This window comes from Corvus kubaryi, unplaced genomic scaffold (assembly GCF_017639235.1).
Source record: "Corvus kubaryi isolate FWS band 111438036 unplaced genomic scaffold, C.kubaryi_AGA036_p1.0 136, whole genome shotgun sequence".
Taxonomy (NCBI): domain Eukaryota; kingdom Metazoa; phylum Chordata; class Aves; order Passeriformes; family Corvidae; genus Corvus; species Corvus kubaryi.
In genome coordinates, this window is record NW_024580670.1 from 1,673,077 (window position 1) to 1,958,900 (window position 285,824).

General features: G+C 45.6%; 4 protein-coding genes and 2 long non-coding RNA genes across 9 annotated transcripts in view; 3 read left to right on the forward strand and 3 right to left on the reverse strand.

Moving 5' to 3' along the window:
* Positions 1–78,169: 78,169 nt before the first annotated feature.
* LRRN1 (leucine rich repeat neuronal 1) lies at positions 78,170–96,644 on the reverse strand. Of its 2 annotated transcripts, XM_042013541.1 has the most exons (3): positions 96,459–96,644; positions 82,241–82,422; positions 78,170–82,027 (listed from the first exon to the last, which is right to left on the reverse strand). In XM_042013541.1, the coding sequence occupies exon 3, from the start codon at positions 81,798–81,800 to the stop codon at positions 79,650–79,652; it is 2,151 nt and encodes a 716-aa protein (XP_041869475.1). In that variant the 5' UTR covers positions 81,801–82,027; positions 82,241–82,422; positions 96,459–96,644; the 3' UTR covers positions 78,170–79,649. The 2 variants fall into 2 exon arrangements, with proteins under 2 accessions (XP_041869475.1, XP_041869466.1); XM_042013532.1 differs by lacking the exon at positions 82,241–82,422.
* Positions 96,645–105,966: 9,322 nt separating this feature from the next.
* LOC121657638 lies at positions 105,967–235,115 on the forward strand. Its single transcript, XR_006013679.1, has 17 exons — positions 105,967–106,316; positions 125,103–125,194; positions 141,567–141,722; positions 170,266–170,347; positions 177,460–177,574; positions 186,136–186,370; positions 190,890–190,994; positions 201,487–201,654; positions 204,436–204,560; positions 204,698–204,894; positions 207,792–207,971; positions 213,510–213,707; positions 219,549–219,617; positions 219,985–220,054; positions 223,137–223,211; positions 225,752–228,745; positions 230,756–235,115. It is a non-coding gene; the product is annotated as an uncharacterized LOC121657638 (long non-coding RNA).
* LOC121657641 lies at positions 182,230–203,380 on the reverse strand. The gene is made up of 3 exons (XR_006013680.1): positions 203,286–203,380; positions 190,561–190,566; positions 182,230–182,260 (listed from the first exon to the last, which is right to left on the reverse strand). It is a non-coding gene; the product is annotated as an uncharacterized LOC121657641 (long non-coding RNA).
* Positions 235,116–250,815: 15,700 nt separating the features above from the next.
* CRBN (cereblon) lies at positions 250,816–267,785 on the forward strand. Of its 2 annotated transcripts, none has more exons than XM_042013569.1 (11): positions 250,816–250,923; positions 254,054–254,166; positions 254,763–254,965; positions 255,796–255,945; positions 257,287–257,449; positions 258,789–258,851; positions 259,266–259,350; positions 259,507–259,622; positions 262,032–262,096; positions 263,260–263,391; positions 264,593–267,785. In XM_042013569.1, exons 1-11 carry the CDS (start codon positions 250,863–250,865, stop codon positions 264,780–264,782), a joined length of 1,341 nt encoding a protein of 446 aa, XP_041869503.1. In that variant the 5' UTR covers positions 250,816–250,862; the 3' UTR covers positions 264,783–267,785. The 2 variants fall into 2 exon arrangements, with proteins under 2 accessions (XP_041869503.1, XP_041869514.1); XM_042013580.1 differs by having other exon boundaries at positions 250,827–250,923; positions 254,057–254,166.
* Positions 267,786–272,220: 4,435 nt separating this feature from the next.
* TRNT1 (tRNA nucleotidyl transferase 1) lies at positions 272,221–277,106 on the reverse strand. Its single transcript, XM_042013593.1, has 7 exons — positions 276,855–277,106; positions 275,865–276,058; positions 275,207–275,345; positions 274,864–274,990; positions 274,493–274,686; positions 274,072–274,322; positions 272,221–273,363 (listed from the first exon to the last, which is right to left on the reverse strand). Exons 1-7 carry the CDS (start codon positions 276,991–276,993, stop codon positions 273,115–273,117), a joined length of 1,293 nt encoding a protein of 430 aa, XP_041869527.1. The 5' UTR covers positions 276,994–277,106; the 3' UTR covers positions 272,221–273,114.
* Positions 277,107–278,116: 1,010 nt separating this feature from the next.
* IL5RA (interleukin 5 receptor subunit alpha) overlaps positions 278,117–285,824 on the forward strand; it is a 17,539-nt gene continuing 9,831 nt past the window's right edge. The window contains exons 1-8 of one of the 2 annotated variants that reach the window (XM_042013650.1): positions 278,117–278,625; positions 280,952–281,085; positions 282,208–282,353; positions 282,641–282,779; positions 283,526–283,658; positions 283,734–283,924; positions 284,898–285,043; positions 285,469–285,607. In XM_042013650.1, the coding sequence (XP_041869584.1) occupies positions 281,019–281,085; positions 282,208–282,353; positions 282,641–282,779; positions 283,526–283,658; positions 283,734–283,924; positions 284,898–285,043; positions 285,469–285,607 (961 nt within the window). In that variant the 5' untranslated portion in view covers positions 278,117–278,625; positions 280,952–281,018. The remainder of the gene's footprint in view (positions 278,626–280,951; positions 281,086–282,207; positions 282,354–282,640; positions 282,780–283,525; positions 283,659–283,733; positions 283,925–284,897; positions 285,044–285,468; positions 285,608–285,824) is intronic. The other variant, XM_042013640.1, reaches the window with a different exon arrangement.

Here is a 285,824-nt window from a genome sequence, read left to right on the forward strand (position 1 = left end):
AACGTGAACTTGTGTGTCCTTCCTGGTGTCTGTTCCAAAGCCATGACTGGAATGATGTTCTCAGTGGGTTTGTGTCTCTGTTCAGCTCTAGTGCAGATGGCTGGCAGGAGACCAAACGTTGGTTCTTGGCCAACAGGACATAAAAGTGGGAAGCTAAACTCTGAACAGGAATCCAGAGAGGCCTGGGCCTTGATCCGTGTCAGCAGAGGCCGTGCAGCTTCAGTGTGCCGTGCTTTTTACTTTTTTAACCACATCAGGAGAATTTCAGAAAGGGGATGAGTGAAGGACAGGAGAAGAGAGGGCCAGAGGACAAATGACTCATCAAAGATTCCCCAGCAGGATGTGGCAGAGGATTCAGGTCTTTTGAGTGCATCCTAATCTCCTTGCCAAAGTGGCACAGCTTGAGCAGAGCACCCAGACCTGCTGCTGCCGTGCCTCTCCTCACCCCTGGCTCCAGCAAGGCTCTCCTTTCCCTCTGTGTTCCAGCCAAACACCGGGAAAGGTGCTGGGAGTCTTTCCCTTGACAGTAGCAGCCTTTTGGTTAGACCTGGCTTTGCAGAGGAGTGAGCATCATCTTCAGCATTAAACACCTTTGTCATTTTTGTGGTGTTCAGGGGGTTTCAGATCAAATATTCCCAAAATTCTCGTTTCTTGGAAATGATGGGCCATGTGTCATGCCAGACAGTGTGAGGGTGCTGTGCCTCATCCCATGGAGACTGGGGCACAATGGCCAATCTGTGTTCCAACTCAGTCCAGATAAAGTGTGCTCAGCATTTGGATTCATCCCTGTTTGGGATTATCTGCACATATGCCAGGATGGCAGCATCTGAATGACTTCAGTGCAGGGGGGCAGAGAGAGAAAAGCCTTTTGTTGGTGGTGTCTGTGTGGTGCTTGCTGCCAGGGATGGATTATTTAGTAGTGACTGTATTTTGTACATGTGCCTGGACAACCCCTGGGGCTGCTCCTGAGTTTTTAGTTGATCCCTTCATAAACCTGTGGTCCTGGAACTCTAATGAATGAAGTGTATTATTGTTGCATTACAAATTTAGTTCGATAACAAGAGTATTGAGAAACTCTTAAGATTAAGGGGGAAAGGTAATTCCTATTGATAAGAAAACTAAATGCAATTACCAAGGGTTTTTGCCATCTGTCAGTGTTGTGTGTATATATGTCCCCAACCTCTCCAGTTATTTTGAAAATCACTTTGTATTTTATTCCTTTCCATATACTTTCATGGAGTGCCCTGTTCTGTAACCTAGTTAAATTTTATGCTAAAATCTGATGTGTTTCCATTGCATGTTGTATATTCATCCATTACTTTATTTTCCATACATGCTCAGAGTATTTTTGGGGATTCTTAGGCTCCATTCTCACTTTAGAACTTTTTACTTCAGGCAGCAGTTAAGGGGTAAAGAAAAAAAAAAAATCACTTGACCTAGTTATGGAACTAAAGCCTGCAAAATGTACACTGGTGGGGAGTCTCCTTGCTGGAACTGTGCATTTTGATTCCTGATTGGCTTTGTCTTTCCATCTGTTCATCTCATCTGCAGTTCCTGCACTGTCTCTCACCGAAGCTGTGATTGCTGGTGTGTTTTATTGTGTGCCAGACTGTTGGGGACTGGCTGCTGACTTCTTTCTACTCTGCTGCTGTGCTTTTGTTCCCCTGACTCAGATCTGCCGCTCTCAGTTCCTCTTGCTTGCTCTGACAGACGCTTTCCTTCCAGGGAAAAGACTCTGACAAGATTTTTATAGAAAGTAACAAAGCCAGAATATTTTTTTTTTTTTTGCATAGTATCTACCTTTTCCTGTGGCCTTTTATCTCAGTTTGCTCTTGTCTTCTACCTTCACGATGTCATTTAAAGACTTTGTGTTTCCTGTAGTTCTGTTGTATAATCTTAGTGTGATTTAGGATGTTTTCTGTTAGGGTTGAAATAGCTTTTCTTTCATAGCTGTGATAATGAGCTCAGCAGTGCTTTGAGCTGTATGCTGGATTTATTCTCCCCACTCTTGCCCTCCATCAGGTTTGTTCTGCCCTCTTCATTGTGGAAGTGTAAATGCAGAGCAGCCACACTGGTTTGTGCTGGGTTTCACTGGGCCACCAACTCAAGCAGAAACCTGGCTGCTGCAGTTCTTTCACTAAATGCATCACAAACAGAAAACCAGTGGGTTTGTTTTCACATGGCTTTGTAATTTTGTTTGAGTGAAGATGCTGCTGTTCAGGCTTGGGCTGTGCAGAGGGGATATTCCCAAAGTGACTCCAGGATCTAAGCAGGTACACAAGCTTGGGATCATGAAATGCTTATGTGGTTGTTTTAGGCATTCCAGTCACCTGAGAAGGATGTATATGTGGTAAAGGAATTTGACTAAGTAATTCATGTCCAAGGTTCATTAAAAACAAAAACACCCCAAAAACTGGAAGGGAGCTTAAAACTTTCTACTCTGACAACATTTCCCTCCCTCTTCTCACACTCCCACTTTCCATTGTTTTCCCGGGGGCTTCTGAAACATAATTAAATTCTAAGTAAATTTTTCTATCACAACTGGCACACAGTGCTATTGACAATATAAACAAAGCACACAAATTGTTTAATGCAGGAGAGAGAGATAACAGAAGGGGAAATAAAAGCTGCCTTGCTCACAGGAGCTGCAGCCAGAAGTTACTTTTGCATTTCCAACATCCCTTAGAGAAACCCAGTGGTTTGGGCAGGTTCAGTTCCAACATCCCTTGCCATCAGTCACAAATGCAGTTCTTCCTAAGGGGGAGGAGATTGTAAAATGGAATGGACTCTGGTTTTTGGGAGGCCAGAATACATGAGCTATGGCATTTTTTGGCCTTAAAAGCTGCAAATTGGATCTGTGGCTATTTAATGGATCCTAACTAATTTTAGAAGAGACAAGTGATTGCTTTTATCCCTGGAGTCCCAGTGCCTCTCCAAGGGAAGCAGTAGGAGCTGTCCCATTGCAATCAGACTCTGGTAGCAGCTTCTGCTGTGCTGGCAGTGTCTGCATGTATTTGTTACCCCATGGGGAAAAGAGCCCTATTTCATAATAGATATAACCTTCCTGTTTTCTATCAAGCACTCAGACTCTTTGCAAATGACAAAATGGTTGTTGGACCAGCTTAATTGGTTAATCACCATTGATTGTGATTTGTCTCTGTAAAGAGAAATGGATCTCAGGTGACCCAAATGTTCCTCACTGAGATCAAGAGAATTGTGACAGTTGACACCAGCTGAGAATCTGCCACTAAGGGACATCAGATTGGTTGCTGTTTAATTACAGGAATTAAAATATATTCATATAAACTTGTTTGTGAGTGGCTTCCCATGACTCATTGGTTTTGCTTCACTTAATTTTGAGTGAAATAATAAAGTAAAATTTTACTTTAGTCAAGTAAGATTTGTAGCCTAGTGCTCAGTACTGTAATATGCAAAAGACTTTTAAGCATTTAAACAAAATAGGAATTGAATTACTGACACTGAGCTTTAAAAAAGGAATTGCTCTGTGTGTGTGTGAGGTATCTCTACTTCCATGAAGACAACTGTAATTTCTGCTTACTCTGCATATTTGGTGGTGTGAAACAATTTCAAGCATATTATTTTTGAAATATGTCAGCTTCCACTGGCACAGGAGAACATAATGACATTGCCTGTGACACGATTTGCAGGCTGAAATTCTGTTAGCCTGCTGGTGAAGAAGCAGCTGTAGCTTAGGATGTCTTTAAATCCTTATAATAAGGGCTGCTTTTGTAGATGGAATCATTTCCCTGGGGTGTCAGTGGGTGAGATGGGTATGGTGCAGTACTGAGTGCTGGACGTTTCCTGGCATTTCTGAGGAAGAGCTGATTTTTCCCCAGTTGGATCTAAGTTCAGCTTGCTCAGGCTTGGGGTGTTTGATGTAACTTGAAGCCAAATCAACTTCCATCAGCTCATTTGATGAAAAATGAGAATTTAAATTTAAGAACTGCTTCAAATCTGACAGCTGCTGTCTCTAACAGGCTCTCCTGTCTCTGAAGTGAGGGTAGTTTTAGTGCAATGCTGTTGTAATTCCAAGTTCTGGGAAAAGCTGGGAAGTGGTACCAGCAAAAGCTCCCATCTCACATCCCCTCATTGTCTGGGGTTTTCCATGGAGTGTGCTCTTGGCTGCAGTGTCCTGAAGGAAACACCCGGGGACAGGTGGGGGTGACTCAAACAGTGAAATGAGGGGTCTGCAGGTGACTGTATGTAGATGCTAAAAGAGCTGGCAGAGAAATTTCCCCAACTTTTTACAGCTGCTTGAGAGTCTCCTTCCTCACACAAGCTAGCTGAAAACAGTGAAGAGGTTTCTGTAAACCAAGACTTTATCTCACAGGTGCAAACTTGTTATGCACACTCTTGTTATGGTACACTGAAGAAAATATTTGGAAATGGATGTTACACCGTTCAGCCAGTCACTCTGGGAGGTGGATGGTCAAGCACCCAATGATGTTGTGCCACTCTTGAGAAAAAAGCTGTATAAAGGAGTCTGTAATTAATTAAATAATCCCATTTTGTCCTGGACTTGGATTCTGTGTTGCTCTTCATGCTGTCCCTGTGGACAACAGTGACAACTGTACAATATTTTATTCCCCTTTTTATCTGGGAAGGGAGATGACCTTGAGCTTGGCTGTTCCTCCAGTCCAGGTGTCACGTTGCTTCAAAGCCTTCCTATGATATTTGGCCTCCCTTATGCCTTTAAGGGGCAAGGGAAAACCAGCAGCTGAAAAGCTGCTGCGCAGAACATTCTCTAAATTGCTATTCCAGAGGCTATAAGGGAAGAAAGACCCTGAGGTGACCTACCTGTGTTTAGTTCCTGCTTGTACAGCTTATTGTGTGTCAGGTGTGTTGTGTGGTGTTGGCTGAGCAGTAACAGCAGCGTCCCAAGCTTTTCCTGAAAAAGCAGAGTAAAAACAAGAGGGAGTATTTACAGTAAAGTCAAAATGTGACCTAGGCTGGCTGTGGAAAAATTCCAGTGGACTTCAAATCTGGAGATGTTTCCTGACAAATTGTACAGGAGTGCTCTAGGGGAGGGGTGCTTGCATAGGTGTAAGTTACTAAAATGACTGGAAAAGCCAACTTGAAAGTTTGAGGGATACATTTAAAAGAAACCTAGATCTGAAGGGGAAAAAATATAACTGTGGCATTGACTGTCTTTGTGATAAGGCCTCTGAGATTTTTCTTAAATAATTAGCAGGATATAAATATATCAGTTCAAAGAAATGTGCAAATCTCTTCTGACAAACATTATTATCTAGAGGCATTCCTTTTATCTGCAGGCATTGTTTCTTGTGCATCCATGGTTACTTACTCTCCCAGAAGGGGGGGAAAAAAGACTTATCTGTTCCTAGGTATCATGTTTTACCTCTGGATAAAGCTGTGCTATGGGTGAAAGAGTTTTTCTGCATAATCTATCCTGGGAAATGGTCAATAACTAAACTAGAGGAAAAGTTAATTACCAGCCAGTTGGTAAGGCCATTAAAAATATGCCCGGGGGGAAGAAGAGGCTCTGGAGATAGGAAGGAGGTAAGAAGTGAGCACTTCTCAGTAGGGTTGTGTGTGTGAAAGGGAACAGAGTAGTTCATGTACATGAAATAAAAGAAGGCAAAAGTTTGTAACTCAGTAGTTAAATCTGATATGCTAAAGACCTTTTAGATGGAAAAAAAAATTCAGATAATTGTAGTGTGGTTTGGGTTGGAAGGGACCTTAAAGGGACCTCATTCCACCCCTCTGCCATGGGCAGGGACACCTTCCACAGACCAGGCTGCTCCAAGCCCTGACCAGCCTGGCCTCAATGCTGTAGAACAGGAACACACTTGACATTTTTTGCTGAGCAACTTCTGGGAGTGTCTGAGAAAATCCTAATTCCAATTTTTCTGGTCTTTTTGTCAGGAATCACTGTAGCACACAAAGCAGCAAGCACTGCCTTTTCTCTCTGGGGGTGCCTGTGTCCCATGGATTTGGTCATGGCAGGGATGTCCCTGGGCTGGCCCTGGGAACAGCAGCTTCACTGCCAGGGCAGGAGCAGCCCAGGCAGCTGGTGAAACATCAGCTCTGTGAGACATGGGCTGAGGGACAATGAGCTGCCAGCTGTGATCCTGTGCACATTGTTATTTTTGCCATGTTTAGCAGCAAAAACAGCAGAAAGGGAATGATGGGGTAAAACCTGGACTCTGAGATACTTTGCTTAATTTTAGTGCTTTGCTAATGTGCTTTTTGGTATGAGTTTGATTTAAGTGCTTGAGAGGGATGCCTGGATCTTGTTCAGCCTAGGTAAGAACTAGCCCCATTCTGTCAGATAGTCTGTATTTTAATAAGCCTTGTGCAAGGAGTCTGTGTTCCACAGCAGAGCAAAGGTGACCTAAGAGACTTGTGGGTAATAATTCATATTCTGTAATAATGAGTTTCTCTGACTCTCCTTCCTGCTTCCCATCTGGCTTAGATTTTTCACTGAGTAGAAATTAAAGATTTTATAGATCAGAATTCACATTCTGCTTGGTGTCATAAAGGACAAACATTTGCTGTGGGATGAGACACCTGACCTGCTGTTGTGCTAAAGGTGTGCCGGGAACTCCAGGGAACTGAGGTCTTCCTGAACATAAACAAAAATACTGAATTTAATTCTAAATGTTTAGGTAGGTCCTCATCAGTCCATGGCTCAGTAGCCAGTTGCAGTCTCAGCCTGGGGTGGTGGGCAGCTTTTCCTGCAAAGGGAGATGTCTCATCCTGCAGCTCCAGTGGGATGAGACGTATGGGAATAACAACCACAGTGAACTCTGACTGCTGATGGTGCTGCTGGAGTTGTACAGGGGGAAACACAAAGCACTGGGGGGCTTGGAATGGGTGCCACTGTGGGTGGCTTTTCCAGAACTTTTGTGTAAAGGCTGTGCTGCCAGAGCCTGAAAGGCAAGGAAGTGACAGAACCATGGGAAAACTGGGATTTCTTCAGGTAGGAATTTGTAGGAGACCTGGAAAGCAAGTTCAGGCTAGGAAAGACTACAGAGCCAGAGCTGGGCAGGTGTGGGACTTCAGGGGATAAAGGGGAGAACTCACTTCAACATCTGCATGAAAAATGCTGTGGGTATTATTTCACTAATGTTTTATTCCAAAACCAAGTGGATGTGGCACTTTGTGGTGTTGTGCACCTGGTGGGATTCAGTCAAACATTGGACTTGATCTTGGAGGCTTTTCCCAACATTATGATTTAAATTATTTGGAAAGAATATATCAGCTGTTTGATAACTTGGACCCAAGCTTTCTGGTTGTGACAAAAAAATATGGAGCCTGCAAGGCAACAAGAGTTTTGCAAGGAAGGAGATTTCCCTAAAACAAGTGATATGAAGCAAGGGAGCAGTGTAGCTAAGATGTGGCATTAGGGAACATAAGTAACATATTTTAAGCCTTTAGTAAAGCATTCTCTAATACAAATTAGTCCAAAGAAGTAATTTTAGTTGTAAGAGCCTAATTAAGCCCTGTGCTATGAACAGAAATAGCCAACACAGAGCAGTAAATGAGGCCATTCTGGTCCCGAGAAGTACATTTGGCAGAGAGAGCAGAGCAACTGAGAGTGGGTGCAGAGCCCTGGCACAGGGGGCTGTCAGCTTGGATATGTCATTCCCTGGGACTTCCTTTCACTCTGGGCTGCGAGCAGGGCCTCAAATCCTGATAATGAACTAAGCAAAAGGCAGAGTTTGATTTGATGAGGACTGTGGACTAACTACTTTTAAGTAATGCTGTCCGCAAGGATGAGAATAACCAAGCAGCTTTTGGGAGTACAGGTACAGCAACAGTGTTTCTTCAGGGTTTAGACCTTCAAAGTTTGTGATTTCCACCCCACCTCAGTTTTATCAGTTGATTTTATTAAAAGGTAGTTCAGAGACCATAACAGAAGTGAGATTTGTGGGAAATGGTTATAGCCGTAGCACTACAGAACGTGGAATTTGTTGAAACTATTTTCCTCTGCTTGCCCTTGATGCCCTGTGGGATTGGAGCTGGGCGAATTTCATCCAGAATTTGGGATTTGAAGGTTTGTTTCTCCTTGTGATCCATTGCTGTTGTGTCATTGTTTGGGTTGAAAACTTTCTTCTTCTATGGAAAAATCAACTTTTCTGCTTTGTAGTTGAAGGCGGCAGCAGGTTTAATGTTGAGGAGCTGAGTGGAGCTTTGGGAGCTGCTGGAGGGCTGTGGAGGAGGGTGACCCTGCCTGGCTGGGCTGGTGGCTCCTCCAGTCCAGGATGTTGTGATTTGATTTTAGCTGCCTGTTTACTTCAATGTTTTTATGACAAACACAGAAGCAGATGTTGTAAGCATTTCAAACAACAGATTGTTGAGCTCTTTGTGGCTAACAGTGTCTACTAGAGTGGGAGTCAGCAAATTCATTATTGAGAGAATCATTTTTTATGCTGTGACAATGAGTAGCTTCTGTTACGCTTCAGAAGCGAGAACACAATCTAAGAGTCCTTTTCATGTTCTTTTTGGGGTTATGGGGTCCCTTTCTGTATTGAATTATTTTAGTAAGGCTGGTGCATAGCTAAAGCTTCAGTCTGAGCTTTGGACCACGTTTCATGCTCTCCTCCCTGGGGAAGCAAAGCACAGTGCATGACTTTGCCAAGCTTTGTTTCCTAGTCTTTAGTTTTTCTGTCTTACATGGAAGCTGGTGTTCTGGAATACACAACAAAAATGAATTTCATTTATGATAATACATGCCCAGCGCTCCAAATCCCAAGGGAGGGATTATTAAGCTTGCATTTATTTGTTGTTAATAATTCTCCAAAGGTGATGAGATTAGTTATCTTAGGACCATGAGGTAACTGTTGTTTTTATTAGTTCCTGGCAGATGGTAGCTGGGTAATGAATGTGGAAGGAGTGACAATTCACAATCCCAGGCATTCAAAAGAGAATTTTTGGTCTCCAGAGAGTGGAAATGGGCCTGTTCAGCATCTGTGAGAGAAGTTTCTGCTATCCATAGGAAATTCTTTAAGTCAGGAAACCACGGAGTGATGAAAATTACTACTTTATTCTGCATTTCTCTGACTTCTCTGGGCTTCACAGAAAATAAGTATTCTTTCCTGAGGTGGAAAAATTGTATTTACCAACTGTAAAATTCAGCGTGAGTTTCCTTCAGCTTTATACCAGAGGAGCTTCTCTGGACAATGTCTGGAGTGACCAGCAATAGTGGGGTGTTTCCCAGTAAAGTACTGAGTTGCAGAAACTTCCACATATGTTCTGGGAGGAAAGTATCTGTACTCATTCTGTATTAATAGGAAACAATCATTTACCTTTTCCCTTCCTCAGCCTATATTAATGTGTTCCTACATGGAAGCACAAAAAGGGGAGCCATAAAAAAACCCTCCATGATTTCCAAAGCAGTGGAGTTCCTTTGGAGCAACAAATTGAAACTTTCCTCATCACCTGTGGAATCCTTCTGCCCTCTCCCTCCATCTCAGTTTCACTGTGGATTTCTCCCTGGACTAGGGACACTCTCCATACTTCACAGGAATTCCAGACACAGCTTTTTTCCTATCACTTGCTGTAATTAAGGTGGAACACTATTTTCTTGGTGAATGGGAAGCTCAAATCCATTTTTAAAACACATTTCTGTATCTCTCTGTTGTTTTTGGGGCAGCATTGTGGTTTGGGAGAGCTTATGATGGTCACTGAATGCCAGTTCCACTTCTTCTAGGGATTTTCTGTGTTGCTGGACAAGCCACTGTAGAATTGTCTGAATCTACAAAAAGATAATGCAGATTTGCATTTATAAAGCGCAGTAAGGTCCTTTTAGAGGAGCAATGTGTGTTGCAAAGCAGCATTATGATGATTAAAAAAGAAAGATGATAATCTTGAAAATGCTCATCTAGAAATAAAATTGACAATAAACCCTTTGTGTGTGGATTCAGAGAAGAGGATTTTTGCTTAGTGTAGTGACTCCATTAAAGACCATTTCCATATAGCCAGCAAAGATTATACCCCCAGAGCAGATGTAGAGTTTGGAGTCCTGCTGAGGTGAATCATCTCTTCAGAGCTTGGGTTTGTGGGCAACAAAAAGAAGGAAACAGCTGGAGAAAGCTGTGAGAGGCTTTTGGGGGTAGGCTTCCTATAGATTATTCTCTTAATTGCTCCAGCTGAGCACACAAGAAGAAAGGCAGAGCCAGGGGAGGGGCCTTTCTGAAAAGCAGGTCCTTTCTGGTAGCTGATTGCTGGCCTTCTGACTAGTGTGCTGTTAGGGGTGAGCTTGGCTTCTGCATTGTCTCATTTAACAAATAAAAACATCACAGCAATCTCCCCTTGCCACCTTTCGCTTTCTTGAGTATATGGCATTCTAATTGCTACTGGGTAAGGAAAATATTAATCAAACTGTGGGTATAAGAGTCCTTCCAGATTTATATTTTCTGTCTCTTTCAGTGGCACTGGGCAGCAGTTTTTTGTCAGATAGGCCAGAGTGCCCTAACTTGGACTGGTTTGTGCTTAGTGTCCATAACTCCCAAAGGCAGGAGGATTAATCAGATGTGGCTTGTTATCACTGAACACTTGGGAAATAATGAAAGGCAGGGACTCTCTGGCTGTAGTTGTTGAGGGTACTTGTTGCAAATAACAGAACACAATAATAATTTTCCAGGATGAAACCCCTGTGATTTATTACTGTTGCATTTCTGTCTGATATGAAGCTTTCTCCTCCAGGCTCAGCTCCATTTTGTGGTTGCTGCTTGCTGGGTTTTAAAGTCCTCTACATAATTAACTAATTGCATTCCAGCTAGGGTTCCTAGGGGAAGTATACTTATGTTAGATACAGGAAAACAGCTCCAAATGAACTCATGTGATGTGGGCACCTGACTTGTGCCAGCACTTCTCAGACTATCATGGAGTGGTTTGGGTTGGAAGCTGTGGGAGCTGCCCAGCCCTTCCTGACCTGCTGAGCTTGTTCCAGCGTTTCTTCTGGCTGCTCCCGTCAGTGCTTGGTGCTGTGTGTACCTGGCAGCTATGCCATGAGGTGCTGCCAGCTGCCTGCTGGGAAGCAGAAAAGAGAGCCCCAACAAAGTACTTGTACAGAATCATTGTTTTCATGATCTTTCCATTTTACTGCAGAAAAGGGGTCCAATTTGGATTAAACACCAGTGACTGTTGGCCTTGTTCCTTGATACGGATGAACCAAGTCCATGTGTTTTTAGCACTGGTTCAGTCTGTTTTTACTAATAAATCCAGCCTTCTCAAGAGGCACTTCAGTGAAAATCCAATGCAGAGTTCTGAAAATTATTGCCCTCAGATGCAGGGAAAGTTTAGGGCTATACCAAGAAAAGCAGTTATAAATCTGAGCATATCTGGGTTTTTTTCTTTGTCTCTACTTTTAAATCATGAAATCATGTAAATGGCTTTATGCTTTTTCAGTGTAAGAGGTTACCAAAGCCATTACAGAAAATGAGTGGCGTTTTGGGAACTGCTGAGTATTTGCTGCTCCTCTTTTTACCACTTACTGAAATTGTAATGCCAGAAAGGACGGACTAAACATGGCCCTTGCCAGGTTAGAAGCACAGTATCCCATGGAAGACTTGGAAGTGTTCTAGCTGGGACTGTGGATCAAAAGAGGAAGTCCAAGATGGCAGAAGAGAATTGCAGGTTTATCTGTGTACTGAATCAATTTTTCTGAGAAGCTGGTAGAAAAAAATAAATCAGTTTATCCATCTACTAAGGTACTGAAACAGTGAAATGGAGGGAATGCATAAATCTCCAAGACAGTTTGGTGGATGACAGCACACTTCATCAGTGATAGGTGCAGTGTTCTGGGAAGCTGCTAATGGTTTTAGGGGATGGGTTGTTCATTATTGTACTGTTTGCCTGGAAGCTCCTTCAGATATTATTATTCTTAATAATTCCCTTTTAGATGATTAAAACATGTAGCTGGTACCTTTGATAGCAGCTTTAATTGCCTCCACTGAATGAGAGAAAGTCCTAGAAAAGTGTGTGGGGAGGTGGGGCTCTGTGAGCTCCTTCCCTACAGCCAGAGCCCCACAGCTGAGATCCCTGTGCTGGGGGGGCAATGGTGGCAATTCTCAGGGCAAGTCAGGATTCTTTGGTGCTCGAATGGGCTCTATCTCTCAGCAGTGCCTCCCTGCCTGGATTTAGTAATTTGGGATGGGGTACAGTCTCCTGTGCTGGTCTGTCTCATGGGAATGGTTAGGATTCTGGGAAAATCTGTTTTGGGGAGCAGGACATCAGTGATACATTTTTGTATGTAGCTGTAGTGGGTACAAATCCCTCTTCTCCATTCTTCATGGTGCCTTTGCTGTGTATCTTTGGGACTGCTTTGTACAAATAGTTTACTCAGTGCTAAAAGTTCTGTATACACATCATTAATTTCTTCTAGTATGGGATTTGTGCTCAATTCTTTATTTTCCTGTAATAGCCAATAAATATTCTAAGCACCGTGCTAAGGAGTATTCTACAGAGTGAATTCTCAACCTTTTCTACTGAAGTTGTTCTACTTATTAGGGAAAACTCGGTCTTTGAGAGAGAAGTGATGGAAAAGAGCGATTATAGCCAGTGGGGTAGAGGACTCCTGGGATGGACAAAGACGGAGAGAGCCTGGATTCTAATTGTGTGTCTCCTGAATATTTATTTATGCAAAAAAGAACAAGTTCAGTAGGAGAAACAGAGCAAGGTCTTCCTCTCAAGTATTCTGGCGTTCCTCTTTGATGCTGAGCAATCGCAAGTGAGAAGGAGCCAGCAAACCAGAGCGAGCACCGGGGCGTGTCGGTGCTGCCCTGGCTGCGAGGGGCAGCCCCCGGGGCTGTGCGAGACCCCCGGGCACCGGAGCTGCAGGGGTGGCACAAACCCACGGGCTGGGGCTGCGGGAGACACGGGGCGAGGGAGCCGAGCGCTGCTGGGCTGGGCAGGGCAGCAGCAGCCCCGGCTTGGGCCAGGAGCAGTGTCCCAGCTGCCGCAGGGAAAGGGTTCTCCTCTCACGGCTGTGCTGAGGAAGCCAAAGAGAAGGACCTCCCCATGGCAGTGTCTTTGAGGCTTTTGCTTGGGGACCTAGATCAGAGAATCACAGAATCATTAAGAAAAGACCTGCAAGACCATCAAGTCCAGCCTTTGAACCAATACCACCGTGTCCAGTCACCCATATCGTGAGGTTCCACGTGTACTGATTTTTGAACACTTCCAGGAATGGTGAGTCCACCACTTCCCTGCAGAGCCAGGTTTCCTGGATTTCATAGGAATGTGGTGCTCAAAGGTGCCTCTGGACAAGATGTTTTTTTGACATAAGAATTCTTGTTTGATCCAAACAAGAATTTCAGTGGAACACAAATTGCCTTTTTAAATCTGTAGTCATTTGATTTAGATTTAAAACATTTCGCAAACCAAAATAACCTTGTTCTCCATCTGACCTGAGCTCAGAAGTCATGTCCCGTAAGATGCCCCTGAGTGTTTTCTCTTGATGTCTTGTCCCCTTGGGAAGCTGTTTGTGTGCGGGAAGCCCAGCAGGCAGAGCTGCAGGAGCCGTAAATCCACTGCCTGTGGAGGTGTGGGGGGTGTTTGCAGGAGCACAGAGCATGGCTGAGTATTTCTGTGCTGAGACAGAAATATGGCAGCCTGAGGGAAAACAACAACAGTTTTTTAAATCCCAGACTTTATTTAGAAGAGCCTGTAAGTATTCTCAGTTTGTCTGAAACCCTAAATCTGTGCCTCATTTAGCCCCAGCCTGCAGTGGGGGAATGGAGATCAGTTTACATAAGGTTTTGTCACTGAAATGTTAGATTTATGCACTGTAGTTAAATCAGATTTACGGGACACCGTTAACTCTGAGAGAATGACCCAGAGGATATAAAGAAACTTCAGCTGAGGAAATATTTTATTTTAGTGTCTGGAGGAGTTTTACACCTGACAGACACTTGCACCCTCATGCTGCTGAGAGTTACAGCAGCGTATTTCTGGCTGTAGAGTTAACGAGGGTGCTCAAGTGCATTTGAAATTCTGTGGCTGTTATTGGCTGGAAGTTGGCTGCAGACACCCAGGTTAACACCTCCCCACTGGAGCTGGAGCTCCAGAGCTGGCAGGGCTCGTTCCCTGGGCGGGGAAGCACCAGTGTGCCTGGTGTCCTGCTCCCAGGGCAGGTGGTGCCTTCACCAGGTGTATTTCAGAACAGCACGCTGGTTTTAACAGCAGTTTTTATCATCAGCAGATACCAAACAGTCTCAAAGTATCCATGGTCCTTGTATTGATGTGTGTAGTCAAGGGAACTTGGTGTGATTTAACAGCTGCGTACTCGTAAGCTGCAAGGGAGGAAAAGATCCGTCCCCAGTTTTCTGTCTGGATGTGGCTCTGTAACCAGGAGCTGATGGATCCCATCTTTCCTTCTCCCAACATCTGAAGCTGTGGCGGTTGATAAAAACTGATTATTTAGAAAAAAAATGTCAGGAAAGGGCCTTTCTTCTTTTTCTCTCTGTTTGTAAGACCAGAGAGGTGCAGGTTATTCCCTTGTGACAGCCAGGTCTGGAAGCTGTGCCCAGGGGCTGTGTAAGTGCAGTACCCTGATCTCTGTGGGTTTTCAGGGCTGAACTGTTGTGTGCATGATAACGGAATTAAATTACTGCACATCATGTGATTGCCTGTTTAGGCAAACATTGTATGCTTCTATCTATTCTCCAGATTAAAAGGGAAGTTACTTAGATGTTCTTCTTCTAGAGTAAAAATTACATAGAATTAGTAGAGCAGAACATACTATGGAAGAGTTGTGATATACATATATTCATTCAAGACAGTTCTAAGTCAAATAGGGTAAATTATTAAATTGCATCAAAAGAAGCTGTGAAATTTTATGAATTAAAAAAAAGTTATGTAGAATGATTATAATCATGAGACAATGATAGAAGCTTTTGTCACGATAAACTGATAGTGTCCATGAAAGGCTAAGAGAGATTAGAAAAGTTGCCGAAGCAGAAATTAGACTGCAGTTATGGGTGTATATTGGCTGGATTTGGGGCTGAAGATAAGATTTTAAATCTTACAAACCTCTGGTATTTGCAGCAAAATAAATAACCTCATCTGAAAAGGCAAAGCAAGTCTTGATTAATCCTGCATAGTGAACAGGGTGTGATTCAAGATACTGCTATGAGGTTTGTCATCATTTTATTCAAATTTGACCTCCTGGGAGAAGCAGTAAATCTGGCACAGTAGAGCATTTAACTTCAAAAAACACCTAAGAGGCTGTTTAGATGTAGTTTTAAAGGAACAACTGAGAGTATAACGCTTTCAAGCACAATGATTTGGTAAGGACACCAACAACATCATTAGAAAATGAAGGGAAGGAGAATACAAGGAAAATGTAAGGAACACACATTCTGATTAATTTAAATTTAAAATCTCAAGAAAAGCTGAAAAAATTCTGAGGCATTGACAGGCTTAGTGAAAAAAAGCAAAGCAAACACTCTGAAAATGAGGCTTTACTGGCCTGGCTCTCCTGTTTTGAGTTAATAGGTAATGGATGGTAAAGTACCAAACGATCACCCAAGTTACATTCAAGGGAAGGAATGTGACAGTAGAAGAGTAAATGCAGGATTTGCCTTGACACACAGTGTAGGGAAGCTTGGGGAGGCTCCCTCTCAGCTCCTTTTCCTGTGGGAATAGTCTCAGGAACTGTCACAAATTGATGTGTCAGGAGGAGATGGTCAAAACAGTCAATAAAGGAACCAAATGATGGGAACAGATGGCAGCATCCTTGGTGAAAAAGGAACTTCAATGTGGGCTATTAACTGTGGAGTAACCTGTCACTTAAATCAGCCTCAGTGTTATGGAGACAAAAAGGATGTTCTTTGTGGGAAGGAGTAGGAGAGGTGATGTGGGAACCACAGGTGTGGCTTCTGTACCAGCTCACTGAGAGAGAATAAAGATTATTAGACACATATATAAGCATGAAATAGTAGGAAAATAAAACTTTCCAAGGGATTCATGCCTGGCAAATCAGATTTGTCTGAAGGAGTTAATGGATGTGTGGATAAGGGTGGTCTAGTCAAAATATGTGCATTAATTTTTTTCAGAGCACTTTCAGCAAGGTCCCTTCAAAAAAACTAAGCCTTTTATTTGTAGTGTAAGATGGATTAGTAACTTGCTGGCAGATGGGAAAGAGAAGGTAAGGCTAAAAGTCTGAATTTGAATTGAGGGAGGTTTCCATGATTCAGACAATCAATTTTTGGATTTGTGCTGGTCACTGTATTTGTGGCTTGATCAGCTTCTTCCCTTACTTGCTCTGTCAGGTTCTATGTGTTAATTTTAAGACCTGGTGATGATATGTGGAAAATGTCTTTGGCTGAGCTGATGTTAATTTCAAAATGTATTTTCTGTCAGAATGAGTTGCCAACTTTAAACTATTTTTAAATTATGTTTGTGGGCAGAGGGTAAACTACTTCCCAACATTTCAGGGGATGAGCAGCTCTGGGTTTCTGGTGTAAATGCTCCTGTCCTGCACTCATCAAGTGTATGTTTATTTGTGCTGTAGACAGACATGGTCACGCCTGCTGCAGTGTCACTGACCTATGGAGACATCTCCAGAAAGGTTTTCTTATTTCAGCTCAAAATATGTGAAGCAGCCAAACCAGTCCAAGTATTTTCAGCTGTGCTGAAAGAACACAAAATGAGAGATTTTCTTCTATTAAAGGAAACTGTGCACTTTGCAGGAGCAAAACATGTCCCAGCTGCTCCTGTTCCTTCCAGCTTTCTCCTTCACCTCAAAGTGACACACATTGTGCAGGGCTCAATCCTCAGCTCCGGGCCAGACCTCACACACTCAGGGAATGAATTACCTGGTGGTTCTGGCTGTGCTGGGTCTGTGCCCTTTCCCAGTCCATGGGCAGGGAAAGGTGGCAGTGCCACGCTGACAGTGGTGGGTGTTGGGTCTCTGAGCTGGGGCAATGCTGTCCCTGCTGCCACCCTGCTGACAGCCAGGGGTACAAGGCTGCAGCTGAGATCTGAGCAGTGAACTGCTTCTCCCAAAGTTCTACACAGAAGGAGACATTTCCAAGCAACTGCTGCACAAACAGCACTGGTGGGGTGTCAGAGCAGTGCAGCTGGGCAGGAGCACACGAACACACAGCTCCTTAGCTGGGTCATGGCACTGATGCCTGCACTGTGTAACCATTACAAAATCAGCAGTGCTGCTGTCTGCTGTCACCTCCTGGCCCTGGAAATGGGACTGTTGTGACAAACTCTGTGTTGAGGTGTGAGAAGTTATTTTTAGCTTTCCACCGGGAATAAAACACCTCGTTTGAGTGTGGCGGGCTAAATATTTTCTGACACCGTAATGAACAGCCTGGTTGACAGAAGGATTGTGGTGCTATTAATAGACCTCTACCTCTGTCTTAGTAAGTTTTAGCCACCTTTGTTTGGAGCTGTGGGAAAATGTGGGAATTCATAACTGAAAGGCAGAAGGTTTAGATGGGATATTGGGAAGGAATTGTTCCCTGGGAGGGTGGGCAGGCCCTGGCACAGGGTGCCCAGAGCAGCTGGGGCTGCCCCTGGATCCCTGGCAGTGCCCAAGGCCGGGTTGGACATTGGGGCTTGGAGCAGCCTGGGACAGTGGGAGGTGTCCCTGCCCATGGCAGGGGTGGGATGGGATGGTCTTTAAGATCTTTTCCAATCCAAGCCACCCTGAGATTCTGTAATTAATTCTAAGGTATGCCACATCTGACAGCTCTGAAGTGAGCTCAAAGCTTCTGTTAATTCCCACTGGATTTTGTTGGCATGAAGCTCCCCAGCCCAGGCACTGGTGTGCAGAGGAGGCTCCCATCCCGAGCTGGGAATGCTGAGCAGGCAGGGATGCTCTGGGCTTTGCTCCTGTGGGATGGAGTAGCAGCAGTGCAAGTGCCAGAGGAGGAGGCAATCACTGCTTCAGCGTGGGGCTGGCAGGCAAAGTGTGCACAGGGCTAGAAAATCACCACAGCTCCCTTTAAGTAACTCTGGCCCAACACGTGAAATCTGTCTAAGGTTTGTCTTTGAACACTTAAATCTCCTCCCAGAGGAAGGCTTCATTCTGCTGCACACAGATGTGTTTTCTGGCTTTCAGGGTTTGTCCTTGGGTTGTCAGCAGCATGTTGAACAGGAGTGTGAAAACTCTTGGTTATCAGCAATGTCCCTTGGTCCTTTTGTTGTCTTTACATAGCTTTCTTTTCCTAATATTTGTTACTAAAATATGCTTTGGTTTCATTTTTTTAAAATAATCTGTTATTTTTTGTTCTTGACCACTTCAGCCACTGAATCCTACTATCCAGTTCTAGTTTGTTGCTATAAATTATCTCCTTCTCTTTTTCACGTTTAAAAGAGTTAGAAAATGGAAAGGACATGTTTCCATTCTTTGCAAGTCATCCAGTCTTTTTATCTATAACAAAAAGTTGATTGTTAATCCTGTAATATTTTCAGATTTACTGGACCCCTACTCTGAAGCAGTGTAGCTCTGTACATACATAAAATTAAATTTGAAATTGGGGAAATTTGGTGTTAAGTGAAGGAGACTGAAGCAGTGTAAAAACAAAGGCAGTGTTCTCTGGAGTGATGGATTTTGTGTACAATCACTGCGAGCTGTTACATTTTGTATTCTGGTTTCTTATTAAAATAGTTTTCCTTGCTTGCTTAGGGCTAAATTTGACTATCCCCACTTCATGGTGACATGCTCCCAGTGCAGGCTAAGCAGGGTAAAAAACCTTGATGGTAGATGCTAAAAATTGGATATCAAGCCATAGTACTAATTTTAGTTTTGAAATATTCTTTTTTTTCTCTTTTGTGGCATAAGAAGCTTATTTTACCTGACTTCAGGCTTCCCACACAAAGCTAAGTGAGCACAGTGTGGAACAGCTTATTTTGAGGTGGAAAAAGTCATTAGCTGTCTCCTGCTGAGACCTTATATTGAGAAAGCCAAATTATAACTCACTGAAGTTTAGCATGAAGGAGAGGTAAATTATTGTTTATGATTTTACTGTTTCCTGCTTGGAGCTCTCAGCCTTGTTAGCTGAGCATGGTCCATGACCTTCTGGGGTGGTCAGGGATGGGGCAGGAGCTGAACTCAAAGAAGGAACTCGTTAGAACACTCAACTTAAACACTGGCTTCTCATTTCCTTACAGCAACTGAACATCCTTAGCAGAAATACCTTGCAGGCAGCTTTAAACTATGAACGCAAAATGCCAAGAATTTCAGGGTCTCTGAAAGGATCTGTGCCTGCCTGAGCAAACGAGGGGTTCCTTGGGGCCCGAGGAAATAGCTCAGGATGCAGTTTCAGGAATGATATCCCAGTACAATGAATGGCTCTTTATTGTTTTTTACAATCTCTCTCTAGTTATGTTTCAGGGCTTCTGGGAATATTCCATAGGAGTAGTTTCCATAGATTTTTACTAGGTTAAATGTATATTTGTCCAGCACAGCAGAAGTAGTTAGATAGAAAAGACTATTCAAAAAAAAGACTTGTGACTCTTGAGGTTTTCATGCAAGAAGGAAGATTTTATTTATAATTTCAATTGCAAGCATGAATTTTTCCACTGTCACTTGTTATGTTAATAAGTCTGTCATTAAGTAAAGCTTTCTCACTGCAGAGAGCAGAATTCAAAATCCAGTTATTTGTCTTCAGAGCCTCTGTGTTTGTTTCAGGGGCGGTGTGCAAGTCCTGTGCTGCTTTTCCAGACATCCTTGTCTGTACTGATGCAGAGGAAGGGGATACCCTCTTCTGTGGGGCAGGAAAGAGGTGCTCTAGAATGTAAAGAACTCCAGAATCATAGAATTAATCATGGAATGCTGAGTGTTGGAAGAAACTGTAAAGCTCATCCAGTGCCACTTCATGCCACAGGCAGGGACACCTTCCACTATCCCAGTTACCCAGAGCCTCATCCAGCCTGATCTGGAGGCAACCTGAGAGTGCATCTAGGAACCTGTTCCTGTTGGCAGCTGATGGAAACCAAGCTAGAAACGCAGACAGAGCTGTAATTAAACCCTAGTTTTGAAATGCTATTGAATTCAACTCTATGCTCTTCCTGCTTGGAGAACAGGCAGAAGGGCTGCTGGTGTTTCATGTGTTAAGGACAGACAGATGCATCTCAAGTTGGAAGAACAGCCAAGCATCCCTTTTTGTTGAATTAGCACTTGTTATTTAAATGGGAAAGATAATAGCTTTTGTTCACAATGGGTTTTGCCAAGACTCTGTGCCTTGTACAGCACTAAGAGACTATAACCAGCACACTGTAATACACAGTATTTTCATAGACTAAATTCTTGGCTTCTTTAACCGTAACCTGAGTAGGAACAATATATAATTATGCCTTTTAAGCATTTCTTAACAAGACTTTTTCTTGAGCAGTCACTGGAGCAGCAATTGGTGATATAAATGAGGGCATTAGCACTCAGACCACAGTAACCGCGTCATTAAAATGCAACTTCTGAGGTGCACTACTTTAAATTTGCCTCATTATGTGTGCAATTAGGGAACAAACAATAAAACGGCCATAATTTTTCTGCAATTTCTTATCCTAACTGCCTTTTCTAAAGCTTAATTAATGTTAAAGAAAAAAAGAAGAAAGTGGTGGGCTGAGCCCAAGTTTAACAAGCAGAGCCATCCGCTCGAGTGATGGATGAGCACTGCCTGCACACAGCCCTGAGTTCCTGTTTGTTGTGGCAGGGGAAAATGGGCTCCTGCTTTTAGATCCTGCCTGTGGTTTATTCCCCTCTCTGGAGAAGGAACATGCTGGTGGAGCAAGGAGGGAAAGATCCTGCCCTTGCCAAAGTGATGTTCCCACACCTTCAGGGAAAAGGGGGCAGAGCTGTGGAGTTAGTGCTGCACACTTGGTTCTGCTCAGATAAGATGTTAATTAAGATAGCAGTCAAACAGAATGTCTGATTGTAATACATATACATTGCTGTTTGTGTGTAAATTTGTAATCCATCATTTTGGGTTCATCCAGACACGTCCATTAGCTGAGGGTTTGGCACTAACAAAAACCAGCAGGAGGGCGTGGTCTGGAGCCAGAGCTGTTCCAGCAAGGATAAGTGGGGAAAGTCTTTCTTTTCATCCAGAGCTGCTAATTCTCTTCCATATTCACTTGGAATGCCATTACAGGTGTTCCATTATAGATATTTTGATGTCATTTATTGCTGGTAACTATCATTGGAATAGATACGGAATTTGCATTTGAGGAGCATCTGGGAAAGAACAGGACAAGGATAACCGTGGCTTCTAACAAGGAAAAATCCACATGGAAAGTGGGACATTACTTAAAAGCTGGTGGCTCTGGAAATCATGTGGAATGATGCCGTGGTTTGGGACAGGAAGCAAATGGTACTGGGATAATTGGAACTGCAAAAAGGAGTTTAAAGTAGAGTACAAACAATTGCCAAAGGTAAAACTGGGCCATAGGATGGTTAATGCTGCTGATGAAAAACGCCTGAGGAAGATTGGATAGTTGGAAATACTTGAGAAACGTTCTCTGTGTAATTAAAAAGATGACCCAGGTACATTATTTTGAAGTGATGGAGAAACTTGGGTGATTTCTTTGCAGATAGCAAGGTAAATTTATTTTTCCAGCTAGTCATGTTTCCAGGAGATTTTTATCTGGTAATTGTGTTTGTCTGCAGTGTGCAGATTGATGGGGAACTGGTCCTGCTTTGCCTGTGAGCTCTGTCAGGGTCACAGTGTTGGTAGGTGTGACTGACATGCTGATTTTTGCAGGTGTTACCTTCAGGAACTCCTCCTCCTCAAAACAAAGAAATGAGATGAAACAGGTGAGTTTGCAAATACTCACTATCAAATACTGATAGCTGAGTATCAAATACTCACAGTATCAAGCAGCTGTGCAGTGGGGATATTGTGAGATATCTTCTGCGCTTGGTTAAATACCCAGACATATCTAAATCTTCAGGAATGAATATACTAAGCTTTCTTTGTAACCCTTCAAGTACAGAATGAGGACTGTGGAGAAAGAGCCATTAAAATTGCACAGACAAAAATACCTCCTTGCCATGGAAAGGGTTCCTTAATTTTGTTTCTTTGCTAAAGGGAAAAAATCAACCAACGGATGTAGGCTCAGGTACTAACTTTAAATTAGCTTAACTTGCTGATGCCTTAAGACTGGGGATTAGTGAATTTAATTATGGGAGCCAGGAAGCACATTAAGATAACATTGGGCCTTAAACTAAAACCCACAAAGCAATGAAATTGAAGTTGGTGGTTTGTGTTCCATCTCTATAATGTCCTTTTCTTACTGCATGGTGTCACAGGAGGCCCTTCCTGCCCCACCTGCCCCTTGGCATGGGCTTTTGGGGGCTTTTTTAAATGAACAAGTGACCTTTATGAGCTTTTCCTGTTGCTCTCTTTGCTGTCACAATGTACATGGACTAAAATCTGGTTTGCCCAGTGGTGATGCAGCTGTCATGGTCAGGTCAGCTTCTCATTCTGCTTCGTGCTGTTACAGCCCAAGTCAAACTTGAGTAGTTTTGTGAGGGCTTCAGCAAAGGGTATTTGACTTTCTGGTGAAGACAGGTTATTAGTGTGATGCTGACAGAGTATGTGAGGAAAACCTGATTTCATTCCTGCTTTGCTTCTACCCTCCTGCTCAACCTGGCCAGCTGTTTGTTATTGGGCTTTATATCTGGGCTTTGTATTTACTTTACATTTTTAAGAGAGACTCAAGATTAAACCACTTTAAAACCACTTTTACAAAAAGTTCCAATTCTGAGTCTATTTGCTGATGAATTATGCAATATTGACCTTCCTCTCTCCGACACATGCTGATGGCTTTTTCTTTCACTTGCTTATATTGAAGTCACACACTCCTAAGTCACATTGAGAGGCCTCTTAGGTCTCACAAGCCTTGTGGTTGATCTGTGATGTTAGAAATTAGAGACTTAAGTTGACACTTGGGACTGTCCCAACTTCCCTAACATGGGAAATGGGACATTACCTGGACATCTGACTTCTGAGCTATTACAGGACCTCTCAAATAGGTTCAGAGGCAATATTGGTTTCCTTTGTCTTCCAAAGAGAAATTATTCAAAAACCTCCTTTCCCCATGTTGTTTGCTAAAGTTGTCTTTTTATTCTCTGCTTAGCATCCATCTCTTTTTTTAAAAGATGTGTTTAAAAGAACTTCTTATTCCAGTAAACATTTTATTCCTGTTCTGGCTGGTGGCTTTTCAAGGACCTTGTGGAAACTCCACAATATGCACCTTTATTATCTTGGTATGCAAATTCATTCTGTTTTCACTGTGTATTTCAGGGTAATTCACTTGGTTTTTGTTTCATTTTGTTCCAGATAATTAAAAAGTGTAGAATAGTTTAGGTGGATGTGACAAAAACACTTGAGTCATTCAAAAAACTAATTAGTCAGCCTGGCAGGGAGTGCAGGAGAGCGAAGGGATCATCCCATGCTGGGCCAAATGGCTTTGATCCTTCTAGAAGTACTCCTGATCCTTACTGTGTGTTAAACAATGTAGTTCTAGGCTGAGCTTTCTGTGTTTCAGACTTGGTTTGGGGGGCTCCTACTTCTGGGACAGTGGAATTTGGGAATGAAAACACTTTACTTTCTAATTAACAAGTAATAATAATAATAATAATAATAAAGAAATTAACATCCAAAGCATAATTTCCTATGTTTTACACCATGTATTTGAACATTTAAATGCTGCCTAACAGAGCAGGTTTGGTGCTCAGGCTCTTACCTGGTCCATCAACACAAAGCTCTTCCTGGTCCATTCACCTCCTGTTGGCTGATTTGTGTCAGGATCTTTTTGAGCCTTGAGTCTTGGAATGTTTGCCAGTGTTTGGCTGAGGGGATCTCATTTTGAGCACTGCAGATATTCCCTTGCACTGTGCTGATGGCTATTTAGGGATTTGGTTTTTAGCTGTATGCTTTGGAAGTCTGCTGGTTCAAAGCCTGGGAAATGAATCCCAGAGTGGTTTGGCTTGGAAGGGATCTTAAAGACAGTCTTGTTCCAACACCCTGCCATGGGCAGGGACACCTTCCACTGGACCAGGTTGCTCAAAGTCTGTTTCCCTGCTGCTGTGTGAGCTTAGGGATCATCCTGTGCACCAGAAATCCTTCAAAACTGCTTCCTTAAATTAGAATCCCCATGTATGTCTCTTCTAGGATGGCCTATTCTAGAGTAGATTTTCCAGCTTTCTTTTTTCCTCTGTAAATTCTGTGCTCTCAGGCATAGGAAGCTGTTGCTGTTTTTGCCTCATTTGTGAAGGTTAAGGTTGGCTTTAAACAGTCTTCTCCCAGTTGTGTTTATCCCATCCTGCTAAATGCCCTTCCATGCTCCCCTGCCTTTGGAGTGCTTGCAGTCTGAGCTGGATGAGGTGGGAGATCCCCTATCAGGTGTCACTCTCCAGGCTGCTCCACGTAGCAGCAGCTCCTGCAGTGGATGCCTGAGGAATTCAGAACCAGATGGGCACCTCCAGCTGTGTCCTCCAAATGCCCTCCCAGCCTCCAGCAGCTGGGAGCTTCCCACCTTCCCAGGATGGCCACTCACAGGAGGCAGGGTGGGGATGTACCTGTCATCCCCAGTGACAGCAAAGGAAACTGCTTGTCCTGGGTGTGGAGAACCCTTCCTTTTGCCCAGTGCCTCAGCACCACACCCTGTGCCTCTGCTGTCCTTCCCCTGGCTGCCAGGTTACTGATCACACATCACTTAGCCTTTTTTCTCTAGTTTAAGGTGGTTATTTATTGATCTGCTTTTGGCACTTGGTAAAATGCCAGCTTTTAGTATTAGCTACTGGCCTTGTTTTATTGCAACCTTATAAAATTTTATTGTTCATCTTCAATGCTGAGAATGTGTAAATGTTTATCCTAGAAGGGGGTGGGTTTTTTGATATTTTCTGCCTTAACCCTTAAAACTCTCATTTTGAGAGATTTCCTCTTGCATCCTTCTTGCAGTGTTGGAAATATTTTAAAGCCAGTGGCCTGTCTGGAACAGTGCTGGGAGGGAGGGCAGGAGAGGTGTGATGGCAGTCCGAATTCCTGCAGTTAAAAGTTTAACAACGAAGTAACAGCCCCAAAAATTCTTAGCTAACTCTTGTTTTCTAAAGTATTGCAACAAAACAGTATTTCAGAAAGTATTTTTCTTATTAATATCTTGCTACTAATTAACCTTGTAGTGAGGAAAAAGGTGCAGGAGAACATCTGGCCTGGAACTTGTTTTTGTGCCACAGAAGTGTTGGAGAGCACTACAGGGTTTTTTGTACCACCTGGAGAAGTGGAGCCAGATGTGGGGAGAGGTGCAGAACCCATTAATAATCAATCTTCCTGGGATATTAATGTGCTTTTGCCACATGCAGGTGTCTGGGTATTGATAAAGGCCATCTGTACAGAATGTTTTAGTAAACTTTGCAGACCCTCATTGCTATAAACAGGTTTGTTCTTAAGGAATCTCTTGGAAGAATTCCAGCAGGATCACCTTCAGGGCTGGTGCATGACTTGACTGTTCTTACAGATGAGAGCTGTGAGAGTATTTTGTGATTAGTTAAATATCATGTAATTTTAATTAGCCCAGCTATTCTCTATCTATTTTCTTACTATTTAGGTTTCATTATCTTTACCATGGAATTGTCATTTACATTTTCGTTGTCTCCTGGTTACCCAGTGGGGTTGATTATTCCCTATTCCAGTGAGAACACTCCAGCAGAACTGTATAGAATTTATTGTGTTGCAGCTTAGTCCTATTGCTGCCAACTTCTCCCTCTTCAGCCTGACCTGTTCCTTGATGAAACGAAATATTTATGATTTTGAGACCATAGAAAGCAATGGTGGTAATGGTGTGTGACCTCTGTGTCACAAAAGCTGTTACCTTTTACTGGGTGAAATAATTGCTTTGCTTATGTCCTGCTGGAAAACTGCCACATTGTATGGATCAAAAATTACTAAAGAAATGAAAAATAAAGAGTTTGAAAACAGCTATTTAGATAATGTAAGCTGTTACTCATTATTTAAACTTTGGGTTTGAGTTTCCTGTCATTATATATGGAATAGTTGACTTTCATAATGCCAAATTCGGTAATAAAAGATTAATCAGTTGGCAAGAGCATAAACTCTAGGAGACAGAAGTAGGTTGTGACAATGTTGAGAGGAAATGGTGTACTTGAATTTATTTCTGATTGTGACTGACAACTTTTTGTACCCAGTTAAAAGGCTTTGGTGCCAGTTTGACTTACAGAGAGCTGGGTTTTATTTAGCTCCATGTAGGTAACAGGGAGACCTGGCTGCAATATCCATAAATTCTACGGAGTGTGGGTCATCCCAAAGAGTTAAAGAAACTAATAGGATACCCTCATCCATATCCTTTCTGCATTTGGAGTATAGATAATATGGAGGACTTCCACTTTAATAAACAATTTAATTATTATTTGCAGTGAGTTGCATCTGCTGTTAAAATTCCAGTCTAAATCAGCTTCCGTATATTGAGCAGAGTAAGTCAGCAGACTCTGTGTCCATTCCTCTCTTGTGATGCTCCATATTTCTCCTGGTGAGGCTAATTGGGGATTTCATGTGGGTTTTCCTGCTGAAGGCTGGCACCGCTTCCCTTGCATGGAGCGGCCTCAGCAGCTTTTTTTGGGAAAACAGGTTTCTGCTTTAGTTTTGTTTTAGGTATTTCCCTTATCTCCAACCCCTGCAGTCCTGCCACAATGGCTCTGGAATTCTCTGTGTAGAAAGTCCTGGCACCAGATCTAACATCGGCCTTTTCATTACTCACCTTCTATGGCATAATCACAGAGCCCCAGAGCAGAGGGGTTGTCTGATGCACAGCAGCAGCTTTCAGCTGGCTCTGAGCAGATGGGAGCAGGAAATGAGGAACAGGGACAAAGATTGTATGTGTTGGATTCTTTGTCATAAATTCATCTGAATTCTGAGTTGCTGTGTGTATGCACAGAATCAGTCCTTGTCTCATTTTAGGAGCACAATTTGTTTTATGTTTGGCATCTCTCTAGTCTTTGGTTTGTCCCGTGTGGCAGTAGGAATAGAATGTATTTTTTTAATAGAGCTTAGTTTGCTTTTGTGTATTTCTTTGCAGCAATTAGGTGCTTTAATTTCTTATCTCCTAAGAAGTTGTTGCTGTTCTTAGTTCTCTCCTGTATAATCCATGCTGCTCTGCAAATGTTATCACTGCTATTCAGAGGCAAGAAAGGATTCCACTGGCACTGTGATATAAAGGGTCAGAGATCAAACTACTTAATTCACTTTTGCATCTTGTTACACCAGGATCAGGTAAAACACATGTCTCAGGACTAGTGCTGCTGGGTGTCCAGGAGTCCCTGCCCTGAAGTTTGGGTTGATTCCCAGGGCTCTAACACAGGGCCATTCAAAATTCTTGTGGCTTCCTCAACTGCTTGTTGGAGATGGAACAACTGGAATTCAGTAGTGCTAATCGACGTCAAGAGAAAAGAGCTCTCACTCTGTATTGCAAGCAGCAAAATATTAGAATTGGAGAGAAAAGTTGTGACTATAGAAGAAAAAAAAAAAAGAATTAGGGGTAGTGTCTGTTGGCAGCTGTGGATTGAGCAGTCAGGCACTGGAACAAGGTGCCCAGGGAGGGACTGGAGTCTCTCCAAGTGTTCAAGACAGATGTGTCACTTGAGGACATGGTTTTGGGGTGGTGATGGTGGGACTAGATGATCCTGAAGGTCTCTTCTAATGCTGCTGATTCTGTGATAATTACACAAAAGCAGTATTTGCCCAAACTCATCTAATTGGCCAAAGCAGCTCATCCATGTTGTGCCCCACCAGAGCTGGAGCTGTGGGGATTGTGCTGATGGGGCACCTCTGCAAATGTCCCTTCTGTGACTTCTGGAAAAGCCCTCGGGGGGTTGGAAAGTTAGGAATTGACACTATGAGGCACTTTCAGGGCTCTGGGTCCCCCTTGTCCTGGGGGGACAGCAGTGGCCTGGAGTGACCAGCTGGCCAAGGTGCTGTGAGTGTCCTGCAAGGGGCATGGCTGCCTGAGGAAATGCAGCTGATAAACAAGCACAGTTTGTTCAGAACTACTTAATTCTCCATTTGCTCGGTACAAAGTGAAGAATATTGCACAATGTGTCCAAATATTCATACACAAATAAGATCTTAAATTGTTTTTCTCCATATGCCACCTGTTCTGGCAGCTAGGCTAATACAGAATTTGATCTTCTATTATTACTTGAAAATGGGAACAAACAAGATGGAGCTGCATGGCTGTGTTTTCATTCTGTGCCATCCATCCCACAGCAGGTCTCTATTAGTCAGGAGCAGGGGCGCTGCAGGCAGGGCTGCTGCTGCTTACACTTGTGGGCAAATGTTTTCCTTGGCCCTCATTGATCCTGAAAAATGGTAATAGAAATGAAGCTGTGCCTATTCCTGTGACTAGTTACTTACTTTAAGTTTGCCAAGGCTGATTGAACCTGAAGATAAACAGCACCATATTTCCAGCAGAACTATTGGATTAATAAATCTTCAGTTACTTTCTCTTCAATTTTCATGTTCTGTAAAGAAAAGGTGGTGGATGGGGTAACCAAAATATGGAACAACTTGTTCAATCATCAACAACTTGTTCAATCAGTTTCCTCTGATTTTCCTGGGATGGAATAATCCTTTCTCCCAGTAATTTACATGCCTCCATTGTGTGTATCAATATCCAGCCTGGGGATATTACTTTAAGGCGCAGAATTACTGTCAGAATAATTTTAGATACAAGACCTTTCTTTCCAATACAAAAGTCAAGATAGTTCCTTGCACTGAGGGGTTACTGGAGGTTTCATTGTGGATTTAATTACCAAGAGGACAATTTTCATGTCACCTGTTGACTTGCTGTTACGTTCCTGACTCAGCACATTGGCAGCTGCTGCCTGTATTGGGTGCAAAGTTATTTAAAGGTTGATGATGGAAAAATCCCCCAAACACATACCTGTGTGTAATTGCAGAGTAGTGAAGCATAGCATTTCACTAACCTGTGTCACTGTCTGTTAACAGCGGTTAGGTACAACCTTAGAACAAGTTGGAGAGTTGGGTATGAACTCTGTGGGCAGCTGGGACTGATGATTGTAAAATTCAGCAATTAATTCCAGTAGAACCACGAGGAGAGAAAGATCAGAGACAAGATTGTGTGAGAAGCTGAAGTTGGGTCACGTTTTCAGGCCAGTGGTTTGTAGGGGAACTTGTAAGAGCAGCCAGGTTGGTTTAGAAATCCCCAGCCTGGTGTGGAGTGAGGTTTGAGTTGTTGTGCTGGATTTTATATATAGGAAGAACCATAAATGTGAAATATTTAGAGAAGAATGTGACAAGCAGCTTCATCATTCTGCCTGCTGAAAGGGAACCAGACCAACAGTTCAGTAATACATCCTGTTTTGTAGTTAATAATGCTGTAATTACTCATGGTGTGAACTGGTTTTCTTCTCTGTGGGTACAAGGAGAAGGACTGATGGTGTTCAGATGTTTTTGTTAAAAATGCAATGTGCTGAGCATCATTTTTTACTTTCTTAAATCACTGCAATATCCTGGCAGCGTTTGCACTGTGATTTGTGTAAAACTGGAGATTTATTAGTGCTCTGTGAATACTTAATAATAATAACACTCCTGCCTGTACCTGTTTGGTGTCTTGGTCTGAAAAGTTCCTTGCAAAAGAAGACAAGTCCAAGACCAATATTTCTTGGGAATGTTCAGGCATATCCCTTTTCTATTGCCCCTTGTTAATGGAAATAACTGAAATGGAAACGTTCTACTGTCTGTTGTAGAGATCCTGTTTAGTAGAGCTGTAGCTGAGGAGTTTTGTGGGTGATTAATAAAGGAACAGACTTGACTGATGTTTCACTCAAAGACTGTGCAAGAGATAGTAGTTTGGAAGGATAAAAATTAGAGGGTTTAATTATCAGAAGTTTCTAAAGAAGTTGTAGATTTGAAGGCAAAGTTTGAACTGCTGATTTACCACCAGCAAATGTGCATTTCTGCAGGACCCGTGAGCCCTGACCCTGGAGGTGTTTGGCCCATCAGGCTACCCCAGCCACTGGCCCTCAGCCTTGCAGTGGGAGGGAGAGTGGTCTCGGGAGGTTGGTAATGGTGTCAGGTTTTCCATCTCATCCCTGTGTGTCGGATCTCACACCCCTCTGGGTGCTGGAGAAGTTGTCAGCACTGTGGTAACCTTTTGTCCTGCCTGTTCTGGCCCTGCCTGAGGCAGCAAAGCACAAACTTCCTTTGTACCAGTTCCCAGAGAACACCTCACACGTTTGTTCCTCTAAGAAAAACACAACCCAATAATCTCCCTCACATGGCTTTGAAAACGTGGAGCTCTTTCTGTAGTGCAAGTCTGTGTTAAACTGCATTAAAAAGAGTGTATTGCTTTAAAATGCAATCCTTCAGCTCCCTGAGAAGGTTGTCACCACTGCAGCCTTATTTTATCTCTCATCAGATGATATCAAATGTTCTGGCTTTGTTGCCTTTGGTGTGCTGGGCACACAGAGAGCGCATCCCTGAGTCTGCATCAGAGGGGAATAAGACTGCTCATTTGGATGTGGAGTTTGTCAGAAGGAAGTGCAATTTCTGTTGAAAATCTTCTACCTAGGAATAAACACTCTTCTTTTTCTGTTTCCCCTGTTGAAACAATTACTCATCAAACCCCAGTGTGTTCTGTGGAAGTATCTGGCTAACTTAAGGAACTCAGTCAAAGGTCGATGTGTGTAAAAATTGTCAAATGTCATATTTCCACCTCCTTTAACTTTTCCTCTCTTAAGGTTTAACATAACTATAATACAGATGGTTTGGGATGGTTTCACGGGAATATGAACCATTTTGACTCATCTCCATACCTTTGGTTTTAATTTTTTTTTTTCCTCTGGCAGTTTGCTAAAAATGAGAAAATGTCATTTTCCCATTTTTTGGACAGGGATTCTTTTTAATATTCCTGCAGTAAATGATTTAGTGGAGAAAGTCATCTCACTGCAGAGAAGGAAGACTCTCTCATAACTTCACTGAATAAAGGTCAGGGATTGGTGTTGTTAATGGAAAAGAGAAAGGAATTGTGAAATCTCTTCTAATATTTGTGTCTGGTCTCCAAAAGGAAAGGTTTAAACTACATAGAATTATCATTTCCAAGTTTTTGAATGTGCTTCTTTTCTCCATTTGTTTGCCTTGGGTTGTGTTCTTTTCCTATTTATTTACCTGCAGTTGAGCATCCACTGAAAGTTTTCGTGCCTGGTGCCGAGGGTGGGATGACCTTCCCCTTAAAAAAGCCCAGGACAAGGGGGGATGGCAAAGGAGATAAAGTGCTTTCTGAGAGAAAATAGCACACCAAAAATACTATTTTTTGGTTCAGAACAATGAGGCCACGTCAGAGTGCATGAGGCTTGTGGGAAGAGGTGACAGCCTGGAAAATGAGAGCAGGGACTTTGTGTGGTACTTCTAGAATCCACTCAGGAGGGAAAGGGTGCCACTGCTCTTCTGCCATCCTTAAATAGGCTATTTGGGCCCAGGAGCAGGGCAGGAGTGGGGCTGTCACTCACCCATGGTCGATGTTGAACCTCCCTGACCCCTGTGATGGGAGTGGAGTGTATCCTGGGAAAAGGGCTCGTTTTATCTCAAATGCCATCTGGACCGGCTCACAGACCTTGTTAGAATGTGCCTGATTTTTATTTGTCACAGAAAGTTACAGGAACAGTATTTTTTTAAGCAATAACTGGAATAATTTGAATTCCAGTCAGCACAGCAAGAGGCACTGTTCAAAGAGTGGGATGTTCTGAGGTGTCCGAGCTCTGGGCTGGAGTCAGCAGGAGCTGGTGCTGAGATTCAGGTGTGTCTCTGGAAGAGAGGCCCTTGGACAAGGGCAGCAGCTGAGAAAGTGGCTTTAATCTCCTTTTCATCTCCCTCAAATTTGGAATTCTTTATTTTTGTGCCATCTCCTGAGTTCCTTAGAGCTGCTCTTTGGCAGGCTGAGGGAAGGAAGGGAGCAGTGGGGCCTGTGGATTCCCAGTCCCTGAGGCTGTCCCTGCCCCATGCTTGGGAAAACAGCACTGCTGCAGAGCTCCTGCACCTGTGGGTTCTGTTCCAGCCCAACCCCTCAGCCCAAATCCTGGGAATAATCAGCATTTCCCATGTGAGCACTAATGTGTTAATGGCAATTATAATTTAATGCAAAAAATTATTTCCTCTAACAATTTCTTAATTATCTTTAGGACAAGATGCTGGTTACAGGTGATTATTTTTATTGAGCAGTAGCTGCAAAGTATGAAGTTACAGAAATACTGATACTGTTTGATCTGTTCACAGTCTGTGCACCTTGTTTTGGACTAAGTTCAATGAGTTGAGAAAAATTAGATTGTGTTTAAGACAATTTGGGCACTGTCTTTAATATTAAGAATATGCTTAAGGAAAACCTTTGTTCAATTATTAATTTGAATTTAGAATCAAACTAGAAATCCAGCAGAACAGTAAATACTGGATTTGGAACATTAATGTGCTTAATTAATATTCTTGATAAACCTTTTTTTTCAAAAATCATCTAATTTTAAGAACAAAATGAGTTTAAATTTCACTGCCAGTTTTCTTTTGCTGCCTCTCTCACAGTCTGCTGTTGCTTTCAAACACAAAATTGTTTTGACAGTGCCAAATACCAGGGTTGGTGCCGAAGTTAAATCGGATTTTAATTCCTCACCCTGCTGAAAGTGAGTAGATCTGTTTGTTCACCAGCCACTTAGCACATGACCTTGAGCAAGGCTGTGCAAGGGCTACACTTTTGGAATAGTTGTCTCTAATTAGAAGAATTTTATTCTGCTCCGTGTGCCTTGCGGGGCTTGAATCAGGATGCTGGAAAAACACATTTCTTGGGCCCTGTGTCTGCCAGAGCAGCCCCAGGATCTCATGAATAAAGAAACTCTTGCTGGCCTTGGCCACTCACTTGAAAAGAAGCGCAACTACAAATTCCAGCAGATTAGCTTCTGCTCATGGGTTCCATCCCAGAGTTCCCACAGGGCTGGCAGAGAGGTGGGAACATCTTCAGGAACTTGGGGCTGGTGGGAATGTCTCTGGGAGAGGCCTGTGCTGTGCTTGTTCCTGAGGTCTCTTGGTGTTCCACAGCTCCGGCTTTTTGCTTTCCTCATCCAACACACCTTACAAGCAGGTGATGCTGCTCCCAGAGGAACTCAGTGGCACACGTGAGCTGAGGAGAGAGTAACCAAAGAGCAAAGCCATAGTAATCACAAACACTAGCCATAGTGTGTTGGTCGAGCAATTTTGGAGAAATACTTACCTGAACTTGCCAAGTGTTGAGTGCTTGATTTCTTTGGAAGGAAAGCCAGAGCACAGCATGGTCTTGCTTGTTTTAAACCATGTGGTTTCAGTGGAGATGCAGGATTTGGCTGTAGAGACCTGGCATATCTGCCCAGCAAACCTGCACAGAAATTCTGCTTTATTTCAGCAAGAGTAAAGAAACTTCCTAGGGCTTGAAGGAGCGTGGTGAGGTGTGACTTTGTTAATCCCAGGAATATTTTGAGCTACTCTGTCAGGCTGTTTCAGAGATGGGCTGTCCAGGAGCAGGTTATTGGCTTCTTGCAGCAGCAGCTGAGGGTACAGTCTGGTCATCTGTCCTTAATGCAGGGAGCTAATCTAGATTTATGGACATCCTGTGCTGGATCAAGGCCAACATACCCTACTCTTCATTAAATGAGCTCCCCAGATTTGTATTTCATGGAAATATCCATTCCCACTAAGGACAACTGGGGGTTTTGCCATCACTGGCTAGTACATCTCTTCCCTCTTCCCTTCAGACTAGATGTGGAAAATACAGGCAAAAAGTAATGAAATAGGTGAGAGGGTTTGTATGGTTTTAATGTGCATTAACTTGTGTCTCAGTTTCTGTGCTTTGTAAACAGAGATTTGCCAGTAACTCATTAGAACCCCTGCAGGTACTAAACTGAAAGGGAGTTCTATGCAAATTTTTCACGTTTTCTGAAAACTAAAGCATAAATACGGCAAATCTGATGGGGCAAGGAAAATGTCAGCAGAATACAACTAAGAGAATACCCCAAACATTTGTACTACTTGTATGACTATTTAAAATATGCCAAGCCTTGCATGCATTTCTTGCATGTCTCAGGGATGACCTGGCAGTAGTATTTAACACTTGGAACCAATGCTTTTGCTGAACAATGAAAAGGGTTATATTTTGTTATTGCTTGCATGTTTCTCAAACACAGTAATTCATTCTGGTTCTTAATTGCTTGAATAATCTCACCTCATTGGTTTCTGACAAAGCCACCAGATTGACACTTCAACAAATTGGAAGTTCAGTGTGGAATAAAGCTGGTGACAAAACCGGACTCCTCGTTTGGGGGTGTGAGATTCGTGGTGAACATAATTTAGCTGCTGTGCTTTGCCTCTGTGAAAACCAGAGCCCAGAGTAGGACCTGTCAGAGCTGATTTGTGAAGAAATTGTTCCCTGTGAGGGTGGGCAGGCCCTGGCACAGGGTGCCCAGAGCAGCTGGGGCTGCCCCTGGATCCCTGGCAGTGCCCAAGGCCAGGCTGGACATTGGGGCTTGGAGCAGCCTGGGACAGTGGGAGGTGTCCCTGCCCCTGGCAGGGGTGGCACTGGATGGGCTTTAAGGTCCTTTCCAACCCCAAACCATTCCATGACTTGCACACACACAGGCTGGGGTTGCTGTGATGAACCTGCTGGCTGGTGGTCTCCCTGTTTTTATGCACATGGAAGCAGCTGTTTGTGAATAACCTTTTGAAAAAGTCTGAGAGAGGTAACTGGGGCTGAGAAATCAATAGCTGAGCATTGTAAGGACATAATGGAATATGGCACAAAAGAGAGCCCTTCCTCCAGGGCTCCCCAACCTAATTATGGAGCAAATATGTAACTGTATCAGAGACTGCTGTTTAGCTTCTAGAATTCTACAGAAAATGTACTATTTTCTGTTCAATTAATTAATAGCAGATTTGGGGTTGTGTGGTTGCCACTTTTATTGGCAGGTTTATTAAATTCCTTGCTACCATAGTTATGGCTTCAATAGACCTTATTTTTTTCCTCTTCAATGTGATTTTTGTTATTGTTGGGGATTTTTGTTTTAATCAGTTTAACTTAATTACAACTGCAGCACCTCAGAATCCTGCTGGGGGCCAGCACCCTGTTACACCAAGTGCTGTGCATTAAAGGAAAAATGTGTACTGTAGTAAATAAACTTGCTTTAGGTATTCATAGAACTGAAACTTTCGGGTTCAGGGTCAGTCTGTTGCATACCTATTTTGCTGTCTGTTCAGTGAGGAAACTTTAGACCTGATTCAGTCAGGCAATTACAGACCTACTTAACTCTAAGTAGGTGAAAACCCCACTGATGTTTGAGATAGACAGGTGCTGATACAGAATTCCTGACGTACAAACCATGCACGTGCTGGTTTTGCAGGTAAATCTAATGAGTCTTTTACGCTTAGGATGCATAATCTGAGCTATCTGTGTTTCTCCAGGCCCATTACCAGCAAAATTCCTGTGTACCCAGTGATGCCGGGGAATGTGGTTTGGGATTTTTGGTGTAGGTTTAGGAGTGAGTGTACAGTCCTCTGTTCACAGGCAGCAGGAGCAGGGGGTGCCTGGTCCATCTGAAAGCTCAATAATTAAGACGTTCCTAGTTGAGCCAATGAGTTCTGAGGAATTGGATGTGGTTTCACCTAAGAAACGTTTAGCCATTTTTAGGAGGTACAAACAGTTTCAGTACCCTTGAAACAAGAGCAGAAAACAGCAGGAGCTGTCTGCCAGGCTTTCAGGCTTCCAGGAGGCTGCTGGATTGTTTGCAAATGCAGAGTGTGTTTTGTGGACTGGGAGCGGAGGTCTGGCAGGAGGCAAAGGTACAGATGTCAACATCAGCTGTCACCCAGGCTGAGCCACATCTCTAAAGCCTGCTGGGCACCCTGCCTGTCCTGTGCCACGGGGAGCAGGGGCTCCAGGGTGGTGGGCACCCTGCCTGTCCTGTGCCACAGGGAGCAGGGGCTCCAGGGTGGTGGGCACCCTGCCTGTCCTGTGCCACGGGGAGCAGGGGCTCCAGGGTGGTGGGCACCCTGACTCCCCAGCCTTCACTCCCAGTGATCCACCTGTGCTTCTCTCACCTGGTATCTGTGCATGAGCTGCACCAACTACACAATAAAATAAATTTTTCCTTACATAATGTTCTGCCTTCTACAGGAGCGAGGGTGGATTTTCTTTTCCCCCTTTTTTTAGCTTCTCTAGAACACTTGTTCTCTGTAGAAAGACGAGAAAGGATTTCCTGCATTTTAGCAGGAAAAAAGAGAAGAGTCTCCTGCCTGCAGATGAGCAGGATGCTGGACAGTCTGTGGTTTGACCAGCTGGAATTCTGGCTGTCTGCTTCCCAACATTTGGAAGCTGGGCTGCAGCAGTGCTAGAGGGACTGTTTCTGTATGCAAATACTGTTTGAGTTAATAATGATTTCTGGGATCAGTAACCACTGGAGTCAGTGGTAGCTAATTCTTTGCTTCTGAGAAGGATGTACAATTTTTTGTTACTGGCATTATGTGATTGGAACATGGCAATTCATCTCCTGGCAAACATGGCAGTGCTTGGAAATATTGCTTGTATGAATGTTTGTACATGTATTTGTTTTGCATTATTAATACATAAGCTTTTTTTCAGCAGCTTTTAGCGAATTACTGAGTCTTGACAGCAATAATCATATTTACTTGGCAAATTTTTTTTAAAATCCTGCTGTGTCCTTCAGACTTTTTGAGCTCTCATCATTCAGTACTGTTATATTCGTAGCTGCTTTTTAAAAATGCTGAGGTCTGAACTTCATTCTCTAAATGTGGAGCATGCCACCAAAAGGCTTGGTTATTTTCTTTGTGAGCTCTGGATGGAGTAAAAGTAGTGAGATGATTGATGCACCCTTGTCCTGGAGTGCTTACAGGTGTTCATCTGCACCATTGCTCTACCGTACAGCTGCTGGTAAGCGAGAGGTTGTGGCAGGGATGAAGTCAGACCCCGGTGCTTCTCCCCTTCCACTGCTCCGGTTCTGTGAACTCCTGTTTCCCTCACCAAAGAAAAGGAGACAATTTCCAAGTGGTTGATGATCATCTCTTTTTTCCTTGCATTAACTACTAACGAGTGGGCTCACTGCTGAAACCATCTGAGCATCTGTGGTCAGAGGGAGTAAAGAAGATCAGGAGAGCTGGAGCCCATCAAACCCGTATCTACAGTGCATTGAGAGAGGAACGAATGGGGTGCTTCAAAAAGCAATTCTAGGCAATCAGAGTGGTGGTTTGGGTTATTTAGTAATGGATAAGCCAATGGCCTGAACTCTTGTTTGAGGATACTGAATTGTTGTTAAGGATCTGTCTGCAGCTCCTTGACACTCTCATCAGGATTCCCAGAAGATACACTAATTAATCTGCAAAACCTAAAGTGTGCAGGTATTGACTGCCTGCTTATCCAGTCAAGAAGGAGGCACCAGTTTATCTCTGAACTGTGCAGCACTGCTGGTGTGCCACCCCAAGAGGGGTTTGTGTGACACTGCTGTGTGTCTGGGGTTCCTCAGTGTGGGGCATCCCCTCACCTCCCAACAGCAATCCCTTTTGTATAGTGAACAAAAGGAAACGTTCCTTTGTGGAGAACAGCTCCGTGAAAATGTGGGCACCTCCCACTCTGGTCTGGAAGGAGCCAGCTCTTCCCCTGCGGTGTGGAGGGGGCATAAAGGGGCCAATCTCATCACCTGAGCACCTAAAAATGCCTCTCCTAAAGTTCCTAATTAGAGAAGTGATCTTTCATTAGATTTACAAAGATGTTTTATTCTTCTGGAAGCCCAAAAGCCCACTTGCTCTTCACAAGGGTATGTCAGGAGCACTCTCAATTCCTCCATCATTTGTCTTTGCCCAAATGTGGTTTGAGCTCTTATAACTCCAGAATTCTTTAAAAGGAAATTTCCAGACTAGAATCTGATTTCAGATGATCTAGAAAGAGAAAAAAACCTTAGATTTTCCCTCTGCCCAACTAAAATAGAAGGGGGTGTTTTGTGTGGGCAGACCTCTGGGCCTGTTTTTCTTCCAGCTGGGTAATTAATCTTTCTGCTCCTTCACCTGCACCATGGAAGCCTTTTGGTGTGCCATGGAAAGATCTTTCTAGGGAATCAATTTACAAAGCAAGTGCCCCACTTTTGATGCTTTTAGGGAGCTTTCCCTGGGGAGCGCTCTGGGGCCTGCATGTGCCATCTGCCATCTGAACCTCGGGAATGGAGCATGTGCCTTTTGTGCCTCGTTATCTCCCTCTGGATGGGATGGAGATTGGCAAGGGGGAGCGGTGTTAAACCTTCCTGGAGTGTTACTGCAAAGGTGAGGACAAGTGTGCTAATGAGTAATTTCATTTTCTTACAGTGACTCCAAATTCGCACTAAATCAATGGTCTGGGCCTTTGGAATGATTTTAACGATAGCACACGACCAAGTCAAGACAATGAATGATTAGAATTTTGTATAAAGGCAAGCTATTCTAACTGGAAGATCGCAGCGAGCAGCCCAGGCAGCGTTCCTGCTTTGCCGGCCCGGGCTGCGGGAGAGCTCCCCGAGCTGTTCATCCCTGCCCAGGGGCCAGGCTTGGGGCTCCACAGCCCGTCTGCCACTTTCAGGGCACTGCCCGAAGTGCAGAGAGCAGGAAAGCTGCCGTTCCCTTGCCTTTGGCTGGGTTCCCGTGGCTCGGGTGCCGACAGAGGGACCATTGACGGCCGCGCCAGCGCTGGCTCCGCATCGCCGCAGCCCCGGGAGCCGAGCTGGAGGAGCTCAGAGCATTTTCTGCCAGGCAGGAGGGGCTGGCACGGGCTCCTTCCACTCTCCAGCTGGAGCGTGGAAAACTTGTTAATGCACTGATAGAGATAGCCCAGCCACAAGGCAGGAAAACGGGGAAAATCCCCATTTGGATCACTGACAGGCACATCTTGCAGCTTAGATCAAATGCTTTTGTATTCTGTTCTGATGCATTTCAGGGTTTTTTCTTTTAAACCTGCAGAAATTGTTGCCTTCTAATATCTTGCAGTTTAGAGCCTTCCTTTTGGCTGTTTTGGGAAGTTGGGATAACTTGGTTCCTATTGAGACGTGGGCTCCTCTTGGCTTTCCAGGTCTGGGAGGTGCAAAGGTACTTTACAGATTCTTCTGTTCCCACTTAGAGTTGAAATCCCAGAGATAAGTCACTCTCATCCAGGCCCTCTCTTCAGGGAGCTGTTCAATAATTCAAGTACACAATTCAGGTAAAGTCCTCAAGCAAAGCTCTTGCCTTGCCCAGCCCACAGCCACAAGCACCTTGTTGTTCTTTGCCTCATGTTCCCCAGCTTTGCCTGTGAAAATGTGACCCTTTCATGTAAAATGTATCTTAGAGTGATTTTCTTGACTTTGAAATCTCAGGCTCTCATCTTCACTATTTAGATGTGTTATTCACTGTGTTTATGGAGAAGTTTTTAGGTCGGGTAAGGTAAAAGATCCACTAACAGGGAATTACTCTGAAAACTTTGATATTTGTGAAGGGGAAGGATTCACACTTTTTTGTGTAGAACATGGTCACAATACTTAGGTCATAATGTAGAACATGGTCATAAACTCATTGTAGATTGGCTTTTGTTGAACTCTGATAGTCATTATTGTCAGGGCCTTTTGACAAACCTCATTTTCAAAGTGCTTCTAGGAAGTGTTGTTACCTGTGTTTTTGTTTCTGCTTAGTTCTGACAGTTGGTAAACACCACAGAGGAAGATCCAGTAAAGAGACAGATGCTGACTTAGTGGGTTACACAGTTTGAATGACAAACCAAGATCAACAGATCATTATTTTTCACAGCAAGCAGATAGAAATGGCTGATTTTAGTGCCAACCTGTGCTGATAGGAGCTCTTGTGCTCCAGAATGCAGCACAACAGGAGCAGCTCTCTTGCACTATTCCAAGCTTTTCTGTTTGATTGCAATTACATTTTTGATATTCAGGCCACTTCCAGTTTGCCACTGCAAAAAGGAGGCTGATGACCTCATCTGCTCTCACTCAAATGAGAATAAGTTGTTCCATGTTGTCAAATAATTATTTTAATTTTCTGCATTTCTACTGATTTTTGGCTTTATTCCCAACTTTAGTTGTTTAGACCAGGTCAATTAAGTGTAGGCAAGGTGATGTTTTACTCTCTCGTTATCCCGTACTTAAACACCTCCACACTAAATCTTGATGTAATTCAAAGTATTCTGCTGTAGTTGCACATCATTTGATGTCTTCAGAAATCCCACTGTGTCCTCAGCTCCTTAAGAAAAAAAGTATTTATTCCTTAAGAATATGTAATTCAGAACAAATTCAGGGCTCATGGAGAGCAGCTTTGGAGACTTTTCCCAATATTCCAGTGGCTTGAGGATGTATCAGATGCTTTCCATTGACCATCTTGTTATACATATGGACACAGTGATGGTGTAGTTCAGAATTCTTTGTGATTATGAGATGGATTAAAGAACCATGTGGAAATGCCAGATAATATTTATTTAACATTTTTGTTTGACTTGTGAGGATTGAGTGGTAATTGGCTGAAGGAAATACTTATTTCTGTTTTATTCATCATATGTTATAATCATCAAATCTGTTCCTGTGAGTGTTTTTCACATCTCTCAGCCTGGTTTTCTCTTTGCTTTTGCCGGCCAGCTGATGAAATGCACACACTGTCTCCATTTTAGACTCAGTTTTTGACTTAATTCTTGCAGACAGGAGCTGAGGATTTTGCTCTGAGCAGCTGGTCCGGTGAAAGCTCTTGGAAAGCGCAACCTGCCAGTAACTCACAGCTCGAGGAGCTGGTGCTGCCTGTAAATCTGTGCTCTCCAGGAACTGCTTTATTGCTTTCCTGGAGAGCAAACACTGCCCTGTAAATTTTGTCACCCAGGAAGGGCTGTTTGACCTGACTGCTCTTGTGTTCTGCTCATAAATACTCAGCCACTCAGGATTGCTTAAGTTTGGGACATTCTGATAAAATGAGGCTGTGCCATGGGACTGCATAAATTCAGCAGGAGTTTCTGGGACTGCCTGTTATCTTCCCAACACCTTCCCTGGCCTTGGATGTTTCCTCTGTAAGTGATGTAACAAAACATTAATGTGTTTGTGTCGCTGGGGTGCCAGGACATTGGAAGTGCCCCAGCAGCTCCCAAGTGCTGTGAACAGAGGAATTGTCCTGCCCTGACAGTGCCACTGGAATCATGTATGTATGGTAAGTGAAGGGATTGAGACTGAGGTGTCATTTCAGCACAGGTGCACCCAGTTTTCAGACACAGGCAATAAATTGTATGGGTAGGTGAGGGATTTGGGCCCACATGCTGCTATCAGATGATCCTTGGCAAGATAAACCTGGATGTGGGAGTGCGAAGGCTCCAACTGGGGAACAGAGCTCCTGACACCTGTGGAAGGAATATCCCTTGCATCAGTGGCCCTGTGCCAGTGGAAGCTGCATCCGTGTGAATCCAACTGATGCTGCAAAAGGTCATGGCTTTTCCTCAATCTCTTCTTGCTTTTATTCCTTGTAAGTAAATGACATTTGATTTAAACATCCTTAATACTTGGAATTAACCACTCATTGGGTGAGCTAGTTTAGGTGTGAATGAGCAGTCACTCACCTGTCTGCTGACCTTATGCCATTGCTCTTAGAAGAAAATTTCTTCTAATAAATGGCTTTCAGGCAGAAAAGTGTAAGGGGGCAGGAGCATGCAGGAGGATGGCCAGCCAAGCTGATCCCTCTTGTTGCTGAATCACTGCAGCCATCTTCAGAATGCTTAATTAAACCCCAGGAAAATGGCTGAAAAAATTAATTTCCTATTGTAGTTTATATGACAGATTATTGAAGATGTTTTGAAGAAGCCATAAATCTGGTGCTGATAATGAAACCTTTGAACCAGAGGGCTGGGTTACATCAATATTGATCAATGCCAGCTGGATAAACCATAAACATCAGAAGCCTTGGAACTGGGAGGTGAAACTTCTGAGCAGCTCCTGAATTGTGTGTGCTCACATCAGATCATCCCCAGAGTCCAAGGCACGAGGTTATAGCTCAGCACGCTGTGCTTGGGAGAGGCATCATTCCCTTTCTGGATCAAATACTGTCACCCTGCTGTTGCCCTTCCTCCTCCCTGGGATCAGCCTTTCCCAGGCACAACTCGGAGCCTCCTCACTTGGCTTCCAAATCTGCTTTGCTCTGTGGTGGCAGCTCTGAGCAGAACTCTGCTGAAAGTAAAGGAAAAACCAGTGTGTTATTGATGTCTCAGAGACTGCGATTTCAGGCAAAGACAGGGTTTAAGAAGGGCTGTTTTCCTGGTGCTTCTGGGAGGAGAGAACTTTCCTGCTTGCACTTGTTTGTGAGCCTCCACAGGGAATTTTCCTGATAGATTTGACAGCCTGTGAATCCATGACATTAGTGCCAAATCATCCTGGTGACCTTCGTGCACCTTCCCCAGTCCCTTTCCGGATTTCAGCACGGGTATGACCAGAAGTGCTTCCACAGGCTGTGAGGGTTGGAAGTGACTTCCTGCAAGTAATAAGTTCAACAACTGCATGTTCTTTTGAGAGAGCACAGAGTTCTTTTAATAGGAATTCATTGTAAGATAATACAGTATTTCAAAAGAGAAGTTGTTTTGTCACATCTGGAATAATGTGACAAGTGGCCCAGGGACCTTTGAGTGGAAGGTGTCCCTGCCTAAGGCAGGGCTTTGGAACCCCACATAAGCTTTAAGGTCCCTCCCAAGCCAAACCACTTATAATTCTCTGAAATACTCTAAAGGTGATGAAGAAAACAGGCCCTGGGTTTTGGAAGAAATTTTACTCAGTATTGTGTGTTTCAAGATCAGGAGAGCCCTAGTGCAAAATGAAGAGATGACTTCAAATGGTGTAGTGGGAAGGAGGTGTTTTCTAGGCTTTTGATTATGCTGCTGATCTGAATAGAAACACCCAAATCTATTTTGACGGGATGATTGGAAACAAAGCTAACTCAGTTTCCAGAAGTGCCAATCATACCCGAGGCAAATTTATTTCCCTCTGTCATAAAACTGTGCCACCCACTGAAATGAAGCCCTTTTTCCTTTGATGTGTTAGGTAGGAGCATTCTTGAGCTGAATTTCAAGTGATGCCTGTCCCTTTCAGTATTCAGTCTGAATTTTGGTGGTATTAAGATGCGCTGGGAGTTTTGGCAGTGACTCCTCATTACAAATCTGTGCTCAGGAGCCCCAGCGCGCACAGTGAGGGTCGGTACTTGCAGAGCATATTTGTTTTCTATTTTTTAACCTGCTCAGATTCAAATGTAACTCTGTTCTTCTCGTTGTTTAACTTGATTTCAAACAGTTGGAACAATCAAGCCGAAGGTGCCTGTTGTAACACAGAATGCAAACCATGACTGGGATTTGTTAGAGGAAAACCCCACTGGATGCTTGTCCTTTAAAAGCAAAACTTTTAAAAAAGTTTCTAAAAGTTTGCTTTGATTTCAGGTTACAGAATCACAGAACCACTGAGGTTGGAAAAGCCCTCCCAGGCCATCAAGTCCAACCTGTGCCTCCTTCCCTGCCTTGTCCCCTGCCCAGAGCTCTGAGTGCCACCTCCAGCCCTTCCTTGGACACCTCCAGGGATGGGCACTCCAAACCTCCCTGGGCAGCCCCTGCCAAGGTCTGAGCACCCTTTCCATGGAGAAATTCCTGCTGCTGCCCACCCTGAGCCTCCCCTGGCACAGCTGGAGGCCATTTCTTCTTGTCTTGTCCCTTGTTCTGTGGGACATCTGAGTTTTCTCCCCAAATCCCAGAATGGTTTACATTCAAAGGGACCTCAAAGATCATCTTGTTCCAACCCCCTGCCATGGACAGGGACACTTTCCATGCCTGATGCTCTCTGTGCTCCACTCTAACCAGTTGAACTTTTATGTGCTATTCAGTGAGAGCGGAAGGGTTTTAGGCCCTGCTCAGCTCATGTTTAAGCTCAAAGCCAGGCTAAGCCCTGACAACACAGGGAATGTAGTGACCATCAGTGGCTCAGCTGTGCGTGAAGAAGATTTCCAGGGTGTCAGTGTGCTGGGAGAGAAATCAGCCTGCTTAGTGTGGCTGTTCCTGCATGTCAGCCTAATAGAATCAGGAGACATGGCAGGAAAATAATTGCGTTCTCTTTACTAATGAAAGAGCCCTTCAAGTCGCCGATGGTTTTACTGCCTTAATTACTTTGTAATGGCAATGTTCAGTGCCTTTGATTTGAGTTTTGTAATAACAGTTACATGGACTTATTAGTTCCTGCAATCTTTTATGCAATTACATTTGAAATGTGTTTAAGTACATAAGGAAAAGTAGAGAAAAAAGAGGGAGGGGAAGTAATTAATGAGCAGGATGGGTGTGCTGGGGGGAGATCCCAAAGGAGCCTGGAGTTGGGGTTTCAGCTTCTGCTTGTGCCTCTCGTGGCTTCAGCACCTTCTGAAAATACATCTATTTATTTAAATCAAAGTTGATGTAGAAATTCACTGGGTGAATAGAGGAAAATTAAAGAGTAAAAAGAAGTCACAACGTTTTTTTAAACTTTGCTTTTTCAAACCCTTCTATTGGTTTCTGAAATGTGATCTTTGAACTGCTTCTGTTCTTGTTCCATCACTGAATTCTCAGAAGTCAGTGCTAAGCCCAAGGTGTATGTTCAGCTTGACAAACTGTGTCGTGTGTCTCACTAGGCTGTACCTTTCTACCTTGTCCAGCCTGTAATTACATATTCCCACTGAGCCTGTTTTCCCATACATCAGGAAGGCTTTTATTCCGCTGGATTTTGTTAAACTCTGCAGAACCTGGTAACAACTGCGGCCTGTGCATTTCCAGTTGTTTCTCCTTCTTTCTCTGAGTCTCAAGGCCCTTTGAGAGATCCATGGGGTGGGGTGGTACTGTGCCAGTAGTGAACTGCTGGGTTCAAAGCGAAAGGCAGGCATTCCAGAACATTTTTATTTTTAGATCCTCCTTTTCTTACTCTTGGATGCTGTTTCTGCCCTCCTTCAGCACGATTGCTTGCCAAGCCGTGCGAGGCAGCTTCAAACTGACATCCAACCACAGCTTGAAATGTGCCTTGAAATCTGTTTTAATTAGATATGAGCCATAATAATTTAATTACAGATCCACCCACTAAATTGTCTGTTTTGAATTGGAGCAGCCACTTTGTGTACAGAAACAGAAATGTTTGGAATCGACACCTCACTAACTTCTATCAAGGGCATTCAAGCTTGGAATAAAGTCCCAGAGTTCTGTGGCTGTTTAACCTCTAGCTCACTAATTATCCACAGTACTTGGAAAATCTGCCAGATTTATCTCGATACGATTCAGCTCTGCCCTAGCTGTTTGCTCCTGGGGGATGACATGTCTGGGACATCTTGCTCTGAGGATGCTCCCACGTGCAGGATCGCTGGTGAGGAATAATGGCTGGAGCTTGAGAAGTGTCTCATTGCTTTGTGGAGCTTTCCAATAAGTATTTCCCATTAATCTGACTTACATATCCATTTAAGAAGGAATTCTACCCTTCAGTGTAGGTGCATAGAGGCTGTTGTCCATGAGGATTCGCTGCTGGGAGTGGTGTCTGGGTGATGTTCAGTCACCTGCTGTTGAGCTGAGTTATTGCTGGGAACTTGGCCATCCACAGAGAGACCGATAGAGGAATTATTGCATCCATATTCAATGTGTAGAGTGGGCTAAACCACTTGGAAACCCAGGATCACCAGTTCTGTGTGTTGTCATCAGCAAGGAGCGAAGCCCTCACCGAATGCAGAACCAGTAGAACAAGGCAGGAGCAGCCAGGTCAGTTAATGGGAGCTTCTTGTGTGATTCTGTTACAAAACCCCACTTAGAACCCTCTGATTGATTCAGTCAATCAGTCCTCCAGTCTCTCTATTACAAGCATAAATAGGGCTTGTTAGAGTGAGTGAGAGAGCAGTGGAATGGCCTTGGGGAAAGTACCTGCAAACAGGCCAAAGCTACTGCATGAATGTCCCCAAAATAATGCAGTACTGTTCAGATGGGAAAGATTCATTTCACTTATTCTGATTTGCATAAAATAAGACTCTAGGTGCATTCTCAAAGGGCTTTGTATGTTGAAACTACAGTGTCTGATACAGCCATAGAAAATACTGTGGTTGATAGCACAAATTTTCTTTACTTATTCTGGCTCCTGCCAGTTATCTTGTCAGCTTTATGGTGGGGGTTCCTCTCATTTTAAAAGTAAAAGACTAAAGGTAATCTTTAGATTTGGAATGGTTTTTTGTCTTCGTATTTACAGATGAATAGTTTTTAGTTTGGTGATTTTTACTTGTCTAAATCCTTGAGATGTTTCGTGGCTATTTTTTCCAGAATTTTTGGACAGTTACTGTGATGAAATCCTGTTAATGGAATTTCTTAAGGGTTAAGCCATTACAGAGGGAAAGCTGTAAAATATGAAAAAAAATCTCTGCCAGATACAAGTCCCAAAGGGAGATCACAGAATCCCAAAATGGTTTGGGTGGGAAGGCTCATCCAGTGCCACCCCTGCCAGGGGCAGGGACACCTTCCACTGTCCCAGGCTGCTCCAAGCCCCAGTGTCCAGCCTGGCCTTGGGCACTGCCAGGGATCCAGGGGCAGCCCCAGCTGCTCTGGGCACGATGTATTGTGTTGTTTCAAATGGTGGCTAGAAAGAAAGAATTTGGCTTTTTCATCATTATTTTTATGAGCAATTCTTATTAAAAGCTCCTTGCCAAGTCAGCACCACGGTGTTGGAAATCAGGATGATTTAACAATTCATTTGGTCATCGGCTGTTGCAGGATTGGCCCAAGCTGTTCATCTCTGCTGCCTCTGAAGGAGAAGGCTGGGGGATAACACCTGTCAGGTACTTCTCTGTTTCCTTGGCTACCACATCATTTAAATGCCATCTCTTTTATTGGCATTAATGAAAATCTGCTGGGATACACAACTTTGCATGATCTGCAGTGATTTCTTTGAATCAGGTGCTATGTTCAACATTAGCTGGAGGGGTGCAGCATTTTGGGTGCCAATTGTATCACTTCTCCAGAAGGATGAAAATGGTTAAAGGAGACAAAAGTATTAGTAATATGTATTTCTATTAATAATCCTTGAATGACATGTATTATTGTTTGAATCTTTCCTTCCATGACACTAATGTGGCACCAAGGAATTTTTTCCCTGAAAACTCAAGTGTGAGTTCCTTAGCAAACACCTATAATTAGGTCAGAATTTTATAAAAGGCTTTCTATTTGCATAGAATAGCATTAATTTTGCATTCTTCTATCAGATGAAACATGGAGAAGGAACAAATAATTTATTCATGCAAAACCAACCCACATGAATCATTTATTTACCTCTTCTGGTAATTTCACGAGCTCACTTTTTATGCATCAAGCTGCAAATTAATCAACATTTTCTAGGAGTTGATTTTGTCCAGAAAAAAAAAGTAATAATGGCATAAATAACTTCTCAGGTGTGGGAAATCATCCAGTAAATTTGGGCAAAAAGTCTGTGCAGTTGTTTTGGGCCTTTTTGGTGGTGGTTTTTGTTTTGGTTTTTTTTTTTTTTTTGGTGGTGTTTGGGTTTTTTGTGGTTGTTTTTGTTATTCTTAAGAACAATTTGGACTCCAGTCCCTGTTGGAGCTGCTTCTTTTCCAAATGTGCATGAAATTCAAAAAAATCTCTTGGTGGATTTGGTACCTGCAGGTCCCACTGTTTAAACATTTTGCACTAATGCAAAGATCTTGGTGTTCGTTAAAGATCATACTGTACAGCCCAGGGTGTTTTACATGCGGGTGTATTTTCCTCCCCACTGTCAGTTGGCACCAGGGCTTTGTGCTGGGAACTGGAATTTTGGCTCTGGGGGCTGATGGAGGCTCATGGATCTGGTGGCATCACTGCTGTGCTGCACTTCAGAGTTTTGGGGTTCACACGAAGTGTTTTTGTTCAGTGCTTTGCCACATGAGACACTAGAGAACTATTTCATGTATTCTACAGTTTATCAAGCTTTTCTTGTCTCAGTGTTAGAGAACAGCTTCTGTAACAGAGGTTTCTGTAACATCCTCACTATTAATGGCAGCATCATTTCCTTGCTCGGCTGTCCCAGCTCTTGGACCCTCGTTCGAGGGCGATGCAAACAGTCTGATGTTCTGTAGGATGGATAATTGGATTGGTAACAAAAGCACTTTAAAGTTATTGGCTCTTCACAAGGCCTAGTTTCAAGGGTAATTAAACATCTCATTATATCTGGTAATGTTAATTGCGTTTTTAATTTTATTTGTACACTGACATTTGCTTTGGCTAAAAATAGTGTTTGTAATTGGGACTGAAAGGGGGAACTGGAGAGAGAGATTTATGAGCGTGGGAGTTATTGGTAAGGGGAGAGTGTGGAGATACCTGTGTCAGAAACAAAGCTGCCTGTTCTCATGGGCCTTTCTGTTTAATCCAAGGTGTTGATTATTCAAAAAAAGGGCATTTTAAAGTGTAATTAAAGTGATCTGAGCCACATTGGGGTTATTTAGATTGAAATGTGGTTAACACCTTGTTTGTGTACCTTTAAAGATACCATATTTAAATCTCTCAGTGTGCCTTAAACTGATATCAGCATGTTCTTCTTCCTCCTCTGCAAAGGTGTTGTTTGTGTCTTTGAAGCTTTAGGGGTTTAGGTTTTACAAATGTGACTAAAATCTTGCAGATCTTACAAGTGAGACAGTGAATTCTGTTCCCATCCTGTCCTTCCTATAGAAGGAAAAAACCAAGCCCAATACCAGGGATTGGTGGGCTTGAATTGAAAAGGGAGAAATGTTAATATGTATTTAAAAGCCACAAGGACAACATGAAACAGAGGAAAATGCAAGTTTGGAAATAATTTATTTGCTTTCTGAATAATTAAAAAGTCGTTGTGAGGTATGTGATAATGCATGTAAGTCCTCAGCTTGTTGACTATGCTAATTTATTCAGTGTATTAGAGCTGCCAATTAATGTTCTCCTAACAATGTACCAATTAAACATTCTTGCATTTTATTAGCGGTTTCTCTTAGTCAGTTCTCCTTGAGATAAACATTACAGAGCAGTTTTCACATGTACCCAGGTAACCCTGGTCAGGTTTATTTATGAGCAGTACTGGTTTGTTCCCTGGGCTGTGGCTGCCCCTGGATCCCTGGCAGTGCCCAAGGCCAGGCTGGACACTGGGGCTTGGAGCAGCCTGGGACAGTGGGAGGTGTCCCTGCCATGGCAGGGGTGGCACTGGATGGGCTTTAAGGTCCCTTCCCACCCAAACCAGTCGGGGATTCTGTGACTGGTGGAAACAACTTCTGAAAGATGAATCCCGATAACTCCCAGAGGAAATTGCAAACGGCTCAGGACAATCACCCTGTGTGTTCATTTGCATATATGTGAATGACCTGCCTGCCATCAGTGCTGCCACAGCTGCTGGATGGCTTGGATTCACCTGCTGTGGTTTTGCCAGAGAGCCTTGGTGGGCCTGTTTGTTCTTTTGGAGAAGTTATCCCAACTTTGAACATCCCCAGATACGGGATATTGTGTCAGATAGCACAGCAGTTTCTTCTCAGACGTGTTTTGCAGATCAGCATTAGCCTTTGGTGCGGTCTAGGGGCAAATTAAAGCCTCTGAGAGGTGGGAAATTTTTATCTCTGGAGGCACTAACAAAGAGTTGGAAAATGAGAGCTGAAGTAGATTTCTTAACGAGGTGCCTATTGCAGGAACAACAAGGTGCTTTTAATGATGGCTTTTCTGCCTTGACTTGCAAAATGATTCATCAATAGCCAGAAATATTCCTGAAGATGTGCCTGTTAGATGAAGGATGTATCAGCATCTCTCTCAAAAGAACGCTGCACGGTTTCTGCCTCCTGTTGTCATCTGTGACCTTTGGTGGGTGCAGGAGCAGAGCAGGGGGGTGTGGGGAGCAGCTCAGTCCTGTGCATACATCACACCTCCACTTTAATGGCTTTATCTCTGCACATCTTGAGGCTCTAATGAACAATTGCTTTTCTCTTGTTGCTGCTTGATAGCTTTGCAGCGTTGCTTTTTGAAGCAGTGTTGAATGTAATGCACTTTTCACTGGATAAGCTTCAAATCAGGTTGTTCCTTTCTGGGAAGTGAAATTGTGTGGCTCTAGGTTAGTGTCCCCCTCTTCTGAAGTGATGGAGTGAGAGGTGGTTTCATGAGAGCACAGGAATTATCTTAATTGACACAAATCATTTGCGGGACTGTCGACAGACTATTGCTCCTAATCTGCTTTTTCTGTTTCATGTAGGGATTTCTATTTCTTTCTAAGGCTTAATGCAAATCACACATAATTACAGATTTTGGAGGTGGAGGCGAGTCCTTTTGAGACATTAAGCAGTGTCAGATTTACTCCTTCACATAATCCTTAGGCTCCCTTCTATGGAACTGTGTGAAGCAGACTCAGAACTCGTTCAAAATGAGTTTCAAAGTTCTTGCTCAACCAATTTCTACCACTGAGTGTATTTCCATTGTATCTGGGAGTGTGGTTCTCATTGGTAAGACTCCCTAATCTCCTTAAATAACCTAATGCTTAATGTGATTGTATGAAAGAAATCCAGGAAAGTGATCAGCAATTAAAGCTGAAATACATAAGATCAGCTTTGTCCTTAGAAGTCAATTAAAATGTCACCAGGACAAAGGAAAATGCCTGGCTGGAAGATTTATTATCCCAGCAAATTCTGTATTAAACACAAGCAGTTGATTTGCTATCAAACATGGTCAAAGGGACAGGTAAGATGATTGAAGTACAGCTGAGCAAAACAAGTTTTAGCCTCTCAATTCACTGTAACTCATCAACACAAACGCTGAATGATGGAGATGCCGGTGTCCTCAGCAGAGCCAGGAGTTCTCCCAGGGTCTGTGGGGTCAGGACACATTGCTGAGGAGCCTCAACTGAAATTGGGGCATCTCAGATGTTCAGTAATTTACAGTCTTGTGTAGAGGATAAACTGCACCCTGCAATAGCTCCTGGCTATGTCTGTCTCCAACACTCCTATTTATAGCTGCAACTTTGAAGCTGATCTGGACTTAAAAAAAAAAAAAAAAAAAAAAAAATTAAAACCCAGCTTTTTCACTGATTCTGAAAACAGCATTAATATTAAAAAGCAATTAAAAATCTTTATATGGATGCAGAGGAACACCATGAAGACATTTAAAGAACAAAAAACATCATCCAGAAGAGGATAGTGCTTGGTTAAGGAGTGGGATCTGCTGGCTTGGTGCCAAGGTAGGCAGCACATTTTATTGCAGGAATTCAACTGCAGACCCAAAGAGTGCATCTTGGGCCTTGTGATTCAGGGTAACACCACTGCTTTTCAACCTGCTGTTTTTTCTAATGGGGAGCAAGCTGTCTCCTAACAACATCCTTCAACATTTTTTTAAACTAACTATGGAAGGAGGGAGCTCATCATGCACATTCTTTAAGAGATGTTCCCTATTCCTGTGATGGAAAATTAGAATATATTCAGTAAATAAATAGAATAGCATTTAAAGGCTTTGATCTCACAGCTAATTTATAGGAAAACAATGGAACGAGGTGTAACTAAAGGGCTGATTGTTTTAATTGCTCTGCAGCAGTGATGCCTCGAGCTGGAGCCAGGGAATTCTGTCTCCTTCCAGTGTGTGAGAACTGCAGGAGTCAGTGAGCTTCTTCCTGGCTGTTAGAGCAGCAAGTTCTGCTTTTATTTCAAAGGTGCAAACACACCCCTAAGTGTGTTACTGGGCGTCTTATGTTATATCCCAAAGAGTGATCTGTGCCTGTGTTCAGTCACTGCATTTATTGCCCTTGACACCCAAAAAAGAGAGTAGGGCTAGATGGGATATTGGGAAGAAATTCCTCCCTGTGAGGGTGGGGAGGCCCTGGCACAGATTCCCAGAGAAACTGTGGCTGCCCCTGGATCCCTGGCAGTGCCCAAGGCCAGGCTGGACATTGGGGCTTGGAGCAGCCTGGGACAGTGGGAGGTGTCCCTGCCATGGCAGGGGTGGCACTGGATGGGCTTTAAGGTCCTTCCAACTCCAGCCATTCTGGGATTCTCTGATTCTGTGAATGCACAATTGCTTTGCATTGTTAAATAGGGAAAATAGTTCCGTTCAGGGAGGATTTTTGAGGAAATGAAGGAATTATGCTGCTTTAGTATGAATTCATTGAGCCACAATTTGTGGCTTTTAGTATGAGGTTAAACTGTAGGCAAGAAAAACTAAGTTCTCTCTAAAACTTGAGTTAAGACTAATTTCTGACTCTGAACTGGAACAACATACTTAATACTATATAAATACAACTAAATGAAAGATTTTATAGAGCATTAAAAATTTATAGTGCATCAGCTGCCTTAAAAATGCATTTCCTTTCTCTTCCTGGGCATTTTAGTCAGCTTGTCATTGCCTGTGACTGGTTTATTATGGGCTCTGATTTCTGAGCAGGCATTACAGATGCCCTTAAGTTTAAGTGAATGCATTTGTGGTGGTTGCTGTGTGATGACTGTTTTACTCTGTAAATAGACTATAAATTATACATGGAGAATTTATGAATTAATCTATAGTATATATCTTGCACTCATAAATATTGTAGAGTACCTCGTAACCTCTTTAGAGCTTGCTGGTGGAGATCTTTAAGTGCAGGGTTTTCCTGCTGTTCTCTTGTATCAGAAATAAGTAGTTTTGATTTTCTGCAGGACTATTTTCGTTCATCTTTCACTTCTGCACTTTGCCAAGTGCACAGCAAAATTGTCCAGTGCACATAATGGAGCAAGGGATGTGCCTTGATTCACCTTTCTGTTTTGAAAGGGAAATAAAGCATAAGGTTCAGACCTCTGGAGCTGTTTTTCCTTTCACCTGGGTCCTCTGAATAATAACACGTTTTCCCCAGGCAGCTAATTATGGGGTGAGATTAATATGGCAGCAGATTGTAACCACAACTGGAGAGCTCAGTAACTAACTATTAAAACAGTCTTCATGTCTGTTGAGTGCAGCACTGAAACCTTCTGTTCACTGGAAATCAGCCTTTTGTGCAGTGCTGTACATGAAGGAGTATCCAGGTAGGCTGGGATACTTCAACCTCCCCTAACCACAGTTTAGGTGTCTCTGTGTCACTTCATTTTCTCTTCAGTTAACTGGGCTAAGAGAGTTGGGGGCTGTAACCTTTAGGGTGGAATCAGTGAGCTCCAGAATTAGTTTCCACACAGGGAACACCCTGGGTAAGTCTCAGCTGTGCTGGGGTTTGTAGTCATGGCCGGTGCAGGCAGTGCCTGGGCTGAAAACTTGTTCAGCTGCCCCGAAAGAAACCAGCAGGAAAACGCTTTCCCTGTGAGGTCTCAAGTTTGTGTGAGGTGGTGCTGTCCTGGAGCTGGGGCTTGGCTCAGGAAGTGCCCCAAGAGGGAAACCAGGCCCAAGGGTATGTGGCTCTGCAAGAACATTCTGCTGTGTTGGTGTTTTCTCTCGTTCATCTCCGTCCTGGTACAGAACAGGAGTGGTTGGTGATATTCTGTGATGGATGCTTAGAGCTCATCGCGTGTGCTTCTCTCATTCCATCTCTTTCTACACCCTGTGCTTTCCTGTCTCTCTCTTCTGTTGCTGTGTAGCCTCCAGCTCTGTGGGACTCTCCTAATGCTTCCCACTCCAGAATTTGTCATCAGCCTGGCAGTGCTTTGTTAGAAGATGTTTCATTTATCCCGTGCTCTGGGCAGGGGCTGCTGTACCAGGAGGCCCTGGAGTGGGAGCCCTGTGGGGAGGCTGCTGAGGAGCAGGATGGGCACCCCAGAATCCAGCAGGAGCTTCCCTGGAAGTCAGCACAAGGACAAGGAGGGCAGGAGGCTTGTTTGTGGGGAGCTGGGTACAGGAAAACCCTAATGTGGATGTCACTGTGCTCTTCCCATCATCCCAGCAATCATGTACAGAATCCTTCCAGGGATGTGTGTCAGAGTAAGTCTATTGATCCATCAGGGTTATAAATTCAGGAGTATCACTGGGAAGATTTATCATACTCTTGACTTACTTACAAAGATAGTTGAAAATGGAGCAAGGCAAGTATTAGCAGTACCATAGATTATTCTTTCTGTATTGTAGTTTTAGATGATTTATGTTGGAACAGTAGGCATTGGAACAATAATTAGGTTCCAGATGGATTTAGCTTGTCATATTGCTAGGAAAAGGGAATAGATTTGATTTATCTGTAGTGGTTGATGAGCACAGAAGAAGGAACAAAGTGGAATTCTAGCTCCAGATTTCCTCAGAAAATGAGGAGTTGGGAGGCAATTGGAGCAGGGCAAGTGTCAGCAGAAGGAAAACCCAAACTTGGAAAGCAGCACAGTCTCTGTGCTCCTTTCCTGCCTTTCCAGTGGGTCCTCAGGAGCCTGTGGTGGGTTTTATTCGGTGTATTTGTGCAGCACAGGCAGCTGAGCCTCTCAGGGGGCTGTGCTGTGAGCAAGGACTGTGCATTCAAGTCCATATAGTTCAGTATAGGATTCCTTGGATGTACGGAATGGGGACGTTTCTCTGGCGAGTTCATAATCTTTGGAATTTGGGGCTTTGCTAAATCCAACTCCTCGTTCTGCAGCAATGCCTTGAATAGAGTGATTGTTCTTCACCCCGTTTTGTAATTCCAGCTGTAAAACTGATCTTTAAGTAGTGCTTTCCTTGGTGCATAATGGAGGAAAATGCTTCTTGAAATGCAGGGAATTTTTTTTTTTAATGGCCATGAAACAAGAAGAGAAAGTGCAAAATGCAGTTTCTGTGCCTTGGGGATGGATCTTCAGTTCTGCTCAAGGAGATGGGGTTTGCAGGAGCTCAGCCCATTGTCAGGAGCCCTTGTTCTCCTGGCTGTGCAGTGAAGGGTGTGAGATTCATAAAGGACTCAGGTAAACTTCCACAGAAACCCAAATTTGTCTGTTTTGCTTTGAGCTTACTAAACAAACTCTGTTGTTTGCACAAAGCAGTAATTTTGCTTCCGGCGTGTCTGTTTACTGAGGAATAACAAACACTCCCAGGTAGATTTATCTCACCACACCATTCTGCAGGTGCCCTTGTTTTCATATGTTTGGGATCTTCTGAGATCATTACCTAATTTCTAGAATCTTTCTATTTATGCATCCTGAAAATAAATGCCTGCAATGGAATGATTGCATCACCAGCAGTGAAAAGTGGGAGAAAATGGCAAATCACTGGTTGTTTTTCCAGACTCAGGAGGAGGGGCTGGGTGTAACTTGGAGAGATTTTCCCTGGAAGACATTAAATTTATTGGTGCAGAGATGAATGTGATGAGGTGAGGGACTGTTTTGCAGCTCTGTGCCTACAAGATTTGGGGGAAAGATGGCTGGATAAATGCATAGCCTCAAGCTAAAACATGGTTTTGCGTTAATTCCTTCAGTCAAGCTTTAAAGTACATTTCCATCTTCCAAGACAAAAATCCATTTCATCTTAAAAAAAAAAAACCCTTTAAGTAAATACTCTAAAAATTGTGCATCTCCTTAGAGACCTGTAGAGAGTAAAAATCAGGAGTTCAGTTGGATTCAGGATTCAAATTCTTACTGATTTTAATTGAACTATTGCTATTTTCCAGAGTACAAGCCAAAACAGAGCTGTCAGCTCTGTGTGTTGGTATCAGAGAGAAGCTAAAAAGGCAGAGTAGAAGACAGGGATTAGCTGGGGAGAACAGGAACCTGGATTTCTATCTCAAGCCTAGGAATTTTCAGGAGTTCTTCCACTATTAGAAAAATCTGGGGGATGAAAAGGGTCCGTACACACTGCATGAGGATTTATCCACTGGGGTTAGTGCATATAGCTCTGGACATCAGCCAGGATTGTGTGTGTTTGGGAATGGGTTGGTTATTGGTCCATGAGAAAAATGATTGCTGAACCTTGAAACAACGTTTGGTGAAACTCAAAGAATGTTGAGTAAAGAAGATTTAGGAAAGAAAACAATATGTTCATCTAGTAGTGATGAAGTAGTAGTGTCTGTTTTTTCCCTTAAAAGAATCACAAAATCCCAGGATGGGTCAGGCTGGAAGGACCACAATGGCTCATCAGGTGCCACTCCCTGCTCCAGCAGGGCCATCCCAGAGCACAGGGCACAGGATGGTGTCCAGAGGGCTCTGGAATATCCCCAGGGAAGAGACTCCAGAGTCTCTCTGCTCAGGGCTGGCCCTGCCCAGGGCAGCAGTTCTGCCTCCTGTGCAGGGGGAGCTCCCTGGGCTCAGGCCCTGCCCGTGGCTCTGGGGCCGCTGCTGGGCCCCGGAGCAGAGCCCGGGCCCTGCCCTGAGCCCTCCCTGCAGCCAGGGACAGCCAGGGCTGAGGGCCCCTCTCAGCTGGGGCTCCCTCAGCCTGTGCTGGGCACGGATCTCTGCAGCCCCTTCAGCATCTCCACTGGCCCTGCTCCAGGAGCTGTGTCTGTCTTTTCCTGAGCTGGTCCGGAGCCCTGGTGTGCGCAGGATAACGCGCTGTGCTCGGGGACTGCCGTGGCTCGGTGTTGGAGCCACCTCAGTGGCACAGACAGTTGTGCTTAGTAAGGATTTTAGCTCTGCCTTTTCCATCCTGGTTTCCTTGGCACTTTCAGAAGCCAATCTTAGAGGAAAATCTTTCCATGAGCTGTAGTCCAGAGGGGAATATCGAGCTTGCTCTCATTCCCCACTTGCTCCATCAGTCTTCCTGTTGCCCTGCAGCTGGAGAGAGCTTGAAGGTTGGAATTTAAAAACAGGTGCATGTTGAGGGAATATGACTTGGGAAAATAGCAAATAGGATATTCTCAGGCTCTTTTCTGACCCCAGATTGAAGAAAAGGCAACAATAAAACACAATTAAATCATGTATTGATTTGTGTATCGGAGAAGAGTTTTCTCTTGAGTTACAAGTGTGATTTCAGACTCTTGTAATTCAGCACAGGCTAAAGGACACTGATGTTTTACAAACTGTGGCATTCTGGCTTTAGTGCAATCAGACTTTAAAAATGTTATTTCATTAAATGGCGCTTTGATTTTAATAATAATAATGTTATGAATAATTTAAAGAGAGTCTTTCTCATTTGCAGGGAATATGAAGGAGAAGTTATTCATATCCCAGGCTCTTGTGAAAAGGGGGGGAATTACTGTGGGGATGACAGATTGCAGACAGCTCAGAAGGCTGAGGTTTTCTCTGTATTTACAGAACAAAAGCATCAATTTAGAGTGGCTCAGGATTCCCCACAGGCCCCAGGAGTGTCCCCAGGGGTGTCCTAGAAGGATGAAATCAGGAGCTCCTCACCCTGTGGTGCCTTGGAGCTGGGCTGAGCCCATCCTGTCATGTCACAGATGAAACTGCAAATTTCCAGTGAGTCCTGACAAACCAGTCTGGTGCTTAAACTGTTTCCCTGTCCAATTAACCAGCTCCTCACTCATCCATCACCCAGTCCTTGTTCCTCATGGCAGCGGAAGTTGATCACTTGCCAAACAACCTGGGAAGCAAATGAACTGCCTGAGCTGCAGGAACTATTTCTGGAGGTGAAACCTGGTACCAAACTCGGTGCCAGTTCCAGTGATGAAGTCAAAAGCCTTCTGCTGTGGCCTCAGTGCATTCATGACAGGAGAAGGTACAGCAAGGAATGCCACGAGTGGAGGATTCCTGGCTGTGCTCCAGCATGTGACAGGCACTGGTGGTGGCTGCAGAACTGGAAAACCAGCCCGAACTGGGGCAGGGTTTGACTCTGCTGAGGGGTAGTTAAAGGCCAAAGAGTAACCCTCTTTGTCCTTGGGTAATGCAGTGTAGTGTCAGTCCAGGGCATCCTGACTCCTGCAAAAACACAGCTGCACTGGAGCTGGATGTGATGCAGGATGTGCATCCCCCTAATCTGTGCTTCCCAGAGGCAGATAAGTTGTAAGAGAGCTGGACACAAGGTAACTCCTTTCCCTTCTGATAAAGCTTTTGAAAGAAGCTATCTTTTAGTGGAGAGATTTCTACTGTATTGCTGAGGAAGAGGCAGTGCTAGGTTTAATCGTGTTTTCCCACTTATACAGAAATTTAAACTGCTTGATCTCTGCTTGCTGTGAGACCCTGGTGAAGCTGGTGTTGCTCTGGTGATTGAGTCGTGCTCCCCTGGCCTGGAGGCAGGGCTGCATTGCTGATGCCATTCCAGCCACTCCAGCAGCAGGAGGGAATTACCCCGTTCAGTGTCTGAGCTCTGGTAGCAGTGGGGAGGGGGGGGAATGTGGTGTGTTTGAGTGAGGGCTGGCAGGGAGAAACTGGGATGGGGCAGCCACAGCTTCTCAGGGACCCTGTGCCAGAGGCTCATCACCCTCACAGGGAACAAGTCCTTCCCAATATCCCGTCTAATCCTGCCCTCTGGCAGTGGGAAGCCATTGCCCCTTGCCCAAAGTCCTGTTTGACAACACGACTGCTCTGCTCTTGGTGTGCTGCTTATCCACAGCGTGTTCGTGTAACAAAGCCATCATGTTGCTTTCTCCTTTTGAACTTCATCCTTTGGACAAATCCAGCCTATTCCATCTCTGGCATGATGACTTCCCAGATAATGAAGTTTTTCATGACACTCCCAACCTTCTGTATGGCAGCACAAAAATCAGAGGATCAGTAATGAGTGTGTATTTTTCAGGCTGCATTTAGACCTTTTTTGCTTTGAAGGACATCAGTGTAGTGAGGTTTGATGTGTTCCCCCTGTAAAGGGAGGGTTTGGTTTATAGGCTGTAAAATGAAGGCTCTTTCAGGTGTGCTTTTAATCCACATCCCTCTGCTCCAGGGAGAGAATTCTACCATGGTTTTACCACCACTCTTCTTGCTATTTAGCATATTATTTTCTGCAGCTCAGAAAAGGAAATCTGAAGGTGGCAGACAGAGAGGTTGAAGCATATGGTATCCAAATAAAATCCTTTTTAAGGGTAGTGTGAGACAGACAGGACAGACAGCTGTCCTGGGATTCTAGCACTTCTCTGTGCTGGAAATGCTATAAAACCCTCCCCTTTTGGAGGACTATAAAATACAAATTGATGACACAGGAATTCCTTTGTCTATTTTTATATATAATTTATGCATGTGAATGACTTATTGAGTATAAAAATATGGACTGGTAGGATATTGTCATATCTTACTCAGCATTGGCCGAGAAATGCTGGTGATCTGCACTAGTCCAAAAAAGTGCATTGATGGAATGGAAACACTGGAATTGAAAATATTTTTAGTTATTTTATAATGGCACATGAAATTCTGTCCATATTTATGTTTCTAATCATTCTTAATGAACCTTGAAAAGTTCTGCACTGTAGCATTGTGGAAGATATTAAAAGGAAATCCACAGGTTCTTTCCTTACTAAGTTCTGTCAGGATGTTCTTGCTGCAGGTGCTACTGGTTTGGGCTTCAGCCCCTGACATTTTGTAACAAATAAATAAATAGTTATTAGTTAATAGGTATTATTTAATAGTTAATAGTTAAATTGAGCCATGAGAGAAGTCCCAGGCAGATTCCATCAGCTGGCCTGAGGTGAGCTGGGCTGCTGTTGCACAGAGAACAAGTGTTCAGCGCTATGTGATGGGAAATTATTCCAGGTGCCCCCAGGGAGCACCAATGAGAGGATGAGTGGCTGCTCATGCAGATAATACTGAAATTATGAAAATATTAAAATGCATGTGATAAAATCTTGGTGCCTTCTCTGTGAGATAAAAAGCAGCCAGTACAATGCTGAGCCTATTCAGCTTCTCCACAACCCGTTTGTATTGTCACAAAGGAAAGGCAATAGTAGAACTTGGATTCCACTTGTGCTTATTTAGAAATGGCACATTGTTCTATCCTTTTAATATTTTCTGTCTGCTCATTCAAGAGTTTTTTCTCTGATCTGGAGTAACCACCTATTTCTCAACTTCATTAACTGTATTTTGCATAGATTCTTACCAAGAGAAATAATTCTCTTGCTTTATATTTCAGATTCTTCCGTGATTTCTTTATACTTTAAATTAGCTGTAACTTGTTATAATCTCAAATATTTGCAGATTTGCTCCATGTGGAAGATGCTATTCCAAATAACTGTATTTCCAGCTTGTTTCATCTGCTCTTTTATGTGGATGATGCTGAAGCTAAATTCCAGGCTGGACAGGGCTTGGAGCAACCTGGGATAGTGGAAGGTGTCCCTGCCCGTGGCAGGGATGGAATGAGATGAACTTTTGGGTCCTTCTAACCCAAAACAGTCTGGGATCCTGTGATTTCCTGGCTGTTTTGGGCTGTGTTTGCCTTCCTGCAGCACAGGAGCCCAGCTCCAGCTGTCTGCTCCCTCAGCACCCACAAGTTCACACAGAACAACTTGGCTCTTTCCAGAATAACTGATTTTGCTTCGCACCATTGGTTTAACCCATTGCAAAATAGTCTGATCTCTGAAAAAGTCTTAATTAACGGAAAACCTTGCAGTCTTTGATCAAGATCTCAATCTATTTTAATTTGCAGGAATATTGATGTAAATTTCTTTTTTTGCCCCCTTTTTGATTAAATATACCTCTTTTCCCTTCTTTTTGCTGCTCTGCTGCATGGTGGAAGAAGATTAAGCTTCCAGTCCTCATCCTGACATTTGACCTTTACTTATCTCTTGCTAATTCTGTCAGCTTTAACAAAATTGTCTTATTTCCCCCATGCTGATAGACAGTGGAGGTCCTTCAAATTACTAAAAAAAAAAAGGAGGGGGGTGAAGAGGAAAACCCAATGACCTTTAATTAACTTTCTCCTACATTTTCCATTGAAATGATTCATGTGTGCCACAGGATTTCACTGGCTAGAGATGTGGGAACTGGCTGTGTTAAGTGTATTTCTGCATCATCAAACAAAGCAGCAACTTAAATAGATAGAACAGAGGTTCGAGGTTCCATGTTATAATGGAAATACATCTGTGGTATTTCCTGGTTCACTTTCTGTATGTGTAAATACAATGAGTAATATAAAATACATTAATAACCCTTATTATAAATATGCAAGACTATTAAAAGATTAAAAATGCTGCTGTTCCACCCAGCAGAGGAATGGTTCTTGTAAGGTTAGAGAGAGTGGAAGAGCAAGGAAGAGCTAAACCATGGAAGGGATGCATTTTACCAATGGAATTGGTTGCTGTGCTGAGATAGGAAGGGAGCAGCAGGGAATTCAGTGCAGGGCTTGTCCAGGGGCTGGTGTGCAGCTCTGCCGGTAATATTGTGCACCATTAACTTGAACAAAGAAACAACTTCTGTAAAAACATTGGGCTTGTTAATTAAGTGCTTTGCACCCCAGGAATGGGGAGTCGTTAGCTGCTCTCATTCCCCCGAGGACACGGAGCTGTTTGTGAGCTCGGGGATGCTAGGCATCAAGGGCTGTTTATTTTCCAGGGTTAGATTCATCTGATTCTTTCAAGTAAAAATAAAGAGATTAAACAATCATGCACAAGCTCTGAAGTCAAATAGAAAAATGAAGCTGTTGTGTTGCCTGTAGTAATGAGAAGGATTAAATTTGCACAGCCCCTTCCCTGGGCTTTCATTCTGAGCGTGGCCAGATGTTCCCAGTGTTAGGAGCTTCATTATGAGCAGCAGGGTCAGAAAAGCTGCCATGTGCTTTGCTGGGAATGCTGTACCTGGGTTTGGTGATTGACTTGGAGCCGTCTCTGAGCTCATTTGCTTGAAGCGCCATCCAGCCTTGAGCGGGGCGGCAGCAATGCAGAAAACTTGAGAGCAAAGCCGTGGTAAACATTTAACTGCTTCGTTTCACACTCCACTGATCCCAGGCACCAGCTGCTCGTTTTCATCTGCCTTTCTCTTTTGTTCTGTGGTTGCTGTGGATTGGGAGTGACTTTGGTATCGACCGCATCAGGTCGGGTGAAATCTTTACTTTAAATTCCAGCTAAAAGTCTAAGATGACTTCACTGTTTTTTAATGGGATTCTTGTCAATTATACTGAATTATTTATAGAACTGTTCAGACTAGCAAGAATTCTCTGTGGGAATTTCTAGTGTTTTCAGCAGATTTCCAATCTGCTGTTTTATTAAGGCACAGATCCAGTGGACAAACAAAAGGCTGTTGCTCCTTTGTTAGGAAGCCACTTGTTTAAAGAAGCTTTGCCTTGATGAGGCCCAAACTCCACGAGTCAGTGAGTGAATACCAAGTTCTTTGTCTTCTGTTCCGTCTAGACCTTTAATCACTAAAAGTAACCTGATTTGAGCATAATTCTCCCTTGATCTCACTTGATCTGAAAACACATGTCTTGAAATCCTGATCCTGTAAGGTCATGAGCTAAAGAGAAGGTGATAAAATTATATAAAAATATCCAAGTTGTGCCACATCTTCCATGGCAGCACATCCCAGAGGGGTCCCTGGCCCTGAGAGCTGGATCAGCACCCACTGGTGTCCACCACTCCCAGCTCTTCCTGGGAATCACAGAATAAAATCACAAAATTATTCAGGTTGGCAAAGTTCTCCAAGGCCATCAAGTCCAAGCTGTGCCTGATGCCCACCCTGTCCCCAGCCCAGAGCACTGAGTGCCACCTCCAGGGATGGGGGCTCCACACCTCCTTGCGCAGCTCTTTCCAAGGCCTGAGCACCCTTTCCATGGGGAAATTCCTGCTGATGCCCACCCTGAGCCTCCCCTGGCCCAGCCTGAGGCCGTTCCCTCTCCTCCTGTCCCTGTTCCCTGGCAGCAGAGCCCGACCCCCCCGGCTGCCCCCTCCTGTCAGGGACTTGTGCAGAGCCACAAGGTCCCCCCTGAGCCTCCTTTGCTCCAGCCTGAGCCCCTTTCCCAGCTCCCTCAGCCGCTCCTTATAGGACGTAGGAGTGTTATTTCATACCTATTTTCCATGTATGTTCCTGAACTCACACGTTTCTTGGCTGCACAGCTCCGTGAGGAATAATAATAATATGATAAGGATGTGCAAATGGAGCGATGAAAGCAAACAGATGAAGTCAATGACAGCGCGGTGGTGCAAGGTTGTGTCTCTGAGGTGTGAGATAATGGGGAGAGATCTGAAATACAAAAGCATTTGGAGGCTGAAGGAGAGAGAAAATGTCAGCCCTTGTTAATGGGCAGGTTTGGAGCACTGGGAGAAAAAGGGTGTTGGAAGGATCCATAATCTGGAGATATTTTATTCTGGCTTCCAGCAGACTCTCTAAACCGCTCCCAGCATCTCTCCAAAACCAAAGCAGAGGTTTTATCCAGGACTACACTATCAAATATTTGAGATAAGGGTGGTGTGGCATCGGGCAGGGTTCCTGCTCAGCCTGGCTGAAGGATAATTCTTGTGCATATCATTAGAGCTGCCTTTTAATGATTTGCAGGGACCCGTGGGCTTCATTTATCTCACACTGGGTTTTTGAACTCTTATTACTCTTCATGCAACTTCCATAAATTACTAATGATATTTTTTTAAAGCACGAGAATGTCAATGAAGTAATTATTCAAAAGAATAATGTTTAGGAATAGGGTTTTTTCAGAAAGTATGGGCTGCAAGAAATACCACGTCTCAGTTTGGCTCCATAGAACTGATGAATAGTCAGAGTCTTTCATTAATTTGGATGTTCAATGTTGCAGGAATCTGACACAGAAGTGAAGCTGTACCTTGAAATAATACAAATGTAATATTGTGTATTTATGGATATATGTATTAAGCCCTCAGTTCCAAAGGGCTGTTTTGCTTATGCAGGTGATCTTCTGTGATAGTGCTGGGGTAGATCTGGATGATTTTGGCAGTATTATTCCTGACTTTAAAATGTCTGGAAAAATTGAGGCCAACAAACAGTGGGATTTGCACTATTTTCCCTGTGTGGATTATTACTTCACTGGACTAAGGAAATAATGTCTATAAATCCTTTTGTTTCATGAAGAGCAATGTACAGAATAACTGTGCTGCAGATGGGGAAGGAAGGAAAAGGTGAAATATTGAAATCCTCATTGATTTTGCTGTTGTATTTACCATTTTTAAAAACTAATTTACAAAAACCCCCATTTTTCTAAGATTCATCACTATTCATTTTAAAATGGAGCTTGAAAAGGTTCTAGCCCCAAGACAGTAATACTGTGGACCTTAAAATACAGAATTCATGGATTGTCCTACTCCCATAACACTTGGATCATCTCTGTAGCACTCCTACAGGTTCCAGAATCCTGTCCCATAAATCAGCATATCTTGGGCAAAGTCTTACTATTGTGTTATGAAATCGGTAATTTATTTTTATTTTCACTTACCTTAAACCTACAAAGACTCATTAAATGCACAATAACCTTGAGAGGCAGCAAGGGAGTCTATCAGGCATCCTAAAACTGTGCAGTTATCCAGGTGGAAGGTAAATTTTCCAAATGATCACAATCCATGCTAGTCAGTTTTATTCCCAATTACTGCTAAAAAAAAAAAATCTCTTGATAGGGCGGTTGCTCCCAATCAAGGGAAGAGATGAAACGTCAGAGGATGTAAAGAGTGGAGGAGAACAGTGGAGACACTGCTAATTAGTGCCTGAAGGGAGAGCAATTCTCTTGGCCTGGCTCTCCTTCAGTCAAGTGCCTTCCAGCAAATATCATAAATATCTGGTCCTGCACTCAGGGCAGCTACAAAGCACAAACAGATATCATTTTGCCATGACTTTTATAAAAAAGTAGGATCACACAAAGATTGTCCCACCGAAGGCTGTTACTGCAATAAATATATTGTGAAAATACCTGAAAAGGTTTGGTGTTTCAATGCTCAGGTAGTGTGGGCTTTAAGGTAGGCACTGTGAAAAGGAAGTTTCCCCAGCAAAAAAAAAAAAAAAGGCAAAATTAGGACATTGCATAAACACCAAAAGCAATATTGCCTTGGTAGTGCTGAACACAGTGTATTTTATTTTATCTTATCCACAAGCTACAAAATCTTTAATATATTTAATTGGAGAAAAATGAACAAATAATACTGGTGAAGGTGCCTCTGTGTTTATGCTTTCTGCCCTTTTGTGGTTTGTCCCAGCATCACTAAATTCCTGACTCTTATCTGCTTATTCACAGCTAATAGGGGAGATCTGTGCCATTTTCTTATCTGGTTTTATTCGAAGCTAATTAATAATTTGAATAGTTTGAAGTCTGGAGACCGTTTTGAAGAACTCAGTTTTTGGGATTCTGCTTCACTCGTTCATATTGTCCTGAAAATGTTTTCCCACACCAGCCAGCCCCCAAGATTAAATATGCATTTGAGCTAAGCAAGTGCTATTTCCCATTTATATTCAATAGAAAGTTTAATTTAGATGTTCAAATATGATTCAGGGGAGATTGAAGGTGTGACTGCAGAGAGAGCAGGCTTGTGTTGCACTGTCCCAAAAGCAGCTTGGGAAAAGAGCTGGGAATTGCACCCTGGTTTTTCTTTCTCTGCATTCAAAAAAGAACCCAAAGTCCCCCAAACCATGGTTGTTCCTGTCTCCAGAAAGAAATAATTTCCTTGTCTGTGTGTTAGATGCATTACACTGAGCCTGCTGGGGGAGGGCTGCAGGCTCCCACCTTCCATGGGAACACCAGTTGTGCTCCATGGGGAGCCAAGGAACTTCCATCCTCCCCTCAGGCCTGCCCCTTCAGATCCGGGCTTGGATTCTGTAACCCAGGGAAAAGATGGGAGAATTTTTTTTTTACCATTTAGCAATTACAGCAGAGCTCAGATCCCCTGGGCTCCCCAAACTAGGGCTGGCTGCTAGATGCAAGTGGAATATTCTTTGCCCCTTCTTTTCTGTTTGAAAGCTCAGAAGCATTAAAAGAGGCTGAATATGAGCTTTTTATCATGGGTGTAGTGGACTGAGTGGCCTTGGCTGTTGTTGCTGTGTTGTCACCAGAGGTGCTGCATGCAGTGCTCCCCAAGCTGACACAGCTTTACACACTACTCGCCTTGGGCTCAGCAGCACTGTGGCACTTAAATCAGGTCTAGTTATCCCTGGAATGTTCCAGGCCAGGCTGGACAGGGCTTGGTGTGAACTGGGACAGTGGGAGGTGTCCCTGCCCATGGCAGGAGGTGGCACTGGATGGGCTTTAAGGTCCCTTCCAACCCAGCCCTTCCCAGGGTTTATTGTGCGATTGTCTCCGGAGTACCGGCTGTGGTGGGAGCAGAGGCAGCCAGATCTCAGAGCGGGTGCTGGTTCCCCCTCTGTGCCAGCAGTGCCCACCCCTCCATGGAGTGACCAGCTGCCCACAGCTCCAGGCACTGTGTGTGCAGCGCTGGGGATTTATGTTTCTGTCCCAATCCCTGGTACACCGGTGCTGAATTGCTGCTGCACCCAGGGACACCTGGAGCTGTAACACGTAACCCGAGTTGTTTGTGGCTTGTTTGTACCTGCTTTCTTCATGGCACAGATGAAAGCTTTTATCTCCCCTTCCATGCAGTGGGAATGACAACCTGCTGTCAGCTGGGCTAACCCCAGTGCCATGGGAAATGAGATAAAGGGTAAAAATACTCCCCCAGAGCTTTTACAGAAAGGGGTGTTTGCTTTCCTCCCCAGCTTTCCCCTCCTGCATGGGGGCACGCAACAACTGCGTTTTGCTAATTAGTGCCTCACTTCTTTTGTACTGCTTGTTTAATTGATCCAGAAAATGGAGGTGGTTCACCATGAAAAAGCACCAAGTGTTTTGTTGAGCTGCTCCTGACAGTGACTGTTCTGGTGCAGTGATGATTCTAATGACAGATCCTTGTTCACTGACATTCTTCCCAGGAGAGGATGCTAGGGGATGGATAATTTGACATACTGGAACCACCTAGAAACTTTTATATCATTTTATATTGAAAAGATAATGACCATTTCTGTCTTGAAGTGACCTAAAACCTGTAGAAAGGCAATATGCCAAAGCACATGGAAGTTGGGTCCTGTCCGCCTCCTGACAGACGTTTGTCAGAGGATTCCATATCAATTTGGGATAAATTTAAATGCACTCCTAGCTGCATGCTAATTCTGGGTATTAGTGCCTGTGGCAGCCTGGCTTGCATGCTGAATGAAAACTGATGCTTTATATCTGAACAGCAGCATTGCGTTTCATCAAAAACAGAATTAAAAAATTAAAGATTTTAAAAAGTTGGGATCTGGAGTGGCTCAAGAGGGATCACTCCAAGCCCCACTCTCTGTGGGCACATGGACCTGGGACAGTGAGGAAAATCCTGGCTGTCACTGGATTGTATTGAACAGTCAGTCAGCCCCTATCTCCCAGCTGTGTTTGTGTGGGACATAGAATCCCAGAATGTTTTGGATTGGAAGCGTCCTCACAGCCCATCCAGCTCCACCCCCTGCCATGGGCAGGGACACCTTCCACAGCCCAGGTTGCTCATTCTCCTCTGTTGTGGTTGCAGTTACTGATTAGGAGTTGTTTCCATCTGGTGCATTTTGAATCCACTTTCTTGTACTATTAATGTTTTTGGCAGCCAAAAGCAGAAGGATTTATCTTTTGTCAGTGGGAAGTGAAGGGAAGAAGAAGGTGTTGCAGGAGAGGGGGATGCTGAGGAAAGGGGAGCGGAGGAGATCCGAGTGGATCTGCTCCAACACGTTGGATGCAGTGCTTTGCTTTGTTTTGTCTGTGCATCTTTGGACAGCTGGAAGTGGAACCTTCCAGTGGAAGGGGGCAGGAGGTTGGAACTGGGTGGCCCTCAAGGTCCATACAACCCAAACCCTGCTGCGGTTCTGTGATTCCATGGGATGTCATTCCGGGCAGCGGCGGGTGCTCTGGCATTCCCGCAGCCTCCAGGGAATGTTTTTTCTGCATCTCCAGAATGATATTTCCTTGGCCATGGCAGGGGCTGATTTGTGCAGGATGTGGCTGCGACACCAGGACAGCTCCACACATCCCAGCTCAGGCTCATTGGGCACGGGGTGCCCTTGGATCACGCTGGCATTTTGGGAGCGGGCAGCGCTGGTGCCTGATGGCAGTCTGGCCTTCTGTCTGACTTCCATAAATCCAGGAAATCCAGCAGATTGCAAATCTGTCAGGGAAATTTTCCTCACAGATCCATCACAGTCACAATGTCCTGGCGTCGTACCTCAGGCAGCTGAAAAATCTTGCAGGCAGTGCTTGTATATAAATCCCAATTTCGCCTGTTTCCGGAGCAGTGCAGCTCTGCCAGTCCCGGTGTATAAGTGTGGCACTCCCAGTACTGGCTCCAGCAGTTTTTTATTTATCTCTAGGGTTTTTTTACTTATACATTTAAGGAGCTGTAAATATTTTCTATTTATGAGTAGTTAATGTCTTGTAGTGGTGTAAGGAAATTTTCTCACTCACTCCAGCCAGGGGTTTACTGTTCCTTTGTCCCCAGGAGCTGTTAATTACTGATGGGATTTTCACTCAAGTGAGATCCTGTCTGTGTCCTAGTTCTAGTGTTGGCTCATTTTTATTCCCTATTTTTCTGTGTAATTGTAATGGATTTTTTTTTCATAAAAAACCATTTTGTACCTGGGGCACTGAAACTTGATGATATTTACACATTCTAGCTCTTTTTTAAATGCCAACTCTATATACAAAGTTTAATTATTTTTGTGATTTTTAGATGTTGCTTAATAGAAAATCTGATAAAAGTGTTGTAGAGAGCTTGTATAGATGCAGCAATATTTTTGAGTTCTTGTGTATCTGAGAATAGATGTAGAGACAAAAACGAAGTTTTCTTCTCAGCCTGTGATTTTTCTTATATATGGATCTTATACTTTGTGTGGTACAAATATATATATTGTGTACATAGTGCTAAGTTATGTACATATGTAAAAATCATCTCTGTTCCTGTGTCCTGCTGTATCCTATGAACTTCCATAAAGTCCTACTCCTCATCACTGCCTGGATCTGCAGGTAACAGTGCTCTGAGCAGGAAATCTGCCTCAGCCTCCTCAGTCCCTGTGGATAATACAATCACATGGAATAAAATGAGGACTGGAGATGACAACCAGGAGTATCTGGGAATAGAGGCTTTCCTCCTGCAGAGATTTAGCTGGAAGTAGAGACCTGTATAGCTGATAAAAAGGCTGTGATAAAGGTAATTTTTTTTTTCTCTAGAGAGAGATTTAAAAGGAAAGAAATTATATGGAAGATGCGTGGATAACGTCAGTGGATGTCTTTCCAAAATGTTATGGACCCCCTCTAAGGCGTTCTGTCAGGGCTTCACAGAGAAATGCGGAGCTCAGCAGTTCTAGAACACTTCCCAGTTTATAGGAACAAATGACTTTGCTGTGGGAGAATTGGCTCCTGATCCACGCAGCCTCCTGTCTCCCTTGGGGGGGGTCAGTGAGTGCTTTGGAAACGGAGGGATTTGGACACCACGTGTAGCTCAGGGGATACCACGGGCAGTTGGGAGGGACTGGTGACAGTCAGGTTCCCTCCACTTCTCTGATGTCATTATTTCTGCCTCTTCCATATTTGTGCGTTTCAATACGCAGAAACAACAGTGCTAGAAATCAATTCAATTAATTTATTGTAACTATTTTGTTAATGATTTCTTTGAGCCTAACTTTGCTGTGGGGTGTTGGTTTCCCATTGCCATTCTTTCCCTCTTTGCTGTGTCAGAAAGGGGAGTGACCCCATCGGGGCACAGAGCACTACTTGGGGCTGGCAAACACAGAATTTTGTCTTTTTGCTTGGGTTTCAGTCATGTGAGTAGAAAAGGATGAACAAGTGTACAAATGGGAAGGAATTAACGCTTCTTAATTTCTGTGTATCAGCTGGTGGCTGACATGTCATCCTCCTTTCTACAAATGCTAGTTAATAAACAAACATTGAAATATCTTTGTGACCAGGGACAGGACCAGGGAACGGCTGAAGCTGGGCCAGGGCAGGTTCAGGCTGGAGATCAGGGAAAGGCTCTCCCCCCAGAGGGTGCCGGGCACTGCCCAGGCTCCCCAGGGAATGGGCACGGCCCCGAGGCTGCCAGAGCTCCAGGAGCGTTTGGACAGCGCTGCCAGGGATGTCCAGGGTGGGATTGGTGGGGTGTCTGTGCAGGGCCAGGAGCTGCACTGATGGTCCTTGTGGGTCCCTTCCAGCTGAGGATTTTCCATGATCCAAACTTCCTCTATTTTTCTCTTCAGTTCTGTCATAGTGTAAGTGGCACTAAAAGAGAGGAGATAAAGAAATATATGCAAAGTTAAACCAGAATTATTGTACTGAGAGCACTTTTCCACCTGCCTCACATGACAGGAATATGTATATGTGATTTATTGCTATTTTCCATGGAAGGACACAATTTTCCTGGGTAGAATTACAATTGAAGCAGCAAGAATCTCATCAGTCACCCGGCCACGTTTCCATGACATGTACAACTTGCAAGTCAAACAGTGAAATCTTTATTTGAGCAAAATTGGCCTTTGTCACAGTGCAAATTGTGTTTGAGTAAGGAGTTAATTGCGCAGTCACTAATTCTAGTGAGGAGCCATATTAGGGTAGAAGCTGTCACAGGAGGACTGGAATCAGCAGGAATTTATATTTTGGTGGGTGTTTGTTTAATTTGTAGCAAATGTGTTGGGATTCTGCATGTTCAGGTGTGCAGCCCACTCCACCAGGGGTTCATCATGGTGAATTCATAATTAATAGAAGTCTGAACAGCAGAAAGACTTAGGGACATTCAAATTACAAAGGAGATTTATAACTCATGGACATTAAATACAAACCACCGTGACTGGAGCTGCTTCACGTTCCTTGCCTCAAATCCCCAGCATTCTGTAGCAGCCTCTCTCAAATGCTGCAGTATTTTCAAGGTCTATCAATCTGGAAATTGTCCCTGTTTTTTCCTAAGAAGATGCAGCTTTGCTCCCTAACAGCAGTTTGACTCCTCTCTTTCATCCCCACTGAGGCTGTGTGTTGGGAGCCTCTGTCCCTGCTGAAGGGAGAGGAGCTGTTGTTCCCACACATCTGCAGCTCCTCCCCAGCAGGACTTGGGATCGTTGATGATGCCACTCCTGCCCCCATCCATCACTCACCTCTTCAAATAAAATGATAAGAAATCTGTTTAGCTCCAAGTAGTTGGAGTAAATCAGGGACATGGATGTGCTGATTGAGAGGCTGGAGGTTTTCCAGACTTCATCTGTGGGATGAATTGGTGAGGATTTATTTGCCCTTTCATTCCTTGACAGCTTTGCTTTCACTCATGGCAGAGGTTAGAGCAATCACACAGACTATTGGAAAAGTATTGAGATTAATGATTTTATGTGTAAACTATTTTCCCCCACTCAGAACATTAAGGGATAAGAAAATGGAGGAGCTCTTGTCTTTGAGATGAGATCTCGAAGGTCCCGTCTCTTCAGAAGAGGAATGGAGGTGGTTTCCACAAGGACTGAGGGTCTGAAGCAGCTGGTGCTGGGAGAGTTGTAAATGGTTGTGCTTTAGGAGCTTCAGAGGGACAAGGGCTCTGGGGTCATGGCAAAGCACATGCAGCAGGAGGAACTTTTGGCTTAAAAGTGTTGGAGAATATTGGGGCTCTTTAGATGAGAAGACCTGAAATATTATTAACCCTTTAATTCCATTTATTCAGTGGCTTCTGCCACCCAGCGCTGACGGTTTCTATGCAGGCTTCCCTACAGAGAGATAAGAAAACTTGATATTGAATACAACAGTATCTTGTTTTGCATATGATTTGAATTATTAAATGGCTTTTAAATTATTTGCTGCAGGCAAAATAGTCAAAGTATCTATTTTATCTCTGCTGATTGTTTGAGCTTGTGCTATTAGGCTCGTGTTTGCTGACTGGATAAATGTGAGGGGAGAATCCAGTGAGAGATTGTGAAGCTGCTCTCTTTTCTGTGTGTCAGGGGAGAGAAAGGCTCCTTGCCTGTATTGACACAGGTCCTGTTCTTTATGCTCGGATAACTGGAGTGTTTGTGTTGCTGTGGATCTTTAATAGGGACAGGTGCCATCCTTCCTGCCTCAGCAGAGGGAGGAAGGACTGAGCTGTGGGTAGAATTTCTTCGCTCAGAGAATGAATTTTTATTGTAACTACATTTAAAAAGTAGGCCATAGGTATAAATGGGTTACAGATGATGTTTGGATTTAGCTTTTTGTTTCTACTTAGTAGCCAAAGGTCAGCAGAGATTTTGACAGATCAAAATATTGGCAGGGGTTCATCCCAGGAAAAACAAAGTAAATAAATTTTGGTTAAAAATGTGAAAAGGAGTGAAATAACCAGGAGAGGGCTAGAAAAAAGAACGTGCCCTTGTACGTTGTCTGTGACGTCTCTTTTTGGTCCATTTTTTTGCTGCCTTTTCCTGGTGTCTGTCTCTCAAGGCAGTCTCCTAAATAAACTCTGAGGCAGTTCAAGCAGGCTGTGAAAAGGAGCTGGTACCTATAGCAGTGGTGCGGTTCTTCCTGACTTTGGGAAGATAAGGATCAGGGCCCCTGTGTAAGTTTAATTCATAGAATTATGTGATGGAGAATGAATCACTGGGGAAAGCAAACTAACTGAGAACTCTTTCAAGATGAGATTTTCAAATTGGGCCAAAAGGAAATTAGGTGTCCAGATTCCCTTAAAATATAACTGAAGCTGGAGCATAACTGTCCTAGTCTGTTCTGACAAACAGCTCAGAAAAAGTTCATTGTGGTTGATAACCTTGAAGGCTTGTAGCTCCACTATCAGCTTCAGCCTTGACATGAAAGAACATGGAAACCCTGGAATCCACTTCTCTGATATTAGTCCCCAGGGATGTGTGGCAGCAAAACTTCCCACGGGGGGAGGATAGGGAGCATTTCAATAACTGCTAATGGCATCATATTCCACAAAACCCCTTTTCAGCTGCTGTTTAGGGACTTGCAAATGGCCTTAAATAGCTTTTGCCATTGCAGGATCTCCTTGGGAGTGCTGTTCAGTGGTGCACTTAAACATCTGCACCTTCCTTTAATTGTTCTCCAAGCCACACTCAGGCCAGTCTGAGGAGCTGCTGTGTCTGATGTTTGTGTTTCTCCTTGGCAGCAGAGGAGGAGTAGGGGCAGGAACAGCTGGGGGCTCTCTGGGTTGTGCTCTCAGACTAAGCCTTAATACGAGGCTCTGCAGATGCTCCTTCTGTGATCTTCCTCCTTCTCTGTGTCTTTTGATCAGCAGAATAGGAGGCTGTGCTTTGGTCTGCAGTTTGTACAGATCATGGCACATGGAATGCAACACTGGGGTTCAGCTGTGTTTCCTATAAAAACTGGCAGAGGTTTTGCTAAACGTCTGATACGAGTCCAGCCAGGGAGATGGTATTGTCAGTACCAGGTTTATTAATGCCTGTTTCTACAAAGCCATGTCAAAACAACCATGGTTTTGTTTCAACAAAGGACAGAGATGCAGTAAAATTGATTATTATAGAATCATGGAATGGTTAGGGATGGAAAGGACCTTAAAGCCCACCCAGTCCCACCACCTGCCACGGGCAGGGACACCTTCCACTCTCCCAGGTTGCTCCAAGCCCTCTCCAGCCTGGCTTTGGACACTTCCAGGAATCCAGGGACAGCCACAGCTGCTCTGGTCAGCTTGATCCTATTATGATCTACTGTATGCACATAATTCTGGGGAGATAGAACCAGGTGAGGCACAGAGGGAGTAGAGCTGTACCCCCCACTTGCTCTTTGGTTTTCCTGTTGTGAAATCAAAGGTGGGTGGATGCTGCTCTCTAGAAATGGATTCCGGGCTCCCACCAACAGGAGGCAAGTCAGAAAAACTTGGTCATTATGAAAAATATGAATTACAGAATCATAGAATATCCTGAGTTAGAAGGGACCCACAAGGATCACTGAAGTCCAACTCCTGGGCTTCTCCTCACTGGTTATGTAGAGGTGGTCTGGTGGCATCTATGTTTGAATGGAAAATACACTGGAAAACTACTGGGCCAGAGAAATGAAATTGGGCACCAACCTCTTCACCTTCATCATTCCATAGTTCTCCCTTCCCCACAGTATTTTGGAGGCTGAAGTCTGCTGTGTGTTCGGAGTGGTTTCATGGCGTGCGGGGATTTATGCCCCTCGAGGGATTTATGGCTCCCTGTGAGGAATGGAGAGAACGCAGCACTGAGGGATTGGCTCCTGAAGTGACCTGGAGCTCCCCAGCACGGGGTGGGAGCCCTCTGGAAAATGGCAGCCAAGGACTGTGCATGGATGCAGCAGGAACATCCAGGTTTATTGAAGGCCCTGGGAATGCCAAAGCAAGGAAGCAAGGACAGGCCCCAGTAGGAAAAACTCCTGTTTGAAAAAACCTGCCAAGAACTTTTACTCCAGTTGTGAGCAGAAAGCTGGAGTTGCAGTGTTTAAAGGTTGGTTTTTTTTTTTAACTTTTAATCATTCCAAATCAGTGACTCCACTGAGGATTATATGATTTAAATTCCATCCCTCTACTCCCATAATGGGGATAAAAATTATGGTTTCAAGTGATTTTTGAAAAAAAAAAAAATCCTTGTTATAAAATTCCACACAAAATGTTTCACAGCTGCTGAGAATTTAAGGATAGTTAATGCTTCCAGATGCACCCAAGAAAAATCTCATTTACCTGATTTTGAATCTGTCACACCACTGAAGTTAATGAGATGTAAGCTCTTAAGTCATTTAGTCACTTTTGAATATTTTACTTAATGATCAATTCCAGATTTTCTAAAGTATTTATTTTTATGTATTTCAAAAAACTGTTACGATGCTTTTATTATGCTTCAGCATTCCTTTGGTCTACTTGGCATAACTATACAGCTGTACAAATTTAATGGTAAATCTCCTGTATCTCACTAAACAAAAATCAGTCTTTTGTTGCTTTCATACCAATAGGAAACATGACAGAGATTCATAACGTGCTGAGGAATAAGGGCAGGTGGAGAACTGGAGCAGAGGGAAAGGGTTTGGGAAGTGGAAGGGAGTGTGGGAAGGTGGCACCAGGAGTGATCTGACTCTCACTGCTGGCCAGCAGCAACCGAGGGCTCCGGAGGGAACTGCTGAGGGCCAAATGGGAGCAGTTAGGTGAAGGGAAAAGGGCTGCTGGAGAAAGCAGGCAGCAGTGAAGGGAGATACAGATCAAGTTCTTCCCTGTGAGCTCTGCAGGTCTCGTGATGAGCGAGGCTGTCGAGGGCAGGATGAGCCAGGGAGGCTGATGCAGAGCAAGGCTGGGAGAGAGGTGGATAAAAGTCCTCAGATACAAAACATTGCAGTTTGGAAGGAGCTCACAGGATGCCAGTAGAGGGGAAACAGGAAACACTCCCTCCATACGACAGCAAAGAAAGGTTAGCTGGGGTGCAGTATGGAGTGTCTCTTCCTGCAGCGACACAGTGCCCGTGTTTGAGTGTGGGCTGTGTGTAACACCGTTGGCATCTCCAGCTCAGGCACTCTGGCTTTTCATGAAGAAAGAAGTCCCACGGCAGCACGCTCACCCTGCCCTCCAGGCTTTGTGGGGCTCCGTGGCTGAGGGTGCAGGGCTGCTGCGCTCGTGCCATCAGCACAGGGAGTGGGAGAAGGCAAATCCCAGTTGCAGCAGAAGTTCGTGGCATCTGTTGTGGTGGTGGGCCATGGAATGGGATCACAGTGTAGCAAACAGCCACTGCTGGTGCATTGGGTGGGTTGTGAAATGGCTCCTTCCCGCTCCAGTCCCACATTCCTGGGTGCTTTTCCCGTTGTGCACATCCATCGCGATGCTTTGTAGGATGGCAAGGTGGTCACAAGAGATGTGTCCAAGGGACTCGTCCTGTTCCCATGCAGGGCACATCAGCTGTGGTGGAGATGTTGCCGGAGTAGCCCTCACTTGTTTATCCCAATAATTTCAGGAATTTCATTGCAGTGGTTTGTCCTCAGCGGTATTTTCAAGGTTGCCAGCACAAAGCAAAAGGAGTTGCCTGATTTGAACTCAAAGATGCTTCTTTTATCACTGAAGTTCCAGATTGTCAGGGGCAATGGGGCACGTTTACACCCTTCTCTCTGGATCTCAGATTCCCTGACCTATTTCCAGATTCACCCTTTCATGGAACCAGTGGCCCAAACTGCTGCTCTTTTCATAGCCACCTTTTAGTGACTCAGGGAGTAGTCCTGGGGGCAGGGCTGGAGGACAGATGGTATGAATGTATTGGTGGGTTTGTGCTCTTCATTCCAAGACCACATCCTGGGTCAGTCTTGGTTTGTGGGTGAAAATACCCTCTCAGTCCAGTAAAATATGATTTAGGTGAGTAAATGAAAAGTGAGTTTAGCTGGAATACTGCATCCCACACTTGAGTGGGTTATTTACTCTTCAGGGGACTGAAATATTTTACTATTGGGCAACCAAGGGGAAGTAACAGTCCAGAAGTTTAGTTGGGTATGAAATATCTGCTCTTATGCAGCCTCTCTGAACCACTAGCCAAATGAAAGCTAACAGTGGTCTTTCCCTCCTGTTTTCCAAGTGGCCAGTCTCAATCCCTGATTCTGAGCAAACTGGGGTGGTTTTTGTCTTCAGTGAAGAGTAGATGCAAATACATTTTGAAGGCAATTAGAGCGTTTTTATTTTTGCTTACAATAAACTGCAAGCACAATAAAATTGCTAGCACAAGGTTGAAGGTTATTTGCTAAGATTATATGCCACATGTGATTTATCTCTTCCCCACTTTTTATTCTTCTATTAGCAAGATTTTAAATATCCAGGGGATCTCTACAGAATTCTGTAAGGTCAGATTAAAAGGCTGAAAATATTTAGTGCAGGTGGCTGTGTGTGCAGAATCCACTGCCTTAACAAGGTGCTTCTTGCTGCTCTCAGGTGACCTGCATCTCCCTCCAGGATTCCCAGCAGCATCAGCTCTCCTGCAATCCTGCAGATCAGCTCATCCCTGAGAAGTGTATTGCTGTTATCAAGCCATTTTCCCCTGCAGTTCTCTAAAAAGATGATAAATGACAGCAAAGAGCAGGGAACACAGAGCCCGTTATTCCCCAGTGGAAAGGAACATGTTAAACATCGCTTTCCTTCCCAGCACCTCGGGCTGCTGTTGGAGGCTGCTGAGCTCACTGGGGAATGGGGCTCTGTCCCTCCTCCATGGCCATGTGTCCCTGTCACCTTCCTTTTCACCAGTGACTGTGCTTCTGCAGCTGCCCAGATTTGCAAAGACAGCCAGGTGAAAACACATCTGGCCACACATACAGAGATGGAGCAGTCAGTGTGGTCTGCATCCACCAGCACAGAGTGGTCAACACAAGTGTGCTCAGAAGGCAGAGATCCCCAGATTGCTTGGAATCAAGGATGGGAGGTGGGCACAGAGGGAGGAAGAGCAGGATGGCTGTTTTGGAGGGCAGCCCATGCACAGGTTAGCTTATGGTCACTGAGGAACCAACACCGTGGACCCAAAGTGATGTGTTCTTCCACCAGTTTGGTGGGAGGTTTGGGTAGAGCTGTGTGATCCTGGACAAGTGCTGCAGGAAGCTGAGGAGATGATGGAAAAGGGGCCTTGCTTTGCCCCTTCTGACACCTGTTCAGTTAATTATTTTCCAAAGGCAATTTTATGATGTCATGCAAGCTGGAAGCCAACGTTCTGTGGCCAATCTTGTCCTCAGTGTCCTTTTCTCTGGCTAAAGTAGAGTGAATCATTGCTGCAGAAGAGATCTTGGTTTAATTCATCGTGCCTGCAGCTTTAAGGTTAGAATAGAATATAGATGAGATGATAATTATTGCTCTGAAGCTCTTCTGGAGAAGGCAACATGAGGAAATGTCCCATTAACATTAAAAACAAATCCAGGAGAAGGTGCTGAAGAAATGCTTTCACCCTGTTACTTCTCCATGATCAAAGGACACTTGCCTAACCCCCAACATCTAATTGTCACACGATTAAAAATGTATGAGCTCTCCTGAACATAGCGAGATTGTGTGTAGCAGCATAAGGATTTGATTGAAATGCATAATTAATACCTTCACTCAGCTTCATGTGGAAACACAAGACCAACAGGGCAGGTTGTCCAAGGGATGGACTCAAGTTTTTGCACCAAGGCAGCTGATTAGTGAAACTATGCTGGTAACTTCTCACTTTTAGACAACGAAAAAGAAGTTTGAAGTTTATCTGTAAATTCTGGGCTGTAAAGTTTTGGATATCTTTGAGAAGCCAATGAGTTTTAAAAAACTTCACACAGCCCCAAACCCCAGGCACATTTGAACAATTAACTTTTACTTACCAAGAACTTATTTGGTGTGTAAAAATTGCACATTGATAGTGGTCATAAAGAGTAGAAAATGCTGTGCTTGTTGCTGAGGGGTCTAGTGTGATGTAACCATGCATTCACCAGAGCCCACCCTGCTCGTGACTCGTGTGCAGAACTTCCATGGATTCAGAAAAGACAACGGACAACGCTTCCGTAGGTTCAACTGTAAATGATGCCTTTATATTGTACCCAGTGCACACAGAACACTGCTGCTCTCTTTTACCACAGTAATTCAGGAAAATACTCAGAATATGGATTAATTTTAAGCCTGTAAAAAATACAGTTCAGTATCGGACCAAACATGACTGTCTTGGTTAATTTCTGCTTTTGAAGGAACATTAATCCAATTCATTTTTTTTTCAAGTATACTCCAAGATTCAACTGGTTTATTTCAGTTTGATAGCACTGAGTTGGGTTTTTTTGTCCTAACTGATGGTAATGACAGCTAAATGTCAGCTTCATTTCTATCTTAGCTCAGAATATAAACAGAAAAGTATACAAAAAGGAAAAAGTCCTGTTACACACTCTGTGAATTCTTTTTGCTCTGTACCCTATGCCAGAAAGTTTTGATCCTGCATGTGACTCTCAGTCCAAAAGCCACACCAAGACATTTTTCTCATAAAATTATTTTCCATATTTTGCCTCTAGTGCAGGGAAAACACTGCTATTAACATAAATGCATAAAAAACCTGAATCTGGAACTTCATTTCATCAAGAAAAACCCCCCATGATATTTTTATATAACATTTTGGATATATTTTATGTCAAAACATGATCACCAGTCAAACTAGTGACATCTAAACCCAATACATTATTGTGACTTCTAAAATAAAAAAAAAAACAGAACAAAACTAAATTTATTATAGCTCTGCCTTCATTAAACACTGTGTGTTGTTGATTTAAACACAGCAAAACTCTAGTAATTCTTCAAAAGTGTCTACTAAATAGAATAAAAAGAATAAGAGAACAATTAACATTTAGTTTGTTACATTAAAAAATTGGATGTACATATTCCTATTGCCTGTTAGCTTTACCTAAGCCTTCAACTACTACAAAAATAATAATAATAATAATAATAAAAAAGAGAACTCATTGTTGAAAGTCAAAAACATTCAAATCAGTTGATACAACATTACAGTACAGTCAACTAACATCATTCAGGGTCTCCTTTTCTCAGGGTGGAGTCCTCAGACCAGGGTCACAAACCTAGTTCACTGCAGGTCCAAAACTGAGGGTCAGCTCGGCGAGATCCTGCCCCTGTGATGGCTTTGGGAGAACGGGGCCGGCTGTGTTGGAACCGTGGGCTCACCCAGCCTCAGCACTGGAGTTAGGACAGCGTTAAGTTTAGCACAGTAACAAAAAAAAAAATAAAAACAAACCAAAAAAACCCCAACAAACCCAAAAAAGAAAAAATAATAAAATAAATGGAAGATTGGAAGCTAGGTGAAGCTGCCATTTGTGTCAACCCATTGCGATACGCTATACTAAAAAATCCTGAAATATCCACCTGTCCTCACCGCTCTGCCACGGACTAGCAAAGTCAAAAATACAAAAGTCTTCAACTCGTCGTTTTTGCAGAATAAAGCAAAAAAGTCTTTGTGCTCCTTACTACCAGAAGCAAAATATCCTCTGAGTTACCACATGTAATAGCTTCTGGATGTGTCGACTTGGGTCGGCTTGGTCTCTGCAGAGCCATCCTTGTCTTTTTCACTGTCACCTTCCCAGAGATTAATAAGTGGAGGGTAGAGCTCGTTCAGGGGGATTGAAGAGGTCTTTTGCATATATTTTTTCAATGAGTGGTGGTAGTTTTTTCTCTTAAACCTTTTTGCAATATAAACAGAGACAGAGGCGAGGCTGATGACAGCAAACATGGATCCCATCACTGCTGCCAGGGCCGTGCTGGTTTCCTGGTCGGAAATATCCAGCGCAAAAGCTGCATTTTTGGTTGTGACGTTGACACAGGATCTCTGTGTTTGCTGATGGATGTTGGATACTGTCAGACACACTTCATAATCTGTAGAGGGCTGTAAATGTGTGAGGTTGTATTCGTGGACATCCACTGGGACCCTGGCGGTGTAGGTGATGTGAGGGTTGTCAATCTTCATTGTGGCCGATGACCATTTTAAATTGGAAGTCATGACATTGGAATTGACTTTCCAAGAAACCAGGATGGAATGGGATTCGGCTTGTTTCACGTAGATCTTCAGAACCTGGGTGCCATCCAGGAGCGTCCCGTTCACCCGGATGGTAGCGACCCTTGTGTCAGCCCCTTCTATGTTTTGGGCGACACAGGTGTATCTCCCGGAGTCCTCAACCTGGATGTTGGAGATTTCCAAGGTGCCCTCACTGCTCAGCTTGTATTTGTCAGAGAGGCTTTCCACGGTGACTTTATTGCCCAGAGGAGTGACCCAGTAGATTTCTGGCTCAGGTTCTGCCATGGCCCGGCAATCTAAAAACACCGTCATGCCAATGTCCAGGTTTAGGTGATTGGGAAAGGTCTCATGAGAGATCATTGGAAGACATTGTTCGTTTGAATCCTGTATCAGCACTTCCTTCACCTGCTGTCCTCGGTATTCTGGAGGCATAGCACAGAACATGGAGAGAGGCTCCATGAAGCGGATGTTGGTTTTGTTGGAGTTGATCCAGTGGATGACGCAGTCGCACCTGAGCGGGTTGCTGTGGATGCTGATCTCACGGAGGTTTGGGAGGGATTCCACTGTCTTTTGGTAGACTGCATTCAAGGCGTTGTTGTTGAGCATCAGGCTCTCCAGGGCAGGGACGTTGCGGAATGCCAGGCGATGGATGTAAGACAGCTTGGGGTTGTTGGTGGCTTCCAGCTTTGTGAGTTCAGGCAGGTTGTCCAGCGCATACCTATCGACAGACACGAGTTCCCCCATGTTGTTGATCCCCAGCTCTTTCAATCTGAGCATGTTTTTAAAATCCCCTTCTTGAATTTTATGAATTGGATTTTTGTTGAGATCCAGGAATTTTAAATTGGGAACTTTCTCAAGTGCAAGCTGAGGAACTTTTACCAATTTGTTATCATAAAAGGAAAGACTTTCAAGACTATCCAAGCCTACCAAGGCATTGCCAGGAATGTCTGTGAGGTACATACCTGCCAAAACTAGACTCCTTAAGTTTGAGAGTGGTTTGAAATTCATATCAAGTATTCCAATCACTGGGTTTTCTCCAATCATGAGAATCTCTAAGTTGGGAGTAGAATCAAACCAACGGCTGTCAATAACTTTTAATTTGTTGGAGTTGAGGTGTAATCTCAGAAGATTTTTCAGGCCAGAGAATGCGTTCGCAGAAATGCTGCTGATCTGGTTGTGATTTATGTAGAGCTCCTGCAGATTGCAGAGGTCTTGCAGGCAGTAGTCAGTCATCTCCGTGATCTGGTTCTCCTCCAGGTGCAAAGTCGTAAGCTGAGTAAGATTGGAGAGCCCCACATCTCTGATACTTGTGAAGTTATTTTGTGAAAAATCCAATTCTGTTAAATTAAAGAGCTGTTGGAGCTCATCTGTGGTCTTTGCAATGTTGTTGCTCTGTAACAGAAGGACTTGAGTGTCACTGGAGAGGTTGCTGGGGATTTTTGTTAACCGGAGGTCGTTGCAGTCAACTGTGGTGGCTTCCCTGTACGTTGACTGTGGTGTAAACCAGGGCCTGATTTCACAGACACAAAGCTGTGGACATTCGTTGCTCTGTATGGAAGACTCAGTTAATGAATTCATTAACAATTCTATCACCAACTGGCACACAGTTAAAACAACTCTAACCTTTGCCATGCTGGCCAGGGAGGCAGTTCAGATCCCCAGCCCCCTAAAATCCCCACAGAGGGTGATCCCCTATCAGGCAGAAAATGTAAAGCCTGATGTTTAAGGTGAAAGGCTTGGACATCCAGACAGGTGAAAGATGATTTTCTGAGTTCAGAGAAGTTAAGAAATGCTCTGAAGACTCTCTGCTGCTCCTCGGTGTTTCAGAATCTTCTGCAAATCAGTGCCTGAATATGGTCCTGAAAGCAGATTAGGATATCTGTTACGCTCAGCTCATATACAGTTCATCTATTATTAGTTAGTTTCTTCAACCTTTGAAAGAAAATATCTGAAAACAGTCATTATTTTAACAGTAACCTCTTATAAAAATCCCAGTCTGGTATAGGTAAATTATGTAGGGTTTGGAACTCTCTACTTGGGGTCTACATGAGAAATCTCTCTGAGTGAATTACCTGAAAATAAGACTTTGGGACACTTTTCAGGTTTAACCTGCAGGAGGTTGTTTGAATGGCTTGGAGAATGCTGAGGGTGGAGGACGTGCTGGTGAGCACAGCGAGGTCTCAGACGAGTGTCAACACCCAATCCCTGTCGCCACGGCTCGGATTTCAGGCGTGTGGAATTAAGGCTCAGGAAGCTGTTGGTTTAGAAGTTTGAAGCTAAATGCGTGTGAACTTTGCCAAAATTCATCCAAGTTAATCAAATCGGTTCCAGATAACAGCTTAGATTTAATCCAGCTCAGCACCAAACAATAACAGTAAATTTGATTAAATGAATGTGCTGCCCTTATTTCAGCTGTTCGTACTGCACTGTGATTGTATGAACTGTTTACCACGACTCCAAATTGCTGTGGAAGCCCCACATTTGCATCAGCTTAGCCTGAAGTTGTTCATGCAAGAGTGTGTTTAAATTAACCCAGCTGTGCCCAGGCACCTCAGAACATCTGGTGTATCGTGGGGCTTTAAACACATAATCCAGGAAAATTTCATAGTAAAATCTTTCTCATTCTCACTTCATTGGAAAAATCACTCTGGTGAGTGCAGTTGAGACTTTTCAAACAAAAGGTTTGGGTTTTTATGTAACTAAAATAATCAGGTTGTGCTGTATGGACTCCCCACCCCTGAAAGTGTCCAAGACCAGGCTGGACAGGGCTTGGAGAAACCTGGGATAGTGGAAGGTGGCAGGGGGTGGAACTGGATGGGCTTTAAGGTTCCTCCCAACCCAAACCACTCTGTGATATCTGTGAGAACACAGTGATGAAAAACTGCAATAGCAGAAAGCAGGAAATCAAATCTTTTTCAATCAGAACGTAGCAAAGCCTCAACCCAGTCACAGCCCACAAAAGATGGTACTATAAAAAATAACAAAACTAAATACAGCTTTTAAAAATAAGTTTAAAATACTCCTCTGGATAGTGGTGCCAGGAATGCTATTTATACAACACTTACTTCCAAATCTGATCCTATCAAATAATGAAATTACCGTGTTTTATTTTAGATTATGTAGTGCTGTAGGTAGAACACACCCAACAGCATTTTTATTACTTATTTTTATATTGTTATTCTGTGGTTGTGCTTTGGAGGAAGGGAAAGAGGAGTGGGACCCAGAATACATTTGACCCTGTTGAGTCAGATTTTGTCTCCGGTATCTGAGACTTGAAGGAGAGCTGAGCAGACGCTGCTGGAGGGGGGAAAACCAACTGTAGGACCAACATTCCTTCTCGAATGACTTCCAACTGATGGAAGAATTGACTAAGATTGTATTAAAAAATAAATCCTAATGGCACCGTAATGGTAGGGAACACGTTAGCATGGAGTGATGAGGAGGCTGGCGTAGCCTGAGCTGTGCTGACTCTGATGGATGCTTCCCTCCACGGCAACACATTTGTAGCTGACCCAAACCAGCCAGTTCTAGGAGAATTGATGGCATCCGAAGCGTAATTGATTTAATTGCAGATTTTCAAATGGCAGCATTTTGCAGTGAATAACGCAGGCAGTGCCTTCCCCTGCTCACAGTCCTGGGCAGCTCCAGGAGGTGCCCTGAGCTGCTGTGCCCGTGGGCTGTCCCCTCACCCAGGGACACGTCCCTGCTCCAGCTCTGCACCTGGCCCAGAGAGGGAACACTGCTCCCAACATTCCTGCCTGTGGAATTTCTCCTGCAGCTTCTCAGTGGATGAAGAGAAGGGAGTTGGTGCCTCATAAAGCTGAGGGCCCTACTGATGTTTTACTACTGATTTAGCCCTGATGGAGCTGTATGAATCGTGTAATGCTTTAAAAACCAAACTGACTGAAAAAGACTTCAAAGGTTCTTTTAAAATATGTAGGAGCATGTCTAGATGTTGCAAAAAAAATCAAATTCGATCTTTTCTTTGTTGAATATTTATATCCTCTTACTTGCATGTTACAGTTATTGTTCATCCTTGCTAAGAAGGCATTTGTGGGTTTATTGACCAGAGTTCTGGGTTTATGACCACTGTAAATAGATGATTTTACAAGTTCCTAGTGACTCGTTCTCTTCTGTAGCTATTCTACTGCGAATGGATTTAATTTTCTTTAACTGCAAATGCTCTTTAGAAACAACCCATACATTGCTGTCTCCAGTCTCCCTCAGCCCAGGGCAGCTTGGATGAAGCTGGAAATTAAATTCCAGGGTAATCAAAGAGTGAATCCTGAGCAGCCTCATGTGCCCCAGCCCATTTCAGTGCTGTGCTGGTATGAGTGGCACCCAGGGGCCACAGCAGGAGGAACAACCTGTCATGGGCTTTGGTTTTAGCTGCTTGTGGTGTGTAAAACCCCATCCATGGCCCTGATCAAAGCTACAGAGGCAGCAGAGCAGCCACCAAAAGCCATCCCTTTGCCCCAGGATTCTCATCTTTCCAGTCTTTCCAGCACTGGCAGGACTGATCCCAGAGACCTCTGCAATGTTTTGTGTTGCAGATCCTGAGGGTGTGAAGGAAAGCTTTTAGCATTCCCTGCCTTCCCTCTCATTTGTTAGATTCATATTTTCTGGTGTTCCAACCCACAACAGCAGTTGTAACAGCTGGTAACTTGATATCAGCAGAAATAATGGCTAATTTTATGTGAGAGATATGGAGGGAATTATTTTACTCAGAGTAACGAAATGCATCTTCCGTGGCACCGCTCAGCACCCGGTGCAGTAAGAAACCACATTTCTGTCAGCAGCAAACCCACAGCAGCTGGCTGGGGTGTTGGCTTGTTCCTGTTCCCTGAGGGCAGGAACAGGAGCATCATTCCTGTCTCTCATCCTGGAAATGCACACCATGGGGAAGTCTAACTCTTCCCTTCCTACCTAAGTTCTGAAAACTGGTTAATACTGAGAATTTGTTTGGCCCAAGAAATCATGAGGGCAGGTGTTTGGTTATGGAGCAGAAGATCCCTCATTTCAGCTTTCCTCGGAGAGAGGGGTGAGTGGGAAGAGGTGTGCCCTGGTAGCCATGGACTTACTGGTGGCTTTTAAAGAATTTGGTTGGTTGGGTGATCAGAAGAAAAAGTCCATTTAAGCCTCCATTGCAGTAAGAGGAGAATATGAAGGGACAAGCATGAAATAAACTGTTCATTAAAAGTGTTCATAGTTAACCTGCCAACTAAAAAGAAGAGATATTAAACAATTTTGCTTGGTAATAGGAAAACAAAGTGTTGTCACTTCCCTGACAACTGTATTAATGGTCACTATTAAAATTCGCTGAAAAGAGCCACAATCTTGTTTGCACATGGATATCTGGATGCATTTTGAAACAGTGGTGCTGCCACAGCAAATCTGCCCTCTCCACAGTAACGTGGTTCATTCTTGCAGAATTTCTTTTATATTGCAATAGCATCAGCCCAGATTTTGGTCGGCAGCCACCTGCACTGAGTGTGCCCAGGTAAAAGTTGGAGGGATCAGATACACGAAGAAATTACCCCAGGCTAAGACAAGCAATTTATTCTGCAGTTGCTGTGAGCCAGAAGCACACGCTGATCTCCCATCCCTCCCCTCCCCTCTCTCCAAAGAAACATTTTCCCAGGTGGGAGCTGTGTGTTGGAAAATTGTCTGTTGTGCTAACATTCCCTGCTAATGACTCGAGAAGCTCCTGCATTCCCATCACCACCCTGTGGGAAACCGCTGCCATCCCTCAGGGAAAACCTGTCCTGGCTGCTGCAGCCTGGATCAGGTGGCTCAGCAGGGCAATGCAGGTGGGACAGCCCAGCAGCCGTGCCCAGGGACCTGGAGCAGGGTTAGTGCCAAGCAGGAGAACTGGGGGAGCTTCAGGTGGAACTGGAAAATGGAATTTAGACTGGGATCAGTACAGCTCCAGGCTCTGCTCTGTCCCTCAGCAATGGGACAAGAGGAACGGGCAGGAACTGATGCCCAGGAAGTTCCACCTGAACATGAGGCAGAACTTTCCCATGCAGTGCCCAGCCCTGAACAGATTGGCCAGGGGGAGTGTGGAGGCTCTTCCCTGGGGATATTCCAGACCCATCTGGACACAATCCTGTGCCCTGTGCTCTGGGATGGCCCTGCTGGAGCAGGGAGGTGGTACCAGATGCCCCACTGTGGTCCGTCCAACCTGACCCATTCTGTGACTCTGTGGAAGGAAGAACCTGTTGGGAGAGGGGACACTGGAGGCTGGGCTGGAGCTCTGCGGATGCTGGAAGCATCACTGGAGGTGAGGGCAGCCACAGGGAGCTCAGGCTGGCATCACTGCAGGCTGCTTAAGGCAGCTGGGTGAGTTTAGGAAAGGGTTTTGTGTGTGTGTGTTGGAGGTAAAACATGCCCTGCTCTGCTCTGACCTTCAGCAGGGCCTCTGCAGTTCTGTATCCCCCTGTTTTCTGTGGATAAAACAGGGATTGGGGCCGTGCCCGGGTGAGCCATCGCCTCTGGCCGGGCTTTAGGAGGGAGACGCACTGAAATAGGAGTGCCCACTAAATCACAGCAGTAAGCTCAACACTAAACCTGGTCTAAAACCAGGTTACTAAAGTCAGGCTTGCTCCAGTCAAGAGCAGCAGTGACCTTGTACATCTTAGAGAAAGAGGACTTGGAGTTTAATAACCAGGGCATTTCCAGCCAACCCACGGAATGGGCTCCATTCCCAGGAATTAAATTTACAAGTGCAATCCTGTGTATTTAGAAAAACATTGAGGAATCAAGTAAGCCTTTTATAGTGAGGTTTTTAAAGTCTCCAGTGTCATCAGGAAATAAGCTATTTACAGGTTTGAATTGTGGAAAATACAGAAAAATCAAGCTGAAAATGATGACAGTTGAAAGAGCTTGAAAAAATCTGAATGTGGGAGCTTGGTATTAAAAGGAAATACCAAAACAAGGGCCTGTAGGACATCTAATAATGGTATAAAGCCTCAAAACACATCCTCAGGGATTTACAATATTTAAGGTTTGGGGCTCTTTTTCCCTTCAAATAATGCCTACTTTTTCTTCTCATCTGTACACACATTCCATCAAAATAAAGTCTGTGTTTAATTTTGGGGAAAGCTCTGGTGAGAAGGTGATTTGCTGCATCTCAAGACAACCTTAGCATGCTTTATCTGTGTTCTTTTGAAAAATACTACTCTTATCTCCACCAAAGAACTGCAAAGAGCATCCTATTCATAACGTCTGCACTGCAGAAACAGCATATTACAGCTTGGAAATTTGTAATTTATTTGGGCTCATTCTTAAGACTTGCATCCGATACAGTATTTTTCATTAAAATATTGAAGTAAATTTGCAGGAGAGGGAAAAATGGTTTTCATTCATAGACTGCTCTGGAGTGCAGGGGGCTGGATCCCCTGCAGGGAGCAGCCACTGGGTATTGATGGCCCAACAAATCCATCATAGAATTGCAACCCAGCTTCTGGCAACCGATGGAAAATGTCTCACAGATTACCATTAACCAGTCATACTAGAAACATCAGGAATAACAGGGGCTTGCCAAACAGTGGGTTGTCAAATTATAGAGGCTGTTTGCTTTAGGAAAGAAAAAACCTCATAAACCACCTCATAGTCTTGAAACCTGAAAGGTGAGATGTGTTTGTGCAGCAGGAATATTCTTATGTTAGGAACACAAATTTTTATCAGCTTTCTTGCTACATTTCTCTTCATGAATGAGTTTAATCTTGGGACAATATGGGCTGTTCTGCTGTCCAGGACTCATTTTCATGTCCTGCTGCAAGGGTTCAATGTGAAGGCAAAGCTTTGATCCATTTGATGGAGAAGAATCCTATCTGTGACCATTGTCTTCATTCCACACAATCACCAGATAAAGTTACTTCATTAGATCAGCATTTCTGAGAGTCAACCCATTCCACTGCCAGGTTAAGACCCAGTTTCCTGAGACCTTCCCTGCAGCTCTTCCCTTCTGCCTGACCTGCAGGACAGCTCCTTGCAGGTTATGGAGGACAAACCTCTGGGATGTGCTTTCCTTTCCCCCTGGACATGCCCTAACCCATCCCCAGCTCTCTGGGCATTTTAAATGCAAGGGAGAATTGAAACCTAATTGGTTTAAGTACAGTATCTAAAATTTCCAGAGCATAACTAATTTGGGAAGACCTATTCCAACTATTTTTTGCATGTTGTGTATCTGCTGGCTGATGAATGAAAGAGGACCAAGGCTAGAGAAATTCTGCTTTGGCGTCTCACCATATTTAAAGAGTAGAAATGGATTGAGTCATGGCATATTTGGGATCTCAGAACCCTGTGGAAGGATCTGAGCATCTTGTGACCCACAGGGGCACCTCCCTCCCAAGGATTTCATATGGAACAGCTCAGAAAATCTCTGCTTCTTACTATTGATCAAAATCAGCCCAGTTCAAGTAAAAATTAAAAAAAAAAAGTGAAAGAGGAAAAAGGGCATGAAGGTAGATTGGGTTGGATTTTGGAGTGGGATTCCCTTTTTGTTTCTTGACCACTCAGAGAGCCAAGGAGCTTGGCCAGTGGAAGCAAAGTGTTAATAACGAAAGGAGGAGCAGACAAGGAATATTTTTAACCAGGAGAAACAGGGATGTCAGAACTCCACAGGATTTTCCTGAAGTAACAGAAAATCCTTTTCCTCCCTTTTTGCTGACTGGCTTCTGGCAGTGTGATTATTTTGCTTCCTACACAGTTCTAGATCAAACTCCAGTTTTGTGAGTCACTCAGGATCCCCCACAGTTGGGAAAGACCCCAGCGTGTACGTGGTTGTTACTACAACACAGGATGCCAAAAAACCCTGTGCTGGAAACGGTGCCTGATAAATCCAAACCAGAATGAGTCAGGAGCTCTGTAGGTATTTATAAATCAACACAATGGTGCTGGCTGTAGGGAATGCATGAGGCTTGTTATTAAAAATTATATGTGCATGGAGCTTCAATTGCTTTTCTTCAATCAGGAAAAACTTCTTTTTCTGGTCCTTGTTACACTCTGTTTTGATAATTCTGTTTCCTGTGGCTGTAGTATGTGTTAGCTTTTCAGTTATTAGTGATTAAGTATTAAACTGTATTTTACTATTAGCTGAGATCTATACCTACAGTTTGTACATGTAGTGTGCTGACACAGACTTCAGCCCCTAGAATAAAACAGACTTTTATTGATTTTTTCCCCTGAGTTTTATGCTTACAAAACCCAATTCTCTGTTTCTGAGCTATATATATTTAAATGTTAATAGACCCATCTATTGAGTTGGCTGATACAGAAGATCTGATAGGAAAGATTGTGAGCATACCACTAACAAAATAAATGGATTTAGCATGGGAGGTGCTGAGATCTCATAGAAAGGCTGTTAGCACCAAGACAAAGATCTGGAACTCAACCAAGCCGGGGAGGGATAGAACTAATTCCATTAAGTGGCCACAGATTTGGAACTGCTCTGAATCAAGGCTTTACTGTGACTTAAGGAAAAGGCTCTTTTCTCTCCAGTTCCACTGCTGTATCCTGTGACCCCCCCCTTTTCCACACGTCTTTCTGCACTTCTGCTACATGAAATACGTGTTCCTCACCATTATTTTGCTCCAAAGTCATTTAGGTAGCATTGCCACGGGATCAGAACAGGAAAGCCCAGTCAGCTGAGAGTGGTGGAAACCTTCACAGCCTGGATTGAACCATTTCTTTTGATCTCAAGTATCACCCGAACCCTGATAGTTTGTTTCATGCAGAAAACAGTCTTGCTTTGAAATGTTCATGAGATTAAGAAGGAGAGAAAATACATCCTGTTGAATGTATTGTGTGTTTAGGAAGAGGCTTATAAACTGTTCCTTGAGCTTCAGTCCTCAGTCTGGTCATGGCCATGTCCCAGGTTTTCCATGGATGGCTTTTTTCATCTGTGGAGGTACTAAAATTGCTGCCTATTGCAGAAAGGGAGTTTTTCCTGTCAAAATTTTAAGTTACCAATGCTTTATAGATAAAATCTTTACCTAATTACAATGATTCATTTGGGCACAGTAATGTTTCTTTTCTATACACCAGACTTGTTGCACTTAAAGGGGGCAGAAAGAGAAAGGAAAGCAGATTTCTCAATGAACTTAGAAAAAGCACTGACCTGGTTTTACCTGGTGCCTTTTACTATGATGAACCCACTCTGAAGACCTGTTTTCAAGCAGCAATTAAAAAACTTCATTTCTGCAACTGCTTGTTCACCTATGGCTAAGGTAAGTTATTTTTCAAGGCATTTACACGTCATTGGTGGCTCTCTGGAACTATCAATATTTACTCTATTTCTGTTAGAATGATGGATCATTTGTAATTGAAAAATTTAACAAGGCCAATCAGTAGCTCATCTGCATCCCAGTAATTGTATGCAGCACATTAGCAAGGTATGAATTTATTAGATAGTTTTGGACTTGCTTAATCAAATAAATGATATGATGCATGAAATAACAGAAAATGAAGAATTCATTATATAAATGATAAACATTTTCAAATTACAAAAGGACAATCCAAGCTTTGATTGGTATTTTATTAAAACAAGGTGAAATGATATTTTACCAAACTTTGGACAAGCTCAGAGATTCTCTCTAAATAACTCTTAGGTGTTTTGTAGAAGTCCCTTAGGATGTGATCTGTCAGCCTCCAGTGTGGAGGAGGAACCCAGGGAACATCTCCCATGACCTCAAACAGCCCCATGGCTTCTCCAGACCACGAGTGTTCTCTTTATAACAGGATAAAATAAGGAGCAGTGACCTCAGGTGGAACACTCCAGTGAAGGGCAGAAGGTGGCAGTGGCAGGGCTGGAGATCTGCGTTATCTCCATTGCCACAGGTGGAGCTTGTCCAGCTTGGAAAGTGTTTGTTGAGCATGGAGGAATCTGGTTTTGGTCTCAGCATCACCTTGTAAGGTGTGTGGTACTGAAATGTGTGTATGGAAGCAGAGCTTGGTGTTTCTGCAGGTGAGACCCAATCCATGCACAAGGAAGGTCAAACAGGTACCAGACACATCCCTGCAACATCTCCCATCCCAGGCTCAGCCGTGCTGCTTTTCTGTCCCATGCTTGACTTGGACACCTCCTGCTTGCCACAGATCAGCCCCTTTGGGGTGAAGCCAGTGACTCCCAGGTGATCTCAGGGGTGGGATGTGCCCATCCACCCAGGGGCCCTGTGGGACTCCGCTCTGGTGCTCCCCAGGGCACAGGGCTGCACTGGGACAGCGATGGCTCCCAGCACCACAGTGGGGAACAAACTGTGGGTGCCTCTGCAGTGTGAAGAGACCCCCCACCCTGACACCTGCCTGGGGTTTTGCTCCCTTCCAGGCCCAGAGCAGCCCTTCCACAGGAGCAGGGCAGGGGCTGCACTTCCCCAGCGCTGGTGGGAGCTGAGGAACCAGCCAGGCAAACCCTGCCAGGTACCTTCAGGGGGCCTTGGCTTCCAAAAGCCCTTGGTTCTCCTGCTCTAATCCAAACTGACAGATGCCCAAATTGCTGGAATCACCAGTTAGTTAAATTAAATACCTGGAAACGAGATGCTGGCTGACAACCTCTAAAATTTCTAACTAAAACCTCCAAGTAAGGTTTGCGTCAGTGTTAAACTGCTTTGAGTTGGGAATTGGTCAGGGAAAATACTGCCCTGTGTGACCACTGAGGACTAAAGGACAGCACCTCAGGAGAGAAAATTATGTAGTAAGGCTGCTGTACCAAATAAAATAAGGGAAAGAGCTGTTTCTCCATGGCACTTTTATAACTGCTGTGCATTCTCACTACAGCACCCTGTTAAATATTTCAGGCCCGTTACTTAAACTTGCTTTCCCTTGTTGTTCTGTTAGTTAAAAAGGGAAGAAAAAGGCAATACTCCACTGCAAGTACTCGATCTTTAGAAACTGTGCTCCAGGTAAAAACCAGGTCCTGTTCTTTCAATAATTCAGCCAGATGGAAAGTCAAGAGAACACTGGCTTGTATCACCAAAGTAGGGTCTTATGAAATAGAAGGTGAAGTTATAAAAATATTTTGCAGGAGAAGTTAAGAGCAGAGACTAATTCTTGTCTCAGTGATGCCACAGACTTGTCCTGCCTTCACCAGGGGGAGAATTAGGCCAATCCAAAATAGGCCAATCCAGTATTTTTCTTCAGTGCCATATGCACAAAAAGGAAAGACGACATGTGAAGAGCAAAACAAAATTTGGATAAAGTTGCAGGGTTTGAAGCAGCAAAGAATAAGAGAGGGGGGCTCAGAAGAACTTTCATGGGGAGCTCTCAGCCCTCCACAGAGGCACGTTCAACTCCCAACCCTATGGAGTCCATTAGTGAAGGACTTAATTACTCAGCTACAGGAAAAGAACAAGACTGGAAATGTCTTTGTGTAACTCAAGCACATTTGCAGTGGCTGTTTCTTATCAAAGTAGTCCTGTGAATTCTTTGTGCAGAACTTAAGCCCTCCAAATCTTAGAGAAACACCATTATTTAATAATTAATTACAAACCAACAAAACCAGTTCCCAAGCCAGCTCTATGATTTTCTTTGCTCTTGCCCATCTTTCTTTCCACATGTTAATTGCAGAGACAAAATAGAACATGGGAATATTTGTAGTGGGTTTCCTTGGATTTCTGTCCTGGTATGGGGCTCTGGCTGCTTCCCACCTCTGCACTCTCCCAGGAGCCCCCCAAGCACCGCCAACCCTCCTAACACAGTTGGCAGAAAAACCATCCCAGCTCCAAAGTCCCCTTTTGTGTAGAACTCACAAATTATTTTTGAGAAAGATGTGTTTAAGTCCTGACCCTGTTAATGACTTAACTGCTCTGGAGCATAGCCTGGAATTCTTGATTTCTGGGAGCAACATGGGTCTCCAGGATGGCAGCTCCAGCTGGGAGGGGATGCAGGAATCAGCCGTGGTGAGGCTGAAACGCAGGCTCCCTGTCCATGAGCCTTATACAAACAGAGAGGAGGAGGGCTGGATTTATGTGCTTCCAAAAACTTTACATAGATTTTCTTCAGTTCTGTGTCTACAAAATGTCTGCCAGGAAAAAATCTGGAGCTTGGCAGGATGAAGCCTCACACGTGTATTGTTCATGTAACTATGGTAACCTACAAATGCCACCAGTGTTTCCATTTCATACACAAATGAGGGGACAGCTGTGGGGACCACATGTCTGCCAATGGAATAATATATGTGAACTAGGATGGCTTGGTCAGAAAATTACAACTCATCTATATTAATCAGGGCTTCAAAGAACAGGCACCTCCGTGGCGACAAAGTGCACAGGAAGACAGAGGGATTTTTATTTTGGAAAATTTTGGCTCCTCTGTAAATATTTTCAGCATCTTGCTACTTTGCTGGTTGAAAAATAAACTAAAATAAATACTGTACAACGAGAGCCCTTCTATAAACATCACTTAACTCTTTTCCTTGGGTTTTGTTTGTTTGGGGCCTTTTTTCTAATGCCCAATCCTTGTCTGAGCCTGACACAGAACCTGACCTGGGACCAGGCAAGCCACTCACCTGGGGAAGGAGCAGCTTCAAAAGAGGCAGAAGTAACGTGGTTCAGAGCTTTGTGAACAAAGCCCTTTTTTTACTCATTGATATCATTAACAGAAGGAAGAACTTCAAAAAATTCATACAAGAAATTAAAAAAATGACTTAAAAATATTGTTTAAATGTGGATGAATCTATATCGTCCCTAACAACAACAAAAAGAAATCTGCAGATCCAATAATGCAAATAAATCCCCTTTCCAGTGAATATTAAGCTACGCAAGCTGCAGTAGCAGCAATACTTGACCGCTGTTATGATTCATGCAAGGTATTTTAAGTGTCCCTACAAAAAAAGCCACAGAGCGGGGATCTGCTGCCCTCCTTGGCAGCAGCAGCCAGCCGGCAGCAGGATGCAGCAGGAATCCAGCACGCCGATTAGGAAAAGTTTTCCCTGCCTTCTGCAGTGCCACGCTTCTGTATTGGAGTGAAACAAAGGCTGCGGCATCCCCTCCTCCGCTCGCAGCAACGAGCCGGGCTCCGAGCACCGGGCACGAGGGGGATGTAGGAGATGGTGATGATCATGAGAGCTTTAACCACTGCTTGTTGAAATGATCCCATTTGCTCCACGAGCTGGAAACAAATACACACAGAGAATCATGGAATCCCAGACTGGTTTGGGTTGGGAGGGACCTCAAAGCCCATCCAGTGCCACCCCTGCCATGGGCAGGGACACCTCCCACTGTCCCAGGCTGCTCCAAGCCCCAATGTCCAACCTGGTCTTGGGCACTGCCAGGGATCCAGGGGCAGCCCCAGCTGCTCTGGGCACCCTGTGCCGGGGCTCTGTTCCCTATGAGGTTGTTTGACCCCTGGTGAGTCAGACTGAACAGAAGTTTCTTTTTTCAGCCTGAATTTGGATGGGCTCAGCATTATTTATGGCAGTAAAAAAAGGTCCTTCACAGTTCGCATGAAAAGTTGTTATCCTTTTATAATTGTCCAACTTAATGCAAAATCCTATTTCCTTCAATGACCAGTAGTGTTATCGTGTCTGTTCTAGGTAAATGGAAAAGACTTTATGGTCATCACAGTAACTGGTCTATTAAAGTCCAAAATGCCTACTGGGAGAGATAATTTTATATAGACTACATAAAACGTTGTGCAGCTAACTCTCAACACGTGAGGTAAAAGTTAAACTGGAGCTCTTGTCCCGGAGCAGTGGCACTACAGAGGCTGCAGAGCAGGGGGGACAGGGACATCAGGGGCTGTGCCCAGGGCTGGGAGCCCATGGGCTGACCAGGCAGAACCATCCTGCTCCCATCTGGGAAGCTTCGTGTGCTGGTTTGTGTCCCTCTCAGTGTGTCTGTCTTTTAAATTAATTTAAATTCTGACTTGCAAGACTTTGGGAGGATCAGTTTGGTAGGATGCCTTGCACAACAGTGGGGCTGATGCTGGGTGTGCCTTCGGTTATTCGAAGCTCTGTGATATCTCCCTGTGTGTACATCTGAGATATTGGCCAGAACAGGTTTATGATCTTGTTCAGAAATACTAGGTTTCTTTTATAGGGACCCTTTAAGTCTGTAAGGAAAAGACTTAAAGGTTCCCAAACTAGTTTTTATTGAAGGGATTCATTACTTGGGAGCTGTCGCACAGCTCCAGAACGAGAATAGAAGCACCCTGTGTGTGATCTCTCACCTTTGGACAACACTATCGCCTACTTTGAGTTTAATTCTGTTACTTTTCCTTCTATCGCCTGGTGGGAAATGCGCACGGAGCCAGCACTGGGGGAGAGAATCACTTGGGGGAGGCCGAAAATCGCAGGCGAACATCTGTTGTGCGGCCCCGGCAGGGCTGAGCCGCCGGCACAATGCACCTCGCTCCTGTCCCTCCTCTCACAGCGAACGGGGGCCGGCCCCGCGCTCAAAGGGCTCTTTGACAGGGGCGACAAAGGGGCGGCAGCGGGGCCGGTCCCTTTGTCCGCCCGCGGCCGCCAGCCCCGGGGGCCAGGGCACCCCCAGAGCCGGGGTAAAGGGCTGCCGCTGCCCCGCGCTTCTCCCCGCACATTTTAGGCAACAGACTTCCAAAAGAGCCCCCACCAAAGCGCAGGTGCGCTGCAGCAGGGACCCGGCGGAGCATCCCTCGCCTGCCCTGCGCTCTCCCGTGGCCGTCCCGCAGCCCCCCGGGTGCGGAGCGGCCGCTCCGCCCGCAGCGCCCCGCGCACAAAGCCGCGGCCGCGGGAGGAGGGCGGCGGAGCCGCGGCCCCGCTCACACTGCGCCTTTATGCCGCTTTCTGAAGGGCCATTGTCACACTGAAGGCTCCTTGTCTCCTCGCATTCCTCCGGGTGAATGGATGAGGCAGGACATCTGCCGGGATCCGCTCCCATTCGCATGCAAATAGGGGACGCGGGCAGCGCTGCCGCACCGCCGGCCCCGCGTCCATCGCCGGCACCCCGGTGCAGCGATTCCCCCCCCCCAGAATCCCCGATTTACCGCAAACCGGCCCGGGGAACAGCGGAGCACCCGAGAGGGAGGAGCAGGAGGAGAGCGATGCTGCAGCCGAAACCCCGCAGCCCCGGAGGTGCGAGGCGGCCGCAGCCCCGGGGCGGTCCCGGCGCGGTGCGGAGCCACCGAAACCCCGCAGCCCGGGGGGACTCCCCCGGCAGCCCCGGGGGGGGCACTGGGGGCGCGTCCGCCACCGCAAACTTTGCTCTCTCCCCGGGCCGCACCGCACACCCCCGCAGCCCGGAGCGGAGCCCTTGCACCCGCGGCGCTCCCGCAGCCTCTGCTCCCTCCCCCGAGCCTGGCGGACGCACTCACCGCCGGCCGGGCACTGCCGCGGTTGTCCCCCGGGGCTGCACATCCGCTGCTGCCGCCGCGGTCCCACCGCGCCGGGATGCCGGGAGCGCTGGACGGACGGATCGGTCCCTCCGTGCCTGCTGCCCGCCCCCAGCACAGCGGCGGTGCCCGTGCCGGTGCGCGGTGCCGCCCGCTCTGAGCCGCCGCCGGCGCGCACCTGGGAAGGCGCCGCGGGTCAGCTGACGGGCCGCGCTCCCATTGGCTGCCCCGGCTGAGGGGGCGGGGCCAGGCCAGACCCCGCCCCCGGCCCCGCCCCTCCCGCCCCGCCCCCGGCCTCGGTGCGCTCCGGGGCTGCCGCGAGCGCCGTCCGCATCCAGGGCGAGCATCCCGCCCTTCCTTCCTTCGCATCCAGGGGGAACATCCCTCCTTCCAGCGTTCGGATCCAGGGTTAACAACCCTTCCCTCCATCCTTCGCATCCAGGGTTAACATCCCTTCCTCCCATCCTTCGGATCCAGGGCTAACAACCCTTTCCTTCTATCCTTCGTACCCAGAGTGAACATCGCCTTCCATCCTTTGGCTCCGGGGTTTTATCTTCCATCGTTTGGCTTCAGGGTTAACAACCCGTCCGTCCTTAGGCATTAAAGTTAACAGCCCCCTCCAGTGGCACACACGTCCCCGGCACACACTCTGCAAGTCACTGGGGCTGGCGTGAGCAGTGTCACCATCCCGATACATAACCTGCGTCTAAGGAAGAGCGTGGACCTGCTGAGTAACTTCCCACCTGCCCTTTGAATCCTGGTTCTAAATTTTTTCAAACTTCATTCAGAGTGGCATGACGGTGTGGTGACAAAGTGCTGTGGCCTGCCGGGAATCAAACGTTTGAGTTTCTGTGCTCTGTAGAGAGGCAAACCTCGAGCCAAGTAGACGGGGACTCACACCCGCAGAGGGTGCTGGGCACTGCCCAGGCTCCCCAAGGAATGGGCACGGCCCCGAGGCTGCCAGAGCTCCAGGAGCGTTTGGACAGCGCTGCCAGGGATGCCCAGGGTGGGGTTGTTGGGGTGTCTGTGCAGGGCCAGGAGCTGGACTGGGTGATCCTGTGGGTCCCTTCCAACTCAGGATATTCCATGGCTCTGTGAACCGTAATTCTGTGTGCTCTGTGAGCCTGAAATTCAAGAATTTAAAGCTGTCTGTGTAAGCCCTCTGATATGTTCTGCTTCCCATTCTTTCCTGGTTTTCTGTCTTGTCTCTATTTCCAGTTATCTTAGTTTGGAGTTATTGACTTACACATTTTCCACCGGTTCTTCTCCCAACCTTGGTCTCTACCCACTTCTCTGGCCAAGTTCCCAGGGTGCCCTGGTTGAATCCTCATGTTGGATCTTAGGTATAGTTTTAGTCTGTGTTAGACAAGGAGTTTGTGGCTGAAGCTGTGGCAGTGATATAAAAATCAGCTTTTCTTCATGCCTTGAGATCTTTATTTCCTGATTTTTTTATTATTCACTTCAGGAATGGAAAGGAAACCTGTGGCAGGATGGTGCTATGCTGCCTCATCCCTTTATTGTGCCCTTTATTAAGATCATGGTAATTCTGTGTTCCTCAGCAAGGACCTGTGATGCTTTTATTGACAAAACTCCAAAAGTACATGGGATATTCTTCATTCTCCTGCTCTGCACAAAGCGTTGCAATCTGTGGGCAGAGTTTGCTGAGCACAACCTGGGTGAAAAGGCCCTGCTGTCCATGACAGACAGAGCTCAGCACCTCCTCCAGGCATGTCCTGAAGTGGTACCTTATCAGGAAATTATTTTAAAGATTGGTTTAACAATTTTTAATAGGTGTTAACAATAAGTTAAATATGTAACAAATATGGTTTGCAGTTAATGCTTCAGATTTCCTCCTGAGGCAATGAATTTTTTTCTGAGAGCCCAGAAGGTCACTTGGGTAACAGTAAAAGTGAAGTTTTTCATACATAAGGAAATTGAATTTTCAGAAGGAACTCATCAATGTTGTCCAAAAAGACACTTTTCCTTTCACAGGGGCTGGTCTCATCTGTCTGGATGTTCCTTTCCCATCTATCACTTATTCCTGATGTGGAAATAATGCAATGGCAGATGCGTTTTGGAAAACCCACAATGTTTTGAATGGCTTCAGTTCTTTGTTTCAGGGTAGGGAATTTATTTTCACTTTCTTAGCAGCATAGATCCATCCTTGAAAGGCATAAACCTGATGGACCTAAAAGCTCCCTGCAAACAAAAAGGAGGAGAAATACAGTAAGCATTAAAATTTTACAATCTTAAGCTGGTGTCTTCATTTCTAGGCAGTTTTCACAACATCAAAACACCAGGAATGAGAATAATGTTGAGATGGGAGTTAAAACATCTTTCATTCCTACAGGCTGCAAATGAGTGTTTTAGTGCAGGAAGGAGCCAAATGAGTTGATGGCTTAGCCGGGGTTTCTCCCCCAGGCTGTGAGGTGCCAACAGCTCCGGAGGAGCTGCTGCAGGACCTCCTGGTGCAAGGGGAAGGTTTGCACTGAGGCGGACGGGCAGTGGATTTTCCTCTCTGTGTCATCTTTCAGGAACTGCTTGAGCTACAACCTCTGCCAATACTTTCCTGTCCGGCAGAACTGAGTACTCTTCCAAAACATTCCTCCTGCTCAAGCGGCTTTAAAAGAGAAGTTACCAGGAAAATGAGATTTCCCACTGTTTGGGCTTTTCGATTGCCTCTTTGTTCTCATCTTCTCTCCTCTTGTGCCCTCTGGCTTCATCCCCTTATTCCTCCATTGTCTTTGCATTCAGCTGCTTTCCTGGTTCATCTCTGTCTCCAAAAGTGCTGTGAAAGGAGTGTGACATTTGCTGCTGTTCCTGTGCCCACTCCTCCTGTTCCTTCCCTGGACCTGTTTGCAGCTCTGGGACAGAGACCTGGTTTGGATCGGTCCAGTGCCTGGCATTTTGCGGAGCAGGCCTTTAAACCTTTAAGAGGGTCTAAATTAGGTTGGATAATAATAAAACAATAGAGCCCTGGGTGACCTGTCACGCACGTCCGTGCCTTTTCTCTCTGGAGCAGACATCCTGCAATTAAGCTGCTTAACGTCCTGAGTGTGTGCATAATCCATTTCCCTGCACTGTGCTGTGGGATTCTGGCGTGCCTCTCTATACAGAAATACAAACTGCAAAGTGGCAGCAAGTGGGACTGACAGGCAGAAGGGGCACCATAAAAGATTCTTGCTCCTGGGCAGGTGAAAATCTTGCTCGGTCCCAACAGCAGCAGGTCCCGAGGGATGGGAGATCGGAATAAGTCTGTGGGCACAGTTTGGAACAGTCAGAATTTTTGGAGGTGTATGATTCTTGCTGAAGACTGATGTGTGAGTTTAGCAGAGGAAGAGATTCTGCAGTTTGTATGTTGTGCTAGCAGTTTCTTAGTGTGGACGACACTTTTTGTCAGTCAGGTGAACCCGGTGAGGTTTCTCTTCACTCAGGTTTTGGATGTGGATACTGAATTGCCTGAATGTGCTGGATTTATTCAGAAAGGTACCAGCACAGCACAAATTACCCACGAGTAACTGTGTAAGCCAATGACCAATTACCTCAATAACTAGCTATTTGCATAATGCACTCCCAATTATGCATGCGGGATAATAATTGCATGCACAACTGCTGTAAGTGATTGCAGGTGCAGCAGTGTGGCTGTGATCACGTGAGCATGGACTGCACAAACATCTGGGTGTGAGCAGCAACCACAGGGCTGCTACAGACCCAGGGATTTCGGGCTTTGTTTTGTCCTGGGAAGATCCTGCTCCCCGGATCACTCCCTGGAATTGCATGTGTTTTCCAGCTCTTCAGTAGCAAAGGCTGTTGTGGTTCCCCCTTCCTGTTAGTGACAACATGGAGGGAGATGGGAACAGCTGGATGGATTTATGCAGGGAATTCTATAATAAGGAGCTAAAATGCCACCCAGCAGTGTTTCTAAAGCAGGTCAGTCATTTCACACACTATTCCATCTTACATCTCGTATGTATTATTAATTGGGAAGCTTTTCCTTGTGGTTGATGTATCTTTCCCCAAATGATCTGTCGTGTGAATGTTTCATGAGGAGGGACTCTAATCTCATTTCATCACTTTGCAAGGAACCCCCCAAAGCTTCTTAGAAAGCCAAAGCTCCTTAAAGACAATTGAGGAGTTTCATTGCAAGCACACAATTTGTTTTTATTGCGAGAGTAAATGTGGTAACACACGGAGCATGACACTCCTGTCCAGCCCAGTCCTGTCGTGTGCTAATGGATGAACACCCATGGAAACATTTCTCTGCATCTCCTGATACCAGAAGTGATGCCCTGTCTCCAGTCAAACGCCTGCTGCTCCCAGCCATCCTGGAGCAGAGGTGCTGCTCAGACAGGGCAGCTCTCACAGGTGTGGGCTTAACTCGGGTTTTAAGAGCTGGATTTGCAATTCCTTATGGCCAGGATGTGAAGGAGCTTCTCCAGGCAGCATAGAGTTCTTCCTTCCTTCCCACCCCTTCGGCTGCTGCTTCCCATGTGCCCAGCCCAAAAACCAGCTCCTGGCCACCTTTTCTCCCCCCCTAGCTCTCCACTCTGAATATTTTGACCATGTCAAAGAATTGAATATTTCATTTGAAGTGAATTTTTCCTGTGTCTGGTTTGTTGAAACCTTCTTAGTGTGAAATTAACTTGGAAGCTCCTGGACCTGATGAGGAATTGAGCTGACATCTGTAGCTCTACAGATCTGCTTTGCAGAGAGAAATCCCCAATGGGGTGTTCCTTGGACAAACTAAGATCTTTTTAGCTCGGTATTTCTGTGCATTAACATTGGATTTTGCATCTCAATGATTATGGTTCGAGGATTTTTTTCCTGATTTGGTATGAAATAGATGAAATTCCTCTGCATTAGGTAAACTTACATATTTAATATCTTGCCTGCATATTTGCTGTATAGTGACGTTTAAAAAACCAAACACACCAATCCCATCCTTTATTGCCTCCCATCTATCTCTGAGACAAAGGTCTGTGCTCAGGAAAAAGTAGCACGAAGGTGAAGCAGGTAAAGCAGTTGCTTTGTCCTTCCCACATGTGGAGAAAGATCAGAGGCTGCTGCAAATCCATTTTACTCAAGGAATCAGTGATCTGCAACAAAAATCTTATGCTCATGGCCAATGGATACAATGGGAATTTGGAGACTTATCTGTATAAATGAATATATTGGTGTTTGTGCTGGGGGACTGGGCATGACTCTTTTGTAGCAGGTCCAGTGATAATCTGTTTTAACAGAAATAATCTTAATTGTAAGCTTGTCCCCTGTGTGTATGGGTGGGTGGCAGTTCCTGGAGCTCCTGGGAGCCCTGGGCTGGGATGAGCACAGAGGGAGATGTCACAGGAGTGACCCAGAGTTTTCCTTCTGGAGTTATGGTTCGGGAGGTGTCGATTCAGTTGTTGGGTCTGTCACACACACAGGCATGGCCTTGGCTGAGCTGTGAAACTGCTCCTCCTCTGTGAAATGAGGCTTCACAGGCTTTGAATTTCCCTCTCTTGTCTGTTGTGGTTGTAGTCCCTCAGTCCCCACAGTCCCTGTGGTGTTTCTCCCTGGGAGGAAGCACAGCCACTGCTCTGAGAACTGTATTTTACATGGCATAGCCTGAACTGTAGCTCTATTAATACAAAGATAAACAGAATTTAAATTCAGTTTGACCTTCTGTGGCAGCTGTGACAAAGCGTGGCATGTTTGAAGTCTGGATACAATTATTTGGAATTGCTAAACACCACACTTCAGTCATGACCTTTAGCTGGCACCGAGGCCAAAGGAGGGCCCTGATTTTAACTTCTGAACTGCAAATCACCCCATTGGAAAGAGACTTCAGAAGCCATTATAATCACAGGGAATGTTTGAAAGTGTGTAGAAGCTATAAGCAAAATATTTCTTTTACACACTTGTCTGCATTTAAGCCATAAATCTGTCTACTATGAGAGTGTTTTACTGGTGTAGAGAAGACAAGTAAGCTGAGATCATAGCCGACATGTCCTATAAGGCTTTACTGAAAATCATTGCTTTTTAATCCCTTTATCCCTGTTATTTCCTACCACTGTGAAAATCCAGCGGCAGGAAAGCTGGCACAGTGTAGGACAGATGCATAATATGTAATGCTAAGCAGGCAAAAATCCCTCTGTTTGTATAATGCTCCAAACACATTAGAAATGTCAATGTTAGTGCTGAGTGTCCTACATAAACACAAATAAATTATCAATACTCAGCTGATCATACAAACCTTGTTGGATGTGGTGTCTTGATATATGAATAATCATTTAATTAGTCAGTGGAAGATGTCCCTGCTCATGGCAGGGGGTTGAAATGAGATGATCTGAAAGGTCCAACCCAAACCGTTCTCCGTGATAATTAAAATCACCCAGAAAAGTTGACCTAGAGTAGTTTATATTGAGTTGTGTGCTTCAGGTGTCCAACACCTGATCTCACACCTTTGATTTTTTCTTTTCCTTGAGTTATTTTTCCCTGCATAAACACTGAAAACCCGCTTAGACAGTAGGATGGAGCCGGAATGTCCCGAGGGCATCTGGAAATGTTCAGGTGCATGATTGCTTCCGTGATCTCCACATTAAAGCCTCCTCCTGGCTGGAGTACAAATTTAATCAGCTGAGCTACATCCTCTCTGGCTGGAAGGTCTGGGAGCCCTGAAGTTGGCTGGGCAGGGCACTGGTGGGGGCTGTTTGTACTACGAGGGTGAGGATGGCTGCAGTGGAAGAGCTCGAGGAGGGCTCCCGGCAGCGGCGGTGACAGCGAGACACCACGATGCTCCTCGTGTTCAGGGAAATGGGCGATTTGTAGGAGTTTTCTCTTCCTTACATGTGTGTTTTGAGAGGGAATGTTTGAAGATGCACTTGGCAGTAAGTGCAGTGCTGTGTGTGAGATTCGCGTGAGCAGCAACAGCAACAGTTTCCTCCCAAAGGGAATTGCAGCGACTCCAGCTCATCCTGCCTGGCTGGTGTGGAGCAAGGACAGAGCCTCTGCCCAATGCCCAGCTGCTCCTCGTTGCCTTAGGGTGGCATTAGGGGCACCCCCAATCCTTTGGATTATCGAGTGTTTAATGAGGAAGATCAGAAATTGTGTGTTTCTCTCTGGTTGCCCAGAGCAGCTGTGGCTGCCCCTGGATCCCTGGCAGTGTCCAAGGCCAGGCTGGACAGGGCTTGGAGCAGCCTGGGAGAGTGGAAGGTGTCCCTGCCCATGGCAGGGGGTGGAATGGGATGAGCTTTAAGGTCCCTTCCAAACCAAACGTTCTGGGATTTTGTGATCCTGTGATTCTCCTGCTCTCCCAGGGAGGAGATTGGATTGATGGGCTCTTCTGACATGCTGAGCATAACTCAGTTCCTGTTGGAATCAGAGGTTTTATTGTCCAGGCAGCAGAAGTGCAACAGGGCCTGAGCTTTGCTCAAGTGGCACCCACCTGGTGCGGGACAGGCTGGTCCTTGCACACCCACCCCAGCATTCCCTGCATCCTTCCCCCTGCTCCTACCTCTCCTCTTTTACCAGCCAAGGTTATTAAACTGCTGTTTCTACAGTTCAGGCTGCAAATTGGAGCTAATTAACATGTGCACAACCTCTTCTCTGTGTTATTGACCATGGAGGACAAAGCCTTTGAGCCACCTCTTCCTCTCTCGCCTTGCTCTGTGTGCTTCCCTGGCAGCTTTGCCAGAGCAGCTCCCAGGCTGGAGCATGGCTTTTCCAAAAGGGCAGCTGTAGGGACACAACCCCAACTGGATAAATTAGAATTTGTCTGATCTTTTAATCTACGGCAAGAGAACATATGGAGCATCGTGGCAGAGTCAGTTTGAGATTTTGACAACAAAAATATGGGTTCTTTCAGCCATAATAATTTAAAACAATGGTTCATTTTTGTGCTGCTGCTGACATACAGTAGAAACTGTGAGAGACTGACAGGTTCTGGAGCTGTTCTCATCCCACTTTAAAAACATGGGCCTTAGGAAATGACTTTGTACCCAACCAACAAGCAGATTTCCAATTATTTTACTAAATAAATACAAGTATTCTATAAAAGGAGCTGTGACTCTTAGAAGGTATTTTTCCATACGATGAAGTCAATCAAAGGGAATGTGCTGCTTTCAGATAATGTTCCGGGAAGGAATGCAGAGAGCAGAGCTGAGGAGCTGCCATGCTGAGTCCCAGAGCAGAGGAGCCCTCGGAGGCCCCGCCTGCTCCAACAGCCCCAGATCCCCCTCTGCCCCCAGCCATCCACGGCTTCCTACAGCCCCTCCAGCTCCTGCACTGCTCAGAGTTTTATTTAAGTTTTCATTTTTTTATTCAAAGGGATAGAGACATTTTACAGTCCATCAGTGACTGTTACGTTGCATTTCAGCATCCCACCATCCCCATTTGTGGCAGGGCTGTGATATCGGATCATGGAATGGTTTGGGTTGGGAGGAACCTTAAAAGCCGTCTCATTCCACCCCCTGCCATGGGCAGGGACATCTTCCACTATCCCAGATTGCTCCAAGCCCCATCTAACATGGCCTGGGACACTTCAGGGATGGAGCAGCTTCTCTGGGCACCTGGTTTATGGGGAACAAAGAACTCCAGAGCAGAGCATGTATTTGGCCAACTTCAGATCAGAAGTTTGTGGTCGGGCTGGGAACTGAACCCAAAGATTTTGAGTTACTAATCCAGGCCTGGTTGATCACCCAACCCTGGGAGTTATCAAAATACATTTAAAGGGTTTTTATATCTTGTGTGGAACTGTGGCCTTGTGCTGTTGATGCTCAGGGGGTGGCTGAGCAGAGCTGCTTCCCGCTGGTCTGGCTGCCTGTGGCTTTCACATGCAAACTGCAAGGCCAGAGGAGGCTGCTGGCCAAGGAGCCTCTGTCCTTATGTGCTGGGCCATGGGGGTGACTGTCCATCATCCCAGGAGGGTCACTGAGTACCCACACATCAGGTGCTTGTCAAAATCCTACACCAAACCCCTCTGCTTTTGACCTGGAAATCCATGCAAGGAAGCCAACAGGAGACCTGGTTGTACATGAGGAATGCCAGAGCACAGGCCAAGGTGAAACCCAACAGAATGGTAAAATATCAGTGAAAAGGCTGAGTCTCCTGTGTATTTTAAAGCATTTACTAGAACTTAACAGAGCATTATCCCTCGCTAAGGAATGATAGGATGGCTGCAAGAGCAGCTCCTATAGACCCTGCTCCTATAAAATTGAGTTGGTTTTATATCTAGTAAATTTTAAAGGCCTTTCTTTAGACTTATGGATTTATTAAAAATAAAAAAAAAAAGGTTTATTCTTGATGTCTGGAGCACATTATTGCAGTAACCTCACTGCTGGACCACAGCTTTGGCACAACACACACATCCATAATGAGGGACTGCCTGTTCTGGGGAGGTTTTATTACAAAAGAAAGTGCACAAGTATATTAGGAAGAAAGGGGTAAAATAGAGAAGTCTATTTTTTTGGCAAAGCCTTGTATTATAGATCTCATTTCTCTGGTTGCAGCTGCCTTTAGGCACTCATTTCAGCGAGCTGCTCTGTTCTGCTTAGCTGTAGATGCTTCCCAAATTTCCTCTTTGGTGAAACAGGCATTTGTGCAGGTTCCCCATAAAAATGACTGATTTGGGTTTTACCAGGAGCTCTGGCACTTCTCCACTACAAGAAAGAATTGCATTTATGGAGAGGTTTATCAAGATGGGAATAGTGAAACAAGCATTTTAAATGTCCAGCAGAACCCTCTGTCTTCCCCCAAACAAGCCTCCCTGGGCAGGAATTTCAGCCATTCTGGAATGAGAGCCTCCTGAAAGGAATCTGTTTCCCTGTGGGACTGCCCAGCTTTCAGCCCTGCTTCTGGGGGAAGGTAAGAGAGCTCTGTTTTCATTTACTATTTATGAGATGTGCGTTCCTATTGCCAAGTGACCACAGGATTCGGTGCTTTTAAGAATCTGCAAATGAGATGAAGCTCATTATTTTTTAATGTAAAAGGGATTATTGCAAGGGGACTGCAGGGATATGTAACCTCAGAGATGGCTCTTGCTGGGGGATAGATTTTGAGGCTTTTGCTTCAGGAAGCCAGTAAAGAACACGGAGTATTTTCCAGTCATTCTGCTCAGCATCTAAAAGCAGTATTTATTAGGAATAGCTCTAAAGGGGATTTTTTTTTTTAATTGCAGACTTGTAGGAAATTGCCCTCCTTACGTGTGCATTTTACTGTGCAGTGTTGAGAGAAATGCAGGGGCATGTTTCCAAAATAAATCTTTTTCTTAATAAGCAAAAAATCCTTATTATCCACTCCTGCCCCCACACATTGGAGCTGATCTCAGGGTCCTGAGGGACAGCAAAGGCTGGAAGCACAAATGCAGCTTGTTCCTCAGATTTCTGGGTGCCAGGGGTGCTCTGAGCCCCTGCTCCCAGCCCTCCCTGCAGGTCACACACAGGGTTGATGCATAACCTGAATGTTTTTCAGGCGTGTCTGTGTGAGACAGAGCTGTCAACAGGTGGCAAAGGCACTGCAGCTGCAGGAGAGGGCACCTGATTTAACAGCGTGTCGAAGGCAGCTCAAACTGTGACAGAAAAGAGTAAATGTAAGGAAAATATCAGAACTGTGCTGCATGGGGGAAGGATCAAGGGGCATTGAGCAACTGCTGAGCACTTTCTGGAGTCACATCCCTGCTCCCCCAGCAGCCTGGGATGTGCAGGGAGCAGGCACAGGCCACTGCCCTCTGCACAGCACAGCCACTGCTGCCTCTCCAGGACAGCAAGGCAGCATTTAGCAGGATGTCTGTAGGGATTTGCTGACCAGCTGCCAGGGAACATGCACTTGCAGTCCTTAGGTGCCTTTTAAGACCCCAGACTAATTTCCTTCCCCGTGTTCCTGCTCTCCTGAGCTCATGCTCCACAAATGCAGTAATTGCAGGCATTTGTTTTGAACCACACAAGTCTGAGCTCCAGAGTAAGTTTTATTTACTGCAATTATATCTGGCAGGTAATTTCTAGTAAACCCAGGGAAATGATTAACCTCCCACTAAATTCATGAACAGAAAAATAGGGCAAATTGATCAAATAAGCTGTTTCCTACACAATAAAAAAAATATTACAAATATAACATCCTGGAACAGAAATAGCTCCGATGAAACCATAAAGACAAGCAGGAACCTGCTAGAGGCATCTGTGCAGGGTTTTTAAATGGGGATTCGTTTCTTGCTTATCTCCCAACCATGAATTATTATTATTTCATCCACTGCTGCTCGTGGAGCTGCTTCAGCTGTGCCCATACCTTGTGTCACAGATGAGTGACTTGTGTCGCCTAAAGAATCATAGGCAAAGGTATCAGCAAAAGGGGATTGAATTTAAATTTGCCAGAGTGTGATTGAACAAAGTTTGATGGCAAGTTCTACTCTATTCATTCCTGCATGGATGAATTCTGCAAAGGAAAATGGAGTGAGAATTGATTTAAAATGATTTACACTGAGACTAAAGAGCCAAAAGGGTCAGGGAGACCCTCCTGTTGAGTCATGAGGAGCAGAGTGGAATTTCTTTCTCATTTGAGTTTGGATAAGAGGAAAAGACAGCCTGGGGCATGAAAGCATCCATCTGGACAGGTCACAGAATGCTGGAAGCAGAACTGCCCTTTTTTGATTTCCACAGCAGTATCTGTGTGCATTCCCTCCGGAGGGAGTGTTTGAAAACCATCCTGCAGCAGTGGCTGAAGGAGCTGCCACAGGGCTGGGGGCCCTTGTACAATAATGCACAGCATTCCCATTTTCCAGCTCAAAGCACTGCTTTGTGTGACCTCGTGTCACTTTAAGCTCCGTTATCCATCTCCATCTGGGGGCTGAGGGGAGCTTTATCCCAGCCTGGCTTGGGAAGCGTGGCAGCAAATGGGAAGTGAGGAGGGGTTGCTTATCACTCATGGAAAAGGCTCTTCCCAGCCTCCTCTGTGGTGCTCCCCAGACTCCAGATAGAGAATAACGTCACTCAGAGGCCCAGATTTTCCTCCTCCTTTGGAATGATGGTAACCAGGAGTGACAAGCTGCGAGCTGGAGGTGATCCATCATGTGGCACCTCTGTCCCCCTCCCCCTGCACTGCTGCCCAGGCTGGGCACAGTGTGATTCCAGCTGCTTTCTGCTTGCCTTGAGCTGGGGCAAGTCAGGAGATGTGTCATCTGGGGAGGGCTATGCCCATTCTCCAAGGCTGCTGGGTTTGCTCTGCCCACCTGGGATCAGCCTGGGTGGGTACAAAGTGGGCATATGGTGGGTATATGGCAGCCAGAGCTTTGCCAGGCTGGCAGTGTGCAGGTTTGAGGGCTTCTTGCTCCTCCTTGTCCTCTCCCAGGCACAGCTTCCTCTCTGAGCCTGACTGATGGTTGATCCCTTCGAGTTTCCCAAACAAACAGGAGCAATTACTCCCCGATTAAAACCCCGGGCAGCCAGGCTGTGCAAATGGAGATAACCATTTATCTGCGCTGCTTCCTGCCTGGCCCTGGGGCTCAGCCTCCATCAGGCTGCAGTGTTTGCTCCTGCTGGGACTGCAGCAGTGTGGGATGGGGAGGGCAGGGGAGCAGGGCAGGGGTGGCTGTGGGGCTGCCCAGGGTGACGAGGGTCAGGACACGGGGCTGTGCTGGCCCCTCATGGCACAAGGTGCTCCTGCAGCAAGCAGGGACAGCCAAGTGACCGCTGCTCTCTTCAGCTTCAGGCCGAGGGCAGCCCGTGTGTCCCATCCCACAGGACACCTGCACTGCTGCTGCTGGCACTGGGGATGTAAAACTGATGCGTTTGAGTTCCAGGGGACACCCCTGGCACAACACTGCTGGGCTGTCAGCACTGCTGTCAGGAGCTGAGGTGCTCCTTCCTGGGGCACTAGAATAAATTGGTTTTGAAGTTGCACTGCAGAGGTTCAGGTTGGATATCAGGAAAAAATTCTTTACTGAAAGAGTGGCTGAACATCGGCGTGGGCTGCGCAGGGCAGTGGTGGAGTCACCTCCCTGGAAGTGTTCAAAAAGTAGATGCAGCACTCTGAGATGTGCTGTGAAGGTTGGACTTGATGATCTTGAAGGTCTTTTCCATCCTTAATGATTCTGTGACCTTGGGTGATAAGTACCACGCTGAAGGAAGCTTCTAGAACTTCCGCCTTAAATCTGTCTTCTATGGCTTTTAGGTACGTTCCCTATTTCCCAGTATTTCCACATCATACAGAGTTGTGTTATTTGTATCTCTTCCCTCTCTTCCAGGCTCCATCCTCTTGAATGCTTGACCAAATTCATGATGAAATAAATTCTGTGTATATTGCTAAAGTTTATTCTGCTGTTGAAACATTGTACAGAAATCTTTTGTCTGTCCTGAAACTTCAGACAGATCTTTGCTTCTTTTAAAATAGCCTTTGAAATGTTTTTCATCCAAACGAGTGAAATAGCAAGAATAATAGAGGTTGTAGAATTTGTAGCTACTATAGTTTCCTGCTTCTCCAAATGCTTTTGGAAATGCTGATTGATTTGTAACAAAGCTTGAAATGTCACCAGGAGGAATGAATGAAAAATACACTTCTCTAATGTATGTTGAAGTTGAAATTGGCTCAAAGTTTTAACCTTTAGAGGTGCTTTTTTCCTTTTCTTCCCTTTTTTAACTTTTCACAGCAGTCAAGGAGTTGGAAAGATAACCAGGAACAAAATGCACATAGAGGAAATGAATAAATTATGCTCTTATTTTTGGCACATTTACAAGAGAGACATTTTAAAACTCCACTTCAGTGACAAAAGAAAGGATTGCTCTACTTAAAATAAAGCTTCTGGTACAGAGGAATGCTGGTGAGGGCTGATGGATCCCTGGCCTGGCTCAATTCTGCAGCTCCTTGAGAGGGGCAAAAAGCCCTGACTGTGCCCACAAACACCCCCAGAGCCTGCAGAAAGGGGCTCTGCTGGGGCTGTCCTGGGCAGCATGGGATCATTCCTACCTTGGTCAGTGGTGGGAATGTGGCTGGGAGAGCGGGAGCCACGTCCTGGCAGTGTTTCCTCCCCAGCTGGGTTTGTTGGTTCAACTGGCAGTGCAGTGTCTCAGTGAGCTGGGGGTGTGTTTGGGCAGGAATAATAACAAGGCTTTGCCTGCTCTAGAATTTGCAGTAATTGGAACTGCAGAATTAGGTAAACATGCTTTGAAACCCATCCAATTTCAGATCCAGCAAGATGACCCTTCTGGGACCCTGAGGCTGCTCCAGGGCCACCAGCTCGTCTGTGTTTTGTCCCTGTTCTCACTGGTTGTGTTCCAGTCCTCCCCAGTGCTCAACGTTTGTCACTCAGGTTAGAAATGTCTGGTGCTTTCTAGGGTTTGCTGCTTTTCTTTTTCCTGATGAATTTACTCTCTGGAGTATGAAACAATAACAAAAGCCTCGGGACCTGCAATCAGTCTGTGCTGGAAGATGTGCAGCAGCTGGAGCTGCAGTGCTGGGAGAATGTGGCTCCTTGGGCCTCACCCTCCCCATCTTCTTCCTCAGTAACCACTGATATTTTGGCAGCTTTAAAGCCAAACAGGAGCTGAGCAGTAAGTGGGACCTGAGTGCATTTTGTTGTCACTGAGAACCAGTGAGGTGGCTCATCCTCCCTGCCCCAACAGTACCTGTGAGGTTCCAGCTCAGTGCTGCAGCAGAATGGTGCAAAACTGCTGACAAATGTGGTGTTCCAGCTTTTGTCCAGGATTTTGTGGATAGAAACCAGGGCCCTTCTTTTCATCCAGCTCCCTCTCCCCCGTACCAAGAGCTGCTCCCTGTGGTGATGCTGTGATGGTGAGGAGAGGTGGGAGGCAAGAGGTACTGAGCAAAACCAGGTAACACCAGGAATAAAAACTGCAGGTTCTCAAGTTCCAGTTCATTCCAGTACCCTGAAACTCGCTGCCCCACTGGAGGTGGAGCAACCCAAGCTGATACTGTGGGGTGTGTGTGAACACTGGCGTTGGAGGAAGGTCAGGAGGGAGCTGCATTGCAAATGAATGAAATGAATCCTGGATCAGTAATTACAGGGCTTTCTCACCTTGTTCCTAGACATTTTTTTAGCAGAAAAAGGCTCAAGATGAATCCACCTATCTCATTTCAGCCTCATGATGTGTTTGTTCAACATAAAAAATCGATGTTGAACTAGAATTTTGTGGGGAAGGAGAAGGTCCATGGGGATTACATTCCTGTTCAGTGCAATTTCTTGTTTTACTGCTGCATAGCCTGGCTGGTTAATAAGGTCTCCTTGAATGGGAGTCTGTATTACTGCTGTGCTGGTATGTGAAAATCAATCCTTGTAAATTTATTGGTGGCCACGTGCTCTCTTTGCTGTTGTTATAATTGGGGCTGTCATTGATTGACAGCAGCCAATAATCAAAAGCACTTTTGCAATTCTGATCCCCATCAAACACCAAGGGCAGGGAGTGTCCTTGTGCCTCACACTCTTCCCTGGAGCTTGGATCATTCCACAGATTACTGGGATGAAGGAACTTGCCTGGCATTGAGAGGAAGCAGCTGGGATGGCAATGGAAGGGCTGAGCCTTTGCTGAGACAACACGGATAACACCCAAATCCTTCCCTTTGGGTTAATGAAATCCTTTCTCCCTGGATCTAACATGAGCCCACTGAAGCACCTGACAGGAATTCTTCCTCTGACTTTGTGTTGGGACAATGGGCAGTTAATGATAGTTGTGTACTTGGCTGGGGAAGGGTGATAAGGAGAGGAAAATCTGCATCCTTTGGAAGCAGTACATCCATTCCCTGGATTCCTGTCTGGGCCTTTTATCTGATTGGGGGAATGAAAAGGAGATGACTTCAGAGAAATCTGAGTGTGATAATCTTCTCAGAAATCTGAGTGGGGCAGAAGCAGCCTGCTGGAAGGGGATCAGTCCTGGGCTTCCCAGACATGTTGTCTGAGAGATTTCGGGAACAGCCAGGGGAGCTCCTCAGTCAGGCACCAGACTGGCTCCAGAAGGGCTCCATCCTTCATGGTTTCAAACCCCCGAGTCAAGTCAGTTATAGCACTTGATTACCTTTTAGCTCCCAGCATCTGATTGAAAAGGTTTGATTACTGAATGTGAACTGGGATTAATTTGGTTAGGGCACCAAAACTAATGGCATTTAAAGGAATTAGCTTTGGATATCAAAATGTAAGCCTGAGAGAAAACCTCCTCCTTGCCTCTTGCAAGAAACACCTGCTATAGGTTTGACCTATAGCAGCTCAGTTCAGTATGTGGTGCTCATGAAAAACAAATTTGCCTTTACCTGCATACATTAAATTTCTCTTCCCTTGGCTGATAATCCTCTGCATGTTGGCATCCTGACTGCTCTAAAGATTTTTGAATTAATGTTGAAATTATTCATTTGGGTGGTAGGAGCATCTGTTCCAGTGTTATATCCGTGTCTGGTATTTCTTCATTATATATGGGATGATGCACTAGAAAGGCACTTGAGATGCAGGTTATAAAAATACCACAAAGGCAGGGAAGGCATTTGTTGAAGAGTGCTCAGTGAGTTCGGATGCATTTCATTTAGGAACAATCACATACAGGTGGGTGATAGTTAGTGTTGGGGCCACAGGGATTAATTTGGGAAAGTCTGCAGAGGCAGCAGTCGCTGGTAGCTGGTTCTGACACGGCTGTGGGCCAGGGGAGCATAGCTTTGGTCAGTGGGAGTTGGGGTTCAAAATGGGGGCCTGGGGGACCACAGAGCTGGGCTGAGGGAGCCTGGGGAGTCCCAGGGAGGAAGGTCTTGGGTCAGCGGGTGTCACACGGGGCTCACGGGGCAGTGGTGGCAGCGGGCAGGGGACAGGGGAGGTACCAGGAGGAGCTGGGGGAGGAGCAGATGGAAGGGGTGGAGCTCCCAGGGACGCCTGGCAGGGCTGTGGGACAAGGTGAGGACTGGACCCGCTGACCACTGATGGATAAAGTTCTGCTGGCCGGGATCTGCAGCTCGGAGGGGCTGGGTGTGGGTTCAGCGATGCAGGACGAGGGCTGATGTCCCCGTGGGCTGTGTCAGTCCCGTGGGGTGACTCCAAGGGAAAATATGGCCATCACAGCTCCAGGCTTAGGAGCCGCTTTCATGGCGGACCATGAAACCCTTCAGTTAAGATTAAACTCCGTCTCTCCAAAGGCTTATCCTGAGTGTTGCAAGCTGTAAATCACTGGGCTCTACTCGGGGCTGGGGTCAGGTATCAGGTTAGGGTTCAAATCAGCAGCGTCAGAAACCCATTTTACTCTTGATCCTCTCAATCCCTGCTGGGGATAAAAGGCTTATCATTAGTTATCAAAAGATAGCAATGGCTCCCTCAGCTGTGTTCAAGCCCAGGTTTGTACAGATATTAGATGAATTTTCAGAGGAACAAAGTGCTCAAGAACTTGATTCATGGGTGGATTTTGGCCTATGTTTTATAGGTCTTCAAGGAACCACCAGAAACCCATTTTTCCTGCTCTGTGTTTTGAAGTTTAACCCTGTGGTACAGGAGCTGTTGGCAGACACTCAGCTCCGAAGGAAATATGAACCATTTGTCAAGGAAAGGAGCAGCACGTATTTTAACCCTCCAGCCCTGCAGGCTTTCAGATATTACCCAATAAAACAAGCTCATCCACTTTTCTTCTTGAAACCCCAAACCTAATTTTAAGTCTGTTTTCTCTATAGAGTTCACCCTATAACTTTTCTCCTCCTGGAAGGCATCCCAAGCCCAGGAGCTCTGGCTGGCTGGGTGATAACCCTGTCCCTATTGCCCTCTCTGATTGGAGCCCTAAGCCAAGCCCCAAATCCCCACCAGGAACATCCCTCTGCCACCTCCCCATGGCTCCTCATCCTCAGGGCCTCAGTCATTCCAGGCTTGGCGTTGGTTTGAGGAGAGGCACTTGAGTGTGGGAAATGGGGAAGAGGAGAACAAAGAGGGAGGAAGTGGAAGAAGTCTGAGAATGAAGAGTAGAAGGAATTTTGGGGGAGGGTTTCACATCTTTCTCAACCTCCACGTTTCCTGCAGGATGCAAAATGCACAGCTGAGGGCCCCTGATCTCCACAGCCTGAGGTTTTCTTGGCTTGAAATCCTGATCTGGGCCAAATTCCAAGCATTTGCTCATTTAGATGAGTAAATCTAAGAGAAATTAAAGATGAAGATGTATTATCAGTCTTAACTTCTATGTAATACTGGTGCATGCCTATGATTTTGTCATTACATCGGTTCTTGAGATGTAGAAATTGCTTGCACTAATTTAATTCTTGCTCTATTTTATTGCATTTTTGCGTTGCTTCCTTGACCCTGGGTCTCTTTGCTGAGTTACAATACATTTTTACAATTTTCCCTTGAATATCTGTGTCTTCAGGAATATCAAATGTGGCATATCCATTCCCTTTCACGTGGAACCAACCATGAAAACCCATGACAGGGACAGTGCCTGGGGTGAGGCACAGGCAGGGTGGCTGTGGGGGGTCACGCTTTGAAAGCATCTTATAAAGTAAATGGGGTTTTTTACCCAGCAAGCTCTAACTTTCCTTCATTTGTTATTTGTTTTATCCCAACACAGTTTGGGTTGATTCAAAGTAAAATTCTCTCACTTTTTTTTTTTTTTTTTTTCTGTGGGGGGTGTGCATTGATGATTTAATGATCTTGAGAGTCGGTTTGTGTGTCAGGAAGTGGCAGTGTCCCCATTCCTGGAGGGACTTCAAAGCTGTGTGGATGTGGCACTTGGGGACATGGGTAAGGGGTGGCCTTGGCTGTGCTGGGGGATAGTTGGACTCGATGGTTGTGGATGGATTTCTGAACCTAAATGATTCTGTGATTCTCTGTAATGGCTCTGGCTCTTGTGGTGTCTTTAATAACCCCTCCTGTTGCCACTGCCAAAGGCAGGACAGGCTGATGGCTGGGCCACTGGGCTAATCCAGAAGGACTTTTCTTATATTCTTATTTTAGGATCTAAAACCTGCATTCTAATCTCTGTTCAGGCATTGCTCTGGCCTCCACCCCAACAGGGTGTCCCAGCCTGCCCAAGGACTGAAACATTTGCTCAAGTTGCTTTGCATCCTGCCTTTCATCAAGTGATACACTTAATTAAAATCTACACTCCACTGGCAGCGGCGGAGCAGAGCTGAGTTCACATCCTGAGTTCTGCTTCAAAGGAAAACATCGTGGGAAATTGTGTATTTTATATCACTGGCCTTTATGTGGTGGTTAATAACCGTGGTTATTGGAGAGCAGAAAACGTCTCTGATACTCTGTCCTTTAAACAAAAGGATTTAAAGATTGCCAGGCCATTAGTAACTCCTCCTTTTTAGAGAATAAATAAAGGCTCACAGCTCTTGCTGTGCAGTTCAGAATGGGATATTTGATGCTTCAGAGTATTCCAAGCAGTGGTTCTGTAACGTATCATTGAGCCCTTCTCCATCGGGAGTGAGAGCAGCAGGGATGTGAACATTACCCAGGAGCTCCCTGGAATCCCCACGGACACTCTGCCCCACCTGCACACATCCCCAGCCTGGGGAAAGGTGCTGCTGAGTGGAGGCAGTTCTGTGTGTTCAGGGGGTCCTGTTCAGCCTGGAATGAAATCCCAGCTCTTTGTTGGAAGCCTGGCCCAGCTTGTGCCCCTCAGCACAGGCAGAGTCCATGTTCCTGGAGAACCAGACCCACCTCCTGCCCCCAGACTGGGAGTCACCAAGGGTTCCTCTGCACTGGACAGGGGAGATGCCCACGTGGTGGTCAGTGACACTGCACATTGTCTAGTTTTGTCCCCAACACTGGGCAATGTCCCACCTGGCAGCTGGCACTGCAGCCAGTCCACAGCAGAAAGGTTCTGGATTTGTTCTGGAACGTGTCTGATTCTCTGTGAGCAGCTCTGCAGGGCGAGCATCCCTCAGCTGATCTGTTGGCATCATCTTCCTGCCCCTGCCTCTCCTTGGGATGCACGTGGGAACAGCTCAGGTGCAGCAAGGACGTGGCAGTGGCTGCCTGGAAGGCAGTGGCATCCCTGAGTGAGTCAGACATGCAGGATCCTCAGGGGGTTTCAGTGGCCATGTGTCTGTGAAAATTAACTTATTCCTGGCTGTTCCCACTGCATCTCTAGATTATAACAAGCCTAGGTGTGTTTAAATGCAATTTGTAAAACTGCTCCTGCTGGCACCTGCATTGATGCTGCTGGGAGGTTCCTCCCAGGGGCTCTGATTGCAGTCTGGGGTTTTTTTTAGCCCAAAAGATCTGAGGGCTGGGTGGATTCTTTATTTCTCTCACCTGGCTGGGATAGAGCAAACGCTGAAAGCTGCCCAGGCTGAGCCCCAGGGACAGCCCTGCCTGCACCCTCCAGCTGGAGCTGCTGGGCAGGGCAGACACCCAGCTGGGGGATATAACCCCAGAGAGTATTTCTTCATCCTTAGATGCACCTGGGTGTTGGAGTGGCTCGGTTTTGCCATTTTCTGGCTCTGGCCGAGTGCTGATGCACTTGAGAGGCCCCCTGGAGCTCTTTGTCCTTCTTGTGGGGTGCTGGGTGCTGCCTCTGAGGAGCAGGGAGCTGCTGGTGCACTTCAAGTAAGGCTTGGAGCAGTGAAGGTCGCTGTGATTTCACAGAGGGATCTTGCTGATAATAAGTAAAACAAGTTTGTCTTTTTGCTGGCAGTGAGGGGGATGCCTAGAAAGACATTAAAAATAGCTACAGCGAATCTGCTGTGCTCCTTGCAGCTTCTGAATTGTTGTGCTATTAATAATGTGCTCCAGACATCCATAGAGCTCCCACCCCTCCCTCCAGTGGATGTCAAGGAGCCGTAGATAACCCAGTGTTATCAAACTTGTGCGGCCATGCAGAACTTTATAGGGACCTGTGCATTTATATGCTGGAAGATAAGTACATTATTACCGAGGATTTCATGCAAATGAAGGGTTATTGTGCTGTAACACTGTCAGATCATTACAATTTTCTGCTTTAATAACTTCTTGAAGGGGCTTTAAGAGCCCAAGTGGAATTTCAGAGGAATGCCCTGTGTTGCAGGTACGTGTGCTCTGCTCTGTGTGTCCCCCCTGCCCTGGGGAGCAGAGGGGTTGTGCCTTGCCTGGCTGGGCTGTCCCTAAGAATTTCTGTGCAGCCCCACCCGTGCTCTGTGTGAGCAGAATCATTTTGGTTAAGTAGAAAAATATTGTATTCATTTAAATATTGTAACATCTGATACAGCTGCAATGCTCTGATATTAATGGCCCACTTGAGGCCAATCCTTCTTCTCAAAGGGCTTTTTGGTCGCCAATTCATCATGCAGGCATCAGGCAAAGAGTTATCATTCACTTTTTTTTTTTTTTTTTTTGTGAAGGACAGATATTGATATTCTCCCACGATATGGGAATAGATCCCTTATCAGCAGTGCTGAGGTGCAGGCTGGGAGCAGAGGAATCTCCTCTGACCGACAGCCCTGTGTAGTTCAGATAGCTCTGCTTTTCCCTAGAGCGCTCAGGGAATGCTCAGACGTTACGGTTTCAGCCTAAAAAGCTACATTTTTGTTGAGTTTTGTGTCCTTCCTTCCCTGTGCCCAGCAGGAGACATAGTTTGGTCTGGGCAATGTGAGTTCCCATGCCTTGAAATCCCTTGGATGTTAACTGGAGGCAGGGACAGATGTCTTGGATGGTCCAAGGCTTGCTCCTGGGGCCAGGAGGAGCAGAGCAAGGGCTGCTCCTGGGTGTTGAGCTGGGCTTGTCTTGCAGCTCTTCTCCAGTCTCCCAGTGAGACTTTGAGCCATTTGCTGAGGCCCCTTGTGCTTCCTTTTTCCAGCTTTCCTTTCACGGGCAAGTCTCTTATGCCAGCCAGGAGTGCAGCGCGACAGAAACCCTTTTTAGGGTTTATTTGTGTGTGGCCCAGCTGGCTCCTCCCTGTGCATGAGGCCTTGGTGACAGGGCACCCCCTCCCCAGGACCTGCTGCCAGTGAAAACCCAGAACTGAAATGTTCCTGCTCAGCTGGGTGCTGCAGAACCACGGGGAAAGTGAAAAGCTTCCAGGCTGAAAGCTCCTCAGAGGGAGCAGGGCTTCCTCCCCTCTTTGGGAGCCAGGAATGCCAGAGGCAGTGGAATCCTGAAGCCTGCAACCCTGCTGATATAAAATGCAAGGCAAGGGATCATTAAAAACCCAAGTCTGTATGGTTTTTGGGAGGTCCAAGAATGTTCTCCTGTGGTAGTGCTCCAGGTCTGCTCTAGAAAGTATCTAGTAAATGCCAGGAAAATTAATGAACTGCTTTTGGCTGCTGGGGCTCCAGTGATGGGTGACTTGGAGCAGCAATGAACAGGTCCTGGTGCTGCCAGCTGAGGTCTGAGCGTGATTACGTGGGACAGAATTGATTGATTTTCCATGTCTAAATTATTCACAAGCTTAGTCATTGCTTTTGGAGCTGATAATTTCACTGGGGCTCGGGACCTGCCATATTATGGCTTATAAGAAGTTTAACCATTAGTGAAGTCTTGGGCAATAAATCACCGTGGTGCTGTGCTGCTCTTAAAATGTCATTGGAGCACAGTGTGGCTGAAACAGGAGAAGCATGGAGGATTGGAACAGCTTCCCAGAGAGGCTGGGAGGACACATCCCTGGAAGTGTCAGCTCTTTTCCCACTTTTCCCTCCCAAAAGCCACGAGCTGCCTGCAGGAAGTCCCAAGGAATGATTTGAAATGTCTGAGACAGCAGAGCTAGGACTGGTCTGTAGGTGTTGCATTAATTTTTAATACATATATAAGTGGAATTCTGGTGACTGGAGTTTTGTCCTGAGCACTGTGCTGTGAAACTCACACTTGCTGTGCTGGACTTTGGAGCATTTTGGGGGAGATTTGGTTTGTTCTGAGTCTGGGTTTCATTATCTCATCCAGGCTTCACCAAGTGAAGGGTAAGGTTGTGATCATCTAAACTCGAGGCATGCCCAAGTATAGAGTCACCTGAAATAGCTTTCCCCTGGTGTGACTGGAGGCTGAGCAGATCACATTTGATTTCTGCACTCATAAGAAGGTTCCTTTAAATGAGTTTAAACTACTTGGCAGAAAAAATGACATTTAAAATTCAGTGAACAGTGTATAACTGGGATCCCTAATTTAGCGGGGCACTGGGGGGGTGTGAATGTGCCCAGCCCTGGGTGGTGTCCTGCCTTCTCATTAGCAGGAATGCTCATGTGTTATCCTGGGAAAACGTGGGGTTCCCACTCACAAAGCACCTGGGCCCCCGTCACACACCCCTGCAACACCCTCCCGACCCTCTCCCCGTGGGCAGCAGAGAACTTGGATTATTTTGAGTGGTTGAGGGGAAGAAGCAGGAATCAAATGCAGCTCAAGCCTATTCTGTAGGCTGGTGAGTGGTTCCTGTGCTCAGCTGGTGGGTTTGGTTACACTTTTACAAAGCTGCCTCTCGGAGGTGGTTACCTCCATAAATAGTACAAGAAAGAAGTGTTGCTCTCAAGAAATGGGGTTTCCCTCTGACAGCTGCTCTGGGATTGGTGCCTCAGGCTGATGGGAGTGGGGAGGGGGGGCTGCTTTGCCATTCTTCCCCTCAGAAGTTGTTGTAGTGTGTCAAAAAGTGCTATTTTTCCCTGGCATATGGAGCGGAGCGTGCCTGCCTCCCAATGTGACCTATATAAAGACAGAGTCAAAGCTATTACTGTGCCATGCTGGAGGTTCTGTGTTTCTAGGCTTAGTCAAAAAAAAAAAAGGAGAAATCCAGTTTTTTAATAGACAATGAGAATGGAGAGCAGAATGCAACCCCATCAGCCCTCCTGCCTCTGTGAGGATGCGGCTCTGGGTAATGCCCTGCAAATGCCTTTCCATGCCATGACAAGGCTCAGAGCTGGGCTGATTTTTTTCTCACAGCAATAATAATATAATATTTAAAAAGAGAAGGCTCTGGGGAGACTTTAGAGCTCTTTCCAGTCCCTAAAGGGGCTCCAGGAAAGCTGGAGAGGGACTTGGGACAAGGGATGGAGGGACAGGACACAGGGAATGGCTTCAGGTTTAGGTGAGACGTTAGAAAAAGATTCTTCCCTGGGAGGGCAGGCCCTGGCACAGGGTGCCCAGAGCAGCTGTGGCTGCCCCTGGATCCCTGGCAGTGCCCAAGACCAGGCTGGATGGGGTTTGGGGCAGCCTGGGGGAGTGGAAGGTGTCCCTGCCCATGGCAGGGGTGGCACTGGATGGGCTTTAAGGTTCCTCCCAGTCCAAGCCATTCCATGATTTTCCATATGTGCCGTGTTCTGGCTGCTCTTCCTGGACACTGCAGGTTTATTCCAGCACGTGGTCATCTGGAAAGAACGTTTTTGGCCTTGAGTCTGTCCCACTGCCACGTGTCCCCTTGGGCATCAGGTACTCTTAATTTGCAGTTTCGAGCCTTGCAATTGCAATGTATTTATTAGCATAGAGGATTTCTCCTGACAGTTTAATGATGCTGATTCAGCTCTCTCATCAGAGCAGAACTGTTTGCTCTCCATCCAGAGCAGATCTACTGATCTGGATATGGGGAATTTTTTGATGGACAAAGACTTTTTGGTCAGGAACTTTGGTCAGATTCCCAGAAAGGTTTTCCAGCACTGCCAAACCCCTGAGAAATGGGCTAAAAGTGTAAAGGGTATTTCTTCTCATTTATTTCTGTGTGTTCAAAGGGAGGGAAAATCAGGAGAAATGTGAAGGTGAGCATGATTCCTTAGCACCCATGGAACTGCTCTTTAATCTTGGAGTTTATTGTGTAATCACAAGAGGTGAGTGGGGAACCTGCAGCAGAACTCCCTCACAAGGCTCTGCTGTAAATCTCTCGAACTGTCCTCTCCCAACCTGGGATGTATTTAGAGCCCCTTGAGTGAGTTACAGATTTACCTTAATTCCCTGTAGTTTCCTATATAACCACACAGCTGCCCATTCTGTTTTATTATAAAAACACTTTTAATAACTCTATATATAATTAAATAGTACTTGTTAACCTCCATTCTGGTCATGGTTCTGAGCGGATTGAATTTCCCTTGCACTGAGAAACCCAACCCTTCCTTTCCCATTCCTGATTCTCCTGTGATGTTATCATTTAACCACAGGGTTCACACCCAATTTGTCACAATTCTTCTGCCTGAACTCCTTCACTTCTTTCATGGTCCCTGTGACAGTTTTGGAGTTTGGAATTTGTCCTGGCACAACATTTTCATCCAGAGCCTTGACGTTCCTTCAGCTCCTTCTGTTCTCTCTACATAATTAAAGAAGTTGAAATCTGCAAAGATGGACACTGAATCAACCCAGAGAGATAAAGATGTCTCCTCGTATTTATTTCTCCTGCAAGATATATTCTTTATAAATCCTTCATGGCACATTAAATATTGACTCTTCCTTGTCTCAGCGAACAAAATAATTGTGCATCCCTGAACTTCTCCTTCGAAAGCACACGATGGATGGCAGTGGCACTTTACTCAATATTTAATTAAATCCAGTTTAAAAAGGAAAAGCAGAGAAAAACTCGCTCTGATCTATGAGGAAGCAGGAAGTTCAAACTTAGCAGTTTCCTCCAGGATGCTCTGTGGAGTGTGGCTAACTCAGCTGTTAGGGAACAGAGTTAGGGAACGCATCAATATTTGGGAACTGGGACTGAAGAATCTGATTTTTAACAAATCATCCCTACAGCCAATCCAAGCGTGGTGTTTAACTGAACAAGCCTTGTCCTGATGGCAAGTGCTCCTTAGCCCTGGCACAGCCCTGGGCCCTGGGTGCCTGGGACGATCCATGCCTGCCTCTGGGAATTCCCTGGGAAGCACCAGCCTCTCTCAGCAGGGTGTTTGCTGAGCACGGAGGCTTTCAGCCTTGGGAAAGGTGATTTTTCTGCTGTTTGAAGGGAAATATGAAAGCATAACTCATGTGGAGCTCTAAGTCACCTTAAATTTTCCTGTAATTTTTTCGGAGTGCCAGTTGAAGAATGGCTGCTCTGGAGAAAATGTAGAATTCCAATAAATCTTCAGCAAGTGCAGCATATTGGGAGAAAAGTTAACAGGATGTGCATTCCTGATGGGAAGTTTGGCACTGCTGCCACCCTCTCCTTTGGCCTGTGTGTGCTGTGGGTGTTTGCCAGGGTTCCTGAGGACACTGTTCCTGGATTTGCCTTCTTCCCAGGGTTTTCCTTGGAGAAGAGAAGCCAATAGCCCCATCCTTGGAGCAGAAGTGTTAATATTTGCAGCAGTATTTAGCTCTGGAGATGACTGTCCCCACCAGCGGCAGCCTGTATTCCACAGGGGGCAGGGATGGAATGCTGGAATGGTTACTGGCTGTCTGCCTGTGCCAGGAGGTGCCATGTGAGGGTCTTTAAGAGTCCCTTCCAACCCAAACCACTTTGAATTCCATAAGGAACAAGAGTCAACCCAGGTGATTCCCACAGAGCCCATAAACCAGCAGCAAGGTGTAACACTCAGTGTTTTCCAGTGGCTGATCCAGCAGCTGCTCTGGGAATGCTGGGCTGGTGCGTGTGGGGCTGTGGAGAGACACAGGGCAGCTGTGAAATGCTTGGGATAAATGCCTGGAATTGCAGGCTGAGCTTCCATCTCACACAAATAAGGCCAGGCTTTTTGTGGTCGATTGAACACAAGATTGGCTAAAACTGACATTTCACTTCCTTTTCAATCACAACACACTGCTGGGAGTGTTTAAACAGTGAAATATGGAATAAGGTATAATATTGAATGAAAGTGGGTGGTTTCTCATTCTTTTCATGTGAAAGTAATGAATTAAAATAGAATTAATAAAAAGAAGAAATATATTCCCGGTGCTGCATCCTTTGAAAATCGTATCTTGGGACTTAGCAAAACACAGGATTAGCTTCAGTCTCAGGATTTTAGAATTTAATTAAATTTGGTTTCAGGAAAAGGTGGGGATCAGCCTCTGGGGCATAGCCAGGTAGCGCTTTGAAACTTCTTTCTTCCACTGCAAAAAGCTTTAAATGTGTGTTTTTCACAGAATCCCAGAGCGGTTTGGGTTGGAAAGGACCTTTAAAGCCCATCCAGTTCCACCCCCTGCCATGGGTGGGGACACCTTCCACTGTCCCAGGCTGCTCCAGCCTGGCTTTGAGCACTTCCAGGCATGGAAATGCTCCGTTTTAGGATAACTCTGTGATTAAACAGCTCCTGCTCCCAGCAGGGTGTCCCTGTGGCACCACCATCATTCCAGTGCTGTGTTTATGGAGAGCAGGGATGCCATCTCTAATAAATTATCCCTCTTCCCTGATGTGTTAAATTGTTAAACGAGTTAACCCAACTTCCTGCACGGTGCGTTTTCAGACCCACTTTATCCCCGCAGTAGCGGCATCTGCTGAAATCTATGGGGAGGAACTCAATAAAATGCTGCCAGCCTGGGAGTTTCTCTTTTTATGGCATTTTTGAAGGTTTTCATCTTTCTGGAGCCTGGAAGCAGATGGGCTTCTAACATTTGATTTCCCTGGATCCTAATTAAAGCTGGAAATGTTGATGTTAAGGAATTAAGTGACCATTACTTAATTTTTCTCCCATTAAGATTTTTTTGAAGTCTTTTTACTCTCTCCCAGATTGTGCTGACTTGTTTGAATTCCCAATATCTCGATTATGTTTTCTACATCTTTTTCCTATTTTCTGCTGCTTTGTAACTGCTCAGATCCTGTGAGCTGCTCCCAGTGCTTCCAGAGCAGATCTGCTGCCCTTTGATACTAGCTCTGCAAACAAGAGCTAATGTCAATACCCAAGGAGATCTACATCTCGGGCACTGGGAATGCAGCTGAAATACTTAAAGTGAAGAAATTGAAATAAAAACCTTCCTTTTCCCTGTGCTTAGCCTGGCTGTTTACCTTTGGCTGCCCAGTGCAGCTCTGGGCACTGTTTGTATGGTGGAATACTGCAGGCTCAGGATAAATATTTAGCAGTTTCTGGATGTGCACACAGTTTTCAGCTGTGACTGGGAAAAATGGGAATGCTTTGGTCTGTGCAGGCAGAGGCTCTGGCATGTGTGTCAGTGGTGTTGCATCCCTTTGAGATCCGGGTGTTGATGTTCCCATCACTGGGCAGTCCCAGTTCTGCAAAAACACAAGCCCTGCAGGGAGGGGAGGGGGAGCTGGAAGGAAAACAGCAAATAAAGTTTAATCTGCTAAGAATGAGCCCAATCTGGTTAATTTGCCAACAGCCAGAGAAGCGTGAATCGAGTAGCAGTACCCTGGCAGGCCTGCTGCTGCTTGGCTGATTTTTTCCCTGGATGCCAGATGATTTTCCCAATGACTGCAGGGCCGTGTTGAGCCCTGTTCCAGGTGCTGGCTGCTTCCAGGTGAGCTTCCCACCGGGATCCCACTCCAGAGATGCTGCCAGTGGTTCAGCTCCGGAGCTCCTCCAGCGCTGCAGCACCCGAGCCATCTGCAGCAGATTAACTCCCACAGGCTTCTCGAAATCTCCCCTTGCTGTGATCTCCCAGCATCATTTACAGCCCCCAATTTGTGCCCTCCAGGTTGACCTCTAAGCCTGCCTTACCTTAGCTGAACTCCCAGCATATGACCGTGTTTACCAGCTTTGCTTCCGATGGCGCCGGCTTTTCCCGACTGGATTCCCTCCATATGGCGCTCCCTCCGCAGCTCCCTCCTCAAGAAGCTGCTTACAGGTGCAGGGAGCTCGCTCAAAGGCTTTTTCTACCATCCCTGTGACCCCAGTGAATATTTTTATTGACTGTTTTTCTTTTTTTCTCCGCAGCTCTCGACTGTTTGCTGACTTTCACTCTTTTTTTTGTGGCTGCACACTCAGGGGCTCTCCTTACTAACACAGAAAATCGAATAATGGCTCAGGTCAGAAATATTCCATTTTATGATCTTTGCAAATCCTCTTTGCTTGTGGGTTTTATGTGATAAGTTAATGCTTCACTGAGAAATGGTCTCAAAGCAGGCACGTTAAATAGTGCTTGTTTTTGACCTGTGGCATCGTTAAGTCAAGAGTTTTCCAGCTTTTCCTGCACACGTGTGGGGTTATTCATCAGCTTTGCAGCTGATATGTTTCTATCCATTTGGATCTGTCAGGGAAGCAGCTGAAGGACTCTCAGGCATGAGATGCAGCCTCTTCTTTGTGCTCTGCCACAAGTGATCTGCAGTCTGGGAGCACCGGCAGCAGGATCCAGCCCATTCCATGGGTGAGCAGAGCAAGTGCAGCCTCTGCTGTCAGTGGGGTTGTGGGGCGGCTTTTTTCCCTTATTACCGGGTGTCTGCATTCCCTTTCTTCTCCAGAGGTGTTTGCACCTGAATTGGAAAGCCGGGTTGGACTGTTTTGCATCCCAATATCCCATCTGTGGGAAGCCATTCCCTGTGTCCTGTCCCTCCATCCCTTGTCCCCAGTCCCTCTCCAGCTCTCTTGGAGCCCCTTTGGGCACTGGAAGGGGCTCTGAGCTCTCCCTGGATCCTTCTCTTCTTCAGGCTGAACAATCCCAACCCTCACTGATCCGTGCTCCCCAGACAGGGAGTGAGGACAGACTGAGCTCCTTAAGGAGGATGAAGCTGTGTGTGAGGATAAGGATCGGCTGCTCCATGGAAATGAGCACAGGGCAATGGGAATTATGATATGTGAGGCAGGAGAAGGGCCTGGAGTGCTTAATGTGCCTTTATCCAGCTGCCCAGGCAATCCCAGTTGTGGATTACTGAGAGCTGTCACATGAATTTTCAGTGTAATTCCAGGGATTGTTAATGGATGCACATCTGTCAGAGGTGCTGCCCTGGAACTGGAGTCTTCCCACAGGGAACACTTCCCTTTAAAAAGGGGGCAGAGGTAGCTGCAGGTCAGGGCTCTGCCAAGGTTGAGGAAGGAGAGAGGGGTTGGGGGCACAGAGGCAGAAGGGCATTGGAATATGGCATTGCTGCTATTGCAATAGGATTAATCATTACTAATAATTTCAGGGTTGGCTTTTTAAGTAGAAGTTCTCTTTTTTAGACAGTGTTAATTTGGTGATTGCTAAGGAGCAAAGTAGCAGTAGGGAAAAGAGCAGAGCACACCTCCTGTGCGTTGGGAGCATGAGCTCTGTCAGCAGCCCATCTTCATGTTCCCAGGATCTGTGTCTGTCCCTCTGCCAGTTCCTGATAACTTCTCATCTTCCATCCTCACTGGATTTATTCTTGCGACACTTTTCCCATTCCTTTCCTTTCTGCAAAGCAGAATTAAATGCTCCTGTACTCTTGAGTTGGAGCTTTGGAAACGAGAAATTTTGGTAAATGTGGAATTAAAGCAGAATTAATTCCTTTTGCCATAAATGTTCTATTAACATGTCATTTATTTCTGTATAATAACAAATGGACTCATAGTAGAGATTTATGGGTTTCCTGGGCAGACTGTTTTGATGCAGTTTATTGACATAAACTGGAATCATTAGAGATGCCTCTTTTAAATTCTGCACTGGAGTTAAAATTAAATGATCAGCGCATTGGCCAATTAAGAGAAGATGTTTGCAACTTCAGTTTTCGTGTTCAGTGTAGCTGGAAGTCACAGGGTGGTGATGGCAGTTAAATATTACGAGAAATGGGCATTTTCATTCTGGTGATGAACTTGTGAAATGAACCTCCCAATTTGGAGTTTACTGACGTTGCTGAGGGCTGAGTGGGGATGTTCTCCTTTGGCCATGGAGCACCATCCAGAGGGAAAGCTGCTCTAACAGGCCCTGATTTGGACTTTTATTCAGCAATTCAGTTGAAAGGGGCTATTATGTGTTATCACTTCAGCCCGAAATGAGTGCCAGTTCAACTAGCAGGGAGTGAATTAAATTGGATTGCAATAACGCACATAAAAAGTCCCCGTAAAACCAAAAGTTAAATGCCCTTTTATTGGGGTGAGGGCTATTAGTTTCATGGAGAGAATTGTAAATCCTGCAGAAAAGCAGGTGCAGTTTCCCTCCAGCCAGGCCCTGCAGGTGCCCTGTGGGGTGCCCAGCCCTGTCAGCACCAATCCCATGGGACTGCTGGGCTCTGGCTCCCCACATTCCCTATTTTCACCCAGGAAGGTGCCCTGTGCACAAGGACTGGATGGTTTGTGTTGGGCTGTGCCACATCTGGCTGGGCACTTGGAATTTGATAATCCCAGACTGGTTCGGGTGGGAAGGGACCTTAAAGCCCATCCAGTGCCACCCCTGCCAGGGGCAGGGACACCTCCCACTGTCCCAGGCTGCTCCAAGCCCCTGTCTCAGCAGGAGAGGTGGGATTCGGGCAGTAACACTGGGGTTTGCTGCTCAAATTCAACCACGAAACATTGGTTTCCTTGGAGGACTCTCCCAGTCCGATGCTGGAGCTGTTGCTTTTACAAGAATGAAGTTATTGAGCTAAGTCAAATAACAGACAGGAAAACAAGGAAATCACAGCTTGTTAGTAAATTGTTTATAATTAGATTGTGAGCATAGAAAGAGGCTCTGTTTCTTGAGTAAATTATTCACAATGAGTTATTTGCTCAGTCCTACTTAGTAACAGATTTACAATAATTTCTTTTTTTCTGTGTTGCTCTGTTCCTCCAGATAGCTGCTTCCTCTGTGGTTTTTATATTAAAATTTCTAAGTACAATAAACACTGTCTCTTATTGCAAACATCTATCTAGAAGGCAAAAATAAAAACAAAAAAGAGTTAAAAGAGAAAAGGAAAAGGCACCATGTAGATTTATGTTTATGGAGTTAAAACTTGCAGGCATGAACTGAAACAGGGTCTCATTTATTACCAGACTTGGTTGCATCTTTAAATAACCCCCTTTTTATCAAAATATGTTCACAATATAACTCATGGAAGTAGCAATTTGGCAGATTGAACTATATGTTTTTGAATTGAATCTCTGTTCTCTCTGATTTAATATTTAATAATGAAAGCATATCTGCTAGTGAACTAGATAGAAATGACAACTCTTCTGTGTGGGCTGATTAGGGGAAGAAAATTCTGCAGGCAAGTAATATCTCTGTTTTTGAAGGATGCTCTTAAGCTGTTCAATTCTTACTCCTCTTTGAAATTCTCATAATAGTTTGAACAACCCTGAATTAACAAATGTAAATGAGTGTTTTAAATCTTAGTTCTTAAATACTTACCTGGATAACTTCAGAGAAGGGAGTTCTGACTTCTTGCAAGTAGATGTTTCTAGAGAAGATCCACGACTTCAGGATCTTTTTAGCATTGCAGGAAATGTACAAAATCTTTTGTTTGGAATAAAATATTTGTAGAGTCATAGAGTGGTTTGGGTTGGAAATGACCTTAAAGATCATCCCATTCCACCCCCTGCCATGGGCAGGGACACCTCCCACTGTCCCAGGCTGCTCCAAGCCCCAGTGTCCAGCCTGGCCTTGGGCACTGCCAGGGATCCAGGGGCAGCCCCAGCTGCTCTGGGCACCCTGTGCCAGGGCCTGCCCACCCTCACAGGGGAGGATTTCATCCCAATATCCCATCTAATATTCTCCTCTTTTAGTTTAAAATGGAGGGAACAAACTAGGAGAATGATTTATTGCCCTGTTTCTGGCCTGGCTATGAAAGCACAGCCTGGTTGTTATAAGCTTGTGCTTTAAAAAGAAAATTCTGGTTTTGTGGTCATGCAGATCTGCCGGGGTAAACCTTGGAACCAGCTCATGTCTTCCCCTCAGCCTGGGGCAGGGCGGCTGTGGCCAGGAGCTGCCTGTCCCTGTGGACACACCGAGCTGCTGCTCTCAATCACAGAATCAAAAGGCTGATGTGGCTTCAACCTTCTTCCAGCTCAGGTTTCTGCAGGATTCCAGCGAGCACCCAGTGCTGCCCTGCTGGTTCCTGCTGCAGGAGGGCTGGGAGAAGGGAATGACCCACTGGGATGGCTGGGACACCATACCTGCCTATGTCCCGCCAGTTTGGGCCCAGCTCAGACTGGGAGATTAAATGTGCCTCCTGATTTAATTACATAGCATTTTAAAACACAGCACTAGCCACGGCAGTGTTAAAGAGCAAAGAGCCCTTTGGCTTTTCCATTAAGCTGATAAAAAATAACAGAATAACAAAGTGCAATTTGCTTAATGCACAGTTACCCCCTGCCCGAGGCTGGCGCTTCCTGGCCAGGCAGGTTCTGGTCCCAAACTGCCTCTGCCCTTCTCTTGTGACTGCCTTGGCAGCAGCTTTGGCATCGCTGTTTGAATGCAATTAGAATGAAGCAGTTTGGAATTGTTGCAGTGGGAGCACAAATCCCTTCCCTCAAGGAGGAACCTCTCCCTTCCCAAGCAGCCCCTGTCTCTCTCCTCACCATGCTGGATGCAAAGTGTCCATTGCAGGCTGCTGGAGCAGCTCTGGAATTTTGTTGGGGATTCTGTTCCCTGTAACTGTGATTATTCCAGTCTTCCTTCAGCATTTAATTGATTACTGCATCTTGCAGCATCTTCTTCCAGGCCTGAAGGGCACTGTGGCGTCATCTTCCCCTCTTCATGTCTGGATCAAGCTCTCATAGGGTTTCAACAGTGACAGAGCTGTGAGCTGGAAAATGCACAGAACAATTACCTGGCAATTTATAATGCATTAATTAAATGTAGGGATCACTTGGCACCGGTGCAATCTGCAGTAAAGCCTGTGCACTGTGGTGGGCAGAGATTGATGGGCACTCTGGAGGGGCCCACAGGCCCGTTCCTGGTGCAGGAGGTCCCTGGGATGGGCATTTGCTTTCAGAAGGAGCAATGGCAAGGTTTGGGTTGGTGGGAAATCGGGACATTCCCCCTGTGCTGGGCACTGAGGGCACACCTTTAATCCTGGGATCAGGTTTGGGCCCCTCAGACATGGGAAGGACCCTGAGGGTCTGGAGCATGTCCAGGGAAGGGAACGGAGCTGGGAAGGGGCTGGAGAACTCCTGAGGGAGCTGGGGAAGGGGCTCAGGCTGGAGCAAAGGAGGCTCCGGGGGCACCTTGTGGCTCTGCACAAGTCCCTGACAGGAGGGGGCAGCCGGGGGGTTGGGCTCTGCTGCCAGGGAACAGGGACAGGAGGAGAGGGAACGGCCTCAGGCTGGGCCAGGGGAGGCTCAGGGTGGATATTGGGGAAATTCCTTCACTGAAAGGGTTATTGGGAGGGGCTGCCCATGGCAGGGGTAGAATCCCCATCCCTGGAGGGATTTAAAAGTCGTGTAGATGTGGCTTCTGGGGACATATATAAACATATATATATATATATACACGGATATATATGGACATATTTATAGATCGCATCTACAGACATGGTATAAACAGGGTGGTCTCAGTGTGCAGACCACCACTGGGGCTCTGGCAGCTGACACCATCCCACAGCCTATTTTTGCTTCCCCAGACATGTGCTGTCTCTTAAAAAACCCTGAGAAAATAAAAAATAGCTCTTCCCAATAATCCTGGGACAGGTGAAAAATCTAATCCCCAGCCCAAATGGCCAACAGAGATGTCTAGGGAAGGAAAGCTTAAAATAAAACTGTTGCTGGGGAAAAATGAAAGCTTTGGGTTGGGAAGTGTAACAGGACTTGTAATATGTAATGAAAATCAAATTTAGCAAGGCTAGCACTCATTTCATGGGGTTTGGGTTTTTTTTCCCAAACTCCCAGAACCATGAAGTTCTTTGAGAACTTCAGCGATCAATAACCCATTACAACAGTGACACCAACTCTGAACCTAATTACCAGTGCAGCAGAGCTCACCTAATGAGTTCTTAGAGTTATTGGAAGGGGCAAAAGTGTGTGTGGGTTAATATCCTCTTTTTTAATATATTTTTCTCTATGCATCTTGATCTCTTGAGCACAACAGAATTCAGACTAAAAAGGAGGATAGTGAGACATGTATCAAACCTCAAACTGCAAGTGTAGCATCTACTTTGCTCAGATAAAATTCAGGTTTTCTGGAGGACAAGAACCCCCCTTGTTTTACTACATCTCACGGCAATTCCTTCTAAATGAAGCACACAGGTGTAGAAATTTTTTTATTCTTTCCTCTATATTCTGTATAATATTGTCTGTTGTATATATACAATATAATATATGTATATAATACATGTATTGGGTGTGTATAATTGCATACTGCCTTCTCTTGCTTTCATTTTAGATACCTGTGCATAGAAATGCATTTCTTGTCGAGAAATGACAGGTCCAAAATTAGAGGTATCCAGGCTTGATTCCAACACACCGGTGATGGTGGAGTCACTGCTGCTCACCTTGGTGTTGTCTGTGCTGATTGAGTTCACTTGGACGTTCTCATTTGAATTTTTCCAGCATCCAGACATTTACTGCCCTTGCAACTTCCAGTGTGAGACTGGAGAACCCTCCAGTGATGTTTTTTTTTTCCTAAAAATAATCAAGCCCATATAATCAAGCCATCTCTCGGTCTTCCTGCTAAACTAGCTTGGGCATTTTTCAGTTTCCTTTGAACTTTCTTTTTTTTTTTTGTGTCTTCAGTTGTTCTTCAGGTTTTCTTTTTGAGCAATGAGGAAGAGGAATCAATGCCATGCTGTGGTGGTGTCCTTACTGCTGTGACAGGTCCCATCCCTGGAAGAGGCTTTGCCTTGGAGAGGGGGAGGCCTCAATGGGCTTTTATAGATCAAAGAATCCCAAAATGGTTTGGGTTGGAAGAAACCCAAACCCCATCCCATTTCACCCCCTCCTGTGGTCAGGGACATCTCCCACTATCCCAGGTTGTTCCAAGCCCTGTCCAACCTGGCCTTGGACACTGCCAGATATGATTCCATATAATGACATTTAGAGATGCGTCCATAAATTGCCTCAGCACCTACCACACGTCACCGAGCCCATTAACACATAACTGCCCCAAAATGCTAACCCAGGAAATTTCTTGAATTCAGCCCTTCCTCCCAGGAAGCTGCAAGCTTTGTGTTTGTAAAAAGGCAAAAAATTCCCCCCAATTTCAGCTATCAAAGCTGAATTTGGCTTCTAAGGTTCATTTAATCACTACAATGGCTTAGTTAGAGAGAACGCTGCAGAGGGGTAATTTATCTTTATTTGTCAGCTCCCTAGGGCTGAGTTCTTTTGAAGGGCAAAAGTGAATAGGAGGTAAGGATAAATTGTAAGCTGTCTAATTTTTGACCTGTGATTTCTTTCAGACATTATGTTCAGGGAGTTTTTGAACAGTGGTGCCAGGAGACCATGGGTGAACCTGTAGGGTGTTGCCAGCCTGGGATTTGGCTGAGCCTGTCAAGGGTTTTACACATTTTAACCGAGGAAAATGCATACAGGGTTTAAAGAGGACAGGAAGGAGTAGAGTTCTTTGCAGATCTTCATAGTTAAGGTGTGGCAAATTAATTTAAGCAATTTAAATTGGCTTGATGAGAGTCCATTTCCCTCAGTTTCGGTGCGGCAGCAGCACGAGCCTCGTATGACACCCACCAAAGTCAAGGGAAGGGCTCCTATTGATTTCCAAAAGGCTTGCATCTTATTTAATGAAAATCTCACTGAAGACAACTTGCACATGGCCTGACTAATGTTGCTGTAAGGGAAAGTGCTTCCTGCTGTGCATTTAAAACTGGCTCCATTGTGTGATTAATGCTGATTCCAAGGAAAGCTCTCCTTGCGCTTGGTCACCCAGACGTGTGGCACAGCACTGCACCTCCAAGGGTGGCACAATCTCTGCCCATCTGATGTGTAAAACCCCACTAATAAATTGTGATTGCAAAAAGAAAATGGCATTTGGACATGGCTTGTTAATGTTTTTGACAATAACTTTGCTTGTTTGGGCTGTGCTCCAGCTTTGGTTGGTGATTGCCTTGTCCTGCTCTGGTGCCTCTTTCCAGGTTCTGCTCCAAGCACTTCACTCAGAACCTTTTTCCTGTTTGGCTTTCAAATTGAAACTGTCTGAATCCCAAGTTTAACAAGGACGATTTCCAGTTCCAGTCCCACTGCAGGCAAAGCTAAAACCTTGACAGGCCCATGGTGGAAATCATCCAAGAAGGGTCATTCTCCATAGGGCTGCTTCATGGTTTCAGAGGATCACTAACAGACGGGCTGGGAACTGGTCCTGTGAAGGCAAAACCAGGCAGGTTTTACCATCCTGGCTGGTGAAATCCTGCTTGTTCCCAGGACAGCACTGGCAGGATTTGGCCATCACCAAAGCTGCTGGACTTGTGTCACAGTGGGATTTAGCAGTGAGGTGGTTGATGCACTTCTGCTGTCTCACCCCAAAACTCTTCACTTTATTCACAGTGAAGCCAGACAGTTCCAGATTTCTCATATGAACTCAAATGCCACCTGATTCCCGTCTCCTGCAGGAATTGGAAGTCTACTTAGAGGATTAACTCGACTTGCATATAAAGCCTGTACATTGCTGTCAGAGCTCTGTGTTTTGGGTAGCTCATAACTGAATCTGTTTCATTATAAAATGAGGCCAACAACAATTTTTTTCACTCCCCATGAAGTGTATCTGGATATTTGTGTGGGAAAACTTCACCTTAAAATTCATCCTCATTGTGATTTGGTAAAATGCACTGAACTGATGCTTCCCAGTGACAGGATTTTAAATACAAACTCAGGCTCAATTTTTATAAATCATTGATCACATACGGCATTTTTGGTTGTCCTTAACAGAAAACTTTAAAAATACATAAGCAGAAATGGTTTTTGCCAAGACAGCAGGAGAAACATAACCATAATAATAGTAATAATAGTAACAATAGTTTGAATTAGGATATTAGGCTTTGATTAGAGGCAACACTTTGTAGTTAGGGCTCACAGGGTTGTTCTGCCACATTATAGAATTTATTTTACATTTTGTCATTGCTTTTTGAATTGTTCAGTTTGGTTAATGGGATTTAAGAGGTAAAAATCATCCTGAGTGTTTCCTTAAAAAACAACATTCAGAAGGCAAATCTGGCTTTTTAGGCGTTATAATGGCTGTGGATTCTTTAGTTCCCTTTTCCATTTTTCTCTATGTATTTTTTACTCTCCTGCCTATGTTAATTTTTTACCAAGATATTTCGGTTTACCGGGGATATACCTAAGTTAGTTCCCCTCGTGTATATGAGGAGGATTCAAGCAGACAAGGGTGAGCAGTGGGCAGCAGCATTTGTTTCTAGCACACGATAAATGACAAATTTCTGGTGGATGCTTGCTTTTAAATTGCCCATTAAAGCAGGTTTCAGCCATGGTGGGGAGCAGGCAGCACCCCCAAATTTCCAGTTTAGCCAGGTTCATTCACTTGATGTGAATTCTCAGTTCTGCTCCAGCCCAGAGGTGTCCAGGAGTTGCTGCAGCCACAGCAGCAGGGAAGGAGTAGGGATGAGATGTGAAATCTGAGAGAATTGAAGTCCTTTGGGAGACTGGGACACTAATTAAAGCTGGCAGTAATTAAGCATGTCCTCGCTGAGGCAAGAGGAAGATCCAGTGCAATCAGCAGAGGCTCTTGGCTCTCCCACTTGGTGAGGATGATGGGCCTGGCATTCCTGCCTCGCTGCAGGGTCATGGAAGGGCCCCCGTCCCCCAAGGCAGGTGGCACTCATGCCTCCCAGTGATTTAGTGCTGAGCATTTCCAGTTTTCATCCAGGGCTTTGGATGTGGCTGAGGAGCCTGACAGGTCAGGAGGGACCTGCACAGCTGGTGCCAGGGCTGCCCGGGGCCGCCTCGCGCTGGGCTCGGGCTCCTCCACTCCAAGTGCTCAGCGGGGCCTGCTGCCCTGTCCTTGGGCACTGCCATGAGGGCAGAGAGAGGAGGAGATTCCAAGGTAGCCTGTAAAGGCAGAGCAGCTCACGGGATCTGTCTGTATGGGCAGAAGGTGAGCTGTTCTCTGCTTTAGCACTCTGCTTGGGCCGCACTGGAGTCAATTGGCTGAAACAGTCGCAAAATAATGCCAATTGTCCTCCTTTTATTAATTTTCTTCATGCTCTTTGCCATAAAGTTTAGGAGGTGTAGGTGAGGGTGAAAAGCTGCAGGGACAGTGACAGCCCTGGAGAGGAGCAGCACAGCAGCAAGAGGAGCTGGGGTTGTGCCATCCCCAAAACCTCAGCCCGGCTCAGGCACCGCTGTTAAATGGTTCCAGAAATAAAGATCTTTGTTCCAAGCCCCGTTTCAGGTTGCTAAGTGACAGCAGTGTGCTTGCCTTGCACATTACTTACCTCAGCCTGCTTCCAGAGCAAGGCAAGGAATAGTTAAAGGCAGGAGAAAATTGGGAGTGCCAGGTATTAAATACATTATTATTACTTATGGCCAAGAAAGGCACATTTTGTCCCATATCAAGGCCAGGGAGCACTGAGGGAGCTGGGCAGGAGGGATGGTGGGTCTCTGACTGTGTCCTCTTCCATATTCCAGGGGGCAGAGCTGGGAGATCCCATTTTTATCAGGCTGTGCTGTTGTCTGTTGCCTCTGAAGGTACAGGTTGTGGTGGAAGTTGCTCAAAGAGGTTTTTCAGTGTCCTGCTGCTGTTTTTCACCTTTGCTTCGCTCCCAGAAATGCAGGTATCGCTATAAATTATGGTATTTTAAAATGCTGCACTTATTTCTTCCTCCAGAGTGTCCCTCAAACATCAACATTTGGGTGTGTCTCATTTTCTTCAGTGTGATTTTCTTTAAGGGTAGAAAGATAACAATGGACATTTAAAAAAATACAATAATAACAAAAAAAAATTATTCAAAAGCAGCTTTGTTAAAACCTTTGGGCATCATTCCAATGATCTTTAGCAAGGAGAGCAGGAATTCAGAGCTGAGCAACCTGGGATGGTGGAAGGTGTCCCTGCCTGGAACTGGACGACCTTTAAAGTCCTTTCCAACCCAAACCACTCTGCGATTGTCTTCTGCCTTTGGGAGCATCCTGGGGGTAAAAAAGCAAATCACGGGAGTGATTCCTCAGCTCTTGCCTTGAATTTGGTTCAGTGATTTAATTATCTTGGTGTGTAGGGGAAAACAAAGTTTGCCAGATAAATATCTTGGGCCTCTCTTGGGCCCCCTGGAGTGAGGGACTGGAGTGAAAGGGACTAAAATAGGATTTCTTAATAAAAGCTCATTAACAGTGCCTGCGTGGTGGGGGCCTGCGTTAACTATGGCAAATATATAGATATTTCCTGATCACAGGAGAGTGCTATTCAAATATAAATAATTCCTTCTGTACAGCAAGCTTGGGGAAAAAAATTGAGAGATATTTTCAGTCAACAGCAGTTGGCTCCGCCAAGCTCCTCGTCAGCTGTGATGAGCTATTAGGGGAATGTTTATGGACACAGCAAGAATAAACTCCAAAAAGCATCCATCATCTTTATTGCCCCTTTCCAAAGTGAAAGGGGTTATTTGCTTGCTGGACGAGCTTGCAAAGGACTGATGGAACCTGGGAAGACAGAAAGAATTGACAGGGTTTAGTGTTTCTCCAGACATGACATCAGGGTTTGATACAAGAAATGGGAGATAATTCATCTTCCTGCAGCACTCAGAATGCTTTGCAAAGGCTCCAAACCCCAGAATTCTCTGAATTGCTGGAATAATTGGATGCTGTATGTTACTTTGGTTTAATATAGGTCTGAACACCCCACTCTTCCCCCCAAAAAGGAAATTTTAGCACCCCAAGGTCAGTGTGCTTCAAAACCATTTGCAAAGGGAAGGGGCTTTGTCATTTTTGTGACATTTGGGATGTTCTGGGTTGGTTTCCAGAAGTTTCCGGAGTTTTTGTGCTCCTGAAGGCAGAGATGCTCTGTGGTGTGGGAGGACTGGGAGCACCTTTTGCCTCTCACCTCACTCTTGCCACCCTCTGCACCATCGAGGTGTGCTCAGTGGGGTTTAGTTTGATTAAATTTCATCACTTGATCTATTAGAATTAGTTTTCTTCAAAAGGCTGCAGTTTATCAAGAAGGAAAAGCAAAGATAACAAAAAGCCCACTATTCCAGGCTGGGGCTGCGCTATCACATGTTGGACCCTGTTAAAAATCCCCGTTCCCAGGCACGAGGGAGGTGCTTAAGATGGACAAAAATTGAAATGCAACTTAGAAATGATAATTTTATTGTAGGTTTGTGCTGCCATCCATTGTGCCTTACCTGATGGGGTAATTACCACCGTTACAGAACATTTTAATTACAACACTGAGTCAAACGTCACGAATGTGCCTGGCTACAAAAACCATATTAAATATGCACAGATACACTTTTTCCACTCGTATTTCCCTTCCTTTGCATTTTTGCTGTTAACAGAGATCAATTGCTGCTGTCACATCCCCTGCTTGTTTACAAGTTTCAAGGTTTTCCCAGCATTGTGTGGAAGATAGAAATATTTTTTTTCCAGACTTACTAGATTATCAACAGATGCTCGTTTTATAAACTTGCTTTGAAAATCTGACTGGGCAGAGAAACTGTTTGAGACAGTGATCCAGCAAACTGAGTGGGAGAAAGCTGCAAATTTGAGTCATTGAGCAGATTTACAAGTGTTTTCCCAGGGTGAGATTAGAAATGATGCTGGTCTGTAAAGGCAACTGCAAAGAGCTGTTCAGAGCTGCTGAGTGCTAGCCTGAAACAGCAGAGTTTTAAAAGAAATCATACACCCCGTGTTTTTAGCTGCAGCTAAAAACAACAGTGCAGAGGATAAATCAAAATGAATTTTGTCTGCTGTGGGAGATCCTTACTGGGAAGCCATGTAAAGCCCTGTGCTTTAAAACCAGCTTTCAGCTTTGCTTTTTCTGCAAGTTTTGCTGAGAAATTGAGGGAAATTTGCCATTTTTGATGATTGTCCTTTTGGTTTCGGCCTGGGTTCATGATCATTTTTGCTGTATCTTGCTTTTGCCCACAGTCCCACATCCCCAGGGCTGCCCTTACAAACCATCGCCACCTGAAATCCCATCTGCAGCCCAGGGCATCCTGGACTCAGCAGTAAAATCCCAGGTGGGCACAGGGGGAAGCCCTGGGATGGGACAAGAGCTGGTTGCAGAACCTCAGGTGCAGCCTGAGCTCTGCTGAAACCCAAGGACAGGTGGTCACAGGTGTCCCTGGGGCTGCAGGGGCAGCAGGGCAGGGCTCAGGGGAGCTCTCAGTGTAACCTGCACACAGGGGTACAATATTTATCCTGAATATTCCTCAGTTGGTATTCATGAGCCCCTGCTTGTTCCAGGAGCACTGCTGTATACCCACAGGTATTTCCCTTTGATGTTTCTTTAGTCTTTCAGATCAAAATCAACCTTGTGCCTGAAAACCTTCTCTGCAGAAAGTGCATTTGTGGAAAATAGTTGGATTTTCTAATCTGCATCACCTGATCTGCCACCCCCAAACCAGGCTGGGTGAGCACCTCTCCCTGTGACACACTCTGCCCAAGGAGGATGGGATGGAGACCTGGTTTGCATTTCAAAAAGCCACTTTTGTGCATGAAAAGCAAAGAGTTGGCGCTGTACTTGGCTCGTTGGTGTTTGAGCAGGTCTGTGGTGAAGGTAACAAAGCCTCTGCAGGGGTGTGTTGCTGTCAGGGGTGTGGTTTTGGGAGCCCTCAGCAGAAAATCATGACTGATGATAATGCTGGCAGTGTCTGTGCCTGGGCAGGATGTGCTGCAGGGATGGAATGAGTGGACACCATTTCCAGGAAGCTGGGGATGAAAGGGGAGGGAGGTGGGAGGTGAACAGAACCACAGAATGGTTCCCACTGGAGGGGACTCAAAAGTCATCAGGTCTCTCAGGACAAGAGAAAAGGGCCTCAAGCTATGCCAGGGGAGGGTCAGGTTGGACTTGAGGAATTTCTTCACTGGAAGGGGATGCCCAGGGAGGTTTGGAGGTGCCCAAGGAAGGGCTGGACATGGCACTCAGTGCTCTGGGCTGGGGACAGAGTGGGCATCGGGCACAGCTGGGACTCGATGGCCTTGGAGGTGTTTTCCAACCTAAATGATTCTGGAATTCTGGTTCTAACCCCCTGCCATGGACAGGGAAGGAATAATTCTCAGTGTTGTGCCCTCACATACAGCCAGTAATTCCAGCAGATTGCTGAAAAGCAGCAATACCTCTGGCCATTGTGTGTTGTTATTTATTTCTGACTTGCTCCTTTACTGATGTGGAAAACAATTGTGGAGAGCAGCTGATTAAGGTTTTGCCATTTAATTTTTATCTGCATGGGGTTGGTGTGCGATGAGAGCCTCACCTGATGTAAAAGATGCCTTTGATATTCTTCATTATCTCTCTGGAAGGTTTGCATTGTTCTTGGGGAAATGAAGAACAAAAATATGCACAATGGCTCCATTAATTCCCTGGCAATTACACTCCAGCTCTTTTCAGGATCACTACGGAAAATTAGTTCCTTAAGACATGCCTTAAACCCAGAAAGGGTTTCCTGAGAAATTAGGGAACTGGTTGGCAAAAAGGAGTTGTTAAATCCATTGTCTTATGAAATCCATTGTGCCACCAGGAAATAAAGATTTATGGCCATGCAGTTTATGGGAACCACATTGTGTCTCATGGCTTTACTAGGGAAGGGGTTGTGTTCAAATTCCATGGATTTTTAAGGAGATGGATAGAGGACCTGTTTTCTGTGGAAATTCAGTGCAGCACGTGAGTGTTGGCTTGAAAACTGCCCATTTCCATTACATGTTAACATTGGCTTTGATGGAAAGGCAGCAAATAATTATTTTGGTTTGGGTTTCACATTGCAGTTCTTTTTAAAGGGTTTGGGGTCCTTAAAAGGAAAACTGTTTAGTGCAATCTGCTTTCCTTTTGTTCTTCGTATCCTCTGAGTTCCTTTGGCTGGAAGTTTCCAAGCTGTGTGAGGAGTTTATCCAATTCCCAGCATCCACATGGGTGCCTCTGGGAACCCCAGAGTGAAAATTAAGGAGGCTATTTCTGGGGCATAGGAAAAATGGAGAGTAAATGGCTCTGTACTTGAGAGTCTGTATTATTCTAATCTTTTCCCAGTGTGAAATTCTCACTTAAAGTTTCATGGGAACATCTTTTCCTTAAATACAAGTCCCCACTTCAGCTTTTACTGGGAGTATTAAAAATACGTGTAGGAAAGATAACACTTTGTAGCTGTGTAGTAGCTATTAAGGAGAAAAATCTGGATTTGAATGCTGATCGTTTGCAGATACAGAAATGGTACCACCTGCTGCTGGAAAGCATGGAACATCCATGAATATTATGGGAAGTGCTCTGACAGCTGCTGCAAGGGGGAGGCTGTAGCAGCTGCTTACTAAGCAGAGTAGTGAGAGTATCAGTGAGGCACTGAAGCTCTCTAGGAGACAGGACCTCAGTTTTGCGCCTTTATTAAAAAATTGCCCAAAATTCCATCCAAAAAATGCAAAAAACAGATTTTACTGCCTGTTTTTTGTGCACAGGAGCTTGCTGAGCTCACCTACACACTGCTGTAAGCACTGTTATCTCTCTTTTCTGCAGCTCTCCCATTTAGATAACTTCCCAGAGGTGTCTGCACTTTTGCAGTGCCCACACTGTGTGGCTGTTTTCCAAACAGGAATTCCCAGGATGGTGACTCCCTGGGTGCTTCTTTGGCCTCACTCATTGCTCTTAGAGCTTCTAAATCTCATCTGCATCAGCTCTGAGCTGCAGATCCTGAGAGGTGCTCAGGGCTCGTGTCAGGTGAGCTGATCCTTAGAACATCTGAATGCATTTCCAGAGTAATCCCCTGCTAATTAACACACAAACTCCTTCACTGTTAATAAGATAAATCGGTGTTTTCTTGATCTTGTGCACAGCTTATGGTAATTTTAAACCCTACAGAAAGTGGCTGCTTCCATGAACAAATGGGGATAATTAGCTGGAGATAGTTATTATGCAAATTGAGCAAGCTGCACCTTTGAGTGGAAGTGGATGAGCAGGTTGAGCATAATGCCCCAAATTTGGATGCAAATGGAAAAGCTGTTATGGCATAACCTGCCCAGGCTGTCCATGCTTAGGATCAGCTGCAGGAATTAATTTGGGAAGTGAGCCCCAGCCATGAGCCCAGGCTGTTCTCCATCCCCAAGTGGGAGCGTGGCTGGGCTGAGTGTCCCTGGGTGATCCCAGCAGGCACTCGGGGCATTTTTTTGACCAAAACCTCACTTCAATGAAATCAAAAGGTTTGGGCAAGTATTGATCTTTTGAGGTTTATTTAGAAAATCCTGCCTGTCTGGATAATATTCAATTTTGATGCTTTTACTCCCATATCTTTTCATTTAGATTTGTTGTTGTTGTTGTTGTTGTTGTTTTTTTTTAACAGCCACATAAATACTATCAATTGGCTGAAATGGAGAGGAATATTGTAAAATTGAAACATTCAAAATGTAAATTAATTTATTTCTTCTTGTTTTGTTTTTTTCCCCCAGTGCTCACCACAGGACACTTCATGTGTCTGCTCTGGTTTGGAGCCAAGTGTGCCATCAGATGTGGGACTGCTGGAGCCCGTGGGGCTGGAGCCGGTGCTGACCTTGGCCAGGCTGGTGGGACCCCAGCAGCAGAACGCTGAGCCAATTCTCTTCCCTGTGAGTGTGTTCTTAGACTCATTTCTTTGGGAGGAGTTGGAATTCTGTTCATCTGGGCTGTCTCAGCTTCATGGTTGCTCTGAGTAACCAAGAGCTGCTGATTAATTAACACTGAACACAGTAATTGATAGCAACCTGCTTTAGACAGATCGTTCCTAAGAGAGACTTCAGCTCTGCTCCTGCTGCCACACAGTTTGTGACTCCCAGAGTCCCAGGCTGGCTGGGGTTGGAAGGGATCTCGGGAGGTGCCCAAGTCCAATCCCTGCTCCAGCAGGTTCACCCAGAGCAGGTCACGCAGAATCAGTCCAGGTGGGTTTGGGTATCTCCAGGGAAGGACGCTCCACAATCTGGGCACCTGTTCCAGGGCTCTGCCACCCACAAAGCAAAGAATTTTTCTTCATGTTCAGCTGGAACTTCCCATGTGTCAGATTGTGCCCGTTGCCACTTGTGTTTTCACTGGGCACCACTGGGAGTCTGGCCCCCTCCTCTTGGCACCTGCCCTTAAAATATCTGTGTGGTGATAAAATCACCTGTCAGTTGTCTCTTTTGCAGGGTTTGGAGTGTCTATGCCCACAGTGGTTCGGGTTTTCTATTCCCACATCTTGGTTTCTGCCACTCAGGAGCTCTCTGATTCCCACCTGGGGCTGGATCAGCCCTGCCTGGGTCAGGCCCAGCTTCCCCACAGCGTGGCACCGGGAGAGGGAGCAGGATCTGGGAATGCAGACACAGCTCAGTATCCACCTGGCTTTCCTGGCAAACCCCGGGAGCTCCTGGATCTCTCCCATCGCCCTGCAGAGCCCGGGAACAGCAGCTCCTCCACCCGTGCCCGCTCCCCACATGAAATCAGCACCAGCCTCATGAATGTGGAATAAAAATGCCTTCTGATGTTTTCCCTGAAAACGAAAGGAAATCAGATGGGTGTAGGATACAAATGAGGGCAGGACATCCCAGGCTCTTGCTCCCCGGGGGGAGGACAGAGAAGTTATATTTACATTACACACGGCGTGCCCTGACTGTCAATATTGTGAAGCTCCTCCACAGACCGATGAAATCTCCACCTGAACTTTGTCAAACTGTTTTATCACTCAATCTTTTGATTATCAGTGGAGGAAAAAACCCCACATTTCCATAACAATAGCACTTAATGACCGGAGGTGCTGAAAATCCAAGGTCTAATTTCATCCATGGAAATAGAGATACGAAACTCTCTGGCGAAATATTTGAAACTTGTTTTAAGAAGAGATGTTGGTGGCGAACAGATGGCCCCGGCCCGGCATCCATATTCATGAGTGCATTGATTTCATTATGTCTTCCCCTAGGAAACTCAGCTTTTATAAGTCTGCCTGGCCATCAAATTGAGCAGTCAGGAGCCCTCTGTCACAGCTCTGTTGCTGTAGAAATTGGGGAAAGTATGTGAGAGGCTTTAGCACTTTTGTCTTGACTTTTATCACCCAACACCTGTTGTTTGAGGCTGGAGAGCTGGGATTTTTGTCAGGTGGAACGTACGTTGGCTTTGGGTGCATAAAGTGCCGTGTTCTTTTTAACTGAGTGACTTTACTTTTGTGACATCCTTGTGCTGTTTAATAACTTCTAGAGGGCTGAGATCTACGGGCAGGAGCTCCCAGTGCAACCCCGAGCTGCCAAAATCTCTTTGGGGAAATCCCTCGTGCGATTCTCTGCTTGATATATTAATTGCCCAGGATAAATCTTACAAAGCAGCGATCACTGCGATCACAAAGGGAAATAAAACATCGAGGCAGAACTGCAAATCCAATCTGAAGTGTCTTTTCACAGAGGGAAACACGTTGTTAAGCACTAGTGAAAGCTGGGAATGTTTTGAGGATTGTTTTTAATCGACTTCGAAGGCTTCTGGATGAATTTCGGGATTTTTAGAAGTTTTGTCCAAAGAGAAATTTTTTTCCTTTGTTTAGTCCCTTTCCCGGGAACATCTAATTCCATATGTGAGGATACCGACTGCTGTCTCTAAATGGTGACATTTGGCTTTTTTTGGTACAACATTTGTGCAGCCCTGACTGGAACTGTGCCACCTCCCGAGGGTGAAGCCTCCTCGCGGGAGCTTTGTTTTTTAGGCACGGATCCAGTGATGGGAGAGCATCCCTGGGCATTGGAGCCCCGGGACTGGGGGTCCAGGGATGGGGAGACTCCTGGTGGGAGCAGGAGGACCTGAGGGACTGATTGATGGCAGCGCCGGCGTCCCCTGGACTCTCTCAGCCCTGCATTCAGGACCTACCTCTTTTTTTAAGGCAAGTTTAGCAGCTGGTCCTTTGATTTGCAAAATGAGGTTTAGTTCTAAAGAATAGGCCAAGACTGAGGGGATTCTGTGGGTTTGGGACTTGGAATTGCTTTTATCTTCCTCTTTTTGTCACTTCACTCCTTTCTTTCAGGCTAGAAGTATTTTTGTGTGCTCTTCAAAAGCCGGGCTGCTGTTGTACTTGGGCTCCAAAGAGCCTTACAAGTGCCATTTAAATTCAGATCTTTTGCAAAGCTTGAAGGGAGAAAAATTTTTCAAATGTTTCCTACTTGGACGTAATCGATCAGCAGCGGGGTAAAACCCAGAAATGTTCTTTTGGGGAAGCTGAATGAAATTACAGCTGCCTGACACGACAGTTTAAGCTGTCAGCTGAATAAAGACAACATCTGACCACGACAACAGAATCTCCGGTTTTTATTTTATTCCTTTTCTAGAAGCAAAAAACAGGGTTAATATGGTCCCATTTGGTTTGCTTGATCAAGAGTAGAGTTTAATTAAATAAAATGAGCACAACCACCATTTTTTTGCATTATGGAACTGTCAGTTTAGCATTCAGCTCCCAAAGGGTACTCAAAGGATCATTTAATTTTAAAATGATTGTAGCCTTGAAATAACTTAAAAGGCACTAATGTATTTAATCAAAGGAGGTAACTGGTAATAGAGGAATAAATCATTCACGCATATAAATAACAGGACTCCCACGAGGGTGGGAAGCCAACAGGGAAAACATTTAGGGCTACATTGTTTCCTCTGGCCCCCTTCTGCCCATATCTGTGGAGCTAAAACATCCGAGATGTTTTGTCACAGGCTCAGTTTGGGGTTCTTCTGTACCCGGGATATCCAGATGTGCTGTCAGCTGTCCCCAGGCCTGTCCTCATGTGTCATCTGCGCCTGTTTTATCCACCCCACGTGTGCATGGAGCGTGTTCTGACCTGAGGAGTTCACTGCCTCTTGAAATGTCAGGATTCAGGTTGCCTGCACATCCCTAATTCCCCCCTTTCATCTCCCTCGCGGAACGAGAACTAACGAGGGGGAAGGAGCCGCGTGTGGCCCTGCAATTAAAATGTCTTTGCTGAGCCCGAGTGGAAGCAGCTATTTCAGTCTGGCCGCTTCTTCACTTGCCTGGCTTTGCTGTATAAATAATGGGCTTCGGCAGCGCCTTGGCTGTGGGTGGTTATTTTTACAGGGCTTGGAAAAGCTCAGTTTAGCATTTGGAACAGCAGGAGTGGGCTTGGCTCATCCCCTGGGGGGTTGGGAGTGGGAGCAGGGGCTGGGGCTGCTGCTGCTGCTGCGTCCAGGCCAGCCCTGGCGGTGGCACCACCCTGACAGTGTCACCACCCTGACGGTGGCACCACCCTGACAGTGTCACCACCCTGACAGTGTCACCGCCCTAACGGTGGCACCACCCTGACAGTGGCACCACTCTCTGTTCCCACAAGTGCCAGGCTGGGACTGGGCCAAACCCAGCTCCTTTGCACTAATTCCTAAGAGTTTCAGAAATACGTGTTTCGGTTGGTTCTTTTAAGAGTTGTTTTATTGATGTACTAGATGAAACAATAAGCCAAGCGAAAATATTACCTGTATTGTTACACATTAGTTATATGGGAATATAGTTGATATTAATTAGTAAATATAATAGTATGAGTATGATAATGTAATGCAAGGGGATTTCTCCCAGCAGTCTGTTGTGAGTGGCTGAGGACTCTGCTCCCAGCTATTCCCAGGCAATTGGAGTTCACATCCAGTGGCGCTTATTTATATATTTTTACACTCTATATTAATTATTATACACATGATAATATAACACAAGAGGTTTCTCCCAGCACTCTGTTGTGAACCTTTGGGGCTCCTGCTTGGCTCCCAACTCTTCCCAGGCAGTTGAAGTTCCCATCAAGTGCACTTTCCCTGCAATTAAACACCTGAGCCACTCCAAACCTGTAAATCTTTTGACAAAACACCCACTACAAAGTTGTTCTTTGTGTATCATCTGTAATTGGCAAATCTCTCGGGATGCAGAGGCCCAGGTTCCACTCCTGGGGTTGTCCCCTTTTTGCTGTCACACCTTCCCTGTGACACCTCTACCTGTTTTTAATTAACACTCATGGTTATTATATCTTAGGAATTCCCAGAGACAAGGAACACTGATTTAACCAGAAGGGATAATGCCACACCTGCCCTGGGTGTTTTGTCCAAAATCCAGGGGGTCAATTTGCTTAATTGATTAAGCACAAACAGGTGCTTAAACTAGCCTGCCCATCCTAGTTTATCTCCTTGAATGAAGTTATTCAGTGAATTCAAAGATTTTTTGAAGTGATTTAATGAAAAATTAATTTCTAGGGGAAAAAAAAAAAAAGATGGCAGGTCATAAATATAAGATACTTCCCATCTGTTCGTGGTGCATGACTCAGGGCTGTGTGCATGCACCTGGATAAAAGATGAATAACCTGCAGCTCGTGCCAGAAGAGCTTTTTAGCAGGTTGGGATCAGGCAGGCGCCTGATCAAGGTCGTTTAGGATTCCCATATAACATAAACTTGTTAGAAATGACATTTTGGTGGTGTAACTGCCTCCCTGGGAGCGTTAATATGAAGGAGTGAGACTGAGGAAAACCCCCAGTGGCCTGAAACACCGACTTGTGGAATGCACTGGAAATTAAAAGCTTTCATGTTTTATTGATGCTGAAATCTGGATTTAACGTTCTGGGGGTGTCTCATCCCTGGCAGTGCCCAAGGCCAGGCTGGACAGGGCTTGGAGCACCCTGGGACAGTGGAAGGTGTCCCTACCCATGGCAGGGGTGGCACTGGGTGGGCTTTAAAGTCCCTTCCAGCCCAAACCAGTCTGGGACAATAACAACAACAACAACGAGGGGAATTGTGGGGGGAGATCAGAGATCTGCCAAGCGGGGATGGGCAATACAGGCTGAGGGTCCCAGGGTTTCAGCTTCCTCTTCTGTGGAGAAACTCTCCAATATCTCTGTTTTTCCTAATCCATGGGGGCTTTTCTTTAGAAGGGAGCTACATTTCTCCAGTCTCCTATTTTTAAATACACAGAAGTTGTTCTAATGCGAAAGAGATTTCATGGGTAAAAATCAAGCAATTCCATAAAAGAGCTGAAGAAAGTTGTTTCCTGCATATCCATCACATATCTTAAAGTAGCATCCCCAAATCTGGGGATGTTCTGTAAAATCCCAAGCCTGTGGATGCCGCACTCTGGGTGCTCAGCCCATTTTCTGGGCTCTCCAGTCCATGTTTGCAGCAAACAACCCCAGCCCAAAGCTGTCTCACAAACCCTCTGCCAGACTCATCGCTCTGTGTGGAATGAGCGTGCGGCAGGTCCTGTGCCGTGTCCCTCCAAGAGTGGGAGGATGTTGTTCTCCCTGGCATACTGTGAGTGGGAGAGTGGGAAAAACCAGCCAAAAGCTGCAATGGCATTTCAAGTTAACGAAGCTTTCAGGAGCCGTCCCTGATTAAACAGATGTGGGTTAAATAATTTAAATTTGCTACGTCCCTTACCATAGAAAACCGGGGGGAAGTGCCATAAATTTCCTGAAAGTTGCTGTGAGGTGACTTTAGTTTTGTGGATGATGGAATATCTGGAATTGGAAGCCAAGAGGATTGAGTGCAGCAACAAGAAGCGGCTGTGACTGTGCTGTTGGGTTGGAGTGACAAGCAATGATTGATGTGTGCTGGCAGTCACCAGGAAAAAGTTCTGCTTTATACATTTGAAGTGTTTTAAATTTAGGTTTTTCAGTTTGCCACTCCCACTCCTCTCTCTGGGGATAAAAGGAAAAGCACGTGGAGGACAGGGACCTGTTGCATCTGGGGGAATTGAACTGAAGGAGGTTTTGTCTGTTTTTGATAATTTCTGGATGCCAGAGCGTTATGCTGACACTTCTTGTAAGGGAAAAGGGTTCTGGTGGCCACAGATTCTTTGATTTTCCTATTTGGAACCTCCAAAGATGCAGCTCCCACAGCTCTTCAGGCAGATGGGATTTCACCAGTTTCTTGCTTCCTGGACTGGGAAGCTCTGCTAGGGGGCTGTGATTTCTGCATCCTTTGAGGGAATGGCCTCTGCAGACTTTCCACATCCCACCCCAGGAAATCAGTAAATAAAATCATCTGTTAAATTAAGTCTTCGTAAGGAAGGCTTTTAAAGAGATGCTCTCAAGTGCTTCTCCATGGAAAATGAGAAAGGGGGAGCACATTCCTCTTGGCTTTATTCCCACTCAGCTCTGTCCCAGCAAAATTCAAAGCAGCTTTCAGCATTGCATCCTCATTTACTGGGCAATAAAATCCTGGGGAAAAGCAGCAATGCTTCACAAAAGTACAAACAAAGCAAATAGAAACCTCTCCTGGGATGTGTCCAGCGCTCAGATCATTTGGAAGGTGGTCAGGAGCTGTGTGGGATGGTTACATTCCAGCTGGTAAAACAAAAATCAATGGACATGAAATGAGTTAATACAGGTGGAAGTTTTTCCCTCCGGGCACTGCCGAAGGATTTCAGGGCAGAATTTTCCAAAGAAACTTTCCATCTAAGGTTGATGATGTTTTTTCTTGTTATATTAATGTAGCTTTTGGTTCTGTCTGTGTGACATCTCTGATGTGCTGTGGCCATGTGGGCCCTGCCCAGCCCGGGCTGGTGGCAGGGGGTGGTTCCTGACAGGTGGGTTCAGGTGTGGTTTGGCTGTTCCTCCAAGCCCTGTGGGACCAAGGCCACAGGTGGCACCTGGACACTGCTGGTGCTGCAGGTACTGCTGGGACAGGTGCTCACAGGAGCTGACTCCAAGAATGTTCTTCCTTAGCCAGATAAGCCCTGGCTGCATCCATCCCCATAATTCATTTTGTGTTCTCAGCAAGATCAGAGCCCGGCACAGTGTTTTGTGTTAGAGCTGCTCTTCCAGCACACACTGGTATTCATCTGGGGAGCTCTTGCAAATGATTGAACATTTTAATCTCTTTCCTGCATTTCCTCACGTGGATTCCAGTAATGTGCATCCGGTACCAGCAAGTGGACTATGACCCAGAAGGGATTTAGGGCTGTGGAACAACGCGTCCCTGCTGTAATTTCTTTCTCATCTTCATCTTCTCCCGCTGTATCCTCATGTAGCACCGTGCTGGGCTATTCCAAAGCATCATTTCCAGCAGCTCTGTTCCTGGAGGCTGCAGCCCCAGCCCTGTGCTTCAGCAGGAGCTTCACCAGAGGCACTGCTGTCAGTGCCAGAGTAAATCCTTCTCCGTGGGTTGGCAGCCCCTGTGTGAAGAGTGGGTGGTGCTGGGTGTGTTTCAATGCAGAGGGAATGAGGGAATGGCGCCTGAGTGCAGAAGGACCACTGCAACATTCCCTTCCCAGCCATGCCTCAAACTGTGCTCCCAGCTGGGCTGCTTTGTGGTGCAGTTGTGTACAGCTGCTGGGAGAAATCCCTGCTGGGGAGGGGAGGGTGGAGGAGTGCTGCAATTTAATTTGAGTCCTGGTTCCAGTGTCCGCAGAGCAGAGTGGCCAAAGGGCCCCGTTCGGATAAACCTGTGCTCCCCCAACCTGCTCCCCGTGGTCCCAGTGCCACCAGAAACACCAACCCCTAGGAGAGCTGCTTCAGGCAGAAGGCTTGTTCCTGTGAGGGCTGAGTCTCTACACGGTGATCCTGAGCCGTTCCTGAGCTGTTCCCAGTGCCCCCTCGGGTGGCACTGCCCAGTGTTTGTCCTGGCACCACAGGTCTGGGTTTGCTGTGTGGGGTTGGCCCATGTTGGCCACTGTGTGCGAGGCAGTCATTTCCCATGTCTTTGAGCTGTTCAATTTTCGCTCCAAATCAAATTTCTCAACAGTTTTCTTCCCCAGTGGTACCAATTTCAGCTCTGTATCGTTTTGTCCTGCAGACACCACTCCTGAGCCACCTTTGTGCAGGTGTGTGTACCTAGAAAATGCATTTAATGTTGCACTATTGAACATGGAAGTTGGGTTATTTCTCTTTCCAGCCAGGGTCAGAACCTGCCCGAGCCTCAGGACTGGAGCCTGCCTGGATCTAATCCTGTAGGTCCTGGTTTCTTGTTCTCCTTCAGTGGCTGTCTCTCCAAAGACTCTGCTCAAACTGCCTGTCCGCAGAGGCTGCTGCCTCTCGAGGGGGGTTGCTTTGGGTTGAGTTTGTTTGGTTTTTTTTTTTAATCAGTCAGCAAAACCAGCTGGTTCTGCACTTAACTCATCGATAGAAGGATTTACTTCCTAAAACTTCAAAAACCTAACTGTTACCCCGTTGCTGAGCCCTGCCAGCATCAGTGTGAGCACTCCAAGCAGTGAGTGCCTGTCCTCAGAGTCCTGGCTGTGCCCTGCCAGCTCCTGCTGTGGCAATGGGCTTGGATTTGTCCTTGTTTTCAACTTCAGTTGGGAAGCCCATGGGAATAACTTGTGGCTCTCTTCCTGAAAAATGACACTTTGCCAAAAGGAGAGACAAGAACTTGTTTAAAAATGCAAACCAGGAAACTTCCTTCAGTTCAACACAATGATTAACTGTCCCAGCTTACATGGAATAATTGCAGCCTTTCCTCCACGCTGCCATCTTGGCATTGTTCTCCTGAATATCACCTGATACATCTTTACTATCACGACACTTCTCTTAATGCACAATTAGAATTATAACACCTTTTACAGCATTCTATATAATTAAAAAGCCAGACTTTCTCTGAAAGAACAATATTCTGGCAAGTGGCAGTGGCACAGATGAATTATTTTGAAGGCAGATGATGCTGGCAGGTTGGGCTGTACGTCAGGCTGGAGAAGTAGGATGCTTTCCTTATTTGTTGTCAGTTTTCCTTTGTGCTTAATGCAGATTTGTCTGATTCCAGCACTGGAGAGGGAAACCTTGATTTAGGAAATCATGTTTTAATAGAATGACACCACCTCATCATCTGTTGAGGCTGTCACCTTTCCCCTCGAGTTACTCCCCTGCCTTCGCTAGGATTTCATGCAGAGAAACGGATTAATTGTTGGTAAGGGGGACAAATGCAGCCCGTGTAATCCCACACTGCCCTGTGGAGGGAGGTGGCTCCTGCTGGGATGCTGGGCTGGGATAAATGAAACCAGGCAAGTCCCAAAGCCCAGCATAATTCCTGAGCTGCCTTTGAAAGATATTGTTGTGGGCCTGTAAAATGCGATGCCATACAGGTGTTCCAGCTTCTGCTTAAAGATAAAATCAAGTTTCTGCTCCCTGCAGTTGTTGAGGGGGAAAGAAATGGTGGCTCAGAATTCCAAAGACAGATAAAGACAATAAAACTAATTTAAAAAGAATAAAAATGGCTGTGATTGAGGCAATCTTAGAATTTGTGAGGGCTGGGAGGAAAGCAGCCTTGTGCCTGGTTTCAGGGCTGATGCTGGGCAATGCCTTGGGTGCTGCTTTCAGCTTCTCTCTGTATGTCAAAGTCTTAGCGAAATGATTTTTTGGTCTAACTTTAAGTCCAGGAAGTCTTTACAGTGAGGGAGGCAGCATTTGTAGGTGGTTCCATACTAACTGGAATTTTCCTGTTCCTACCCTATTTTTCAGCCCTTACAAAATCTTCCTTTACTCTTAAAACTGCAGCGAGTTATTGCCGTAATGTAAAACACCGGTGAGGATAGTGGTGTGCTCCTGCTGACCTGTCTGACACCTCTTACAAGGTACAGGCTCACACAACATGAAAATCTGACTTCAAGGGAACCCCTGAAACTTCCCTCAAGGCTGTGGTGGAGAGCAGCTCCTGGGGCAGAGCTGGTGGGTCCCAGGGTGCAGCTGAGGCCTGACCTGTTCTTGCTGCAGCTTTAGAGGCAGACAGAGCTCAGGCAGAGAGCTCAGAGCTGGTGACCTTCAGGGCATCGTGGAAAGTTGGTCCAGGCACTTCTGTGTTGTAGGGAGCATTTGAAGTGCTGGGAGGAGTGGGAGGATGGATTTAATGGTTTGTTCCTCCCTGGAGTGCTGCTGTTTGGGTTTGGAGGGGTGGCATGTGCCAGGCTGCAGGTGAGTCTGGCTGTATTCAGAGTCCCTGCATGATCAGATGTCCTCAGATCCATCTTTATATCCATCTGATCTGGGAGTCCAAATAAATGAAAATAGAATTGAGGCACTGTTCATTTGCTGGATTTTTAGAAATTTTTCTTTTCACGTAAGGAATCAAATCCCCTCTTACTGTTCTGGCATAATGGATTAAAATAAACCACAGTTTATTTGTGCTCAGAAACCCACTCTGGTATCTCTTGCCTGCTACAGATAGTTAGATTTTCTCTTAGGGTGGAGTTGATGAAGTATATTTTGCTGCAGTATCAGCTGCCTGATAATTTAACTTCCCTTATTCCATTATGGTGCTAAGCAACATTTTAACGGATTGTGAGTTTCCTTTTTGGTATGGGTGTCTGGAGAGCATGTACAGCCTTTATAATAAGCTTTAAATCTAAATAAAAAGTTAAGTATATAGCACTCTCAGTCTTCAGAGCACTAGAATAGATTTATTTAATCATCCTTTATGAGCCAGGCCAGCAGTTACAGCCTCGCTGGTACTGAGGGGGGAGATTTATCAGCAGAGTGACTGACTTGCTGTGGTCAGGAGAAATGTCACTGTCAGTGACAGTGGGAGAATCTCCCACTTACTGACCCCAGTTTGACACCAGTCCTCAGCCCTGCTTTGGTGCAGCTGTTGCTCCTCCTCTGCCTGCCTGGGATCGGGCTCAAAGTGGAGGTAGCATCACACCAGGCAAAGATCTGCACCAACTTCCCTCATCACGGGCTCTGACTCGTGGTTTGAGAGTTCTGTCAGGCTGAATTAACTGCTGATTTATCGGCTGCTCAGCTGGGTCCCAAAAAGGTTTGGAAATGCTGCTCCCATCCTGCACGTTTCCTATCTGGTTCACTCCAAGTCCGGAGCAGCCCTGAATACCAACGACAGCGGTACCTGGGCTGGGCTATTTAATCACCTCGTAAAAGAATGGAAACAGATACTTAATGACGCAAAGTGCACTCAGATTAAATGATCAGAAATTCCTAGTTAATCACCAGAAAGGAAACTAATTAAATTACCATTCAGCTTTTATGGGGGCCTTGGGATGGTAAGCTGAAGTAAGTCCCTTCAATCACTTTTTTCATTAGATGGGACAGGCATATTCAAGGTTAGTGAAGATAAATGTGACGTTCTTTGCTTGCTCTTGAAATTATAGTATTTAAATAGCATTTTATGCTTCATCACCTAATGCTAAACCCAAAGCAGACTGCAAGGAGACAGCTTAGCAGCGAGGCACAGGGAAGGAAGGCGAAAATTGGGAATACGCAAATCAAGATTTAAAAGATTTTCATTTAATTATTATTTAAATTTCTAATTGCATTTTGCCTTCAGGAATAAGGTAGATAAGTGATACTGCCAAGTGATGAGGTGCTAATTCCAGCACTGACTCTGGCCCTTGGGAAGCACAGAGTGGTTAAAGGTGGTGTGTGATGTCTGCTGACTCCAATGGCCACCCAACCCTTTCCATAGCCAAAGGGGGGAAAATTGTGGAAAGTAGAGGATATTAGCAGCAAAAGAGCAAATTCCTGTAATTTTTTTGGCAGTTCTGTGTCCTTAGGAGCACCACGAGCGTGGTGACGGAGCCTGGGCAGGCGGGCCGGGTCCTTGCTCCCACCGAGGCTGCAGCACCCGGGGTGTCACCCAGCAGGTGCCTCCTGCCTTCGGCTTTGTTCTGGCTTTGTATCCCTGCCAGTTATTCCACCGCTGAGGGAAATGTTCTGTCAGGGGTTCTAAAGGGGCTGTGTCTGGTGGCGGTGGCAGCAGCTCCTGCCGAGCCGAGGGAAGGCAGAGGGGCTGCTCCGTGCTCCATCCTCCCGTGCTGCGCCCTGGGGCTCGGCCGGGCCCAGGGATTGTCCCTTGCCCAGAGCAGCTCGCCCATCCCTGTGACATTCCTGAAGGGCAGCGCTGCTCTCTCAGCCTGGGAAACAAAAGCCGCCGCAGCCCCAGGAGGTGCTCCCAGAATGGAAGGGAAATCTCCCGGTGCTTCAAAGCCAGAGGTAAATGCAGCCCTGAAACGCCGAACAGCCCCTGGAGAGAGGAAGTCTCAGTTTACGCATCAGTCTATGTATTTTGGTACTTCTTTTTCTTGTTTTGTTTTATTTCTTAAAGCAAACCTTTACAGGCTCACAAAATAACAAAAGATCCAGTGATATCCCTTCAGTTCTGTGAAAAGGAGGATTTTCAGCAGCAAGTGAAATCAGTGAAATCCTGTCACTCTCTTTCTTAGCTTTTTAACAACCATACCCGAGGTTTCTGACACCCAGAACTTGCTTGAAAAGTTAAGAAAAGAAAACACAGCTGCAGGGTTTCAGAGCAGGGAACAAGCAAGTCAAAATAATCTGACTATCAAATCTGGGAGCTTTTCATTCACACTGAGGTTTTCCCACTAATGGAGATCCTGAGAGACATAAGGTCATTTAGTTTCCTGGTTAAATTGGTGGAGCTTTACTTAAAGTCATAATAAATGTCCTTTTGTGGTGAATGATCGACTGTGACAATATTTACCAGCTGAAGCCCACAGAGCCTTGAAGTGTTGCTGATTTTGTTTTCTATTAATATGGGTAATTATGTTTACTTTGCCACTTGGGATCGTATCATCATTGAAATAATTAGTACATTTCCAGATACTTTGATAGATCTGAAAATTTCCTCTAAAAGCCTCCAAATACAAACACAGAGAACAAGAAAGGAGCATAATTATATTATTTTTCAATTTAATTATTTTTAGATCAGTATCAACATTGGGAGGGGGGTGGCACATGGGTTTGGAGTGGAGCTGAGTATTCCTCGCTGAGTTGCAGAGGAAAAGACTGACTCATGTTGGATAAAAGACCTGCAGGGAATCTCTGGAGCAGGACTGGCAGCTGGAGCCTTCCTCACTTCCAGCCCTTCCTTTCCAGCTTGGCCCTTCCCACAAGCTTTGGTGCCAGGGAATGGCTCCAGATGTTCCTCCAGGTGCTGGGGCTGCCTTCCCACACACCCTGGTCCTGGGGAGGATGTCCAGGAGCTGCATCTTGGCTCACTGCTTCCTTTGGAGAGAATTTCTCTTTTTGTCTGCTTGGGAGGGAGTTTGGAGATTTTTTTTTTCCCATATCTTTCTTTGCCTTGTAACCAGAGCCAAGGATTCCCAAAGAGGCTGGGTGAGCCCATCCTTCTGGTGCCCGAGAATTGAAGATATTTTTGGGGCAGGAGGGATTAGCCATTATAATCCATGAAACAAACTTTTCACGCACTTGTTACAGTGGGGACACACTTTTTGGATGCAAATATGATCTTGGATCTTCAAAGATCTGGTTATAAACCAGGGTTTGTGTGGCCACAGCCTCTGGCTTTAGCGACGGGGTTTGTGTGTCCGCAGTTTCCATCCATCTTCAGAGGTAACGAGCAGGGAGCAATTAGCGATTTGCTAGCTCAGCAGTTCCTGGGAGAAGGGCTTGCCGGCCCCCTGGGGGGATGCTGCAGCCTTTCTTCAGCACATTCTGCTTTGAAACTTCCCAAGGACGGGTTCTGCTTTCAAACTTCCCAAGGAGAGCGCGGCCCTCGGGATTTAGGGAGAGGACGCCAGAGCTGCTCCAGCTGTTCCAGCTGTTCACCCCCCGGGGAGGTTTGTGCCCAGCAACTGTTCCCTCTTCGTGGCTGAAGCTGCAGGGGGATAATCAGACCCTCACCTGGGGTAGGACACATGTGAGGGCTTCCTTAACCCCTTCCTGGGCTGTGGGGTTCCAGCGGCTCCACTGATCCCAGCTCTCCAGCTGGCTTCCATCTCCATGGAATTAGAGAATCATTGAGGTTAAAACCTCCTTGAAACCTAGGAAATGAGGAGAGAGATCCCAGCTGAGGGTGGCTGTGCCAGGGGATGGTTGTTCTGAGGATACAGAATCTCATTAGTTACTCAGGAAGTAAAATTGAAGCAGAATTTTGCCTCAAGATCTAGTTCCTTACCTGGCTGGTGTTTTTCCGGGATTGCTGAAGCCTGGCTCTGTTTCATTTTAGTTGGAAATAGTACCATAGACATCAGAGCATCCCTGATGAGCTGAGTGGCTTTCTCCTGGTTTGGTGTGTTCATTTCAGAGCAGTGGTCGTTCTTTATGGCAGAGGCCTGAAAATGATGATTTCTGTGTTACTGGCTTTGTGGAGGTGCCAAAAATAATCAAAGTCCAGGAATACCCTGGTAAAATCCTGAAGAAAAACATGTCGATACAAGGTTAAAAAAATAACTTGGATCTTCATCTGATGGAGTTTCCATAGTGGAAAAGAACAATTAATAACCCAAAGCAGGGGAAGTTACAGATCCACATCCCAGCAGGCCCTGAAACAGGCTGCTTAAAGTGAACCTTCTAATCTGCATTGCAGCTCTCATGTTTAATATTCACTGAGGCCAAGGGGCACCGCAGCCTCTCCTGCTAATCCCAAATAATCTCTTTCATGTTCAGTGGGATCTTGCTCCCAGTTACTGACTTCAGAGCTGGGGCCACGAGGAATTAATTGCAGGATGGCTCTGAGTCTGATGGGTTTTGTAGCTGCCTTCCCCATAGCTCAAGGCTATGGCTTGTGTTTCAGGCTTTTGATCATGTAGTGATTATATTGTCATGATTTGGGGAATCTTCCAGGATCCTGCTGGAAGGCCTGATTAGTCTAAATTAAGATATGTAGAATGAAAAGTGTGCAGGTACCAGAAGTTTCCAAGGAAATGATGCTGGAGAGTGGTGGTGGTGTCAGGGCTGCTCTGAAGAGCCGTAGTTCATTGCTTTTGTTTCAGGGCACCAAGTCAGATTTGGGTAAAAAAAATATTGCAAAAAAGAGGCCTCAGAAGGTGGTCTGTAGGTGCATTTTATAGAGCTGTGGTCCCATATGCTGTTAAGTATTATTAATTATGGAGGTGTAGGTGAGAACATTTATATATTTTATGCAAATATATTGTGCTGGTCTCTGTTCTCCTGCTCTGCAAATGAGGTTTTAGTGAAGGCAAAAACCAAAGAGACTGGAAGAAAGAATTAAAAATCCAAACCCAAACATTCCCTGAATAAATTGCAATAGCAAGATACTTTGAAGAAATCAAAATGTTCCTCTACAAAACCCAGAGTCTGGAAATAACCTAGAAACACACATTTTTGAACAGAAAGTCCTTGGGTTTTTCCCCTACCTGCTCTCAGGGGAGCTGGGGAGAGGGGAATGCTCTGGGCACTTAGGTGTTGCAGGATGCTGTTTGGAAAGGCAGCTTTTTCCCTTGGGTTGCTGCTTCCAGCCAGGAGCAATAAGGAAAATAGATGATCTTAAGCAGTTATGTGCTAGAAGTGCCTCATTTTATTTTATTTCCCTTCAGAAAAAATATTTTCAGGGGAGTAAGCCTGGTTAGGAGTCAAATCCTCCTGGACAGAAGCCAGCTGGAATCTTTCCATGTGGTTAACTCAGAGGAGTGGAGGCAGCGAGGCTCCCTTAGGTCCTGCTGCTGTCACTGCCACAGTGGGGGAAGGATTAGCACACTGAAATTCCAGCTGAACTGCCAGGATCCTCTTCCAGCAGATCACTGCTGTGTGAAGGAAACTGGAAATTGTTCTGCTAGAGATTGATTTTGCAATTGGAGCCTGGCTGAGGTGAAGAGGGAGATGCCCAGAGGGAGTTTTGAGGGGTGGGTGGAAGCTACAGAAACCCCCAGCCTGCAGTGGCTCTGTGACCCCTTCATGGGGGGTTTACAGGAAATCCTGGTTGGAGGGACCTGGTGAATTGGTCATTAAAAGATGGCTTAAATCAGAGTCACTAGAGAGGTGTGTGTGTGGCAGGGTCTGTGAGCCACGAGAGAGCACAACGCTACACCAAGTTCATGAGAATTCCAATTTCCATTCCAAGGGCTCTCCTAGAAGAAAACTTTATAGTCAACAAATTGGGCACTTGAATCCAGTTCCTAAAACACACTCAGTTCTTGCTTTATTAACTGGGGTGTAGTTTAAAGCAAAGTTTCCCCTTTTCTAAGATATAAGGCAGGTTGGAAAAACCCTTTTCTTTGCACCTAAAAGGTTAAATTGTCCCCAGACCTGGTGCAGTTAAAGGACCTGGATGGTTTTGGTGAGTGAATAAATCACAGAGCTGATGTTTGAGGCATTGCAGAAAAGCATAATGAGTTGACAGGTGATGAGTTCCATAAATGGCACCCTGTTTTTAGCAGCACAGGTGAAGGTGGTTGGTTTTACAAGGGGTTGACTGCTGTGTCAGGGCTGTGAGCTGAGCACTGGGTTTGGGAATCTTAATCCAGCTGCTGCACATGAACCAGCTTTTCAACTCTGCCTTCCCTCTGCAGCACCAGCCAGGCCAAAAACCCAGCCCTGGCCTCACCCTGGCTCCTCTGAAGAGGCCAGAGGAGCTGGAGGTGTGGACGTGCCTCAGAGAGACCACAGTGTACAAATAAACATCTCTTTTCCTCGCCCTGAGTAGAGCCATCCCTCAGCTCTGCCGAGGAGAGACACGCTCGAAATATCCCAAGTCATACATTAATTAGCTAATGCCTAAAAAGTGCTCTGAAGAAAAAAGCATTAAACAAATAGGCAGCAGTGTTAATATTATTTTTAATAAATAGAAGAGTACCTTCCATAATGAAGGCTTGTGTGATGGGTGCATTTCAGTGGGTAATATCCCATGGCCCTTAACTACAGAAGAATTAGGAGTCTCATTATTTCAAGCTTAGACTTTAGGCACTGTATAGAGGCCAGGCTTTTATTTTCCTCAAAAACAGGTTAAAAATTCAAGCATTTTTCTATTTTTCCCTTCAGGAAGATGAAGAAGGGCAGCATGACAATGGTCTGCACCTCACACCCACTGCTCAGATACATAATGGGGCTGGGAAGCTTTTCTAAAGAACCACTCTGGTCCTGTATTGAAATTCTGTCCAGCTCCCTTGGAATGAGATACAAAGGTGGATAAAGAAATCTGGATCACACAGATAAGCTCCTGAAGTGAAGGCCAGGCACAAAAGAGTGAAAAGCAGGAATGTTATGTAAGTGCATTATTTTAATTGAAAAGCAAAATGTCCTCACCTTTTTTGGGAACTGCTTCTGTCATGGATTGCGAGGGAATGGAAGAACCGAGGGCTTGCCATCGTCTCTCTGTAGAGATTATCTGGCCTCCTTGGAGTCAACAGGATTTCTTGAGTTATTTAACTTAAACTGAATTTGACTCCTCAGCCTTGGGATCTGGTGGGTTCTGATCCTCCACTGCCCACCCCTGACTCCATGCACTCGTTAAGTGCTCAGCACGTTTGGAAGAGGAAATGCAGCAGTAGCTCAGTCTTTGGAGAGAACTCCTTAAACTGAAGATCTTCTAAAAAGCTGTTTTGCTGGGAGGGTAAAGGAGACTGGGGAGACTCCAGGGGGGTTGGGGTCCTCCATCCTCCCTCTCCTGACAAGCAGCACCCACTCAACTCCAGTATTGCCCAACATCCTCTCTGAGACAGACACAGCAGCAGCTTCATGCTCCATTTGCCATCACTCAAATGACCTTTCCTGGCCTTTCCAGGGAGCCAAAGCTCAGCTGGAGGTCACCTTTCCAAAGCCAGGCCCCTCAGGAATTGGTGTGTCTGAACCTTTATCTGACCCAAAGGAGAGAATCAGTGGCTGCAACTGCTCCCCACAGCCCCAAAGACCACAGTTATTTCAAATAATGCTGGATTATGCCCCATAAATTCAGTAAGGTGACCCAGGAGTGTTCATTAGAATTTATTTTAGCCACACTTATTGTCACTTAAGAGCCTAAACAAGGAGTGATGGTTCTTGGAGCAGTAACAGTAAATTCTGGTTACTGCAAACACAAATGCCTCATTACATCCAGTCAAGGTCTATTTCCCCTTTACAGCCATAACTGCAGGAAAGCATTGTTTTTAATTTATGGAGAAGGATGCACAGGAATCTTGGCTCCTCTATTTGCATAAGCACGAGAGCCAATTAATCTCCTGTAAAGGATGCAGCATGGTGGGTAAAATGTACAGACTCCTTCCCGAGCCCATTCCAGGGCGCCCATGGGCACCTCCCTGGGGGACAGCCCATCCCAGGGTGTTCTGCTGATAATCTGTTACAGAGGTAAGTACAAACAGCAGGAAAATGGACCATTCCTTATTTCAAGTGGAATTTTATTCCATATGATCCTTTCAGTGAAAACTCATGCGTGGATTTTCATTTGCCGAAGGATCAGAGTGGAAGTCGTGTCAGAGAAAGAGGAATAGGCCAGGTAGCAAAATGTGCTGCATTTTTATTGCAGGTTTATTTGTTTCATCTGCCCCCTGTGCAATGTTCTGTGATTTACCAAAAGATCTTTTAGACTGATGCTGCAGCATCCATAAGGGAGTGCTGGATGGAAAATGGAGCTGCAGTGGTGGGATTAGCCCTGCTGGATAAGCACCTTTTGGGTTTAATAGTTTATTGTGCTCCTGATAAATTACCCACCTGTGTTCTGCTTAGCAGCCTCCTGACCTGCAGATTTTTGTGTATTACAGACAAAAGAGAGGGAGGTGCAGCCTGGATGGGCAGAGGGCAAATGCAGATAACCAGGGAACAGCCCTTTTTTTGTTTTGTTCCCTCAAAAAACCTAATTGTGCTCCACAGATAATTAATTTTAACAAGTGAGCAACCACGCAGGTCAGCAGAGAAAAGGAGCCAATTAAAGAATATTTAGATGCTGTAAATATTTGGAGATCAGGGGCTGTTCTGGAAATCTTTGCAGATACAGCAACTTTGGCCAAAAATCTTCTTTCTCAAGCTGTTGCCTGAGCAGGAAGGAAATGCTGGTGGTTTTCAGAGCTCATAGCAGAACTTGTGTGTTCCTGAGCAGGGAGAAGATATTTGCCTGTCCATTGATTGAATTTCACCTTAAAGTCCTTGAGCAATAACAAGAACAAACTCCAGGATGTTACAGCAAAACCTCATCTCTGCACATGCTGACTCTGCTTCCAGAAGGAACTAATTCTCGCAATAATTCCATTTTTTCCTGCTGTCCCCTAAAGGTTTGTATTTTTCAACTCAGACCTTTAGCTTGATCCCATCCACATCTCAACCTGTTTTATTGTTACTGCAAGAGATAAATTTTGGATATTGCTCACATGAAATACCTGATGCTATTTTTTGATTCCTTGGGCATGGCACAGCTGTTCTTTCCCCTCTCTAGGACTTTCAAGATCAGGAATTCAATGTATCTTTCAGGGCTATTTTTTTAAGAGGAATTTTCCCATAAAAGCTTTTGGCACTAAAAAGTTTGGAGTTCTTGTCACCTCTTTGGAGAATCAGAGAAAAAAAAAAGACTTTTGGAGTTTTGTGGTTCAAATTTGAACATGTAGTTTTGCAACTTGATGTTGTGTTTGCCTGGAGCAACAGAATCAATGGAAAGCAGCCTTTGGAAATCAAAATGAAAGGAGAAATTAATATTTTTTTTTATTACAAGAATTGTCCAAATTGTTTGTATTTTAGAACCTGATTTTTTTTTAGAATTTTACAGATTGCTGGTTTTATTCTGCACAGTGAACTCACCATTTAGGGGCCATTGATATGACAATTTCTTGTTATTTCTTTTGGTAACTAAGAAATTTTAAAAGGTCCTGTTTCCAAAGGAATAGTGTTGTAAAAAGGCATTTCCAACTCGTCCAACCCCTTTCTGGTGTCATTCCCAAAAATCTTCATCCCTTCCCTGACCCCATTCCCTCTCAGTCAGTGGCAGCTTCTCTGTTCACACATGGCCCGGGTTTTTTTTTTTTAATTTTTCATTTGATTTAGGCAAAAAACCCAGTGAAACTGAGTTTAAAAAGTGTTAAATTTCTTTAGTTGCTATCCATAAAAGAAAAAAATCAATAGCAGAAAACAAGTGGAGAAAATACATGGAAATGCTTGAATTTCCTTGTTCTACTTGCCAGTGCCTGGAGTGTTGTGTGCAGTCATGCAAGGTACAAAATTAACCTGCAAATGTCACTTTGTCCTGAAAATAGTGCCCTGGAACTGCGATGTTCCCTGACAGGAACACATTCAGGGCATCTGCATTTGAGTTTTTGAGGGAAGAGTCACAAAATACTCTAGAAACACCAAAAAAATCCAGCTTCTGGTATTTCTTGAGTCGCTATCTTTGCATCCTGAATTGAGTGAATGCAAATGATTATTTTAAATTTCTTAATCACTGCAAATAATTCCAATTACTGCAGATGATGATCACTGCCCTGCTCTGGCGGGGCTGGATGCATTACACGCCAGAGCTTTCAGCCTCCTATTGATTGATTCTTTGCAGTGGACCTTAAAAATCCATTAAGGAAGGAGTTGGATGATGTGAATTAATTCTAAATCCTTTGTTGGGAGGAGCAGCTGAAAAAAAGCCTTTTCAAAACCATTAATCATAACTCCAAATGGACTGCTAACTTTAAAATAAACTTTACAGTAAATTGGAGGACTGATCCAAGGAAGGTGTTTCAGCTCCCTGTCCCGACGTGCACCGAGGGTTTTCTCCAGTGTTTTACTGGATCTCTTTTCAATATTTTTCAATTTGCATTGTTCTGATAAGAATACGTGGATGAGCAGCCATCTGTACCAATAATGAAGCAGCTGATTGCTATTTAATAGATAAGATATGACACCACTTCGGAGGCAGCTGAAGAATAAAATAAATAAAGCTTGTCGTCTCCTCCCAGGTAACACCATTAATCAGGCAGAACTTTGTTTAGAACAGAAAAAAACCCTCTTTTTGAAATCCTCAGCCATTATTAATTATTTAAATTAATTTTTATTGAACAGGTTGTACACCCCCTGCTCCCAACAACATCTCAATCTTAGCAAGTTAATGATTGGACTTGACTATCTTCAAGGCCTTTTCCAACCTAAACTTTTTAAATGAGCTGTGGATCACTGTGGAATATTTTCCCTAAAATTCTAAATTCTTTCCCAGTGAGGAGAACCAGGAATTTTCTAAAACGTGAAGGTGAACTTGAAAAAAACCCTGCTGCAAATATTCTCCTTGTTCCCCCCAGGTCCCATAGCCAGCACTAAATTGCCACCATAATTGCAACGAGCCTGGTGAGCTGTGTAATAAAGATTAATCCTTCCCCACGCTGAGAACTCCCTGTGCCTGTGACAACCTGCAGCTCCACACTTCATTTCCAGGTGGTTACTAAATTCATTAGTGCTTGGTGGCAGCTGGAGAATAAATTTCCATGTTGATTATATACATTACAGGATGTGAGGATGCGTGGAGCCCTCGTGCAGCAGGAATGGAGTGTTCAGCTCGTCCTGGGACACCTCAGTCAGCACAGAACCTGGCTGTGCTCACGGGGAGGTGGCACACAGCAGAAATTCTTGTCCTGCTCAGAAGATGGGTGGAGCTTGGCCAAGAACTGCTATCGATTGCAGGAGTTGTGAGACCGGCACACTCTGAATGCAGGTCGTTGTGACCAACAGAGCCCCTAAAATTTTGTGTACTGTGGTAGGAGCCTGCAGTTTTAATCCCCTAACGGTGTTCTGCACTGATCATTAATTAGAATTATTTATATATAAATTTGAAATGTCATTCTGTGAACTACCTCAAAATCTAAATTTTCTATTTTTAATCTTTTTAAAATTTTACCTGCTTTGGAAAATACAGCACAAGCTTTGAAGGACACTGTATAGCCCCAGTTATAACAGAGCATCCATGGCACCTATACAGGAAAAAGGAGAGGACTGTTAAGGCAGACTATTATTCCTTTAGAGATTTGCTTTCCTTAATTTGCATAGAACTGTCTTTGATTAAAAATTGCCTGTCACAGAAGTAGCTCGGTGATTTTATTTTGTAGCAGTCATCATTTCTCCTAATGAGAGTATATTTTATTCAAAGGTATGTTTTTATTCATTCTAAATGTTCTCTTTATTTTATTTATTGCTTGTAACTGAGTGTATTCAATTAGAAAACTGTACATCCTGCTGTGCTGTAACTGTTGGTAATTGAGCTGCTCTGCTGCATTTCTGTGGTGCAGGTCTGCTTGGGCAAGGAAGACGTGTGGGTTCTTCTCTCTGGGATAATTTTGTGCAGTTTTGCTCTAGAGAAGCTGAATTTCAGTCTCAGAGCCCTTGCACTCAAAGGACAGCATTGCTGTGCAATGGGCAGAGCTGGGAATAGATATTTTTTCCAGTGTTTGGGTGAGCTTTAACCTTTATCTATCAATTGCTGTCAATAGCATTCAGTTATAACAACAATTAAATGAATAAATGTAAGGATGCTCTGGGAGGAGTCAACCAGAACGAACAGAGCTCTGTGAAATTCAGGAGGTGTGACCCTGCTGGCTCACAGAACTCTGCTCTTCTCCAGGGTTTCTAATTCTCTTAGTAAATGGAGGAGAAATTAGGCAGTTGCAGCAAAGGTCACCTTTTATTCGCACTTAATTTTTGGCCCCCAAACTGCCTGCCTGGGTGCCACCTTTCTTTCTTTGTGTGTTGTCTTTGAATAAATGGCCAATTTCTCTTGATTTGACGTTTTCACCTTCTACTTTCCAGAGGTTCTCTGGGAGTGGGAGCTGTGGATCAAAGAATCCCAGACTGGTTTGGGTTGGGAGGGACCTTAAAGCCCATACAGTGCTACCCCTCCCATGGCAGGGGCACCTCCCACTGTCCCAGGCTGCTCCAAGCCCCAATGTCCAGCCTGGCCTTGGGCACTGCCAGGGATCCAGGGGCAGCCCCAGCTGCTCTGGGCACCCTGTGCCAGGGCCTCACCGCCCTCACAGCACCAGCCATGTGGGGCCCAGCCCTGAGCCAGTGTCACTCTTCAGAACATTTATTTTCCTGTGGTATTGGAGGGCTTTGTTTAGTGTTTGACCATCCAGAGGCCAAATGGCAGCAACTGCTCCACTGTGGTCACATCACTGAGTCTTTCTGCACATCCAGCCCCGTTCATCCCCAGGAGCTGGGGAACATCTCCATTGAATGGGAATGCCCAGGGAGCGTGGCTGGGGGCATTCCCTTCCCACCTCAGGCTCTGTCCTTCCCTCTCTGTGAGGGGGCTGCTGCCCAGCTCCAGCGGAGGAGGTTACACAGGAACTGCATTGCAGCATCACACCAGCCCTCCCTTCCTCCCTTCCTCCCTTCCTCCCTTCCTCCCTTCCTTCCTCCCTTCCTCCCTTCCTTCCTCCCTTCCTCCCTCCCTCCCTCCCTTCCTCCCTCCTTCCCTCCCTCCTTCCCTTCCTCCCTCCCCCTCAGCCCTTCCCCTCCCTCCCTCCCTCCCTCCCTTCCTTCCCCTCAGCCCTTCCCTTCCCTTCCCTTCCCTTCCCTTCCCTTCCCTTCCCTTCCCCAGCCCTTCCCTTCCACCCATCTCCCACAGCAGCAGCTCCTGGAAAAGGTGCTGCCCAATATCCCCATTGCAACAGGTTGTGAGCACCAACAGGGCTGTGTTTGGTGGTTTATTTTAACTTGGCTATAAATACTCTGATGAATTTTTAATGCAAGTGCAGAATTTAAAGCAGCAGCCACTGGATTCGCTCTCCAAGTTCTGTGAATTCTCTGATGGGTTTCTTAGCACAGTCACTACCAACGATTTGTTGAGTTCTTTTTGCAGTGCACAGGATCTGTTTTTGTGGTTGGTAATGGCTATTGACTTCTTCCTTCAGTTTTTTGTTTATTAGCTCCCACTCATAAAATTTGTACAGACAGTTGCTTATGGCTCGACCTTTACAAGCTCATCCCAGGGCTCTGCCCGGTGTCCTAGAAAACTGTCCCTGGTAAAGCTCTGGAGTTGTTATTTAAACAGAGCTTTTTATAGACTTGCAGTGTAATCTGCATTTCCCAATGCTGAGTGCATTTCAAACACGTTCTGTGTCAGGGAAATTGCCTTGGTTTGGAAGCTCAGGGAGCTGCTTCCTCAAGCCTCACAAAGCCCAGCAAGTCTCTGTGGTCCCTATTCCCAGCAGATCGCAGCAGATCAGGCTCTTCCCCGGGTTCCTGCTCAGAGCTGGATGGATCCAGCTGCAGAGGCTGTTCACAGGTTTGAATAAATTTCTCCCATAAGCTTTGATGCCTCCTAACCCCGATGGGTGTTCGCTGAAGGGATGGAAGTGGCAGGAGCGGCATCTGCCTGAGCTGGGCCACTCACAGCTGGCCAGATGTGCACAGGGGACTAGAGGTGGCACCACCCACACAGGGTGAGCTTTACCCCCCAGCTCAATGCCAGTAACAACACCCACAGGGAACACCTGTGGAGAGTCTCCCCTGTCTCCTGAACCCACAGAGCACCTTGCTCAGGGAACTCAGAGCTCTGGCATTTCATATTTTTTGCCTTTTTTAAAAGGCTAAAGTGAAAGTTTTAAAACAGGGTTCTCATGCTTGATGCTTAAACCCCACTTTTTTGGTGCAATTGTTCCCACGAAAATCTAAAATTTGTTGTAAAAGAGAAAAAAAGAACAAGTGGAATTGAGCAAAGCAGCCTGATTATTGATATTCTGAGATGTGTCAGTTTGAAGCCTTTTCAAACACATTTCTGGTCCTGCTCCAAGTGCAGTCATCTCAGTGTTTCTTAAATGTCCAGAAATACCAAACAGGAGCACAGAGAGCAAAATAAACCCATTGCAGGTTTTAACCTCTCAGTCCTTCTGAGAAATATGGGAAATGCAAAGGAAAATGTTCAGAATTGTATTGGCAAAATAGAAATAATCACAAGATACAGAAAGATCCGCAAGAAATAACTTGCATGATTTTCTGTCAGGTTTTGAAGGTTATTGTGACAAATTGGAAGTGTTCTTTGGACACTTGCATTGATCAGTAGGAGATTTTGGAATGCAGATGGCACTATGAATACAGGATGTTATTTCATCTCGCTGCTCTGACAGCTGAAGGAAAATTGTGACGGCAGAAAAACCCCAGGATGAATATTTCCAGGGCCAAATTTCCACTTAGTGGAGTTTGGATCATTGCTTGGATGGTTTCATTTTCTCACATGCTGAGAGCGAAGAGAGGTTCATCATTCCTCCTATTTTCCACGAATCATTAAACAATTAAGAGGTGAAATTAGCAGTGGGAAATTATGGGAAACTGGGGACACCAGTGCAGGAAAATCGCTGGGTATTAGGCAGAGCATGGAATATTGGTGCTGCATTTTTGCTGTCTTGGATCTCTCTCTCCAAGTTGGACACACAAAATCCTTGAATCAGTAGGGCTGGAAAAGAACTCCAAGATCATCAGTTCCAACCTTTGACCACCATGTCACCTAAGCCATATCACCAAGTGCCACCTCTGCTTGGTTTTTTGAACACTTCCAGGGATGGTGACTCCACCACTTCTCTGGGGAGCCCATCCCAATGTTTAACCACTCTTTCAGTGAGTAATTTTTCTCGATATCCAACCTGAACCTTCCCTGGCACAGCTTGAGGCCCTGTCCCTTGTCATCAGTTGCATGAACCAGAAAACCCCATATTTCTGTTGTGGTTAGAGGCAAATGTGCCCCCTGCCCACACCCATTGTTTTTAAGCAAGTATCTTCCACTCTTTGGTGTCCTAAGTATTTCTGAATCTAAATTCTGGGGTTTTTCCCCTGTGCTCTCACAGCCTCTCAGCCTTTGGTTTTTCCATTTTGTTCCTTATGTAAAAGAGGAGCCAACTGGTTCCCCTGCCCACGTTCTGCTGGAGGCTCAGTGCTGACCCTCTGAGTGGAGCTTTCTTCTGTCTGAGTACAAAGCTTTGCTGGGAATTAGTTAAACCTCTGAGTCAGAGGAGTAATGAATGGTTCTCAGTAGCATTAAAAAGCAGAGAGTACCCAGGGCAGCCGGCATCAAGGAACACACTTTGCTCTAAAGAGCTGGATTTGCCTTTTCCCGAGATGTTCCATCACTTCAGATGCCTCAGAATGGAAGGGATTTCACTCAGAAGTGCTCATACTTTATCTGTCTGTAATTGCCTCCTGCTCCAAAGCCCTGCTTCAGCTGCCAGCTGGTTTAACCCAGCCACTCCTCACACGTGGTCATCTTCAAAACGCAGCGGAGCGTCGGCCTCCCGCCTCCATCCGCCTTGGAATCCTCTCCTGCCATCCAAGGGATGCCAGCTGGGATTACTGGGCTCCCTTTCTCTGGCTAACCCTGGACTCATTCCCAAATCCCTCTGTGATACTTCAGAGCTCCGAGGCAGTGCTGGCTGGAAGGGTGACAGCTCTTCACCTGCTCTTAGCAGGAGGTCATTGGAGTAATTTGCACAAAATCCCCCAAATGCCAGTGTGGAATTTATGTGGGATTTATGCCACTCTTTGTCAACTGGAAACTAAGGATGTCTTAACTTTTATGTTTAATCCATAATGAGGCATTGATCTCATGACAGGAGTTGCTCCCTGGGTGCTGCCCCCGAAGTTTTTATGTCTTGATAGACGCCAGTCAGGTACAAAATAATTCACGTGTGCTAAAAAAGCAGGATTGTCTCCAGGAAGGAACCTGGCCTCTCCCTGGAGATTAAGGACATGGGGATTTAACTGCAGTAAAATTGACTTGGATTTTTTTTTTTTTTTTTAATGTGGCTTCTGGAGAACTGAGCACAGATGATATTTAAATGATCTTAAAAATAGGATTATATCTCTAAAAAAAATTCAAAAGCAGAACAAAATGAGCTGCCTTCCCTCTGAAGGCTCTGTTGCCAAAGGTCCCCAAAGCTGTGCCAGCCCACGGTTGCTGAAGGCTCACAGTGGACTCCGGCTATTTATAACTGGGAAATTGTAACTGGACCCTTGCTGGATAAAGCCTGAACTCGAGGACTGGGATATTTTGTGGTTTTTCTTTGGGCTTTGCACAGCCCATCACAGCAGCTCTCCTTAGGGCAGGATGAGCTGGAGATGGTGTGGGGGGGCTCCCACCACATCTCTTCACTCTTCTGCTTCTGCGAGGGGAGTCTGATGTGACCTTGGAGTTGTCTGTACACCCCCACTGATTCCAGAAGCCATTCCTGCTTCTCTGAGGCCAAATTTCAGGTTTTTCTTGAGCACAGTTTGTGCCTGTGTTGTCCACTGTGTTTAATAATCCAGGAAAAAATTGGGACTGTGTGAGTGGTTCTTCATTTCTTTCCTTCTAACAAAAAGCCTGCAGCGCTGCTTGGGAAGGTCAAGGCTGTTTGACACTGCCAGGATGCTGATATTCTTGGAACAACCATCTGTTCAGAACACAGTGAAAAATTGGTTTGTGACTGCCCAAAGTTACTTCAGCTCATGAATAAAATTAAACAGAAAAAAAAAAAAAAGTGCAGCAGTGTTTTACCACCAACAACAGAGAAATTTCCATTTGGAAAAATCAGTGTTTCTGTCTGTGCCTGTCTGTTTCTGTCTGTGACTGGATGAGTGCTGGTTTGCTCGTGGTGGGATTCAGGTGTTCTTGGCCAAAAGGGGTACATGGACATTAAGCCCTTGGGACTGTCACTGTGTGACCAGAAGGAAGTTGGCCAACAGCTGAGCTGGAATGAATTGCACAGGGGCCCTGGGTGGGAGGGCAGGACATGCCGTGCTGAGCACACCGAGCCCCAGAGCTGGGAATAGGGATGGACATGACCCGGGTGCTCCACTCCCAGCCCAGCCAGGAGCTGGTTTGTTTGCTCTTTCCCCTTTCTCTCTGCTGCATTTGTACATTTTATGAAATTGTGGAAACTTTGGCAGACTGAGAGTCTTTTTTCCGTGTCTTTGTTCCATTCTTTTTTCTCCCGGCAACTTCAGTATTTCCTCATCTCTGCCTTATGCTTTTTAATGATTTTTTACCAGCTGCCGCATTTTCATCTCTCACTCTGTTCTTCATCCCTTAAGGCAGGATCCAAATATATGATCCAGTGACTTCTGCGGATTTTGTGTTTTGCCCCAGAATGTGCCACATTTTGATCATTGCACTTTCCAAAGCAAATTGGACATTGTAGCCTGGTGGGGATTGGTCTCTGCTCCCAGGTAACAAGAGATAGGATGAGAGGAAATGGCCTCAAGTTGCACCAGGGGAGGTTTAGATTGGATGGCAGGGAAAATTCTTATCTGAAAGGGTGGTCAGGCATTGGAACTGGCTGCTCCGGGAGGTGGTGGAGTCTCCATCCCTGGAGGTGTTCCAAGAATGTGTAGCTGTGGTTCTTTGGGGCATGATTAGTGGTGGGCTTGGCAGTGTTGGATCGATGGTTGGACTCAGTGATCTTAGAGAGCTTTTCCAACCTTAATGACTCCATGATTCTACTCACAGACCAGCTTTTCTCTGTTTCTTTGATAATTTGAGATTTTCTTGCTGCTTAAAATAGCGAAAACACTTTTCCCTTAAAGCTGGTGTTGATTAATGTCTGTGTTTTCCAGGTGGGCTGCGACTTACCTGGTGCTGCCGTGCTCATCATTGGGTTATCCAGCACTGCTTTTTGGGGTTGAACTTCAGAATACAGTGAGTAGAAAGTCCCAGCAAAAATATTGGAGGCTGTATAATGGTTTAGAAGAACCTGGAAGTATCCAAGGCCAGGTTGGATGGAGCCTGGAGCAACCTGGGGTAGTGGAAGGTGTCCCTGCCCATGGCAGGGGGTGGAATGTGAAAATCATAAACTTTGGTGCGATACTGTACATGGCAGGCTGCTGAAAATTATTAACATTACAAAAAAGCTTTTTGGTGTGGGAAGTTTCATTAAGAGTTACATCTCTGAGTTCAGTCCCAGTTTAATAAGAGATAACATCTCCATCTTCTTAAAATTTAATTTGATAGTTTATGAAGAAAATAATTAAAGCATATTGTGGCATCAGTCATTTTCTGTTTCATTGAAAGTCGGTATGAAAAAAGAAACATTCATAGAGCAGACAGGGTTTGCATTGGCCTGGAATTTCATTTGTCCTTATTGACAGAATATGCACTAATCCAAAGTAAATGGGAAGGAAATGATGGAAAAAATAATAAAGGATAACCTTGACCTTGAGGCTATGGAAAATGGAAGTTGGTGGAAAGTTTGGAAAAGTTGCGGCTCTGTGGGGAAAGATGTTTCTATTACCTGATAATGAACTGGTGCTCGCATCTCTGGGAGTTTGAGAGTTAAACCAAGAGTTTTGGGGTTCTTCAGTCACACCAAACAGTGCATCAGTGTACTGACAGAGAATCCTGAGATCATTGAAGTTGGAAAAGATCTTTAAGACCATCAAGTCCAGGTGTCCAACCATCTCATGGTGTCCTGTGGAAAACAGCACCAAGTCAGAGCACCCTGCAGAGTTTCTGGTCACTAACGAGTGTCTGCTCTTAATCACTGCTCACCTGGGGGCAAGTGGGGAAAACAGAACCTGGCATCAGAGCCCTGATTCCTGGATCAGGACAAGTTCCTTATCCCCTCTTGGCAGACTCCTGTTGCCTCTGTTCACTGACTTTCCCTGCACCGTTTTGCTTTGGGAATCCAAAATTAGAGCACTCTTTTTCTGATATAAAACTTTTTGTGGCTCTCCCCAGGTCTCTGCCCAGAAGATGTTCATGAGTGCCTCATCTGCAGGCCACACCAATAGGTTTCAGAGAGTGAATTGAAGATTGGATTTGCCTCTGTAATGGTTTTAATAAAACTATTTTTTCCAGTCACTTTTTGGACACTTTACAGCTTTCAGTGACTGCCTTGAATGAGGTCCATAAGAACGTCTGACAAGCCAAAAATAGATTAATCTCAAGCCTCTGCTACAATTACCACTTGGATTTCTGTATCACTTACTGCTTAAGTGGTTTACAAGCAATTACAGCCTAAGCCTTCCAGAGGCTCTTGGAAGGAGCGTTTCCCATCGCGCTGTCCAGAGGGAAGCGCAGCATGGAGAGGATCAGTCCTGGTGGGCAGCGTGCTGAGCCAGCACCCAGCCCTGGGAAGTGCCCAAGGGACAGTGCTCCACTGCTAATCCAGCTTTAGGAGTTGCCCGAGGGAATTTAGGCAGAAAAGGAGAATCCAGGTTTCAGTCCTGTCCTGGAGTGGAAGTTGGATTTAGTCAGGCTGGAGCTCTGCTGCTGAAAACCCTGTGTGTGTTCTGACTGCTGGGTTTAAGCCAGGTAGGTGGAAGGACAAAGAGACGCTTGAGTCATTGCTCAGGTAAAACCAGCATCTGATGAGAAAGATTCAGGATGTGTTGGAAAATTTCTTGGATAAATCAGTTAATCTCTTCCTCGTGGCTCCCTTGTACCCAGCAGATTCCTTGGGAATGATGAACCCGGTGTTGTTATATTCATGGCCTTACCCTGAGCAGCTGATAATATGAACATGAAATTAAGAATTACCTGAGGATTGTGTTCAGTAAAGTAGCTGGGAGGCTGCCAGCAGTCACAAAGAGATCCTGAGCTCTTTACATCCACGTTTTCATAAGCAGTTTTTTGGATTTCAATGGGTACTTGGTTCACATCCCTGGAAATTAATTTGGTGAGTGGTCTTCTGTTAAATCAGGATTCCTTCAGAACTGGGGGACTGATGGGATGTCAGGCCCACTCTGGTTATTTTGGCTGGATGCAGGAAGGGCAGTGCTGTGGCCATCCCTCGGGAGCAGAGCAGGATAGCTGGAATTTCGTGTCCCCTAAGCCATGTGACCAAGCGAGAGCTGGCAGCAGTCTGGTGGAGCAGAATGGCTGGACAAATTCTCACCAGGGCTGTGCCCAGAGACTCCACAGATGAATTCCCTGTGCCACTTCTGGTGGTGTTACTGATTGGATTAAATTAGAATTTGGGATAGGGAGAGCTACGTTAGTGAGGTTGGGATAGCTGGAGAAGCAGAAACAGGCAGAGGAGCCTGGAATGGAATGGGAGTGTGTGCCATGAAGTGTGCAGCCCATGGATAATCCTCATTACAGGTGGAGAGCTGGAATCTGGCCCTGCAGTGCCACGTGTGCTCCTGGGCAAAACCTGAACAATGTTTGTTTAAACACCCTTGAACAACAGAGGCTTTTAAAAAGCTGGATTTTGTTCACTTGATGAGATTAAATTAAACACGGCATCACCATCTCTGCCCTCAACCCTTAACACGAAAAGGCAGGAAGAGGATCAGAAATCCCCAATTCCTGCTGGAGGAGGTGCAAGCAGTGATATATGAGCATATATGTATTTATATATGTGTATATTGCACGGTATTCAGAGCAAATCTTCAATAGGAAACTCTCAGCCACTTCTGTTTCAGAACTTCCTTATCACCGGTGATGCTCCAAATGTGCTGTTTCATAATCAAGCAGGAATACACCATTATCCTGCCTTTTCTTCCCAGGAAATTACACTGTGCAGCACTACAAGCCTAAATAATGCAAGTCCTGTTGGAAAGACATCTTATTTTTCCTTCTAGGTTGCTTAATTAATTTCTTTCGACTTCTTTTATACTGTTTGATGAATGTTATTTCAAACTACTGTCAAAGGGAACGTGAGGAGGGAAAAATGAGCCACCTACACACCGCTTCTAATACAACTGTATCACCCCTTGAAAATCAGAGAATTAATAAAACTAGGTGTTAGCCCATATGCTTGACAGGGAGCATTTGGAATTGTCAGGCATGTTTCTACCCTAATTATCCTTGTCGGGCTGTTTTGTAAACTGAAAAATTCCCCAAGTTAAACAAAAACTCAGAGACAGGCCAAGATATTGAAAGCTCCACTTTCAAACCAGCAAAACAGAAATTGTTCTTGTCTGGGTTGTTACCTCCTACCCAGAGACCTTGCATGGCATGTTCCCATGAAAAGCAAAACGGGCACATCTGGTGGTGTTATGAATTGGGTTTGTTTGAAGGTTATTGGGCATCTCTGAGGGAAATCTAACAAAACTGGACAACTGTGCAATGTTTCAGCATGGGAGAAAGCCTCCAGGTGGAATTACATGGCGAGGTTTTCACGTCCCTTCATTGTGATGATAAACTGAAAGGGTAAATATGGGATTTTGCTGATGCTTTGGGTTCTGTCAGGGTTTGGGGTGTCTTAGCAGAGACACTGACACAACAGCATCCTCTGCAGTAGTTATGGAAGGGAAAAGGGGATGGCTGTGATTTTTTTAAGATAAGGATGCAGCTCCCTCAGCCAGAGGTGGCAGCGGGGTGGCTGCAGGAGCTGCTGACACCACGGCAGGGTGGTGCTGTCTGAGCACACCCCAAGCACTGGTCGGGCTGCACACAGAGATGAAGTTTGGGTTATTAGGAATTAATGAGGCAGATCCCTGAGCTGGGGACCCCGAGTCAGGGCTTTCAGGCAGGTCAGCACACACAGGTTCAGCTGCTGCCTGCACACAATTAACAACACACTTCACTTGAGTAGCTGCCACTCCCAGCCTGGCTCGAGGGGGCATTCCTCCCCCCTCACAATTCTGAGGGAATAATTCATGGGTGAAGTTTGTCTTTTTCTCATGTTTGTATTTCCCATTTCAAAAATCTGTGCTGAAAAATTTATCAAAATAAGCCTTTTTCTTTAGTTCTTTCCTGAGACCATAGGAAAATCTTCTGCTGCCTAATTGGAGGTTCCCAGAATCATCTTTCTCCTGTGAATACACACAATATTCATGTTGTGCATATCTGCTGTAGATTGAGTGGGTTCCTTCTTCAAAACTTGCTGTGCTGATGAACGTTTGTCCCAGGAGAGTTCCCCTTTCAATATTTGTGGAAAATGCACAAAGGACAAGGACACAGTTGAAGTCTCTTAATTTGCAAATGTATCTGAATATTCATGATGCCTATTTTCATATTCATCCATTTTTCTCCTCTGGTTAAGGCAGCATTTCTGTTTAAGGTAGAACACAGCTGTCACTGCTTGTTTTGTCATCAGAAATATTAATGCTGGGGAAAACCAGTGCAAAATTTATCACAGAGTGATAGAATGGGTTGGGTTGGAAGGGTCCTTAGAGATCATCTCATTCCACTCCGAATTTGCCAGCAGAAATCCTGCTGTCTGCCTTAATAAACTCCTGATTTGTGGAGGCTGATTCCCGCTCCAGCTGAAGGGCAAAAATTATAAATATTGTGGTCGACCACAGCCAATGTGGGAATGTTGGAAGGGCCACCGTGACCCCATGGCTGCCTCAGGAGCTGGGGCTGCACAGGCTGTGTTTGGAGAGGTCCCTCCTTTAGTGCCTCACTTCTCATCCCACACTGCACTCAGCAGAATTAAATCACCAACTGTTTAAAGAAAGGACAGCATGAAAAGCACTTTGGATCCCCTCAGAAAGAAATTAATTTTCCATTTGAACCCAGAGCTGCTGAAGCCATTGCCTGTGTTCCCTGCACGGCCTGCGGCATCCAGCACTCCTCGCCTTTCATCTGCTGCCTGTCGACAGCTACTCAAATTGTCTGAGGGGGAAATTTCCTCCCACATCTTATTTGAACAGTTTTTTTCCCTGAGAAATGTTGCCAACAAAGATTACTTCTCTTCAGGGCTGGCAAACACTATTTCTTACCTGGAGGCTTATTGGGAATACAATTGGAAAAAACATGATAAGGTTTTACAAATAGCAGGGTGAATAAAGGGAGGAGAGAGATTTTTTATCTCCCACCCATCAGCTTCAGACAGAGGCAGTTCCTACTCTGATTATCTCCAGTGAGCAGTTTTTCTCAGAGAACCTGCTGATCAGGTGTTGGGCTGGAAAGCATCGAGTGTCACGGGCTGGTGGCTTCACAAGGTCACAGAGCTGGCGCGGGGAAGGTCCCCACTGTCCCCTCGTGCCTGGCACGGGCTGTCCCCTGTGGTGTGGCACAGCAGGGAGCCCCACACCTCGGACTTTGTTCTTTTCCATGGTCACTGAATTCTTTCCTCCTTGAAGGCACAGGTGTTCTTCCCCCAGAGTGTCTCACCATTCTTCCAGGCACTGTCGGGCTGGGTGATCCAGAGGGATTCCCTGGGGATGGTTTGGTGCAGCAGCTGTGGGACCTGCTCTGGCAGGTGCAGGAGGGGTATTTTGCATCCCTGAGATCCTTCCAGATCCTCTCCAGAACAAGAGGTCTCTTTAGACTTTCAGACTCTGTTTATTCTCCCTCTGTCTTATTTCAATTACCTAAATGTTTATAGAATTCAAAAACTGATTTCAGCCCAGCAAAGTTCCTGACCATGCTGTGAGTTTTGTTTGCTGCAGAGCCCATAACTAACAAAGCAACAACTTCTTTATTGAAGGGTAAAAGCCCATCTAAGAGAGAAGCTGTCAGGAGGAATGTGGCACTCAGCACCATTTCTGGGCATTAAAACTTCCATTTATTTACAAATATTTTGCAGAGCAGCTGGCATCTGGTGTATCGACTGTGCCATTAAAGCACATGGAACTTGTGTCTGAGGGAGTTTTGGAATTTCTGTGCCACCCAAACCCTGGCTGTCACTGCAAGGCAAAAGAAGAAACATTCACTATTCACATTTTTCCTCCAGGACACGGTTCACTTGCCCATCCACTGTTTGTGTGGCACTTGCTCTGGTGAGTGAAGGCCTGGGCTGTTGTGCACAGCACTGAAACACATCCTTAAGGCTCCCTGAAATATAGAAGAAGACAGGGATTACAAGTCCTTCCTGAGCAGCCAGAACAGAACCCATTAAGGTATTGCAAGCCATGCAATTCAATGGCCCTGAAAGTATAATTTGATTGTAATTCAGGAGGTTACTAAAAGGAAATCCATACGAGGCTGAAAGATAAGCGAAAGCGAGGAGTGTATTTACTGTGAGTGGTGAAATGTGAGGTGTGCGAGTCCCTTATCTCCTTTGTCTGCACTTTATCACCACTGAAGGCAAGTGAAAGGGGAATAATATCTGGTTCACAAGAGAAGATTGGATTAAGTTCTCCGAATGGTCTTGTGGGAGTTATTTCCATTTTGCTCCTGCCTGCATTAGCCTAAGTCCTTCAGGCTGTTTCCACATCTCTACAGGAGAAGGTCCTGGCTCATGGAGGAAGGGGAGCACAGTTGGTGTGTTGGTTCTTCATGGAGGAATTTGCCTTTGACCTCTGTAAAGGAATCAGAAAACCTGTAACGTCCTCCCTGACTTTTTACTGTGGAGGTTTCTTTTTCAGATCCCTTTTTGTTATGCAAACTTATTGTTTGGCAGTGGTGTCTCTTACAGGTGTTTGTTAGAATCATTATTTGTGAGAAGAAACCTGGGTGTGCTCATTTCTTGCTGAGGTTTCCCTCACTGCCCTTGTCTCCAGCTCTAATCCCTCTCTGCAGACACCTGCCTGACTCACTGCACGACTTGGAAACAGCCCCAGGCATTTTATCTCTGTTTTATCTCTAGGTCCTGCTCTGGACACTGAAAGGATGCTGCTGCTTCTGCATGGTTGGGATCCAGTCTCCATCAGTGCCTCCATGTACCTGAATTCCATTTTAGTGGGAATGATGGAGTCTGGGTGCAAGGTGGTTCTCAGCCATGAGTGTTTGCTTGGGTTTGTTGAGTTATCCAGGCAAAGGCTGATCATGCCAGGAGATGATTTTATAGCTCATACACATTTATTGTCCAGATACTCCCATTTTTCCTTAGCCTTTTTCACATCTGTCATAACTTTCTTTACATTCACGTGGGTGAAAAAGAGAATGTGCTTATGGAATGTTCTGTTTTATTCCAGGGATGGCTCAGCTCAGAAGAAGTGATCACAGACAGACACTCATCACTTCCATCCAATTCCACGCTGTTTGCAAATGGAACAGGGGAAAACCTCTGCAGCTTGGAGGCTCTGACAGGTACCTGCCAGGAAGTTTATAACTGAAATGAAGGGCTGCTTTCCCTGGATTTTCATTTGGAGGAGGCAGGCAGGGGTTGTTTGCTCAGTGGTGGCCAGTGCTGACCAGCACAACTGCCCATTCCTGCCAGAGCTTTGGTTTTTGAGGACCCCATGTTTCTTTTTCTACCACTTTTCTTATTTCTCCCTGGTTGCTGTTGTAACTGCTGCATCTTCTTTGAGCTCCTGGGCACTACAAGACATCTCCTAGATGCTGAATCTTGTCATTTTTGATAAATCTCTGTGAAGTACAGAGCTCAACTGAAACTGCAGCTCAGCATCCTGAAGTGCCAGTTCAATCTATTTCTAGCATTGGAAAAAAATAGAAGGGGGGCAGCAAAAAACCTCACAGCTTTACCTTACCAGTAATAATGGTGGGAATGAGTTGGCTTTCAGAAAATAATTTAATCCCTGGAGTATTGGAGATGGGTTTTGAGTGTCATGTGAAACAGAGCCTGAGGTAGGGCAATGTCCTCTTGTTGCGGCTTGTATTAAAACAAAGAAACATTTTTCCTCTGAAAGTTCATTAAAGTGCAGTTTTATTTTACCATTTCCCAGACTGAAGCCACAAGTGGAGCAGCCTTGTGGAAATCCTGGGGATTGGTTTTGCCTTAGCACTGCCAGATCAGCTGGGTACTGCCCTCCTATTGTTTTATCTGAGCCTGGGTCTGGAGGGATTAATTGTGCTGGGGGAGAGGCCAAGGCAGTGTCTTTTAAGAGGCGATTGATTACTCACCAGGAGAGCTGGAGAGAGCTTTTAAAGACAGAAATGGGGGTTGACTGCCTCTTTTCAGCCCACAAAATCAGGTGTCTGTGTCTTAGACTTTGAAATTTCCTTTTGGTTTCACTAAAAGAGGACAAATCTCGCTCCTGGTTTCACAATAGCGCAGCAGTTGGCATCACATTAAATGTCACACGAATGCCACAGACAATGAGAACTAAAATTTGGAAGCAGTGTCTGCCTGGTCCTCAGGACCAGAGTTATTTCTCACAGATGCTGATCAGCAGCTCCACTGGCTCTGGCCGGGCTCCAGCTCTCCAAGAGGCCGTGGGCTGATGGAAGACAGGGCAGTGGAGTGTGCCCTGGTGAAACCCATCCTGCTGCTCCAGCCTCTCCATCTCAGGCCAGCACATTTCAGATTTACTCTGCTTGAGCTATTTTAGGACAAACCCCTTCTTTTCACCTAGTTTTACCTGTGGATTCCCTCTGTGCCTGGACATCTCTGTGTGTTTTTGGGAATCCCTGGTTCAAACTCAACTGTTCAGTCTGATGTCTTGTCAAGGTTCAGGCCCTTCAAAACATCAGCCCTGTTTTAATATTTGGGTTGCTTCAGGTCTCTCTCCAAATACTATTAATTACTAGAAAATCTGCAACTGTTTCTTTAATTATATAGGATATCCAGAGGTACAGGTAAATGCATCTAAGTGCATTGAGGGCAGGAATTAGGAATAAACAGGATGCCCACCTGTTTAGCATTCAACTTCATCCTTCCTAACTACCATTTCCATTTGTACTCTGGTTGTGACATATAAATCAATGCCCCCCAGATGAAATTGCTTTGTCTAATAATCCTTTGTGCCAGGGTTATCAATAGTTCATTAGTCTTACTTGCATCTGTCAATAAAAGGTGGAATGGAGAAAGAGAGAGCTCAAGGGAAGAAGTGAGTATGTTCTCTAAGGAAGGAGTCCTCCACTCTGGCCACCCTTCGTGTCCACTTGATCCCAGGCTCAAGGGTGTAGTTGTACACCCAAGTTTTATTCACTTGAAACACTTTGGGAGCTTTCACAGGTTTTCATTTATTCCTGAAGAGCCCCAAAGGGCTCTCGAGTCTCTGAGCAATCCTCACACCATGAAAAGCCATGACTGAAAATCTCCCACAAAGGCACCAGTAATGATTTTAGCTGTCCTGCTTTAGCTGTCCCTTGGGTTTTGCCTCTCCTGCAAAGGCCACTTGTCCCTTCCTGGCGAGGACTCTGTGTGGCCCTGCCCAGGTGACAGCAGAGCCCTGTGCTGGCTAATGAGGGCCCTGCCTGGGCCAGCCAGGTGCTCCTCACTCATTACCCCAGTTTATGGAGCTTGACAGGAGACATTGGATGCTATCCCAGCAAGGTGGCATGACTTCAGGCTGTGATATTTTACTTCCAGGATCCTGCCAAGTTCGTCTGAGCAGCATTTTGTGTTCGGGTGCCTCTTTCCCTCTGTCACTGAGCTCTACACAAGGTGCCAGGGTCAGTGTAGGGGCCACCCTGGGTCAAAGTTGACCAAAACCATCTCAGACCCTTGGTAGTTTCAGTTTTTTATGAATTAGTTAGAACTCTGCATAGATTGACAAGGTCAACAAGCAAATTGTGTCATTCATTAAGTACAAAATAATTAGTGATGGCTCCTGGGAGGCCACCTGATTTCTTTCATCCTGATTTTTACCTTGTTACAGCAAGTTTTTCTAATGATCAGCACACAGTCATTTCACAATTCATCCAGCCTGTAGATGTGGAGCAAAACATCTGCATCACGCAGGCCTGAAGGGTCTGTGCAGCAGAGGGGGACAGGGCTGGAGCCTTGGCTGGTTGTTCTGGGCTGGGTCCAAGTGGGATTTCTGGTCATGGAAGCATTTCTCATGGATCCTGGAGGCTGAGCAGGCCCTGCCTGTTGTCCTTCAGCTGAGGAACCTCCGTGGGCTCGGCTCCACCAGGACCCAGGCTGGGGTGGGAGTTGAGTCAGCACATCCAAGAGAAGCAGAGAGTTTATTTAGCTCCATAAAGTGACCTCAAGGGATATGTGGAGTTTGTTTGGAAAAACCCCAGCTAGATGAGCTAAACCCCTCTGGCCTTCTGGTGCTCCAGAAACGCGTTCTTGAACTCACACAGGCTATGTTAAGTAGAGCCAGGAAAAAGTTTTGACTGAGAAACTATTTTGTCAGCATATTGCTCCAATGAATATTTCATGAAGCCTTTGATTCCTTCAGATTTTCCTGTTCAGAGAACACTGATCATGGGTTTGGGTAACTCTGCTGCAAGAAAATTCTTCTTCCAATTTATTTTATGGCCTTTTCCTTTTTGCCAAATATACAGAAGAGAGGATTGAAAAGTTACAATGTCTACAGAGTAATAAAAAGAAATTCCTTTTGTTTCACCACTGCTGAAATGACAATAAATTTTAAAAATTCATTGTCATTTCAGCAATTCATTTCATTGAATTTTAAGCTGAAAACAGTAATTTTGAAATTCCTCACAAAGTGTATTCGCCTTTCTTTAAAAGTCAGTTTTCTTCATATGGAACTTAGAAAAGTGATCTGGTAGCGCTTGGCTACAGTTGAAAAAAAGATTTGTATATAAAAACAAGGTGATTTTAAACTGCTGCTTGTGTGACAGAGTTTTGGATCAATATTTCATCACAGGAAGTCGACGCCGTGACTTTGAGTCTCGCTTTGCTGGCGCGGGGAAGCTGCTCTGCTCAAGTGTCACTCTTGCCTGCTTTTCTCTGCTGATAAAAGTTAGCAGGGAGAATGAAAGGGGACAGACGCTCCCAGCTCTCCAGAAAAACACACGGAGAATGAAAGGATTGTGGTTCTTTTTGAAAGGACGTCTCTTCCCTCCTGGCTGCCCCGATGCACGTCCCCCGCCGCTGGTGCTGCAAGCAGCTCCCGATGCCGGGATGCTTCCCCAAGGGCAAACATTCCCTGTGATCAGCTTCTCCTGCACCTGCCTGCTGGAGTGTGGCAGGGGGAGAGCAGTGCCATGGGCAGGTGATGCTCTGGCCTTGTGATGAATGCATGGAAATCTGTATTCATGAGAATCAGAGATGGGAAATTTCTAATCTTTCTTCTGCTCCAGGCCAAAGGCAGATGTGATTCTGAGAGATTGTTCAGTGAGTCAGCTCAAAGGGAGCTTTCCTCAAGTATCCTGGATTTTTTTTGAATAAAAGGTCTCCAGACCAGTGACTGAAGTGGTCTCTGGAGCTGCAGTGCTGTGCTGTGTGCTCAGATGATGGCAACTGCAGCCACAGGCAGGACAAAGCCATGGGAAAACGGGACAGTTAGAAGGTCAGAGGATATCTGGCACATTTATCACTGTCTGCTCCTTGCCAAGCTCTTCCAAAACCTGACTGTAGCTCTGGCTGTCACACTGTGTTTGGAGACAGATCCAAGAAATGACTCAGGGCCCATCTGTGTTGCCAAATAACTTCAGTGTGCTGTTTGCTCCCAGTTGTTACTGTCTGACTGTCCGTGCTGGCTGCTGGTTCGGAGTGAGCCAGCTCCTTCCCTCCGACAGGGAGTTCTCCAGGGCTGCTGCCACAGATGCAGAGTGTGTTCCCATCCTCGTCCTGCTGTCTCACAGCTCTGAGCTGTGGAACATCCCTGCTGTCATCTCAGCTGTCCTGGAGCTACCCCGCTGTCACCATCCTGCTGCAGGGTTGCCTTGAGGCCATCAGAGCTGGTCCTGAGCCACAGCCTCCAGTCCTGAAGGCCAAAGAGGGAGGAAATGTTCAGGGTTGGACTGGTGGGGGTCCAGTAGGGAGGTTTTTCTGCCCATGTGGCCTTTTACAAGGGTGTGGAGTGACAGGACAAATGGACACTGGGAAGGAATCCTTCCCTGGGAGGGTGGGCAGGCCCTGGCACAGGGTGCCCAGAGCAGCTGTGGCTGCCCCTGGATCCCTGGCAGTGCCCAAGGCCAGGCTGGACATTGGGGCTTGGAGCAGCCTGGGACAGTGGGAGGTGTCCCTGCCTATGTCAGGGATGGAGCTGGATGATATTTAAGGTCCCTTCCCACCCTTACTGTTCTGGGATTTCAGGGCCCACTGTGGGGAGTTGCCACTTTAGTTCTGTGTTGCAGTTGTAGTAACAATTTAAAATTCACAGCACCCACTGAAGGTAACTTTGGATGGTAACACACAGCTGTATTACTTTTTTTCTAGTTTTATCAACAAATATAGCCTTTCCTAACAGCCTTCCTACCCTCTCGCCTCACAATTTATTTTGGAAAGTGCTATAAATAGGCAATGCTCTGGATTGGGTCAGTTCCCCAGGGAAATAAGTGCATGCCACTTCTATATGAGAGGTTAAATTCTGCCAGCCTTATACTCACTGAGGAGAGCATTAGGGGAGGTGTAAGGCAGGGAAGAACTTGATACCATGTACAAATGTAATTTAACAAATTACACCAATCACATTTTTAGAAACATTATTATAGTGTCAATTTATTTTGTCAAGTGACCAAATTACTAATATTATAGATGTTAAAGAGAGTAAACTCTCAACTCTCTGCTCTGACTCGGACCTTGACATTAAAATAGAAGACTTCTGTGTGCTGGGCTTTCACAGATGCTCTCAGTGTTGGCTGAGAGATGTTTTGTGGTGAAGGATGGGGGCAGGGCAGGGGGGAGCTCTGAGTGTCCTTTGATCCAGGCAGGCCCAGGGCCAGGGCTGGTCTGGCCAAGCACAGCACAAGCTCCTGTGCCCTGTCAGAGGCTTGCCCAGTGCACCTGGCTGCTGTGACACCCTTCTTTCTGTGCCTCTAATCCTCTGAAGGTTGTGGAGAGGGATTCTCCATGCAGGGAGACACAGTGTGAGGGCTGCATGTAATTACAGGGTTGTTGTTCCCAGGAATGCTGACAGCTTGTCATGCAGCACGAGCCACTGGGTGCTGCTTCAGCTCTGCCATCTGCTGTGGTTGCCCTCTTCCCTGCCTACTCACCATGCAAGAATTGTCTTTTTCTCCATCCTGCTGAGCTTCCTGCACCACTGATCCCTTCGTGCCCTGCTGGGGCGGCGTCAGGAGGCTGCAGAGGAGCGGTGACCTGGACGAGGTGGGTGTAAGTGCTGACCTCCCACAGGTTACCCACCCACCACTCACTCAGAAATCTCTCATGTTGTAATAAAGAAACCAAACAAAGTGAGATTTAAGGAAAGAGCCATCAGTCTCATGTGCTGGTGAGACAAAAATCCCTCTTCTCCCTGGTTGTGGGAATTGGACTCAAAAATTCAAGCAGACTTGCTGATGTGTGTAATGTAATTTATTTCTCTTGCATAATGAAAAAATGTTTAGACAAAGGTGAAAAAAACCTATTTTGACCTATTTTGGGGGTTGGTTAGATGACTTCAAAAGTCCCTTCCAACCCAAACTATTCAATGACCCTGCAGAAGGTCGAAAGAAAAGCCTGACTGAATATATTGAAGGATGCTCTTCCTACTTTGGTTTAACAATCCAGCAAAGAAGAGAACAGCATGACTGGAGCCAAGGAGGGGAGTGGGGAGAGTGACTAACGAGCAGGAATCAGCAGTAGGAGCAGCAGCCTGTGCTGCACCTGTACAGACAGCCCGAGGCCAGCGAGGGCCGTGGCAGAGGGATGGCACTGGGGATGGCATGGGGAGCACCATATGCACTGCAAGGCTGAGAGCAGCATTTTACACTGCCCTGCAGATGGGGGAAACAGCCCTGTCCTTGAGGAAGGTCAAAGAGAGGAATTTTTGAAGCTGGGCAGCTCCAGAGTGCAGGATTGTATTTAAAGCACAGTGGGTTGGTGGTGGTGAGGCACTGAGGGTGTTCATGGGGACACGATGTGCAGGAAGGACTCTGGCACGGCCACGGGAATTTCTTTAGAGGACAAATGAGGATTGATAGGGTTGCATGAAATTTACAGTAAAAAGCAACCCAGCAAATTAACTACTTGGGATGCAAATTTTGGATAGCTCCTGTTTTTCTCTGTTCACTATATTCATGTTTTAGGTGGCGTTTGAAGGAATTATTTAAAGCAGGGATGTAGTTGAATGACAACACAAAATAGCCTCTGTTACTACTGTTACCATGTTTACAATCCATGTAATGCTACTTTTTTTTCTACTGAATTGTTTTCTTCCTAATTGTGAGTTTCCCTGATTGGCTGGGTCTGTTCCACTTGGGATGAAATAGAAGAAGATGCATTGTGTGATAGATTTAACAACCTGTGGGAGGCAGGGGTGAGGTCCCTTCTACAAGCCAGGCAGACAGGACATTTTTGTCTTTCTGTGGTTTGTTTTCATTTCTTTTCATTTCAAGTGAATACCTCTGGAGGATGAAGGATGGGTCACTTCCCTGACTTGCTTTCCTGCCTAAATCAGGGAGAGAATTAATGGGAATTAGTGAGAATTCAGAGGGCCATGGAGATGTTGGACAGGATTCTCTTCCCAGGATTTTGGTCTGGTGAACCTACTTCCTCCTTCAGGTCTCTTCCTTTAATAGGAATATCAAACAAAGGGTTTTGAATGACCCAAGTGTGTGACTTTTATTTTTGCTTGGTTAATATATTGGAAGTGCTCAAGGCCAGGTTGGATGGGGCTTGGAGCAACCTGGGATAGTGGGAGGTGGCAGGGGGTTGGAATGACAGGAACTTTGGGGAGCCTTCCAACCTGAAGCATTCCATGATTCCATGGTTATGTTATGAACTGAGAGCTGGAAGCCAGCAGGAATTTGTTGTTGGCACAGGAAGGGTGGGAAGCAGCCAGGCACCCCTGGCATGAAGGACATCAGCACCCCGAAGCCAGGTAGGACATGAGGGCTCAGCTGGAAAAGCTGCACCAGAATCCCAAAGCTTTAAAATCCATTTAGTGGCAGCTTCGAAATGTTTTGCATCAACTCCTTTTCTTCCTACCTAAATGTGAACACATCCAGATCAATCACCGAGCTCGAAAATCTTCCTGGTTCTTTTGTGAACATCCTGCTTTGTTATTCTTTTCATTTGTCTTGCACGGAACAAGCCAGCACCAAGAAAATAACTTATTGTGCATGATCAGAAAGACCTTTCTTCCCTTGCTTTTCAAACAGCAGCACACAGAAATTGAATGTTGTCTGTACACAGAGCTGCTGTTTTCCATATATAACCAAGGTGTCACACAGCTCATTATTTCAGGGAAAAAATCTGTGTCAACAACCAAGGCTTGTGGCTGTCACTGGGTTTATTAAAAGCAAAAATATTTGATCTCTTGAAGAAAGAAAAGAAATCAGGTCCTGGATTTTAGGTTTTCTTTTCTGCACTTGGTCTTCTTGAAAAGCATCAAAAAGTGAAAAATCTAAGGTGACATCCTACGTTCTTGTGGCCCCTAATAGCTAGTCACTCCACCAATTTTTCTAAGTTTATCTTTAATCTACTATTCCCAAACTAACTAGGGACTGTATGTCTTTGGACTGATTTTCATTTTGTCTTGAGTTATTGTGACATCTTTACTACAAATCCTTTCTCAGTCTAATTAAATTCCTGCAGCATAAATGTCATTATTCATATCATCACCTGTGCTAGCCTGACTTTGCCTCAGTCTCCTGATGACTGTGCCCTGTGGACTGACTCCCTTCCTTCCTTCCTTTTTCATATCTGAAAAGTTTGGCTTGAAGTAAGAACGTCTCAAGGCTTAGCACAGACAGGGAATCCATTAATATCTAGGAATCCAAATTGATGGGGTTTCATTAGAAAAATCCAATAGTTGTGCTGTTATATTAGTTTTCAGAAGAATATTTCAAAACTCATTTAAAACTTTTCTTTTTATCCTCAGAAATCATTCCTGGGTGTGAAGAATTCTAATAATGTGAGGATTAGAAATAATCTCCGTTTATAGGGCAAATTTTTCCAATCCAATCATTGATGCAGGTGGAAGAGAGAGTCACTCAAAAATGTGTCTGGGACAGCAAAGGGCTGCCAAAAATCAGTGTTCCTGTCTTCAACCCAAGAGGATCCTCTGGACAGGAATCCATCCCAGGAATGGTGGGAGCCCAGCACAGGAGCAGAAGGTGAGTCCTTCTTTCCTTAGCAGGAAAACCTAAAAGAATTACCACGGGAAAAAAAACCATTATATGACAATTTCATAATCCATCCATTAGTTATACATTGTCTTGATAACTTTTTGTTAATCATGACTTCAATAATGAACTTTCTTATCTCTAAATCCACCAGTCAGTAATACAGAGATTTTCTGCATGGTGCAGGTGAATTACCTGTTGAGGGAGGTGTATTAGGAGTAAATCAACAGACTGACTCCTGGCCTAAAAAATTGATTAATTTATTAAGGTGAAGTTCAGATCTTTGATCTCGCAAGGTTTTGATGAGCATTAATGCAGCTCCGGACACCCAGAACAATCTATTAATTTAATAGGCAGTGAGAGCTGGAGACTGATTGCCAAAATCACAGCAGGAAAGCTGAATTTTGGGTTGCAGATACAGAGAACTGGGTCAGATTCTGGCACAACTGCAGAGAACTGTGTACAAAAATTGTGCTCTTAAATCCTTGATGAACTAAAAAGGAGAATAAAAAACTATTCAAGAAGGGTGAGGCCCTTGTCATTTTGAGTCAAATAAAATAATCCTAAATTGTTCACAAGCACCCTGGAGTTTAGGCAAGCCTAAGTAAGAATAGGAAGGCCTCCATCAGCCCCTTGGGAAGCCACAGGAGCATCATGGGCTGTGTTGGGATGACACAAATGATGAAGGCTCTGCAGGCTTCAAATCCAAGCAGTGCTGCTGCTGTGAAATCCCTCTTCCCACCCTGAATCTGCTGAGACAAACCCCTGCCAACCATCCCATCCCCAAAGGGATGCTCCAGGGGCTGGCTGGGCTGGCCCCAGCCCTGCAGGCAGAGCCTGTGCCTTTGGAGCACCCCGTCACTGATGCCCAGGAGCTCTCCAAAGGCTCCTTCCACTGCCAAATGCCTTTGGAGAACCCTGTGGCAATGCCCAGGAGCTCTCCAGAGGCTCATTCCATGGCCAAGTTAATGCCCTGAAGAAAGTGCACTTCAGTAATTAAATTTCTCTGATGCAAGTGCTACATTCCACATGTTTTCTCTTGTGCTCTTCCTTGTATTTGGACTATCCTTGTAAAAGCCCCCCTTCCACAGCTTCCTTGGTGCTCCCTGAATTTTGTAGGTGAGCCCTGGATGCTGTTCCATCCTCTGCCACCTTGAGACCCAGAGGTAGAGGGCTGAGTCGTGCTCTGAGCCTGGCCCTGAGCTGCCAGGGCAGGCAGACGGCCCCAGCACACCCACTCACCCCAGAAATCCTCTGCTCTGCTTTGAAACATGGTGCAGGGGCTTATCTGCTAAATAAAATCTAAATGAGAAATGTTGATACTTAATGAAATATAAGTTTGAGGATTTCACAAAAGAAATCTGCTGTTGCTGCTTTAATTTATTAGGGGAGAGTTATGTGCAGATGGTATATACAGAGTTATTTCCTGACTGTACTCCGAAGTAAGTTGATTTGTGGTTTAATGACTTTTATCAAAATGAAATAAGCGTTTGATCTTTGGATTTGATCTGGCTATATCTGCAGCTGCTACACCACTACAGCAATTACTTCCAAACTGGGCTTTTTGCCCAGGCAAATGGAGTTCGTCCTTGTTTCATGTCTCATTGACTGTCCTGATAATACACGCAGTGCTACTGTAGGTTTTTTCTTCCTCTAAATTTGATAGGTGTGAAAGTAAGAGAGTAATTCCCTTTTTATTTTAGTATCAGTGTTGTTTTATTATAATCTGTTCGCTACTCTGGTTAATTTTATCTCGAAGCTGCTCCTAACTAAAATTCAATACAAGAATGTGTAATTTTCTCCACATAATCCTGCTATGCCCCTCCATAGAGGAACAAGAAATTCATTTATGAATTCTAAATCTCAGGCCCCTCGTGGTAATCTTCACATCTGTCCACGTGGTTTAGGGATGAGTTTGTAGTGATATGTTGTGCACCCACGCTGGACTAAATCCACTCCTAATGGATTTCAGTGGAAGGCAATGGAGTTGTACTTGGAATCAATTTACCCCCATGTATCCATCTCTGAAACAGTGGGGTTTTTTGCTGTTTGCTAATTAATTCCTGTCAGATTGAAGCTGTTAAGGTGAGCAATTCTTTTTCCAGGACGATACTTCATTATTTACTGTTCATGACAAAATTTGTCCAAGTTCAGCCTCAAAAACTCCTGGTGGGAGATGGTTGTTAAAATTAAGAGTTCTTAGGGCTTGGTGCTGCCAGCTGTGACTTCCTGAGGAGCTCCAGCTGCATTTTGGGCAGGGTGTGGGAGCCAGGAGCTGCTGAGGTGGCTGGCAGCCAGTTCACCTGGGGCACAGCAGCAGGAGGGAGCCGCAGGTTTGTGCTGCATTCCCTGGATCAGGCCACGCTGGATGAAGATGTTCTGGAAGCAGCCTTGGTTTGGAGCCAGCAGGTCTGAAATCTGCCAATTCACAATGGTAAGGAGAAGCAGTCAGAAGGAATTCTAAAACAAGTGAAAGATCTTTGTTCTCCCCCTTTTTACAGTCACTTCGGGATACGGCGCTCCACGCTTTGCGTGGCTGGAAGGTAGATTTTAAATTGTCTCTGGTTTTGGCTGGATATTTCCTAGAGATAAGCAATAAAAATGGCAAGAACTGGGAAGTGGCTGGTGGATGAGTTGCCTGGAGATTTGCAGTGCTACCAGAAGCTCTGTGAGAAGGCGGCTCAGCCTCGGAGCCGGGGAAGGTTTTCCTGTGCCAGGGTTGCTGCTGCATCTTTAGCAAATCAAACTACTTGCACAGTACTTGCTCCTTAATCCAGGAAAATTAAACCACCAGCCATAGCTACATTGTCCAGCCATCTGCTCTCCCAGGTGCTCCCATGCCTGATCAGAGACGAGGGGATGTGACCTAGAATCCCACTGCAGAGCTGGGATCATTCCCAGCACAGTCCCAGCCTTCAATCTTCTGCATGACATCAGATGAAGTAAACATCAAGATTTGATGTGAGAGCATATGTCCATTGCATAATTCATTAGAGTTCTTCTCCACAACTATTTTTAATACTTTTCAATCAGAAGTAGAGAGTGAGGATTATTCAGGAAAAGAAAAAGATAAGAAAATAATGGGGGGGGGGGGGGGTGGGGGAGGGCAGTGCTTAGAAACATGTCTAGGTACTTCTGGGACTGAGATCTGGCCATTCAGCTGTGTGTGTTCGGTTTTTAAATAACTATTTCTGTCCTGGACAATTCCACAGTCACTCATGACAGCCTGGCTGTGGGATGGTGTAAATACAACAGCAGAACAGGAAACCTGCTCCTTTTTCACTCAGCAGTGCTGCTAAAACCGCTGTCAGGCCAGACACCACCTCACAGCCATTTCAGACTCTATCACTCCATCACCTTGAATGTGGTTATTCCCGATTTCCAAACACAAAACACATCCAAAACCATTTCCCCTCTGTTTTGCAAAGCACCCACTGAGTGTTGGTGGGACACAGCGAGCAGAGCTGGTGGTTTCCCTGCTCAGGTTGTGCAAAATGCCTCATAACTGCAAATCATCACAGCTGTCACAGCTTCTTCTCATGTGTCAGCAGGCTGTGAGCTGCATCCAGGTTGTGTGAACACCTGGGATGTTCCTGGCTTCTCAAAATAAGGCAGCATCTGCGCCCTTTGCTGAGCCTTATTTCACCCCACACATGCAGGATGAGCAGGTTTGCTGTAAGAAGGTGAGGACAAAAATCCTAACAAAACCCCAAGCCCCACGTCGTACAGCGTGAGTCACAGACAAGAAATGGAAGGAGGAGTTATTTTGAGGCTTTTCCATCTTCCTTATTGCTAGGAGACAGTTCCCGGGCACGCAGAGCTCGTCAGCTCCCACAGCTGCCGCGTTGGTGCCGCGGCGTCCAGGGCGATTCACGGAGCAGCTTTGAGTGAGACAAGGAGGAGGAAATTGGGATGGGAGCTTCTTTTCTTTTTCCAGCCTTTCTGAGACAAGTGCAGAGTGCAGTGGAGGCAGCTGCAGGTGCCAAGGGGAGCATCGTGCCTGAAACGTCATCTCGGGCTGACCTCGGTCACTCAGCTTTCATGGGCTGCTCTCTGCACAGAGTGGGGTGATGATGGAGTGACACCACATTTGGGCCAAATCTGTAGTGCTTGGGAAGGTGCACAAATGCACCATTGCCAGCCAAGTCTGAGCTTGTCCCTGATGATCAGTCCGTGCTCACCATCACCTGCCAGCTCCCGAGTCCCACAAGGGCAGCCCTCAGGCAGCACATGAACAGCACCAGCCTCACCACCTGTGACCCCAGTGTTTAAAATTCTCAGTTCTGAGTAAAAGTTATTCACTGGACCCTCGGTTTTCATAAGGCACCTGAAGGAGGAGCTGATTGAGGCTGGGGTTGTAAACGGACAGATCTCCTGGGGTTGTGTCATGGGTGGGCAGAGCCTGGATAAAACCAAAGCTGTCATGAGAACATGGGAATCTGTCATCCAGAAGGGAGTTGCTGAGACAACTGTGGAAGATCTCACACTGTATTTTTCACACTAATGCCAGATGGCCAGGAATGGGATCCCCCACGTTCTCCTCCCAGTCTGAGAAGACAAGAAAATAAACAAGGGAAATGTCTGTGCTGATGGCATCTGTTGGCTCCCTCATAAGGTGAGTCACTGCTTTTGATTGCTGAAATAATTAGAATTTCTTTCTAATTGGATTCCATGTTAACCCTTCTTGCACCACAGATCCCAATTGTCTTTGTAGGTCCTGGCAGGGAGTTAGAACTGCAGGATCTTTAAGGTCTCTCCCAACCTGAACCATGCTGGGATTCTGTGATTTTAGGGAAAATGAGACTTGGCAGCAATTCCAGGCAAGGGAATTTTATACCAGTTGGGCTGCTGGTGTGGAACCCCATCCCTCTGCTGCTCCCATCATCTACAGGAGCATCCTGGGGGTCATCAAGACTCAGTTTCCTTCCAGCTACAGGACAAGAATGCCAGGAATTACAGGAGAGGAAACACAGGGCAGAAATCTGTGGAAATATTTGGGCGTGGGGTGCTCTGCAGCAGGTTTTGTTCCGGAGGTGCTTGACACATACAGCCCATGCTCCCTGTGATCCCTGCACTCCTGCCACACATATGTGCACATACATGTATTTTGAAACTCTTCTGTGCAGTGTTTCCTACCTGGCTGGTGCACCGAAGCCATTTTTTTCCTTAGCAAATAAGAGAAATAGCTGGGTAAGTATAAATGTGTTTCTTAACAGCCTTGTTTGTGACAAAATTGCCAAGTAAATCTTCACACGACATCGGGCTGTGAGTATTCGAGTCACATTTGGACAGCAGCGCCCACTGCACGCAGCTTTCATTACAATATTTCTCTCAAGCCCAGCCTGTCTCTCATGTTTTTTCTGAACATTGTTTAAAGAACTGATGAAAGGGCTGAAAACTTTTCAAACTTTCCTTTTCTTGGGTCTCTTCAGCTCAGCCTTTCATCACTCAGTCAATAAACAGGGGAGGACTCTTCTGAACTGCAGTGGGAGCGAGGAGGAGAAGGAGAAATTAATGATATCACCAAATTGAAACTCTTTCAAGTTCCCTTTAATTGCAGAGGGCACGGGGAGCTCATTCAGTTTTAATTCCCTGATCTCTTGCTGTCCCCAAGGGACCAATCTGCCTCTCCTCCCACAGCACTCACGATTTTCCCCGGGGCGGGTGCCTGGCTCCTTGCTCAGGGCTCCTCTGCTGTGCAGAGCCCTTCCCAGTGGGATTTTGGCAGTGGAACAGCAGTCACAGCTGCCCTCTGTGGTGGCCACGCTGCCTTTGGGCACACACAGGGCTGATCCTGCTCCTTCAGGCACCTGGTGCCCATTTGGTGCCTCCCCTGCCCGTCTGTGAGCTGGGGATCACAGAATGCCACGATGATTTGGGTTGGAAGGACCTTAAAGCCCACCCAGTGCCACCCCTGCCACAGGCAGGGACACCTCCCACTGTCCCAGGCTGCTCCAAGCCCTGTCCAGCCTGGCCTTGGACACTGCCAGGGATCCAGGGGCAGCCACAGCTGCTCTGGGCAAGTGAGTGTCACATATCCAAACACTCCAAGGTTAAAAGAGAAAACAATAAAACCCCCAAGAATGTCCAAAAATTGCTGCTGTCCACCAAGGAGCTTCAGCTGAAGACACCAGGCATTCCCTGGCTGTCTTTGTCTCATGGGAAATATCAGTGCAAGGGGCTGAAAACTGCTCAAAGAGCCATTCCCACCGTGGAAAAGCCTGAGGATTATCATCACAACAGGTCCCTGGGCAGAAACATGAAGCATAAAGCTTTAAATTCAAGTCACACTGATAAGAATAACAAATAAAGAGACCAAATTCCCTTAAAAAATGGAATTACAGAGGCCGTGGGGAAGAAATATTTTAAAGGAAGTTAAAGAAAAGTTAATCTGCTTTTATGTAATTTGTTTTCCTATTCTTCCCAAACTGGCTTGCTTTGGAGACAGCTGCTTTCAAGGTTTACAGCCGTGCATATGGTTGGGAGGGCTGGAATTGGCAGCCCTGGGCCTGACAGAATAATGTCTTGCTGGAAAAATGGCTGGGTAGATAATTTACAGATGATACGACCACATCAAACCCAGTGAAACACAACCCATTCATTTTTACAGCCTCCAGATTGCTGCCTGTTGTGATCCGTCCCTCCCGATGGCTCCCCTGTCATGCAGCCCTTCTCCTCCCCTCCCACTGCTCCCACGGGGCAGGATCCCATGGAAATCCTCATTCCTGCAAGGTTGGACATGGATGGGAGCCACAGCACCAGCAGGGCTCTGCACATTCGAGTGTGCTGCGTGCCCAGGGTCTGTCACAGATCGCCCGTTCCTCTCCCAGCCTTCTGGGCTCCCAGCCCTGAGGGATTTCCTGGGATCTGGGCAGCCCAGCAGCTCTCAGACATCCAGCTTTCCAAGCTGTCCTTGCTCCAAAAGGAGCCAAACAGCCCTTGGTTCCCAGATTTCCCAATTGTCTGGGTTGGAACCCAAACTGCCTAAGGTGAAGGCAAGCACAAAACCAGTGGTAAAACAGAGCCTGGGAACACCAACAGTGTTTAACCTTCTGCAGATACTCCTGCAGATATTCCCTGTTGGAAACTGGTCTGGAAAAAGTTGCCTTTCAGAAAACAAGTGCTTTTCTGAATGCACTGTGATTTTAAATCTGGGCAGAACTTCTTTGTGCTGTTTTTCTCCCTCCATTTTTCTCAATGGGGGAAATGACAGTAAAAAGGGAGAGTGGGAACCATGGAATGCAGACATGGAATCTGGAAAAATCTGGCTTTTTCTAAAACTGGAAATATTTCACCTTCAAGTAAATGGCTTTCTATACAAATATCCACTTATTGTGAACATACCAGTTGTTATTTTCTCCTTGGAAAAAAAACAAAAGGGTTTTGTTAAGCCTTCTGTTCTTCCCCCAGAAAGCAGAAATGTGGCAAAGCCCAAGGACGCTGAGGTGATTCACGGTGTGGCGCACGGGGATCTCTGTTCATTCCTGGGATCACAGAGGAGGCTTCCTTGAAAATGCTCCTGTTGCCCTTGAGGTGGGCTGTAAAATCCATCCTGCTCCTGTGTGCTGAGAATTGTCTCTGTTGGAGGAACAAATGCCGGCCCCGGCCTGAGGCTCACTCGTGTTCTGCCCTGGGGCTGAGGGTTTGCAGGGCTCAGCTCTCCCCAGCCCCTCCTGGCTTTACCCCTGTGTCTGCTCCCTCTCATGCAGGGAATTCAGCAGGAGCTGCTTTGATGGGATATGTTCTCCCAGGCTGGAGAGGGTCCCAGCTCGGGTTGATCTCTCCAGCTGCAGAGTCCCAGACTGGGCTGGCAGATGAGGAGATGGCTCCAGGGTTGCAGTGAGTGTAAAAACTGCCGTGTCACTTCCCAGCCACGGTGTCAGGGCTTTCCTGGAGTGTAAAGCAGAGCTTTGGGAGTGCTGCTGAGGGATGCTCAAGCTAACCAGGCTCTGCCCTGCTGCTGGAGCTCCCCCTGAACATGAGCTATGTTGTCAGGACAGGGTGTGAAGCATCTACAGCTCTTGGCTCGTGCACAGCGTGGGATTACTCTGAGTTTACACCAGACTCTCTCTTTGTAGCTGGAAGTGAATGATTTGCTCCTCGGTGGTGCAGAAAGGTCTGCATGCTCCTGCACTGTGGGACAGCTTGGGCTTCTCCATGGGATGGAAGCTGCCTGCTTTATCCCTGCTCGACAGACACAGAGCACCTTCAAGGTGGCCCAGAGGATGTGGGATTAGGGAAATCTCCAACTGTTGTAAGAAAAATATTCATCCCTTTTTCTTTTTTGTTGTTCTCACTTGCAGCACCACTAGCTGCAGCTGGACCAGGAGTGGGGTTTGGAGGGAGACAAAGCCAGGCTGCTCTGCCCCAACAAGGGCAAATTTCAGATTTTGGTTACTCTGTCCTGGTATGAGTTCGTTGTACAAGGGTGGAATGAATATTCAGAAATGTGGAAACACTGTTGTTACACTGAGGTACCTCCAGCCCCACCAGCTGCCTGAGGAGTGCAGGAAAGCATTGCCCAGATGTGGGCAGCTGTGTGGGCATGGAAACAGAAGGAAATTGCAGCCATGGATTACTGCGGACAGGTTATTTCTGTGTAGACAGGGGCAGTGCTGGGTGTAGACTTGAACCAAGTTTTGCACCACTCTGAACTCAGTGGGATGAAACTATTTTATAGCAGAGACTGAAAATTTGGGTGGGAAAAGGTGTAGTTGAAGTCCCTAGAGCCTGGTGTCCATTCCCTGTGTCACTGATGTGTCGGGCCATGGTTTTGAGTTCCACTTCCTCTGTTTTCTCTGTTTAAACCACTGGGAACAAGGATTAGTGTTTGAGATTTTAATATTCAAGGATAGATTAAGACAACAGCAGCCTGATGTAAGACGACCATTAAATACCAAATGCTATCAAAATCTCCAGCAGCATCAAATCAAGTCCTAAATCCTAAAAGCTTTATATTTTCTCCCCAATAATTACACCAGAGTATCACCTTTGGAGCTGTGTTGTTCTTTGTTCAGCAATAAATGAGCAATTCCTGGGTACATCAGCTGGAGAAATCCCAGCTGGGGTAGTCCTGGCCCTCCCTTGGGCAAGCCCTGAGTGAAAGGCAGATTCTCGTGGCTGAATTACAGAGCTACTAAACAAAATGGAAATGTTGATGTTCATTATTGATTTTATCCTTTGCTGCTCTGGAATGGTGCTAGTGGGAGCTGTTGTAATCAGATTACCTTAAAACTTACTTACAGAATGAAGTGCTTAATTTATCCCCTCTTTTTGCTTTCCCAAAGCGATACAACATGAAGGGATCAGCTGTGCTTCTTGTAGAAGCAGCCCTTCTCTTTCTGGTTTTCTCACTGTGTTTGTGTAATTCACTTTTTATCACTCTGAAAATCTTTTTTAAAAACATTTTGCATTTGTTATATCTCCTCGAGTAATCACTCATATTGGTTATGGAACAGAATAGACTGTGATTGTTGAAGATATAACTGCAAAATGTTTCCAATTTCTGGGAATATCTATTGAAAACTACACTTACTAAACATCCATCTCCAGCTCCCTGTGCTGTCAGGTCACAGCTCCATGCCTCTACAGCCTGGATGTCTTTGGGATTCAAGTCAGCCAGGCTGATTCCAGTTTAACTGAGGATCTGGGAAGTGCTGCATTTTGAATGATATATCCTCTCATAATCTGGGAGGTTAAATGGTTTTTCTGATTTGATTCTTTACTGCCTTCCCCATTTCACATCAGAAGAAATCGGCTGTGAAATGACAGCAAATGCAAGTGGCACATTTGTGGGCCCGCCCTTGGCTCGCCGAGCGACTGCAGCGAGCACAGGGAAGGAGGAATTGGGCTTTAATTGCCCCTCATTAGTTATATGCCATGGGCAATATGAGAGGCAGTTTCAGTGGGCAAAGTGTCTGAGAAATCCAGCCCCTGTTATCCCAAGCTGGTTGTGGAGCTGGAAGTGGCTCTGGCTCAAGGCACCACAGTGCCAAGTTCCTGCCACGTCCATGGCCGAGCAGCTCAGCTTGGGAAAAAGGACCCTGCAAGCTGTGCCCCTTGGCTGGGCTCAGGGAGGCTGGATGAGCATGATCAGAGAATCCCAGAATGGTTTGAGTTTGGAGGGACCCTAAAGCCCATCCAATCCCATCCTCCTGCCATGAGCAGGGACACCTCCCACTGTCCCAGGCTGCTCCAAGCCCCAATGTCCAGCCTGGCCTTGGGCACTGCCAGGGATCCAGGGGCAGCCCCAGCTGCTCTGGGCACCCTGTGCCAGGGCCTTCCCACCCTCCCAGGGACGGATTCCTTCCCAGTATCCCATCTAACCCTGCCCTCTGGCAGTGGGAAGCCATTCCCCCTTGTCCTGGCACTGCAGGCCTTGTCCCCAGTCCCTCTCCAGCTCTCCTGGAGCCCCTTTAGGCCCTGGAAGGAGCTCTAAGGTCTCTCTGGAGCCTTCTCCAGGCTGAACCACCTTGTTCTTGCCATGTTCTGTGCTCACATTCCTGTGGAATCTGGCTCTCCGTCCTCTTAAGCCCCTGGTGGGTACCTGATCCTGAGGGAAACACTCAGACCAGGCCATCTCCTTGGAAAAACCTGGAATCATGGAATTGTTTAGGTTGGAAAAGATCTTTAAGATCATTGAGTGCAACCACAAACGAGCACTGGTACAACTGTGCTGCCATCCAGGGATGATCCGACTGTGGCCCTGCTGGGATCCGCTCCAAGGGCTGCTCAGCAGGGGAACCTGCCTTCCAAAGGAACAAGGCTTTCAACCTGTGGATTTATCACATTTAACCCTCTCCTTGCTCTGTCCTGCCCGCATGCCCTGCCATTCCTTGGCAGCGAGCAGCTCTGATCCCAGCTCTTGCCATCATTCCTGCCCCTGGCCACCACTTTGGAAGGAGGATGGAGGTTTTTGTGGCTTAGCAGATGGCAGCAAATCTTGATACCTGCATTTCATAGCCTGGCTTGTGGGGTTAGAGTGATGTATTTACTCCAGCACCTAAACTCAATGAATTACATCCAGCCCTGCAAATGGTCATAAATATGATAGTCTGTGTGAGCTGAGGTAATTGCCTGCTTTATATATGTGTTTATCTTCCCTGCATTGCATACACAATGTGCATCATGTCAGGGAGATGACAAAGAGCAGCCATAATGCTCCTCAACTGCATATTTCTCCTTAGTTTATGGCTGAGGCTCGGAGTTATCTTATGCAGAGTTGGCTGCAGTGGTTTAATATAAATTAACATACTTAGAAAATGTCAAGGAGCATTAATTGACAATTTCAGAGGCCTACCTTGCTAAATACCAGTTCAGTTCTGAAGCCTGTTTCTGCAAGCTTAATATATGGAAAATAATGCTTATTCATGGATGGCTTATGTAACTTGGCATTAATTATGTGGCAGCGAGTGCTGCCTGTCACAGATGGTCTTTCTATAAAACCAGGTGCCAAAAATAAAGTTTCAAGCCCCACGAGGGAACTTCTGGGCTGGGTACTCATCACTTTGGAAAACCAGGGCACATCATCCTGTGTGGAAATACCGACTTACTAACCTAATTCTGGACCCACTTTTGGCAGAGAATTGGCCTATATAAAAATATTTCACATCAGCACCTTCTCCTGCACCTCGAACGAGGGGATCTATGGCAGGAGCCTGGTGTGTCCCCAGCCCAGCACTCCCCTACCACTTCTCACCTGGCAAATGGAGATGACCTTGAACATTCCCGTTGATAAAAGGTGAAACAAGCCGAGGTTTTTATCTGAACAATTAGCACAGTGGTGGTGGTTGCTTTGCCTGTCTCCCAGCCTGAGCTGTGTCACAGCTGGGAGCAGCTGGCTGGTGTGGAGGTGCTCAGCTGAATGCTAATTGTTGATTAATATAGCCCTGGGTTATAAAAGCCCAGTTTCTCTCTGTAGTGTTTTTCCCCTTGTACCAGGAAGGTGCTGCTGTCTCTCCAGGGTTTCCTGCTCCTCATTGCAGCCGGGAGCATGGCCAGCTCCACAGCTCCTGGGAACTTCCCTGCCTCCCTAAACAAAGTTAAGCAAGGCTGAAAGATGAGATTTGAAGGCATTTATTGATTTTGCTTTAATATTCTGTTATTTCTTTCCCATCAATCCACTATTTTCTTTATGCAGTGCATATGTGGTGCTGCAAGGATATCCCCAGAATATGATGCACATAACATTATCTCATATGTGAGCACATGGCTATCAAATGAAAGCTGGCCTGTAAATCATTGAAAATCAGGAATGGAAACACCATCCAGGCAGCTGCACTCTGAGCCATCCCTGCTCTGCTCCCAAGCTGGAGTGGGGAGGGCAGCCCTTCCTGAGCACGGAGGGCTGGGTTTCCTTGGCATCAGTGGATGCTGCAGTGTTTGGGGCCCCAGAGCTCTGCAGTGATGGGTTTCTATGGCAACTGGCTGGTAAAGCCAGGGGTGGGGGGGATCTGCCCTGTGCCCCCAGCTTTTACCTAGTTGGGTTTTTTAGTTTTCCAAATAGACCCTTCTTTCATGATTTCCCACTTATTTTTTGCATTGCTGCTGTTGAAATAGTTGCTGTAAGTCCCTAAGTCCTCCCAGGGCAAAACTGAGCCTAGAAGTGCTCTCCTGGACTGACAGCAAGTGCTTATTGCTCTGACCCCCCCTGCCCTCCTCTTCCTGCCTGCTTTTCCATCCCCTGCTCCTCCCATCCCTGTGGGGATACAACCTCTCTCTTCCAATCCCAGGCTGGTTTGGGTTTGGCTCATCCCTGCCACAGGCAGGGACACCTCCCACTGTCCCTCCTCCCACTATCCCAGGCTGCTCCAAGCCCTGTCCAGCCTGGCCTTGGACACTGCCAGGGATGGGGCATCCACCATTTCCCTGGACAGCCCATTCCAATGCCTGACCACCCCTGTGGTGATCTCCCATGTCAACCTAACAGGGTCCATTTCTAAATACAATCCCAGGGATCATTTAGTCTTAAACCTAAAAAAAATATATATAAAAAATTGCTTTAACCCATCTGTAAAGTGACTGCTTCAAATGAAATGCTGTGATAAACCCAGAGGAAGTGTGATTGAGAAGAGGTGAGAGGAGCTTGCCCTGGGAACAGGGCGATAAGGAATTCCCTGCCATGGTGGTGCCATTGTTCCTCTGTGTCACCCCAAACGTCCCCACTGGCACTGGGGCAGTTGCTGCTGTTCTTGTGAACCTTTCAAATGTGTCTCTCCCCTTCTGTGTGAGACCCTCCTCCAAGATCTTACCCGTGGCAATGACAGAATTCAGCTCAGCTCTCAGGAACTGAGGAAAACTGTCCTGACCTTTGTTCCCAGGGATGCTGCTCAGGGAAGGTGTCTCTGCTGGAGTCACCCTGGACGTTGCAGAGAGCACAGCCTGTCCCTGGTGGGCTGCTTGACCATGAAATTGTCCATGAAATGGGAATCTATTGTTTATCATGCTAATTAGTAACCCCAAAAGTTTATTTAAAGGTCACTGGAAAGCCATGAGAAATATCTTAGATGTGAAAGGAAGAAAAGTCAAGAAGCCATAGGGGGTTTGGGTTATTCAGTAGAATGTTATTGCTAATGTTTAAGATACTTTCTGAGATGTGCATTAAATTAATAAGGGAGATGAAGGAATACTTTAATATAACTTAGTGTGGAAGTAGCTCTCAGAATTTATTTTATTCATAGATTTTTGCATCAAAGGTCCTATAATGATTAATTTTCAAACTTGCAGGTTTAAACAGCAAAATAAGAAATAATAGCTCCAAAGCTGCTTTGAAATACTTAATAAAATGGTGTTCTTTAAAGCACTAAATGGCTGCCTAATGCCACTAGCACTTCAAAGAACAGTTTTCTTTGCAATATTTCTATTCAGTTTTCTGCACTCTGCAAAGCTGACTCACTGTACAGGGCATGGAAATATTTTCAAATGGGCAAAATCAAGGTATTGTTATATTCCAACAAAAGCCTGGGCTGAGAAACTGCACTGAGTGCTTGGTAGGGCAGGAGTTAATTTGATGGTGCAGAAGGTTCCTCGGCCTTCCAGATTCCAGGAGAAACTCAAAATATAATCAGTAGGAAAGGGATGTTGTTATTCTGAGGGATATTTGATGTGGGGCTGCTGCAGAAGCACAGAGGGACAGAAACAGCCCCAAATCCAAATGGTTTTTGTAGGAAAATTCATGTCTTTCCATGGACAAAAAGCATCTTCATGTCAAACCTAAGGGGTGTTAAAGCAGAGGTTCCAACCTGGAGAGTGCCCAAGTTTCCCCTTAATGGTCTTGGAGGGAGAAAAGTTCCTCCTGAGATGCTCCAGAGGGAAGAGAGAAATTCCTCCTTAAATACTCTAAAGTAAGAGCAGAATTTGGCCCCTTCCAGCTCCTGGGGAGGCAGAGGGCAGCTGGGACCCAGGGCTGAGTCCTGTTACAGGAGGGCTCCTAATTGTAAATTCAGGCATGCAGAGATTAATTGCCAGCAGGTGTCAAAGATAAATTTCTCTCTGATCTGGGCAGGGGGTAACTCTGAGCATTTCCCTGTATTGTTCTGTTCTTACCATTGTTCAGGAGGACAGCAAATGAAAATCTACGTGAGGAAATGGGATAAACAATTTTGCTGCTGTCAGAAAAGGAGAAAGTGCAGTGCAAGGCTTCAAAGGGGAGAAATTGTTAATTAGGAAATTACTGCTTGAAAAAAAATATAATTGGGGAGGTCAGAGAGTTGTGAAAAGCCAGCCTGTAGTTTCATGACCTGCCCTGAGCCGAGGGTTACACACAACCTGCCCCAGCAATTTACTCGGGTTCCTTCCTCCTTGTGTTGTGGGAAAATGAGTGAATTTAGCAATTAGTGGAGCTGCTGATTGACTCCTGGCCATCCCCAGCTCCCCACCCCCTGCCTTGGGGTGCCCTTGTCTCTCCAGCCCTGGGCACAGGGCTCAGCCTGGGAGGTCCTGCCACCACCTCTGCTCCTCAGGAGGAGCTGCAGAGGCTGACCAAGCCCTTTAATGAGGGGGCTGGTCCCTGTGGAGAGCAAATGGGGCAAAAGGAGAAGGGGGGCCTTCAGGAGGTGATGCCCTGCAGCCCTCAAGGCCCAGACTGTCTGTTTCTGTTGTCTTTGCAGGTGGCAGGGTATGAACCTGAGTGAAGGACCTTGCTGTCCATGGAGTGTCCTGGGAGCATCCATGAAGGGAATTTCTGCTGAGGAGCAGCACTCTGCACATCCAGGCTTTTGTCTGCTCTCCATCCACACAAACCAACCCTGAGAAGGTCACTGCTGAGTCAGCCCCAGGTATGGAGCTGGAGATCAGGGAAAGGCTCTTCCCCAGAGGGTGCTGGGCACTGCCCAGGCTCCCCAGGGAATGGGCACGGCCCCGAGGCTGCCAGAGCTCCAGGAGCGTTGGGACAGCGCTGCCAGGGATGCCCAGGGTGGGAGTGTTGGGGTGTCTGGGCAGGAGTTGGACTGGATGATCCTGTGGGTTCCTTCCAGCTCAGGATATTCTGTGACTCCGTGAAGGAACTCACCAGACCAGTCTGATACTGGTTTGGAGTATTAAACCCAGCATCACAACAGGAACAGCCAAGTTAGAAAGGAATGGTTTAAATTCATGGAATGGTTTGGGTTGGAAGGGACCTTAAAGATCATCTTGTTCCAGCCCCCTGCCATGGCTCTTGCAGATCCTTAGGACACACACAAAATGCATCATTTCAATCATCACTGCCACATGTGACAGAAAAGTCATGGCACCCCCGTAATGAAGCAAAGCAGCACATGAAATAATTAACTGCAGTCAGACATAATTAATTATATGGTAAGTGCCACAGCTGGGGCTGTTCCAGTGGCTTCTGCCTGGGGGTGTCTGAGGCAATGATGATGCCCTGAGATGTGGTTTGGTACATAAGTCACAAACCAACGTGGCTTTAGGATCTTTGCCATCACCCTCAGCAGGAGCTGAGGCACAACTGTTACTTGGGATCCTCTCTGCAGTATTTACATGGACAAAAATGGCCAGTGGGCCTTTGGGGTTTATTTAGAAAAGGAGAAAAGTGTTGCTGGAGCCTCGTGTGCCTCTGCGAGCAGAAGGCTCCCGGCCCACACACCCCGTAAAAAAGCCAACGCTTGGGTTTAAATTAGCACCCAGCTCTGTGCCAAAGCAAACAGGAGAAGCAAAGCAGGCATGTGAGTTTGTGGTGCCTGAGCTCCCCACAGGCCCTGCGGTGGCAGCAGCAGCAGGGAAGGATGTTCATCCCGAGCAGGGGACACGCACGTCTCGCGCGGCTGCTGAGCGCCGAGTCCTGAATGCCCGGCCCAGAAACGAGAGATCCCTCTGCTTTCTGCACTCCTCCTGGCACAGCTGGGCCAAGCATCCTTGATGGATTTACAAAACAGAAACAATGCTGAAACGCCACTTCATGGCGTTCTCCAGTCCCCCTTCTTCCTGTAAATATCCCTGTCAGCTTAGGAAAAGTCATTAGTAATGAGGCCGTTGAGTCCCAAGATATGAACAGTTTTTAATTCCTTTGCCTGTGCTAAACCAGTTTCTTAAGGATATTATGGAAGCCTTTGCATTTGGCTTTCAACCCTAAATTAATCAAGGAAAAATTACAGATAGATGCAATGAGGGTTTTCTTTACTTCTCTAGAAGAAGGGTGCTCAGAGGAGCCACTCTCGTGAACAAGTGTGATGAGCAAGTCCTTTGCTCAGTCTCTGAATCCATTTTGGACCATGCTGGCGAAATAAAAGTAAGTGGGATTAAGTGTAGAGGAAGCTGTAATGGCCATTTTGGATTTTGACAGCTGTCCCTGACATCCTAATGGACAAGGGGTAAGGGCTTTAAACTGCCTGAGGGCAGGGTTAGATGGGATATTGGGAAGGAATCCTTCCCTGTGAGGGTGGGGAGGCCCTGGAGCAGGGTGCCAGACTGGAAGTGTCCAAGTCCAGGTGGGACAGGACTTGGAGCAACCTGGGATAGGGGAAGGCGTCCCTGCCCATGGCAGGGGGTGGAACAAAATGAGCTCTAAGGTCCTTTCCAACCCAAACCATTCTGGGATTTTTATGATCACGCTTGTCTGTCCTCCCTGAGCCCAGCCAGGAAATTCCTGTAGTTCAAAGCTTGTAGAGTTCATTTTCCCTAGCAGAAGAGGCAGCTTCCCATCTGGATAGGTTTCTTTTCCTCTCTTGCTGTAAAAGGAACATACACTCAAGCAGAATTTGAAGTCACTGGCAGAAAATAAGGCAGAGAGAGCACGAGGGAAACCAGAGGGGCTGTGCAGGTGTGAGAAATCGATGGAATAGTAATGAGGGAGTTTGAGAAAAGACAGGGAATATGTAACACTGAAGAGTAAAAGATAAGCCAAGCAAAACGTATGCTGCCAGTATCCCAGCAACAATAAATTCTGTGTGTGATAGGGCTGGATGAGAGAGCCAGGGACTGACAGGTCTCTAATCTCCTACCAAAAATCCTGGTCACTGGTCCCAGTGGCAGCTGGAAGGTGTGAAACACACACAGGTGTGGGGCTTTGTGCAGCAGCTGCTCCAAGAACATAATTCCCAGGATGGGAAGTGACACCCAGAGCCAGGATTGGCATCAGAACTGAGAATCAACTTCACTTCCAGCTCAGGTGGAAGTGCTGACACTGCTGATGGGCAATTCTGGGGTTATGTTTTCTGCCCAGAGGTGATGTTGGCCTCAGCCTACCTGCTCCCAAGGAAAAGGAATGGCTGGTTGCCACAGGGATCAGTTTGTCAATGTAACAGGGCCTCTGCGGACTCAAATAAATGAGAATTTCCTGTGGGCAAGCATCTGAGTGGCAGTAAATGGTATCAAAGAGAAGATCTGCACATTTTTTTTGAGGAAGAGGAGACAGGAGGCTCAAGCAGGTGGACTTAGGCAAGCTGCCAGCGCCAGGAAAGAAAGTGATGAATAGGTGTCTCGGAAAAGCCTGAATGGAGGAATAATAACCACCAACAGCAGAAGACATTGAATGAGATGGATTCTCACATCTAGGAGCTTCCTGTGTTTATTATTGATGGCACCACAGGTTTTACTTCTTTGCTTTTTGTACTTCTCAGGACAGTCTGGTGAGGAGTTCAACATGCCAAGGCAGGTGATGGAAGGATTCTGGAAGGAAAGTGAAAAATGACATAAATGAGCTGCAACAACAGCCCTGCCCTGGCAAGGAGTACAAGGAATGGAGGTAATCCTAAATGACAAAGGCTTTGTTTCCCTAGTTATCACTAAAACGTCGTGGGAAGAGTCTCAGGACAGGGCAAGTCTCTGTTTCCACAGGATTTCTGGTTAACTGACCCCTATTTTCCTTCTCTAATATCCTAGACCTGGTTTAAAGGTAACTGAACACCAAGGAGTTTGGACTAGCATATAAAAAATTCACTGCTCCCCTCTTCAAACTCTTCACTCTCTTCAAACTCCTGCACATCTTTTAAATTGGGAAATTCTGTCCTGTCTCGTCTGGTGAGGGATGCTGAAGTGGGGGCAGTGGGATCTCACATGGAGAGGAAGGCGATGTGCTGGTGAGTAATGGGGAATTTTTCAGGAAATGAATAATTTTGGGACTTTCTAAAGGTCACTTTAAGTTCCCATGAACTTTTACAGTTGGTTATATAAAATGAGAACAGAGAACTCTTAGTCTAGATAACTGTCAGTCGAGTGAGATAACCTGAGAAAGGCTCTGGCAGGTCAAGCCACTTCAGTGAGAGTTTTTGGGAAGAGACCAGTCAGCAGAGCTGCCTCCCCTGATGGGTGTCTGAAATGGAAATTCCAGCTCTCCCTCTTGCAGCAGATTTAAGTGGAAGTTCACTGCCCTGGTGGGCACCAGGATTTTATAACTGACCTCTGAGGAGTACCTGAGCCAACCTTTTGTCACCACTTCTATAAATTAAAGCCCAGGCAGAGACTCGTCAGCTGGAGTGGCTGAAGGCGGAGATGGAAAAGACAAACTGACACGTGCCCCTGTTTTTCCAGGATCTCCTACAGGGCAGCTCTGGATGATTTTGAAGTGGTTCAGGGGCCTGGTGGGGGGGGGGAGGGGGTTGTGCTGATCCTGCTGGGTTTGGATGTGGATGCTCTGCAGGACCAGGTCTGGAGCCCCCCTGGTAGCACAGCTGAGCTTGGTGGGCTGGGGCAGGGAGACTCCCACGGTGGGGAAGGCCTTGGCTCCATAGGGAATCTGCTCCACCTGCAGATTTGCAGCTCAGGAATAGAGTCAGTGCCCTGCTGGCAATGCCAGTCCAGCCTGGCAGAGCCCAGTTCCTGGAGAGACCATGGACACTTTGTGCCAGAGGGAGCATGGCACAAAGCATTCCATGGAAAGCCATGGACAACCACAGTGCTACACTACCAAAAGACTGGAATTCAAAGCAGCAGAATGGTGTTTCCCTTTGTTACAATAATTTCAGTTCCAGGTGTGTAGACTTTTTTCCTAATTCTTCTCCACATCTGCACTCGGTGATTGCCAGGGATGAGAAATGGATTGGGTTTTCCACGGTGCTGTGCTCCAGGTCAGCTTGGAAACACGGGAGATGGCAGGTTAATGGCAGTTTAACACCAATTAACAGGCCACTTTATAATAGATTAGCATTCGGAGTCTGTTCAATGGGTAATTACAATAATTAACTCTCGGAGCTTGCCTGCACTTGTGAACAGAAATTTGGTGCCTCTGTTTACTCTGGAGGAGGCCATGCAGGAGCAGGCATGGATCATTTGGAGTGCTGGAGCCAGGCAAGATGGCAAGGGCACTAAATTTGGGCTTGCTCTTGAAATGTGCTCGCAGGTGACATCCCCAGGTGGAGGGGACTCTATAAAGGACTATTTCAGTCCTGGCTGAGTGCAGCTGAGATTTAATGTGTTGCTGGGAGAGGCATCTGTGTTGCAGAACAGCCTCTGCATCCCTGGCCTTGCACAGGTGGATTTCCCACCTCCTTAGTCCACTTATTTTCAGCACTCAGAGCTGAAGTCAGACTCCCAAATAAATCCTATCCTGTTGGGAGCACTGATGGTGAGAAGAGTTTGGTAAGAAGCAGCTCCATGCTGATGCCCCAAAGAGCTCAACATCCAGCAGGACGGTGTCCTAAATTCTTTGGGAAAGCTCTGTTTGCTCTTGAATCCTTCAGGAAAGGCAGTGGTCACCTGTGGGGCTGGAATCAGGGCTTGGAGGTAGTAGGATGGATGTGCTGGCTCTGGAAATAGGTCTCTGCTCACATTGTCCTGCTGGGTTAGAGGCTGTAAAACCTCCTATGTAATTCTTGGGTTCCTGTTGAGTTGACGCATCTCATTTAATTTCACTGACCTTTTCTCTTAAATACTGTGAAATTAAATGAGAAGTGCTAAAGGTGAGCTCTAGTTGTGGTTATTTTTTAAATATTAGGCAGTGGGCAGAGCTAACTCAGCACATGTAGCCCATGTGGGTATTGTTTCACTCCTGCATTAATTAAATAAATTAAAAAAACCACTGGATCATGAGGTACCAGCCCTGGGGAGCAGATCCGAATCCCACTTCCTCTGGGGTGTGGATTTCTGTATCATCAGGAACCAGGATCTGCTCTGACAATGGGCAAAAAGAGGTTTAAAAGAAAAACTGGGGTTTTAAGGTAGAAGTATATTGCTCCGATTGTGTGGCTGGACTTTTGTAATCCAGGCTGTTCCAGGGGCACAATGGGCCGGGCCAAAAGTAATTTTGGGAAAAAGAATTTGGCATAAAAATGGGAATAATTGGGAAAGCTGAAGAAGGGTTCAAAATCCCTCAGTCCAGGCAGAGAGCTGCTGCTCTGAGAAACCTCAGCCTTGTTCAGAAAATTAGAAATTTATTTCCCTTCAACATTTATAAGGAACTTCTTTTTCCTTCTCCTGCCTGTTCCAGGACCTTCAACAGAAGGGGAACCCTCTGCAGAGCCACTTCAAACACAAACAAATCCTGCAGGGCACTCTGGGGGTGTGGAGCAGCTGTTTGAGAGCACAGCTGCTCAATGGCCTCATTGTTACTCACTCGTGGCTCTTTGGAGCCAGCCTCTCTCCGTGGTTGTATTAAAGAACATTTTCTATCCCTGAGGTGCCCTGGATGAGCTCGAGATGTCTGCAGCCCTCGGCATCACTCTGGTCCTGGGGAGGAGCTGCTGCTCCCTGGGACTCTGGGGTGTCTCCGATGGAGGAGGGGTTTGATGGGCTGGAAAAGGGGCCAATTTTAGCTGTTTTCAGCACAAATACGGATCTCTGGCACTGGGGTAATAAAGCAGTTAATGAAACAGGGAGGTCTTTGTGATGCATCAGCACTGGCCAAAGGAGTGAAAGCCAGGTCCTGGGTGCAGGGGAGCAAAGGCTGCAGAGGTGCCACAGGTCGGACATGAACCCTTACCAATAACCAGCAACCAATTAACCCTTCCCATTAATTCATGTGCTGCTGTCTGTGCCATAGATCAAATATTCCAGTGGGTTTGGGGTGCTGTCCCAGGAGGTGTAAAAGGAGGATGGATCTCAGACCTCTGAGCCCTTGCTGTGATGAAAAGCTGCAGACAAAGCTCTCCAACAAATGTCTTCATAATACTTAACATTCAATGGAGCAAAAGGAGAATAATGAGCACTGCAGCCATCCCAGGTTAGTAATTACCGCCGTCATTATTAATTTTCCAGAGCAATCTCGTCAAATGAGTCATTATTATCTCAATTCCTTAGCCAGGACTGATTGATTCTTTCTCCCTGTTGTGACTAATTCCATATAATGTCTGAGTACAATATAGAGCTATAGAGCCAGTGTAATTCTAATGCAGGATAATTCCAAATAACCAAATCCCTCGCCTTCAGCTCTGTTTGGATCTGATGCTTTATACTACTTAATTGAAATAAATACCCCAGTCCTGTCACTCCCTACTCTCCACAGCCACTGGAATTCCACTGGAGACAGGGATTCCTGTCGGCCTGGGACCTGCCCTGTGTGTGCCACTGTTGTATCTGTGCTGGCACGGAGCAGGAGCTTCACAGCACTCACAGGAGCAGCACGGTGTGGTCTGAAGGAAGCATTCATCATCCTCAGCACTTTCTAATGTTAATTTTGACCATTTTTTAAGGAAGGTTGTGTTGGTTTGTCTGTCTGTGCAGGTTTTTTTTGGAGGAGAGGCTAAAGGTGATGGTTTTTAGCTCTGTTCCATTATCTCTGTTTGCAGCTGAGTGTCAGCAGACCTGAGCATGAAGAAGTTCACTGCAAGACAAGGAGAGGGGTCTCTGTGGGGGTGGGAATGTGGTTCCTACCTCGCTGGCAAGGGTGAGGCAGAACAATTACCTTTCCTTTAGAGGAACTGGAAACCCACTCCTTGCATTTCCCTGGAGCTGGAGGGAAGGGAAGGAGGAGGAGACCGCAGTTATTTTACAACTTTGACCTTTTTGCCTCCCAGACTTCAAACACGATCAGACTGGAGAGGGAAAAGAGGAGGCTGCAAAGCCAGGAGGAGCAGCAGAGGGGCTGTCAGAGGAACCCTCAGCACTGGAACTTTTCTCCTTAGACCTGGAAGATGGGATGGTTTAGTCCTGAACAATGGGGAGGGGTGAGACACTCCCTGTCCCTGCTCTCAGCCTTGGCTGTGCCTTCCTGAAGCCAGCCCTTCCCCAGCAGCATCCTCGTGCCAGCAGGGACTGTGTCTGTGCTGACATTTAAGGATATTGGTGTAGGTTGCTCCGGGTTGGACTGGGGGAATTAAAAATATTGAATTGAACAGTAAGTAAAGGAGGATAGGTGATTGCCATCCAGCACTCCTTTATTTGTGGTTATTTTTTGAGGCAGTTCCACTTGAGTCCATTAGTGCTGAATTCAAAATTCCCTTCCATAGCCCCTGGAAACAGAACTTGGCTGTGCCCCGAGAGCCTCTTCCCTGGTGGGTGTCAGGATCGAAATCCAGTGGGATTCTGTGCTGCAGCAGGGATTGATGTTGTCCATGGGACGCAGCCAGGGGAACTGTCACATACCCCCCCGGGGCCAGCCAGCCCTGTGCCATCACCTTCCCTAATGGGTGTGTCCTGTCCTGTTCCTCAAGGTGTAAAAATTCCATCATTTCCAGATTTTAATAGGAACACTCCATAATATTTGTGCCACCTTCTTGGAGGTGTGTCTCTGCTGTAAATTCCTGCTTTTTGTGATGTTCCTCCCTACGTTCAGCCAGCAAGAACAAACTGAGGTGGTAATTTTACCTGTTACTTTTCTCATTTACACTGAAAATAACAGCCTGTTTATAGTTATTAATTAGGTATTTACTAGGCTGGAGATGCTGAAATTAAAGCAAACCTTGAACTGATGGGAGGGTCCTTTTGGGCACGTGGAGCCCAGTGCTGCAGTCAGAGGTGGCACCTTCTGTTGGCCACAGATGAGCCCAGAGCTGGTGACACAGTTGGTGCCCCAGAGCAGGAGCTGACCTATGTCCAAACCCTTCCTGCATCCAGGGATGTGAACAGGTCAGCTGGAATCAGTGTAAAACATTCTGCTAAAGGATGTATTTACAGGAAAAACAAGCTCAGGTTTGTACTAACCTGACTTGGTACAAAGAACCCCCCCCCAAGTTCTGGTATTACAACAATTTGAATATCAGTTAAAGTAAATGTAACTTCTCACATCCAACCAAGCTGGGAGATAAATCTCTGTGTTTTTATAATAAATGTTACTTTATGGCAATCACCATATGCTACCTCTGGTCCTGTTTGGAGTGTAAATCATAAAACGTGTGGATCCTAAAATGCTTTATTGTTTTTTTATGGCCACATACGGCTGCTGTTCCTTCCATTTGTGATTAATTTTTTTAATGGTTCCCCCTAGAACCTAAAAAATAATTAAAGCTAATGAATACTCTGCAGTGACAGTAAAGGAAGGAGCGTATTGCATCTCTTCTCACTCCCCAGATCTGATCAAAAGCAGGCTGGAGCTGTGAAGTTGTGACACTGACATTTTGTACTGAGCTGCCGACCACCTCCTGAGACCAAAGGATGATTTTGGGCAAGAGCAGGAATTAGAGTTTTCATTGTTTCCCAGCAATAGTGCTGAGAGGGTGGAATTAAAAGCAGTTGAAGTCACAATGTTTATTTCTTAGCGAATCCCTTTTAAAGAAATCAATCCAAGATGTGAAGGACTTTAAGACAGATTTTTCCCTTTGTCCTTGCCCCTGGATGCATGAAGTGAGAGATTCTATGAACTGGGGCTGGCCAAAATATTGGTTTCAACCCAGAACAGAGCACAGCCCCTTTTCCTTTCACAGCCTGAAAGCCACAGGTCTGTGTGTCCATCCAGGCTGGGGTGCCTGGCTCAGGGAGCTGCAGCTGCCCTGGCAGAGCCTCCCCAGTGCCATTAATGTCACCTGCCCTCCAAATCCAGAGCTGGGACCCTGCTGCCTCCCAGCCAGGGGTTTTATCTGCCCTCCAGAAACTCTTGAGTTTGATTTCATTATTTTTTCCCTCCAGTGCACTTGGGTGTTGAACTGCTGCGTGTTTTGCATGGGAGTACAGCCAGCTTTGAGCACTGCTTAAAAACCTTTAAAATTCACTTCTCAAAACTAATATTTATCTGCAAGGCTGTAATTAGAGTGTAGGGGGTGTTATTGTGTGTGTATCTGCCTCTCTCTGGGCTTCCTGCAGCTCACAGCAGCTTTGAAATGAAACTTGAGGGGAATAATTGACAACCAAGGGCTGGACAGGGGTTAAAGTGTCAGTGCTGCAGGAGAAACCACAAAGGTCCCGTTCTCTGGGGGACTGGCCAGGGCTGCAGCTGTGGGGACAGATGAAAAACAAACTCCCCAGGCAGCTCTTGGCATGGTGGCACCTCCTCCTTCATGGCTGGCTGGGAGCACACGGGGGCTGGAATTCACTGGGAAGTTTCCATGTCTGCTTTTCAGGCCATGAGTGACACTGGCTCCTCCTTCTCTTCCTCCTTCTCTTCCTCCTTCTCTTCCTCCTTCTCTTCCTCCTTCTCTTCCTCCTTCTCCTCCTCCTTCTCCTCCTCCTTCTCCTCCTTCCTTCTCCTCCTTCCTTCTCTTCCTCCTTCTCCTCTGTTGCACCTTCAACCTGTCTGCCCTCCCAACTTCATGGCCAGCTACCAGTTACATCAATAAATAATTTTCTTCTAGAACAGCTTTAATTACAAAACAAGCAAATAAAGGATAATTAAGATTTACCATCATCTGCAGAACTGGTGGGAGAATAAGTTGCCTTGTAGCTAAGTCACTGCTAGAGCCCTAAAATGGAATCCCACCTTCTGAATTCCAGTTTGACATCTTAAGCTGGATACTCTGCTTCCATTTTATGCTTTATGTTGATTAATTTCTGGTTATAAGAGTTTTAACTGGTTAAGCCAACTTGTTTTGCAAGATGAAAGCAGAGCTTTAAGAAAGCACTTTTTAATTTGGAAATACTGATTCCAAAGGGAGAACCATTTATAGTTAAAAACTGAAATGTATAAGAAAAAGGGTCACTGAAGTCAATGTCAAGGTGGTCAAACTTTGCTGTCCTGGCTCTTTTTAAAAAAAACTTTGATGACCATAAAGTTGCCATTTTCTGTAGTAGGTTCCCTGTGAGCTTTCCCCTGTAGAGTTGTACAGTATCATGAGCTAAAGTGAACCAAATTAAACTGTTGTGGCATATAAAAACAGCCAACAAAGGCAGGCAGCTTTTTTCCTGAGCCCCCTGAGATTTATTCTGACAGTTTGCAACTCGATGAAATGGATAATGGAAGTCCCTTGTCACAATAACTCAGCTTAAATGTATTGTTGGATTAATAGACTCAGTTATCCACTCTTCCAAGGAGAAAAATGACTTGTGGTTTCAGATCAGGCCCTCACTTGTGGCATCCCATCAAATTATCCAAACAGGCCAAATTCAAACTCCTGGCAGAAGCCAGGCACTCTATGAGTTGTGTCATGAAAATGAGTTTATTTATTTTTAATGATTTCCAGTTGCCATGGCAACAGCTGTGGGTGACACGCCGTGGTGGCCGTGAGTCCCCGGCTGGGTGCTGGAGTCGGGAAGTGGGACCCAGGGTGATGGATCCATGTCCCCTGCTCAGGGGCTTCTGCCTGGTGCCACCTCCCTCTGCAGCTGCAAATTCGGGGAGGGAGCTCATTGAGGATGTGATACACTTGTGGAAGGGCTGCAGGGCTGATTTCCTGTGCCGGGGATTGATGTGGGGAGTGGGAATCTACATCTGGTGGAAACAGCTCACTGCTTTTCCCTGGAGCTTGTGGAGCATTCCGTGTGGTTTACCACTCCCACACCTCTGGGAAGGCTCTCCCTGGCCTCTCATTCCAGAGAGAAGGCACACTGGCCATGTCATTCCTACCTCTCCTGTCCTTGCACTAAATAACCTCCCTCTTTGCAAGGTCATGGCTTGGTTCAGTCTTACATGAGCCAGACACAAAACCCTCACTGGCACAGGGTGCCCAGAGCAGCTGGGGCTGCCCCTGGATGATCCCTGGCAGTGCCCAAGGCCAGGCTGGACATTGGGGCTTGGAGCAGCCTGGGACAGTGGGAGGTGTCCCTGCCCATGGCAGGGGTGGCACTGGATGGGCTCTGAGGCCCCTCCCAACCCAAGCCATTCCAGGATTTGTGTGCAGGGCACTCAGGGACTCCCTGGCCCAGCTGTCCCTCACTGCACCATGAACAGGCTGCATGGCTGCACTCCCACCTTTATATGGGGTTTTCAGAGGAGTTTTGACTCTGTTTTGTTCTCAAAGCCCCATGTGAATCCCCAGCCCCTCTGCCTGCCCCAGGGTCCCAAAGCAGCGGTTCATTAACGCGGGCGGGGTGAATTACCCTGGCTCACATCTGGAGAGGGGCAAGGGGCTGGGTTTAACAGCTGGAAAGCTGCTCTGGTGTGCCATCACTGTCTGCTGGGTGTTTTGATCCGACAGAGCGTTGTGTGAGTGCGGCAGGGCTCCTTCCCCGGCCTCTCCGGGGGAAACCGTCTGTCAGGCTGCCGGGCTATGCAGCGTGAAATGTGGAATTTTGAAGTCTAAACCTCTGAGAGTTCACAGCACTCTGAGGCAGCAGTTTCCCTTCAAAGTCCCTCTCTGCCTGTGCTCAGCACCTCTTGTGATGTAGCACACGTTGCCTCCGCGGAAGTCAGAAGGTTTGCTTCCTAAAAATCTCATTTTCTCCTGTTAATTAGGCGTTTTTCCCAACGAGCCATGTGGGAGTCGATGGAGAAGGTGGGGATGTTGGCACAGCCTGGCCCCACGGATGCTGATTGATGAAACATCAGCTTTGAACACTGGATTTTCCTTCTGAAACATCGAATAAATAAGAGAGGCAGAAGAAGTGAGGGCAGGGAGCATATGTGGCATAGCTCCTTCCCCACCTTGCTCAGGTCAGTGGGGTTTCCACCTCAATGTTCCCTTCTCTGTGATTTCTTTTAAGCCTGTTTTAATAAATGCCATCTGCTACCTGCCCCTAAACCTTGCTGAATTTAAGGGGCTGTCCCTGAGGGGATGAAATCGTGCCCAGCATGAACTCAGAGCCAGGCCACTCCTCTCCAGGTGCTGGTTGTCCCAAAACTTCTCCAGACAGAAAGGGGATGAAACACAACACAAATAAAAGTCCATCAAGAGAGATGTTTTGAACTAAAAAAGGGCAGATTTGGAGTAGTTAGAAGGAAGAAATTTTTTACAGTGAGGGAGGGCAGGCCCTGGCACAGGGTGCCCAGAGCAGCTGGGGCTGCCCCTGGATCCCTGGCAGTGCCCAAGGCCAGGCTGGACATTGGGGTTTGGAGCACCCAGACGAGGCTTGGAGCACCTGGACAGATGGGTGTCCCTGCCCATGGCCTGCCCAGAAGGCCTGGCAGGGTTCTCCATGTGGCTGTGTGGAAATTGGAGCCCCCAGCACAAACGGCGATGGGAGCATTCACAGGACCCTCCCTGCAGCAGCAAAACTGCTGAGCACAGCACATCCCTGAAGCACAGGGAAGACTTTTATTTTAAACTGTGACCATGAAACAGGAAAAAGCTTCTGCCTTTTGATTTTTGCCTTTAACATGTTAAAATAGAGGCACCTGCTGCCTGCTGGGCTCATTAAATATGTCTTTTTATTTTCATAAATCACCACGGTAGAATTTGAATTATTTACTCAGTAAACTCGAGGCTACATTCATTTACGTTCTCCAAGGTTTTTGTGCATTAGCTTTGGAGCCTTTTTCTTCCCACCTTTTGTTCAGTGCCCACCTTGGCTTCCCGAGCAGGATCCCTCCCCTTGGTGACTGCAGGGGTTTCATGAACTTCAAAAGCAGCCTGAAATGTCAGGCTCACGCAGCCCTTGTGCCGCTGCTGAATTATGGATCAGAATACAGCACATCAAACACTCCAAATTATTCACTTGTGGGTCTTTGCTTGGTAAAGCACTAAAAATCCTGCATTTCTCCTTTGCTAAGATGTGGGGTGGTTGTTTTACATGCTCCAGAGTAATGTTAGCAGGGGTGTGGGGGGATGTGGAATATTTTTTTGAGGCGAAGCACTTCAATCAAAGCTTCATTCTACTGTAAACCCAATTAGCTCCAGTCTGCCAAGTCAGCTCGACTGTCTGCAAGAACGTGTGTAAGGCTATGAATAATTGCTAAACTCGGGTTTCATTCTATCTAGGAAATGCCACGAGGCTTTTGTCACCCCCAGATCAACCCCCTGCTCTTGCCTCTGAGGTTCCAGCTGAAGACACACGTTCAGAACCCATAAATGTGTTTGCACAGGGCTGTGTGTGTGGAGAGGCTGGGTGAGGAGGCACTGCTGGCTTTGCTCTGGAGCAGAACCTGGATCCTGGGCTCCCCAAACACTCAGGGATGGTTGAGCTGTTGATGGATGAGCTGTGGTGGGGGCAGGATGAGAGGTTACGTGGCTGTGCTGCACAGGGCTGCAGAACAAGCCCATTTCTGTAGGAAAACACTCGCTGTGCCCTGTGCCCTCCAGGAGGAAGGGTTGGAAAATGAAATGCTCCAACAAAACGTGTGGAAAATGGGTCACCTACTTTGGGTGAGGAAGTGCACAGGGTGTTCAGCTGAATTTAAGGTGCCACATGCTGCTTTCTGTCTGTTTGGATGCGGTTCCACAGCTGGCATGGTGCCACGGGGGAATATTGGGCTGTTCTGGGCGATCAGAGCCCTGGCTGGGGGCACTCAGGGGACTGGGCTCTTTGGGATCCTGTCAGTGTTTTCTCCCAGGTAATGAGGGACAGGAGGAGAGGAAACGGCCTCATGTTGTGCCAGGGGAGGTTTAGATGGGGTATTAGGGGAAATTTCTTCATGGAAAGAGTTGTCAGGCATTGGAACAGGGAACTGGTGGAGTCACCATCCTTGGAAGTGTTTAAAGAAACCTGAATGTGGCACTTGAGGAAGTTGTTTGGTGGTGAACGTGGTGCTGCTGGGTTGATGGACCTGATGACCTCAGAAGTCTTTTCCAGCCTGGATGACGCTGTGATGACACCAGAGGTGTTCCTGAGACTCAGCTGCATGACCCACCCAACCCCACACAGGAGAGGTGGGACATGGAATTGCCTCCAGGGCTCCTTCCAGCCCTGAGGAATGTTCTGTCCCTCCTCTTGCTTTTGGCCAGCTGGCAAACACAGGCTGCATTTCCTGAGGTGAGACAGGGTGTGACTTTTGGTTGGTTCCAACAGGACACCCCTTCCCCAGCTGCAGTGGGTTTTTCCTTCGACATTTACTTGTCTTTCTATCACGCATGCAAAATATCCCTATTTTCCCCTTTCCATCTGTAGAGCATCTCAAAAGTTGTCATGGGGGTGACTCACCCATCTCACTCACCTCAAGTTTGATGGCCTGTGATTCCTGCTAACGTCCCTCAAGGATGGCCGTGTTCCAGTGACATCCTGAAGACTCTCCCACTGCTTTCTTCCCAAAAATTTACTTTTAAATTCATTTTCCTTGAAGCCTAAGGCCCACCAAGTGATATAATGGCCGTTGGTGAGATGTGTGACGAGTTTGACACTTCAGGGAAATTTCAAAACATCAGGGATGTTTCGCAAGATTTTTATCAGTTCGGTGTTAAATGCTGTGTGTTTACACTGACACACACATTTAGGCAGGGGTTTTATTTCCCCCAGATATGGCACTGTATAAAGTATCACTGCAAGATCACTTTGTCTTTTGTAATGTCTGCCAAAAATAATGTTTGAAAAACGGAAAAACTTTGATATGAAAATATTTTTCCTACAGGGGAAGAAGTGATTTTGGCTGACTTTATGACAGCAGGTACATAAGCGAACGCCTGTTTTGACAAGCATGACCCAAGCTGCACGAGGTGGGAGTGCCAGTGTGATTCCCAGCAGCAGCAGTGGGTGCCACGCTGGGTTGGTGCCACGCTGGGTTGGTGCCACGCTGGGTTGGTGCCACACTGGGTTGTGACACTCCGGCTCCCCCTTCCCTCGGGAGTGATGCTGGTGTTGATCCCCCGTACACGGCGAGCTGCCAGCAGCTCCCTCCCCACTTACTCCGTGCGGGCGTGGCACTGAGGAGCAGGTGCCACCTGAGAATAGAACATTATCAGCAGCGAGAGGGTTCGTCTCTTGAAATAGAAGCCGCGTCTGGAGAGCTGCAAGACTCCCAGACACTGTGAAATCTAGAGGGAGATTTTAATCTTAGCTTGTGCTGTGGGATAATCTAAAAAACACATGCATGGCCCAGTTCTTTTGAAAAATGTATTGAAGTGATCACTGCTGCTCCTAAATCTGGGTGTGAACAGCAACAGAGCCCAGGCAGAGTGGGTGGCTCTCTGGGGACTCTTCAAGCAGTGTGAAGCACCACACAGCGCATGGGAGTGGAGGGACAGCCCTCGGAAACACAAGGAGTTGCCACTACTACTGGTATTAACTAGGTGCAAGAGAAGTTTTGCTTCCATTTATTTTAACTTCTGGCTGATTATGGAGTCTCTGTGTGCAAACTCCACGGATCTCAGCCGGGATGTTCAGGACACATCCAGGGCTGCCTGTTCAGAGCTATGCCAGAGGTCCTGCTCCTCTGCAAAGCCAGCTCCTGCAGCAGCTTCCTGAGGCCTTTGACTTATTTTCTGTTTGTATGGCAGTGCTTAGGGGGAGTTTTTATAATGCTTTGCAATTAAAAGGACACTTGGAGCCTAATTCAGGCTGGGTTTTGTGATGGGAACTGAATTTAATGCACTTAGTGCTCTGTGACTGAAGACAACTCTGGAACGGGAGAACATGTGGAAAGTATTTCAGAAGATCTGTATGTACAAAAACATAGGGTGCTTTAAATGCAGTTAGGGGGTCCAGCTCAAGGTTCTGCTGAAGCTCATTCGAGTGTGGCAGCTGGAAGTGATCCTGCAGCCAGGGGCTGCAGGGGGCTCAGTGGAGAAGCCCCTGCCCTGCCCCTGTCCCAGAGTATCCCAGGAGCAGGGAGCAGACAGGCTCCTGCAAGGAATGCCAGGCTCTCCTCAGATGGATTTTGCAGCATTTGATATGATCAATACATGGAGCATTGTTTGTTGGGCTGGAAACAGGAGCTGGAGCAGGGGGAGCAGGGCACAGGCAGCCCTGGGTTTGTGCGCAGGAATTCTGGCAGCTGGGCTGGCACTTGTGGCCAAATGAAGTGTGGTTTTCACTTCATGTGGCTGCTGAGGCAGAGCTGTGATTTTGGGGTCCATCAGGAGCCATGTGGGGGTTCTCTGCAGGGTGCAGAACCTGCGGGTGGTGCTCCAGGCTTTGGCTGCAGCATCCCTGCCCCTTTGGGAGGCAGAGCTGCTGTGGGGCCACATAAATGGGGACAAGGTGGAGCTCTTGGAGAGCCTTTGGGAGCATGGCAGTGGTGCCAGGGCTGCTGGCTCTGCAGGAACTGAGTCCTGAGTGCTCCAGGCTGGCCAGGCCTGGCCCTGCTGTCCCCAGGCTGTCCAAGGGGAACGGGCACGCCGTGGCCACTCATCACTTTTAATGCCTCCACTCCACTGCAGCTTAGAGCCAATTAATTTTATGAATCCTATTTGTAGCTCCTGTTCCTCCTTATATAATCCTCATTTGTTTCAAATGAGCAGAGAGTGTGCCCCTGAGATTCTAAACATACCTCTTTATTAGTTCAAACAGAAACTGTTACCTACAGAAGCTAAACTTAGCACTAATGTATGAAATGAGATGAAGAGTTCCTTTTAAATCCCCTACCAGGTGTTAGATAACAGGGACTGTGCTGGGAGGGGGAGCAGGGGACTGCAGCGTGCTGGGAACAGCACTTTATGGTCTATTGTATTTATTTCGCCAGGAAGAAATAGCTTAAACCCCAAAAAGGCAGGCAGTGGGTGGGTGGGTGGCTGCACAGCTATAAGTCCCTGTGCCCCAGAACGTCACACACACCAAGGCTGGCCTCCCTCTGCCCTCATGAGAGGCTCAGAGAGTGTCTCAGGAGCAGTTTCACAGCTGAAAACCCCATCTGAATGGTCTTTACCCCTGCCTTGCCACACGCCCCAGTGTCTCACGCTGCTGAGCTCGCTGGATGCCCCGGCTGGGCTATCGGTCTCCCATCTCCAAGATTCCCTTCACGGCCTTGGGGTTCATCTCCCAAGGATATTCCTGTACAACCTGAAGCATGAGAGAACCCAGACTGTTTAAGGTATGGAAGATTTTAATGAGCCAAGCTGGAAAATGTTCAGCTTTTCTAGTAAGAGCAAAGTTAGAGAGTGCGAGGAGGAGGGAGAGGGAGCAGCCACGGCAGAGTCCAGGGAATTCTGGCTTCGCTGTGTTGCAGCTGTGGCACCCTCCAAAATCAACATGCATCACTCCTGCCACAGGGTGACAGATTGCTTGGACATCTCAGCAGGATTTTTCTCCAAATTGCAACTCCTGAAAGGCCTGGATTCAGCCAAGTTCATTTTCTGTGCCATACCCAGAAATGAGGAAGAGCAGAGGTTCTCCAGTGGGATTTCTGCACTGGGAGAAGCAGGGCTGGGAAGACTTGGGGGTGTGGGAGAGCTGGGACTGCCCCAGGCACAGGTTTGGAGGAAGGGGCTTTTTTCGAGGTTTTTGGGGATGTATTCAGCAAGGTAATTTTTACCCTTCACCAGCCCAATCTATGCGTGTCAAAGGCAAATTCCCGACTTCCATGAACAGCTCGTCCTGCAAAAGCTGTTACTTGAATTAAGCTTCAGGAGTGTAGATGAGAAAAAAATTGCTTTTCCTCTGAGGATGTTTGTCAATTCCTCTCCATTAGGAGCCCAGCGCACTCCGAGGCAAAGATGAAAAGTGAGGATCAGATGAAAGGATGGGAATGATCACTCAGGTAACTCAGGGATGTGACACACGCTGTCACCATGGAGATCCCCCACCAGCTCTTCCCAGGCAGTGCTGGGAACACCAGGGGCACATTTGGCATCTCATTGCTCTGGGAATATTAAACCTGCCTGTGGAGTGATGCTCATCAGGCCTGGAATGGTTTGGGGTTAGTGGCAGCCATATCTTGATCAGATGGTTGGGTATTATGATTTTGAACCCAGGGATTATCCCAGGTGTTCCCATGCAGTGGGCAAGCAGGGGGTGCAGTTCAGGTGTTCTGGGGTTTGTGGCTACTCAGAAAGCTGTGGGTTTGACTGCTGGATGAAGCAGGATAACTTTTGCTGTGGCTTACCCTACATTCCTTGTACTTTCAGGTATCTGTACACTGATTTTCCTGATCTCTGACTTGGAAAGCCTCTCTTCACTGCAGTACCTGCTCCCCAGGTGTGTGGACCCAGCCTTAACAAAGCTTTGACCCAAGAAATGCAATCAGATGTAGCTTTTTAGCTTGTCTTTACAATCTCCCACCAGTGCAGCTAGGAGTTGGATGGATCCAATCTCCGATGGATTCAGGTGCATTTCCTCCTTCTCCCATCACTTCAGGGTTGGCAGCAGAAAGGTGACCGTGGTTTTAAATGAAATCAAAATGTTGCTCTCATCCTCTTGTGTCCCTAAAACAGTTTAGTGCCACTGTAATTATTAGCATTCTCATTAAGAACAGTTTAGCTAAAAACCAACACACAAAGACGCAGTGACTTCATCAGAGCGATGCAAATCCAGATAAAGCAGGTTCCTAATTCACTTCCATGCTCTGAAATAAATCCTCAGAGCATCAATTACTGTATCTCTTGTAAAGCAATTACTATCAGCCTCCATTGCTCCCCTTTACACATTTTAATTTAATCATCATTTTTGCTTTAAAATACAGGGTAAGGAGTTTCACAGTTCCTCAGGAAGAACTAAAGCAGACAACAACAAAAAACCCCTGTAAAAGCAGAAATTACTTTCTTTTGTAATCAGGTTGATTAGACTCATGTATAATCATACACAGCAGGTGGGAAGATTAACATTTCACTAATTCCTAGTGGTCATTACTGCAAGGAAATTTAATCTGCAGAGTTCACAAGGATTGCAGTTGCATGCTGGTAAAGCTCATTTAAAAGACAGAGCAAAAACAACACAACTTTGTATTCTGGAATCCAGTTTTCCTCTGAACTCTTTTGGCCTGCAGGCAATACACATACACCAGGATCTTCTACTTAATTGAGAAATAGATTTGTATTGATCAGGCCCACTTAACAAGCACATTCAGACCTGTTCCTGCTCTCAGTTACTCGGGTGGGGGATGCAGGCAGACCCCAGAGGGTTGAGCTACCTGATAAAACAGATATTTTTACAGCAAATGCATTTTTCTGTGTGGGGGCTGCACCAGTACACAACACTGAGAGTGAGTTCTCATATTTGGATCAATTCAGAGTAATTCTGCTGAAGTTGAACAACTTATTAATTTCTTCCTATGAAAACAAAATGTGACATAATTATTGTGATCAGGTTCTGCTTCACTAACCTGGATGGGGATTACTCTAAAATAAAATGCCCAGCAGCTCAGTGAGCAGGTTCTGGTCATCTGCCACTCCTGCACCTCTGATCTCTGCACTCCTTATTTCCAGTTGCTCCCAGCAGGAGCCTTTCCAGCCACGTCCAGTGCTGCAGCTCAGGGTGGTCTGGGACTAAGCTGGGATTGCTTGAAGGGACAAGTTGGGGCTCTGCTTTTCACTTGTGTGGGGTCTGGCTGGGATTGAGCTGGTCTCTGTCTCCCACGAGGGAGATGAAAGGGCAGAAGGGAAGGCAGAGCTAAGCCTAAACTGGACAGGATTTCTGAGTGGGAGGTGGAAGCAGATCCGAGGGAAGCACGGCCTGATTCCTTGTGCTGCACCTCCTGCAGATGCCAAAGGCACAAACCCATCAGGAAGCTGGAGAAGGATGGGGAGGAAGAGTTCAAACTGGGCACGTTGTGCTCAGTGTTGTGGATTTGGCTGGGAACTGGGAGCTATTCCCACAGATAACAACATCTCCCTGCAAATGAAGCAAGGGGTTATGTTCGATTGAACGTGATTGAAATCGCATCCCACAGACAAGCAGGGAGTGGGAAGGAGGGAGCCCTGAAGGAGCCCCCTCACTCCTGCCCTCCTGACGCTGGGCATGTCCCATCTTTGGGTTAAAAGGATGCCCAGGAGCCCCGTGGGGCTTCAGGGAGCACGAAGCCAACAGGACAGCGTCAAGGAGCTGACACTAACGAGGATAACAAAGTTAATGAGTCAACAACGAGGCAAGTTAGGCCATCGATACACACGGTAACAAGCACCCCTGAATCACCAGGGATCTGCTGCTGTAATGATGCTGATGTGAGAGCAATGGCCCTGAGCTATTTCAGACCACGTACACTGAATTTTGGCTGACGCTTATCAGTTTATATGCAGGGAAATTTATAGCACGGAACCGAAATGAAACAGTGCTTTGGACAGGGAAAAATGGATTGCAGGTGCAAACAAGCATGAAATGAAAATCTACTAATGAGTTTCCATTAGCAGCTAAATACATAATCGAATAATTTTTAGCCAACATAGAGCAATGAGAAAATCAATTTATTCCTCCTAAGTACTTCTCTATGGATTGATGCTCTAGCTCAGCTCAGGCTGGTTTTGTTAAGTGAGAGCTGAGCTTGGGATTCAGCTAAAGCAGAGCATGGGTTTGCTTCTCCTGAGTATGAATGGAATGTATTTTCCTTGGAAACTCTAAAAATCATAAGGTAAAATACGTATAGTTATATATCTTCATTAAAAATGGAGTATTTCCATCTGAAAGCTAAAGAATAAAATATTCCAGGAAGATAGAGCAGCACTGGCACATAATTGACTCAGAAATACCCATCAGTGAAGTAAGGCGTGTTCTTCACTGCTCTTGAAGCAACAGGATCCTCAATTTCCTTTCTTTTTGCCTTAAACTGCCTCTGCTCTGGATTCCCTTTGCCTGGTGTTTCACACCTGATTCAGTTATGGGAAATATTTTTCTTGAGGCCCTGGCACAGGGTGCCCAGAGCAGCTGTGGCTGCCCCTGGATCCCTGGCAGTGCCCAAGGCCAGGCTGGACATTGGGGCTTGGAGCAGCCTGGGACAGTGGAAGGTGTCCCTGCCATGGCAGGGGGTGGCACTGGATGGGCTTTAGGGTCCCTCCCAACCCGAACCAATCTGGGATTTGTGTTCAAATTCAATATAAAACACACCTCAAAATACCTTGTTTTCCTAAGAACTTGTTTCTATCTGTGAACTTGAAACCAAAAAGAGATGTAAATTGTCTGGATGTGGCTGGAATTTCAAAAGCTCGTTTAACTCATTTTGCCTAAGAAAACGCCCATATTTTGGACCCATCTAAAGGCAATTTCCCATTTCCAGCTGGCTTCCTATCAAACCTTAGCATGCTCTACAGCAGGCAAATGAGAAAATCAGTATTTCCATGTCTTTCTGCAGAGCTGGAAATGCTGGGGGAGCCTGGAGATCCCCACGAGGTCTCCCTGAGTGCACCCACCTGGATGCCCTGGGCAGGTGAGTGGTGACAAGTGAGAAACCAGGCACACAAGAAAGTCAAAGATTAGTCAGGAAACACCCTCTCTCCACAGCCTCTTTAGCTGCACCCTGCAGAGCCAGCTGAAGTGGATCTTCCTTCCCATCTCCCTCTAAAACTCTAAATGAGAAACAAATAAAAGTTTATATGCTTCTATAGCCCCTGCCATAACCCCGTGTATCAGGCAGCTTCCTTTATCTCCCACCGGCTGGAAATCTCACATTTTCATTGCCTGAATCACCAGATGCATCCATCAACCCTGACAAATGCCTCCAAACCACTAAATCACACCACTCCATCTCAATGGGCTACATAATCATTGTCAGGCCGACAATAAATTTGGGAATATCTCTGTTCCACACTCCAATATCTCCAGCTTCTAGCAGGGCTGAGAAACTGCAGCAGGAAAATGGGATCCTAAGTTATGTTTAAGAGTTTTTTGGTCTCTCAAAAATTTGATAAACTCATGAATTTCTGTCAGGCTGGTTTATTTTTAGAAAAAAAAAAAAAGGGTCGTTTTTCTACCCACAGGGATAACTCGTGGAGTAAGAGATTTTTTCCAAGAACAAGGTTATAGCTTAGTAAGGACAAAAATATAGAAGGGGAGAACTATTTCCTGCTCTCCTGGGGAGAGCCTGGCATTCCAGAGGACGCCAAGCTGCCCAAGGGTGGCACTGGGAGGGGATGGCAATATCCCTACAGCTTCCACAGGGCAGGAACGCAGCAGAGCATCCCCTGCTGGCTCTGTGTGACAGGACCTGCACCCACAGGGCAGTGCCAGGACAACGCCGAGGCCACCGCAGGTCAAACTTTGGGATTGCTTACAAAAAAGGAAAAGTTGGGCTCTGGACGCAGGAGCAAAATGCCCTGAGGATGCCATAAATCAGCTGAGCTGGGAGAGCCTCGTCTCCCCTGCACTGAAAGCCAGGCCGTGCAAGGGAACTTGATAACCTTAATTAACGAGCTCCTCGTTGTGTTCCGCAGAGCTGGGTGAGGGCAGAGAAGTGCTGCTGCCTCAGATAACCTGGGTTTATCCAGGGCCACACACAGATCCTACTCCCAGCACAATCCAGGAGCACACACAGATCCTGCCCCACTGTGCCATAAACTGGTTTTACTTCCTTGGAGCTGCTCCATGCTCAGAGTTTAAACAGATGTTCAAATCCCAGAATCCCAGAATGGTTTGGGTTGGAAGGGACCTGAAAGTTCATCCCATTCCACCCAGTGCCATGGGCAGGGACACCTTCCACTGTCCCAGGCTGCTCCAAGCCCCAGTGTCCAGCCTGGCCTTGGGCACTGCCAGGGATCCAGGGGCAGTCCCAGCTGCTCTGGGCACCCTGTGCCAGGGCCTGCCCACCCTCCCAGGGAAGGATTCCTTCCCAATATCCCATCCAGCCCTGTCCTCTGGCAGTTAAAAGTCCTTACCCCTTGTCCTGTCACTCCATCCCCTGTAAAAAGTCCCTCTCCACCCTTCTTGTTTCATTCTAAAACAGGTTTCATAGAAGATGCAGGAATATAAACATTTCCTCTTCAATGCTTCTAACCCAAATTCAGAAGCCTCGTGTCTGTGTGTGGGATGCTCTGTGGGAATGTAGGAAGTCTTTGTTTTCAGTTCATCCATGAATCTTGATGTTTTAAAAGTGTATTTATATGCACCTATTTTCCTCCACATTGTGCCCAAAGCAAGGATCCCACTCATTGCTCTGCAGCCTTACAGCATTTCCTTAGCTGAGTGCTATTTATTATATTTTTAATTTTGAGGCAGGTCAAAAGGGAGACTTGCCCGGGATTTTCACTGGGGTTTTGCCACCCAGTTCCCCCTGAAGCTGAGTGTGTGATTTTGCTGTAGGAAAAAAACCCCAAAAAACAAACAAACAAACAAAAGCTGATTTTGCAAGAATGTAAAACCTGTGCTGGTATCAGTGGGAGTTGTGTGTCTGGAGTGATTAAAGACCAAAAGCAGTGGTATGGAACCAGCCTGGGGTCTGGGGTGAGTGTGCTGAGCTTCCAGAGAAATTCCCTGCAAGAAGGGCTGTCTCAGGTACTCGGGGAAGAAGGATCTCTCAAATTGCCATGCCCGTAGATAACTTCCACTCCTATTTTTCCCCCAAAATCACCTGATTTACTCCAGTGATAACTCCAACGTGCCGTATAAACATTTATTTCTTTGACAACCCAGTTTGCTGTTAGAAAAATGCCCAGAGCTGGGAGCTGTTATGGCAAGTGACAGGTAAAAACCCAGCATGTGCAGCCCGACTCTGTGCAGGATCTGCACTTGTAATGCCTGAGCAGTGCAGCACAAGTCACAACCCACAGCCACCTCCTCGCACTGCGGGAGCCACCAGGGACAGGCCAGGCAGGTTCTTTCCAGCTTTTGTCACGCTCAGTGCTAACAGGGCTGGGATTGAACTCTCTGAAATGTTTCTCAGTGCTAAGGACTCGCAGAAATGATCCTTGCAGACCGATTGCCCCCCAGACCAATTTTGCAACCCGCTGTTTCACCCAGGTTTTCCTGTCACAGGCATCACAAAGTGACACCTGAGCCCGAGGCTCCTTTGGTGTGAGGAGCAGCCAGGAGCTGGGCAGGAGGGGATTTTCCCAGGTGGGGATTATGAAAGAACATCTTCATTTCCCAGCCAGACTCCGAGGTAAGGGTGTAAACCAGCCAGGCACAGCACCAGGGTGAGCAGGGCTGTCTGCTGCCATCCTGAACCCCCCAGAAAAGGCTGCTCCAGGTGGCGCAGAGCTTTGCCTCATCTTGTTGTTGAACAGACATTGGGTGCTCAGGGTCTCTGTGCCTGTGGAGCCACAACCTGCAGCTGGAGCTTCATTCACAAACATCCTCAGCGGCTCCTGTGCCATCAAACCCAGGCAGGATGGGTCTGGCAGGCTCTCCCCTCCTCCCTGAGTGCTGGCAGGGACTCAGGAGCAGCAGACATGGATGGGAAGGGTGCAGGGCTGCTCCAGACCTGCTGGAACACAGACACCTCTCTGGTGCTTCATCGGTGCTTTCCACAGAAAGAGCATTTTGGAAGGAGCAGAAAAATGCTTTGTGCAATTAAAAATACCCAAAAGGACTCGGGCTGGTAGGATGTAAAGAACTAAATGCTCAAATCAGCTTTCTCTTCCTGGAAGAGATCCACAGCACAGATGCTGTTGGGTGTTTTGTCTTTCCCGTGGCTCTGTCCTGTCCTTCCTCTGCTGCCTGGACCTCCTGCTCTGCCCTGACACTGCAGTGCCACGCTTGATTTATCCAAATAATGGTCTTTTGAAGAAAAATGCCCCTTTGCTCAGTGCTGAGGGATGGCTGAGTCAGGGAAAGCAGCGCTTGGACGTTTTCCTGGGAGGTTGCTGTGTCCAGTGCTGGTCAGGCCCTGGTCCAGCTCATCCCCTGGGAGCTGCTGACGCTGCAGACCCTCAGGCTGCAGCTTTTCCTGTTAAAAACCCCACAAACAACCTCCCTCCCTGCAGGATGAAATAGGAACTTGCATTTTTCCTGATTTCCATGAAGCAATCCATTAACCCCGGGATGCAAAGTAGCTTTTCCACACGGGCAGCCACCCAACCCAGACGTGATTTCCAAGTGAGATCGTCCTTAATGGGATGGTGCATGGGATTGGCAGGTTTGGGAAGCTGTGGAGAACGAGATTGTTGTCACTTAGATGGGCCCAGAGCACCCCATCTGTATTCTGGGGATGTTTGGGCCAGGGTGGGTGTGCTGTGATCCCTGTCAGGCGCTGCAAGTGCAAACCTTCACTTCTGTTTTCATGAAAATCAAATCTAGATCATAAGGAGGCAGCTCTATTGTTGGCACCTGGTTTGCTCTGTTAAAATACATCTTTCTTTTTTAAATTAATAATTGTAATAGACATTTATTTACGTGGAATGCTCACACTTACTGCTCTGACTTTTCCCAGGGAAATAATTATAATAAAAGGAAAGGAAGTGACCTCAGTACTGGCCAAATGCAGCTACCATTAGTGAGACACAGCTTTGCAACTGGGCAAAACATTCTGCCTTGCAGGAGCTTCAAGAACAGTTTTATTCCTTTGAACTAAATGATTTTTGAATGAAAAGCATTAATCAGCCACTGCTGAAGAACATTCAGCTGTTCTTTCTGCTGGTGCCAAAAGGAATCTGCTCCTTTTACCTCTACAAAGATGCTGGAACAGAGTTTTTACTGGAATCCTGTTTTGCTCAAAGGCTTGTGCTTAGAAGTTTGTAAGAGGTTGAGGAATTGGGCATGAGGTGCAGGCCACTGCATCCAGCCAGGACAAACTGAGTCTGCTTGGGGGTTTTGTGTTCCAAAACGAGTCATGAGGCACTTTTTGATATGGTTTAGTGGGCAGAAGGTATTTGGGTGAAGGCTGGACTTGGAGGGCTTTTCCAGCCTGAAGGATTCTGTGACTCTGTGGATGCACTGAACCCCTGAGGCTGCTGCAGCCCAGCTGTGCTGGCTCTGCCTTTCCCCAAACCCCCCACGTGTGACAGCTCCCATGGACTCGGTACCTGGTGTGGCGGTGATGGACAAACCCCAGAGCAGACACCTGACACTGAGAGCGGATCTCCAGAATTGCCTTCTCTGGGGGGGGTTGAGCTCTTTGGGTGTTGGGGCTGTGTGAGGACAAATTATAACAGAAATAAATAATGATGTGGGAGGTGTCGAGGTGGTCTGGGAGAAGGAGGCAGGAGTGGGAGTGGATAAAAAAAAATGTAATTTTTTCGAGCCAGCTCAGCAGTCCCCTGTGTGCAGCCTAATTTCAGAGATAATTGGTACATGATTTCCTGAGTGGAATCTTTTGTTATCTGTGCCCTGCAAACCAAACAAAGCCCTGGCTAATTCCGGATAACTGGGGGGGATTCCGTAGTTACCCTGCAGTGAGAGGGGGGACTGGGGAATGATCTTTAAAGATCACATCAGCTAATTCAGAGCTGCTGGCAGTTAAAGCAGCCTGGTCACCAAGGGGCTGTGAGCAGCAGCAGCCTCGGTGAATTCCAAAGGCAGGGAGAAGGGAAATGCTGCTGATCTCGCCTTGGTGCGCCAGGATCAGCCCTGAGCTGAAGGAAAAGCATGAGAGAATTCACTGCTTTGTGTGCAGAACTACTCCTCAACCCTCTGAAGGGCTCAGAGAGCTCCTCCTTGAACAGGGAGTGTGGGGCAGGTTTGGGAATTACCATCCAGATCAGGCTCAACAGGACATTTGGGAATGCTGGGAGCTGCTGGGCACTCGATGGGCAGGAGGTAAAAAACCCCACAATGGAAAAGTACCAACGCTCGGGAGATGCTGCTGCTGTTTTCCCTGTTTTCCAGTGTTCTCCTGGCTTCAGGTGGGATTCTCCACTTTAATGAGGCCTTTGGGTTGGCTGATGGAGGGAGAAGGATGGAGTCACATTTCTCTGTGCTTCCCAGGAGAAAGACGGGAACAATCCCAAACTCCTCTCCAAAACCAGGTCCTGGGAGCTCAGTAGGCTGAAATAACCTGATGAAGACCCACAATTCACCCAGCAAAACCAGGTAAATGATTTTCAGCTTACTCAAAATGATTATAGTGGATTTAGACAAAATTTGTTGAAGAAGTCTGAGCAAGAAGGAAAGAAAATGATCAGAAAAACCAACAGCTTTGAGATGTTTCTGATTTTTGTTTGAAAACGGTGCTTCCATTTCACAGGTAGCACCAGCAGGTCAGAATTTATTCCCAATTTAACCAGTCCTGTGGTGTTTAAATTCAATAAAAAGGTAAAACTCTCCTAGAAGCTGTTTTTTAAAATCCTGCTCCCTCTTTTTTGAAGCCTGGAAGGTAGATAAAATGCAGTTCTCAGCAGAAGGATGTAATTGGGAGGAACTGTAATGGATGGGCTGTGTTTCTTTTTGAAGTTCCCATTGATCAGCACTGCTCAGATGATTTTTCTAATCCATAACTCAGGAACATGAAGGAATTGTCACTTAATTCTTTGGGTGTTTGTGTTTCACCTCCTAAGAAAACAGACTCTGGCCTTGATTCGGGTTGTTCTTGCACTGTGGTGTAAAGTGGGGAAGAATCACCCAACTCTAGTGGGGTTTTTTAATTTAAATTTTCCTCACATTAACCAAAACAGTTGTGTGATTTCTTTTTTATGTCTGACTTTGGTGTAAGAAAACTCCATCTAATACCTTCTGCTCCAAGAATGTGCTTTCAACCCGTGGAGCAGTAATTAAGAGATGATTCCCCCCCTCCTCTCCACTGGAGAGGCAGCTTGTGTTGAAAAACCAGCCCTTCACAAGGAGGAAAAACCATCTGTCCTCTCTCTTAGGAAAGAGATCATTTTTTTATGCTCACATTAGTTGAACCTCCATGTAATAACTTGTTTCCATAAGGAAGGCACCCAGCAGGATGAATTTCCATGCCCCTAATTGACACAGCTCTGATGGCAAAGCTGCCAGAGGAGCTCTGGCCACAGCTGTTGGGAAGCTCGGGGAGTTGCAGTCAGATGCTTGACCAGCCCTGGGACCACAGGTACAGAATCCCTCTGGAATTGTGGATGTGCAGAAAAAATGTCCTGGTGGTTAAAGTGCTGCTTGTTCTGACAAAACACCTTCCCTGCATGGCCAGCTCCTGCCAGGTCGGGATCTCTTTGAATTTCATTATCTCAGCTGAAACCAAACGCCCTGGGCAGGAATTTCTAAAGAGAAAACACTGAAGACTTTGAGGATCTCACATAAATCTCTTCTGGATCCATATAAGCTCTGAGTAGGGGGGAAACTGGGTCCCAGAGAGAGCTCCTGGCTTGGAGAAAAGGGGGAACACTCAAACCCTGGGGACAGGTACTCGAGTTCCTCACTCTGTTTTGATAAGAGAAGGAAAAATTATGCTCCTGCTTGAGGAAATGATGGTGATCCAGAATTCAGAATAACAGTAATTAATAAATAATGAGGGGAATTGTGAAGAAAATGAGTTATTCAAGGACTCTGAAGAACGTATTTGGAGCTGAGGTCTGGAACCTGCAGGCAGAGAACTACAACCTTCATCCAACTGCATATTGATCAGAGGTTTGGTAATTAGCTGCTTCTAAAATGTCTTTTGCAGCTGATCTGATATTAATGAAGTGGTTTGGAGCAATACTTTCCACTGGTTTGAAGAAAAAGGAGGAAAAAGGTGATTTGTTCTATCAGACTGTCTTCAAGCAGCAGTTTTTTAAGGCTGATGTATTTGTAGTATGGGTTTGTCCTGCTGCTTACCCCTGCTTTTCTATTTCTTTATCAAGGACTGACTAATAATTCTTCATAACGGCCTTTTGGGTGTTTTTGGCATCTATTTTTGCCCCGAAATCTCCTCATCCTTCTCCCTTTAGGAATCCTCTCAAATCCCTCTCCATGCTCAGACACTTGAGGACAAGCTGTGGCCATTGTGTAAGTGCAGAGCACAATCCAAATGGAAATGAAAACAATTAAAAATACATGACAAGCAGGTATTTAGAGCCTGGATTTCTTAATGGTTCATTTCCACTTTTTGACTAAATTAAGTGTTGCTTTCATCTATTTTTAAAGGAATGTCTATTCTCGGTCGGGAGCTGCCCTGTTCCATCTGTTCCTTCGATGGTTTCGCTTCATCCCAAGTACAGCCCCACTGGCTGTGGCAAAACCACGAGTTTTTATGGCACCACAGATGAGGATTCACACAAACCAGGGCTCTGTTACCTCCAGGACCCTTTGGAAAGTCCAGTCCTCTGCAGTTAATGACTATTCCCATTACTGCCATGGTCCTGGCACTTACGGGTTGGATTTTGGGACCTGCTGGAAGGTGTGGAGGCTGCGAGTGCTGCCTGTATCAAACCCATTCCTGGTAATCCAAGACCCAGCCTGTGCTGTGCTGAAATTCCTGTATCTATGGCTGGAATTCCACTTCCATTCCCATATCTGTGGCTGGAATTCTGCTTCCATTCCCATATGAATGGCTGAGCAGGATGATAGGAACTGGTCACAGGGCTCTTGGCAGTCGCTCTGCTCCCACCTTGGGAATCTCATTCTCATTGTCTGACAATCAGGGACTGGGAGAACAAAAACTTGAGGTTTTTTGCCTGTTAATGACAGGCAAAATGAGAGGACTAATGACTGTAAAATGCAGCATGTGAAGAAGATATTTGCATGTCCCTCACTCTTTTGGGTGGCTCAGGTGGATGTGGATCACGGATCTGTCTCCTTTGATATAACAGGTATTGGGACTGGAATTCTGAAGATGTCATGGATTCAACCCCTTACAGGCAGGATGGGTGCAGGTATGGATGCCCTGCTGCCCTTGGGCATTCCTGGCTCCACAGCCTCTCCAGAGGCAAAACCTCTGCTGCAATTCCCAGGCTGGGAGACAAATATCCCTTGGCAGCTTCCCACGAGTCCGTATTGATCAGGGCAGCGCTGCCCTTTTGTTTCGTGCTGAACAACCCAGAGTTTGGAATTGAGACCTGTCAGGAGCTGAGGGCCTTAACAGAGCAGGCTGGCAGGAAGAGGGCTATAAATTTCCCAGGAATTCACGCCGTGGTTAACACTGGGGAGGAACAGGCTGCACACAGACGGCCCTGCCATGCAAATCCCGATCGATGTGCTGACAAATACCCTGCTGCATCCTGCTGCCTCACTCAATATTTCTTCAAATAGACGGAATTTAGGAGGTAGGGCAAGGCATAACTTTCCACCTGAAGTGATGCATGGGTGGGAGGTATTGTGGAACTAATCAGGAGTGGATGGATGAGCTTTGTATCTGCCTCACTGTTTATTTCACATATCTGCTGCTAAACTGTATTCAAAAGGCTCTAATTGAAAAGGGACCTGCTTGACATGTGAAGCACCATTTGTCCAGTGTGTATTCTGAAAAGGCAGTACGATATCCTGGGGATAAATCCAGGAATTGACAGGAATCTAGGTCAATACATTTATGCAGGAAAACAGGAACCCCCTTCAAGCAAGTTCCCCTCAAGCCCCACAACTCCATCAGGCGTTGCCCAGCATCTCCACCCTTCCACAGGGCTTTTCTGGAGCACCCAACTTTTCATGCCCTTCAGTGCCAACCAAACTCTGCCTGAAGATCCCCCTCAGCTCCTCAGGTGTCTCCAGCTCTCTGTCCTTTGCCACTGTTGCCCAGCCCAGCCCCAACCACCCCCTGCTCCTCTGTGCTGAAGCAGAAGACAGTGTCTGCAGAGGTGCAGAGGCTGCCAAAGGTGATGGCCGAAGTGTTTTCATCTTTGCTGCTTGCTGTTGGACAGTGAGAAAAATCAGGGAAAAGGAGATACTTGATGTGCAAAAGGAACCTATAAAGTAGGTTTTCCAGAGCAACTGTGGCTGCCCCATCCCTGGATGGTCCAAGCCCAGGCTGGGTGAGACTTGGAGCAACCTGGGATGGTGGAAGGTGTCAGGGGTGGGACTGGATGAGCTTTATGTGGAGGGGACTTCCCCACTTTTGGTTACTCCAGGAGGGAGCTGGCTGTGCTGGAGGGGGATTCTCACTGAGCTCCCACTGCCGTGTGAACTGGGAATTTGGGGGAGGTTTGGGGGGGTGACAAACATGCACTGCAAGGAGAAACTTGGACTGACACTTGACAACTCCTCTGTTTTGTAAATTCCAGAGGAATTTGAATTGCATGGTGGTTTTTCACTTGCAAATGTTGCAGACTTGTTATTTTTCCCTTATATTTTAAGCTTATAGCATTGCATAATTTTTATAACTCTGTCCTTGTGGAGGAACAAGCAGAGAGCAATATCTCTGGAATAATTCCCTTGCAACAGCAATCTGCTTTTGCCTGCAGACAAAATAATCCAAACCACGTTAATAGTTTTAATTTGCAGTGGTGTAAGAGCTGGTGCTTCTGGAAAGGTGATCTTTAAATCTGTGGTAAATTCTGATTCCTCCAGAAGAGCTGTGTGGGAGCTCCAGGTTTGTTAGCGGAGCAAAATATTGGAGCTACAAGATTGTTTGGAAATACCTTATGGAAGAGTAACTGGAGTAACCAAAGCAGATGTTAAAGTGGAAGGACTGCAGTGGGGTTTGGTCCTGGGCAGGTTGATGCTAAGGGAGGGCAGGAGAAGCCAAATGCTTGAGGAGGGCTGGAAGGGAATATCAGACAATGGCAGGAGATGTTTAGATAAACAATAAACAACTGCTGAAGGCAGGCATTAAGAGATGAGTGGGAGAGAGATGTAAAAAGAAATGGAAGCGGGGAAGAAAAAGGTTGTAATGGAACGCTGAGAGGATGTGGTCAGCCTGTGCCAGTGGGATTCCTTTTGGTGCCATCAGGGATCGGTGGCTCATGGGACTGTCCCCAGCTCCTGGGGCAGGTGACACACCCAAGGCCAGCAAGAGGCTGCTCCAAACTGGTGGTGGAAAACACAAGTAAAATTGAAACTCATAAATGTTATGGTGGAGAGGAGGAGAGAAGAAAATGTTTTTTTTTTTTCTTAATGCCAGCTGGCGCCTTGTCTTACGTGGAAGAGGAGGAGGTGGTGAAAGAGGAAGGAGGGAGGAGGTTGATTCTCCCATGGGAGAGGAGGAGGATGGGAAGTTGCTGAGGAAACCATTGGATTTCCTGGCATGATGTGATGGGGGAATTGGACCATCTCTCGATAGCAACAAAAATGCCTTTGCACAAAATTCCCATGTTTTCCTGGTTCAGAATAAGTCAGGGGAGCTGAGGGAGTTCTGTGGCCTCAGAAAGGAACTGGGATAACAGAGCTGTGGCCTCTAAGGTCCTTGGAGGCAAGACAAGGTGAGCAGAGCATCCCCGCTCTGCATCTGCCCCGCTGAGATGTGGCAGTGACACAGGAGGGACAGCATGGGAGAACTCCCTGAGATTGTTTCCCTTCTCTTGTCATTGCCCTCCCCTGCAGCAAATGCCCTCAGGGTACTGAAAATAAACAGCTTCTCTTTTCCTATCATTTCCCAACAACGCTTCAGTTTCTAGGAGCCTCTGCCCATCCAGGAGCACGAGGCCCCAGAGATGCCCCCACACCATCTGCTTGTGCCTGGCTTTGGCATTCCAGGCTCTTGGCAATCCCCTCCAAAGCATTTCGGTGGGAAAAGCCCCATTTCCCCTCCTTTCCCAGACTGGAGCTCTCCCATTAATGGCCCCATTCCTGTCTCTGCCGTGTGCAGTATAAATCCCACTTTAGCTTTGTGAGATCTTCACTGGGCTCTGTGGGCCATTGTGCAGTCATTCCACTGCTGCTGGGAGCATTTGGAGCCCTTCCTATTATTTGTCTTTATTCTAGGGAATAAATGCACGGCATTTGCTGCAGATGTGCCTCTTCTACTGAAAAAATTCCCCTCAGCATCAGGAATTAGTTCAGGCACAACAGGCAGAGGTGGAAACACACTCTGAAAATGCCACACTGGCTTTTCCCAAACAGCAGTGGTGACATTTTGGATTGACACGACCTAAACCACTGCGGGAGTGCTTTGGGGAGCAGAGCGAGGGGCGGGGGTGCCCCTGCTCCTCAGCTTCCCAGTACTTGTTTTTCTGGATCTCCTTTGTCCAGGGGATTCCCCCCAGTTGCCACTCTGGCTCCTCTCTGGTGTTTTATTTAGAAAATTAAGTTGCTGTACAGTGTTCAGTGATCGTATTTAACGTGCCCTTGGATAACATTTAAATGTGGCACAGCAAAGCAAGCTGGGAGGAACCTCTCACACTGAGGCGAGAGCAAACTCATTTACAAAAGTACTTCAGTAGGAATTAAAATAAAATATCTGTTTTCCACAGTCTCATTCTGATCCTCGTTGTCATTAACTTACTCCAAACCCCACTTGGTATTTCAAACTGGAGTAAATCATTGTGTCTTCCAATTAACTTCCATCCTCCAGACAACATAATGGGACTGATTTCATTCAACTCCGTTGTTTAATAAACATCTAAACAATTCTCTATCTCTGAGCCACACAGAAATGTGCACTTCTGGTATACTGAGCACGAGGTAATGGGAAAAAGGAAAATTACTGGAGAGAATTCATCTTGGGTTTGGTTTCTCAGCTCACCCTGGGAGCGACGGGCAAGGCCAGGGAATGAGCTGCTCTCCCAGCAATATTTCCAAGGAGAAAGTATTGCACTCCTGTTCCAAACCCTGGGATTTTTGGCTGCCTAAGCAAAGGCACTGCAGGGGGCAGCTGGAGGCTCAGCAACCCAGAGGGGGCAGGGATGTAGCAGTGACAATGAAATATGATTATTTCTATCACAGAGACAAGGTAGGAGCTGGGATGCTGGGACAGGGGTTGGAGACGGGCTGGAGGACTCGGTGTTCTGGGATCAGCCGTGGGCATGTGCAGAGCACCCAGCTAAATTTAAGGAGTAAGAGCCACCAAAGTGATGTGAGCTGAGCCATGCTGCAGTAAGAGAACTGTGCTGGTAAATTATTCAGTGCTTAAAACCAGAGAGAGCGTGGCTGAAGGGGCAGAGATGTGCTGCTGGTGTCCCAGCAGAGGCTGCAGCACAGGCAGCAGGACAAGGACAATGACCCCCGCTGAGGGTTCTGCTGAAGTGGGCAGGTTTGTACCGCTGGCCCTGGTTACAAGGTGGGCAACACCGTGTAACAAGTGAATTATCCTGCTGCTGTCACTGCAGAGGGCTCTGTGTGCCCACAGGGTCCTGCATGGCTGCTGTGGGACAGGGCTGAGTGCTGGTGGATGACCTGGAAAGGGAATACTAACATTGAGGAGAAGTCATTCTGCCTGATTTTTCCTTTTGAATATTCTCTCCAGCAGAGTGTTAGCAGATGCGTAATCAGGGAGGAGAAAGACTGTGGTGTCACTTATCACAGACTGGTTTGGGTGGGAAGGGACCTTAAAGCTCATCCAGACACCTTCCACTGTCCCAGGCTGCTCCAAGCCCCATCCAGCCTGGCCTTGGACACTGCCAGGGATCCAGGGGCAGCCACAGCTGCTCTGGGAAACCTGTTCCAACCCTGTTATCAAACTGATGGCACTTGAGCCTGGAATTTCAGCTTCTATGGCCTTTTCCAGCAGAGCCTTTGAAATGAAATGGGCTAAATCTATTCAAATAACAAGTGTCTTTGAGGAACACAATCTCCTCAGAGTATTCCTAGAGGAGGAAAGAAAAAAGAATGGATTCCTTGAACTCTTTGCTAATTACGGACCTGGAGCTGGGCTGTGGTGTGTGCACCCCAGCCTCTGAGACAGAGGGTTCTGGTTGGCATCACCCATGATCAGGAGCATCAGGCTGAGCACTGTGGAAATCCTTCTGTTCCATTTTATGCCTGACAGCAAAAATGAGCATTTATTCCTGAAGTAAGGAACTCCAGCACTGCCTGAGCTGAGGTAAGGCATCTACAGAGGCCGGGCTGCAGTGGAATGCAAACAGGGCCATACTGGCAAAAATGAGGAGTTAATTTAGTGGGGCATGCTCTGATGTTTTTCCCAGATGTGTTTGCAGGGCCATTAAAAGCTGTGTTTAATCTCAGCCCCATTTGCAATCTGATGCACATTATGCTGCTTCCACACAGAGCAGGAGCCGTTAATGGCACTGGATGGCTCTGCCCCTCTAGGACAGGCTGGATGAGGTCTCCGTGTCCAGGGCTGCTCTTCCAGGGCACTCTGGAGACAGCTCTGACCCCAAGCCCAGCTGGGCTGAGGGCTGCTCCATGTCTGTGTGTACCACACTTGCATGCCAGCATTTGTGACTGAATAAAAACTTCCCTGAATTAGTAATGACGTTTTTATTTTTAAGGGAGTCAAGCTCAGGCAGCATTTTAAAAAATGAATCATGATTTTAGGTGATTTCTTTCTGCTTGGATGCTCAGAGCTGCCTGAATATTGTCTGTTAGAGCTGCTGCAAACTTCTGTCTCTAATGGAGGTGCTCACACTCACTAAACTGTTTGGCAAACACTGGCTGTCGTGTCTCATCCTCCTGATTAAATTCCATATTTGCATTTCCTTGGATATACAAAGAAAAAGCAAATCAGCAATGAACAGCACAGTTAGAGCAGGAATCAGCAAACAGGGATAGAGGAATAACTGCTGGTCTGGAGACGACACGCTGCAGAGCCAGCCACGCATGCAGGCCCTGTGCAGCAGAGCATTCCCATCCCACCGAGCATCCTGCATCCCACACAGCATCCCGAGCCACCTGGGGATCCCAGTGCCACTCGGGTGCTGCCACAGGAGCAGTGTGGCCCTGCCCATTCCCTGCCAGGTGTCCCTGGGGATGCACTGATGCACACAAGCACTCCAGCTCAGCACGGCTCAAGTGGAAGGTGCTATGGGGGGTTTCTTTTTTGTCCTTTTCCTCCATTTCATCAGAAGGATGTGAGGGAAAGTTTGATATTTTAGCACTTGGCCTACTATTAGCTAGGGAAATCTAGCAGATGTACTTCATCATCTCAAAAATATGAGCAATCTCCAGCGCTCTGGTATTAATGTGGGGAGATGGACTCAAAGCGTTTTGCTTCAATGGCTCTTAAGAAATTCACAGTTCATTTGCAGTCATTAAAATAATTAGTGCTGTGCTCTGCCTCCTCTAAGGACAGAGCTGGAGGGCCAGCTGCCCTGGGTGTGAGCGAGGGTGTGAGCTCCCAGCACAGTTGCCTCCTCAGCCTGTGATGGGGATGATGCTGATCCCGCCGGAGGCCTGGCGGGACCCAGGGGAAAGCCCAGCTTAAAGTAGGACCCGGGGGCTTCATAGGCTTTGAGGGGTCCCAGCCCTGCAAGGAGCACATGAAAAACTGCCCCACTTGTTTTAATGAGGCTGCTGCTGTAATTGAGAGAGTTCCATAAATAAGTGATTACAGGACTGAGCCAAAACCAATCACTAAGGATTAGATGTGGCTCATGGGGTCAAGAGAAGTCCTTGGTTTTACTGGAGGCAAGGAAAAAAGTCCGTTCTTTGCTGGATCGCATTATGTATCACCTCCACTCCATAAAGAGGTCTTGGAAAATGGGAGTTCACCCAGGGATGCAGTTCAGGTGATGGGAAGGATGTCAGGCACAGGGAGCTCTAGAACTGCACTTCTCTTTCAGTATTGTTTCTGCAACCAGTTCTTATCTAAAAGTCTCTAGTCTTTTTGGAAAAAGCAAAGATATTCTTGCAGTTCTGGTGTTTGGTAGCGAGATCTTGAAGGTATTGCTGTAAATAGGCTTGAAATGGATAGAATTTGGCTCAGGGGAATTGCTGAGGGCGAGCAAAGCTTTTCTCTGCATTGGCACTTTGGGGAGGTGAGGTTTGTAGGGCTGGAGGGCTGGACAGTTTGGGATGGGTAGATATGGGATATTAGAGCCAGATCAGTGGAACCACAGTGCAAAAGGCATTCAGGAGCATCCATGGGGGCTGGAAAACTGTCAGCCGTTTGTTTGGAACTCAAACCAATGTGAACCAAAGTGAAAACCTCTCTGTTTGCTCCATGACAATGCAGGATCTGAGGGGCCAAGATGTAGCCAGGACAAGGGGAATGGCTTTAATCTAAAGAGGGTAGATTTCCATTGGCTATATGGAGGAAATCCTTCCCTGTGAGGGTGCCCAGAGCAGCTGGGGCTGCCCCTGGATCCCTGGCAGTGCCCAAGGCCAGGCTGGACATTGGGGCTTGGAGCAGCCTGGGACAGTGGGAGGTGTCCCTGCCCATGGCAGGGGGTGGAAGTAGAGGATGCACTCACTTTGAGGGATTGGAAAAGTTCAGGTGTTTGGGTAAGTTTCCATTCCCTATTCCCTTATTTAACTTGGGTAAGCATCACCCACTGGAGTTTCAGGAAGGCAGGCTGTGAGTGTGCTAAGAAAATAGGAAGCAATAAAAAAGGCTGTTGAGACACTTATCCAACGCTGGGGGAATTTTCAGAACAGCTGTAGTTGAGTAATTATGAGCAGAACCCTTGTTTCCACTGAATAAATGTATATTAGATTATTCCCTAATGATAAAGATTATTTAAAAGACAAAAGCTATAGAATAATAGACATTAGCAGATGTATCTATTTCCAAAATCCCTGAAACCAGACTTAAATCCTGGGAGTTATTCCTCACCTTTAGCAGAGCTCTCATCAGCTGCAGTGTAAGCCCCAGAGCTGACACTCCAGATAAGTACATGATATAGTTCAGCCCTAAAACTCTTAACAGAAAATACATCAGGACTTACTGTAAAATTTCATGGAGGATTAGAGAAAATATTAAGTCAATAGTTCTTTAGTTATTAGGGGCTTTTAAGGTAATCAATACTTTCCAGCCATGTTAGTGCCCACGATGATAAAAGATGACATTAATATCCAACTCTTCTTTTTGGTATATTTATGTATATCCTTCCTTTAGTCACTCCTGCTGGAATCAATAGCTATACAAAGAATATGGTTATTTTTAAATGGCATCAATATTGATTTACCTGTAACTGCCAGTTTCAAGTGGAGCTGGATTTCAGGAAAAAACCCTTATTTTTTCATACAAAGGGATTACCAATCACCCTAAATCTTTGGAGTACCCCTGTCTTTGCTTATAGTGATTTTCACATTTAGCAGTGTGCTAATGCAGCAAAAACTATTTTAGGATTAATAAATCCTAAAAATAGGATTAATAGGATTAATTCTAACATTTCTTTGGAGTTACATGACATTTCTATGTCCTCAAAGCATTGTGCAGATGTTAATTGAATTTAATTGATATCATTCATTCCCCAAAGTTATATGCATGCAGTTATTAATGGTTTAATTATTTTGTCAATGGAATAGATTCTTTGCCTTTGATTCTGCTCCAGGAGATCCAGACAGTCCTTAGGCTGGATCCTTTTTATTCAGGTGGCTCAGGAATGCAGTTGGTCCAAGGATAAGATTTTGCCCAGGGCATCCTCAGCAGGGATTTTCCCCCTGGTCAGCCTCAGTCTGAGGTCTGAAAGGGATTATTCCTTCCCAAGCACCAGGCTTTGCATGTGGAATGTTTGATAAGTCCATGGTCAGGCCGTTCCTCCAGCCTGGGCAGGGATCTCATGGAACCATGGAATGGTTTGGGTTGGAAAAGAGCTTAGAGATCATCTCATTCCAACTCCCTGGGACTGGAACACCTTCCACTATCCCAGGGTGCTCCAAGCTCCATCCAGCCTGGCCTTGGGCACTGCCAGGGATCCAGAGGCAGCCCCAGCTGCTCTGGGCACCCTGTGCCAGGGCCTGCCCACCCTCGCAGGGGAGGATTAAAATTAAATGAGCATTAGAATTAAAGAAATAAAATGATCTCTGAACTGCAAGCACACTGTCCAGTCCTCCCAGTGTGATGCCCTCTGCACACCTGACCCCAGTGCCTCCTCCAGGCTGCTGCTGGGGACGTGGCAGGGACAGGGCTGCACTTGGAGAGGAAGGATTTTCCCTGCAGCTCCGGAGAGCACGGCCCCGGGAAAGCTCTGCGATGATCAGAATTAATGTCTGCATTGAATGGCAGCCGCCTTTAGTTCTCTTGTAATTAACCAAATCATAAACATCGCCTCTAATTCAGTCAGGAGGGAGCTCTGCAATGCTCCCTGGGTGTTCCTGGCAGCCAGGGAGTGTCAGGGATAACACAATTCCAGCAGGGCTGCTGGATGGGGCAGTTTTCCTGTCTGACCCTGACTTTTGCCACTCCCAGGAAAGTGCAGGTTTGTTCCACGTGGTGTTTGCTCAGCTCCCAGGGGTGAAGAGAGGATACATTGAACTATTATGGAACCCAAAACTGCATTCTTTTGGCTAAATTTAAATAACATTGGACTACCATTTTCATCTTGTTTCCAACGCACTTGTACATTCTGCTGGAGGTAGGAATGCACACTCTCACAGCCACTGCCAGCTGGAATTTCCCTTGGAAATTAGCTCCCAGATGCCTTAAGATCAGCAAAGCTGTTCCATGTACAATTTGTCCTTTTCTGACCCATTATAAGAAGATGGAAGGAGATCTCTCAGGTTTGAAAATGAAAGAAAAAATAATATCCCCGAATCCACTGTGTTTAGAAGCTTTATTGAGAAACAGACCCAGAATTACTGCAAAACTACTCCCAGAAATGAAATGGTTGGAAAGAGCACGAAGGTGGATGCAGTAGGAAACCAGTGAACCATTTATGCTCAAACCAGTTGCCCCAGTGGCTCTTAGGGCATGAAGCAGTGGTTATGGAGTAAATCAGCCACAGCACACTCGGAGAGTTTCCAGCAGGGAAACCTGTGAGTCATCCCCAACTTCCTGGAGCAGCATTTCTGGATGCCAGGGTTAAAATCCCACTGTGCCACCAATTACTGCTGCAGAAAGTGTCCTGTCCTTGTGAGCTGTGAAGGTCTCTGGGATGAGGCTCCGCTGCGGTATCGATCCTGGTCCCTCTGGCTGCCGGGGCTGAGCACAGTTAGAGGCACTCAGGAGACACAAGGCTCCTTTCTCAACTCAGCCTCCAGCTCCCAACAAATAGGGCATTAAAAGGGAATTACTGTGTTTTGCATTTGATAAAATGGCTGGTCCTCTTCCAGTGGAGTGTCAGGCCCTAATGATGGAGTCAGTGAAAACATGTCTGGTCAGGCCTCTTCTCACTTCAATCCCAGTTTATCTGGGGGGAGAATAAACCATAAAGAAACCACAGAAAACATTGAGCTGCCCTCCCACAATACATCATTTGTAAAGCTTTCACTCCAGCTTTCCAAAAGGCCATTTAGCTTAATAGTCTGTCCCATTTTTCATTTCCTTATGCTACAGGTGCTGGGGGAATGATTTACAAAAGAACAATGGAATGACATTTTACCTGACTTTGGAAATTAATTCCCAGCAGTCTCACGCCTTTTGTGCCTCAGATCTGCCTCCATAACACAGAATGGGTGGTGAGATTCTGTACCTAAACAATAGGAAATTTAAAATGAGAGAATACATCCAATTTTCCATCCAGCCACGATCTTCTAGAACCATTAGGAAATTGTTTGTATGTCCATATTAGTAATAAAAGATTAATCGACTGATTGAATTTTCAGAAATCTAGGCAAAGGCAAAATGAATTGGCCTCCATTCTAGTGTGACTAAATGCCAAAAAAATTGCATGTACAAAATATATTATTTAAAAAACACTCAGAAGAAAACATGCCTAGCTGTATGATACATATTTAGACAATATGTATATTGTAAGAACCTACAACATTTGAATTATATAAAATAGAATGAATAAAAAAGGGGGGAAACCAGAGAAATCTGTATCTCAGTTTGGTTGTTACTGTTTTTATATCCACCGATCATGGCAGGTCATTGAATGAAGGTCAGGTCCTTGTGGAAGAGTTTGTTGGCTTCTTCAGGATCTTAAAACTTGTGAGGTGTGAAATCAGTGACAAATTTTAGGGTAGTATTAGTACTGTAAAATGGAGAGCTTCCAGTGATTCTGAACATTGGAGGAAATCACCTGTTGGGTGAACGGCCCACAAAATATTATCTATTGCTGAAAATCTCCTTAAACACTCAGCCATTGGAGGAAATGAACTTTCAGTGGGACTTCTGTGGTAGAACTTCTACTTTGATTAATTTGTCATGCTTGGTAGGTAGTGATACTGGACTAATAGCTTTAATAACCTCACTATTTACAGGCAATTACCCCGGTGAAGGAGCTGGGATGGGATGAAAACATCTGTTTCCTTCTGGAATCTGTGTACATCTGCCCTTAAACAAGGTGAAAATTTGGTGTGAGAACTCTTAAGGACTGAAGTGCTGGGGTTTTTCTGCAGTGCTACCTTCTCTGCAATTAGATAACAGCTTAAAATCTGATTACTGAGTTATTTTTTACCTCTCAGAATGCACAGGCACAAGCAAACTCTCAGTTGAGAGCTGATTTGATGCCAGTTAAATATTCAGGTAGTCCTCTGAAGGCACTGGAAATCAAATACCCGGAACATCTTGTGCAGAGTGAGAATTTCCATGTTTCTGAATGTGTGTTTCCCTGCCATTCCCAGCGGAGGTTCCCACTGTTGCTTTATCCAAAGTCCTTTACAGCAGTTAGGGAGTTCAGTGTTTGACTGGGATGTTCTCTCAGGTAGGGGAATCCTCTTGATGTGCTGGTTATGCTGGTAAAGAGAAAATACAACTCTGTGAGCGGTTTCGTACGTGAGAGAGGTGATCTGACAGAGGCTGCCTCACAGCAAGATCCTTTTTTCCTTTCAGCAGAGACAAAACTGGCAGCTGGAAGGATTTGAAACGTGGGGGAGCTGAGGAATCTGAACACCTCCAAGGCTTCATTGAGCTCTCAAAGGGACTGGGCTGCTCCAAGGGGATGGAGGCTTGGGGCCTCCTGCTGGGAAATGCCACAGAGAGGACTGGGAAGGTCATGGATCTGCATGGCTGGAATGTGTGTGACATCAAGGCCAGGCTGGACAGGGCTTGGAGAAACCTGGGCTGGTGGAAGGTGTCCCTGCCCATGGCAGGGGGTGGAATGAGAGGATTTTTAGGGTTCCTTCCAAGCGAACCATTTTATGCTTCTATGAAAATGAGAATTACAAAAGCATAAGAGCACATCTAGAGAGTCCATTCCTCTGCTCCCCCAGGCAGAAATCCAGCAGACTTTGGCATTTATGTCCATTACATGCAGTTTATATCCATTGCAGTTTAGCATTTTTTTTCCCCATTTTTGCAGTGCACCCACCTTTGGCTCCGAGTGCTGCAATACTCAGTGCCACTACTAAGAAAAGTTGGGGAATGATGTTAACAATATCTTTCAGCCCAAGAAATGGAGAAACCCTAATTAAGCAGACTGCAAAGACAGTGTGCTCAGTCTCTGCTAAATTTTAGTAAGTTATGATGTGAAAAAATCCAAAAAGGTCTTGATTTCCAAGCCTTTGCTGTGTTCTTTCCCTCCCTGACTCAGTGATAGGTTTTCACTGCCATCATCTGTGGAAATTACTGGACTTCCTCCCCAAGACAAACTGCAGGCGAACTTCCAGGATAAATTCCCAAGATTAAGGACAATATTGTTGTAAATGTCACCATATTAACTTCTCTCAAGCTCCCTGAATTCTGAGGGATTTCCCTGCACGGATAATGGCAGGAGCCTGCTCTAAATCCACAGGGAAAGAAAAACAGTACTTTTAACTCATACTCAGTGCTCTGTATTTTAAACTGAAGTGAGATTTATGAACAAGCTCCCTCTATCTAAATGTATACACACCCATTTACATTATTTTACATAATATATGGGAACAGTTTGTCTCTGTTGGGTAATAAATACATGGATAAAACCAACACTGTGAGTAGGGATCACTGCAGTGAGCTCTGCATAAACTCCTGTTCAGACAGGGCTACTTGGGTCTTCTGGGGAAATCATGTCCAGAACTATATATACATTAAATTATATACACATTGAACTTACTGACAGAACCAGCAGGAACAATGGAGAAGGAGAAAGCAATGTTATAGTTTGTAAGATTCAGTGGAATCACTCTTGTTTATGCTGGTTAAAATTTTGGGACCTCATTAACATGAAAACGAGCACAAATTTTGTGACAGAAAAAAATCAAAGGTAATATCAAACCCTTATCTCTGATAACTCTTCTTTGCAATGGATACATGAGAATTGTGCTAACCTGCACCTGAAAGATTTCAGTGACCTGGGAACAGTGTCTGGCAGCTCTGGATTTACAGCAATATTCCTCACGGCTACCAAAGGACCTGGGGTCCCTTTGCCTTGGTGTCCCCTTCCAGACAGTGTGTCGCGGGTTCGGTTTGTAACCGGGCGGAAACACCAATTTAGTGTAGTGGTTTGGTCCAAAATACTCATTACTGTTTATCTGCTGTGAGATAAGAATTAGGAGAAATGCAAAACAGGCACCAAACTTGAAAGAATATAAAGAAGTTTATTAACAGACCTAAAAGAAGAAAAAAAATTATACCACCTTCAGAACTCTCCTCCTCCCCCCACCTTCCTCCCTTCTCCCACTGACAATGTGAAAAGACAACCCTTGAGATGTTCAGTCTGTTTACCACTTCCATAATAACCTTGTTCAGTCCATTTAGAAAGAGAAGTCTCTTCTTGCTCATGCTATGAAAACATTATCACAACGAGACAGCCGCCCACTTCCAAATATTGTTCAGTCCATTTAGGAAGAGGAGTCTCTCTGCCTGCGTGTGAGTCCTTTCCCCCGACTTGCAGCTTTTCCCGCAACTGCCTTCGAGGGTCCACTCTTGAAGTTTTTTGGGGTACAATTTTAAGGTTGAGCCGTTCAGAAACAAAAACAGAGGCCCTTCTCCTTCCCTGGGAGCAAAGGGTCTTCATCATCTTCATCTTTAGGACTATCTCTGGGAGCATCTCTACGGACTGAGGTTTTCTCCTTTCCCGTTCGGAGCAAAAGTCCTCATCTGGTTCATCTCTCCCTGTCCAAACTTCTCATGAAATTACAGCTGCGTCAGCATCTGCCTATCTCAGCGCAGGTGCTTTTGCTCACGAGTTGAACACTCCACCCCCCATATCTTCATGAAATTACAACAGGATACTCTGATATATCATAGCTTCACAACAGAATTTCAGCTTTAAGCATCTCCTCTCTCTCTTCCCTCAGGTTTTCAGCTCTTCACAGCAATAAAAGGGTTAATCTCACCTCGGCCTTGCAGCTTTGCAGCTGGAATGTTGTATTTTTCTTATCGCAGTGGAGAGGGGGGAGAGCCGAGCCGCTCCGGCTGCCCACGGCAAGGCAGTGGGGGGGGTTCCACGGCTGGAACAGGTCCATCGGCTTCAGGATGGCCGTGGCCCGGCCCGGCCTGGCCCAAGCAGGGCCTGGCCGGGCCCGCTGGCCCCCACACGGGGCCCGCAGCCACCTGTCCCAGCGCCGGAAACGAGAGAGAGCTTGGAGGGGGAGTTTGCCTATTCTTAAATGTGGATCACAGAGGTGATCACAACTTTAAGTGGCTTAGAGAATTGTCCATATTCAAACTGGCCAGCTGATAGGTTCTATCAGTTCCCAGAGGAAACTGTAAGCACCCCTTAGCAAGGACGTCCCTTCCGGGACTATGCTTGCTAACCTATGACACAGTGTTACAGAGTTTCCCCCTCACTTCTCATTCCCTTTATTGAACCAAATTTGTGTTTATAGCCCCATTTGCTTTCCCTGCCATGCTGTCTGTCACTTGTGTGGAATATGGGTTTTGCACACTTGCCAAATAGTTTTGTTGCTTGGCGAGGGTTCAGTGGCAGGAGAATTTGCCTCTCTGCATAGTAATGGGCATGTCTGGCTAATGGGCCCTTTGTCTGGGGCCTCTTGCATATTCAGAGCTGCTCCTTTGTCACCAGCCTGACCCAGGCAGCAAATATGAAAAGGAACTGTAAATATGCCCTGTTCTCCATGGGATGCCAGCTGAAGCAAGAATCAGCTTCCTGGGATAAACTGGTCCTCTGCTGCTCTTTAACTCCCCAGCATTGTCCAGCCACTCTCACTCTAGAGCAGTTCTGCCCATCACTGATTCTTATGCTTTTGGAGTCACCTTCCTCCGTGGTTTGTGTCCTCTTAGAGTACATTTAATATTGACATGGACAAGTTTTTGGGATGGCACAGCTGATAGCGTGGTGTGTGCAGAGCTGACAGCTCAGAAGTGGGCTGCTTTTACAGTCAAAGAAGGGATTTTTCCCAGTTTGCTGGGGACTGGCAGGCAACGCATCTCCCTAACTGGTGCAACAAGGTGGTGACAAAGGGAGTAGCAAGTCCAGCTGGTCACTTGAAAAGCCAGGAATTTCCGTGGCCAAGTGGACATGATGAGTGTCTTCAGTGTTGGGGCTGCCTGGCTGTTGGTATGAAAGTGGCTTCATGTACTTCTGGTAATTGGCTTTTTTCATGTCTGAAGTACAGATTTTCTTTTTGTCCTGCAGTTGCTTTCTACTGTCAGTGTTTAATAAATTGTCTAAAGGTGGGGAGTTACTTTTAATCTTGGAATACTTGGACAGATTGCTGGGATAGCAGGTTTGGGTGGATAACGAGCCAATGTACTGGTGGGGCAGACATCAATGGCACACATACGCAGGGCTTTTACCACTTTAATTAGACTACCCAGACTCCTTTTTAAACAGCCCGGTCTAACCAGCACATTGCAGAAACACACAAACCCTCCTTTGAAAGAGTAAGGTCGTAGATCAAACTTTTCCATTGTTTGCAGAGAATCCCCTAAGAACTGAAGCCCCAAAGCTCTCAGAGCAGCCCAGCTGAGTAACTCTGCCGGAGGAAACCTGCAAAAGGGGATGTTACAGCACCATCTAGTGCCTCTTCTCTCAGCAATATCGGGAATATTTGAATTTGCCACTTGATTCAAGGATGTAGGTGGGGACGAGCGAGTGCATTGGCTGCTTAGACATTGACAACTTCTTTTCTCAACCAGTGTGGAGAGAGGGGAGCTGAGGGATGGAAAGGAGCTTTGGAATTTCACACACGAAGATTTTGTCAGTAGAGCTGCTCTCAGTTCCTCCTTATCTTCTTACCAGTCACATCGGTTTTCCTCCTGAGGATAGTCAGGAAGTGGACTCAGGAGAGGAAAAACGGGAGCGAAAGTACTGTGGTTAAATACCAAACTGACCAAATGGCACATTTTGGGGAGGTATAGTTGTATTTTGGGTAGAGCAATGATCTGTTTAGCGAATGACTCGCAAGGGGGACGCTGGTGCTCGTTTGCAAACTCATTGTGTTGAGAACCGCACCTGTAATCAGGGAACAAGCACTCAATCCTTTGCTTTCCCCATCCCGAGTACGACCCAGAATGAAGACTAAATTAACTCGACATTAACACTAAATTAACTTCTAAATAGTGCATCATTTTAATATCCTTTACATTGTTTCTTTTTCTTCTGGAAAGGTGATTAACATCCTCTGACTCCAAACTACTCAGTGGTTAACCAAGAGCAACTTTGCAATGAGCCACTATTCCCAACCAGCCACTGGAGATGAATTTGGGGATGAAATCCCTCAGGGCTGGTGGCATGAAATTTAAACTTTGTTTCTAAATCAGCCCTCTTACAAACAACCCTCCTAAATAAAATGCAGTTCATCCCAGCTGGCTGTGTGTATCTTTGGTAAGCAGCTGCTCAAAAGCAAAAAGCCCTGCACGATCTTGGAGTGCTCTGAGTTCACATAATGACAGCAGTTTGGGTGATTCTCAGACCAGATTAACTGATGGCCTCTGGGACACACAACTACTTGCCCTCACCAAATTTACTGAAATTATTTGGGATTGGCACACTGCTCTTCAGCCTGAATCTATCTGCAACCCGACGTGAGGATAATCCTGCTGGAGAAATAGGAACAATTTCCAGTACTCCCAGAGTTTGGGAACACACCTTGTGTTGGGAGGGATTCAAGCGTGAGATTAATGACTCTTCAAACTAATGATAGCTTTTGGTGATAATAAATACCAATATTTCTATGGTAAATGTGTTTTCTAGCAGGCTTAATTTAAAACCCTCAAAATTAATTACACCTTAGTGCATTTAGTAAACGTCCTGATGGTGATGTGGAACTCAACAAAAGTCACCTATCTCAGAAGAAATCTTCACCCCAAATCGTCAGTGTCTTCACTACAGCCCTGTACGAAAAGCTGGTGGATAGTGATGTGTGTGAATTAGAGTCTAAATTAGAGTTAATGCCCAATTTGGGGGTTGAATTTATATTTAAGGCACTTGCTGGAGTTACAGCGCTCATAGATAGAGCTGTTAGCAGGGTTAGGGGGATAAAGAGGTGCAACAGCATCCAAAATACTCCCAGACTTTCCACTACTTAGCATTTTATTATGATTATTATTGAATTTAGGGTTTCCTAAAAGAAGCCTCAGCTCCTTGGGTCATGTGAATTTTTGGAGAATCCCAAGAGCCACTGAAAAATAAGATCTATCACTGAAGAGTGCAGAAACAAGCCTAAAAGTGTAACTCAAACATACCCCCAGCAATTTAGTAAAAACCCAACAGAAATCAAAGTATGTTAGCATATCAAAAGAATTAAACAATGTTTAGCATAATATCTCTTAATAAAATCCCAGAGTTTGGAGAAGGGGCTCATCATTTTTTAATTCTTTAGTTGGCCAGCCTGACAACAAAAACATTTTATTTTTTTTTATTATGGTCAATTATCAGATACAATACCCTGCAATTATGTGTATTACACTGAGACAATGCAGAAATAGTTATGGAATCATAACTTAATCATTTAAGTGATTATTGTATTTTATAAATGCTTAATGTATCATCACGGGCATGTCTGTGCTCGTTTGGCAAATGTGATATTGATTGTTGCTCTAAAGGCACAGTCAGGTCAGCAGAGATAATGATTATTTGGGAATTTTCCACCCATGATGGTAAAGAAATTAGAGTGCTATTTGTCTTTTAAATGTGTTTCTCTAAACCACTTTAAATCCGATTTAAAAAAAATAAAAATTAGTGTTTTGCTTGCTGGCTAATCATTGGTCTCCTCTGTCACTGATGCAGGGAGAATATTATTGCTGAACTGAAATGGGGGATTCTGAAAAGCAGAAAGTGCAGAATTTTTCCCTGAGAAAAAGGCATTTTTAGGGAGAATCAACATAGGAGTGAGATAGAAGAATTTGAAATGCTCAGGAGCACTGCATGGGATGTAGTGATTTGTAACGAAGAATGCGATAAAAATTTCAGCAATAAAAATTAAACATTTTAATAGAAAGAGAAAAAATCCAGGGCTGCGACATGGCTTTTTTGTTTGAGGGTTTTTAAAGGGGAAGGTAATGATAATAAATTATGAGACGGGGCATTTGTGTGAGAGTTGCAGTGCAGAGGCAGCTGCACCGAACTTTTTGGGGTGTATCAGCCGGATTTGCATCCCGTGAACCATTTCTGGTGATGACACCAACCTCACACCAGGACAGGGCTCTGCTGACAAGCTTCAAGAGCACAGGACACAGGATTGTGTCCAGAGGGCTCTGGAATATCCCCAGTGAGGAGACTCCACACCCTCTCTGGGCGCCTGTTCCAGTGCTCGGTCACTGCACAAGAAAGAAGTTTTCCCCCGTGTTCAGGTGGAACTTCTGGGCATCAGTTTCTGCCCGTTCCTCTTGTGCCATTGCCGGCCACCACCAAGAGGAGCCTGGCTCCGTCCTCTTGGTACCGTAACTAATACAGTTAATAATTAAATTACTCAAGTTTGTGTGCACGGATAAAAATCCCCTTTCGGCCGTCTCCTCTCGGGGGTGAAGAACCCCAACTCAGCCTTGCCCTCATAGCAGAGATGCTCCAGTGCCCGCAGCACCTCCCTGGCCTTTCGCTGCACCCTCTCCAAGTCTCTCTTGTGCTGAAAGATTTTTATCTAATGCTGTGTTTGCAGTTTCTTTTCAAGCCATTTACCCAGGAGGTTTAACCCACCGCGCGTTTTACTCACACCCAGCCCCTCTCCCATGCTCACAGCGGGGCCCGGGCACGAAGCGCTTTGGGGACTCGCCGCAGGGGCCACCGGAGCCGCCCTACCCGGGTCAGCCACGGCCGTGCCCCGTGAGCAAAGGAGGAACCGCTGTCCCCCGCCAGCCCCGAGCCCTGCGGGCGGAAAGGGCTGTCCCTGCCCGGGCACACGGAGCCACGGGCACACGGAGCCACCGCCTCACGATCGGTGCGAGCACCGGCAGCGGCTCCCGGCCCCGCTCCGGCCGCGGCTCCCGGGCTCCTCCTCCGCCCGCCTCCTGCCCCCGCCCCGGCGCTTTCCCAGGCTGCTCTCCGGGTAAACAGCGATGGCCGCCGAGGAGCGAGGCGGAGAGCCCCGAGATAACATGGGGAACCAGCTGGTGCCCGGTGAGGGCCGGGCCGGGGGCACCCGCGGGGGAAGCGCCGGGACGGGACTCGGCGGGCGGGGAGGGAAGGGAAAGGAAAGGAAAAAGGAAAGGAAGGGAAAGGAAAGGAAAGGAAAGGAAAGGAAGGAAGCGGAGAGGGAGAGGAGAAGGGAAGCGAAGGGGAGGCGGGGAGAGCCCGCGGGCGGTGCGGGGAGCGCGGAGGGCCGGCGGTGCCGGGCCGCGGAGCTGTGGGCGCTCCCGGCCGGTGGAAGGCGGCGCAGGACGAGCCTCGGCCCGTGGGGCTCCTGCGGCCTCTGCTCCTGGGCTCCTGCAAACCCATCGAGGCTGCAGATGTTCCACCGAGGCCGCAAATGTGCGGTGCAGGAAGGGACACGCGGTCACGGGTGTTCGGGGCCGCCGCTGGGGTGAGACGCGCGGTGGGGTTACCGCCAGAGTGGGCAGACCAGGCACTTCGCTCTGCACTGAGACATCTGTGAAACCAAAAGCCCGAGGAAAACCTGTGTTGTTTTGGGAAGTCTCTGCTTCATTTAAACGCTCTCCAGTGCAAATAAGCAGGGAAGCAGAGGTGCTCGGGACTGGCTGGGTCCCATGTGGTGCCCGGCTTACCTGTCACACACGCCAGTGCAATTCCTCAGCCAGGGAATTACACGTAATTGTTGCATAATAACGTGTTGTTCTGGATATGGTGCCTCCACACTGACAGGAGATCGAATAGTTTGGGAAGCAGCTTGTGCTTAACTGCAAAGAAGCATTATTTCAGAATAAGCTTGCAGGGGAAAAGGGAGCAGGAAATCCTGCCAGGAACCAGGGTCATTTCCAATGGCAGGAAATTCTGTGAGCTCTTTAGACTTGTATGTTTTAAATAATAAGAAAATATTTCCTGAATACTTAAGGAAATAGAGCCTTAATATAACCTTAATATAAGCTATTTTCCTGAATATTTGAGGAAATACGGCCTTAATATCACCTCAATAAGCTATTTCCTGGATATTTTAGGAAGCACAGCCTTACTAGAAGCTATTTCCTGAATATTTTAGGAAATACAGCCTTAATATAACCTTAATATGACCTATATATAACCTTGTCCCTCTTCTTTAAAGGAAGTTCATCTTTCCTCATTTCTGCACAAAGGCATTGAGAGTGGATTGGGTTGTGTTAGTGAACCAGCGTGAGGAAAATGTGATTTTTGTCATGCGAGGGAGCCTTCACCGCTCGCCTTCCCTCGTTCCTGTGTGCTGGAGGTGCTGCTAATCCTGGAATTAAAAAAAAAATAAACCCCAATAGTTGGGGGTGTAAAAGCTTCAGCTTGTTTTGCCAGCTGAGAGGGAGGAGGAGAGGGAAGGCGCCGGGGTTTTCTCTGGTTCGGGCTCGCTGGTGCTGCTGCAGTGAAATGAGTCATCGTCCCTCAGCCACCAGCACCACACAGCAGCCACTGTGCGCTTTTGGCAACAGCCAGCAAAAGTTTGCAGGGCACAGTTCTTTCCAATCAACTGCTGCTAATTCCTTCTGCGTTCAGAAAAACAAGTGGGACGGCCTCTCCCTGTTAAAACTGCTAATGATGGATGCAGCCGGATGGGAGCACATGGAAAAATCAGAGTATTTTTTTTCCCCTCCCCCATCCTACAGTGATGCCCCAGAACCAAACAAAAACTTCCTGTTTTTTCCCTCCATCAAGCTGAGCAAAATAATGGACGTCTTGGACATCTTAAACATTTTGTAGTCATTCATGGTTAGGGTTGTTAATTGAATATAAGAAATTTTATATAGATGTGGAGTATTTTTAGCAGTCATTAGGCAGATGGTGTCTCATTGCTTAAAGGACTGTAATTAGGTACAATACCAAAGAGAGTCTGTAACCTCTTTTCCTGTTGTGCTGGATCATTTCTTGCTGAGATAAATACAATATAGGATCTGTAAGAGCAGCTTCTGTAAACTACACACTATTTAAAAAAACGTAAGTGAGGTGAAGCTGAAATAAGACCAGTGACTAAACACTTTGTGAGAGCATTTAACAAACGTGCTTGGAGGCCAAAGAGGGAAAAAAAGGTTCTCCAGAATCAGCTTTTAACGCCTTCTTCGCTGTTCTCTTGTCCTCCTACTCTCAGAAATAGTAAAATCAGTGGTGCTCCCATTTCTGAAGGAAAATTCTTTGCTTTGCAGCATCTTTCATTTTTGAGATTTCCCTACAGAAGCCTTCAGGATGAGAGAATCCCTCTGCCTTTTAAATTTTCAGCTCTGGTTTATTTTTTAAGAAACTAATTGCAAAGGCAGGCAACTAGACAGACTATTGCAAAAATATTTTTTTCCATCTTGTAATAGCTTTGAAGGTCCAAATGATGTTTTTCAGCACCACTGGGATTATCCATTACCCAGCAGCTCTTGATGTAAGGATCCTGCAGATTGGTTTATGCTAACATCTATTTTGGACATAACTTGGTGTATAAATAATGTTTGTGTTCAAAGAAACAGGGTCAAGTAATGCAGTGACTGATAATTTAATTGTCCTCTTGCCTGAAAATTACTTTAGGATTGTCTGAGAAATGGGAAAGAAGTAGTGGTTTTTAAATGCTGTTTTATATCTGAAATCCCTTGGAGCCTTGTAATTTGTTCCTTAGCAGCTGCCTTTGCTGGGTTCGTGTTTGGTGTACACACAGCAGAGGCTGACAGCAATTAAGTTGTCTGAAATACCAGCAAGAGTCTCTGCATGAATACAGAGCTTCCCATTGCTTCTTACTCACTTGCAGTTTGATTGTTCAGGTTTGTGCTGCTTCAGACACTTTACTCATCATCCTACAAGGAATGGAGTTACCTGGCATCCTGGTGTGCAGGCAGAAAACCTTTAGAGCTGAGATAAGGAAGCGCCACTGCAGTGAAAACCTGAACCGACAGCCTTTGTTTATTATTTCTTCCAAGGAAAGTTGTTCTTTAGCCTTTCAGAAATAAATTACCAGCTTTTGACCCTTTCTATAGAATGATGATTTTGCTGTAACAGCAAGAACATTCTTTTCCTCAGGTTTATTTCCCTGTGAAGGGCTGTAGCCTGGGAATATTGAATGCATTTCCCTGATTCTCAGGTTTTTGTCAGTCTTTGCTGATTGATTTCTACACAATATTCTGTATGTGCTTATCAGTAGAGAGCGAGGAAGAGGATGACAATGAAATGGAAGTGGAAGACCAAGATAGTAAAGAAGCTGAGAAGCCAAACATCATTAATTTTGATACCAGTTTGCCCACATCACATGTGGTATGTTTTTTATATATTGTCCATTAAATATCTCTTGAAGGGATTTTAATGGAATTTGTGTAGTTTTATTGTAATGTTCTTACAAGTCACAAACTTAATTTTATTTTCACAGAATCGTAAGATTAGAGAGTGGTTTGGGTTGGAAAAACCTTAAAGGGCATCCAGTTGCACCCCCTGGGCAGGGACACCTTCCACTATCCCAGGCTTCTCCAGCCTGGCCTTGGGCACTGCCAGGGATCCAGGGGCAGCCCCAGCTGCTCTGGGCACCCTGTGCCAGGGCCTGCCCACCCTCACAGGGGAGGATTCCTTCCCAATACCCCATCTAACCCTGCCCTCTGGCAGCAGGAAGCCATTCCCTGTGTCCTGTCCCTCCATCCCTTGGAAATAGTCTCTCTCCATCTTTCTTACAGCTCCTTCAGGCACTGGAAGGCCACAGTTAGATCACCCTGGAGCCTTCCTTCTCCAGGCTGAACAACCCCAGCTCTCCCAGCCTTTCCTCCCAGCAGAGCAGCTCCATCCCTCTGCTCACCGTGGTGTCCCTGTCCTTCCTGAGCACCCAGCCCCTTCCCTGACTGTCCCTCCCTTGCCCTTGGCAGTACCTGGGCTCGGACATGGAGGAGTTCCACGGGAGGACAGTGCACGATGACGACAGCTGCCAGGTGATCCCCGTGCTGCCCCGGGTGATGGTGATGCTGATCCCCGGCCAGACGCTGCCGCTGCAGCTCTTCCGCCCCCAAGAGGTTAGCATGGTGCGGAATTTAATTCAGAAAGACAGAACCTTTGCTGTCCTTGCATACAGGTAAAATCCATGGGGGGATGTTTTTTATGCAGCATGTTTTAGCACGGTTTCTGTGGATACTAAAGCAAAAGCAGATGGTTGCATCAGCTCTGTGCTCAGCAACAAGTTGAAATTGTTTAACAAAAATTGCCTTCCAATATGTAATGGCAATGTAGGTGCTTGACAGCATCACGTGTTTGTGTGGAGAAACAGCAAGTGCTGATCTGCTTCTTTGTTTGAGCATCCTCTTCATTTCAGTAACTGTTTGTTCCGTCTTGTTAAAGAATAAGCCCTGACCTGAAATGTTAAAGTCACATTCTTGTTTTGAGAACTGTATTGTATTGTTTGTGGGTGAATTAACAAGCACTGGCAAATGTTGCACAGTAGAGCTGAGAGACAGGAGGTGATAGAAAAGTGGAAAAGAGAAAGGCTGATGAGTGCCAGAAGAAGTTGGGAATGTTCCTCCCTCTTCCCCCCGCAATTTACTATGGATTAATTGTGTGGGAGGTGGGAACAGTTCCTGTTATAAAGTCAATCTAAAGAGTGTTGGTACTTGGAGTGTCTGCATTTGAAATGCTGACACACTGGTGATCCCTGTGCTCCCAGAATGTCACATCTAGACTCTAAAATAAAGCAGTCACCTGGCAAAAAAACCCAACCAACCCAAACAATAGAAGTTGCTTTATAATGGAAAAATAATGGTTGTGATGATTGAAGGTATTTTACCAAAATTACTCTTTTGATCAGACTAGTCATGTACACTCAGTGCAGACAGACTGGAGTCTGAATGAGCAGTGCTGTTTGGAGGGGGGTTAATTCATTTAACTCACCTTTAATTCTGTTATTTTCAGTAATGCACATGAGAGGGAAGCACAGTTTGGAACGACAGCAGAAATCTATGCCTACAGAGAAGAGCAGGAATATGGAGTTGAAACAGTCAAGGTGAAAGCAATAGGAAGACAAAGGTTCAAGGTGCTTGAAATAAGAACACAGTCAGATGGGTAAGAAAATTATGCAGTTAATTCTATACTCAAGTCAGCTTTGATTAGGAGTATTCTCTTATTTTCCAGTTTTTTTCCATGTTCCAGTGTGATGGCTGTGATATCGAGACTCTTCTGACTAGTTTTTACATATTATGTAATTAATGCCTTTTTCCATTTCTAAAAGTGATCAAGATCCTGAACATGCAGTAAGAATATGCTGAGTCTTCCCTCATTTTCAGGTTCTTGGCATCATGCCCTGCACCATGGCAGTGTCACTGGCCAGAGGTTCAGGCTCCAGCACTGATCTAGGAGCATGTGACAATTCTTAGCACAATTGCTAGAGGTTCTGTAATCTTTTCTGCAAGGCTTGTAAAGTGTTGTTCCAAATCTGTAAATCTAGAGCTACTCACTGTATCCTGCACTTCAGCATGGTGGCATTGCTTTACAAAGAGGCCTGGGAGCAGCATTTCTGTGGTTTTGTGACCTGCAGCTGAAGAAATTAAGAATCCTTGTGCTGTTTGCCCTCTAACATTTGGTTACAAATAACAGACTGCAAATGTTACAGCTTAGGAAAACCCCTGCTTGGACACAGGGTGGCAGTACTTGGACAGCTGCAGGAACAGCAGCTTTGTTACTGAGAATTCAGTGTCCAGAGATCCTTAGCAGGAAGAACGTTTCCATAATTCTTGGTGTTTCTGATTCCTAAGTGCTTGTGGCACAACTCATTTTATAACTATTAAAGTGGCCAGTTCAGTGCTGTCCCTGTAAGAAAACTGGAAATTTGTAATGAAAAACACCTGAAGATTTCAGGATTTCTGCTGCATAATCCTGATAAAATATAAAGTCTTTCCTGCTGGACAGCATTCTTAGTAGCCACATAACATATGCTGAGGTCTTTGTGGAAGAGGTGACCTCGTTGATGCTGGGATATTAAAATCTGATCAGAGTCTGTATCCTATTTCTGCTGATTCTGACCTCTAGCTGAGCACAGAAGCTTTTGTGGTTTGAAGATGGCAAACTGCATTTCAGCTAAACTGAGGCACTGAGGTGGAAAGCTGACTATTTATACCAAAAGTAACTTGAGGAGACAAAAACCTAAATCTTTAGTGCTGAGACTGTGGAACATGCTGCTGTGTTGCCACTGCCAATCTGTCTGTATTTCTGTCCACCACTATCCCAACAGACCTGTAGTGCTCGAAAATAAAAAGAAGTTCTGATGGAATGGGTTGTTGTTTAAATTCTCTGGTACTGTGGACTGATTAATCCATTGCACCAGCCTGTGTTCCCATAAGCTGTAAAATCCATAAAAAAACATTTAAAAAATGTGTGTACACCTCATCTTTTTGTTTCCTTTCTCAGAATCCAGCAGGCTAAAGTACAAATCCTCCCTGAGCGAGTGCTGCCTCCCACCATGTCAGCAGTGCAGCTGCAGTCTCTCAGCAGGTGCCATGTGATTCCCTCTTCCAAACCCACTTCCTGGCAGGACAGAGCCATTCGGCAGTGGTGGCAGAAGTACCAAAAGGTGAGAAGTTACTCTGGGGGTTTGGTTATTTTGGTTTTGTATTTTTTGTTTTAATTTCTGGTGGCATCTTGAGAAAATCAATATCAAATTCCATCTGTAGAGGAGTAGGCACAGCTGGGAAGGCAGATTCCAACCTCCTGCTTTTCATGGAATCACACAATGGTTTGGGTTGGGAAGGTCCTTAAAGCCCATCCATTCCATGGGCAAGGGACACTCTCCATTATCCCAGGTTGCTCCAAGCCCTGTCCAGCCTGGTCTGGGGCACTTTCAGGGATGGGGAGTCCACAACCTCTCTGGGAAATCTGTATTTATATCTGTATTTATTATTTGCTCCACTGTTTCGGTCGTTGACACAGAGAAGATACCTTGAAATCTTCTGTCTCTGTAGAGATCTTTGGAACTACCTCCAGAAATTAATACAGAATCCTGGTGACTCTCCTCATGTTTGGATTTGCTTTTTTCTTCAATGGTTTTGAACTCTTGTACCCTCAAAAACAAACAAAGCAAAACAAAAAACCAAAACCAAACAAAAATACAATCTGTTGATAACAAAGAGCTCTTGATTCTCAGAGTTCCTGACCAAGTTCCTGTGAGCCCAGAAACACTGGGCTGTGGGGCTGGGAATCCCTTTCCCAGGCTGATTCTGTCAGGTGAAGCTGAAATGAAGTGAAGCCACTGTAGGAAGAACCTGGGGTGCAGCTCCAGAGCAGGGTGACTGTCCCTCTGACCTCCATCTCTCTGTTGGGGTCATTTGTAAGTGAGGAGAGTTGCCCTCAAGGGGGAGATTAAAATTGAATTTGTACGTATTTACAGTGCAATATGAGATCCTTTTTGGAAAGCAATGCAGTTATGCTGTGTGCTGCTTTTTAAACTTCTATTAACTAAAGCTCTAAATTTCTGTGTTCAGAAATCACTGGAGAGAATTGGTTAATTAAGCAAATGACATTACACTGGTGGAAATTTGGTGGTTCCAGGGACAGCTGGTGGAGACTTAGGAACAGATGCACTGTTAATAGCACCTAAATTTTGAACTACATCTCCGTTTCAGATAGATACCCTTTTGAAAGACATAATTTTTTATTACCAGACATCAGAAATACCTCTAGTGCAGAGACAGGTTTTGTGACAAAATCCATGTATTGTCCTGTTCAGAAGGCTGTGTTTCAGTGCATCTGAAAATGGGTTTGGAAGCTTCACAGTGAAGTGCCAGTCCTGATGGGGATAACGTCTTGTATCTTTAAATATTCAGGTCTGTCTCCCCTGTTTTGTTTGTTTAAAAGAAAAAACTCCCTAAAACCTGCTGGTGTTAAAGAATAAGTATTTGTGGGTTTGGTTTCAGAGGAAGTTCCACTGTGCCAGTTTGACATCTTGGCCCCCCTGGCTCTACTCTCTCTATGATGCTGTAAGTTCACCCTTAAATCCAATAACCTGCGGTGAGTTTTGTAGTTGTAATATCTAAGTATGGGATAATATAAAAGCTTTGGTTTTGTTGGCTCATAATTTCCATTTTAAAGCATTTTATATTCACTGTAGTGTGAAAAGATCAGGAAGGGCTTCCCCCTCTGTGTCCTTGTTCTCTGGTGCCAGAACAAATGTCTGGGAGGGATAGTAAAGATTCTGGTTCCTTCTGTGTTGTCTCAGAGCAAAAACTGTTAAAATACATAGCTACAAAGTGATTCTTTAGTTATTCTTTAATTAAAAGGTACTATCCACTTAGGGAAAAGAGCTTACTCTACATTTTGCTTCCCTTTTGTTTTTTTTCCTAAGAAAACAGCAATACCTATGTATTTAAATTAGGCTTTTCTTCTAACAAAAGGAAACCTTGATGGAAAGAGTCAAGAGGCAGCTCCATGAGTGGGATGAAAACCTTAAAGATGAATCTCTTCCATCGAACCCAGTAGGTACGAGGTCTTATGAACTCACTTTTTAAAATTATCTTTTAAATTTCCTAAGAAAACCCAGCTTAGATAATTACCTGTTGTACTGTAAATAGAAATAGTTGGTTTTATTTTATTTCTCTGTTAATTCTAACAGACCTGCTGCTTTCTCATTTCTAGATTTTTCTTACAGAGTTGCTGCCTGCCTGCCCATTGATGATGCTTTACGTATCCAGTTGCTCAAAATAGGCAGTGCTGTGCAGAGGCTCCGCTGTGAGTTAGATATCATGAACAAAGTGAGTAGTTCTTCTTTATTTACCACTGAATTGCCAAAAAAATACAGGAGTGACTGTTAGAATCTCTTACAGAAATGTATGGAATTTCCAGCTAATCCTTGAGTGTTCTGTTATTTCTTCAGAAGTTTGCTCAGAGGGAAAATGACGTCTCAGTGCTGGATTATGTTTGGCAGCAAGCAAGGAACATACAATATATATAGTAATATTTGCTTTTCTTAGAAGTATTTCGGTGTGGCACAGCACTTTTTTAGCCAAGAGATGGTGCTAGAAGTCCAGTGTTGCTAACAGCCATCATGGCCCCATACTGACACCACGATCAAGTATCTTTTTGCCATGGAAATTTGTGGGTTTTGTAGCAAAATCTATGTAGTATTGAGTGCAAATCTAAAGATTGGACTAAAAAAGGGTTTTTTTAATAAGACTTGTTAGGCAATTCCTTGTTAAGATGTTCTTGTTTCCCTTCCCTTCATTCCATTGCCATGGCCTTGTAATGCTCTAAATGTTCTATTTTTGTCTAGTACAGTTTTTATTATAGTTTACATTTTCTAAATAACCGTGCTGTGTTTGTCTAATGGATACAGAGAAGTGGGAATTTTGCCTGTTTGCCTAAAAAGCACTATCATTAAATTCTTGCCTGCTTCTGGGGAAAAGTGAACCAGAATGTCATCTTAACAGTGATCCTCTTCCCAAAGTTCATGCACTAGAAATTTAAAGAAAGGAGACAGAAAACACTTTTTCCAAGTTCTGAGAAAAAAATGGGCAGGTTTTTGCCTGAGGCTGTAATCAGACTAAATTTCACTTGTCTTTCCTGAGTTGAAACTCTGAAAATACCCTGATACTCAAGTGCTGCTGAGAGCCGTTCGTGTTCCATGATGATATATTTTCTATAAATTCCAGAGAGACAGGAAAACTTAAATTACCCTCATAAGCTGAAGTTAAAGCTGCTTTTTAGGTTATACCCAAAAGGTGTTCACCAACACGTGGCATTCTGGTCTGTAAATGTGTTTAACTGCTCTGCATTAGTGTCAGAATGGTGAGTGCATTATGGCTTTTCACAGTTTATTTAGCAACATTTTGGCCCAATCCAGTCGTTTTTAGCCAGGGTTCTTTAGGGTGCCCTGGCTCGTTCAAAATGTAATTTCCAGTAATAAAACCGATCCTGAGAGCTGATCCATTTTCCCTTGTCTCTGATACCAGTGAATTCTATTGTACTTTTATCAGCTTTCCCTGTTGTTAACCCAGTTACCAACGCTTATGTTAAGGAGTGTGCCTGACTCCCAGGTATAACACCGTGAATTCCACTTGAGAGTGCTAATTGCAGGCATTAGATGGGTTTGGAAGTGGAGCCGTGGAATCAAGTAGTGGCTAAATTGGACTCTCAGAGTGCTGTGTGAGCACTGGGTTGCAATCTGAGTGGGGGTGGTTTGAAAGAGGTGGGGAAGGTTCCTGGCAGGAGAGAGAGGCCAGGGGAGCTTCCAGAGGGGATAAAGAATATCTGTGTTCTAGAGCTCTTGTCCTTCCTCATCTCCAGTGAGCAGAGAGTGGGGCAGGACCAGAGGCACCTCCAGGAAAGGAGCTGGAGGAGCTGAAATGCAACAACAACCTCTGAAGGGAGAAGGGGGGAGAGGAAAGAGTGATTTGAGTGTGTGGTGTCACAGAGTACAGGAGTCACAGCTCAGGGGGGCTCAGAAGCACAAACTCCAGGTTATAACAGCACAGGTGAAGATCCTCTCCCTGGGTGCAGCGTTTTATTCCAAAACACTGGGGATCATTTTGGGGGTAATTTCATAGGCATTACCCTTAAAAAGAAGTACAAGTAATGCACGTCCTGATAATTAATGTGAGTGTTCTGCTGAGCTGATTTAAATGCCTCTTTTCTGGGCAGTGTCAGTGATGAATTGTTCAGTTCCACTTTGTAGAAATTGTAGAAGATGGATTAATCTGTTATAATCTCCAGGAGAGAGATCAATATGTTTTACCTGTTTTTGTGAGGAAATTAAACCCATTGATCTACAGTACCCTCAAATTTAAGAAAGACTTAATGATTGCAGTTGTCTCATTTGCCTTTTCTGTGCTGTATTGCAGAAGAGCAAAAGTTGTTTTTTCTAAATTAGCCTTTAGAGACCTTAAAAGGTTGGCTCATTTATTATCTTTGTGGAGTCAGATCCAATTCTCTGTGTGTGGATCTTTTTGGGAGGGGAGTATATGAACATTGTTATGTCTTTTGGAGAATAATTAATGTTTTTAAATAAGTAAAATGTGTAGAAAAATATCCTATATAAGTGTTGTTCAGATAAACAAAACAGTTGGTCCAAAGTCTGTTCTGAGGGAGAGACATTTTTATTATTTCCCACTGCTGACAAGCATCTGGAAATTAATGAAATTGTCCTCTGTGTTTCTCTTTCCCAGTGTACATCTCTCTGTTGTAAGCAATGCCAAGACACAGAAATAACTACCAAGAATGAAATATTCAGGTGAGTTTATTACTCTTTGTCTTGGGCAGGTGTTTGGTCAGAAACACAGGCACAGCAAAGTGGATTAAGCTGGGTTATGTCTTAAAACTGCTGTGTTTGCCAGAGCTCCAATAAAATTTAAGTAAATATTTATAGGGAGTTTATATTTGAGCTTTTTTAATAAAAAGTTAGGAAATCTCAGCATTTCCAGGTATATTGTAACAGAAGTTGGTGCTGTGCCACACCCCCAGCACCTTCACACTGAATGATTTGAAATATAAATGTGCCACATAAAGACTTTTTCATCCTGGTATTTCTGAATAAAGTTTGAGATCCAAAATTTTAATTCTCAGCACTTCATTTATATGTCCTACAGGCCTCAAGAGCAGATTAAAATGCATTAATTAGGGGGTATAAGCAGGCTGCCAGGATGTTGGTATGCAGGGATGGTTCCCATTTATGTCCTTAAATGTTGGGATCCCTTTTTTCTTTTAAGAATTTAATTCCTGATAACTGCAGGCTGACCCCATTCTCTGTTTGCCCTATACAATATCTCGCATGATTAACACCGATTACATTTCCCAAATAATTGCTGCTTCTGTCAGCCTTGTCAGTGTTTTTAATCTTGATTAACTCCTATCAGCCCAGCCCCTCTGATAATGGGAAGGTTAAGAGATGGTTTGGGTTAACAAAGACTCCTCACAGTTTTCCTTCATCCAGTGTGATAAGGAGCTGATGGGGTAATTAAAAGCCATTTCTTATCTTCTAATCAAATAATGGATTGCAGTCACCACAATTCCTGCCGTGTCAATATGATGAACTTTTAACAGAAGGTGCTGAGAAGTTGCTGCAATAAATGAACATTTTTGCTTACTTTTCAAGTTCCATTTTCCTCGCTTTTCTTGGGAGTTGCTATTTAACATAATACACAGGATGGGCCCATTGTGTACTTTCCTGCAATTCTAAGAAAATTTGACCAATGATATTTTAAATTAGCATCTGTTTGCTTTCCATTTTTAATAATATAATTCAAGGGACTTTTTTTCCCCCTATGAAAAGCATTTTTTTTGCTCTGGAGAAATATTTTAAACTTAGCTGGCAGTTTTTCCTCTTCACATTTGTCACCCTTCGGGGTATTTTTTTATTTTTCCTTGCTCTCTGACAAAATTCCTTGTGTGTTGTAGCTTATCCTTGTGTGGGCCCATGGCAGCCTATGTGAATCCCCATGGATACATCCATGAAACCCTCACTGTATATAAAGCCTGCAACCTGAGCCTCAGTGGTCGGCCCTCAACAGAGCACAGCTGGTTTCCTGGGTAAGAGCAGCAGCATTTTATTAGAAAATTACCCAAACTGGGCATTTCTGGGAGGGTGGAATAGTAAATATTGAATTTTTTAGGCACATGTTATCATTTTGCTCATATGAAAAATAAGGAAGTAAATTTAGGCTTATTCAAAATACAGAATCAAACGGACAAATCACATAAAATATTGCAGAATTTATCTTTAATATTTTTTAAATGGGGAAATACTAAGATTTTAAAACATAGTCTAAATCTAAACTGTTTAAACAAAGTGGTCTGGGAGTTTCTTTGTGGGTGCTTTTGTTCAAGGTACAGCTGAAATAATTGTTTTCACAGAGCTTTAGTGCAAATGCAAACCAGAAGGTAAAAATGCATTTAGTCTACTGAAATACATTTTCTTATCTAAAAATGAAATAAATGTTAACATGAAGTTAAAAATGACTGACATTTGTATTGATCTGATTATCTTTGATTTTATTTTAATAATAAATAATTAATAATAGTCTGTCTTTCTGAGTCAGTAACAGATTAATTAATTAACAGAATTAAGTGCTCAGATGTAAAAGTTTGCCTAATAATAACAGGTCTCGCACCCAGTATTTTTTCCTGGAATATCACCTAGAACTGAGCAATGACTTGGAGGATGTCTGGCATTTCTGTCAGACATTTTAAGACTCCCTGAAGAAAATTTGGGACTTTTAATATCTGTAGTTAATATTTCTGTTCCTTTTTTGTTTTCTCAGCTCTTCTATGAGGGCTTTGAAATATTCATGTTCTACCTCATAAAACTGTTGGAGAAAAGCTCTGCTGCTGTGGGAAGTGCAGCAGTCCCTGTTGTTTGGGCAGCAGGGCAAAAATCACTTTTATTCCCATTAAGTCACTCACTCTGAGAAGTTTTCTGACCCCTCTTTAGGGGTCTCAGCATTTCATCACTGCTGAAACCTGGGGCGATGAAAATCCTTGGTTGCTTCCTCTCTTCGAAGAGGGAAGAGAGGGCTTTGGGGGTGGGGCCTTTGTGAGGTTTTTTTCTTTACTTTTTTTAAGGTCTGCAGGGTTTTAGATGGGACATGGGCACTGGACTCCTGAGGATTGTTACCCAAACCCAGCTGGGGATTGTTACCCACACCCACTTTGGGATTGTTACCCACTGAAGCATTTTCCAAAGGCCTTTTCCTTCCGTGTTGTGACCGAGCCTTTGCTGTGCCCGTGGCAGGTACGCCTGGACCATCGCCCAGTGCAGGATCTGCGGGAGCCACATGGGCTGGAAGTTCACGGCCACCAGGAAGGAGCTGTCCCCCCCCAAGTTCTGGGGGCTGACGCGCTCGGCGCTGCTGCCGCGCATCCCCGAGGGCGACGGGGAGGAGGACTCGGAGCGCGGCCGCTCGCCGCTGCTGTGCCTGTGAGCCGCCCCCGTGCATTGCTCAGTCCTGCTTCCATGCTTCCTTAGCCCGGGCACCACGCTGCCATCCCCGGGGAACGCCAGGCTCGCCGCGCTGGCAGCGCTGCGCAGCCGCGTGCTGCAGCTCCCGACTGCTCCTGGACAGGGGGTGCCAGGAGACACCAGGAATGAAGGTCCCACACGGGACACCAGGAAATCTCTGATCCGCGTGGACACACTTGAGACTGGGCTTTGTCCAGCCTTGTGTAATTCCTACTTGCAGTGAAGGAAGGGGGATGGAAACTAAAATCAAACTAAGATCACAATAAGCAGAGTCTGATTGATGCAATACTCCCGGGGTGGTAGGTAGCAGTTTCCTGCTGTGGAGTGTTTGCCATAATACACTTACAAGTGGTTTGCTGAGAATCCCTGTTCCTAACTCTGTGAAGTCCTTCAGGTTTGCTGCTTGTGCTGTTTCTCAGCTCTTTGCTGAATACCCATGGAAGAGAGAAGCAGCCTGAGTTTCTGACTGCTGGAGGCAGTGCTGGAATGGGCAAAAGCTGGAATTGCAGCTGCCTCCCAGGATGGAACCCATGGGAAGTGTCTGTTCCTTACAAGTTGTCTCATCTGTTTAGTCCACTTGACTTTAGAAGTCTCATGTTTTAAACTGTTTGTAAGAAGTGCACAGGTCAGTCCCAGAGGGTAAACAGCATTGTCACTTTCTGTTCCATGTGCTTCAATTACTTCCCCAAATTACTGCTGGTTAATTTACCAGTGTAGGTGTCCAGGGGTTTGGGAAGGACTCTAAAACACCCCACTGAGGTGATTTTTAAGTAGTGCTTGTTGTGACAAGGGGAAGGAAAAATCTCTTTAATTATTTTTTGTTTTAACTATCAGATCATAAAGTAAAATTTCCCATTATCACCTTACAAAGAGCAAAAGTTCCTAAATAAAACAGAAATAAGGCAGTGCTTTTTTGTAGGGAGGTTGTTTCTTGGTAGATTTTTGGTTTGGTTTTTATTTTGTCTGAAGGGCTGTCTGTGCTCCACAAATTGGGTGCCAAACTGGGGCAGCTTTTGCCACTGATTTATTGGTTTTTTCCCTCTCAGAATGCACTTTGGTGATGGAAATGGAGATTTTTTTCAGTATGTTTGTGCACATAAACACTTGTTTTTCTTGTGAAGCTTTTATCATCCACTCTTTATTTCTTCACAGTGATGCAAAACTAATTAAGTTTAAGACAAGAGCCATTGGCTGCTTGTTCTCTGTCGGGCTCCAGGCAGGTGTAGCAAGGACAGATCAGTTCAGTTGAGGGCCAAGGCCAAGCCTGGCACACCAGGAGCTGATTCCCATGTTAGTGTGGTACCTGCAGCTGGAAAAACACCCCAAACCATGGACGTGCTGCTGGATGCTGCTGGGTGTTTGTCATGCCAGGTAGGTAGAGATTAATGATTGTGTAACTCAGGTTTAGTTCTTTGAAGCTTTCTACCTCTGTGCTGCTTTTGTTCTCAGACATCTTTGATTCCGTGTTCAATTCCATCTGCAGGGCCCTGACTTGGCAGTGAACTGGGAAAAGCAATACTTGGGATGTGGCTCTGAGCACACAGAGGCTCATTTTCATCCAGAAAACATTCTGGATGTAGATGATGATTCATTATAAGGTTCGAAAGCCAAGTGCTGGTGTGAGAGGGAGACTCTGAATCCTCTGTGTTTGGAAATCCACTGGAACCAGGCCTGGCTTTCCCTCACCCCTGCACACACAACACATCTGGGCTGCACATTTGGGTTATTTTGTTACTTTTCCCCTCAAAATCCCTCATATCTCTTGTGTCTGTGACCCTCAGTGGGGCTGAGAACTTGGAGGGTGCTCACAGCACCTTCTGCTGCCTTGGTGTGAGCATTCACTGAGGGGTGGGGAAGGAGAATTTCAGAAGGATTTTCTCAGCTGTCACTGAACTTCGTAAGGGTTCAGTTCTTTGGGGTTTTGGCTGAGTCTTTTGGATTGTCAACTAAAAATGGCAGTGTTTGAATCCAGAATAGGCATATTTTTGGTGTTTTGTGTATATAGTCAAATGTAAGCTAATATAATCGAGGTAAGTCAGGAGGAAATCAACACTGATTAGATTTTATTGATGATGCTGTTCCATGTGCTTACCCTGTGTAGTGTTTGCCACATTCGAGTCCACGACGCTTTCCAGGTTGACAGCGTGGGTTGCTGATGAATCCTGTGGTGGTGAATCCAGTCCTTAGAGGGTTCCCTGGGAGGGATCAGAGGGTGCAGCACTCCAGGGTGTGGAGTTGGGGATGGCTCCATACATTGTTTCCTATTTTCCGTGCTTTTCTCTGTTTTGAAGAGAAAACTATTGGTTGGAATTGTGGAAAATTTGGAACATCAGTATGGAAAAATACGGACAGCAACTGCTCATGAGAGCTAATCAAAGGAAGTCATTACATTTACCCCATTCATTGGCTGAGTAGCTTCATGCAGGAATTAATTAATCCGATGGACTTGCTGGCTGCTGCCCCAGGGGATCATTTTTCTCCTCTCCCATCACCATCCCTGCGATGTGGGAATGGGGCTGGGGTCGGGGCTGAGGGACAAACAGGCATCCTGTGGGAACAGGAGTGTCCTGCAGGTAAGCAGGACTGAGGGATCACGGGATTTGTGGCACAGACTCGCTCGTTTTCAAGCCATCACTGCAGCATCACCAACACCCCCAGGCAGAGCCTGTAACATTGCAAGTTCTCATTTATTTTAGTTTCATTTGGACAAATACATAGAACCACTTGCACACTGGGCCTGAAACATTGCAGATACTCATTTGTTTTTTATTAATGCTCTTTTTGGATGTGCTGCAGTTCATTTGTTCTCTCTTTGTCACCTTTAATTGCTCTGTAAACTGCTCCAGGGGTAGCCCAGTCTCTGCTTTAACTCTTCCTCTCTCTGCCTTTTGGGACAACTTTTCTGACAAATCTTGTGGCTTGCAAACATTTGCAAAGAATAAAATTCAATTTGTTTCAAAACTCACCTGGTTTTGCTGATTGTTGGGGTGGGAAAAAGGCAGCACTTGAGTTTATGATGTATTTTAAACAGGTTTGGCTGCAAAAGGTAAGAGTTTCACTCCCAAGTATGTGCTGGCTGGACTGGCCCAGGGCAGAGAAAGTAAGGAATAACGTGGGAGAGAGGGTGGGTCGTCAAGAGGGAAGAATTTTAGACTCCTAAACACCTGCAGAATTCCAGGCTTCCCTCAAGCCTGCACAGAATCCTCATGGGAATTCCCAGGGAATTGTTTTCCACACGGACAGTGCTGCTGGGGCGGGATTTTTCCCTAGGGCAGCATTTCTTGCTCTGGCCGAAGGTCTGCAGTGCACCATGAGCTTTCCCTGGATTTTAAGATGTTTGTTTCTTCTGAGAGCTTGGCTGACTGTGATGTTTTCCCTTCCTTACAAATGTTTGGAAAGCAGGAATTGAGGGTGGTTGCCACTCCACTGGAAAAGTCTGTAACTTTTTCTAAGCTTTGGGCAAAACCATGGGGACTTTGTGACAAGAGGACTTCGTGACAACGGCAGAGTTAATGATGGACCTTGGGAATGAGGCCATGAGGTAAAGGGAATTCCAGGAGAAATGCCATGGGATACGTGGAGAAGGGATTACCAGGGGCTGGATGACCTTCAGGCGTGTGCTGGAGGGAGTGATACTGGAGTGACACCATTCTGACCCTGGTAATGTCCCTGTTTGTGACTCAAACCCTTCATTTCCGTACAAACTGGCTGCCCCCCACCATTTATGAGGGCAGGAACGGGATGTTTGACCACAGTCCCACCTCCACTTCTCCCAGAAGGATAAATCTGGCATTGGAAGTTCCTCATGAAGAGGAGGAGAATGTGACCACTTTACAGACAAGTTGAGAGCTGCTCTTTTCTCCTCCCAAACCTTAGGTAAGATTTGCACCTCGAGAACACTTTATGTAGCACTGTCCTCTTGTGTTTTGTAGGTCCAGAACCAGCTGGAAAGAAAGGTTTATTCTCTGTCAAATTTCTGTATTTTTTATGCAACAAAGCTTTAAATCCTTGTTGTCTTGCCCAGCCAGATAATGGAGGACACTGTTCTCTCCCCACCAGGGGAGTGTAATCCTTTGTGTCCCACTGGAGCTGGGAGCAGCTTTTTAAGGGAGGAAAAGGGGTTACTGTACTGCAGCCACTCATGCTCCAGTGTTGTGTGGGATTTTTAGGCTTATTGAAGCTTTTAAGAACGTCACCCATCCAAACAGCCCAGGCAGAGCACGGGGTACCTGAAAATTGTCTCCAGCTGTATTGAATCCACAGGGAAATTAGAAAGGCTCTGCAATGCAGGTGTGTTACATCCTTAATCCAAGAGCTCTCCTAGAGGCGGTGAACAGAACTCCAGAGCAGTTGGAGCAGAAGTTTCCTGTGGGTCTGGGTGTTGTGTCCTGCCTCCATCTGGACACGGTTTGAATCCAAGGCTCTGGACAGACTTTCCCCAGTACCAGCCCCAGTTTGTGTGGGAGGAGCAGGAGGTTGGTGTCACTGCCCCACACTCCCTGAGCTCGCAATGGGGATGTGAAATAAGGAGAACAGTCCTGCTTTATGTTCCCCCAGCTGAATTCCCCTGTACAACACGTGTTTATTGCACAAGCTGGGGCTGCAGGAGGCATCACCCTCCCTAAACAGCCCCGAGCCGAGGTCTGGGGGGGCTGAGGCACAAATTTCACAGGCTGGCACGATGGTTAATGATTGGGAAGTGAGGAACAGGCCTGGGGGTGCTGGTGATGCTTGTGGATGTAAAGCTGCTCTGCAGTGTCACACACCTGTGCTGGGTGACAGGGCCAGTCCCTTCAGCTGCCCCCTGGGGTTAGGGGCATAGAGAGAGGGAGAAATAGATTATATATATATATATATACACACACATATATTTTATATATATATGTATACACACACCCCTATATAATATATATATGTAATAAATAAAATATACAATATATGTACTATATATTATATATAATTAGATATAATCGATATTATAGTATACAACAATATCTTATGTATAGTAATAATATATAATTTAATATTATTATATATAATAATAAACATAATAATTATAGTATAGATAATAATATTTAATGTATAATAGATAAGATACAATATATCATGTATTATATGAGAGATACTTGTATATTATATATAGTCCATATTTATTTTTATATATTATCTAATAATAATATATCACTATATATTTATAATATATAAAAATATTTCTATTCATTTATAAAAATATTATATTTTTATTTGTATATCTATATTTATTTCTATATTTGTATATTTATTGTTTATTATGATCTATTATATATATTTGTATTTATTATTATATATTCTAGCTAAACACATTATACATTTATATATTTTATATACATATATATATATATATTTTTTTTTTATACATATATTTTGTGTGTATAGAGGAAATAATTCCAGCTGCCAGGCACGGGTTGTAAGGCAGTGCCCCAGGAGGGCTGCTCAGGAAGGAGGGATGTGCAGAGCAGGAGGGACTCTCAGCCAGGGAGGATGCTCAGCCAGGGCAGCTCCTGCCCTCCCTGCACGCTCCAGGGCCCTCGTGGTTCCCATTTCCCCTCCCCTCTTTGCTGAGCCCCAGCCTTTATGGGCTCTGTGGCCCGGCCCTCACCCCTCAGGAGGCTCCCAGGACATTGGGGCCTGTTCATCATTTTCACAGCTCGTTGCATCTCCAGGCAAGGGTTTGAAAAGCCCCGGTTAATGCTCGGCACCAGCTGCAGAGAAGAGCTTTGGCCATGGCTTTGCCCTCCATGGGCCGTTCCCTTTGGGGTGGGGGGACACCCCAACCCTGCTCTGGGGCTCTGCACCCCCTCCTGCTGCTCTGGGAATGGGAACTCCCTTCACCCCCAGGAATAAGGGTTTGGTTCACTGCTCTCTGCAAACTTTGGGCTGTGTCCCTCTGAGGACAAGGGGGTCAATAGGAAATGGTGGTGGCCAACTCATTTTTTGGTGTTGCAGTGGGAAGCTGGAACAGTCACCAACCTACAAGGCCCTGTGGGTTTGCTGATGTGTAACTTTAATTAAAACACATGGTGAATGTCATTTAATTAGTCAAGTAAGCTGTTGGAGAACTTTACCTGACCATGGGTGTATGGAACTGCTTCATCTCTTCTCTCCTCATTTGCTATTTAAATAGTCCATACTCTATAAAGAAGTGTTTATTTAAACCCATCATTTCTCTAGATCTCAAACTGGCACCACTTGCTTAAAATATTGACAAAGATTTTTTTATTTCATGCCTTTCATTTTCCCAGGGGTTAATTTCTGAGGAAGATGAACAGAGATGCTCAATAGACCAATGGGAAACCTCAAGCATGAGCTGATCCTTAAAGGAGGTGTTGGAACACAGGTGCTCCCTACACTGAATTCCCAGCAGGACTGTTCATTAGGGTGCTCGTGGAATAACCTGGTTTTGCCATTTTTCTTGAGCCCTGGAGATTTGTAGCAGGACCTTGTGTTATCAGTGAGGGATGGAGGAAACAGGGGCTTGCCCCTGCTTTTAGTGACCAACTTGGCCAAATAATCTCCAATTAAACCCATCAATAATAATTAAGCTGGCTTTGAAATGACTGATGTAATAGTGCACTCTATAGCAGCTGTAACTCTCTACACTGTGTAGTAAAGAATTCTTATTAAAGTCTTTTCAGTCTAATCATTCTCAGCATCCATTTAAATAAATCATTCCTTGCTGTTCATATGGAGGATCTGGGTTGTCATCCTTAATTCTGGGGGATGATGTTGTACAAACGTTCCCTGACCCCTGAACAGTCCTTCAGACATAAACCAGTGATTAAATCTGGGACCAGGATCAGATCCAGGCACACCAGCCCCTCTGAAGGCTGGGAAACAGCTGGAAATTGGAGCTCATCACTCAGGGGAAGATCTCCCTGCTAACCTTTGTCCAAAGTATCCATTTGGTCCATGCCAAGATAATAAATTTCAAGCTTTTGTCCTTAAAAATCCTCCCTCCAAGGGCAATACTGGGTAAAGTTAAGTGTTAATACTTTACCACCTCCACAGCCATTGCCCCAACGCTTGCAGTTTGGTGAAATGTTCTTCAAAGGACTCTACCTGAATTTTGTCACTCTCCCTCCCAAGATTGCAGTAGTTCCATAAATTGCACAAAGGAGGCTTCAATTTAATTACCTCATTCAGCACCATCCTGCTCTTGTGAGATCTGCCTTACTGACAAACAGCACTTCCTCTCTTCCCTTGCTGTCTCCCACAAATTCCCAAGCACCTTCAGGATAATTTATTTAAAGGACCAGACGTCCCAGGAAAATCAAAGGCAGCTGGGAAGTTGTGTGAAACCCCAAAATGCTGATTTTTTTCAGCACTGCTCCGGTGTTGCCATCTAGTGTTGCAAAATGATATCCCAGGAAAAGGAAATCCAAAGGAGTTTATTCGTTACCACGGTTCTGCAGGAAAACTTCAACCTGCAGGAAGATTTATACACACACGAGCTGCTCTCAGAGGTTTTTTAACAGCACACCAAAAACCCCAGGGACAGGAAGACATTCATAAAGACCAGCCACGAATAGCACTGCTCCAAATCCCCACAGTCCCTGGACAAGGAGCTGCATCTCCCCTTGTTAATGTAATTAACATTAATAGCCTGCCTCACACCTGAATTTGAAAATACACTGTAGAACCTTCACCAGCTTGCATGGATTTAATTACTCAGTGATAAGTTATTGAAAAACTACTCAAAGTTCATGATACTCAGCCAAGTCCTCCTTTCAACCTAAAACTGATTCTGGAACTCTGGAAAATAAAAATCCTTCTAGAAAAGAGCCTGGTTTTCCATGGTGAGGCTGTTTGGGAACTGCTGGAGTGAGTATTTCCATCTGTTATCCAGCTTTAAGTACAAAAGGAGTTAAGGTAGAGCCCATTATTTCCAAACATTCTCCTAGGCACATAGAAAACCCTCCATGATTTTATCTAGAGGATACAACCAACCATTTTTGCAGGGTTTTTCTTGGATATAGAAAGTCAGAATGAGAAAAATCTTGCTGTCACCTCTCGTGCCCTAAGTCATGATAAAATAGTAAATATTTATCACTAAAGAGAGCAAAGAGAGGTTGAGAGTGTAGAATTTGGCAAACAATGTTTTACATTGTTACAAAAACAAACCCTCTCCTTGCAGAAGTCAGGAATTACTAATGAAAATGTTAATTGTGACAGATGCTCAAGTGGCTGAGAGGCTCAGTTCCCTGGGAGCTCATTTCCACTCCATCAGGGCACAAACTGTTCCGTCATTATTCACTTTACAACTTCTTCAGGCAGCTCAGCAGTTCCTCCTTATCCATGTGGTACCCACTCTTCTTCCACTCCTCCCTCAGCTGCTGCAGTGCTGTCCCAATCTCCTTTCCCGAGGACACCCCCATCTTCCGCAGATCGTGGCCACTGACAGGGAAAGAGGGCACAGTCCACTCCTGCATTTCTTTCAAAAGCTGCTCTTCTCCTTGGTACTTCAGGAGCTCCAAGATCTTGGAATTGGTGTTAGCTTCCCTAGACTAGGAGAAAAAAGGAAAAAAAAATCCAGGGCTCACTATGAAACAGCAGAAAGAGCTCCAAGTGTGCTCAGCATTGTGCTATTCCCATTACTCCTTGTTAGGCAAGAGCTATTGGATGCAAGGATCTCTCCTGCCTCACAGGTTTTTAAACTGAGTCTTGGAGGCTCTGGGAGATCCTTGGAGACTCCCTGAATTCCAGGCAAGAGCTGTAACCCTTATCCATCAGCTTTCCTGTGGGAGACAGGCCTGGCCACAGGGACTGGTTCTTGCCCTCAGTCTCAGGTGCTGCTCTGAAAGTGCAGAATTCACCTGGAAATGTGAATTAACTTCGCTGTGGAAGAACATCACAGGTTGCCTAAGGAACGGTGGGCTTTGGCAAGAACACCAGGAATTGCACTGATTTTCCATACACAATTCAAAGCTCAATTTCACACCAAAAAAAGCCGAATTCCCCTGAGGTCCAGCTCCTGTTTCCTATTTCAACAGGACAGCACAGCAAACTGCCAGTCCCAGGTAAGATCACACAAAACTGATGATGGAATGTGACATTTTTCAACCTGACTGACTTTTAAATCAGTCCAAAAATTGCTACAGAGCACAGGGTGCTCAGAGTTGCTAAGATACAGTAGGTTTGGATTTTATAAATGTCTTAAAAATTCATTCAGTTCACCGTGAAGCCCCAAATAAAGCAATCTGAACTACACTTACATCCATTAGGAAGTCCTGGTATGGTCTAACTGGTTCTGGCCCCGGGGCTTTGGTTAACTCCTGCCTGTGCTTCACCAAGAAAAGGCCAAGGTTTTTTTCTTCCTTGGAGATTTTCAGCCTCAGGTCCAGGTTTGTGACATCATCTTTCCCCTTGAACAAGGACGTCAGGGCAGTCATGGGTTTTGGAGACAGATTTTGGATGTTTTTAGTGACTCTGGCAAATTCCTCTAAATTCCCATCAAGTGGTAGCCCTAAAAACCCACAGAAAGTGCAAACAAGTGCTAATAAGAAATGTGGATGTTAACACAGGAAAAAAAAAAAAATCTAATTTCTGTGTAACCCCAAGTTTGATCTCATTTTGCCACAAAATTCTGTCTGTGTAAGACATAGGAATAGGAAATCAATCTTCATTTCACTTTACCTATGTACTGGGCAATATCCAGCTCATACATAAGTTGAACCAAATGACTGACATGGTTTCCAAGAAGAATTTTTTTCAGTTCCACCCAAATCCTTTCTCCTGATATTCCAGCCAAGCCTTTGGCATTTTCTCTAATTGCCTGCAGTGTATTAGGTTCATGATCTCCAGGTTTCTCTGCGATTCTTCCATAAAATCTGCCAAATAAAACCCCTGGACGTTAGATTAGAACAACTGCTCCACTTACAATCATAATATCATTTAGGTGGGCAAGGAAATATGACAACTACAACTCTTTTTACATCACTGGTATCTTTTTGCATGTTTCTGAAGCCTTCTACAGTTCATTTATCAAGGAAAGGCACAACTATTACCTGAAGTATCTCAGGATTCGTAAATAATCTTCTTGGATTCTCTCAGCTGCCTTCCCCACAAATCTGATTTTCTTGCTTTTCAAGTCTTCATAGCCATTAAAGAAATCATACAGTGTCCCATCCAAACCTAGAAAAAAATGAAAAAATAGAAGAATATGAATTTACAAATGTGGCCGACACAATGAAACACTCTCATTTGGAAATCTGGAGGAGAAGTTGTGTGATTTGACCTGGTCTGTCAGATCATCTTACATATTTCTAAAGACCTTTGACACAGAGACAGAATTCACTGGCAAAACTCAAACGTCACTGTTTCATCTTCATAATCATTTTTCAAATTTACCTAAAAACATGGAGTTGACAGTGAGATCCCTCCTCTCAGCATCCTTGTGCCAGTCAGTGGTGAACTCCACCTCTGCGTGCCGTCCATCGGTGACAACATCTATTCGGAGAGTGGTAATTTCAAAATTCTGTTCATGGAGCTGCAAATCCCACAGACAGCGTTACTTCAGCACAACCATGAAATGAAATGTGAAAGCTGCTCTCGTTTTTTCAGCCCTGTGTTTGTAAACAGTGGGGGGACACACGCACAGCAGCGTGTGCCATGTCTGCATACAGCGCTGACAATCGAGAGAGATGAACTTCTGAAAATAATCTTTACATTATTTATTTTCTACAGAGCCTGCAGAAATCTTCCTGCAGGAGACGGATTAAGAGCAAGGTAGAGGAAACAGAATTTGAGAGGAAATCAGGAGCAGGAAACATGAGGATCCTGTGTGGGCAGCCTACATTATCTTTTCTGGTGACGACACAGCAGCATTATAATATGATAATTACTTCAATTCTACAATGAACAATCAAAAAAATCACTCCATGCTGTAAAGCAAGGTCTCATTTAAACCTCTGTTGTAGTAGTTTAACAAAGAAGGAGCAAATTTTCTACTGGCCATGCTGCACATCCCCAGACAGGTAGAAAAGATCCAAACGAATCATAAACCAACCCTGGCAGTGATGGTTCCGTGTTTTTCTCCTTTGTTATTGATCAGACGAACCCCCGCTGCTGTGAACATTTCCTTCATCTCTGCTGGTGTAGCTGTGGTGGCAAAATCGATGTCTTGTGGTGTCACTCCACTCAGTAAATCCCTCACGGCCCCTCCTGCTATTCTCAGCTCATAGTTCTTCTTCTCAAACAGTTCTGGGAAGGGAAGGTAAGCCAAAAAACAATAAACCCATGGCACAATCAGCCATAGCCTGCCTTCTCACAAAATTAAGATCACAGATGTAGGAATACACACTCAAATGTGCAGGGAGCAGCAAATACCTCACAGCTTCATGCAAAATGCACTAATTCGTGGCACAGCTGAGCACCCACAGGTGTTTTCCCTGTCATTCTGATTTATTTTTCTGAAGCTTTTCTGATAACCTAAATATTGGCAGGTCGCTAACTGGTCCTGGGGACTCTGGGCTGGGGATCATTTTGAACAGTCAGGGTTCTGACAAGGGAAAAGTATTCAGATTATTTATGGCAGAGCACAGTGAGTCATGAACCCAAAGTTCTCCAAGAACAGCAGAGCACCAATCGGCCGACACAGGGGAAAACGAGCTCCGACACGTGCCTGGAGACAGGCTGAGGGTGCTCGGCCTGGAGAAACAGAAAAATGCTCGGGAGGGACTTTTCACCAGGGCCTGGAGTGACAGGACAAGGGGGAACAGCCTTAAAATGAGGGAGGGCAGGTTTAGATTAAATACCGGGAATAAATTCTTCCCTGTGAGGGTGGTTAAGGGCCTGGGATGGAGTTCCCAGAGAAGCTGTGGCTGCTCCATCCGAAGGCCAGGCTGGACATTGGGGCTCGGAGCAGCCTGGGACAGCGGGAGGTGTCCCTGCTCATGGCAGGAGAGGGCACTGGATGGGCTTTAAGGTCCCTCCCACCCCAAACCACCCCGGGGCTGTGCTCAGGGACATTTTCCGGGCCTCCCCAGCCCGCACTCACCGGCCACGCTGCGCAGGCCCGGCGTGAAGAGCGCCTGGAACTGCGGCGCCTGCAGCCTCATGGTGCCGCTCCCGCCGTGCCGCCGCCGCAGCAGCCGCAGCCCGGCCCTGCGGGGCACAACCAAGAGCTCAGCCCACATCAGCGGGGCACGGCCGCTGCCGCCGCCCCTCCTTCCCTCACCTACCTCCCCACCCAGCCACCCAGCCACCCAGCCAGCCGCGGGGCTGCGGGCACAGCCCCCGGATCGGCGGCGCCGGGCGATGAGCTCAGAGCCGCGCCGGGCTCCGGGAGGCGGCTCCGCCCAGGGGCCGGGCCGGGCCCGCTCCGCCCCGCGCCCAGCCGGGAGGATTTATGAAAAAAACTCAATAGAAACCGTAAAAGATTTACCGTGTCTTCGTCTGGGTTTAGAGAAAAGGAGTTACAACGGGAAAGCGAGTCATAGCAGGGGAAAAAAATACGTGGTTTGGTAATGGCAAAATAACTGGCCCCGGTGAGAAGAAACTCGGTGGCATTTAAATGTTTGAATCGTAGAATCACAAAGGCATCATTTTGGAAGAGCTCTCCAAGATCATCAAGTCCAGCTGCTCCCCAGCACTGCCAGGCTCACCACCAAACCCTGTCCCCGAGTTCCACACGGCTTTAAATCGCCCCAGGGCTGGGGACTCCGCCGCTGCCCTCCTCAGCGTGTGACCCAAACCCCCATCCTGTTCTGCGGAGCAGATAACTTACCAGTGATAATTGATTATTTACAGCTGTTAATGTACAGTTGATAGTGTCTAAATGCAGTTGGGATCTTGCCCACATTGAATTACACCCATTTTCACCAATTTGGCAGGAGCTTTCTTAATTCTAGCCTAAGCGCCAAAGCACTCGCCCCTCCAAGCCTGTGTCACCTGCACATTAATAACTTGGATTCCAGGTTGTTAATGAGGGTGAGGCATTAGCCTTCTTCTCATCCTTCCTATAACTCCATCACATATGGCCCCACTTTCTGCAGGGTCTTCCCTGGGCCCTTGGGTTGGATTCTGCTGCCTGTCCTGTTTGTGCACCTGTGTTACCCTCATAGAATCATGGAATGGGTTGGGCTGGAAGAGCCTTAAAGATCATCTTGTTCCAACCGCCTGCCATGGGCAGGGACACCTTCCATGCCCCCGTCCAACCTTGAACACTTCCAGGGATGGGGCATCCACAGCTTCTCTGGGAATGGAGAAGTTATCTGACCTTATGGTGCACAGCTCAAAGCTTTCAGCACGACGTTAGGAAGCTGCTTTTGCTCTGGTACTGGTAACTTCCCAAAATGCTACTGGTGTCTGCATGGCTGTATGGCCAGAGCTTCAGACAAGATGGCATAAAAAAACCTGGACAAAACACGCACAGTTTCCCAGCAATGTTCGGGTTTGATTTTCTAGGGGAAGAACAAATTGGGATATCAGCAGTGTTACTGCGGGTTCTTTGGAGTCAGTCAGCATATTCCTGCTCTTGAAAAGTCATGAGAGAACTGTCAAGACCACTGTATGTAACTAACCCTCAATAAATAAAATAAACCCGTTTCTGGGCTGAATCGTGCTTTTATGGAGCCTTCCACACTGTGGTTAAACCCACAGTTCCCTTTTTCAAGGCGTGCTTATCTCACTTGTCCTCTGCCATCACTTCTGAGGTACCAATCCCGTTGATACTGAAATAAGCAGTTATAAAAGAAACCCACAGGGACAGCACCCAGAGGATGGGGAACAAACGGAGCCAACTCTTCACAGGAGTTTGAGATCCACAGGTAACCTCCTGGGGTGTCTGGTGTGCTTTGGGTGTGCCTTGTGCTTGCTTTGAAGACTGCAGAGGTCCTGCTTTTCAAAGTCAGTTTACACTGGGAAAAACATCTGGAGTCTGCTGCTTCTTGGTTGCTTGCGAGGTATTGGGACCCGTCAGCTGTAAGGGAGAAAATTGCTACCTTTTGGAGGCTGGTTCCTATGCTTTGGATTTCTACTGTCCTTCTAAAAGGACAAAGGGAATATCCCATTTACCCTCTGCTTATTGCTTTCTACCTATATAACCAGAGCATAATATAATCAAAACTTTTATTTGTCCTGAAAACTTACTATATCCATTTTTGTGAGGAGCATAATCCTCAATAATCCTAGAAGTCTTTCTAGTGACCATCTTTACTTGCATACACTTATTTTGATTCTCTTTTCAGCATTTCTCCCATGAAACAGGGTATTACAGACTGCAATTTGTTCTTAGAGACTGTGGTCTTACACAGCTGCAGAAATACAGCTTCTAAAAGCTGTGCTTTCAATCTTAGTCTGGCAGCAAGAAAAAGAAAAATAGCATTTTGGGAAACAAAGCAAGAAAAAATAAGCTGAAAAGAACAGGATAATAATTTAAGACTCATCTGCATTACACTAACATTTTATATCCAGTTTCAGTTCAGTAATGTGCTGCTCAGAAAATGTAAGATCTAATACATGCAAGCTTTTAGGCAGCAAAAAAAAGAAGATCTTTAGGATCTTTCTGAAAGTATGGGGAAAAGAAGAATCAGAACCCTTAATGTTTTGTGGACAAATTAAAAAATAAAAATCCACAGGTAGCAAAACCCACTTGAAATAAATGCAAGGGAGAGTCAGCTGTTGTAGTTATGGTAATGCCTGAAACCAACACACTGAAATGATTCAAGTAGATGTGAGTCCTAAGCACTTGCAAAACATGAGGCTTTTTGAAGATATTTTTATTAAATAATGTATTGAAGTCATTGCTTTCTTAAAAAAAAACCAAGAGTGAGTGCTCTTAGCAGTGAAACTAATGAAGCTTCTTTCCCAAAGTTGGTTTTTATTTTCAAGGATGCGAGGATAATGAATTTTTACTTCTAACTAGAGAAAAAAGTTATTAGAGTATTTAATAGTCTCATCAGGTAAATGAAAGGATGTTTCTTGAAGCAGGAAGGAAAGCCTGATGCCAGTAATTTGTGCAGGCGTAAATGTGTGCTGTAAATGAAATTTCTCCCATTGTCTGTGATTTGCTCCATTTTGGAAGAAGCAAAATGCCTGGCCAAGATGTCTTTCCATAACCCAATGTACATAAAATCAAACCCTGGCTCCCCAGGAGTAATCCATTAGCAAACTCCCCAGTTTCAGCTGGCCTCGTGCACATTTGGGCTGTCAGGAAAGCAGAGAGGCACAAAATGTGAATATAGATAATGAGGGGACTTGGACATTAAAAACAGACTCTGCTGTAGATGATGTGTCATTTTAATGAACTCAGACTGCATTTTGAAAAATAGTTACTGTACAGCAGAATTATTCCAACTGTGATCAGTGGGAGTGCTTCCAGTCCCTGGGTTATTCCTGCTCATTACCATTGGAAAATATTATGTTTTCTGTGTGAGCAATTGCTGTAGTGCCCCAGGGAGGTGGTGAGATTGGGCCGGGAGGGTGCATTTCTCTTCTGTAAGAACATTTTGGAAAGCTGCTGTTCTGGATGCCCATATTTATATTAGGTTATACATGAATGATTATACAGAGATTTTTTTTCTCCCAGTAATTCATGAAACAATCCATAGGAAAATGCTGGGTTTAAGCATTAAAAATAGTTGTTCATTTAAATTAGAAACAAACAAAGCAGTTTCTCTTACACCCAGTAATTAAGGGTGGAGAATTAGCCTTGAGGTGAGCACTGACTGTGTCTTCAGAGAGCTTTATTGGAGCAGTAACTAGAAACTAAATCCCAGTAAGCAGCTATTTTATATAGAGTGGGAGCTAAAAATATGGTTATGTCTGTTCTTGGAGGCAATGGGACTCTCCCCAAAGCCAATGTACATGAACCTGACTCACCTTCCATGGAGAAATGCTCTAGTTCTGTGGATGCTCTGAACATCCCCACATGGAGGTTTGAAACCAGCAACTTTTCAGAGAGGGCTGGCAAAGGGAGCAAGATGAAATGTGCTCGGTGGTACCTGTATTGAATTTAGCTCCCACAAGAAGCATTTTCCTGCAAGAAAAGAAGAGTCTATCCCTGCAAGGCAGCAGTTTCCCTCCTTTGATCACGGGGTTAGATCATGATCCGTGCTTTGTGTGCTTCACCCTTCGGATTGTGTTCATTTTTAGCTCCTGTAAGATGGTCACAAGACATGTGTGCTGATGCCTGGCTGTGCCCATCCACCATCCAAAGACGATGGCCAGTGGGATGCAAGTTTTCCTGCTCCTCCTTTGGACAGCAAACACACCTCAGGGTGCAGGAGGTGAGGAGTTCCCAGCTCCAGGGCCCCGCTGTGTGTTGGGCACTGTTCTACGTGTGGATAAGCACTCCCTGGCATGCTATGAGCCCGGGACCAGGGATGACCATTGTTGTCCTCCTTCCTGGGACAGCTCTACGCTCTCCCAGACAGATTGTTCCCAGTTGGTGCCTTGTTTGCTTTGGCAGGGAAGAGCCTCGAGTCATGGAGACACAATGGGTGTTGGGGTTTTCTGAGCCTTGCTGGGGCAGTTTTCCTACTGCAATGTGTGTGCTTGAAAATTGAACTCCTGGGCATCAAAGGTTGGAATCACAGGAGAAGAGAACTGGGGGCTGATCATGCAATCCCAGAACGGTCTGGGTTGGAAGGGACCTTACAGCCCATCCAGTTCCACCCCGTGCCATGGGCAGGGACACCTTCCACCAGACCAGGGTGCTCAGAGCCACATCCGACCTGGCCTTGGACACTCCAAGGGGTGCTGATGTCCCTCAGCTGCCTTGGATTTGGCAGATAAGGGCGGGCAGGCTCTGAAGAACTGGAGGGGAGCAGATTGATTATTTCACTGCCCTGCTGTTTATATGCTAACATTTCCCCCAGCATGAGATCCTCCTCATTTCCATGGGAGCTCCAGGAATCCTTCTTGCCCTGTCATTTTAAATTATCGTTCCCATCCTTCTGTGTTTTCTTCCATTTGCGCTTAATTCCTCTCTTCATCATTTTGGTTCTGTTCTCACATGCAACCTCTGATGTGGGGGAGAATTGTTCATGCAGTTGATCACTCCATCAGCCCCATTTCTTACGTGTCTGTGTGACAATGAGGACCAAGATGAAAACTCTGAACCTAATTAATAACCCAAATGTAATATATCATAGCAATTTTCAAGTTGAAGCTGTTGTAAAAATTTCATTTTTTAAGCTAAGTGTTAATAAATTCTTATTTGATGGGGTTTTGGTTATTTAAAGACTTTTTTTTTCAAATATTAGAAACATTTTATAAGGAGCTGTTGAGAGAATGTAGTATTGAAATGAAATGATTTGCTTGTATTCCTCACTGCTTGCAAACAGGTATTGATCTAAAGAATTCTCTGGATTGGGTATTCATGGATATTTCTGTTTTCTCCCTTCCAGTTCAGGTTTTCCCACCTGTTAACTTCACCCTCACAGTCTCTGCATTAGCACAAGTGCTGATACACTGGAAACCAAACCCTGCTCAAGAACAAAACAACTCCACCATTAGATATGATGTGAAAATCCTGAGCCCAGTGCCTGAAGAGGTAAGATAAAAAACAAATCAAGGATCCTAAGAAGGCGAAATCCTGGCTGTTCTCTTTTATCTAAGCACACACTTTGAGCACTGCAGAGATTCCCTCTCAGCTCTGCTGGGACAAGCCTTGGGAACTGCAGTTTTCATCCTGAGGGGATGATGGATCCTGGCTTTGAGTACTGGCTCCCCATTCAGCTCAGCTCACTGAACTTGCCCCAATGTCTGGCTCCGTTTTTGCAGGTCCCTTATTTTGGCTCCCATCCCCTGTGGTGTTTATTTGATATTTTTTATCTCAAGTATGACACCAGGAGGACTCACAGTGTCCGAACACTGGCGCTTCACAACGGCTTCTCCGCATGTGTCCGGACCCTGCTCCTCCAGGAGGACCTTCAGATGGGCAGTGACTGGGTGAAGGGAAACCTCCCACCTCTGCCAGGTAAGAAAAACCCAGAGAAGGGCTGGATTTTGTGTTCTGGAATAAAAGGAATAAAAGACTATGGAATGAAAGGGAATATCAGCCATGATTGTCTATCATCTTTCATCCACACAAATAATTTACTTTCCTTCATTAGTTCCGTGCCTTTTTCTTTCTTGGCAAACAGATAACAGTTCTCTTTTTTGTGACTTCACTAAGAGAAAAATTCACATATTTTCTTTGTAGAAACCATCCCCCTAACAGCAGCTGAATTCCTTTGAATTTTTTCTGCTTTTCAGTTACTTTCCTGGCTACATTCTGGTCTGTGGGCTAAGCATTAAAAGGTGACACGTGTAGTGCTTTAAAATAAAAATACAGCATTTTCTGCTCTACCTGCTACAAAAGGATTTACTCCAGGCCTTTCTCTACTGCAGTGGAGCCTGGAGTACAATCTGGAGGTGCAAAATGTCAATAACACCTATAAAATTCTCTAACAATGCCTTGCTAAGGCTCAGTTAACCCTTTGTGGTGCACCTGAGCATATTGTTGCCTTGTGACACATGGCATACACGGTGTTGTGTGGCACAGCTTTGCTTACTCTGTTTGGGAATCTCCAGCCTTCCCTAACCCCCAGACCTGTGTGATAAGGGAGAGAATGGGCTGCAACAGACTCAGCTCTAAAGGAATCAAAGGGGTTTAGCAGCAGGAACTTGTTGGGATTTCTGCAGTGAGGTTTCTCTCTGCTCTGTCATTCCTTGCCTCTCCAGGTGCTGCAGAGACCTCTGTCACTAACCTGTCCTGCGTCACTCACATCATCCTTCCTGGCAATGTCTCTCTCCATTGCACTTGGCTCCCTGGCCAAGGGGCACCAGAAGACACCGAGTACTTTCTGTTTTACAGGTTGGTGTTTTCTCCTTTTCCAGCCAGCAGTGAATTTCTTTAAGAGCACCCTGTCTCACCAGTGTTTTAATTTAGGTATGGGGCACACACTGAGGAGTGTCACACTTACATCAAGGACAAGTGGAGCAGGAATACTGAGTGCAGATTTTCAAGTACTCAGATTAAACCTGGGGAGATTGACAACCTCATTGTCATACACATTAATGGCTCCAGCAAACGTGCTGCAATCAAGCCTTTTCAGCAGTTATTTAACCAAAATGCCATCGGTGAGTAGGAATACATTAAAAGAAAAAATCAAAAAATGTCTCGCAGGATTGTCAAAAGATTTGTGAGGAAATTCTGCTGGATTAAGTGGTTCTTGATGCAGGTGAAAGGATGTGTTGATTTTGCATAGTCATCTTAAGGAAATTGGAAGAGATAACTGGATTGTTTTAAATAAATCTGATTTTAATCATCTATTTCAAATTATAGAATGGCAAAACTAAAAGGTAGAAAAGGAAATTAGTTACTCTGTTTGTTGGCCAAAGCATTATTCCCAGTATTAATTTTCAGTTGATTTCATCAATATAGCTTAAAACACAGTTTTTATTACCCTTTATTTTGCAGCTTTTCTTTAAAAGGAATAAGACACGTGGTGTTCAAGCTAGCTGTGTCCTGTTTAGGAAGGCATGAGACTATGGAATGAAAGGGAATATCAGCCATGATTGTCTATCATCTTTCATCCACACAAATAATTTACTTTCCTTCATTAGTTCTGTGCCTTTTTCTTTTTTGGCAAACAGATAACAGTTCTCTTTTTTGTGACTTCACTAAGAGAAAAATTCACATATTTTCTTCGTAGAAATCATCCCCTAACAGCAGCTGAATTCCTTTGAATTTTTCTACTTTTCAGTTACTTTCCTGGTTACATCTGCATTTTTTTTCCCCTGGAAATGAAGTTTTTCTAACTGTTCTATCATTAATTTAATATTTTTGTGGAAATCAATTTAATAGATTCCTTTTCCCCCCAGTAATATAGTTTTCCAAAACTTTAAAGTGGATTTTCCAAACTGTTTTCCCATAACTATTACCAGCAATATAGTTATTCCTCCTAAATCCTTATCTTTCCAGTCCAAAATGGGAAATAAATTCAATAATTATAGGTCCTACATGGAAACATTATCAGGTTATAAAATGCTCCAGTTTTTAGTATTTAAACCAGTCTATAAATAACTCACCAGTACAGTTTTCTTGTCGTAGAGAAAGTGAATATTCCCAGAAATATCAGCATATCCCTGGAGCAAAATGATCTCCTGGCCACGTGGGAGAAGCCAATTTCTCCTTTCCATGAGGAATGTTTTGAATATGAATTTTATCTCATCAACCTGAAGTCAGGTAACAAGCAGGTAATTGCTCCTCCAGCATCCAAGATTATCCAGCATTCCTGCCCTCTACAGCTGGAATTTACCTTCCTCTCTTCCTCAATGTCTTTTATATCTGCAACAAGCCATCCCCAAGGAACTTGGGAAAGCAGGACAAAATTGGATTCATTCAGTTCATGCATCTGGGTGCAGAACAGTTTTTACCATCTTGAAAATCCTGCAGTAAGACTCTGGAGGAAGAATGGGAAAATGAGGCATTGTTCAGGAATTTTCCCTGGAATATTGGTGTGTTAGGGGAAGTTACAGCTATAAAAATGGAGATCTTACCTCCAAAGCAAGGTCACTCACAGTTAATAAAAACAATAGAAAGATAAACATGGCTCAAGTTTGTTCTCTGAATGGTTGAGTCTTCATTAATCTCTAACAGCACAATATTGTTTTCCTAACAGATACTGAAAATCTCCTCCAACAGCTTCCGACTGCGGATCGATGTCAGCAGCAGGTATTCCATAAGGATAAGGGCCAACCACAACCACATCTGTCGTGCCAGAGGGTTGTGGAGTGACTGGAGTGAAGTCGTTTTTGTTGGTAAGAATCCCCATTATTCCATTGCTGGGGAGCAAATGCTGCCTAGTCAGGAGTGTGTGCAGCATCCCGGAATTTTAATGGGAAACAGGAAAATAGGGATTCGAAGGAAAAACTTGGCTCGTTAATGCCAAGGGGATTTAAATCTGTTCTATTAAAAATTTTAAAACTACTTTAAAGGAGGATTGGTTTTACACAGTGCTTTGTGAATTTGTTCCGA

Bases quoted from the DNA above. Each gene is read 5' to 3' on its own strand.
- LRRN1 (XM_042013532.1), bottom strand. From the start codon at position 81,800: ATGGCAAAGGTTAGAGTTGTTTTAACTGTGTGCCAGTTGGTGATAGAA.
- CRBN (XM_042013569.1), top strand. From the start codon at position 250,863: ATGGCCGCCGAGGAGCGAGGCGGAGAGCCCCGAGATAACATGGGGAAC. The intron at 259,623-262,031 runs GTGAGTAGTTCT...TCTCTTTCCCAG, and splicing joins AGTTAGATATCATGAACAAA to TGTACATCTCTCTGTTGTAA. The intron at 263,392-264,592 runs GTAAGAGCAGCA...TGCCCGTGGCAG, and splicing joins GAGCACAGCTGGTTTCCTGG to GTACGCCTGGACCATCGCCC.
- TRNT1 (XM_042013593.1), bottom strand. From the start codon at position 276,993: ATGTGGGCTGAGCTCTTGGTTGTGCCCCGCAGGGCCGGGCTGCGGCTG. The intron at 276,059-276,854 runs GTGAGTGCGGGC...TTCCCTTCCCAG, and splicing joins GGGCCTGCGCAGCGTGGCCG to AACTGTTTGAGAAGAAGAAC. The intron at 274,991-275,206 runs GTAAATTTGAAA...ATTTTTTTCTAG, and splicing joins TGTCAACTCCATGTTTTTAG to GTTTGGATGGGACACTGTAT.